The sequence below is a fragment of the Poecile atricapillus genome, chromosome Z (assembly GCF_030490865.1).
Source record: "Poecile atricapillus isolate bPoeAtr1 chromosome Z, bPoeAtr1.hap1, whole genome shotgun sequence".
Lineage (NCBI taxonomy): Eukaryota > Metazoa > Chordata > Aves > Passeriformes > Paridae > Poecile > Poecile atricapillus.
The window spans coordinates 131,545,928-131,788,536 of record NC_081289.1 but is presented as its reverse complement, the minus strand read 5'-3'; the positions used below and the strand labels follow the sequence as shown (position 1 = coordinate 131,788,536).

The 242,609-nt window shown below is 37.8% G+C and overlaps 4 protein-coding genes across 11 annotated transcripts; 1 reads left to right on the top strand and 3 right to left on the bottom strand.

Annotated features, from left to right (window-relative positions):
* Window positions 1-8,482: 8,482 nt before the first annotated feature.
* TMEM267 (transmembrane protein 267) lies at window positions 8,483-20,552 on the bottom strand. 3 transcript variants are annotated; one of them, XM_058827444.1, is made up of 4 exons: window positions 20,414-20,552; window positions 18,165-18,406; window positions 16,290-16,677; window positions 8,483-10,194 (listed from the first exon to the last, which is right to left on the bottom strand). In XM_058827444.1, the coding sequence occupies exons 3-4, from the start codon at window positions 16,611-16,613 to the stop codon at window positions 9,859-9,861; spliced, it is 660 nt and encodes a 219-aa protein (XP_058683427.1). In that variant the 5' UTR covers window positions 16,614-16,677; window positions 18,165-18,406; window positions 20,414-20,552; the 3' UTR covers window positions 8,483-9,858. The 3 variants fall into 3 exon arrangements, with proteins under 3 accessions (XP_058683427.1, XP_058683426.1, XP_058683428.1); XM_058827443.1 differs by having other exon boundaries at window positions 18,217-18,406; XM_058827445.1 differs by having other exon boundaries at window positions 18,299-18,406.
* A 321-nt stretch (window positions 20,553-20,873) lies between these two features.
* On the bottom strand, window positions 20,874-31,433 carry CZH5orf34 (chromosome Z C5orf34 homolog). Of its 2 annotated transcripts, XM_058828064.1 has the most exons (12): window positions 31,081-31,433; window positions 30,761-30,850; window positions 28,020-28,660; window positions 27,314-27,409; window positions 26,107-26,230; window positions 25,201-25,292; window positions 24,920-24,989; window positions 24,387-24,557; window positions 23,883-23,971; window positions 23,078-23,170; window positions 22,215-22,255; window positions 20,874-21,473 (listed from the first exon to the last, which is right to left on the bottom strand). In XM_058828064.1, exons 1-12 carry the CDS (start codon window positions 31,273-31,275, stop codon window positions 21,280-21,282), a joined length of 1,896 nt encoding a protein of 631 aa, XP_058684047.1. In that variant the 5' UTR covers window positions 31,276-31,433; the 3' UTR covers window positions 20,874-21,279. The 2 variants fall into 2 exon arrangements, with proteins under 2 accessions (XP_058684047.1, XP_058684046.1); XM_058828063.1 differs by lacking the exon at window positions 27,314-27,409 and having other exon boundaries at window positions 31,081-31,314.
* Window positions 31,434-33,287: 1,854 nt separating this feature from the next.
* On the bottom strand, window positions 33,288-62,099 carry PAIP1 (poly(A) binding protein interacting protein 1). 3 transcript variants are annotated; one of them, XM_058828264.1, is made up of 12 exons: window positions 61,874-62,099; window positions 60,417-60,534; window positions 56,948-57,129; window positions 52,014-52,202; window positions 48,448-48,560; window positions 45,199-45,310; window positions 43,500-43,625; window positions 40,647-40,753; window positions 38,581-38,698; window positions 38,392-38,446; window positions 37,695-37,788; window positions 33,290-35,991 (listed from the first exon to the last, which is right to left on the bottom strand). In XM_058828264.1, exons 2-12 carry the CDS (start codon window positions 60,445-60,447, stop codon window positions 35,898-35,900), a joined length of 1,221 nt encoding a protein of 406 aa, XP_058684247.1. In that variant the 5' UTR covers window positions 60,448-60,534; window positions 61,874-62,099; the 3' UTR covers window positions 33,290-35,897. The 3 variants fall into 3 exon arrangements, with proteins under 3 accessions (XP_058684245.1, XP_058684247.1, XP_058684246.1); XM_058828263.1 differs by having other exon boundaries at window positions 61,878-62,099; XM_058828262.1 differs by lacking the exons at window positions 60,417-60,534; window positions 61,874-62,099 and adding an exon at window positions 58,494-59,033 and having other exon boundaries at window positions 33,288-35,991.
* A 40-nt stretch (window positions 62,100-62,139) lies between these two features.
* On the top strand, window positions 62,140-106,068 carry NNT (nicotinamide nucleotide transhydrogenase). Of its 3 annotated transcripts, none has more exons than XM_058828258.1 (23): window positions 62,140-62,207; window positions 63,149-63,338; window positions 67,101-67,184; window positions 70,303-70,532; window positions 71,641-71,858; window positions 73,268-73,355; window positions 73,979-74,067; window positions 74,843-75,030; window positions 75,836-75,969; window positions 77,721-77,912; window positions 78,862-79,015; window positions 79,909-80,070; window positions 80,831-80,941; window positions 81,658-81,803; window positions 83,328-83,523; window positions 83,900-84,133; window positions 86,003-86,163; window positions 87,058-87,237; window positions 91,548-91,707; window positions 93,038-93,119; window positions 100,652-100,770; window positions 101,766-101,881; window positions 103,115-106,068. In XM_058828258.1, the coding sequence occupies exons 2-23, from the start codon at window positions 63,188-63,190 to the stop codon at window positions 103,262-103,264; spliced, it is 3,345 nt and encodes a 1,114-aa protein (XP_058684241.1). In that variant the 5' UTR covers window positions 62,140-62,207; window positions 63,149-63,187; the 3' UTR covers window positions 103,265-106,068. The 3 variants fall into 3 exon arrangements, with proteins under 3 accessions (XP_058684241.1, XP_058684242.1, XP_058684243.1); XM_058828260.1 differs by lacking the exons at window positions 62,140-62,207; window positions 63,149-63,338 and adding exons at window positions 65,910-65,928; window positions 67,968-68,096; XM_058828259.1 differs by lacking the exons at window positions 62,140-62,207; window positions 67,101-67,184.
* The last annotated feature ends 136,541 nt before the right edge of the window (window positions 106,069-242,609 follow it).

Genomic DNA, 242,609 nt, shown 5'->3' with positions numbered 1-242,609 from the left:
CCTCTGCTCAACTGTTTTGACTTTGAAAGCCTAGTGAAAAGCCTTCATAACATTGGAACACCAAATTTTCTTCTGTATGTAACTCTATATGTTCTGTCCTTTTATGTGAAGCAGCTAAAGGCTGGTAAATATGGTTTGGGATATATATATATGTTTTGGGAAATATAACTTTGGGATAGAAAGGAAGAAGAAACAACAAACACCCTTTGTAAACATGGCAGGATGTGAGTGTTTTCAAACAACATCTCCAATGCAAAGTATTCCATTGCCTTTTTCCCCTTTTTTTTTTCCTTTTTCTTTTGCAAGTCTAGATGCAGCACAAACTTGTAAAGTTTTAGTAGAAGCTGTTCTCATTACACTGAGAACATCAGTGCTTATTGTAGATGTAATTATGTGAGTATGTAATCTCAGCTGCAATGCAAATCTTCTCTCTCCTGCAGTAAAGCAACTCCTGTCAGGTTCCCTGAAATATCACCAGAGCCAGGGAAATAATGTGTTCTATACCTTCAATCAATACCAATCCTTTTGAGTGGTGCTTCCCCCACCCACTCTTGGGGGTGGTCTAGCACCAACTGAGGAACGGAGTATTCTGCTACCATCAGGTAACTCACCTTCACCTGTGCATTTGAAACCCTTCCCCTCCCAAATAAGCTTGGTGTATGTACACACTGTGTGGCAATGAGAACAAACTCACTCAAAAGCCAGTCCTGCAAGGCAGGAAGGTAGAGCAACCGGGTGAAGAAAAAAGCCTGAGCAAAACAATTCTGTCTTCAACACTTTGTTTCCCAATAGACTTTTCACACTGTCATTTACTTTCTTGCAGAGGAGATTCACCTAGAGTATGTTATGTAAGCAGTTTGCACACATCCTGATTAAGTATTCAGTGCTTTCCTGGTCCGAAGCATTTTCCATCTTTTGCTGAATACCCTTCATAACTGTGACAGGTGAATGCTTGTGAATATGTGTGTCGTGGTTTTGAACCAGTAATTAACAAAAAGGGGGAAAAAGAATTATTTATTTCTTGCTGTGAGATATGGATTAAAATAAGAGCAAACCAGGCATAAAACTTAAAAGGAGTAAAGAAAGTTTATTGACAAACTACAAGAATAAGAATACCAGAATAAACTTTTAGAAAAAACTTTTTCATTTCTCACTGCCTACCATTCTTTTGTTCACATGACAACAGAGACAAAAACTTTATAATTTTGATGGTTTAAATAATCTCAATTCTCTTTACAGTCTTTCTATCAGTTTCTGTAAAGAAACAGAAGTTCCTTTTTGTTAATTTATGGAGTTTTTCACAAGAAAACTATTTTTGTTATAGTTTCTCGTTTCTCTGATATCAGCTGCTCAGAGCTGCTGTTATCAAAGCCCACCCCTCCCATTCCACATCACTCTGAAATGTGTTATGGGCCATGAGTTTGAGGATAGCATTTTTAAGGATAAGTTAGTCAAAGGCAAAAAGGTATTCTTCATCTGTTTCTGTGAGCTTCACTAGAAAACAGTTTTCTCATTGCCTCTCAAGGCTTAAAATCTCTCAGCACTTCACTATACCACAATTACTCTACTTTTTACTCAAATTTACACTTTGAACACTCTATTCCTCCCCATACTCTATCATGAATTAAAAGAGTTCTTTTCAGGACTTTATTGTCCATCCCCATTGTTTTAACAGAAAGATATTTCAGCTTAATTAAAGCATCTTCTTAATTCTCTACCTTTCTTGAAGTTTCTTTTCTTTCTTGCCACTAGTAGTTTATAAAGTCTCTTTTCATGTTAATCACTCTCCTTTTCTCTCTCTGGATGAAAAAATTAATCTGCAAGTCTCATCTGGATAAGAAAGAGTTAAAATCTTGCCCAAGCTTTTGTAGATGGTTCGGTGATCTCTGCTGAACAGGAGCTGGAGCTGTCTGCGATGGAAAGTTCCTCATAGCTGCTCTGGAGAGTGTGGTCAGTGTCTCTGCTTGCTGCAGGCCCAGAGCCCCTCTCCTTCTTCACTCGGCAGTTTTCTAGTGAATGTAGTTACAGCAAAACCTGCAGCCGAGCCAGAGATCGGGCCGGGCCGGGCAAGCCCCCGCAGGCCCTATCTCTCGGCCGGGAGACGCGGCAGGCCCAGCCCGGCCCCTGCCCAGCCGCATGGCCTGGGCAGGGAACCGGAGGCCAGCCGGAGCTCCGCCACCCTTCACAGTCAGGAAACAAAGAGCACCACAGACTTCTGGTTGTACACTTTAAGGTGGGGTTCACAAGTTGATTTTACTTTTCAATGGCTAAAACTGCTGTCAATTCTCAGCAATTACCGATAATTGGTCAGGAGAAAAGACTCCCAGGAGTCCCCAGCAACTTTAACTTTCTTAAAGGTAAACTAACCCCATGACAATGTGCCAAAGGGAAAAAATCTTGTCCTCAACACTTCCAAAGCCTTCTATCTGTTCACTAAAAAGAGGGGAAATGCTCACACTTGGTGACTAAGAAAACATGTCCTTTACTTGCAAAGCTAATCCCGGCAACAGAGAGCTACAGAAATGTGCCAGCATTCCTCACTTTGCAACAGACAGCAGGAACATGTAAATCAATTCACTGACAAACTGGTTTTCTTATCTGAAATGAGTTTTCAAGAAATTTGATCATTCAAAAAGACTTTCAGTGGCTGAAATTCATTGGGGAAAATCCCTCTCTTTTTGAAACTCATGATTTGCTTTGTAACAGAAGCAGGTTTTAACACTCACGGAAACCACTGAAGCATGCAGCCCCATAGAGCCCATACTCAAGCCATGGTTTCCCTTAACTAACACTGCAGCACTCATTCTTTGCACTGAGTCTGCAGACAGCAGCAGCAAACACAGCTCACACCTCCCTGGTCGTGCTGCAGAACAGCAGCAGGGGCTTCTAGCTGCAATAAATATTTATCATGACAGTATCAGCTGGTCAGCTTTTCTGTATACTACAGAGACTAGCAAGCTAGACTACCTAATACAAGCTCTACTTTAGGAAACTTAAACAGAGCCTCTTCTGTGTCAAGTTTCAAGGGAGAAAAAGGTAGAAACTTTAAACAGATTTCATGTTCTTAAGTCCCCATATACTGAATTTAGAACATATAGTAAACTGAAGCAAATACTTAGCACTGAAAACTTCTGCCATGATAAATATTCTCACTGAAATTGTGAAATCTTTCAAAGAGAAACTCCTGTGTTTGGACAGATTTTGACAAAATTGTCTAATTTTACAATAAATGCCTAATCTGCATTTTAAAAGTTAAAATAATTTTAAAAACCTCGTTATCCCTTTACTGAAATATGCCAATCTAGAAGCAGCTATAGCATCAGTGCCTCTTGAGAAATGCCTCTAGTTGTTTCATTTTTTTATGTTTACATTATTATGTTACACATCAAAGAACCCCTGGATAAAGTAGTCCTTGAAGAGATAGTTTCCTTCTCCAGCAAGGGGAAATAATGTGAAGGACAGGAAGACAAGCCCAATCTACAATCCCAATTATAGTCGTGTACGATTTACTTAGAACAATCTGTGATGACTGGAATGCAACTCAGTACACCAGAAGCATACATCTCTCTCAGGAAGAGATAAATCACATTTTAAGCACCACTGAAGGGACTGAGCAATCACACACTGAATAGAAAGGGTCTCTATGGTTGTTTACTACCAGACAGATATCTACCACTTACATTTGCTACACCCAGGTGAGAAATCTGGTACACCGAGGCAGCAGGATCATGCTTATCATCCAAACTGAGTTAAGTCAAGCATCAGGAGAGCACATGAAATACTAAGAGTTTCTGTAGCCATATAAAATTGCTAGAAATACCATTTAGTCAACATTTATATATATATTTAAATGCAAGATGCATGATGCTAAAACATGGAATTATTTCTTACCATGGCGAAAAATTAAAATTAAATTACAAAAAAATTACAAATAAATTACAAATAAATCACGTGCACATATTTTTATAGTATGAAGTTCTGTATGCCTCTGCTTTGCTAATTTAAGTTGCACAAGCATACAGAACACTCACACAAAAGATGCTGGCAAAGCACTCAAACTTCTACCTTAAGAAAACGTATCAAATAGAAGGGATGATCTATCTCTACGTGGACTAATGAAACAAAAATTACTTGTGTTAAAAGGCTATGCTAGCTAGAGCATTTTGTACCAAAACTCCCCAAGCCACAAGCATGTTTCCACAATAAGACCAGGAAATGAGTCTGTGTATCTACATATTGTGTACAGCTAAATGAACAAGATGACACAGATGCTTTTGTTGGAAATACGTTCATAAAACCTTACTACTCGAATCTTACAGTATTCACTTGGCCCAGAAGCACCTCAGATTTTTAGAGCAGTCACCACAAACTTTGCTTCTGAATTACTGGCAGTAATACATAAAAAGGGGTAGCTTTGATCATCAGCAATTTGAATGGAAATGTGAAACTAGAAGCATTCTACCTTCTAAATTCCTTATGCCAATATTATGTCCATTTGGACAATAAATTGACTTAATTTCTTTTGCACAGTTACTGTACTGAGCTTCTTTGGCTCATCTGTAAAATCTGCGGTGAATAATTGGGCAGCAGTTTAAGGAAACTACCCCACCTCAGGCAAGGAGCCCTTGCTCAATGTACCTTTTAAAGGGGAAAATGAGATCAAAGACTGAATTCCCTCGGCAACATGAGGAAAGCTCCAGAGATATTACTAACATTCCTAGACCAAAGGAGTTGTTTCTGTGGTGAATATAGCAACAGCAACTTGGCTGATTATCCCTGCAACAATTTAATTATACAAATCCAATTTCATGCAGATTGTTCACTCATATTTGCTTACACAAATGTTTTCAGTTTTTATTAGTTTCGATTAAACAAATCTGTTTTTAAAAACTGCCTAGGAACCTAATGAATGCTTCCATAAAAGGACAGTATAATCTCTTTTATTGTTTTCAATATTCTGAAGATTTCCTTGCACTAAAATGTTTCTGCTAAGTTGCAGCATGCCTGGTTTTCTCCAGTCACTAGACAAACACTTCTCCTCACTCCAGGAAAAATCAATATAAAATTAGCTAAACAAATGCAAAATTATTATATGAACATAGAAGGAAAGATCAGGGTGTGATACATACACACACACACGCACACACATATATATATATGTATATGTATATATAAAAAATAAAAGTACTGTTTAACTTCAATAGGGGGTTTAAAAAACAGGAAACAGTTCTCCAATACAGCATTCAAATATAAAATTTGAAAATATAAATTCAAAAATTCATTGCAGAGGGTGTAAAATTTGTGAAATTTTAAGAAAGAACTGAAGGCACCAATTTTGAAGAAAAGCATTAGTACTGTTTTTTTTTGTGATGAATGCAAACTTCAACTTGAGAGCTCTTCCTTTTCTACAATGCAAGGTCTGCCTGTAGCAGGGAAACAAAGCCTAGTTTTTGGGCTCAAAATTACCAGCTGATGAAAGCTCATGGTGTATCTCACGCTGAGAATACAAAATTTCTTCTGCCCTGAATAAATTTGCATAATTGACAGAATTTAGATTAGCTCAATTACTCAAACAGACATGTACTCTTCTGATGCATTTCATCACTCAGCTTCATACTGACACTGATGGAATAAAAACGTATGTGTCCAAAATTAAGTATGTACTAACATTTCCATCAGACTGAATTTTAATCTCTCTCTTTCTGGAACTTTATTTCCATTAGCAAAGGAAATGTTCTTCTCATAATAAGTGGACTGCTGTAAAAATTATTTCAGTTTAATTCAAACTTAGCATCATTTTCCTTGAGACATAGGATCAATTATGAATAATTCACTGTCCAATTATTAAGGGCACATGGTATAATATATACTGCAGTGTAGTAAAAAGTGATACCAGCATCCAGGTGAAAATACAGATTAGATTTTAAAGTAGAATAAAAAGTTACAGGAAACACATTTATGCATTCTGTTAAGGATACTAGGCAATTGGGAGAAATTTTACATGATTTCTCCAGGACTGGGGAGAAGAAACAGTCTAACATTTTTCTTTTAACTTGGGCTATTAGTACGTACTTTTTGCAGCAACAATCTGTCAAAGCAAGAAAAAAAAGCAGCACAGTTCTAACAAAGTTAGTCAGAAAAACCCTACACTTTCTTCAACTTTTTAAGTTCAACTTGAAAATACATGGAAAACATTTAGCATCAAAAGAGTCACTGAAATACCAAATATTTTAGTAATATGTATCATACATTGTGCACATCATTAGCTTCGACTTTGCAAGCCATGTTCTGTGTAATTCAGATGACTTTTGTATTTTACATTTACCTTTTATAATGACGCATGCAGTAAAGCATAAAGTCATTACATTTTTAGTATCTTGGCTTATTTTTGCTATGGTTTTGCTACACATGGCAGGTATTGATGCATAGTTGGAAACATCAGTGAATTTGAAATGCATGTGAAATACTGGTAAGGAGTTGTTGGGCAATTCACCTGTAGCAGGCAGGTGTTAGGTGAGGATGTGTAGCAGGATGCTCTGCCTGGATGGGGGTAAAACACCCCAAATAATTCCCTGTTTGCAAAGCTATCAGTGGTGAATGGAGGAGGAGGTGGTCCTGGTGCTTTTGGTGCTGAAGAACGCTGAAACCAGCCTGACTCATCAATCCCATCAATCATCATTAATCAGAGTTAAACATATCTGTTAGAGAAGTGAAGCTGTGGCAGACCTGGTAAAGTACCAGATAAAACTACTAACTTACCTAAAGATGCTGAGCTGACACAGCTGGCCTGGAAACATAGGGCCCACTCCCACTTCTTAATGAGTGGGGAGAGACAGTCTTCCAGCAATCCCCTTTCTGGAGCTTGTGTGGAGATTCCTTCCTTGAGTTTGGGATTTGCATCAAGGTTACCCCTTTAAGCTGGGATAAAGAGATTTGCCCACAATTGTTGGTATGGGTTAGTAAAATCAATCTCTGTTTCATAATTTCTTTTGCTACCTTTGATATAATTGCTTCAGTATTACTTCAAAAATAGTGGACTGAACTAGAGTAGTAGTTACAGCTACTTATACTACATAGTAAATAATTCTGATTAAGATCTTTTAGTCTCATCATTATCATAATAAGTAATTTATATAAATATCTCTAGTTTTTCATCCTTAATCCTCTGGGACAAAGCTGTGAAAAGCTTCAATAACGGCTATTTAATCCATTAACATAAACCATTGACAGAGTGAGGGGCTAAGGATGGGTCCAGCTCCACCCAGAGGCCTCTGTTAGAAGTTTAGAAAGCAAGAGGGTCCTGCCTGTGCCTTGAAACCCAACGGGAGGTCTTCTCTATAATCACTGTAGCTCCCACTCTGCCCACGACATACAGGCTGAAACAAACACCTAACTTCCCCTTTGTACCCTACTCTGGCTACCCACAAATTACAGCAGTACATGCCAAGTGTCAGTTTACCTTGAAAAGCTGCCGATGGCCTCAGCTAAAGCTGACTAAATGTCAGGTTAAGGTGTGAGACTGCCATGTCTGTCTGGAGGGAAAGAAGTCATGGTAAAAAGTACTTGCTACTTTCCTTAATATGTGTCTGAGAGGGGTTTAACCTATTGCTGTGGTAGAATTGGTGTAAGAACACGGCCAGAAAAAAAAAGTTTCAAAATACAGCTCCAAGCAACTGTAAAAGCTCACACAGAAATATCTAGAAATAAAGAGAATTAAAATACGTAGTTTTAAACTACTGAAGATGTACTGATCCTTAAACATAGCTAGAAATGGTACAGTACTGATCTTAAGGACTGGAGGTAGACACACAGTTACCAGAAACACTACAGCTACAGTCTAAAAGTGAGAAAGTGTAATTCTACACTTTGCTCCTATATACATTTCCCTTTGCAAAAGATCTGGATAAAGCACAAAATTATACAAGCATTATACCATGAAACAAAAATACAGAAAATTTTCTACATGGGTTTCAGCGTTCACCCCTTGCACAAAATTTATTCATTTTTGGCATTTCATAGCCTGTAGTTTAAAATACAGGATAGAAGTGAATGAATGAGCAATGCTCCTCTAGTAAACCATTATGTCTTTGGATAAAAGACAGTTTTGATCTGAGGGCTCTAAAGTAAGACATTTCTTATGCTGTTTCTGGAAAACTCCAAAGGACAGAAATTCACAGCATGAGGATAACCCTCTAAGGAATGTTTTGTTCTTCCAATCTTCTTTCCAAGAAAGAAAACTTTTATTCATTTTGTAATAAAGGATAGACAGGCCCACTGCACTATTGTACAAACTACTAAATTTACATTGGCATACATTCCTAACATGAAGAACAGACATGACAGCGATTATTCTTCTGGTGCAAAGACGTTTTCAAGAGGTGCAACGCTTTCTGTGATTAGCATAGTGCTGCAAAGAGCCTTAAGTATTCTGCAGCTACAGAAAGTTTCCAGTACTCATTAAGACAGGCATACTAGTTAATAATATTTTTTAAACTTTATTCTATTACATTTAATAACGTAAATTTACACATTGCTTAAACCCTTACACCCATTGGTAACCTAAGTTAAGCACATGCTACCTTATACATGCAGTTCCATAAAAATGATCCCCTTTGACAGCTATTCATCACAAGCTGGAGTAGTTAAGGCCCCATCTCTTCAATGGGCGAAGAATAAAATATTTAAAAATTATTAATAGACATTCTCAGCTTGTACATCATAAACTACACAAATCCAGACAGTCTCATCTAGTTAGACAAGACCAGACAAGTTTTAATTTGGGACTCTTTCTGAGAGATGTCTATAAATGAAAACTGAATAGTCCATAGTGCAAATTACTACCTCATAAACTGCAGCATAATAACACTTTTCCTTATGAAACTTTTTTTATGAGGAAATTTCTATTTCTGTATGATGATAATAATATTAATAACAATAATAATTCATTTTATTTTACAACTATGAGGATGATATTGCACTTAATGGAAAATGCTTTACTGAGTAGTAGTGTCTTTAAGCAAACTTGTGTTATAAGCAATTTTTATTTTCTTGTGTCTCCCTGAATCTTCACACAATTCTTAAATATTTACTAAAATTCCCTGGTTCCAAATTAAATAGTATTCATAATTAGTGTATTTTTCAAAATTAAATGATTTGGCCAACACATCATAATACTATAACCAAATTGTCTACACCATTCTAATTTTGAAGCTAGTAATTATCTGCAAATTTAGTACTAAGCAACTACAGGGGGATACAGAATTTAGTAAAACACTGTGATTACAAGTTCAAAGAGGTGTGGATAGACAGTGTGAAATACAGGCAGTATTTCTTTTCAAATGGTTGAATACGAAAGTCCAGCAGGCCTCCTAACATATAAATAAATTCAAAAGGCTGAGTGATTTTTTAGAAGTGCCATACACTATTAAATCCTCAGTAATACCTAGCATTTATATAGAACTTCACAATTTTAAAGTGCTATACAGATACTATCTGGATGAAATGTATTCTCCAAAGGCAGAATACAAATCCAAAGTGAATGGTGATCAGATGAACGGCACCATGACAGTAAAATGTAATGTAATTACTACAGAGAGGAACTAAGTACTTTATAAGCAGCTCGCTATGCATGAACTATCATGGAAGACCACACACTGTACAAGGGAAATGTACAGATATAAAATTATTACCATTCCTTAAATAAATTCTATGACAACAAGGAATTGACACAAGAGTTGTAATTGGCTCCACAACCTTAAAATGACTAACTCAGAAGGTGTAGTAAATGTAAGGAAACCCTTCAGAGACAGACAGGTTATTTCAAATGCTACCACAAACTACTTTCAAAAGCCATTACTCCTATACATCAATGCGAATTCCATGTTTTATAGACATTAATTCTCTAGTGCCCGTTAAATACATAATAAATGAACATAGATGAGGTAAAGATGCTGTAATTGCCACATACAGCCAATACGGCAAGGGAGGAGTTTTTCCAAATGGGCAGATCCAGAGGCCATGACGAATCCCATCACGGACATGATGAGAAGTCCAGGATATGAACAACATCCAGGGAAGAAAGCACCATGAGTCCTTAAGCCTGAAAAGTTGCATGATAAACTTCAATGTCAGAGCCACCACAGGAATCACAGTAGAACAATGAAGAAGTGGTCTCCGTGGAAGAGTCAGAGCAGCCTGCAGAAGAGAAAAATATTATTGTCAATGGCTACAACAATGGTGACAAGAGAAAAAAAGTTTCGTGAGTGTCTACAGGTGTACTGTCAGGTGACTAAGTGGAAGCAGAAAGAAAAACACACTGTTCCTTTCCATAACAATTAATTTAAAGCCAATTTTATGCATGAGAGCTGTGTGCGGCCCTGTCTCTCTATTGTATGATATGAATCATGCATCCTACTAAGTACTATCATCAGCAAAACAGGGAGGGAGAGGGATGAAGAATCCTATTTGTCACACAATCATGTGGTACACAGGAACTTGTATAATCTGCTGCACTGATTATATGTATTTAATTTCAAGATAATTAAAAGGAAAACAACCATGCAATACACTTGAAATATTTAATGTTTTACTTGAAATAAATCACATGCTTTAATGGCATTTTCTTCCAAAAATACGTCCTGTATTTTACTACAATTGTCACATGGAAAGCTGGTCCAGTTGCACAGTGTTTAAAACAGAAGGATAATTTTCAATGGGACAAAAATATGATCAAAGTTACATGTATTTTGAGCACCTTGAGACAGTATTCTTCATGGACAGGCAAACAAAGTTCATAAGCCAAGATCTGAAGCATTTGTATCAACAATATCAACAACTTAACAGTAACTCAGTTGAAAGCCTGATATTTGTGTTAATAAGGTGAATGTCTAGCCAGTGAGATGAGATTCAGCCATTTTAAGAAATGATAATGTCAATTTAATATACTTGTTTTAGAAGATATTCTGTGGGTACTCAGTAACAACAGTTACAACCACCACCACAAACTTAAACACAATAAAAAAACATAATGGTATTTTAAATTTGTATTCAACAAATAAGTAGATTCTGGTGTCTGTAAGCACACGAGAAACAACAACACATTACTAAGAGGTCTATGGAAGAGCTGATGTGATTTTCATTGGCTTAATTTAGGTACTGGTGAGCACTCAGAAAACCTGTAACAAGGCACCAGAGAGGTAACATATCAGTGTATCTTTACTATGTTGAAACACATCCCTCACTGCACTTCCTGCAGAAGGCAAACAAAGGCTAACCTGTTCATTCTTCAATTGTCCTAATCCTTGCAGGATTCAACAGCAAGAGGACCCAGCACTGAGACTCTGGCACAAGTTCATCAAGCTCATGCATAATTTAGATAACTGCATGGAACACTATCCTCTCTGCAAGGAAACTTTGATGTAGCCTTATCCAGTTAATACAGAGATGGGAAGCTATAGACTACCTTGAAATATAACAGCTCACACTTTAAACCACAACCAACATGAAAAGGCCTGCAGAAAGCTTTGCTCTTTTAGCTTGTCTGCTCTTAGTTGCTTGTCTGTGACTCTCCTGATCAGGTAATGGGATCAGGTAAAAGGTCACAAACTGTCGCAACAATTCTTAACTCTAACATTGTGGACCAATTCCTTTAAGTTGGAGCAAAAGGTGTATTTTCTTCAATTTCAGCTCTGTTTCACACAAGTAGATTTTTCACAAATTGAAGTGGAAAAAATCTTGTGATTGTGAAATTGTTTATCACCTGCCTTTCAAAGAGTCAGATTTTTGTTACTGTCAACAGGAGCCTCAGAAGTACATACTAACCTAATTTTGAAAAAAACCTGCATAGTGATATGTTTTGGCAGATAATCTGTTGACTGGCCTCTATTTCTGCACTTTGCAAAAAAACCAGTAGCAAAGTCTAAATTAGCCTTTTCTCTCTGGCCTATTAAGGTAAGGTGCCAACAGAGACACAGTGAGTAAGGAAAATTTTAATGTTACTTATGTACACAGTTTATCGGTATTGATACCAAGGTGATGCTTAATTTCTTTTCATATAAGTTTCAGATGGCAGGGCTGTTATAGCAATATAGTTGATATAGCAAACCTGTATGTTCAATTTTAGCAAGAGAAAGTCCTGTTCTCTAACTGCAGGACAGCCATCAAGCTTCTGATATGCTGCTGCCCAAGGTCTCAGAGAACAGTCTGTTTCCTCTTTTACATTCTGCAACTAAAAGGAACACTTACATTCTTGAGTTACCAGGCCCTGGAGACAGGTAGTTCTTTTTGCTAATATAAGCTGCTATACTCTTTCTCCCAATATGAGAAACAATCAAAAAATTTGTTTGCCTATAGAAAGCACCAGATCTTAAAAAACAAAACAAAACAACAAAACCCAACAAAACCCCAACAAATCAAACAACAACAAACCCCTGCAAAAAAACAACAAGCTTTTTCTGTCTTAAACGTCCTGAAAAATTTTGCAAACAGGATTTATTTGCAAATCACCTTTTCCATTTGCCTACATGTTCAACCAGATCATCTTGCAATTGTTTCTCCTCCAGCCTCTCTCACTACAATGAGCAGCTGGAGACAGGAGACAATAATTACACCCAGGAGAACCCATGCAAATTACCTGCTTTACTACTCATGGCGACACCATAGATATTATGTAACAACAGATGCTCCCTCCCTGGTATTCTGCACTGCTTCACAAGCCTGACGTCTTTAGTTTGTAGTAACATACTCAGTGTAATATATATTATAGTAACATATATTAATATTAATATATTAACAATAAATATATTAACAATTTAGTAACATATTCTATACAGTAATTGTGCTTGTGCAAAGCTTATTCTCCAGTTCCAGAAATGCTCCTGTACAGCCCTGGTCAGTCACGGGTGGCACATTTCCCAGCAGTGTTACGTATGTTTGTCACCAACTGCATGTTCTACACTTCTAGAATTTGGTGAGTCTTTAGCAGCAAGACAGCAATTTCTGCATGTTTGTGTGTCTATGGTCCTGGTGGACTCTAGGAATAGTCCATTATGTCATGCCAGCACTCCTGACTGAAGACACACTGCAGAAACGACCACCTTTGGACTAGTCAGTGAGACAGGTTCTTCTATACTTGTGTGCACAGTAAAAACCACATGGAACACAAAGAACTACAAATTCCAAGTAGTGAAGTAATTGTAGACTTCATACTTGTTGCAAAAATAATGTGGGCAAAAGGTCAGATCACATGGTACTTGGTACACAAGTATTTATCAGAGCAAACATATAAATACCACAGGTGACTATTTACCCTGAATACTGCAGAAAAATAATGATGACCACAAAAAACAGACCAATGGCCAAAGAATCCAAGTGCTGAGTGGCATCAGCAGGAACAGAAGCAGATTACTAGAGTAGTGTGAAGGCAATTGGAGGTAGAAGGCAGTACTGCCTTGTGCTGCATAAAAAGGTTACCCCAGAAAAAGGAACTCATCATCAGATTTAAATGTGATGATGACGAGCTTTATATGTGATTGTGTACAGTGAAATATACTATTGGTACAAATTCCTAATAGTGGTGTGGTTAGTTAATTAGACTTTTTAATTTGTTATTTAGTTATGTGTTGCAACAGCAGTAAACATATTAGTCTCTTAAAGCGGTTACTCTCAACCGTGCAATTTAAAGATGAAGAATGGGACTGTAACTACCAGATATGTAGTTAAAAAGTATCTAAAAAACACATAGTAAAAAAATATCCCATGAAGTAATAAATTACAAACGCAACTGCCTGAAATTGTGCCAAGAAACTGAGGCACATCATATTAAATCCAAGAAAGAAAAATTACATGTTACAATCAGATCTAGCTGGCCAGACAGAAGCAAAGTAATGGGCATTATACTACATCAGAAACCAAAGGGACTCTGATGGCACTGCAAGAAGACAAAACCTGCAACAGATTATTATTTTTTTTAAAGGAAAGAAGCATTGTGTTTTTGTGCCATTGCAAGGCATTAAACTACAGCATTTGGCTCAAATGAAGTCTCACCTAAAATGGTACGCACAGTTGTGGACAGGACCCTTTAGAGGTAATTTAGGCAAAAAAAGTGATACAGAGGAGAGGAGAAAAATGGTATGAGGTTTAGAAAACATACATTTATTCCTTTAAGGTTTTTTTTTTAAGTTATTTAGTTGAGAAGAGAGTCTTTGGAAAGAATGCTGGCTTTACAAGTTGTAATGATTTTGCTCTAGCAGTCAGAAGACCTACACTGGATTATTTCCTTTATTAGCACAGTTAACATATGGAAAGGAAAGGAGCTGGTAGGCAAATCACTCTGTAAAACCTTTGGTTATGTTGTCTTCTCCTTACTTCAGCTAAATACATCTGGCTACTAAAAGGGCTATGATTCTATCTGCTAAATTTGTATTCCTGATTTGAAAAACATTTTGCGGGGGAGCAAAGAAATCAGCTGTCTTTTGCAAAAAACCCCAAACTTAAAGAATAAGAGAACTAGATCTGTCACCAACAATACTTCAGGCTGGATTAGTAAATGAACTGCAATCTGCTCGGGAACTGAAACCACATAAGAAGAAATTAAGTTACAAAATTACAAAAATTGACTCGGTTTCACACAGCAGGGATAGGGCAGGCTACACAAATGTTCCCCATCATGAAAGGTGTATTTAACCTTGCCTCACTGCCAAGTGGCAGGTCACCTCCTAATTCCATGACACAATTCAACAGTTAGCTTCTCAGACTTTGGTGAAGTGGGACATCTAGTGTTTGTAATTAAGAAAAATACTGGTAATCTGAAATGCATGAAAAAAGAGCAATAAAAGTTTAATACTTTCTAACAGCTAGCCATTCATTTACTTGTATTCACTGATTTTAAAATAAGAAAAAACAGATGAGAATAATTAGAGATTTAAATTCTATTCCATATTGCATGCAGTAATAATTTTATATGAATTTTATACCATTTATCAACCAAGCTAACTTTCCTTTTCTTTACATTGCATTTCCACATGCAAGAAGTACAGAGAAGGGAAGAACTAGGGACTGTTTAGGAAAGAATGATGCCAAGCACCAGGACATGCTGGAGTCTGACTGTCCATGTGACAAAATGGTGGTTAGTGGTATCCTGGGCTGCATTGGGAATGTGGCCAGCTTGAGGAACCCAACTGTTTCCTTTTTCCTCAGCACTGGTAAAGTCAAGAGGGGAAAACTGATCAAATGCACAAATAAAAGGCATTTTTTCTCTACAAGAATAGTGATACTGTATGTCAACAAAGCCTATTTTACCATTGTAAGTCTGATTTTTACATCTCAGCTATAAGCAATATTTGCCTCTTGCACTTAGCTGTCACCTAAATATTTTTTAAAAATTGGTAAACCATTTTTCTTCTTTACTTACATGAATATAAAGTATTCCCTTCCCTTCCCTTCCCTCCCCTTCCCTCCCCTTCCCGCACCTCCCCTTCCCCTTCCCCCTATTACCTTAAGAACAGGGTAATAGCATTATGAGCAAACTAGAGGAGGAAAACTACTGGAAAAGAGTGCAATAGTCTGGTAGTAACAATCCTATTGAGAAACTCAGTCCTAACAAGCAGTTCTGCAAATAAATGATGATCTAGTCACTGCTTAACAGGAGCCAATTCAACTTTTTACTTTTATTAATAAACTGATTTATTAATAAGCTTTCCTACTATTTTTTTTTTTTAATTTTATTTTTGAATGAACTATATTTAAATGCAACTTAGACTGCCTTTTTAAAGGTAACAGTTCACATATAGCTTATTCGTGGGAGAAATATTCAGGGTTGGCTAAATCCAATGTATTACTCATAAGGACTGAATTAAATTACACGGAAGCTCTATCATCAAAGTTTCAGATATTTCTACCCCACATTTCAGATATTTCTAACCCTTATGGTAAAGAGAAGCAGAATAATCCACTTCATCCACAAAAGTGTGCAAGGCAGCATTTAACTCCTTAAGCTGGGTAACAAAGCAACTATGTGACACATGTAGAACAGCAAGTACATGTGCAAAACTCTTTTTTTTCCTTCTCATAGGTAGGAAGCAGAAAGTAAGTAGGAAGTAGCAGAAACTGAACAGTAGATGTAAAATATTTTTATGCCTTTTAAAATCATAATAAACATAAAATATAATTCCTGTATATCTATTAAATGTATTTAATTAAATTATCAATGGAACTTTTTTTGTATAGGACATGATAGAAGAACAATAATATAAATAGTGAAAAATTAACAAATTACTGATCTATTGACTTACCTTTAATGAAAGAGATCCAGCAAGAAAGAAGTGGTCCACATCAATGATAGAGGCAAGGAAGCCAGCCAGGGTGATCTCAGTGAAGTCACTTTTCTTCTTGAGTCCAATCACTATTGCCCAGGACCACATCCCCAGTATACCATGCACTGCATTATCAGATAAGGCTCGGAGCCAGTCATTTTGCTGAATGAAGGAAAACTGCAGAAGTCTGTCTGCTACAAAGCAGAATATCCCCAAACCTAGACTGGAAATAACTGACGCTGTGCTGAAAGTCTGAAGAAGAGCATGGGCCTTTTCAGTCTCAGATGCCATGACAAAAACCATGTTGTAGCACACAAAATGTCATCAGGATACACACTGTGCATTGTCCTTTGTATCGTCAGTTGTTCTGTAAATGTCAGAGATCAGAAAGAAAACTATTAAATAAAGAAAATCCATTTGCACAAAACAGTTGTTACCACAGCTACAACTGGACATTAAGACCCCAAATTCAGTGTTTGCATTAAACCTTCACAGGGAATTTTTAATTTCAATTAGTTTATTGGCTTAAACACTACAGCTCTGAATTAAAATACCTGCCCTGTTTTAATTAGAACCAGCACAAGTAACATGGAGAGCTCTAATTCCACTTACTGAAATGTTAAATATTACAAAATAACTTGAAACATATCTATGATAATACACTGAATATGTTTCAAGATTCTTCTGATCTTAAATACATTATTTAATCCAATGAACTACTTTACACTATAATAGCAAAAGTGGATTCAGTTTGGAGGACACTTAGGACTGATGCTCAAAAGCCCAGATTTCTCTATACAACAACTGTTAAAACTGAGTTTTCAATCTGTAATCCAAACTACTGCTTTAATTTACATTCTTTACTAACATGTGTAGTATTCCCCTGGTACCCTTTCCTGAGCAATCCTTTGATTAGTTTGGAGACTTAAACGTAGAATAAACCTTAAGAAAAACAAACCCACTAAAATATCTTCACTATTTATAATAAACACAAAGTCAACAACCATTTAGTCAAGCAAAGTAATCAAAACACCTCCTTACAGAGCAAAACTACCTAAGCTTTTCCTCAGCATGTGCTCCATCAGAGAAGTTGGCTGTTACTTTTAGGACTTACCTATTGTCTGCCACATTACCTACATAACTCCTCTTTTTGCAAGAGAAGTTCTAACTGTCCCAGCTGCTATGCTAGTCTTTTTGGGGAGCTGTAGGGACAGACCACAGTTTTAAAGCCTTTATCCTACCAAAAAATGGATTCTTCCCATGGGTTCGCCATTTTTGTGCAATACATTAAATCTTGACAACCCTTCTTTAGGTAAATTCTTATTGGGAAGGGCCTTTTTAAATGTATGTCTTGGTTTGAAAAGAGACATTATCAGACATATAAAACACTAGAATTCCTAAACTGAAACATAACAATTCATAATTTCAAACATATTGTAAATCTCACAAAATATAAATGTTTCTTCCTGATTATTTACATGCCTGTTGTACAATTATTCACAAGACAGAACTACTGGCATCTCTGTAGGAAAAGATAAAGCCCACTAAATAATTTATTTAGAAAACATTTTAAAAAGTAAAAGAGAAGAAAGCATGAATAATACATGGACTTTGCACAGAGATGAAAAAAGTGGGTCAAGTTTAGTCTGTTAACTGTGACTGTGCCTCTTCTGAATGAATATATAGACACAAGGTATTTCCTGAAACAATGGAAGTGCTGTTTTCTGGTGAGTGACCTTATGGTACACAGGACATTGCTGAATAAATTCCATTTTAAGGAAAAAAATGGCAGTCTCCTTACAAATGTCTCTTCTATATGGCCATCATGTCAGACTGGATTTCATTTAAAATTACCATAAAAGCTGTGTAAGAATCCAATCTGTGAAGAAGTGATGTAGCAAGATACCTTTAAAGAGCACACAAGTATTCAGAATCAAACTTCCCCTGGGACTAGGAGAACATTTCTTTTTCCATCGCAGGTGCCTTACTCCAGTAGGAGATGTCTATGCTCTATGCCTCAGTGTTGAGCCTCTGTGCTTTCTGAATACAGTCTGCCCAGTCCAGTGCAGGAAATACCAATTACCATTTGTCCCATCCTAAATAAAAACAAACCAGGTGCCAGTAAGCACTGATATTAGGCAAAACAGCATACATGAAATATGAACAGTAAAAAAATCCAGAAAGAATAAACATATATTTAATTAATTTGTAAACAAATATAATTGAGCTAAAAGGAACTTCAGCTAAGCTTTGAAGCTCTGTAAAAGAAAGCAGAAAAAAGACCATAAACCAAGAGAAGAGCAGAAATAAAAATAGAACATTATAGCAACTAAAAGGTAATAAAACACAAAGTCCAAAAAGAACAGTTCCAGTCTTCTACATAATTGCATTTCAATGGATAGCACAATCAATTTTTACAGATTTCTTCTTGTGCCTGGAAGATTCCCACCTGATGAAACATTTATGAGTCCCACTCAGGGATCTCTTTTTAAATTCCACCCCATCACTTAGTGACCTTGGAAGAGATAAAGAGAGATCTAGAAATTAATACAGCAAAGGAGGTCTGTGTCAGTTCTGTGTTAGGCTTGCACTTTTGCTATGGGTAATGTTGGCATGTGTTCTTTGCACCAGAAGGAAGAACAGGATGCAAAACTCGCTTCAGATTGACCTCAGCCAAGAGCCATGTCCTACTGTTCTTTTTAAACTGTTCATTTCAGCCTCCTTTTGAGACAAAAATGAGTGCAGCCTGTGTAAAAATCAACTCACGTTCCCAGGTACAACAAAATTTCCCAGAAATATTCTGCAGATCAAGAGGGAAATCAGACCAGAAAAAGCAAAACTCTGGGCAACCAAAATAATCTCTGAAATGATAAATTTTAATGTAAAACTAGAACATTTTTTCTCCCTGAAAAATTATGCTTTTCAGGCTCTTTACAAAATATCACAATAAAGCGTCAATTTTTCCAGCCCATAAATCTCAGAAAGCAGGTGTGCAGCTTGCATTCTTGTTAAAACAGAAAAGTGGGGAATAATTCACAAAAGACTGCTTCAAAACTTCTGTGTCAGCCCAGTTCACATCCTGACGGGAAGTTCTAGTTAGGTTTTACATAAAACACAACAGTTCACAGAGTAACCCAGCTTTGAGTTGTGGTTTCCCATGACATTTTTACATGAGATAAAGCACTAAACATAGTCTCTGTAGTCTCAAAATTGAATTTTTCCGATATGCTTAATTTAATTTAAGGAAATTACCAAAGTAATTTTTATGAACACACAGTTAACACTTTAAATTACTGACACAAGAAGATATTTAGATCAAAAATTGTAAATACACTTATGGGAAAATAGCTGACAATAAGAGGCCATGGTGTATGAGCAAAAAAAATCCAATGGCTAAAATTACCACTTAGATATATTGCTCTGTATAATTTTTGCCCCAGTTTTGCATGACGCTATCAGATATGTGAATACATATAGGAATTTAATGCACGAAGTTACAGAATCAATTAGGTTGGGCAAGACATCTGAGATCATCAAGTCCAACCTACAATGGAACAACACCCTGCCAAGTAATATTATTATGCAGTCTACACAAGAAGTTAAAAGACTTACAATTCTATAATCTCCTAAACCCCTCATTATTTGATATCGGATGTTAATTTATTTTGAAAACTGCATGAAACAGAATTAAGACACAAGTTCAAGCCTTTATCGTACAATCCTGTGGAAAAGGAGATCCCAGCCCAAAACTATCCCAGAAAAACTGTCAGTGCCAGCATTTTTGGGTCAGATAATTGTAACACATTATTGGAGTGATCACGGAAATACTTTTGGGTCAGATAATTACAATCCATTACTGTGGTGATCTAGCAAATACTTTTGGGCCAGATAATTATAACGCATTTCTGAGGTTGGAGAGGGCAAAAGCCCAGAAGGAAGCGGTAGGATTTTACCAAGACGCAGAAGAGCACACTAAATTAAACCGAGTAGGAAATTAACCTAGAAACCCGAGATCAGCAGGAGCGTGAGGGGAGGCGCGGGGCCTCGGCGGGGTGAGGGGCGCGGGAGCCGCGGCCGCCCGCCCCGCCCGCCCCGGAGCCCACCTGGAGCGCGGCCGCCGCCATCCGCCCTTCACCCCATGGGGCTCAGCCACCCCGATCCCCGCCGGAGCAGGCTGGGAAGCCCTCAGGCAGCGGGCTGGAAGCGCCTCCGGGAGCCGGTTAGGAAGCATGCGTGGCCGCGGAGCAGGCTGGGACCCGGACCCGCCTCGTCTCCTCCCGTCTCCGCCCCGCGCAGCCAGCGGGGCTTGGTTGTGAGGGAAAGATGTTTCCAGGATTATTAAATACAGGATTTGGGAGTTCGCGTTTTGGCTCCTTTAAGTGCTGGGGGTAAATCAGTTATGATAATATAATATTTATATGTTTATAACATAAATTATGAAGCTTAGTGTTGTTACTAAGGTCATGGTGCGCTACTGACATGCCATAGAGCAGAGAAGTGTCTTCTGCCCTGAAATTAGTACTTACTTACTCAAAGAGAGCACTATAGAAAGCATTTGGGAAACATTTTATTCGGTATTAAGACTTCTTGGTGTAAACATCTGAATAAAATTTTTACGTTTTTACACTGAAAACTTCCCGTGTCTATGCTGGTCATTTCAGCAGTGATACATTAATCAAATTGATTCAAACATATATTCATACATTAAAAGCAACACTGTCAGGTCAGGCCTGACCTATTCATACAGCAGTGCTCCATTATCTCAACTGTTCTCTTTTCTTATACCAAAAACAGCACTGGTGTTATTATTGATATTGCACTAGCACCTGACAGACTTCCCCAGAAATATACTGGCAACTTGTCCCTCTGCTTCAGCCTTCATTCCTCTCTCCCCTCAGAGTCTCCTCAGACACTGCTGGGACAGCTTCTATGAGGACATGGAATACAGGGCATCAAGTGCCTGGGGGCTTCACTTCCCAGAAGCAGCAAGCAGATGTTCAATATCCTGAATGACTTTAGAAGTTTTTTCCAAAGCCACCAAGACGCAACCTTCACTGAGTTCTTCCGTCTCAACCCTGTTTTCTTTTTTTCTGACAGCAATACCAGATGGATTGGATTTTGCAGCAGATGTCCTTTTCAGAATGTTGCTACTGTCTAATAAAACTAGCGTTACTTTGTTAAGAAAAAGTTTCAGATTCTTCCTCCTAAAAAGAAAAATTAGTCTCTGCATTTATATTCATCATTCTGCCTTGCCAAGTCTCACATTTTGTAGCATGGTAATTACATACAGCTAAAAAAAGAAAAAGACTATTACTTAAAACGTCTACAACATTTATAGAAAAATGTCCTTTAGACTTCAATTTATCCAAAAGTTACTTTGAAAAGAAAACAGGTGTTAAAGCCTGCACTTTTCATACTGATAGAATTTAACACTGGCTTAAAGACAATTATAGAGTGGCTTTAAACAGATTCAGCACAGTGCACATTTTGAGCTGGCTCAACACAACACTAAGGTAGAACAGTACTAAGGTAACTGATAAACAGAAAGATACCCACAGGGAACTGTGTTCCTCTTTCAATAACAGATCAGCAGATGACTCTTAGCAAAACTGCTGCAATGCACATTAAAGGGCTTTGTTTTCTGGTGACTTTTCATTTTAGTTTTGTACTTCAACACTGTTTTTGTGGTTTTTGTTTGTTTTTTTTTTTCTTATCTTTACCACAAAATAAGTGATAAAACAAAACAGTTAAGTTCGAAAATAAGGTTGTTCTAAGAAGTGAAACAGTAATAGAAGGTAAGATTAGGATAGAGAACCTTTGATGATCTAAAATACTGTTTTGAACATGCAGATAAACAGCAGAATATAAAAATGAAAAAAAATTTTACAGCTTTTGAAAGGATACAGTTGAATCTCTGTATTTTTTCAAGCTCAGCATCAGCAGACCTGTCCAAGAAAATAAAGTTTATTAAATGATTTAGTATCATAAGAGGTTCTCAAGGATATTTTCTACTTCAGATTTTAATTTTTAACAGTTTCTAGCAATACTTAGAATTAGATAAGCAAAATCCAAGCGGAAAAAAAAACATTTTCTCTGTCTTTGATACCAGTATTCAATAGCTGACATTTGCCAATCACTTGTGTTTCTAAAATTGGGTCTCTGCTCTAAGAATAGTCTCTTTGCTGTATGTATAAATATAGATAGAATTTTCATTTCATCAGCTTATCAGCTATAAAATGTATCAGCTGAATCTGCTATAATTTAAGTAACAAGTGCAACGGTAATTTATTTCAATTAACACATTTTTAATATCTCAGTATGTGTGCAGACGATGGTATATTTTTGGTCAGTAGCATGTATTAAAAAGGACAAATATGTCAGCAAGAGACACAAGTGTCATTAGGGTTCAAAGTACTGCTTTGGACAGCTTGGTGTTCCGTTAAAAGCCATCTTTCTTAGTCTGGTATCTTTTCTTTTCACTGCAAGACAATATCTTTGTAACATTAATTGTCCTTTGACAAAGACACCATAATTCTGATTTTTAAGACAGCCAAAGCTCAATGAAACAACCTTCACCTGAAACTCACTGAACATTTTAAACACTGCATGAAAAATATGAAACCATACACAAAATAAATGGACTTTTAAAATAAATTTTCATTTTTGACCATTAAAAAATGCAAGATATAAAATTAAAAGATTATAATATTTTTGAGTTTTGTTTTCAACATTATTTATAGTCAATTATTTGGGATAAAAATGAATACCAATTTTCTTCAGTTACAGGATGCGAAGTATATTCAGCAGTCTCTTTCCTTTCATTCAAACTTCTGCACCATTCTATTACTGTTCTGATGTATCTGTGTTAACACGAAAATTCAAAAAAGTAGTTATTTATATGAGAAATAAACTCCATTTTCAAGCAAAAAACTGAAGGCACTAAAGAATACACTTGGATCTGAAAGAAAAAGCTATGATTCAAAATCTAGCTTTTTTCCTAGTTTGCCTTGCCATTTTTTTGTCTAGAATCTTCTTCATATTTAGATCTATACAGTTAGAGTAAATTATAACAAAATTGGATAGTGGGCAAGTGTTAATTTTTGTTTGTCATGATCTGCTTACTAAAATGCAACACAGAAAACTTCTGATGATTCCCATAATGAGGCTGTAATTAGAGCAAGGAGATTAGAAAAAGCAATCTGCAGGCGGAGGTCAGTATCTGTAATAAGCAAAAATTGAATAAAGTGCTGTTCAGTTCCTTATATCAGCTCTATATAGGACAAATGCATTTGGGCTTTTTTTAATCCCCTGAAGTAAATGGCAAGTTGCAGCTTTAGTTATTTTTTTAAAAGACATTGCCATAACAGTTATAATGGAATCACAGTATGCAGTGGCCCTGAGTCACACAGGTCTTGAATCTTTGCCAAAAGTAAAATAGAGCTTTTATCATTACATGTTTCGTCCATCCCCACCAGTATATTGTCAGTAAATACTGTTTCTCCATATAAGAGGATTTGTAGAGAATAATTTTTATATTTAAATTGTTTAAATTAAATGATTAATTTAAATTACCTTTCATAGACCCCAGGATGACTTATTTGTATTAGCTGCTGTAGCCCATCAGGAGTGGTTAACTTACACCAGCCTACATCTTCATTTATCTTAGAAGAAAAAAAACCAAAACAACTCAAATATTAATTTTCTACTGCAGTCCAAAGGAAAAAAAAAAACCCCAAAAGTATAGTATGCCAATTTAAGAATGAAATATCTATGAACAATCCACTTAAAAAAACTTGCAAGTATGTGTTTTGCTAGGGATAGAATCTGCTATAGTCTGCTATGACAAATGCAGGGGAAAAACACCTGGCAAAGCCCCAACTCCTACTTGCGTTCTTCAAGAATAAACTATTTCTAAAACTGTGTAAAAATGTCTCCAAATCTATAGAACTTTCAATTATTTTTTGGTTTTGTATTTTATTGGCATCAGAACTTTTGTTTGGTATTCTCTTTAGTTTCCTGGTAACACTTTTTCATGGAAAGTTTTAGGAAGAGTCCTTCCTCTAAGTCACACATTACCTTAATCTCACTACAGGACGAGCTGAAATCCCAAATCATAGTCAGAGTCATCCCATCCCAAAAACCAGCATGGACTTTATGATCTGAGTACACAACCAGTCTTCCTATACTGGGAATAACCTTTTCATGCAGCAAAACTGGCAACATTTCTCGTCCATCAGTCTCAGATACCTAGAAACAAATACATTAAAAACTTGAAGAAAGGCTATTTACATTGTTAAGACTGTCTGTATTTGTTCCAGATTTTTAATTCCCTTGTTTTTCCAGATCAGAACCAGCTCTCTTCATTATGCAACTGCTTTATAAATATAAATATAAATATAAATATAAATATAAATATAAATATAAATATAAATATAAATATAAATATATTAAATATAAATTTAAAATGCATGCTTTTGGTTCCCATATATCTGCCTTCCAGTCTGTGAGGATACACTCACCATTCTTTCCCCTAGATTAAGTCCTGTTCCCTATAGCCTGTATAATCATCCTTATAACACTGTAAGATTTATAAATTTTCTGCTACATACCACTTTCCAGCAGCAGAGATAATAATTATGACTTAATGACAGTTTTGTTTTGCAGCAATACTGAAGTATTCTGAGGAGAGAAAAAAAGCAAAGTATTAAGCATTTAATTCCTACTATGTCTTCTAAGCACTTGTAAATTTTGGTTTGTAAGTTTAGGTACGTCCTAGTGCTAAGATAACTTCCTTTGATTTTTATACTTAAAATAATAATATGTATTTTGTGTAATTTTAACTCCTGTCCCTTCTAAGTCAGTGGAATTAATGTAACAAAGGTAAAGTTACTTGGTTGCCTGAGTAATAATGGAGGATATAGAGTACGGGTGTCCTGGCACATCTGGAGGTAGGCTGCTCACTGAATACATCTTTTCTTCCACCTGAGTAAAGAGCAGAAAGAAAATGAGTTAGTTTCAGGTACTGTAGCATGAAAACAGAATTAAAAGCAAATTATGAAATTGCTAACCTCACAGAAGCCAACTATAATAACATTTAAATCTGCCACAGAACACAGACAAATATCTCATTGAAAAGTATATCCTTAACCTTATGTCTGTGTGAAGAAATACTGAAGTATTCAGTTTCTTTACACTCAGTAAGAACCAGGAAGTTCTCTTGTCAGACAGTAAACTGCAGGTCATTACTGAGTGGCAATGTTTGACTACAAGTTAAAGGCTGGGTTCCAAGAGCACAGATCTGATCCTTAATTCTGCTTTAAAAGTACAAGGTGCTACATTAGCCCTTGAGAGGACCTCTCCTCTGGGGGAACTTAACAGACAGACACAGAGGCAAAATCCTTTTGCCAGCACAGCACTGCTGGTCTGCAGCAAAGCCAGAACAAAACCTGCATCTTGTAGGTTCTGTCTTCCTACAGTAGGAAAGCACTTCCAAGAACAAAGAAATGAAACCCTAATCAATACACTAGCTTCAAGACTAAACTTCTAAATTAATGAGAAATGGTTGTTGTAGAATCTTAGTCTTGAGTTTGATAAAAGTTACAATGAAGAAGAATTCTCTTATTGTGTAAAATGTACAAACAAAAAAAAAATTCTTCTGAAACAGAAAGAATAATCTCATCTTTTTGAGGCATTATAGTAATTACCAGTATAGGGACTTCACTACACATTGCGTAGCCAAATGTCTTAAGGAAGCTGCTAACTTGAAGGAATTTGGAACTTCTAAATAGTTTTGTACCTTTTTTGTTCCTTTTTGGATTGCATAACGTATGAAATATTTTCCCAAAAATGATCCCTCTGACTTGAAAAATGAGTCATCACCAGGGTAGATTTCTGTGATGTTTGTCCTACCATGGATAAATCTAAGAAAAATAACAAGATTGTAAGGAAGTATTTAAAATGCTGTGTCACTGGACAAGCAAAACAGGTTGTTACACCTGAAGAAAAAAATAAGCAGAAACACATTTTCAGTAACTCACATGTGAAAAACTTCTACTGTTTCACAAACAGCAGAATAAATACAAATAAACTATTTTAACACAGAATATTAACATTACTAGACTCTTTGTTTGCACATGTACATGGAGGTGGGATTTAATTAAGCTAAGGAAAACATTTTTTGTGTTGAGATAAACACCTCTCAAGAGTTGCTCATTCCACTGACCACAAAACACAGTGGTCCTGAAAAGAAAAATCCGACTTCGTTAGTTGACCAGCCATACCCAGTGTACACAGAAAACTGCCAGACTGAACAATTCCTGAACAATCTGAAGATCTTACTTGAGAACAAAAGCTCTGAAAAAACTCTGAAGTGTTGCTAAACATTTTGTTTAGATGAGATGAAAATTTAGGAATTACAGTGAGGAAAAATCAAGAACACTCAGCAGAAAGGTTTAAACACCAGTGATGGTGTCTTTTAAAAGTCTTTCATCAAAGACTTTCAGGTGCTAATAGCAGTTGTAGCAATTTCAATTTGAAAGTTGTTTTTTTTTTCTAATTTTGTTTGTTTGTTTTGTTTTTATTTTTGTTAACCATATGGACAATGTGACTTGCCAGGAAATTCCACACCTGAACACGTGAATTATGTAGGTCACCAAGACAAACATTTCTAAACTATGAAATCTTCAGCAGCAAAAGGAGAAAACTAATTTGCAAAGAAACCAAGTACCATTATTGTAAGTGAAATTTGTGGGAACTCCAGCTGTCCAGTAAACCTTTAAGAAATCAGATAACCAGATCACTTAAACACGATTTCAGATTCAGACTGAAAATACACCGTGCTAGAAAATGCGAAGTCAAATTAACAAACAGCTGAAACAAAGAGACTCTGACATGAAGATTGTGTTACATTTCTCCAAGAGTGAGAGAGGAACAAAGTAAGACATTTCATGTTAGATTTTAATTCCCATACAAATAACGTCTTCAAGATAACACAAATGATCTACCTGTAGAAAACACCCTGGTGCCACACAACTTGAATTAGTTGAGGGAATGAATACTTCTCTGTATCTTCATTCTGAAAGAAGTCACAGAATGTCCACCTGTGTGTGTAAAATACAATGAAAGCCTCACTCAGTTGGCTTCTGTGAGGTTAGAAATCCATGTGTTGGTTGTTCTTTTGTGTGTGTGTGTTTGCTGGTAATCATTTCTATAACTAAAACTGATGCATGCACACATTCAAAAGATAAAGGGATGCACATTTTCAGAGTTCTCCAATTCCTTGGTGATCCACTTTAGTTACCAAATGAAACTTCTCCATCCTGCAAATGATTTTTTCTTATTTTTAGTGATATGCCACTGGCCCACCTCAGAAATAAAATATTATCTTTCCAAAACTGAAGAGGAAAAACCAATCCACCCCTATACAAAACCTATGTTCTTTTTTTCTGTGTTCTCTTTTTCATGTACATATTCATACAGCATGTCAGGATTTTTTTTTAATCTGAACTAATTACTGTAGCTTCATTATAGTAAGTTACAAAATATTGGTTTTACAATGTCATGTTTCAAGAAGTTCCTAAGAAATCCACAACTGATAGCAATTTAAAATTTTTTACAGCTAGGATTCAATTTTTCACTAGAAGTTGAAGTTCCAATCTGCAGAATTTTAAAGCTTATGTTAACAACCACAAAGTAAACAGTTTAAATTACCTGTGTAGATGTGGGGCTCTGCAGCTGAGTGGCAAAGCTGTAGGTAAACAAGAAACTGTTTCATGCGTTTCAGGGTCTGCCAAAACATCACCTTCAACAGTGGTACAGCTTTTTTTCTCATATGTCTTCATTACATTTTTCACAGTATCTAAGTTACAGAATTTTAGTGCCAAGGACAAAGGATATTTCCATTCCTCTGGGCACAAGGAAACAGTCCAACGCTGTGTAACCCATGTGTATTCAGAAGAACAACTTGTGTGGAACAAAGGGACTCCATCTCCATCGCTTTGGTCCTTTGGTTTGGTTGGCTCCCTGTATTTTCCTTCAGCACAACCATGTTTATTCCTATTTTGTATACTTTGTTTTAATAAGGCTCCTGCATCAGAATTTTTACCTGTTTTTCCACACTGATGTCCACTTGGATAGTTGCTGTTCTTTTCAGAGGAGCATGAGGATGATGCAGATGACTGGCTGACTTTGCATAAGAACTCCACTGTAAATTCTTGCTGCAATTCTGACAAGTAAAGGTGGGCATAGCCATCTAGAGATGAGATCTTCACACTGCCATTGTCCAAACATCTTGTCAGGTCAGCTGTCGCAGGGTCAGGCCATTTAATTTCTAAGATATCACTGAGAAGAATCTAATACAAGAAAATGAATGGAATGTGCAGCATGATAAAAATGACCTGCTGCCCAGAAACTGCAATGGAGCATTTACATTTAAATTAATTCAGTCCTTCTGCAAAGTGAGGTACAGAAAGAAATGTTGCTCTGTATTTATCAGAGGAAGCAAACCATCTAATCTTCATATCTGCTTCCTCCTGTACTATCAGAGTTCTATCTAGCAATAATGTTTTAATTTAATCCAATCATAAATTAGTAAGGTACATGGGCAAGTGACCATATATTTGTGTTTCCAATGGCTTATTCAGAAACAAGGGAGAGAATGGCCAAATTATTTTGTTCACTTCAATTACCAGTGAATTTGATAAAGAATTGCAAAAGGACACTAAAAAATAATCAATACCAGACAACAAGGCTTCATAAACATAATGTGATCTCAATGGGGAAAAGCAATCCTAACTACATATAGTTATAAATACATGTATTTTTATATAGGAGGATGGGCTCTGAGTTGACTGCCACCAACCAGGATTCTGGTGTTGTAATTCTCAGTCCCATGAAAACACACTCAGAGCTCACCAGCTGTTTAATCAGTATGAAATGTTTGAAAGTTTTAGGAATGGAACAAGAGCAAACTGAACATATAGTGGTGTTAACACTGAATATATATTCACAGTTAACCTGCATTTTCTATACTAGCTGCAGTTCTGAACAGGCCAGACCACTGACAAGTTCCCCCTCATGGAGCTGTCTAGACATGTGGGTGGCTGGAGTGGCCAAAAGAAAGCCTAAGCACACCACAGGGTTTTTTTGAACTGAAGCATAAGGCAAGTAATGCAGTCTAAGTGTTTTCGTGCCCATTAAAGTATTGTCACTGGTAGTAACAGGCCTCAAGCCTTAGGTTAACTCTGCAAGGCCCCGGGCTGGCCTGTCAGGCTCATTAACAATTCATTATGAGAGCTGAAAGCCTAGTAACTCTTACTTTATTATGGTGGACTGCTGGAGTCTGGGAAACAGCCAGGACTTTGAAAGCATGGGCACTGTTTGGTAACAGGCCACAGAACAATAAAGTGACAGTAAACTGCTGGAGAAGGACAATCTCAGGAGTTCTAAGAAGACTATTTTGGCTGTAAGAAAAGCAGGAGTTTTTCTCAAACTGAGGGGGAAGAAACTAAAGCAATAAAAAAGGGGTGTGAGGGAGAAGCCAACCAACATAGTAAGCTTGCTGTGGCCTAAGAAGTTATATCCTTCAGCATCCTGAAGCAGGTAGTCACTAGGGAAGCTGTAAGTAAAACAGTCTAGAAACCCAGCCAACCTCCAGACGAACAAGATCTTTCAAGGCTTTAGAGAAGGTGGAAATTACTGCTGCTAAGAACAGATAATCAGCTCTTTGCTGCTGTACTTTGCAGTGAATGCATGACTGGTAAGGACTGATGTCTTTTAATTAAGTATGGGATGACATGCTGAATGACAGTGCTTTAGGCAGCTAAACATCAGCATGAAGGGTGTTACTAACAAATGGTCAGTCTAAAAGCTTTAAAACTCACTTATTAATCAGTTATCTGAAGACTCTGACCATGCTATGCAGACACTAATACTCAGTGTGAACACCCAGAGTGATGCTGATCTGGAGCAGAGCTTCCAGAAATGCTAATTTTGTCCCTGCATGGATGTTCAATCTGACCTGGAGCAGCCATTCCCACAGAGGTACACGTTGTCCCATTCCTCTTACAGACACCAATGGCATTTTCACACAGGTACTTCAGCGGGGACATCTGACAGCCTCGGAAAACACCATCCTGTTGCACTGTGACCCCTCCGAAAAGTTCCTACTGCTAAAATGTATCAATGTACAAAATCCTAGGTTTTACCCTCGCTAGGAGTAAACTAACTTTTGTATTTCTTTCTCCAAAGACAATGCATTAACAGAGGTCTAAGTAACAGTTAAAGTGTAATTTAAAATGGCAGTAATTTAAGAAAGCTGACAGCACCATTAGCCAAATCGCACTCAATAGATCTCCGCAGCTTGTACTCACACACACGCATGTGAAATTACATTAAATCCATTAAAGAAGTTTGTTTTACGAAAGCATTACACACATAATGTGTACTCCCACCTTTATTCGTTCTGGAGGTATAAGACGTGAAGGCAAGTACGGGCGAGAAGAAAATGTGTTCCGGAAATCTAGCGCTCGTAGAAGCTGCTCCTGTTGAAGTGCAGAGAAAAACAAACCCTATTACGAGTTTTTAGATGCAGTGATAACATTTATGCTGATTTAATAATTTTTGTGGAGCTGAGGCTATGAAACCCTCTCCTTGTTCGGGAGGATCCCCGGGCCCCGTTCCCGAGCAAGGAGCCAACCCTGGCACAAGGGATGCTTCCCGGGACGGCGCAGGGACAGCTCTCCCGTCCCCAAAGGCACTGTCCACCGCATACCCGGTAGGCACTGACGACGAAGGCGACCCGCTGGCGGGTGGTCTCCGGCGGTTGGAGCGGGTGGGCGGCCGCGGGGAGCGCCGCTTCGTACAGATACTCGGAGCCGCAAGGAGAGAGCAGCAAGCGGGACCCCCCCGCGTAGTGCACTTCCACCGAGTCGTCCCCGAACAGCACCATCAGCCTTTCCGCCTCCATTGCACCGGAGGCCGAGCCCACACCGCGGACGCTGCGCGGGCCGAAGCTGCTGAGGCGGCCGCGCCACCGCACGGCGGGAACCTCGGGGCGGGGCGAGCGCCCCAACTCCTGACCGAGCTCCGCCCGGAGCTCCTGCCGAAGCTCTTGCCGAGCTCCGGGCGAGCTCCCGCCGAGCTCCGCCTGAATTCCAGCCAGAGCTCCGCCCAAACTTCTGCCGAGTCCCCGCCGAACTCCGCCCGAGCTTTTCCTGAGCTGCTCCCGTCCCGCTCTCGAGCCCCTCCCCAGCTCAATATGTCCGTGAGGTTACCGCGCCTTCCTGCTCTCTCATGGTGGGTGAGCGCATTTGATACTCACCTCTGTAAAATAACCTTGAAAAAACTGCACACGGTGTCTTTGTAATTTTTTATTTTTTTTTAATAAGTTTTAAAATTTGCTGAAAACGGGGAGGGGAGTGAGGAGGTGGGGCTTTTTTTGCTACTTCGGAAATAAAAGCAGTACAACTGTGCCTCTCCAAAAGACACCTAGTTCAGCAGGTGCCCCGCTGCAGAGCAGGGCTCCCCACAGAACTGCTTCTCCTGCATCCCTATGCAGCCAGCACACAGCTCAGCAACTGGGCATTCGCTCCTCTCTCCCAACAGCAGCACCTCTGGAAAATCAGGAGGTAGTCTGCCCATCTACAACATAGCCCAGAGACAGACTACAGATAGATAATTCTCTGCTGACAGCTCCTTTTCGTTCACTCATTCACTCAGGGCAGGCTGAGCCAACACACAGCTGTGTACCTAGAACTGGGCAGTAGAAGCCCTATCTGAACAGAGAGAAAGACCAAGATGCCAAAGGACAGTTTTAATATGATGCCTAGTTGCCTTTTTCTGACTATTGTATACATCATCCACCCCCCACCAATAGTTAGTTTAACCCAAGCTGTTTTAAGTGGATTGATAGTTCATAGCTGAGTGACAATTATTATCAACCCCCACTCCCAGCACTTAGAAAATGCAGTTGAACATCCACACTAGTCCATATGGTCTCTCTTATCTGCAGCGATTGTCCATTACCTGCTTAGGGAAGCACAGGTTTCTTAGATTAGTGCTATCATGGATTGAGTGCATTCAGTACAATTTTCCATTCTCAACAGCTGTTGTCTCAGCATAGGTCAACACCCAGTCAAGTGGCTGCTGACACAGCCATACATCAAAATAACCTGGTTCTATTCACAATACCCCTTTTTAATGAGTATTATTCTATTCAGTACTTGCCCGAAGCAAGTTTCAAAGTATATATTGGGATTATGAATGAGTTATGAATATTGTTATTTATGGATGATGCATTATATTTTGCTGGCAATTTCACTGCTCTGGTTGGAGCCCTCAGCATAGGAACTGTGAAAGTAGGTCACCCAGGCTGAAGTAGAGGTGGCAAATCAGTAGTTCAGGGTACAGTGTAGCATCTTCCCTGAGTTTTGGCTGGAATGTAATTTTCTGTTCCTGTATCAACTAATGATCCACAGACATCAGCTGGATGACTAGAACTATAATTCAGTCAGAGAGATGTTGCAAACTTGAGCTGTCAGTAATTCAATGAGTTGTGTGTAGTAGGAAGGAAAGGCAGAATATGATAAGGAAGTAATGTCCCAGTGAGAAATAAAGATTAGTAGTACAAACCTGACCAAGTGTCACTGACATTCAGCACCACGACTAAGTATTCTATTGAAAAAAAAATCCTACCTATGTGCAGTTTGTGATACCTGTGATAACTGATGTGGTGGGGCCAATCTTGCTTCTCTTTAGTGGTACAATTATTCTAAAACTCAACAGTCGAAATGCAGTGACCTCATCTGTTAAAAAAAAAAAAAAAAGCCAAAGTAGCAAGAACTTTGCAGATTTAAAATAAAAATATTGAGAACAAGCTGACTTCATTTCTGGATATGAAAATCACTGAACAGCAAAGCACATGCAAAGCAACAACTCTTGCAGCCCATTTTGAAATACTTTAAACAAAGTGTGATTTTCAAGTACTAGACATTTTTGCTTAATCATAATTAATTTATCAAGAGTGGGAAATAGCATGCATATTTTTATTGATCTGCAAAGCTTGGGTCTCATGCTCAAATTCGAATGTGAAGCCTGTTTCTTTTCAGAACCAGTGCTAAAGAACCTCGCTTCACATTGCCCCCAAATTTTGCTTTCCATGCTTCTATGCCTTCACACTGATTTACCCTTATGCCATTAAGAAAATACATCTTTTAAAAAGGTTGTACATTTGCAAGGCATTGTTCAGAAACCTGTAGATGAGAAACACTTTTACACTTTTATAATGCATTTGAAATTTGTAAATGCTAAAATTCAGGTGAAATAACCTTTAAACCTCTCATGACTCTACCATAGGCAGAACAATGGGTGATTAAGAGTGGGCTGACAAGCAGCAGACAAGGGAATCTTGGCAGTGAGCAAGCTGCTGCTTTCTTTTGCTCTCTCATATTTGCTAGCTTATATTGAAGTTCTGTGAGTTTTAAGACAAGTGGGAAAGACTTAAGAGTTTCACAAAAAGATAATCCTGTTTTCCTTATGCAGCAGGACAAAGTTAAAAACATTTTTCCCTGCTGCAGTAAAGACTGAAAGCACTTACAAAGTTCATATTTAAAGACCATAAACTTCTGCATTAGTTTGAGCAAAAGTCTCACATTATGATTTTTAGTATTTCCAGTGGAGGAAAAAACTTGTATTACAAACTTGACCTGAGCTGCTCTCTATATATACAATTCCTAGTTCCTGGATTTTTTTTATCCAGTGATTTGGTATGGTTCTTATCTACTCATAAAATTACTGCTTCCACAAGCTGACAGTACATCTGGAGCTGACAGCTACCTTACAGAAAAAGAAGACTAACCAAAAGTCATGCAAACTAAAACATGTAAAGGGCAGTCCCTTCTAGGAATGCTTGTTCCTTGGGACTTAAAATTCTGAATAAATAGAGTTTCCACAAGACATCTGCTTGTAAAGCCAGCAGAAAGTCTGACCTGTATTTAAAGTTTTGTATGAAAATTATGCTCGGCTTAAGAGAACATGTATTTGAAAGTCATCTAGTTTTCATATTTCTAGTTTCTGAATTTTAGTCTAAAGACTTTGGAATGCTAATACAGTCTTTATGAACATACTGCATTTTGATACATTTCATTTTTCCAGCAAGAATCAAAAGATAATTGTCTCTGCAACTGTGTACTTTGGAGAAAGGAGTGCTCAGTGAAGGAGAGATAGAAGAAAATAAAAAATTGTTTTTGTTTTAAAGCAAGAAGACAAGGTAGTGATATTATACCAAAGGAAATAAAGCTAGTTAAATTTTATTTTCCAAAACTCCAACCTAAATAAGTATGTTAAATAAACATCCAGAAAACAGTCACTGCTTACTCTACTAGCAGATGCACAACTTATTTAACCAAACAAATAACAGTGAAATATTATCAGAATTATTTACATGCATATTTACAATGCGTGTTCTTTAGAGTAGCTAACTGTTGGGAAATACTTGTGGTTTTTTTTTGGCAAGGATTTCTACTCAAGTCTAACCAGCAACAGGTAACAGGAAACAGTTCAACTGAGTTTGGCAACAACAACAATGGAGTATCCTAGGAAAACTAACATGATTATATGGAGTCAAAAAAAAGAGCAGTTGGCTTCAGAATGTTAACATTTATGAAATATATGAATTTACTCCAACTACAAAACTAAATCAAACTACATAAAATTAGAAGATTAAAAGAAAGTTACAAAGTTGCAAAAGGTTAGACAAGTTAGATACATTACTAGAAAAAAAAGCAAAAAAAAAGCACTGCACATACTCTTGGTTTAGATGCATGGTTTAGAACATAACTGTATTACTACTGCCTTGAAGAACACAACAAATTACAGAATAGCTTTTTCTTGTAGATCTGAAAATAAGCTTATCTGAACCAAAGATCTTGAAAGCACCTCACTTCCAAAATACTGCTTGCTTTTTCACATATCAACATGTAACATATTTATTCCAGGAAAAAAGAAAAGTCCAGACCTCACCCATGTGTTTTGAAAGAAGGAAAAGGAAATGAACAAAACAAAAACTCATACACAAAACTTTCACAAGCCACTTTTCATGATTGTGATATACAGAAAAAAAATTTCTTTCTTTTTTGGATTGTACTCTTCTTGTGGGGGGAAGTGGAGGAAGTAAATGCAAGATATATTGTATATGGTAAATAGGATGAGTAAATCCCAATATATACTAAAGCAAACAAGCAAGCAAATTCAGATCATTATTCTTTCCCTTTCTTCCTCAAGGGAAGTTTTAAGGGACAGTTCCCCATTAAATTTTAATTTCAATTATAACTTTTAAATAATTTTTATTGCAGCCAAAACATTGTTCAAAAAACATTTTTCACAAAATAAACTATGATATATACACAACATTTTAAGTTACAGGGCATAAGTTTACAATTTTTGGCAGATTCTGTTAAACAAAATGGAAATTGTGTAACTTTAGTACTTAAAGAAACTCAAGTTTCTCATTTTGGTACAAATGTTTTGTGTCCCCCTTCACTCTAAGCATACCTAAAGTGGTTAAATAAACTAACATTAATACATAACATCTCACTGTTTTCTCTTATGTTCTGATTCTAGACAGAATTTTTCATACGCTTCTTCAATTTCTGGATCCATCTCATCATCAATCTCATCAAAATACCTGAGGGGGAAAAAAAAAAATCACCAAAGGTGTTAAGTTTACAGATTTTCAGATCTAACTGATTTTTAGAATCTGTGTAGATGTCAGGAATAAAACAAAGCTTTATAAATGACTGTTATTTATGACGTTTTCTTAAAGGGAATGAAAAGGAAAAAATAACGGGTACTAGGAAAACAAATAAACAGAAACTTCAAAGCAGCATGGATATGTATAAATATGTATAGATATATATTGTAGTATATGTATAGATACATATAGATATGTATAAATACCTACAGTGTTTGCCACCTTTTTAGATCATCTTATGTGCCCAATTTAAAAGACAGAAATAGTTTCCAAGATGACAGAAAATGCAATCATGCAATCTAAGCTTCCCAAAGTTAAATAATACATCTGTACTGATCAATTTACAAAAAAACATAATTACTAACATATTAGCGTAATTTTGATTGGTCAACATCCTAGTTCAAAGACAGAATACATTAATACAGAAACCCTGCATTCCTAATTGTTGATATATAAAATAAAATAAGGCCACAGAAAATGTGTAAGCAAAAGGTTTTTTTCCTTCAAAATGTTGTGCATTGAGGAAGCAGTCCACATATTTCTCATTGGTTAGTTCATTCTTGTTGAAGTGTAGCCTTCAGAAGAAAGAACCCTCCTCCCTGATGTCAGTCATGAGAAACAGCTGACAAAGAATCAGCAGACTGGCTGTCTAAGCTTTTCTTAAGCCTTCTACAAAGAAGGTTACAGTCACCTTGCTTGAAGGTTGACTCAGAGTGTTCTATATGTCACTCTTAGGAGTTGCTATGTTTTTTAACTGCTGTCTGTCTCCAGTTTGTACTTTTCTTCTAAGCAGAGGTTCACCTGCATCTTTTTTTTCCCTTCAGTATGAGCTTGTTGATTTCTGATGATATCTCTAATGTATCTTCCAAGGTTCTTGACATTCCCCTCAGCTAGGTACAAACTGAAAGTTTTCTAATTTACTTAAAAGATACTGGTCCAGGCCTGCACTATTATCACACATAGAAACAACACTGAGAATGTTCTTGTGTGTCAAATCATGGTCTGAAAGTCCTACTTCTGAGCATAAAGCTTAGAGCAATTTATTTTAGACCATATTTCTTCTATTTATTTTACGTATTTCTTTCTTATAAACTGGTGCCAAAAAGCCAGACTATATTCTCACCTATTGCTTCCTCTTTTGCCATTAGGCTGCTTTTCTTGCTTTACAGGAATACTGAGTAGCCCTCTAAGTGAAGGGAATAGTACTTAGGCTGAAGAGAGAAAGTTAACACTTCCTCCCTTTGAAAGACACTAGAAATTTGGTAATCATCTCTTGCTGGGATGTTCATGCACATTAGTCAAACAAATTTAGGTTGCCTCACTACAAACACTTGAAGGCTTGGTGCTTCATTTTGCATGCAATTTTTTTTTTTTGAATGTAGAAGTATGTTTGTACACGTGCACAACATCTGAAATGTAATTACCATACTCAGTAAAAAAAACATGAAATAGGTTTCAAACTTGTGTGATTAAAAACCTATTTAAACCCAAACAAATATATTCATTGTAGAACTAAGTAACAATTACATTATTTAGTTTCATTTTTGTCAGCATTTGGATCCTAAGTCCGCACTATCACAATATCACAGTAAAAATTACTACTATTAAAAAAAATGTCACGAAAAAAGAAAACATACAGCTCTCCAGGTGCTGACAGATCTGCTCCATTTTCTTCATAATATGGAAACAAATCCTCTCTTTCAAGCAGCTCTTGGTATTTTTCTTGATAATCTGGCGAAGTAAAAATGACACTGAGTAATATATATGACTAGTCCTCTAAATTAACAGAAATATATAAAGTTTGGAAATTGTCTGGTTAACAGAACCATAAAAAGCAGGAAACATTAACAGGAAAAGCTCCTTCTGCAGTGTTTTCTCAGGACATGAATGGATGTCTTGGAATGATGCCTAACATCCCATAGAACTGTAAAGGTAGTGACAGATGTCTTTACCTCAAATGATGCTATGCCGCATTGTGTTGATTACAGGTAAAGAAACCAATGTTTTTGATTTGATTTTGATACTAACAATGGATAAACAAAAGAAGACTTGAATATTTCTGACTTTCTGGAAAGACCAAATGCTGTGGACTACTGAACAAATTCTTCTAACCTATATGAAATCAAATGCACATTCTCCATTTCAAACATCTACATTCTTTAGCACAGAATAAATCGTGCTCCACCAAACCAGGAATTCAGGCAGAATTTTGTCTTTTAAGTTGTATAGCTTTTAGATTCTTGAAGAAGAACATATTATGTTCTTCAACAGGCCATAAACTTACAATCTTTTAAAGAAGATTGAGAAAACAGGTAAGATAAACTTGTGCCATACCTGGGTCTGCTGCAGTGAAAGGAACACCATCAGAAGTGTAAAATGTCGGTTCATTCTAAAAATAAAGTCATACAGAAAGTTACATGTATTCAAAGAGGAAGAGGTTTGTAGTTTTGAGTAATGCAATTCTCTATGAATCAAATGAAATTTGCATGAAATTAAGGAACTGAAATGTCCATATATTCTTACCATAAAGTAGTTTGGGTCATTTTCAGGGGTAGCTTCTGCATGTGGAGTTGTCCCATGAACTCTACCCCAGTTACTAGATCGCAGTTCTACTAGTTTCAGGAGCATATGTTTCACATCTCTGAAATAGAGAAGCATTATAGAAGTTAGAATGTTTTGTGCAAAGCAGGAAATTTGGCTTCTCTTATTGTGCAAATACAATATAGTTAAATCCATCCAAAAGAAACAAGTTCTAGAAGGACAACATTTGGTCCAGTGTGTAGATAAATTTGAATTTAATTTTACAACTGCAAGTCTTGATGCTTTATGTGTCAGTTATGAGATATTCACCCTCTCCACTTCCTCTGCTGTTAAGTAAGGAGCTCATATGAAAAAGGAAATTGCTGTAGTTTTTATTGAGATACCACACATTGCAGTACAAGTTGAAGAAAAATTCCTTTTTTGTAAAAGGATAATACTGGGAACAAAAAGGGAGAATGTATTCAGATTTTATTTTAATTATGTATTCTAAGCTCCTAACTTTAGTCCTCTTCATCAAACTGAAATGTTTTAGTCAAAGGTAAGAAGTAATGCCCCAGTACATCAGATACCAACACCCATTTTATCCCTAAAATAATAGAAAATGCCTTCTTCTTTTAAGCTAGTCTGTGGAAAAGAGTATCATTAAAGAATACATAAACAAATAAAATTTTCCCAGCTGAAACTGACTTTTGCCTTTTTTTCTTTTATATATTCTCTATATTCTTTACATATATACTTGTAGCTCTGTAACCTACTACAGTATTTGCAGCTAGTATTTTATCTACTCTACCAGACAGAAAGACAAAACAAATTCCTCAGTGGCTCCAAGCTGGTGGTCCAAGGTTAGATTCTCAGGGAAGCCAAGGTTGAAACCAGCTCTCCCAGACACATTTTCATAAACAAAGTTTAGTTCCTATCTTAAGTGGGGGAGGAATTCAGGAAGAGTTGCCATGGGGGGGGAATTACCTCACCACTTATGTCTTTACCTGGGGATCCCTGTCAGGCTAATTTGCTAAACGTACAGAAATGGTATACACGTTAGGCTGGGTGTGCATCTTTGGTGCTTTTCCACCTAGTGAGTTGTGCACCTAAGGATCCTTATAAGGATAACCCCTTTTTGTCACCTAACTGTGTCTGGCTTGTGATTATAGGACGAGTGAAAAGTCATCAGAATTAGTCTGTTGTTCTGTATCTTTGAAGCCTCAGCCGCAGCCACCTATTTTGGTTTCTGAAGCAAAAATTTCCTCATCCTCATCCTCCTTGGGGGCAGCTCAATTTCAAGATGTTATGAGCTACTCCTGGCCTCCCTCCATATGGCTAGAGATTAGTGTCTGAGCCCTCTACAGGTTTTTACTGAATTTGCAAGAAGCTGAGGATGAAGCACAGCAGAATCAGATAACCTTATGTACACAAATGGTTTTATGACAATTTTATGATTAGTCAGCCACTAATATGTTACTAATATGTTACATTAGTCAACCAGTCATTTTTTTTCCAGATTAAAGTTAAGACTGTGCCAAAAAGGTGTGCTCTCCAGAACACAAACAAACATCAAACCACAAAGTGTATTTAATTTTGCCTTTACATTTATAGTAATTTGTATGTATTTAATACTGCTACATATTTAGTACTGTTTGTATGTATTTAATCCTGTTCAATTAAAAATAAAAAGTATATAAACTATGAGATATTGCCCCTATTTTCTCTTTGTATATACTTGTTTTAAGTGCCTAAAGCACTTACCACAGATATCAAGATGTAATAGCTTAAAAAACCTCAACCAAACAGTGGAACTTGAATCTCTATTAAAAACTAAAATACAAAAAAACCCCCAAAAATTAAACCAACTGCCAAAAAAGCCACACTATCCTTTAACTGAAAAACACATTTTCATTTTTTTTACATGGAAAATAACCTACACATCACAGTAATTTTCATAAATAAAAGTTTTAAAGATAATCTTTTGGACCTGTTCATTATAGCTGAAGATTTCTCAAGGTGTTCTTTTTCATATAAACAAAACCCTGCACATGAGCTTATCTTCTCACCTGCTACAGTTTGCATCCAACACAACATTTTCAATTCTCTGAATCATTTCCTCCATATCATTCTTTCCTTTTTCTTTCCAGGCATCTTCTAAAACAGAACCTGTCAACTAAGGACAAGGGATTAGTATTCTTTTCAAAGAAAATTAGAAATCCTTAATAAACAATCAACTTAAGAGAGTCTGTAACAATTCATGACTCTTGGACTACCTGATGGCTGATGCTCCCAGCTCCCAGTATCTCTTTGCTAAACAGATTAACAGATCTCAGGAATAGTATGTTTTAAACTTCAAACAGTATAGGAGTTTTATGTCCAATATTTATGCTACCTAGAAGTTCACAGCCACTTGTTTTAGTCTTGAAATATTATTTCAAAACATCTCTTCAGTGATATTGGTCAGATCTTACTTGATTTAAGAACATACTACCATCCTTTATTTCCTTTAAATCTTATTTTTGCAGCTGATTGTACCAGTTTGCATGACAACAGCAAATACTTTATAGAACTTTAAAAACACTTCAGTCAACTTGGTCAGCATCACACATGCCTGAGAATTTCCTCAGGTTATATATAAAGGAGATCAAAATTATCTGAAGAAGCCAACCTGAACTTTAATACATAAAATTCTGTGAGGCTAAAGCTGCTGCCAAGAGAGCTTTAGCAGTAGTCAGTCTAGAACACCTATAGATGAAAGGCTTTTACTACAAGAGTAGGTACTTAGTTGCCCAAATATTGCAGGAGGAGTTAAATCAGAAAAAAAAAAATAGTTTGCCACTAATAGCAATCTCCTCAGCATAAATATTACACAGTCAAAACTGCTTGGAATGGCACTTGATGATGCAAAAGGATAAAATCCCAAGAGAAAAGCAAGCATATTGGTCAGCATTTGCTTGGCTTTCATAGTATTCCAGTGGTTTTACCTTAATCCTGGATAATTAGTTAAAAGCATCAAGACTAATTAAATATAAACATATTGCACAGCAAACAGAAAAATCTGCATCTATCACTGTATTAAACAGAAAAGATAAAATGAGACATTTACTGCTTCAGTAGTGAAACCAAGGTTTCATGAGGTAGCCCAGTCTAGCTACATACATATTCAACATTTGTAGATAGTGTAAAACATCAGGAAACACTTGTATGAAAAAAGAGTCTCTCTGTTCTGTAACACCTTTTAGATAGACCAGTGTGTCAGAAAACAATTTAGATTACTGATTTTCTTCTTCTTTTCTTCTTTACTTCACTGTAAAGCTTCTTGATTTGTGTATTGCTGCTAAGAAAGGTTCTTCAGTGGGCTTTGCCTCAGGGAAGTGCTGCCAACATAAGGGCTGACCACAGGAGTGAATGTGCTCATTGAGCACAGCCTCACACTTGTTGTGAAGCAACCTCCTTAAACACCCAAGCTTCAAATGAAGGTCTTAAATTACAAAAATCTCTCTTCCCTACTCTCTGTTTATGATATCAAAAGAAGCTGTCAGAAATGAAATTCAAGATAGAACAGTCTGAGAAGCAGTGGAGCATGAAGGGTAAAAAATGAGGAAAAACAAACAAGCCAACCAAAAATCTTCAGAAAAACACTGTTTAGCACTTGACCTTCATTCTTCATTTAAACTGTTTTCCCAACTACAAGTATAATGATACCTAGTGAAGATAAGAATTTCTCCTACTTAGAGGATAACCATTTTACAAGAAAAGATATAGGTTATGAGCAAAGAGATTTATTTTCAACATGAAAGGGAAATCTGTGTATTTCTACAAGATAATGACACAGACAACACAGAATGAAGTAATGGATATTAAGAACCTTTTGTCACAAAAAGTGGTGCACCCCAATGGCAAAGCATCAATGTCCTGGGGTGACTTTATGATACTGGTATCCCCAATCGTCTGGTTTATGTTATATATTAAGTTCTGCACCTTTAAGACTGGCTCTGAGAGCAAGAGAGGGGGGTAGAAGAAGCCGCAGTTTGTGTTAAAGAAAAACATCACTCCCACACATCTCGCTCCTGGACTGTGGTGTCTGCAGCACAGACAGACAGCGGGACAGAGCTTCTCCCTGGCTTTTAGTTAGTTTTAGCTAGCTGAGAAAGAGGAGTTCCCTGGACCTTTGTTTTTCCCTTTTTTCCTGGATCTGTGCAAGCCTGCTCTGGACTGAACACCCAGCCAAACTCCGGGAGCTCACGCCTGTGGCCCACCGGGGCCTGGGCTTTGGCACTTTCCAATGCCGGAGGGACTGATAAGAAACTGAGCGAGCCGTTCACCACATGAAAAGGACTTTTCTTCCTAGACTTGCCATCCCATCGAACAGCAAGAAGTTTTATTATTATTTAATATTACTCAATTTCTGTTAAATAAACAGCTTTTTCCACTTCTCTCCAAAGAATTCTTTTTTCTTTCTTTTCCCAGACCAGAAAGTGAGGAGGGGCATTTCCCTGGGGAAATCCCCATTTGGAGTTTTCCTCCCTAATTTGCCCTAAACTAGGACAATCCTTCAGAGCACAGAGCATACCTAAGGTCTCACAAATCATTCAGACTGGTTAGTTTTCTCCCACACCAGAAGCAGCAAAATGAGATCTAGAGGAAGCATTTACTCCTTTGCATCTTAACTTCAGTTCTATTGCTCATTTGTACACAAATGGCCTTGAATTTATTTTTAGAGGATAATGTCACTTTTTTTACTGTCTCAATTTCCTAATGGTACTAAGGAAAACAAAAGTAGTTTTCTCTGTCAATGCTGTAATGTATAAACCCCATATAAATACTTCCTCATCTGCATTCTACCCTACTATTCCCTATATTAAAGCTAGACAGTTTAAAGAACTTGGTCATTTTTTCTTTTAAAACTATCATCTCACCTTCAGCAGTTTCACTGCACATATCAAATTACTGTCCACAGGATTAGAGAAGAGTGCATTCAGTAATTCCCGAAGGCCTTCTTGAAGAATTTCTGCCCGTGTAACCTGTCCCTTTGTTCCTTTAATCTGCAAAACATATACAAAACCCCCCAACATTTAAAAGACTTAAGTTTTAGGAATTAATTCAGGCACATTTTCTCTCTTGAATGCTGTATGATTTGGTTTGTAATCAACATAGTTGACCTCTATATGCCCAACGCTGTAACCATTTTAGAACATAGACTTCCATGGAATTATAAAAGGGTTTGGGTTGGAAGGGACCTTACACACCATCGAGGTCATCACCTACCTCAATCTGCTGACCATACATCTTCTGATGCATGTTATGTTGAGGTCCTCATTCACCAACACCCAAACCCCTTCTCAGCAGAGCTGCTCCTGACTGATTCTCCACCCAGCCTGTATTTGTGCCTGGCCCAGATGAGTACTTTGCACTTGACCTTGTTTGCATGGTCCCACCTCCCAAGCCTGTCTTAGTCCCTCTGGGTGGCATTCCTTCCCTCCAGCATGTTGACTGCACAACAGAGCTCGGTGTCAGCAGAAAACTTACTCTGAGTAATGTACTCAGAATTCTGACATAGCAATGCATGTCATGTTTTGTTTCTCTGCTAACAAATATCTAAGAAAAGCTATCAAATGATCCAAAAAATATCAGATTCACAGAACCTCATGCTCTTTTCCACACTGCATTACCTATTCTCTACAGAAGTGGTAGCTTAGTTCTACAAGGCAGTCTTTATATAATTAAAAAATTACAGGAAATGGTTTGAAACCAAAAGGTAAAATCCAAGGTATATGGTATACTCCCCAAATGGACAATTTCCCCTGTTCCAAAGTATTTGAAAATCTTTCTTTTTTCTTCTAGAAAGTTAGAAGTAGAGTTCAAGGACCACTTACAGTCCAGAAATCAAAGTCAGAGAAGGATTTTCCTCATGCCAGCAGAACATTTTTATAGTGTTTGCTTAAATCAAACCACTGAAATAGGCAAGTCAAATGTATATTTTTAACTACACTACAGCAGGAAGTGAACTTGGTGAGTGCACAGGTATAAAAAATACAAAAAACTTGTACATCTTTTTGTACATATCACAGATACAAGAAAATAAATCAAAATACAAGATTGCATACTTCATGCATGAGCCAATGACTCCAGGAGAAATAACTTTAAAAGTCTGCATTTTTAATACCTCATTTTGCAGGTTTTCACATCTGCCTCGAGGGTTTGTTAACACCTCTTATTTGTACCTGCATACTGAATTACATGTGTTATTGATCCTGATCTGCTTCTGCTAGGCATTTAACAACATTTAATATGTTGGTTAAGTGTAACCATCTGGGAGTTTTGCTAGTAAAAGAAAATACTCAAAACATCTTCATTCACAACCAACAGTGGTTGGTTCTTTCCAAAATTCTTACACGTTGATTTTTATACATTTCTTTTCTAATGATCTTGTCCTTTTTTGTTTATATGTTTCTTGGACATACAATCCAATTTTAAATACAATCCTACTTTAAAGTTCTTTTACTTTACTGCCCTCTGCCTTCAGAGAAACACCTCAAAATATGGTCCATTTCAGTGTTTACCTACACACAACAAAAAATTTATGAAAAGCTGTGTGACACCCAACTTTCTTCTTACCTCTAGGTTAAGATAAAGTTCAGCTAAGAATAGCACAAAGGCATGAAATTGTTTTCTAGTAGTCTCATCCCCTTTGGTAGCTTCATCTCTGTTTTCATACTCGGTTCGACACCTGTAAAAATTAAAACACAATTATAACATCTGTAGCCATTCCAACATATGTAACATGCTACTCATTTAAAGGAATGCTGAGAACTTATGAACTGCATGAAAACTGTTACATGCTGAGCGCTGGCATGTATGATCTGTGAAGGGAATGAGAGGCCTTCAGAATGGAATAGTGGATTTGCATCCTTTCAGAGGAACACATATGATTACATGATTATGTCTTTAAGCACTGAGATATCTGATGCAGAAAAACTAAATAGAACAACTTACAACATACAGAAATTAATACAGTAACACAATTTATACAATTGAATATGAGTCCAGGATGTGCACCAGTAACACAGACAGCCAGTGCCTAAAGAAATGAAGTAGACATGTTCCCCTCTTCAGAGTGGAAGAATTTGTTTCTCTCTGTTTCCACATTGTCTTAGATGCTGTTACACTCATTTGATAAATTCTTTATCTTTCCATGTTAAGTGACAGTGATACATAATTCATGACACCCAGCTGAGTGGTGTTAAGTGACACTATAGAGGGACCCTGACAGACTTGAGAGGTGGCCCTGTGCAACTCATGGAGCTCAACGAGGCAAAGTGTAAGGTTCTGCATACATGTCAAGGCAATCCCAAGCATTCAGAACAGCTTAGGCAGGGAAGTGCTTGGCAACAGTCCTGACAACAAGGACTTGGGGTGTTGTGTGATGAGAAGACCAATGTGACAGTGCATGCCTGAAGCCCAGAAAGCCAATTGTGTCCTGTATCCAGAGCAGTTTGGGCAGCAGGTGAGTGAGGGTATTCTGTTCCTCTGCTCTGCTCTGGTGAGACCCACCTGGAGCATCCAGAGCTGGGGTCCCCTGAATAGGGAGGACACAGACATATTGAGTGAGACCAGAGGAGGCCACTAAGTTCACCAGAGGACCTGAGCATCTCTCCTATGGGCACAGGCTGAGAGAGCTGGGACTGCTCAGCTGGGAGAAGAGAAGGCATCGGTGGCACCTTGTAGCACCTTCTAGTACCTAAAAGGGGCCCACAGGAGGGTGGGAGAAGAGCTTTTCACAGGGGCGTGTAGTGACAGGACAAAGGGAATGGCTTCAAACCAACAGAAGACAGGTTTAGATTAGATACTAGGAAGAAATTTTATACTGTGAGGGTGGTGAGGCACAGAGACAGGCTGCCCATAGAACCTGTGGATGCCCCATCCCTGTTTTTAAAGCCAGGCTGGATGGGGCTCTGAACAAACTGGTCTAGCAGAAGGTTCCCTGCCCATGGCAGAGGGGTTTGGAAGTAGATGAATCTTAAGGTCCCTTCCAATCCAAATAGCTCTATGATTCTGTAACTTTAATATAAATACAAAACATAAGATTAACATACTATGGCAGTGAAGTTATTTTTTCTAGTATTTAGCAACTGCCAAAAATAAACAAGTTTACATAACAGTACAAAAGCAAAATTAAAAAATATTTGAGATAAAAGGAAACCTAGACAAATTTTAATGTATTCTGAATGATTGTGTAATGGATTGAGAAACAGTGGAGAAACTGAAATATCTAAAGAGCTGAAATACAAAATTTCATATTTGAAACTTCATTGAGAAATAGAAGATGACCTCTCTGTGGTCATCTTTTAGGTCAATTATTAGGTTGTTTATCTGCACACACCCTCCCTGCTCCCAATTTCATCCATATTAGCATGCAAAACATAAGCAACTTAAAATTAATGGCTTCAGAGTGCTAACATTAATGTTATCCATTGTGTTTGCTTCAAAACCGAGAGCCAGAAAATGCAATGTTAACAGGGATTGCCTTTCATATTCAAGTAACACAGTTAAAAAAAACATAAGAAATAACTTTGAAAGAAAAAAGAAGAACCAAAACAACAACAACAAAACACTGGGAGAAAAAATAGTATTTTCAGCTTCTGCATGCCCTGGTTTTAGCTGGCGCTTCACAGTGTTTACACTACATCAATGACTCTTCTGCTTTTCACTCCACCCGTGAGGAGCCTGGTTTGAAGATGAGGGGAGACACAACTGACCCTATGCTGACCACACAGGTATTCCATCCCATGTGGCCTCATGCTCAGGATATAAACCAGGGAGAAAGCTGCCTGGGGGCCACTGCTCAGGAACAGTCTGGTCATCGTGGGGAGTGAGCAATTGCATGGCGTGCCTCTTGTTTAGTATATGCTAATTATTTTATCACTGTTATTATATTCTCATCCTTTTCTGTCCTAATAATACATCTTTATCTCCACTCACGACTTGTACTTTTTCTGCTCCAAATTTTCTTGCCTATCTCATTGGGAGGGTGGGGAAAGTGAGTGAGGGGCTGCAAGCTGTTTAGCTACCTGTCAGGTTAAACCACAACATTCCACTTATGACAAAAGACCATTGGAATGCCCTACAGTAAAAGTTAATCACACTTTTACTAGACTAAGTAAAAACTTTTCAAATAAGAGGCAAACCTGAAACTTATAAAGCCAGAGGTCTTTAAACAAATAATAAAAGGCAAATTTCTAAAGAATTCTGAAGTGTCAAAGAGTATTCCTCCAAATGTCATGCAGTAATATTTGAAAGGATATCTAAGAATTTAATAATGTTGCACTTTTGTCATGTACAAAGTCTAATCGTTATTAAGCTAAGGTCCCCAGAAATTTGCAGTAACTGAAACTGAAGAAATTCATCCTTTATATATCTATTTCATAGATACAAAGTCAGTTAGCCAATCAGGGAATAAACCTTACATTCCAGGCAAAAAACAAAAGCACTAAAGAAAAAAAAGCACAAGGAAGTAAGTACTGTCAAGAGTCAAAGGGCAAGGACAGTACCTATATGTGCATTTAGTATACTTATAAAGTAGACTAACTTTCCAATTTGCACTATTTTGGGGATCAGACTAATATACTCAGTTCAAAAGATCTTCAAATCTTTTTTGAACTTCAAATGGAGTACTATTTTTATATTTAAAAATATTAAAATATTTTAAAATGCATGTGTTCAATACTCAGCATGTACCTGTGTTTTGATACTCCTAAACCTGTTCTATTTTAAGGAAGTATCTTTGTATGCAACAAGAAGAGTTAACACACAAACCAGAAAGATGTAACTGAAGAGAATAACAGGCTTAAAGTGACTGATACTGACCTTTGAAGCAGTAACTGTCGGAAGTTCCCACTTTGTGGACTAATGGTTAGATGGTGAGATAGATAGTTACACAACCGTGCTCCCATGTACGAAAAATTTGGGACAGATGTGGCCTTCCAAAATAAAAACGGAAAAATGAATTAATTATAAAACTAATGATTAGGCTATCAGGAAATATTTTAAAAGCTTTTTTGAAATCTATGCTTAATGTTGGTAAGACAACTCAAGAGCAGAAAATCAATGATTATTTGTTACTATTTGCCATGTTCACTTTTGTATTGCTTCAACATTTTACTATACTCATTTCAGCAAAACTTAGAAGTTCATTATATTGTGATTCTGTGGCTCTAAAAAAACAACCACCATTATACCATGTGTCTTCATGTAACTCTACTTCCACACTGTGACCTACAATTAAAGGGTATTTCAAAGTCACTTACAGACTGCTTATACGAAAAAAGTGTCATAATGTCCAACAGTGGACATTAAGACACTTTTTCAAGGACACATACTCTCTCAAGGAACAATGAGTACATTTAAACACCATAAAAAGTTTTCTTCTTTCAGTCTATAAGTTATTTTTTCCATAATCTCTTTTTGCCATGGTTAATACACAGGGAAAGAGTGTAAGAATATGGCAAGTAAAGAGAAACAATTTCTCCCATACATTCTCCATAGCAATCTGCAGAATAGTAAACTTCCAAATTGGAGAGTAAGACTACACCATTACAATTAACAGCTCTTGATGGATCCTTTTTTTCTAAAACAAGTCCTGTTACTGCTGAACATCTACACCTTTGTCATCTAAAAAAAGGTTATAGGAATTGTGTAAAAAAATCTTTTGATTTAATCTGATAATTCAAAATTTAAAGAGGTGACAATTTATTACTGTTCACAAATTTTCAAGCCTACTGTAAAAACACCTGAATTTCAGATTATTTCTGAGATGCAGTTTCAGTGAAAACAGATTCTGCTGCAAATAACTTCAGCAGCTCTGCTCAAAAGAAAATGAGGATACTAAGAACTCAGTAAATTTCTACCTTTTGCTTTATAATCTTTGAATATTACTTTTACATCTTGATCATCTATCAGTGCTATAGATATGTTTGCATATTTGAACTGTTCCAACATATTCGAAAAAAAAGTCTTGCTAATGCAATTATACCTAGCTACCTCTGACAGGTATAGAAAAATATGCAGTTAATATAATTCTACCATGTGCATACAATTGCTGGAAAAAAACTGTCTTTGGAAGATACAACAAGTTTAAATGATTAAGATAGACAAACTTTGCAGTAAGAGGCTTGTGAACTGCCTGAACAGACTTTGGTCCTTTGTTCAATCAGTTGCTCTGACTAGAAGAGGTACCCCTTTTTTTATAAAGTGACCCTTTTTAACACTTTTTCGTAACAAAACAAAACCCCAACAAACAACAAAACAAAACCCAATGCAACAAACCCCCAGCAAACAAAAACTTTCAATACCAAACACCTATACTTATTCTTCAAACCTCATTTATATTTTTTAAACATTATCTTTCTTATGAGTTGGTCTGTACTTGTGGTTGCACCAAACATTGAAATAATGAAATTTAGGAATTATGATCTGGTGTAGCACACCCAGATTTAAAAAAACCAAAAAAAACAAAAAAACCCAACACCTTATATCTTCCTAATAATCAATCATCATATTGCAAAATCATATTCTTGGAACAATTATTGCTGGCAATGCCACTCTACCTCCTATTCAAACAAGTTACAATCTCAGCATGAAGGCTAACCTACCAACATATCTTGAGAAACTGTAGTTGCTCTAACAGGAACAATCCACTGCATTAACTAGACAACAGTCAAGGTTCTTAAACTATGAAGTCGGTGTCCAACTTTTGGAAGACAAAAGAACTGGCACTTCACTGTGTTCAGACATAAATAGGAACATAACTATATAATTAATATTTACAGACAGGCTAAGACACCTTAGTGGTATTATTCCCTTATATATTCCCTTGGAGGTGCAGGGAAGACCCTACAGGACTTGGGTTTACTTAATTTCAGTATATTTCCTTTACAAACCCACCATCAGTATATCTACTTAGTTGGGTCAAATTTGTATCACTGAAACAGATGCATATAATTTCAGGAATTTTAATTGTTTTGTGAAAAGCCAGGAGACAAGTACTTGAGCCTCTGCTCAAGACTGAAGAATAGTAAGCATAGTTGGCTTTGCTTAAACACTATGCTAGCCTGACACATAACATATTTAAAATTAGATGCTTTTGGATACTAGCATAGCTTTTTGGGATTAAGCTTTATTTTTTAATGTAATTTCAGACTAACATTGAGCTTCTCAGTTGAGGAAGTCACAGTAAACCCTAACACTGAACTTGTTTTTAAAGGGGGCAGAGAGGAAGAGGCAACATTAAAGACTTCTATTAAATGAGAATCAATGTATTTAAAATTCGGGAGGTTAAAAACAGCATAAAATAAGGTTTTTTTCCTTCCAATAAAGTTACATGGGATATTTTAATCTCTTTCTAAACCATCCTGCATGGGTTCAAACAAAGAATGGGAAAATTATGCTGCCAAATGCACCACAGGTGATCATCATGTCTAACTAAACTGGTCGCAATTAAATTTGCATTAATTCTGTATAATAATGAGAAACCTGAGACTCTACACTTCTGTACAATGACCAACCCGTCATTCCACTTCTACATACACCAGATGAAAATATTCTGTAGATGTCTGCACTTGAATAAAAGTCTGCAAGGTAGAATTTGAAAGTAACAAACCTTTGAGAGAGTGAGACACCCAACACAATAAAGAGCGAGACAGAAACATGGCTTCATTTTCTGCAGCGAGCCCAAAAGACAGTAACAGCTCATTTGCCAAGCAACACATATCAAGCTATTCTTTCCAATGGCTCCCCCAATTAGTACAGAGTTCAGCTCAAGGTCTCTGTCCTCATTTTCATGACCATCAATGGGACTGGACCTAGTTACCCTTAGAGGAGCTTTCCTTTTCTCCATTTATACTGCTCTGATATAGGTATATTTCAATTAAAGAAAAAAGTCTGGCAATAAAGAAGCATTTCCCAAAAGGTGAACAGTAGGTATGAATTAATTTTTTTTAAAGTATCTAGGAACTAAAAAGTATCTTTGGACTATGAAGACTTTTTTTCTTTTTTCTTTTTGCATAAGAGAATAAAAGTATACAACATTGTATAAGTTTCTTCAATCTTTACTATACAAATACAGAAATTAAAATATAACTTCCTTTAAGAAAGTGCTGTAATTTCAACTGCAGTATGTTACCCAGGAGATAAAAACATACAACAAAGGAAACAGAGCAAACTGGAAAATGTGTACAATTCAGGCATCCCAAAGCTGGCTACCATTTCAATTTACTGAGCAAAATCCTTCCCTATATATTTCAGTCTAAAAGGAAAAAATACCAGATCATTAAAATACTACAATTCTTACAATTATGTAACAAATACTGGAATGCCTATCTTGGACACAGGGTAACAGAGACATAATGTCCATCTTGTAAGACAGAATACATTACCTGCTGATAGATGAGCTCAACAAGTTCTTGTAAAGCTTCATCTGCAATGACCCAGCCATTCAGTGTTTCAGCAAACTGCTCTATTTCTGTTTCAAAACAACCTGGTTGCTCCATAAGGTGATTTAGGAAGTCTTGTACATATTCTCCCAGAGTCAGATAGCCATCACATCTATCTTCAAAGGAAGAATCCTATAGAAGTGAAAGAATAAACCAACTACTTAAAAACAACCTTGAATAATTGTTATACCTTTTGTCTCCGGAAATAACCATACAGCCCTTAGTTTTGAATATCTGCATACTTGATAGAGATCTTTTTTACACAGTTCACTTTAACACTTTTACAGAGCACAGATCTCAACACCTCCTGGAGTGTAGACCTCAGAAACCTCCTGTAGTCCAATCACCTTAAGAACCAGGCAAAGTATTTTTACAGACACTAGGGTCTCCCAGTAAAATACATAAAAAGATGAATTAAAGAGAAATAAGTTTCCTAAGCTGGTCGCAAGATTTAACTTATTAAAAAATTAAGTTTATCTGTTAAGGGTGGAACTACCAAACTGAGGCTCAACACCCACTCCTGGAGTGGACACTAACTGTATTGTGGATTTATGAACTGTAGAAGGAAAAAGAATGGAAAATTTGAAACTAAGTATTTTTGACATGGATAGTGTGTATAGTGCTCCAAAAATATGCAGAAGATAGAGTAATTAGAGAACTACAATAAATACATAGTATTGTTCCCATGTAAGGAGTATAATCAGAAAAAAAATTATTTTAAAATCAGTGTATTTGTATTTCTTGGCAAAAGATGAAAGATTACGAGGCATGAAATTCAAATGGAATTGCATTAATTTACAGCTACTGAGGCTTAAAACCAGACAATACAGTAAACACACTTGCTCTCTAAAGAGACGTGAGGGTACCCAGTATCACTTTATTGATATTTATGCTCCCACTGATGGAACAGAAGAACACTGATTTTGTCCATTCATAAATGAATCTATGTGGGAGTATCTAAAGTCAATACTGCTCCACATAATTATAATGCTGGTATATGAGGGGAATAGCAAAGAAAGCAGCATACTTTGTGATGTCGCTAGTAGAAACACAGTACAAATATATCACTTTGTCACACTACACAAAAGATTTTGTAAAAGACCTCAGAGATTTCAGATGTGCAAGGAGCCTGAAGAAGCACTTTTAAAAAAATGACTTACAATTAGCAATTCAAGTTATAAGTGAAACATAAAGAAAATCAGAACTCTCAACTGTTCTACCATTTAAAAATGTTTAAAGGACATCTACAGTAAAGCTGAGCTAAAATAATAAAGCACTTTCTCTTTACTTAGTGTACATAAATATATCAACAAGGATTATAACTAAATTCTCCCACTCCCTCTTCTACCCCCTTAATAGGGGATTTTTTCATTACTTTGTCTTCAAAATGTCTGTCTCTCCTCCACTGAGAAGCAACATGGATCTGTGAAAATTTTCTGGCTGGGTATGAACTATGAGAAAGACATATACATGTTGAAAATGACATCCTGGAATTAATTTCATGACTTGTGAAGAACGCGTGGGTAAAAAAAGTAGACTTTCCAAAATCATTCAGACACGTCATAAGTTAGTGAGGTGGGGCACACATCAGTGTAACAGAAGTAAAACTAGAAAGATTTCCTATGGTATTTAATTAGGTAGAATATATGCCAGTTAATAACACTAAAGACTAAATAACTTAATGTTGCCCACCAGAAATAGGAAAAACCATGGGTTTATGGAAATAGAAGCAAATTGTTATTACATAAATCCTTTGACATCCTGAGGACTGGAGCATGGGCACTTCAGAGAAAGGAAGTGCCTTCACTTTCAGAGTGCTTTCAGAGAAAGAAAGGACCTTCAGAGGTCCTTTCTAACCCAGTGTTTTCTATTATTCTAATGGCTTGAAGCTTACAAGTCCAAAAACTAAAGGCTAACAGGCCTGTATATGACTTGCTACATAACCTGCTTCACTAAAGGAAATCAACATTTATAAGGCACTTTCAAACAGCCCAGTAGGAGTTCCACACAATACATTTAAAACTAGTTTGTTTTACAGAATTATTACATTACTGGGCAGCTACTGCAGCTTAATCACATACAGCTGAACTAGCATCTCTCCAAACAACCTGCCTGACTCCAGCCAGGCTGCAGAACATGCAATTCCTGTAGCTGGTAAAAGAAGCTGCTCCTTCTGGCAGCCATCAGATTGTTACAAGATCCTCAGCAAAGAAGAAGGTATCTTCCTCTCACACTCACTTGGCAAGAATCCAGTCTTGGAGAACATCCTTGTTTGTAAGGGATCCCAGTACCATTTGGTATACTGGTGTCCCTGTTGTATACACTTATTTCCAGTTCATAATTAAGAGTCTACACACAGAGAACTAAATTCTGTACCATATTCATCTACTTGTATTAAATATGCAACTTCAGAAGTCTCAGTTTCAGTAACTATGCCAGGGAACTGAATAGCAGAGTAAAATGAGTAATTTAGAAATTCATAAATATACAACTTTATTACTTATATTTGATACTTTAAAAACTAACTAAATTTAGCCCAAATCATTGATCTGATTTTTCTTCAGACTTCTTAGGAACAAGCTTTCTTTCCCTTCAGTTATATGAACTCAGCAAATTTTCAACCAAGTTACTGCAAACCCAAGTACCAAAAGACTGTTGCATATACAAAACCCCCTATGCATGCTGCATGAGGTTAAGTGGTACTCTCATACTTGGTCTTCTGATGGAAATGACTGAAGTTAAAAAAGAAAAAAACAGGAGGGAAGGATTGTGGAACCCTAAAATAAAAATCTCACTCCTAAAGCTATGAAGTAAGAATGTCATTATGCCTATCTGATGGAGTGACAGCCATATTATTACCATACAGACATGCCAAGGAACAAATCTGATTTTTCCTACTGGCAATCCAAACCTCCCTAGTCACTAGTTCTGCTGCAGACATCTAAAATTTCCAATGGGTAGGACTCTGTATGCAAACAGAGAATTCCTTTCTCTGGCCTCTCTCAGGCCTTTCTTCAAAGTCCTGGTAAAGTTTTTCTGAAAATTCTAGTAAACCTTGTAAGCTGTACTCCTTAAACCATCTTCCTGGGTAATTGATTGTTTTGAGCATCAAAAAAATGGAAAGATTGGAAATTAACTGTCCCAATATCAAATGTTACATGGACAGACACACTACTTATAATGGTACACAATTGAACAAGGAATCAACACTATTTTTAAAATAATAATTTTTTTTTGCTACAGCAAAACACCTGTATTTTATTAGAGAAATTCAATATTTCAGATCAATAAATTCAGGGATCTTTATAAATGAAAGCTGAAAATTACTAATTTTAAGTAAAAAAAGAAGTTTCTCAAAACTTTGCTTTTATTCAAATTTTAAAACTCATGGTCTAAATCAGTGTAACTGTAAAGTGTGTTAAATTTCTTATCTTTATTACAAGTGAGCCCAATTTATAAAATTCCTTCAGTTACTAAACTAAAAAAACAACAGATTTTGTAATAGTGAAGGATGAAAGAAAAATACCACTGCTTTATGTGTATCATATTCTCATTAAAGTCTCTGCAACATGTTTTGCTAACGTTTTTAGAGGTATTTTTATTAATAGATGAGTCACATTCATAGCCTATTCCACAACATAGCAACCAGGAACTCCCACATGCTTGTGTGTTTTTGCAAAACATCTGAAAAGCAACATTGTTGGCATTGAAACTTTGCAGTTTTAAGAGTGCATTATGTATGCTATTCTAAATGTTGTTTGGGTTTTTTCTTTGTCTTGAAACTGAAACACTTTATTTATAGAAAACATGTAACCAGTGCTTGGGCAATGTAGGTTTTTTTTTTTCCCTCTAGATGATCAATTTACCAAAGCAGGTTCACATTAGCATTGTCAACAGTTTTATATTGGCTGTGGGCTTTATTATTCATGAGAATAATTACAATCAGTTAGCAGGCAAAGCTGGTAACACTGAGGTAACATCAATTTTACTGGTGAGGAAAAGACTTCAAAATACCACACCACCATATTTAGCATTCAAATGAAGTATTTTCCTACCAGTTATTAAAAATCTATTTGATTCAGCATCCTTTTTTTTTTTTATCACTTGACTGTATTTGTAGAAGTTCCCACCTGTTTAGATATAGTACCAGAGTTTGACTGCTTGCATAACAAAAGGATATTCCAAGAATTCACAGAGATCATCCCCGGACTAGAATTACTGAAGCAGTAACATGGAAGACAATGGAGTAGAAAATAGAAGTACCAGCTTTTATTACATGATGCATCTACAAACTGATCTGAGTCTAGCTGGAAATACATTTCTTATTAGGTGTGTGGGTAGGTAACTGCTAGGAATGAGTCTAGTACTTTTTTTGCCCTTTGGTGATACAACACCACTGAAGGAATTAGGACACAAGATGGTACACTAACTTAGGCAGTCACGATGAGTGGTACCTGTGGCACAGGAAATTCAGGAAAGGCAAAGCCTGTGGTCAGAAAAGCTAAAGTTCAAGCTTTCTCCCGTGCTTTCTTGAAAATCCTGTGAATTCTGCAACGCTTAAGGTATGCTTTTAATTAAGATGCAGTATAAATGTAACTACAACAGAAAAGCCAGGTTTCTCTCATGTTGGATTTAACCAGTTGTGGTGTAGTCAAAAAGGAATGTGGTTATCTGCAGCAAGCTTTGGCAAAATATCCAACAGCAGAGGCTCTCATGTACATCCTGGCTGCAACTCTGGAGGTTATCAACAGAATTTTTGCAATCTCATCATCAAATATAAAATTCAAAGTATCTGACATAAAAGATCTCAAGAAAACATTATTAATTTGAATACAAGTAAATTGGCACATACTAAGGAAGGAAGTTAAAACACTCACTGTGAAATTCTGGTTGAAGTTCTGGTTATATCCTGGTGGATAAAATTCAGGTGCTTTAACAGACAAGTTTGATGTTGCTACAGGATCCACAGCTAACTGAGGTTCAGCCATTTCTGGTCCAGAATCAAGAACAGAAACTTTATCTTGTGATCCAGATGGAATTCCTGTCTTTTGCAGGTGTTCTGAAAAATTTTTGTTAACAGCTTATCTTAGGAATCACTAAATTAATATGTGTTCACACAGAGTAAACACAGAATATATTTTTTTTTTATTTAAAGTATAGTTTCACTCTAAATAGATTTCCTTTAAATACATAGGCTTACTTTCAATACATATGTTTTATTGTTTATTGTTAAGTAAGGCTACTCATTCAAGCACACTCTAGATGTCTTTCTACATGATAGAAAGTAAAGTGTTCATGCACAGGTGATCAAAAAAAAAGAAGGTAAAAAAACCCTTTTTTCCATGTAAACACATTTTTTAAGAGTTAACCTAAGTAACTAGTAAATCTGCTTATAGTACATTTGATTATCCCGTGATTTTTCATAGATTTTAGATACAAATACAAGATACATTTGGAAGGTCAGTAAATGACAGACATCACTAATTTTTACCAATGCTTATTTTCAACAAAATGCTCAAGGACACTTGGTTACTATTGTTCTTGTATACCATTTGCTAAAACATCCAACAGAAGTGTTTTTAAAACACTATTTTCCAAACCTCTCTTTACAGAGTAACTCATAAGTTTATTGGAAACAGAACCTGATACCTACCTGAAATAAGCTGACCAACAAACATTGCTTTGTGTTACTGTTGGGTTGGGTTAGTTTTTTTGCAAATAGGCTAGAACTCTTCAGTAGGGGGAAGGCTGAGACCATCTGCAGTCAGATTAACAGATGGATAAAAAGCACACTCAGATGTGGGGGCACAAAAGGGGGAAAAAGACAGAAAGTATTGCAAGCAGATGCAATACAATATCACACCTTTACCTGGTCCAGGTCCATAACCCAGTATGCTGATTTCAGCTGGGATAGAGTTAATTTTCTTCTTGCTAGCTGGTATAGCACTATGTTTTGGATTCAGTATGAGGCAAGTGTCGATAACACACACGTTTCCCATGCTCTGATGGCGAGCAGATGCACAAGAAGCAAGGAGGCAGCAAAGACCAGACAGCTGACCCGAACTGGCCAAAGGGATAATCCATACAACAGAATGTGACGTTCACTATATAAACTGGAGGGAAGTTGGCCAGGAGTTGTCAATTGTTGCTGGGGGACAGGCTGGGCATCGGTCAGCAGGTGGTGAGCGACTGCACCGTGCATCACATGATTCTTTCTGGTTTTCTCCCTCTCACCCCTCTAGTCACCCTGGTGCCCGCCAGCCCCCAGAGCTCACCACGCTGACCCGGCCTCAGCGCGGTGCACGCATCGCACACCCGGGAACAGGACCACGCTCCCGAGGGCAGATGCCGGTGACCCTGCGGCGCCGCGGGGAGCCGCGCAGGTGCCCCGCGTAAAGAAAGAGCGGGGAGAGCAGCCCGTACCTGCCATCCCGGTGCCCAGGGGCGCCGTCTTCGGAGGCCGCAATGGTTCCTGCTGCGGGAAGAGGCCGCCCGGCTGGTGGTGCTCCTCCTCGGCCGAGCCCCAACCGCGGGACGCACAGCCCGCGGGGCGGGCCCCGCCGCCGCTCTCCGGCGCGCCGCACCCGCGGCCCCGGCCGGCACCCGGCGTTCGGTTGAAACTCTCCGACATGCTGAGGCCGGGAGGCTCGGGCGCTCATGGGAGGGAGGAGCGGAGCGGAACGGAGCGGGGCGGGCGGAGCGCGGGCCCGCCCCGGCCCCGCACTTTCGGTTTCACCCCCGCGCAGCGTCGCGATGGCCGCGCCCGCCCCGAGCTCGCCGCAGCCTGGAGACGGCGTTTCCAAAGCCACCGTATTCCCTGCGACTGCATCTCCACGGTAACGAGCGGGGCGAGGTGACCGTGGCAGAGCCAAGGTTTCAGCTACAATGGGAGACCTGCAGCCACAGGTGCATCGCGCCACGCTGTGCATACACAGCTGTTTCCACCAGAAAGAGATGGAAAAGCTGCAGGCGAAATTCTAAGTTTAACCCCATAAAGTTAAGCCTCAAACTAGACCATATTATTGTACGGTTACGGCTACTGAATAAAAATATGTGCGATCACAACAATATATTTTCATGTATAACTTACACATGATGAGGTCACAAATGCTCTTCTGATTTAATGTTTAACAAGCACTTTCCATGCTAGTGGGAACCAATGAAGAATATGGTTCAAGTAATGCATTTTTCCTAATATTATCACATAAACAGTGAGTGTTTCAACTCACATGTTCATTTACAATTTAATTCATCTATTCTTCTTCAATTTCAGCCCAAAGTCTTGCTCTGCTTGCTTACTTTTGAAAACCTGGTATCACAATCAGCTTTCAAGATAAGGCAAACAAGTGTGATCTGGTATGCCACAAATACGCCCCAGCTGATCCTGCTGAGGGAGTTTATATTTTGTCTCCCTGAACAGTCAGATCTGTGCAGCCCTGCCACAGACGAAATCAAAACATTGTGTGGCACTGGGTCAAACTCTCTTCACCATTCATGAAGGGGGTGAAAAAAATAGGCAACTATGGATGAAACATTTCTAAAAAAATCAGAATAGCTCTGTCTTCTTAAAAAAAAAAATCCAATTGGATTTTTTTAAAATGGTGCCTTTAGAAGTCAAGTTCCTATTGGGTTTATTATAACATGTTACCATTTTCAATTATTAACAGGGGATAGGCAGGGTATAAAATATTTGTTATTTCCTCAAGGCTTGAATTGGACTGATTTTTGGTGAGATAAGAAGGTGGCCAGACATTAAAGGTGTCACAAGTTAAAATTAATGAGGTTCATGGGGAAACTGTTCCTAGGCAACCCCTCTGGAAATATAGAATGGTAAACTAATAAATCTATAGCCTGCAACTGGAATGAAAGCCGATGCAGGATGTTTTGAATGAGTCTTAAAAAAATTCTAATACCTTACTTGTGTAAACCACTGTCAAAACTAATTTAAGCGGTATTATCAATTCTTTAAAGATCACAAATTAGCTACTAAATTTCTACATTAAAAACATTCAGTGTTCTTGTGTTATTTCAGCTTCAGTTTTAATGCATATATTGTCACCTCTGTCCACATCTGTAGACTTTGCCTTACCAGGAGGAGAATGAAAAGCTTACAGTATTGTGAAGATGAAAAATTAAATTCTGCATCATTATATACTGGGATCACTTTTGAATATACCAATCTTTCAATTTAGCAAATCTCATTCTTTAAGGTATACACCTAAGAGGATCTGAATGTCTTAAGCTCTTGAGCAAGAAGTTTTCACCTTTGGACATAAATGTGAACTCTTTTCACATAGCAGACATTTTGTATTAATTTAATTTAATGACTGTTCGGCAACTACTTACCATTTAAAGTGGAATGTGATCCCAAGTCCATATTTTTCTTACAGATGCACTACTTAAGTTTGCATGAACCCAGTTGTGTTTGGTTGGGAACCCAATTTCCTCTCCCTAGTATAGACACCTAAAACCAGAAAAATAATTAGGTAGTTAATTCCAAAACGACCCCTGAATACTACCTACAACAGTACACCCCTTTAGACTGCTTAATATTATGCTTAGAATGTTTTGGCCTGACTAGCTGTGAATTACTTCAAGCCTCTGAGACGACACAGCAGAAGCCCTGAGAACGCTAAAGTAGGCAAACCTATCCTAAGTACCTAATTACTGGATTAAAACTTTCACCGAATACAACTTTGAACACTTGTAGGCAGCCACAAGGAAATACCTGCTTTGCCCTAAATGTCTTAACTAATAATCCAAAACTTAGTTCAGAACCAAATCCATACACATCTTCAGTGCCTGGCACCGAGAAATCACACACTGTAACCTTATCACTATTCAGAACACAGGCATTTTTATATGCTCTATTTTTTTTATTTTTTTTTTAATGCTGATAACATATTTCTAATTAGAGAAAAGGAGAGGGCTGGTTCTAGCTTTTCAAGTGTAACTTATTATTAATAGTTGGAATTATTCCAATCGCTACCATACTGATGAGGCATGCTGTTGTAGGAGTCAATGGTTATTGAGCCCAAAACATAAAGCACAGGTATAATCTGTAGCTCTAAAGCTCTGCAGACCTCACACAAGGTCTGCAGAGTAATTTATTTAAAGGCACAGTAATGAACACTTAGTCATAGAGTATCCTATTAATTACTCTCAGGGTAACTTTCGTGTTTTCAGTGCTTAACTTTGCTTTCTAAGTCACCATTTAGAAGTCTGGAAGCTGTATGACACCTCCAGCAATATGCAGTTTGCATGAGCAGCTACACAGACTTAAGCAAATTAAAAAAGCTAAACCAAAATGCGCCTAACTCATACATGGAACCCACAGATCGTGTGAAGTAAGACAACATATGCAGGATCGTGCGAAGACAATATATATATCGGGGCAATGGACAGCATGGCTGGCGGTCCTCTGGAACTGCTTCTCCAACCCCATGTGCTCTTCATCCAGCAATGTAATATTTCAACAGTTATAGAATCGCAGAAGCACAGAATCAATTAAGTTGGAAAAGACCCCTGAGATCATCGAGTTCAGGCTATGACCGACCATTACCACGACAACCAGACCAGTGCCATGTCCAGCTTTTCCTTAAACACCACCAGGGACGGTGACTCCACCACCTCCCCGGGCAGTCCCTTCCAAGATCTAATCGCCCTTTCTGTGAAGAAATTCCTCCTAATATCCAAAGTTGACACAGCTCCCCATTTTCTGTTCTTGTACTGCACCTACCACTCCGACACCCCGCTGCTTTTTCAGGCATTTTAAGAAGTAAAAATAATGAAGAGGACACCACCTACGTGCTATGGCGTTAGCCCCAAGTCCAACACGCGCGTTTCAGCACGTCTCCTCGCCAGCCCCGATCTTCGCCTCTCCGCCGCGATCAGTCACGGGCGGTTCGGCGCGGTTATCCCGCTCTGCCGCTGCCGGCGCCGCGGACTCGCCAGAACCACGGCCACTCCGCGCCGCCGCCCCTCAGACGCCGCGTGACGCGGCCGCCCGACCCCCGCGTGCCCCTCAGTCCTTCCGGGTTGGCGGGCGCGGACCCGCCCCCGCCCCGCCCCGAGGTAGGTCGGAGCCGCGGCGGCGGCACCGCGGGCGGGAGTGCGGCGTCGTGTGGGGCTGCGGCGGTGCGTGTGCGGGGCTCCCTCTGGGGCGCGTGCGGAGCTGTGTGCGGAGCTGTGTGCGGGGCTCCCTGTGGGGCGTGTGCGGGGCTCCCTGTGGGGCGTGTGCGGGGTTGTGCGGGCTCGGTGCGGGGCTGCGGGAGGAGCGTGTGCGGTGCTCCGTGCGGGGCGCGTGCGCCGCGTCGTGTGGGGCTGCGCCGGCACCTCCTCATTCTCCCGGTGCGTGCGGGAGCCAGCCGCTGGTGGGGAGAAGGCAGCGGTGTCCCGCTGTCGGGGGGAGGGAGGAAGAGAGGGAGCGTGGCAGGATGGACGCGCGGGAGGAGGCAGGTGGCCCGGGAAAGGGCCCGCGGGAGCGGGGAGCGCGGAGGTGGCGGCTGCGGAGTGTCCCCCGAGCGGGGACAGTGCGTGGCAGGGGACGAGCCGCCCGCCCAAGGTCATTCGGTGGCCGCGGGCTATAAATAGCGACGGGAAAGAGAAGGGGCCGCGGGGGCCCGGCGGGATTCCGGGCGCAGAGCGCATTCTCGGCTCCCCTGCCCGCCGTGTTCCTCCCCGAGTGTCTGTTCTGCTGGGCCTCCCGGGCGCCTGCAAGCTGTGTCCCACCCAGGGCGACTCCTCAGGGGAGCTGTGGCAGGGATTGGAGTGCCTTGGGGCGCCGCGGTTTCCCCTACCACAGTTCCTGTTTTAAAGCAATGGTGTAAAGAGAAAATGGCCTTGAGTCGCAGAAGTGCGATCCCCACGTCATCTGGTCATGCCAGTTGCTTTGGTTAAGGTCTATTTTATTTAATTTGGAAAAAAAATGGTATTCTTTTCTAGCCAGAAAGGTAAAGGTGGTGAGGAATGATTGTCTCGTGGCTACTGGTAGTTGACTTGTCCTAAACCTGCTGCGTTTACATGCCTTCTGTCCAGTGTCATTAATAACTCTTGATTTGTTTCCACATTTGCTGTAGGGATTCCATACGTGGGAAGGAATTTGTTCTGAAGTCGCAATGGCGAGCCTTCTGCGTGTTGCTGTCAGTGGGTGCTCAGCTCCTGTTTTTGGCAATGTGCTCCCACCGAAGGTGTGTTCCGCAAAGATGCCGTGCTTGCGAATGTTTAGAACCCACCAGGTGCTTGGATCTCAGGCAGCTCCAAAGCCAGGTAAATTGATGAAAGTACTGTAAATAATATGTTATTTTAAAACATGAATATAAATTGTTTCTTTTTTTCTTTCTTTCAGATCTGCCTTAGTACAGAAATGACTTAAAATAGAAAGAGCACTCTTAAATCATATCAGCAGAATACTTGAGTCAGTTGCAGCACAATTTTAGACTGGCTTTATAGGGCTTAGGCAGAAGAAGTTTGTGTTTATTATGAACACTTTGGACCCACACAGTTTTTGTGGTTACATGGTCTGACCTCCTGCTAATACTTTCCTTACTTGAAGGTACTTAAATAAATGCTTTGCTTAGTTAAAAGCCTGAGTTCCCATGAATTTTGGTAGTTTTGGTAGTGCAGCTCTTTGTGTATATGTGAGAGAAAGTACAGACCTCACAAAGACAGCATCTGCTAGCATGAGGATATGTAGGCATTATCATCCCATCTAAAAAAAAATCTCATGACTTTGTTTAGGAAACACTTCCAATGTATCACTTTGAAAAACTATTGATCTGTATCTTCATGTGTAGAGTTTGTTAGAGCATTTGCACAAATTGCATTTCAGCAGATAATGGACAAGTTCAGGTATTTCCAGAAAAAAAAAAACTGGGAAAGGTGGCACCCTTGTTTCCAGTTTCTAACATGAACCTGGTATATGAAGATCGGAGCTGATAATTTTTTTTGTCTATTCCATGCTGTACATAACGTGACAGTTGGAAGACTGAAGAATACTTAATGCAGGTTTAACAATATTTTTGCCCATTATTACTGCATAGGTCATGTCTCCCTTGGAATTTAGAGACCCTGCTTCTCTGCAGATGTAGGATCTTAGTCTGCAGAAGGTTAATGTGGAGAGATGGACTGATTGCACTCATCATGTCTGGTTCTTCCAAATGTAGACAGTAGGTAACTGCATTAGATACTTGGAGTATTAGGAAACTAGTGCTGTTGGAAACAGAAGTGTCTGTTTGTGAAAACATGGGACACAAAAGTAGCATGTAGTATCTCTGAGAAGCCTGTGTTGCATAGATTTTGTTGCAGTACTAACAAGGAATGGTGCATTTTGTCGTCCTTTCAACTTGATGACTGAAGATTTTGGAACTTCTGAAGAAATGTCATGAGAGGAAGTTTCTTTACTCTGAGGGCTCCTGATAAATCTCTGTCATAGCTGTGTGGTGAAACAAGAATTTCTTTTGTAGATTTGAGATGGTCTCAATTTTTTTTCCATGTTAAATATCTGAATGAATGAGATATCTGTCAGTCTTCATATGGCAGATTGTCCCTTGGTTGGGAGCGTAAAATGCAACATAGGAAACTAGGTTCAAAGTTCTTTCTGAAATATCCCAGGTAAGTGTCCTCGTTTGAGTTTGGAATCAATTTTGTATTTGACTTTGACCACAAATTTCATCATGAAACTGTAGAATCTCTTCTATTTTACTGAAACTGGTATACTACTCTGTGTGTGAATTTTCTCATTTTTAAGAATAACTTTTGAAAAATTTTCTTACAAGGATGGAGAATTCTGATTAGTGTCCTCTGTTTAAATGTTCATTGTTGCCCCTTCCTGTTGTGTGAAAGCCCTTACTTAAGGATTAGTAGTATTCATGAAATGCATTTATTTAATATGGAGAATTACAAGTTTGGTAGTCTTGGTTGATAATTAAGCTGTCCTTGTAGTACACTTTGGTAATGAGATTTGTCATTCAGTAGAGGACAAATCAAGGATAAAACAGTAATTTAAAGACAAATTAGAAGCAGGGCTATTGCTTGTATTTACTTTGTAAGTGCTCTTGAATCAAAATGTAAAAGATACAGAATAACTGTGTTTTATTCTTTCAGAAATTAGCTTTGGATATAGTAATACTTGGTAAAATCACTGTAGCACTAAGAAGAGTAAGTTTTCTGAGAAGGGTAGTGTCACAGCGATTCTTCTTAAGGCTGTAGTCATTACTTTCCTTGTCTCAGATTAGCTTGCATTCTATCTAGGCTATGTTATATACAAAAGCAATAGCAGCTTAAGGAGAAGAAATATGGAGATACAGAGTCAGCTGAAAAGTAAGCCTGGAGCGTGGATAATTTTCTTACTGCCAGCTATTATTCTGCTGCTTGCTTACTGGAAACATAGCAACTTTCATACAGATGTGAAATAATTTGTGCCAGATAGTCACTAGGACCTGTGCTTCAGAAACAGAATCAAAACTTTCTGAAGCCTTGGGAAAAGTGCATATGGAGTGACTGACTCTGACCATCCCAGTATACTTCCAGATTAGTTTGTCCTACAACTCTGTGATTTTACCCCTCTCTGTTTTGGGATTTTAAATATAATTTTTATTTTGATGCTTATTTCTTAAAATTTCCTGTTTTTTTTCCTAAACCTGGAACAGTTAATTTTCAATTAGTTTTCTAGGTAAGCTTTATTTTATTTATAAACAAAAAATATGTTTTTTTAATTTCTTTTTTTTTTTTTTTTTAATTACTTATTTATGTAATAGGAGGGATCAGGTGTTCATTTAATCTTCTGTACCATTTTTTTTTTTCTTTTTGCCAACATCATATTGCTGTTCTTCGGAATATGTCCTCATCTTCAGAACAGGTGAGATGGTTTGTTTAAAGGTTATTAGTGTAACATAAAAAGTAGGCATCCTGTTTTCAATCCCAGAACATGTGGCACATAGTCAAAACTTCTCCTTTATCTTTTCCCTAAGTCACTCTCTATTGGTTGATACTATTTTGTTGCAGACTACTTTCCAAAGTCAGGTTAAGGAGATCAAAAACCTGTATTTTCTGCTATAGTTTTCACTTAGATTGTCTCTAAGATTCTTGTAGATAGAAATTACATGGAGAAAGTCACTGTCGTAGTTTTGTTTACTAGAAATTTGAATATGTGTTCATTGCACAGTTAGGATTATAGTAAGGAAACTAAAGTGTGGCTTCTTACTAGTTTTTCAAAGTTCTAAGTTATGTATATGCCACTGCATTTCACAGGAATGTACACTCCATTTTAAGACCTGTGAAATTTAATGATTCTACTTCTGATAGTGGCAGAATCCAAGTACTGTGTATCTTCTACTCAGTATATTAAGGAACTTCATGACTGGAAACAGTGCTCTGGGTATGTGTATATCAGTCAGTATTTGGAAGATGTCCATGATGTTGTAAAGCAGTAAGTCACTAAAACATACTCAAGGCAGTTCTTAAAGAGATTATCTGACATGAAGGATTAGAGACACAACTTGTAGGCTTCACACTCTCATGTAACTTTAAACCCCTGGCAAGAATAGCAGACTATTTTGAGCAGAAAAAATAGCAGAATATTTTGAGCTTCCTCAAAATAAAACCTAAATCAAGGTCCTAAATATTATCCTAGGTTTCAGCCTTTTGAAACTATTGACTTTGATGAAATTGCTGAATTCAACAAACCAAATCTGTATTAATTGCAAAGTTCCTCCAGCCAGAGTACCCGTTGTGTGTATCAGTGCAAACAGGCAGCTGGGACAGACACAAACTCATGTCTAGAATCCAAAGGGTAAATTTATTTCCATTACTTCACTAACTGGGTATTGCTGAAGCAGGACCCGGGCAGAGGAAAACAAGTGGAGAAACAGGCACCAGTAAATCATCACAGACCTGCTGCTCACTTAGGCTTATCAAGAGTTATTTCCAGCTGAAAGGGAGCTTTGCAATCCTCCTTGCTAGTGTTCAGTTTTTTAACCCTTTCTTCCCAAGATCTGTGCTGCAGTTTTAAGATAGATCTTTGTTTTTAAGTTGTAGATACCTCCTCCATTTTGGTACTGAATCATGTGGAAGCTCAGGACAGTCTGCTTGAAAAATGTCCTATACCTTCTCTAGGTAAAAGCTGGCAAACTGGCAGTTTGCTTATGTATTCATTTGCTTTTGTACTTATGGGTTACTAGAGTTCTGGAGCAGTGGGACACTGAAGAAAAGTAGGTAAAGCAAATGAGACTTGTTGAGTATTTATCTTGGATTTGATCTCCCAGAGCTCTGGAGAAGAGCATGTTCCTCAGTGCTGGTCTGTGCTCATTCTGATTACTAAATAAGGTGCAGATACTTTACATCTGAAAAAGTTGTACTAACTTTTATTGCATGCAAGATGTACCAATAAACAAAGAAGTGAGGAATGAGGAAACACATTTGGCATGTAGTGAGTGTATATTTGTGTCCTGTTACTCCTAGCCATTTATTTTTCTAGTCTGATACTCCACACAGAAGCAAATGAGCAAATGGAAATTAGAAGCAACTATTGTCATTACAGCCTTAGGAGCTAAAATAAGATTTGCTTGAGAAAAAGAAAGGCTTTAGTCAAATGTATTTGTGCCTTTAAATTTGCAGTTATCTATTTCCTTTATGCTATAATTTATTCCTTCCCCCATTTGCTCCTCCTTTCCCCTCCCTTTCTTCCCCTTATTTTTCCCTTCCCCTATATTCCCCATGTTTTCCCCCTCCTTTCCTCCCTTTCGGCATCCTTGTGCTACAGAAACTTCCAAAAGGAGAAAGGGAAGGTAGTTTACTCAGTGCTTTTTGAAACTTTTTGCATACTATCTTACCCTAGAGCTATTTCCTCTCTGAAATTCTGATGGGTTACTGTTATCCTAACAAATTTCAATCTTCTAGGTTTCATTCCTGCTTCTAAAAGACAAGAGAGCTCATTTCCACCGAGTTGATTTAGTGAAAATCAGAAGCAGAACTTTATTGTGTAGTAATTAGAAGAGATGAGGAGAAAAGTCTCTTCAAATGACAAGGGTAATTTGAGTGACAGCAAGAGTTACCACAGCTGGTAACAAGTGGTTAGTGCTGCTGTGGTAGGTATGGCCTGAGCTGCACGGTGATGTTTAGATTTGGTGTATGCTGGTGGAACAAATCATTGCAAAGCTCTGTTACCTTTGTGAATCTGTTATTTCAGATGTGCATTTTTGCTCCTGTTGTGACTTTGTGTTCTGTGAATGTATGTCTTTCTGAATTTGAGTGTTGTCTTGTGATTAAAATATTTCAAATGTTCTCCACCATATAAAACATCAAAACACTTCTATCTTCAAATTATTTGATACTATTTTATTAGTCAAATTTCAAAGACAAAGCTAAAATGAAAAAAAAAATAAATCATAGACTCATTAAGTTTGGAGAAGACCTCTAAGATCAAGTCCAACCTTTGAGTGGACTCAACTTTGTCAACTAATCATAGCACTGCATGCCACATCCAGTCATTTCTTGAGCACTTCCAGAGATGGTGACTTGACCACTTACCCTTAAGTGACCTATTCCAGTGCTTAACCGTCCTTTCAGTGAAGAGCTTCTTGCTGGTATCTCATGGCTCAGTACAACCTCTCCTAGTGCAGCAATTAGAAATAATGAACTTCTTTTTTCTGGTGGGCTTTCATTCTGTCTTTTTGGATGTATTATTTTTTTTTAAAGAGTTAGTAGGCTGAGAGGTATGAGTAGGTATTTAAGTACCAGTTCTTAGCAACTCTGCAATGTATTTTCAGAATGTAGTATGTTGACAGTTTCTAACCAAAACATTTTCAGATTGTCAGCTTTAAGCACATTGCAGTCCAGGTTCAATTTCATAGATAATTTATTTTTATATTTTAAATCTGAATCTATTTCCTCAAAGCTCTTACATTGTAGTTTTTTTTTAGCTTTTTTTGCATGTTTCTATCTCAAAGTCATAAGGAGGCCTTCTTAAAATTTGCATTCTTTGCAAACATAGTATTGTTGGACAATTTAAAAAGAGATTTGTGGTTTTAAACAAGCCTGTCATCCTCTTCCTCCCCTTTTTTAGGTCTGGGGTTTCTTTGGTGGGTTTTGTTGTTGTTGTTGTTTGATCATTAATATGAGTGACTGCTTAGACTGCTCAAATTATAGTTTATTAATATTCATGTGGTGTAAATGTCTTGCATAGTAATGCCACAATCCAGGCTTAAATTCTGGATAGATGTCAGTGAAAGCTGGTACAGGATTCAGCCTATGCCTAGCATGGACTGCATGCTGTCAGTGCAATTGAAGCAATGTAATAGTTTTATGTATGATTATTCTGCTTGAGCCCATCTATTCATAAATAATGTATTTAAACACTTGTTTGGATCAGAGAAGTTTACCTCACAGATATGAGACTGAAAGCCTCCAAATTGCACTCAAGTGAAATTTGATGTTTGTAATTTGAAAACTATTAAGTAAACCCCAAATTTCTGCTTCAGCAGTTTCCTAGTGTTACTTAGTGGAGCTTTGAACAAGTTAGGACAAGGAAATAACTTTGAAGAGAAATATTTTCGAAGAAACTAGTAGCTGGATATTCCATTATTCTTCAACTACTTTTGCATTCACATTTTTCATTTCTGTGGCTACTTTAAGGGTAGCTTATTGATGCAGTTGTGCTTTTCCATGTGCTTTGGGGTGCATATGTTGCATTCAGTAATAGTGATTTGGTATAATTTGATATACATTACAAATTGTAATGTATACTACAGTTGTAATTTGATATACATTACAAACATACTCAGCTAAAATGCAGTTCTGTTGTTCAAGCTCATTTATTTCTTTCTTCACAATAACCTGGAAGCAACTAGAAAGCGATTTAAATTCTGGCCTGAGGCAGAATGTGTTATCACCAGTACACCAGGTATTGTGTAAATCAGAATGCCAGTTATACAGTTGGAACTCTGTAAATGCCAGTGGGTATGAACTGCACCAAACACTTGTTATTGCTTGTGTGGCTGATTGTGCTCACGTGCTCATTGCTGAGAGAACAAGGTTCTCTAGGAAGATGGTGTAATTTAAGGAAATGTAAATGAGGTTCCTAGAAAATAGCATTCTGCTTCTTCTTCCCTTAGGAGGGAGAATTTCTAACTGTGACATGTGTCTGCATGTGTCTGTACAACATTGAAGAGTGTCCCTTACATCAATTAATTAGTGTTTAGTACAATTAATGCTGTCTTTTCTGCCACTCTTACAGGAATTCCTTATAAACAACTGACTGTAGGTGTCCCCAAGGAGATATTTGAGAATGAGAAGAGAGTGGCTCTGTCACCAGCTGGAGTTCAAGCCTTGGTTAAGCAAGGCTTCAATGTTGTGGTGGAATCTGGTGCTGGAGAAGCTTCCAGATTTTCTGATGACCATTACAGAGAAGTTGGAGCAAAGATCCAGGGGACCAAGGAAGTCCTGGCTTCTGATTTGATTGTGAAAGTAATTGCTTTATTAATATATTTCCTATTAAATTGTTCTTGTAGAAATGTATAGGTAATTTTTTTCAGGTAATCTGTGGAAAATTCAATAAATAAGGTCCTTTAAATTAGTGTTTTCCATTTTGAGTTCTAGTTCAAGTTTTGTATTTTTTTTAGTAGCTCTGTATGCACCTATACTAAAAAAAATTAGTAAATAGTGTTGAAAAAAAAATGTGGATAATTTAATATAAAGTTTTTAACTACCTAAGAGTTGTTTTTTCTGGAGTGAGGTATTCTGGTTCTGGAATCTACTCAGATGAGATTCCTGCTCTAAGAAATCTTTTATCCAAAATTGGTAACATATAACTCTAGTTACTCTTTAAATAGAGTGGTTTGGGATTTTGAAAATATGATTCTGTAACTTTTCTGAATTCAAACACAGCAAAAGTATGTTTAAAAATTAGAGAAAACAGCAGTCTTACTTGAGAGGTCTTAGGTTGTGCAGAGTCCTGAAGGGGAAAAAAAAAAGAAAAAGACCTTTACTTTATTGTATTACTTTATTTACTTCAGTTGGTCTGTTTAAAATTATCCCATTGAGCATAGAATTTCTGTGAGCTGCTTTTTGAACAGCCCTTTTCAGTAGGTTTCCCTTTGGAGAAAAGTGAGAAACTCGGAAGTGAATGTAGATGAATGTAGATCAGTGCCTGCTGGACATCTGCCATGAAATACCCTGTATGTAGTCATGCACTACGACCTGATTGGTAGTTCTTAGTTTGTAGAGCCTAATTGTCATATCTGTTGAGTAATCATTTTGCTTAAAAATGGTGAGTTTGAGGGTAGCTGTCTGTTGTAAAAGCAGGAGATCCTAGTTAGAAGTTGTCAGATTTTTCTGAAGGTGTGTGCTGACAATTTTTGCGTTGTCACCAATCCACCTAGAGCCAAGTCCATGATGTGGGCTGCAGCTGAGAAGTGCAGTTACTCAGTTCAGTTGTGTAAATATCCTTTGATATATTTTCTCCCTTCTGTACTTTCTGGATGGGAATGGACAGACTCCAACCTGGGAGAAAGGAAGTGGAATGTGTTCTGATTTCTTTCCTCTGATTAACTTGGAAATTTCTGTCTTTTTTCAGGTGAGAGCTCCTATGTATAACTCATCTCTAGGTGTACATGAGGCAGATCTTTTCAAGACAGCAGCGACCCTGATTAGTTTTATCTACCCAGCACAAAATCCAGACCTCCTGAAAAAACTTGCAGAAAAAAAAGCTACTGTCTTGGCTATGGATCAGGTTCCACGGGTCACCATTGCTCAGGGATATGATGCACTTAGCTCCATGGCCAACATTGCTGGGTATGGATTTATTTTGGTGTTTTTTTTTTTGCTTCACTAAGTATAGCTGGTTTAAAATCATGTGCTTTGATATTAGGTATATCTAAAATGCTTCTACATCTCTATTTTCGTGCAGAGCTGTTTGAAGCAGGGTGGTGTTTAAGTTTCTTATGGTTAGCTTTATAGCAGATCAGAGCAATGCTTTTAAAAAAAACAAAACCGAACACAATTTTTCCAATTCCTGACTGTTTTGTCTACTACCTTTTTGTGCTGAACTAGGTTATCTTGAGCACAGATTGTCTGTCATGGGGATCTGGTGTTGCTAGGAGCTAACTAACCCAAACAGCACTCAGTGTGATTGCAATTGCAGTGGCAGTTACAAACAAAAGATCAAATATTGTCAGACGATATCCATGTTTTGCAACTAGCATTTTAGGTATTGCAGTGAATTAAAATGTTGTTATACCACATTTCTTTAACTGGTTATTTTTTTAAAGTTATTATTTTTTTGACTTTTTACTTAGATGATGTCTGAGGCATAATAAACCATTGCGACGGCTGCCAGCTTTTGTGCACACAAACAGTGTACATCCATCCACATGTTAAATTATTCCCCATGTTTTCATTTGGTGTGATTCTATGCAACACAGAAATTCATAAAGCATTTGAAGATATAAAATATGCAAAGTATATTCCAAATTTGAGCTACTTTTATGGCATACAGACCTCTATATCTCTCTGCTAGAGATAGGAAAAAGGGTGGAATGGGACTGCTGAAACACAACACTTTTAGTAAAAATGCAAGAAAATGTGCCCTGTTGTTACGAAAAGACGAAATTACACATTAATCTTTATTTTCAGGTAGCTCTGCTGGTGTTAATTTGGTGTCCAGCTACCCATTCTTGGATGGGGCAAATGAAGTAGCAAGGTTAAGCTATTTGTCCTAAGCCATATAGCTCTGTGAAGTTTGGGTCAGAGTACCTTTCTTGAATGTGCCCTTGCTGGCCTAAGTGAGCCAACTGCAGAGTTACACTGTGTTTTGTAATTACTTGTTCATGCGCCCTTCCATAATGACTCTCAGGTTATAGCCTTGGAAGTTAGTTTTAAGGGCCACAGAGTTAACTTTTGGCAAGTTATACATTTATTTTTCAGGTAAAATTTTATTTGTGAGAATGATCAGTTGAAGACATCCAGTATACTGCAGTCCAAAAATTATGTGTAAAAATGCATTTCATGGTTTAAAAAAAATCAAAAAGCAAATGGCAAGAAATCTGAACAAAGACTGTTAAGCTTGTTTTCAGTGGTAAAATACTAAGCGTGCTTTATCCTACGCATGCTCTAGTTAAATGTTCATCTTTTAAATTGATGTAATGAATGGAATTTTACTAAATCTGAGAAAACACTGATATGTGTTCATCCTTGATTGACAGTTACAAGGCTGTGGTCCTGGCAGCAAATCACTTTGGTCGGTTTTTCACGGGTCAAATCACAGCTGCTGGTAAAGTTCCTCCAGCAAAGGTATGTGCAATTAAACATATACTGTGGCAAAAGAATATGTTAATTTCTGAGTAGAGGTAGGTGTTACTGAAACTATGTTAAAATACTTTTTCCTGCCTTTTGACACTTTCTAGAGAGTTTAGAAATCGCTATAACTATTCTCATACAACTTTTTGTTCACATCTGTTCTGGTTTTGTTTTGGGAATAATAGAATAACTTCAGTTTTATTTAAGTTTGCTTAGTTTTAAACATCTGATTAGCTATATGGGGTTGGGTTTATTTTTTTTTTTTTTTTCAAAATAGGAGAAGGTAAGGAAGCAGTTAAGAAAATTCAGAGATATTGGTATTTCTGGTGCATCGAGGAATGCAATGGAAGGGCTTACTGAATTGGAATTACAGGTGGATTGGTGTGAAGAGAAATGAAAGTAGAATTAGAGCAGGATAAAAGGAAGATAAATCAAGGAGAACACCTGTGTTTTCTTAGATAAATTATTAGCTACAGAAGAGCTGGCTCTCAGATATGTGTAATTAGTAGTTACAGCTTTTAAACTGTTGGATGTATGGGGGAATCTGCCAAAGCAAATTTGGTTTTATCCTAAGGTATCTTATTTAAATGGCTGGTTAATGAGACTTACCATTCTAGGTACTGATCATTGGAGGAGGGGTTGCTGGCCTGGCTTCTGCAGGAGCAGCAAAATCAATGGGTGCAGTGGTTCGTGGATTTGATACTAGGTAAGGGTGTGAAAATTGTAATATCAATCTGAAATAATTTGTGCTGCACTGAGTCATAATTCACTTCCTGCCATTTTTATGCCATCATTAGTTCTTCATTTTTTATTAATTTTAAAATCTGTCTAAAACGTTCCATTTTCATTTTAATTCCCTTTTTTAACTACTCTAGATACTTTTATCTTGAGATGTAAGAACATTTCTGTTTAATTCTCTGCATGTTGTGACTGTTCACCTGAAACTGAAATTTAGTCTTATTATTTAATGTGATGTCATATGATGCAAAGTAAATCTAAGAATATTAACAAGCCACAACTGCAAACACCTACCCGCTGGTAATTTTCCCTGTGAAGGTAAGACTTATTAGTACTTCCCATCTCACAGTTTAAAGACAAGGTCCCAGGTTTTGTGCTTATCTCCCATTTTCAGCACCTTAGATTGGGCTGTAGATTTACCAAGTGATGACAACAGAAATGCATGAGGAGAGTTAATCAGCAAAGCCTCAGCTTTGAGGCTTTTCTTAGAGCAACTCTGCTGACAATACTGGAAACAATAGGCTACCTTCATTCCTTATTCAAGTATGTCTGGAACCTAAATTAATCAATGAAATTATTTTTTGCACTGAATACAGAAAGCTGATGACTTTGATTATGGTCTCTTTAATATTAGAATAGGTTTTACATCTCTTGTCTGAAGATAGCTACTAAAACCACTGGTAAAGTCATGATGTATTTTTAAAGTAGTGGTTTTTCTCTCACCTACAATTTTCTTTTTCTAGAGCTGCAGCTTTGGAACAGTTTAAGTCTCTTGGTGCTGAGCCTTTGGAAGTAGACTTAAAGGAGTCTGGAGAGGGACAAGGTGGTTATGCTAAAGAAATGTCCAAAGAATTTATTGAAGCTGAAATGAAACTCTTTGCCAAACAGTGCCAAGATGTTGACATTATCATCACTACAGCACTTATTCCAGGTATGTTTTATGTGAAAAATGCTAGTTTTCATTTTTCTAGGTAAGTTGTCATATTTTGAAGTTGTATCTGCATAAAAAACGAGGGGTTAGTGAATTATGTGTGTGAGCATGTACCTTTACACTTCTGTGATAAAGGTCTGGTTTTAAAGTGTGTCCTTTTGTTTTTTTAAACAACTTTTGTTTTTGAAGACTATCAATATAACTCAAATACCATCATGTTTTTCTTACTAAAAAAGGAGTAGGTAGTAATAAAGTAAGAATATATAATTTTCTTGCTTATCTAGTGCATCACTGCTACTTCTGCTATACATCTTGTCCACTGGAACAAGTCTAATTGAACTGGTACTCTCCTTTACAATTGAAACCTAGTAAGGAAGAGCTTAGATTTTAGTGCTTTGTGTTGAACAATGTGTTGTATTTTAGTAAGTTACAATGTGGTGGGGTATTTTTTGGTTTTTTTTTTTGGTTTTTTTTGTGGTTTTTTTTGTTTTTTTTTTTTTGTTTTGACTGGAACTGTAAGATTGGATGTTGACACTGTCAGTTTGCTGGCAGAATTGGACTTATCTTTGGCAGGCTACCATGCATAACTGTCTTGTATCCTTTTGGAGCAGGATGTTCCAGCGCCTCTTTTGTCTTCGTAAAAAAAAACTTTGTGGGTTTTTTTTTTTTTTTTTTTTGTCCCAGGTAAAAATTTTGCTTACAAAATTAAAGCTTATATGTAGAGCAAAGAGGAGTAGTCATCTCCTAAGCTCCACAGATAGAAAGCTGTATTTTGTGTTTAACTTCTTATGCCTTGTTTTGTCAGGCAAAAAAGCTCCAATCTTGTTTAAGAGAGATATGATTGAATCAATGAAGGAAGGTTCAGTTGTTGTGGATTTAGCTGCAGAAGCAGGGGGAAATATTGAGACTACAAAGCCTGGAGAAATGTATGTTCATAAGGTGAGCATTTTAATCTGCAGTTCATTCTCAGTTTACCTGTACTTCCATGTTGTTTTGTAAACTGTATGCTGAAAATGAGCAGCTGAATTTTCAACAGTCTTTCAGCTGCCTTGGGCTGAGGTAATCCTTTACATTTGCATTTGGTCACTATTTATGTACATCAATTTGAATATTTTTAAAGAAATTAACACTTTTGTATAGTGTTAATTTGGTGGTTAATGGATATTACAGAATTCTTGCTACTTAAACTTCCAAGTCCAGTGTTTGTCACTTCTGAGTTGAAAGTCAGATTTGATATCTGTTTCTCAGTCTGTCTAAAAAACATAGCAGTAGCAATAGGTTCTTTGACTTGCTTACCACCTCCCATGACTGGAGGTTAACATTCCCCGTGTTAGGTAAAGCTAAGCAGGTTCAGACTCTCAGTGTCTTACTTCAGTACAAAGTCTCTGGCCTACTCAGTACTATTTCAGTTTCAGGAGGGTGCTGGTTCGCTTGTCTTTATCTTCAACAACATGAGTATATCTCCCATCAATTAGCCAAAGCACTTGAAACCCAAAGTAGATGTAGCATAAATTGGTTCATTAAAGTAAGTAGTTTTGGTCTTGGCTGAACTACTTTGGTTTTGCTCCAGTGTTCATTTGCTCAGTTGAGAACTTGTCTTTCTGTTTTTTGGTTTTTGTTTTTGGTACTTATAAGAAGTCTGCTAACAATTACAGAAATCTGTGTGATGACATTTATAGTAGCAGATTTCCTAGGCTGTAATTTGGTAATGCAACAATATAATACCTTTATTTGGGAAGCGTGTAGGACACTGCTGCTGTGGTTGTCATTGACACAAGCAGAATTCTGTTTGTATGTATCAAAGAATCGCATGTTGCATTTGTCTTTGTGGCTTTCTAGGGCTTTTGATGTCATTGCTTAAAACCTGAAACTAGAGAATGTGAAAGAGAGGTGAGCAGATACTTGCATGAAGAGTTTATATGGAACACTTTTAGTCAGAGGCATATTACCCCTGGATTTAGTGTACTGGCTCTGTGTGATGGAAAATAACAGTGGTGCAGCATTATTAGGATTGTGCCAGAGCATTGCATTAGGAAGCCAGAGTTCTGGAAGCATGCAAGGATTTTAGCTGTAAGTTGTCGGAGCTGTATTTTAACAGAAGCCTGCTTTTGAACACCTAAGAGTGTAAGCCAGCCTTAGCTTCCCAGTTCTTCTTAAAGATTGATATCCTCTAGTTCTCATTAGTTCTTTAAGCAGTGAGATTATATTAGGTTACATTTTTACGTACATATGAACTCAGACTTATTACTTGCACAGCTCTGAGTGAGCTCCCTTCACTCCACTGGCATACAAAAAGTTGTCTTCAGTGCTTGCCTTTCAGAAAAACAGAAGATGCCAAGCATAAGGCAGATTAATCTGTTACCTGGTTGCTTAAAGAAGTTATGTTCTGAGAGAAAGTAGGATTTGAGAAGACAAGCTCTTGCACTAGTATGTCTTCCTCTCTATGAAGTCTTGTTGCTAATAGAATTGAAGGTGTTGGATTTAATCATGTTGGATTCTGTAGCTATTGTGAGTGATCTGTCCCTGACTCATTAGTGTCAGAGCTGCAGGTACCCAATTAAGTTTGGGTTATAAACAGGTAAGTGAAACGGTTTGGATATTTATTTCCAGAAGGATGTACTAGAAGGGATGATGCTTTTTCAGAGATTGTAAAAGGTCCTTATTATTTTACTTGAATTTTTTTTTTTCAGGGTGTTACACACATTGGGTACACAGATCTGCCTAGCAGAATGTCTACTCAGGCTAGTACCCTGTATTCTAATAATATTATCAAACTTCTAAAGGCCATTAGTCCTGACAAAGAGAATTTCTACTTTGATCCGAAAGATGACTTTGACTATGGGACTCTGGATCATGTTATTAGAGGAACCGTAGTAATGAAGGTAAGCCAGTAAAGACTGTCTTCTTAATTTGTGAGTACAGACCTAACATTTATCATTTCTGTCCCTTCAAAATACATTCAGAGATACTGCATGTCAACAGACTTCAGAGATGGCTTGGTAGAGCATGTGGGAAACTGTGTGTTTATTCAGCTGAAAATTCCTATCTCTTTGGGTTTTTTTTGTCTTGTCTTCTTGTCAAGGTTAAACCTAATGTGTTTACTAATGAAAAATTAGAAAAAGATAAAATTTGCGTGTTCCATGTGATTAAAAACATAGCTATTGAAAACATATTTGAGGCTTTACCAGACCAAAACATTCTTCCAGAAAAAACATCCTTCCTTTTTTTTTAAAAAGAAATGTTCCTTTTATAGGAAGAAAAAAAAATGGTGAAACTAGAATGTGAAAAATACTTTATGCTTTAACAGAAAATAATAAAATAAAAACTCAGGGCATAGACCTCAGCTTTCCCAGACCATTGAAGTGGTGTGTACTCAGTGCTGATAGCTCCACAGAGGCCTGAAGGATAACAAGAAATGTGGGATTATCATCCTTGGTTCCTATATGAGATCTGAAAAAGCTGTGATTGCAGTTCACATCTGTAGCAGATTTTGTTATTTCCAAGACTATGTTTTATTTTGTATAGATGGTTATATAAGTTAAAGGACTTTTATCTCTTTGCTTTTCTCTTGTTTCTGCTCTGGAGCCTTGTGCTGTGTCTTCACCAGGTGCCCTTGGACACTAATACCAAATCTTGTCTGAGGGATGTGTAAGCCAGTATGATAAACTAGGTCATGCTTTGCAAACTTCTGCTGATGCAGAAAAGGAGCCTGTTCCTGGGCATGGCTGTAGGATATTAGCACTTTTCTGAATTGCAGGATTAAGAAGAAAAGACTTCTCTAAATACTAAGCATCTGCCATGCTAGGCATAACTGTAAATATCTGTTGTCAGGATGGCAGAGTGATTTTCCCAGCACCTCCACCAAATAACATTCCTCAAGGAGCGCCAGTGAAGCAGAAGACTGTAGCAGAGCTGGAAGCAGAAAAAGCAGCTACTATTACACCTTTTAGAAAAACCATGACTACAGCATCTGTATACACAGCAGGTGGGAAACTTCCATAGCTTCACTGAAGAATCAGTGTAGAGTACTTCTCATTTGGCTAATACCTTTGAATGACCCATCATCTAACTCATTAAATTGAATAACTGTTTGGGAGAGCCTTTGATTTGCTGGTGTATCCTGGTGCAAAATCAATGCAGTGTAAGAACTGCTTGAGAGAGAAAATAAAATTTCTGAAATTTTACCAAAAGTATTGACTTTTCAACAAGTGCTGATTCATTCTCTGTGCATATATGTGTGTTTGGCTCTACTTAAATATTAGTAAAATGCTTAAAATTCTGAAGAACTGCTGGCAAGGACTGTGCCCATACTTTGCAGCAGAATCAGCTCAATGTCTTTGCTTTCTTCAGATTTTATTGTATTGTGTGAGACTTAAATGGCCACAATCTACTGAAGTATTGGAAATAGGACATTTGCTTTGACAAATAAATATTGGCTCTTCATTTATTTTTTTACTGTCAGTGCATCAGAACTTCTGCATGAAGTAATTAATGAATTCAGTAGTCTTAATCCCTTCTCTTCATACATACGCTTTGATACTTCCAAGTAATATCTCAACATAGTTGTGACTTCTACATTTTTTTCTATAGAACAGGAGTGACAGGATTCAGTGTTTGTGTAGAAACCTATCTTTGCTGCATTGTGTTAATGCGTAATGACTATATGTGGATTATATTTATGGCTTTATTTTCTGTTATAAAAGAAACACCAGTGCTGAAAGAACCTTGTGTATATGACAAAATGATCTCACTGGTTTTGAAACTAGTCTGTGCAGAGAACTCCATTTTGCTTTTATGTCAGTACTAGGCTCCTGTTGTATACAGTTTAAATGTAAGAAGTCATTGAAAAGTTACAGTTTTCCTGTCTTTTCCTTCTAGGTTTAGCTGGTATGTTAGGGCTGGGCATTGTAGCACCTAATGCTGCTTTCACACAAATGGTGACAACATTTGGCCTCTCTGGAATAGTGGGGTACCACACAGTGTGGGGTGTGACTCCTGCTCTGCACTCCCCACTCATGTCTGTCACTAATGCTATCTCAGGTAAGTGGCTGTCACACAGCTGCTTGTTTTCTACTTGAAGGAGGCACAACTCCTTTTACCTGAATTAGTGCTGCTGTGCATATTTGAGTTTACTTTCATAAATAGCAAAGACATCTGAAATGTTGTATTTCTGAGAGTATGATTTTTTTCAAAAGAAAGGCAAATATGATGCTATATCCTTTAATTTTCATAATGTTTTATGCTTGACATATTTGCTTAAAAGTTTGTTTTACTTGCAGGGGTGCAGTCTGCTTTCATAGACCACATCTTTCCTCCCATGTCTCCAAAATATTGCCCTGAAAATAACTTACCTTTCCTATTTTTTACATTCTTTTATTCATCTCCTCAAACTATGTGTCTTGAGAGAGGGGGAAAAAGAAAATAAATCCTTAAATACCCATAAGATGCATAATTCTTATAAATAAGATTTTATTTATCTGTGTTTGGCTATATGTGGCAGGTGACAAGAGTTCTACTTTGGTTATTAAAAGCAAAGTTTGTTTTTAGTACTTGTACAAGTACTTGGCTAACTCTGTGCTTGAGGCACTGTTCTTCAAAACTACATTAATATACCATTTTTTTTCCTTTTGAAACAAGTTTGTATTCTTGAAAAAGGCTGTGGTAGTCTTCTTTAAGCATTAAGGTGTGAAGTAGGAGTCAAAATTTGAGTTGACTGGTATTTGTCCAACAATTGAAAGGAAACTTCCTATACATATACAGGCTTTTAATTTCCAGTAACACTTTTTTCTCTTTTAAATAGGTCTGACTGCAGTTGGTGGACTGGTGCTGATGGGAGGACACTATCTCCCTGAAAACATTTCCCAAAGCCTAGCAGTGCTTTCAGCCTTTATATCTTCAGTCAATATTGCAGGTATGAATGTTAGGCTTTCTCCTGAGGATAACTTCAAGTACTAGTGTAATTAACTCTTTAATTATATAATTCCAGAAGTACTAGTCTGAGAATAGAATCTGAGAGCATTTATCAATAAAAACCTATCACCACTCCCAATTTTCACAATAGATATTGTAGGTATTTTGCATACCCCATGAAGTAACCTTCTTTAGGAAATTCTTAAATGTGCATTTTCCTTTCATAGTATCCTTTGGGTGATGATTATATTTTCCTGTGTAACCCAAGAGGGTAGTTGTAGAGGATTTGTACTTGTTTTAATTTTCCTAATTGAAATAGTGGCATAGAACAAAATTTTGTTTCCTTGAGCTTCTGAAGTCCCAGCTTCAATAATAAAAAAGATAAGAAAGTGAGCAATGTGACTTAGAAATACTGCTTTTGCTAGACTAGGTGGGTAAAAGAACACAGTCATAAATGAAGCTGTCTCCTGCAGTCATTGTAGAGTATGGAGCCAGAGCAGGTTCTCCTTTTCTTCTGAATTTCTTCCAAAGGCTAAAAGAGACAGCAAGATCTAACCCTGAATATACCTTTGTTTCCTGGTGGTTTTCTAGGTTTACTAGCTTTATTGGTTGCTGAATTGTGTGATGATATGGTATTACTAAATATTTCTCTTATAACTTGGCATGTGCTTGATTTCAGATTTTATTTTTTTAAGATTGCTCCTTTACTTTGTTCAGGTGGCTTTTTAGTTACACAGAGAATGTTGGATATGTTCAAACGTCCCACAGACCCTCCTGAGTACAACTATTTGTACCTGCTCCCTGGTGGTGTATTTGTAGGAGGATATGCAGCTGCTCTCAGCGGTGGCTATAACATTGAACAAGTAAGAAGATAACTTTATGGCTCTTAGCCCAGTGCTCAGTGTTACATTTCTTCATGCCTGTTCTGTTGAGGAGTAAATAATCCAAGGTCTTTCCATCATGTTCCCACAAGGCCAATCTGAAGCTGATTAACTGTAAGCTTGCAGTCACATAGCTAACATACTTTAAAAGCTGTGTTGTTGTTTGGTTTTGTGTTAACATAGCAGGTGCTTTTATGTATTGGACTGTTTTCCTAAATTACAGTCTAAATAATACAGTAACTACAGAAATCAGTCTTTGTTTTAAATGTTTCTGAAAGTTCAACTTGGCATGACAGTTAAAAAAGGATGGGATCAGTTTTCAGCACAAAGGGATGTACAGGGATTTTACCTAAAGCATCTTTTATAGTAAACTTCTGTTTGCTTTTGTTTCAATAGCAAGAAAAAGTTTGGAAAAAGCAAATCCAAACATACTGTTATGGCAGAGGCTTCTAATGCATTTGGGTTTTTTCAATTATCTGGACATATATAACTCAGTTCATGTAAGTTTGATTATACTGTTTGCAAGCAACAGTTATAGAGTGCCACAGAATCATCAATGTTGGAGAAGACCTACATTAAAGATCATCAAGTCTAGCTATCAGCCTTGCACCACTAGTGACCACCATGGTCACTATCAGACCATGTCCTCAAGTCCCACATCCACAAGTTTTTTTGAACACTTCCAGGGATGGTGACTCCAGCACTTTCCTGGGCAGCTGATTCCAATATTCTGCCATGCTTTCCATGAAAAAGAATGTCCTAATATCTAATATAACCTTCCCCTTGAGCAAGTAGAGGCCATTTCCTGTTGTCCTCTCACTTGTTACCTAGGAGATGAGACCAGTTCTCACCTGGCTACAGCCTCATTTTGAGGAGTTGCAGAGAGTGATAAAGTCTCCACTGAGTTTCCTTTTCTCTAGACTGAACACCCCCAACTCCTTCCTCATCAGACTTGTGGTCCAGATGCTTCACCAGCCCTGTTGCCCTTCTCTGCACTTGCTCCAGTGTCTTTGTTGGAATGAGGGGTCCAAAACTGGACACAGATTTCAAGGTGTGGCCTCTCCCCTGCTGACTACAGGGGAATGATCACAGTTTTACTCCTTCTGACCACCTTATTGCTGGTAGTTCAGAACTATCTAAACTATTTCTTAGTTCAAGTTTGCCATAAACAAATTCTAAAACTATTCCTATAATGAACAGGACGATTTAGCTTTGGGTTTGTGCTAAAGGAAAGGTTGCTTCTGAACTGATAAGGAAAATTAGTTTGGCTCTAGTTAATATTCATTCTGCAGATAAAATAAGATCATCAAGTGAGGGAAAAGCTTTATAGATAGCACATTTTAATTGGCTAAAAACACATCCTGTATGACAGTTTCTCAATTTCAGTTAAGAATTGTGACTTAAACACATTCTGGAGAAGTCAGCCCTTTTGTGTAATAATTGGAGATGTTTTTACAGCAATGCAATTTGTCACTACTTCATACTGATGGTTTTCCTATTTTAAAGGTGATGTATCTGGGCTCAGGACTGTGCTGTGTTGGTGCCCTGGCTGGTTTGTCTACCCAAGGAACAGCTCGTCTTGGAAATGCTTTGGGTATGATCGGTGTTGCAGGAGGTTTAGCCGCAACCCTTGGAGGCCTTAATCCCTCGCCTGAACTGTTGGCACAGATGTCAGGTGCAATGGCACTTGGTGGAACCATAGGTATGTGTATGATGAGGGAAACCACATGTCCAGAGGTAAATGATCTTGCCCAACTTCATACTTCTGTTCAGTTTCTGACCTAATACTGCCAAATTCCGTCTTTCACTCTGTGCCTCTGTCACAGAAAACAATGAATTTCTCCATATTTATTGAAGCTTCTTAGCACATGATATGCTTTGATCTTTCTATTTTTCATGATGTTCTCCTTGCACAAAATACACATGTGCAGCCTTCAGTTCAATGCCATAGCAATTTCTAGTTGGAGCAAGCTTGTGTGTGTGTAATCATTGCACACTGAACCATCCTATACTAATTTCTAGCTGAACAAGTGGGTTGTGTTTTTTAAGATTTCCCTTCTGTCTTCAACTCTCAATAGGTCTGACAATTGCTAAACGCATCCAGATTACAGATCTGCCTCAGCTAGTGGCTGCTTTCCACAGTTTGGTTGGTTTGGCTGCTGTGCTCACCTGTGTAGCAGAGTACATGGTTGAATATCCTCACTTTGCCACTGATCCTGCTGCAAACCTTACCAAGATCGTGGCCTATCTTGGGACATACATTGGTGGAGTGACTTTCAGTGGCTCTCTTGTTGCATATGGAAAACTGCAAGGTGAGAGGTTCTGTGCAAAATTAGGTATTTGTTAAAGGGCTTTTCTTCCCCCTGGAGCTAGCTCTACTTTTAGACTGCTGTGTAATTGAGAAGAAACACTGCATTTTGCACCAGGTAAAAGTTTATATGTTTAATTTTAACGAGTGTACTTTTTTGTTTCTAATTCTGTTTAGTTTGTGTGCAGCTTTAGTTATGAAAGGTTGTCTTCAGTGCTTGGGCATATTACTACTATTCATCTCTTGTCTAGAAATAAGTGTTGCTTTTCTGTTAATACGTTGATGCTTTTCCTTGAATTTATTTTATTGAATTTTTATGATCATAACTTTGTATTTCTGAGCAGACATTTTAATTGAAACTCTCATGTTGCTGGATTCAGTGAGAACTAGTAATAATTCTAGGATTTTGTTCTTAACACTGCAATCTTCATTAAGGTAGGCAGCTTGCAGTATTGAGGCTATCTCACTTTAAACCATTCAGTTCACTGTCTATTTACCTACTGCACAAACTCCATGCTTCCATGCTTCTTGCTGTTTTAGCAAGTATGCTTTCTAAGTTAAATACTCACTAATTCCTGATTCTTATGCTTGCAAAGGTTTCGTTATTGCATTTGTTTTTGTTTTTGTAAGCACACAGCTTTTGAGAAGCTGAGGTAATACTTGTACTAAGAATTTCCGGCTAACAGCTTCCTATTACTAATCCTGTTGTTAACTTTGCAATAGTTCCTTTGGGAAACATCTGTTTGCTTTCTTCAGTGTTTGTGAGACCAGCCATTGAAGGTGGAAATATGACAAGGATGGAAAGCTGTCTTCTCTAATAATCTTTTGAAGGATTTGTCCGTAGTATGTATTTCTGATGTATCTCTGCTAAGTACTTACTCATTTATTTCTTCTTGGTTTTTTTTACTCTCTCCATTGTACCCCTCAGTGATTTGTGCGCATGTCTCTGGTGAGCTTCACTGCCTGTTTGAGCCTGCTCTCCTATTTCTGTTCACTTTTTTTTCCCTTGCATTTTCATATCATCATGATACAAAATATGAAGCTTGTCTATCTAATTAATTACTGATCCTGTGGTATGGAAAAGGGTAATAAGTCACACACTTTGACTCCCCTGCCTGAGACCCTCAGTTCATTCTTTCTCTTGAATTCAGCTAAATTTAAATGAGACACTGTTATTGCTGATATAAGTTATTACTGGGAAACTTGCATTTTGCAACTCCTTTTTCATGTGGTTTGGAAAAAAAACCCCTAATACAAAATAAATGTGACTGTTTTAAACTGAATCATACAAATACTGAAACCCCTTTTCCCATCAAATTTCTGCAGATGTGGGAAGCTGTGGGAGTTCTGTGTGACTGAAAGTAGCTGTGAATTTAATGCATTTGAAAGCAGGAGTGTTTTGTACTTGGTGTTATCTGTGTAGTCATATTTTTCTAAGCACAAAATTTTTGAGAGACTGAGATAATCCTTGTGTAGAAGTTCCAGCTAAAAGCCTCCTTGAACTGTGTGTCATAGTCAACATACAAAGACCAGGAGTCAAAGTGAAAGCACTTTGTTGAAGGAAAAATAAAAAAATCTCTTTTCCTTTTTCAAAAGGAAAAGAGATTTTCCTGACTATTCTGGAGCGCTTCAGTGAAATTAGGAAGTAAATAGAGTTCAAACAAGAGTATTTGAGAATCTAGAGGAAGTTTGAATGTGTTACAATTCTGAGTCAGCAGAAGATCTCAGCTTCAATTAACTTGTTTTATCTTCTGCCCCTCCCTTTTTCTCTTTTTTAATTTTTCTTTTGCTGAGTTATTCAGTCTTCTCTGAAGGTAAGAAACAAGCTGCCCTGAATGTACACGTTCATGTTGGAAAATGTGTTTGGTTGCAGGCATCTTGAATTCTGCGCCTCTGCTCTTGCCTGGTCGACATGCATTGAATGCAGGCTTGCTGGCTGCCAGCATTGGTGGGATGGTTCCCTACATGATTGATCCTTCTTACACCACGGGAATTACTTGCCTGGGTTCTGTGTCAGCACTCTCAGCCATAATGGTAAATTGAGGAATTGTAGAAAATGAAACAAGGAGTTTTTTCTCCAGTTTTGCAAGTTTCCTCTTTATGGATTATATTTTACCATCCTGAGTCACAGTGGGAATGGTGCCTGTCTGTGTGGTAAATTGCAGTAGGAAGTAGAAACTGACTTTTCTAGATCTAGCTGTAAACCAGAACTGTTCCAGAGAACTGGAATGCACTTTTATAATTACAGCTTTTGCAGCTATTGATTAATGAAGCTTTTTATATGATATAGTGATATTTGATAAAACTTTTTGGAAAGTTAATCACTAAAATACTTAAAATAGCTCTTACATTCACTTACATTCACTTACACCACCAGTGTACACCAGTGTTGCAAAATTTACCTTGAATATTGCCATTCTGTAAACTGAGTCTTGCAAAGACTGCACAATATGAATGCCTTATGGTATGAACTGGTCCATGGAGCTGGTAGGATAATTTTGCAAGAAAAAAAAAAATGTGACTAAATGGAACATGTGTATGGCGTGGTACCTTTCTGTTCTCTGAAAAGGCAGATTTGATAAGTCCAGTCCTCAGGCCACAGCCTCAATGCCTACACTGAAAATACTTGAATAGGTTCTAGGTAACTTCATAGCTGCCTAGAAAGGTTGTGGATGCCCCATTCCTGGAAGTGTCCAAGACCAAGTTGGATGGGACCCTGAGCAATATGATTTAGTGTGGAACATCCCTGCCTAAGGCAGGGCAATTGGAACTGCTGGAAACTGTTGGAAAGGCTGACCTTTAAGGTCCCTTCCAACACAAACCATTTTATGATTCTATGTTTATTCTTCAGTGCTGCAGGCTAGGTATCTTGTCTGGGTGTTCTCCTTAGTCAATGCTGATACTGAAGTATTTTTTTTCCTTCTCCAGGGGGTCACTTTAACAGCAGCTATTGGAGGTGCTGACATGCCTGTAGTTATTACTGTCCTGAACAGTTACTCTGGATGGGCTTTGTGTGCTGAGGGCTTTCTCCTGAACAACAACTTGCTGACCATTGTTGGTGCACTCATTGGCTCCTCTGGTGCCATCCTCTCTTACATCATGTGTGTGGTAAGAAGTCAACAGAAACTGTGCTTCTTTGCTAAGTAATGAAAAACTTCTTTAACCATGTTTTTTAGGAGGATAAGCCATTGGATCTCAAACTGTTACATGTTTATAGACTAGCAAATTCTTGATTGAAACAGTTGGACTAGATGTCAGTGATTTTTCTTTGGTTTGGTGAGAGACATCTCAAAACTGAGGAAAGCCCTTGCATTGACTTAAGCATTAAGGGTTTGAATCTGAGCTCGAAGAAGTATGACTACTTGTGGTCAGCTATTTATTTTTCAGTCATACAGCTTTTGAAACCTGGTTAAATTTAAGCTAGACTTAATATGTAGCAGGAGATACTTTAAGTAGTGTGTTTGTTTAAAAAGCTATTGGTTAGCCAGTGATTTATAGTTTGGTTTTTGGAGTGCAGAAAGGTGTGATCTTGTCTTCAGAGCAGCTACTTTGTAATACCACGGGGTGGCAGCAGGCTTGCACGAGTTCAGTACTCATGAGCCTGTGTCTCAGCAAGCTTGAGCTTCAACTCCCTGTGAGAGCTGTATTGTGTTATTAGTAATGACCTCCTTTTCCCTGAAGTGTTTGTATAAGTCTTGTATTCAAAGATGGAGAGGTAATGGTTTAAAGAAGACTGTTCACAGTGCAACAGCTGCCAGCCTTATTCTCTGTTGTGTAATTCTACTTAATTTCTGCCCTTGTGCTCTTTGATCAGTGCCACTGTTCTCCTGTCCGATGTTTTCCTCTGGTCAGCTCTGGCAATCATATTTTACTTCATCTCCACTGATAAATAGTATTGTTACCATGTTAAGAATGTTCAGTATTATTCTTTTTCATCATTCTTGAGGAAGAATTTCAGAAAAGCTTTAGAAGGTATTCTTGTGCAGCTACATGGAAATGAGTTCAAATAAACATCTCAGGTATGAATTTAAAAGAATCTTGTTCTTTCTTGATCATTTTCTGTCTCCTTATCAAAAGGAAATCAAATTATGTAGGTCATATAATTAGTTGTATACATTCAGGAATTTAGTCCATGTCAGTGAAAAAATAGTGCTTATGGGTAACACAGGTATGAAAATTCTGTTCTTTAAGCATCAAATGCTTGTAAACCTTAGGGAAAAAGTGAACTGTTTAGTATGTATTTACCAGTAATCTATCTATACCTTCGTTTTTCTTATACTGTTTCCTTCCTTTCTTAATATTGCTCACCTCTCTTAGCACTCACAAAAGAATTTTGAAATACTTACAGAGTTGGTTGGGGGAACCCAGGTAAATAGGAAGCCTGAGGATGTAGTTAGCAAAATTGGCTGTGACAGAGTGGCTTTCCTCTGTGTTTCTCAGATTACAGGAAGTTTAGTTTTTGAGGTAGTGTCTAGAAATCTTGTGCTGCTTTATATAAAAGCATATAGAACTTAGACAACTGAAGGTCATCAACCAGTAAAATGAAAATTATTTTGTATGGTTTCTGCACAATAAATAGAATAACATGCTCTCAGCCCAGAACTTTTCTTTTCTGCTTTATTTCCTGTAATGGAAATAATTACTTTTAAAAGCATTGTTATAATCAGGGGATTCAGTATCATTGTCTTGAAGCTCCATTTCAGGAGAAGGAAATGCTCAGGAGTTTCAATAAATTTTGCTTTTGGTGTTTCAACCAGTGCTAATGAAGCAACAGTTTTCCCTTCCACTTTTGTTTTTTTCTTTTGTTTTGTCCCCCCTACTCTTTAGTATGGTTTCTGTCAAAACCATTATGGATACTTACCTACTACAGATGAAAAGGTATTTGTGGAAACACCTTAATAGTTGATTGTGGATCTGATTTTCTGAGTCTGTAAAGGTTTTTAGCCTGTCAGTAGCTGATTTCTTTCCCAAGGGAAAGTTTCTTGAGAAAGTTTTTCTCTCAAGGACAATTTCTGTAAATAACTTACACTTCTCAAAACAATTCTGCACAGCTGTGCTGAGTGTGCCATCAATGGGACTAGAGAGGTGTTGTTCCCTTTACCAATCATGTTGAGCCTGTATCTGAACACCTTATGAAAGGTGTCGAAAAAGTTGTGAATAAAGCCTTCTGATCATCTTCATCTAGCTGCTGAACTGAACTCATGCTTCATTATTTCGTGTCCAACAGCAATAATTGATATCTTATTTTTACAGAATTTTTCAGTTAATTTTTGTGATAAAACTGTAGGTTAATCATCCAAAGGCAGTTCAGCTAATCTCTTAAAGCTTCAGTTGGTAACTGAGTTAAAGACAGAATTTAACTTCAAAAAGCAAAGGCCTGTACTGTTTACTTGTCCTGTGAATTGTGACTCTTCTAAGACACCAACACAACACATCTTCAGAACATTTGATTGTTAGCATGTCCTTGTCCATCCTTTTTCCCCTAGAGGGAATACTTGATGGTTGCAATTCTGGTATTAGAATCATTATGGGATGCAGAAGAAACTTAAGGTTGAAGAGGAACCATTAACTGGGTTGATGAAACAGAGCAAGAGAGGGGACCAAACTGTGTTAGTCTTACAAATTGTATGCTGGCCACTCTTGTGTGCTAGCTGTGTAGTTTCTGTGGGCACAGTGGCATCATTTGCAGTACTCAGCATTCAAGTATTTGATTCAGGGCTGTAAGCTTCTGACCATTGTTAAACACGTATCTGTGCACAACACAGAGGGCTTTTTGCCAGTTGTTGGATTATCAGTGAGTGACGTCTGCACTTTATACCTCCATATTTGTAGTCTGTAGTGGTAAAGAAGATGGACTAGGCTACAGAAGAGTATTCACACTGTCCCAGCTATGTTGGTTAACCATTGCTTGATAAGGTCTTGGCTCTTTTGTGCTTTCCACATTTTCTCTTGGAAGGGAAGTTCTTGGCTCTTTGCAGTACAGCCAGGCAAGGGTGCTTCAATCTCATGCTTGCTTTTAGGTGGTTCTCAGATTTCTAATAATATCGTCTCTTAATTTTTTTTTCCCTTTGACTTAGTCTGACTGCTGTCTTTTGGTTTAGATATGTGTACAAAGTGCTCTTCCTGCACAAGCTTGGCATTTGCAACAGCTGAAGAGGGTATTCTTGTCTAGGCTGTCCTACCTGGCACAGCTGCTGTAATGTTGAGATGGACGCCAAAGGCAGTGTGTTCTTAGGGCATGTGAACTACTGTGTGCTGCAGACAGTAAAATAGTTGATTCTGCTGTGTCTGTGTGTCTCTTACAGTATCTGAAACAGTGATGACTTACTTGATGAAAACCAAAAGTTCCGACATCATCGTTCTGCTTATTTGCTAGATGATAAGTTTCAAAAAATAGCATGTCTTTTGAGGCTATAGCAAAAAAACTGTGGAACTGCATGATTTGAAATGTCAATGGAGAATGGACATCTGGAAGCACAATTTTGTGGGGGTGATTCCTCCCACTTACATGTGTGTCTCTTCAGATCCATTCCTAAATTTTGTTGTGGTTTCTCAGCCAGTGCAGAAGATGTATGACTCATGTGTAATTAAGAAACATTTTATCCTCTTCCTTTCCTGCTTCTAAAGTTTTTTTTTCCCTGCAGTTACAAGTTTTGCCTAATTCCAGTTATTGACATATACTGCTTTGGGACCACAGTCACAAGTAGATGTGTCAAAGAAAGCATTTAGCTAATGGCTTTTCCTGGCTATGTGGCAAATGGAGCCAGATTTTCAGGGTGTGTTCTTCTCCTAAACCTTCTAGTTAAAATCTCTTGTTTTCCTTTAGTGGTCACCCAGTATCAGCTCTTTACAATGTGGCTGGTTTTGTGTGGCTGATTAGTTGCTTTTGTGTTTTCCTGTCTTGTTGCTGTAGGAGTTTTGCTCCAGTACTACCTTTAAGAACTTTGTGGATTCCATGCTGTCATGGAGCAGTGCTGTGCTTGTATGTTGAACTGGTTAAAAGATATGGAAAGTATCTTGTAAAAATGTGTGTGTGTATATACCAATGTAAAAAAAAATTAGCAATTCTTATCATTGAACATGCGTTCTTTCATATTCCTCCCTTTTAAGAACAAAAAGAGACTAGTATTTTCTATTTGCATAGTTTTGTTCTTTGTTTCAGAGAAATATTGGTGGTCTCCCACTATGTGTGTAATGTAATGTGTTCAAAGCTGGTGTTCGGTGATTGCTGTGGTAAACTGTTTTAAAGAGCCTGTTTTAAGAGTGTTTGGGTTATAAGAAGGGGAAACAGCTTATAAAGACTATTGTCAGGGAGCCTTTAATATTTTCAGAAAACTTTATCAGAAGTTTTCTTTGTGGACTCTCACCTTTATTTTTGTATTTCATCTTTCTATGATCAAAACCATCCTGTCTTTCAGGCTATGAACCGTTCCCTTGCAAATGTGATTCTTGGAGGCTATGGCACTGCATCAACAGCTGGTGGGAAACCCATGGAAATTACTGGAACTCACACAGAAATCAATGTGGACAATGCAGTTGAAATGATAAAAGAAGCCAATAGTATTATTATTACTCCGGGTAAGACTCTCTTGACTTATATAGCAAGATGTTCAGAGGAGGTAATTAAAAAAAAAAAGACTCCAACCAAATAAAAGCAAACAAATAGAAGTGTGGCCTGATGTTGCAAAATGGCAGCAGCATGTTAAATGTTGACCGGATCCATGTGATTTGTCTTTGTTTCCTGGTCAGTTATCATTCCCTGGTGCAGAGATGTGTGCCAATTCATATTTCTTTGTGTACGTGTCTTCAAAGTTTGTCCTTTTTATTTGAATTTTAAATTCTCCAGAACAAAGCCTATCTTTTATAAATTAAGCTTACACCACAACAGCTGTACACAAAACTGAATTTCCAAACACAATTACAGTACCAGTGGTACCTATATATCTGTCACTTAAATCCTGAAAGACAGGATTTTGTTTACACTTCTCATGTACTTGCTCAGTTCTTTGTTGGTTTACGAGAAAAAAGGCCAAGAACCCCCATCCAAAATGTAGTTAATAATTAAAGTAAAAAAAATCCAACCTGAAAATAAACCCCTGAATTGTCTGACATGATTATGTAGGCTGTTCATGTCATTCAGTGGCACGTTACCTGAAAGGAAAACTCAGGTAGGGGACAGTTCAAGACTTCTTCAACTGGATGGCATGGCCATTATGTTAAACTTGTTTTAGCATTGGAATGTGAAGAATGCTAAAATATAAAGTAATCTTTCATTTTGCTTCAACTTTAATGACACCATCAGTGAGGCAGGGTTTTAATTTGAGAAGCTACCTTTGCTTCTAATGAAACTTGCAGTCATCTTCAAGAAGTTTACATTTTTCTCCTGTGGTCAAACCTTGAGGACACCATTAATAATATATGCTTTTTATTTTTCTTCTGGGTATAGTTGCTCTGATGAATTAGCTCAGACAGACTGAAAAGATTATTTGCTGCTAAAAGCCATATACAGCTGCTAGATTTGCATTATGCAGATTGAAATTCTGTTGAGGATAATGGATGTGAAGTAACCTGGCAATTGCCCTTTTATCAATTTTTCAAAATAGCTGTCTGAAACATCTTTTTCTGATAGAGAAAGGAACATGTCTTTTTGTGAAGGAGAAATAAGTGCTTTTGTAGTTGATTTGACTGGTCAAATCACTGCACTATAAGTGCTCAGTAAATAAAAAAGAGATTAATTACAGTGGTCAGGCTGGCAATAGATGAGAATCTGATGTCTGGGTTTTTTTATTTCTTTCATTTATTTTTAATTATGAGAGCATATATTTTTCCGGAAGGTACACTTATTTTCTGCAACTAGTCTTTCTGCACTAAAATAGGAAAATAGGTTAAAATTTTGAAATTCTTTCAGGTTATGGTTTGTGTGCAGCAAAAGCTCAGTACCCAATAGCTGATCTGGTGAAGATGTTACGAGAACAGGGGAAAAATGTGAGGTAAGTGCTTTCCTTGATGAAAGGTATTACAGGTGGTTTGGTTTGGTTTGGCTTTTTCATTCCATAAAAACCCCTAAAAATCTTAGTTTTGGTTTAACACTTTTTTCAGCATTGACAGAGGCACAGAATAGCAAAATTAAAGATATCCCTGGAGATTGTCTAGTTCATCCAGCCTCCTTGCTCAGACCAGAATCAACTGGAGAAGTTGCCTCCAAAATTGGGTTTTGAATATCTTGTCTCCAGAGATGGAGACTGACAGCCTCTTTGGACAGTTTCTTATGCTGTTCACTCATCCTTACAGTAAAATTGTATTTTTTCTGTGTTGTAATTTTCTGCTGTTGCCTCTTGCCCATTCCTTGGATAACCCTGAGAATAATCTGGCTGTATCCATCTTTTTTACTGCCCTCCATATGCATTTATACACAGCGATAAGATTCCCTTGATCCTTCTCTTCTGCAGGCAGAAGAATCTCAGTTTTCAGCATCTGCTTTTATGGCAGATACTCCAAACCATTAAGCAGCTTAGACATACACTTAAGAGGTTCCTGTAAGATTTTGCTATTGCAGGCGAGACTGCTATTAGATGTCTTTGAGTACCTCATGAAAGGATTATGGGAGTGCATGTCTCCAGTCTCATGAATTAATTCTGCTGGAGTGCTGCTCCAAAAAGTAGAGATAATTCTTAGATTGCTAGTATTGGCTTCAAGTCCTTTCTTCCTTCAGTTTTTCTGTAGACCTTATAGATTCTGAAAGTACTGAAAGCAAACGTATCTTTCTTGCTGGTTGTTTGACATTTTGCTTGTTTTCTAATTATGATAACTTAATATTTTAAAATCATTTGAGGCTCAGTTTTCATTTTAAACAAGGTATTTTGGCAGATGATGGTTAGCCAGACTTATTTCTGATTTCCATGTTTATTTCAATTAGATGGTGACTTCCCTTTGGAAATGTTTTTTGGTTTTGTTTTTATTCTTCCACTACTTTTTCAACCTTATTAAAAAGTTGTAATCTTTTGTAGGGTATTACAGCATTGTGCTGGATAACAGCAGAGTTCTAGGGTTTAGCAGCAATAACTTATTAGTGTTTAGCCAGGATTTTGCAATTTTGCATATAAAAATGCTTTATGGATGTATTTGTGCATACATGAGAAATGAGGGTGTGTGGTGGTGTATTTGCTTCTTGGAGCAGTCTTCACACCTTGTTTCTCCATGTTTAGCAACAGCTCTGTGTGTGTCCAGATCCCATTAAAATTTTGAAGATGCCTTAGTAGTTGTGCAACAAAAAAACCCTTTCATGGCTAATGTGCTGACAGTCTTGTATACTTCTGGCTTTTCTTTCAGTGCTTCTGTGGGGGGTTAGCTTTTTTTTGACCAACCTTGGTGAAATAAAAAAAAATATTGTTTTTGTCTTTTACGTTGGCTTTGCAGGAGAGAAAAGTGAATGAGTCCTTGAAATAAATGGCTCATACTTGAAATGAATCAGTTTCAGGAAGGGATCACTGCAGTGGTTACCTAGTATTTTAATGAAATAAATCTGTATGTACAGTTTGTGGTAATTCAGGCCTTTCATCACTTTGCTGAGCTCCCATGGTGTTCATTGAGTGCAGCTGTTGTCCTCTGGTTTCAGTAGGCCTGGAGTGCCTCGGGACCCTAATGCACTCACCATCCAGATGTAGTGACACTCTCACACACACGCTGTGGAGGGCTGCCAGCATGGACACAGGATTGCATCAGTCTGTAATGCCCATCATGTGCCAAGAAAAATTGTGACTGTCATACGGTCTGGTTTTTTGCTTCATGGCTCACCACTGATCCGGAGAAGCTGTTGTTTTAATTTGCTTTGCCTATAGCCATAACATTCTCAGTGAAGACCGCAGATTATATAACATGATGCGTAACCTTTGACTAGGATTTAAATTTAGAAATACAGGAGAGATTTTGGAAACTTTAGACTGTTTTAGTTACTCAGTTGCATAGCTAACATCATCACTCACTTGAGATGGTCTTGCAGCAGATCACATCTTTAATGCATTAGTAATGTCACAAAGAAAGCTGGCTATTACTGAGCCTTGAGTATAGCTTTCCCTTTTCATGGATGGATAAACAACAAAACTTTTTATAGGCTAAATCCCATAGCCCCCAGAATCTATTGGCCTTGGAGAGGAAATGGCTGTTCTACAACTGGTGTTGTATTTCTGCAAAGTTAGAAGTAAGTAAATTGTTGAAAGTTCTTGCCTTACTAAAGTTCATCAGCCACATGTTATGTTGTTTGTAGAACCCTGGTTGTGAAATTCTGATTTTTTCTGTATAATAAAATTATATTCTGTAGTAATTTTATATATAGAAATATAATTACAGTCTAAAACTGTATGTTCTCATATATGCAAGGGTTGTTGATGCTCATATCCACATGCAGTTAACTGTCCTAGTTTTTACCACAGATGTCTTTCCTGAGACATTTTCTATCAATGTGTTTTGTTCTCTTGCATTGTAAGGTGTTCTTGATAAGCAAAATGCATTTTGGTATGTAAGGACTCTTAAAATTGTGCTTTATGTAGACTTTCTAAATAATTACACAGTTAATAAGCTGATTCCTGGGAATTCATAGTTGAGAGACATGTACATTGCCTCTTTAAAAATGACCTATTTTGAAGCCTTTCAAAATAGTTGCTAGTAAGTTAGTGTTCTGGTTTGGGTTTTTTTTAACCTTTTTATAAGTGGATATCTTGAAGAACTTGGATTTCTGTCTTTTGATGCTGGAGACTGTAAGTACTTTTGAACACATGAAGAGTCTTCCACATTTTTGAAAATATGGTAGTATTTATTTAGTGTTGTACCTGTGGTTTAAAGGTTTTTTATTGATACTTCAGTGGCTGACCTCTAATCCAATGTGTTTAGTGTTCTGATTTATTTTTCCACTCTTTACTTTCTTGAAAGTAATAGAACATGTGCATGAGTATCAGTTACACATTTGTCTGCAAATAAATAAACAAGGCTGATTACCTACAACTGTTTATGGTATGAGTTTAAAGCCATCATCTGTTGTGGCTCTACAAGAAAATCTAGAAGAATTTTAGAGCTAATGAGCTCTTAAGATGCTGTCCCAAGAATCTTCAACACACTGTGCAGGTCACACGTGCAAGATGGAAAGTACTGTCATTGATGAGCGTAAGAGCAATATGTGCAGGTGCAGGATTCTGGAAAGCTGGGTTATACACAGCATGAAAACACAAAGTGCGTAGCTGTGAGTCAGTTCTTGGTTTGTTGTAATCAACTTTAGTGTGTGGGTTGTGGATTATTAATGCTGCAGATGAAGGGACAGCTGGAGTCACACAGGTCTGTTTAGCCTCAGTGCTTTATTGCTGTAGTTAGAACTTGCAAGCCATGCAGTGCCTGATGGCTTCTGCAAGGATGCAGCTGTAGCTGAGTGCTCCTGGGGGAGTATTGTAGGTGTGCAGTTGGTTCCATATGGGTCAGCTCACCTCTGGATGACCTTACTAGGTGAGTATGTGATGCTTTGTGGAAGCAGACTCTTGTTTTTTTGCCTGTAGTTGGGTTCTTGGGAAGGCTATTGCACAGACCTAAGTTCCATCTGGATCTTGCCCCTGCTTTCATAAACCATAGTGGCTGGAAATAGGGAGCCACTATCAGCCCTCATTTAAATACGTGTTATTTATCTGTCTAACTCCATTTAAATTTAACTGACTTGACGTGTGAGCCACTGAGCTTGGTCCGTGCTTATTCCATGCTCTAAGACTGGTTTTGGGGACATATGTTGCCTTCAGCATGACAGCAGGTCTAAGCTAGCTAGCAGGGCTAGCGCTGTGTGCTGATGCTTGCAACCTAGTCATCCATATGTGTGATAAACATTATACTCGAGTCATGCTGCACTGCAACTGTTACATGGCAGGATTCAAGCTATGGAATACCTGAATGATACACTTGTCTGTTCATCTAGTTTTTAGGTGTTTTTTCCCCCTTCCTGTTACCTAGAATAATGGATTGCTGTTGGTACTGAAAACAAAGCTGCAGAGAGGTGTCTAAATAAAATGAATGAGATGTGAGGAGCTGTAAGTGAGGCAAAACCCTTGGGCAAGTACAACATTTAAAGTGTTGAGTGAGCTAAATTAGACACCAGCTAGATGTCACTTTGCTCTGCCCAGCTGTGGTACAATGACAGGAACCCTATCTTCACATTGATGAAATGATCCTGAAACACTTCTGCACTGGGTTAGGTGCTGCTCTTGTGAGCCAGCTCTTTCAGTTTTGATTAAAGAATATTATTTAGCCAGCTGTAATAAAGATAGATACTGACTTTATGAGCTGTATGAAAAGTAATTTCTGAGATTTTTCAGTCATTTTTCATGCTACAGTTGTCTTTTTGATATTACTAACTTCATACTACTTCACCACCTTCAGTCCTTTCTATCTCCCCAGCTCCAGATGAAGATTTCTGTGTATGTCAGGAGTTTTAGATATTTAGTCTAAATTTAAAATAAAATGCTGCACTTTTTGTTTTGAAAAAAAATCAAAATGTAAACTTGTGTGCTCTGTTGTCTTTATAAAACTAAAGGCTGACCAGTAGAGGCTGGTCAAAAATGTTGAATATCCTTGTCTCAAGCTGTGTATCTATGAAGTGTGAGTAGCGAGGTGATGCACACTTACTTCAGTATTTGACAACTGTTAGTGGTAAGCAAACCCTACATTATGTTGTCAGGGTCAAAAGAAAAATATTCTTGTTGAATTCTGTGTTTTAGTGACATATCAGAACAGTGTTTCAAGTCATACACAACATGATTATGACTTTGTTGTGGTTTTGTGGTTTAAGATTTCTTCTTGATTTATAAACAAGCAAACCAACCTAAGGGAGTTCCTGCATTACTGATGGCAAAAAATGTGCAATTTTTCCCTTGAAAACATTTTTGCCATAAAGCATGTTTTCCTTTTAAAATAATTTCTGTGTTAAATTTTTGAATATAAATGAGGTTCATGCTATGAACATCTGAGACGGCATATGTAACAAAATGTTCCCACTTAGTGCACATAGCTTTGAGGAACTATTGCTGTTGTGAGTTAGAGGCAAAATTTCTGCTTTTGTTAGACATATTTTGAGCCATCAAGGATTTTAGGTATTTATTTTCCATGATTACCTGAATTCTGAATCCTGCTTTCTATTGAACAGTATGATTTCACTCAAGAGGTGTGTAAATGCTACCTTGTGACATAATGAGAGCCCTAGAGTGTCTATACATTTTAATTATTCTTTTTGTCTTTCTTGTGCATCCAATTTTGAGTAGTACTGGCAAGCTACTATCATATTTGGTTAACAGACTCTTACAAGCAGACTTTTGGGAGTCACTTCAATATTTGTCCAAAAAAGCTTTTGTATGAGCAGCTTTCTCAAACTTTGTGAGTACACAGTATGTGGTTTCAAGCAGAGTCTGTCAGAAGTCTCTAACTATTGATGGTTCATGCCATAGCTCTTCCTGCAGGAAGATAATTTGTTTTCTTTCTTTTCTTCTTTCCTTGCCTCTTGCCAGGAATGGCAAAGTCAAAGGTGAAATTCAGTCTCTTGGCAGCTTAAATTTTGGCTTTCCAGCCCTTGAAATAAGATTGTATGTGTATATAGTACTTAATAGAAACCTCACGAGTATTTTGTTTTCTGTATTGCCAAAGCAGCTTTGGTCACAAAGGCACTCAAATAATTTTATTAGACACAAAAGAGAATTTTGTTGGAAAATCTATTTTCACTGCCAGAGGAGTGATGAGTTTTCTCAAGGGTACTTCAGAATAAGAGTTCTCCTACTGTACTGTTAGTGATCAAATTTGGTTTACTTAAGATCTATCTGCAGTACTACACATGGCTTGTGTTACTGAGTGGTGTGAAATGTAAGCTGTTAGTCATTTGTGCTGTATATTTGCTCTCCTTCTGACGCTACATATTAGCCTTGGCAACAGGGTCCCAAATGTTTACTAGCTGAATGCAATCTATTCCTGTTCTTCTTTAAAAGTATTCCTTTTAAAACTAGCTTTTATCCTACTGTTTGACCTAGAGCTTAAAGTTGTAGTATATCTAGTATTATGTGGATTAATTGTATGTCCTTAATTTTGTTGCTGGAGTTCCAATTGTTTCATTTTTTATTGTATTAATGTTGCCTTGATGATGGAGTGCTCAGTTGCCCATTTAAGGATGTATTTTTACAGTCTTCAATTCATAACTGATCTATGTTGATTGGACTGTGACTTGTGGTCCATCAGTGTTGTGTTCTCCATTCCCATCGCAGTGGAGTTGAAAATAGAAGTATATGACAATCCATCTGTCATGGCAAGTTGATTTATTAGTAAGTGTCCTGGGGTGACTAACCCATGACAGTAAGTCTCTCCTTTCTGAAGAATTCTGAATTACTTTCATTTAATTCCCAACTTACTTGGATTTCTGTTCAGAAATTTCTCTTTCAAAATCCAAGAATTCAAAATTCCAAGTTTTTTCTTGACTATTTTCCTTCTCTTCCAAAATATTTGTAAGCTGCTGAATTAAACATTCATCTTCAGCCCCATATAATGTTAATCTGAGACAGTTCTGGTGTGCATGAGTCAGCATTCCATCTGGTGTAGCTCCGGAGATGGAAAGACAGAAAAGTGCACAGGACAGTAGACATGGATATGCCTTGCTTGTAAGGGCCAGTAGGTGATCAGAAGAGCACCAGGAAACAGATTTGCTTCTAACCAAGTACATCTTTGGTGGTTGCAACTAATCAGTTTAACATCTTCATTCTGTCTTTTTCAGGTTTTTTCTCTTAGGGAACTGCATGCATGCCTGAGCACTCCAGGTGCCACCCTGTTAGTCTGTCTGAAATTTTAGTAATTCATGAGCAGTGTATTTTCTCTAAGTTGTTTTTGAGCTGTTCTGAAAACATTTTTTAAAAAAAATTATGCTTATACTGTTACAGTTTCTTAGCTCTCCACCTTTTCAGTCCCCATCCTTTTTTTTTTGTCTCCATTTCCTCCTAAGGTCAATCCTGAGAAGAAAGTGGCATGTTAACCTAATTCAGCAAGGCATTGTCTTGTGCTTGAAGTAGATCCCCTGTTGATTTTTCTGTTGGATTGAAAGTGTGCATACACTTCATACACAAGTGTTTCTTGTACATAATCTAGACATACCTGAATCAATAAAGTAATTTCCCAAGGGCATCTATCTCTAGGTCTAGGAATGGTTTTGCTTCAGAAAGGTGGCATGGTGATTTTATTTAGTCTGTGATGTTTTCAGTAATGTAAGGGACCTGAAAAACATATTAATGTGAATGGTAGTTTTGGAGTTAAAAGGTTAATTTGTAAAACTCCAAAAGAATCTGTCACAAGGTTTGAAATATGATACTGCTTGGAAGGTGAACTGTTCAAGTTAAACAGTTTCATTTTATTAATTGCCATTTGGACTTATACTTAAGAACTTCTCAGCCTTGTATGTCACAGATGACAATTTTAATGTATAAAACACAGTGGTCCAAATTTATTAATGGGATTTCTTCCCTTTTAGGTTTGGTATTCACCCTGTGGCTGGCCGTATGCCGGGTCAGCTGAATGTACTGCTAGCAGAGGCTGGCGTTCCCTATGATATTGTACTGGAAATGGATGAAATCAATGAAGACTTCCCAGGTTAGCACGTGAGCCATAAGTTTCCAGTAGATTGGATGATTTGTTTGATTCTGTTTGTGCACTGCACAGGGATTTTCAACAGTAGAAGGCCAAGAAGTTAAGCCATTCAGTTTATCTTTGTAGAGGACTAGACACCTTTTTTTGGGGGGGAAGGGGGGGTGGGGGGAGGTTTTTTTTATTTTTTAATTGCTTGTAGCTGTGAAGGAAATGGCAAATGCTGTATCTTTATACATATATCATATTATATCATATATCATATTATGTTATACTATTACATTACATTAGATTATATATTACTTTATATTATATATTACATTATATTATAATTAAGATATATATGTTGTAAGATACATTATATTACATATAATCTATAATAATGGAATATAACATTTACAATATGTTATATAAAAATAAAAATAATACTATGATAATTAATATTTACTATATTAATTATATTATTTATTGCATTGTATTATAGTTTATCTCTGTTACTGGCCCATTCCCACGGATGAAAATTATTGCTACTTCTTTAGGTCAGGTATTGTGGTGACTTGACCCTGTAATATACTGCAAACCTGTACAGCATTGTACTGCCAACTTCTTGCTTTCTTACATCTTCATTTAAAAGGCAAAAGATTACTGGCAAAAGGTTTTTCAGAAGAATATTCAAAAGAAAAGCCAGGCACAAAAAAATTTGAAAGAGACAATACTATGTGGGTATTCAACCACATTTAAGTATGAGAAGGATTTAAACTTTGTGTGGCAGGGTGGTCTAATAAGTTCCTTGGAACTGGGTTGTGGATGTGTTTGTTAGAGGTAGCTGGCAGCACATTTAAACTCTCATATAATATGCATATGACTTGCCTGAGAAGTTTGTGAAATACTTGTGTGTATGCTTAACCATTAGGGGTTCTTCTGCCTAGAATATGCATCAGCCTCAGTGTTCCAATTCCAGATAATTTTTCATCAGTGTTATTTTCTTTGTCTGGCTGCAGAAACTGACTTGGTCCTTGTAATTGGTGCAAATGATACAGTTAATTCAGCAGCTCAGGAAGATCCGAACTCTATCATAGCTGGAATGCCAGTTCTTGAGGTCTGGAAGTCCAAACAGGTGAGATTAACAGAGTTGTCACCTACCTTTAGCAAGCTTTTAAAAACATGGTTTATAGGATAAGCTAACAAGATTCTTCCACTATTCTGGATTCCAAAAGAAGATTTTCTCCAGGTTGTCCAACAAAATGGTCAATGCTTTACAAGTGCGACACACTGTTCATGGTTTTATAATCATCATCAAGTGCTTTAGTGGGACTAATGATGACTGCAATAGAAATGATCAATTAGAGTGCTTCTACTAGATAGAATGTGATAAGAATAAATGCTGGTCTGCTTACATCTGCAGCCCTGAAACATTTCTGTACAAATACCTGTTATGTTAAGTTTATATTTAACAACTTCAATACTGAGGTAGAATACAAGAATGAATAATATGCTTAAATAAAGTAAAAAACCAAAACTAAAACCCAACAAACATAGCCCCCAAAAACCAAACAAAACCCCAAAACAATGCATGGCTGAGTCAAGTAGAACGCTTAGATCGTCCAAGTTGAACCAACAGTTTAGTTACCTTAACAGTTTTGCTCTGATCTGAAGTACATATACTTGTGATTCCCTGGTGTAAAATCTTTGATACCTTCTCCTGAATGCAGTCTTGGTCTCAGTTGTTCTGTGGATTATCCATTAAATACTCAGTCACAGGCATATACATTTATCAGCAGTGTGTGTAGCTATATATTGCAACAGACACAGTTAAGATAAAGCTTCTCAGTTTCTCTGCTGAAGGTGCCATGGTTAACTAATTTGACACAATAGCTGGAACTGGCTGATTTTATTTTTTTTTTAATGTCCCATGTATGAAGTAATACAGATCAATAGTAAAGACACTGTTGCACCAAGTATTTATGTGAATACTTAGATGAATTTTGTTGCTATCAGGGAATCGAACACTTCAGAATTAAAGTCTCAAACCTTTTCAATGTTATAGTCATCAATTGACAACTTGCTTTGACTTTATTACATGGAATAAAGTAAATGTATGTGTAACATCCACCATGTCTTAAGCTGAAATATAACATTGTTTTTAACCACAGAATGTTTCTGAAATTGGTCTGGATATCAGTTTATCTCCTATATTAAAATTTGAAATACAGTTTCACAGCAGTGAGTACCCTGTTTTGATCAGAGGTTTCTCTTCCCTTATTTGTGGAGTTTAGTTTTGTGTTGCCTTTATTTGAGGAAGGGTGCTGGTTGCACTTTGCTGTTTCAAACATGAACTCTTTATATGCAGGTCATTGTAATGAAGAGATCTCTGGGAGTTGGTTATGCAGCAGTGGACAATCCCATCTTCTACAAGCCCAATACTGCCATGTTGTTGGGAGATGCTAAGAAGACCTGTGATGCCCTGCAGGCCAAAGTCAGGGAATCATACCAAAGCTAAATAGTGATTTATATTCTGCTCATATTTACGACTACAGTTTTGTCACAGAGGTCACAGAAAATGAGAGGTGGAAGAATATCTCACTGTCATAAGGCAGGTGGCTTTTGGAGAAGACTGCATTGACTCCTAGGAGATGTAGTTCAGTCAGGGGATATAGACTTCTATAAAAAGATGGGCAGATGAGCCCTTCAAACTAAATCTCCAATGAGACAATGCATAAAAGAATGAAAATGTTCTTTTTAAGGTCAACATTGAGCGGTTACAAGAAGGAACTAATAACTCATGGCCATCTTTAAGTAGTTACTGACTTCCTCCTCCTTACTGTCTGTACTTCTGTCATGGAAATTCACTAAAAAATACTGTGCCAAAACTGTATTCACTCTTATCATCAAAGCTGTTTTTTGGCTGGTATGGACAATGCAACTGTTGATTTCATCAAAACTTAAAAATAAATTTCAAACAGATGCAAGCAGAAGCGAATCCTTGCATGTCCCTTCGAACTCAGGACATTCTCTGAAATAGATGCTAACGTGATTTGAAATCTAAGCATAATGTTCTTTTTCTTTTGGGGATTGTATGGATGCTGTGAATCAGGAACATTTTAGGAAAGTTACTTTTCTTTAAAATACGGTTCCACTGTTTTTATGGTGCACACTTACATTAAATGAAACACAGGATATCAGGCACTTGCCAAGTAATCTTCAAGTCTGACAAGGAAATGTACATTTACTTGAACTGTTTACCTATTTTAAGCAGCTTGTAAATGTTCCATCTTTTGCCTTTTTAAGTGTAAATATGGTCCAGTTCTGCACAGGCAGAACATCTTGCATACTTGATCTGTTCACAGAATTTGGACCACAGTGTTTCAATTTGTTCACTTAGACTTTTAATTGTACTTACTGCTTTAGGAATAGTGATGCTTAGTGATGCTTTCTTAATTAATATTCTTGTGATCCTGAAAAAAGCACATTTGAACTCTTCCTCTGTTCTGCTCTTGTGAGATCCCACCTGGATTGCTGTCTTCAGCTCTCGGTGCAAGAATGATGTTGACCTGTTGGAACAAGTCCAGAGGAGGCCACTAAGCTGATCACAGGCCCTGAGCATCTCTCCTATGGGCACAGGCTGAGAGAGCTGGGACTGCTCAGCTGGGAGAAGAGAAGGCATCGGTGACACCTTGTAGCACCTTCTAGTACCTAAAAGGGGCCCACAGGAGGGTGGGAGAAGAGCTTTTCACAGGGGCGTGTAGGGAATGGCTTCAAACCAACAGAAGACAGGTTTAGATTAGATGTTGAGAAACTTCTTGCTGTGAGGCTGGTGAGGCACTGGAACAGGTTACCCAGAGAAGTGGATTCCCCATCTCTGGAATTGCTCGTGACCAGGCTGTATGGGGCTCTGATCAGCCTTGTCAGAAGGTTCCCTGATGAGGAAAGTTCCCTGCCTATGGGATTCCAGTTGGACCTGGATGATCTTTAAGGTCTCTTACAACCCAAAACATTCTATGCTTCTATATTTAAGATGCTGAAAATTCATTAGAATTCTATATTTAAAATGCTAAAATTATTTAGAATTTTTCTAAATAAATAAGCTATTGTTTGGACAGCACAGTAACATACTAAACTTAAAATCCAGTGTTTTGATTATTTGGCTTTTCACTGATCTAATTAAAAGCATGTTTAATTTTCCTAATAAGTCCAGCAAACTTAAATTATGACATAGATTGTGGTTTCATTTTTATTCTATTAAATATACTTCAATGAAATTCAAATATTTGCCTAACAACATGGATTTTTCATATTTCCATAATAATGTTGCAATTGTCCATGGTGACAAAGGCAAACTAGAAATCACTGTCCTTGTGTTAGAATGCATTCATATCTAGAGAAGACAAACTATTATGAAGAAAGTCATAGAAGATTGAAATGAATCCATCTTGGTCAAGAGAACAAACATTTTTTTATTACACCATGAATAGAGACCTCATATCAAATACAGCATTTCTTCTTGGCTACCTCTGTTTTTATGTGAAGAGCACTTAAAATACAGATTTTGAATAGGTAATACACTAAAAAATGTAACCATACAGCAGATCTATCATTTTTGCAGATCTCTTTTTTATGAGCTGACATAAAAATTATAATGCAAGCACTAACATGTTGTATACTGCAGGAAAAGGCTTGTAATTAAATTTTAATTTAAAACACTGTGACAGCTATATTGGAACATATCATATATGGCCTCTCAATTTCATTGTATTCAACTTTTCCTTCCAGGCTGTAAAAAATAGGAGGAAAATGGGAGAAGAGGGAAGAAAATTAATTCTCCTTGTTTCTCCTTCCCAACTAAGCAAAGGGGGATTTGAAGGGACCTAACATTCTAAAGCACTAATTTTTGTCTTGTCAAACTTGAAGTATCCGGCTGCAGTATGCATCATGTCTCTGCTCATAGACAGCTAATAAAAAAATCTAGCTTTTCTTTAAAAAATAGCAAGCAGGGGAGGGGGAGCACTTTTTCATTTTTACTTGGAGAAAGACCCCATTCTGTTACTTTGGATCAGTAGTTACCAGGGTTCTCTTTAATATGTGCTTTAACGTGGAACACTAGATAATTGTAGAAGTGCTAATAAAAAGTCAGTTATTTTTCTCTGTTGATCATTTTGTTTTCTCCTGTTGTTTTTCCTGAGTAGTTAACTAGTCCAAGATTACTTTTGAAAGTTAAGGGAATCAAGCTGCCACCAAAGGATGTTGAGATTGAAGGCTGTAGTGAATGGAAAACATAATAAAATATTCTTTTTCATTTTTCTTTAATTGCATTTGTTCTTTAAATTTTTTCATTCTAGGTGTGACTGTTACCTGACTGTAGCGACTTCACTTAGCTTTTTTAGTAAATGAACGGGGTTAGATAATTGAGAGTGATTGAACAAAATATGTGTTGTTTTTTTGAGATTAAAGAAAAGAAAAGCTATAATAACTGACTGGTCTGAGTAGTTCATTTTCCGGTGGCTAAGGTGTGAGATGAATCCTGTCCTTTTGAGCCAGGTATCATACAGATTTTTTTCAGTTTTTTTTAGTTCTACAAGAGTGTTGAGTAGGTTGCTGTGATGATTTCAGTTTCTACCTTCAAAGTGAGTGATAAGTGAATAGTTTTAGCCATCTGACAGTCTGTTCAGTAGTATCACAAGTCTGGCATGGAGCTTTCTATCTCCAGCTTCTTGTTATCACCCAAGAGGTGTTTGCTCTAGCCTGACTGAAGCAGGCTATGAAAACCTGATCAGGTCACGGCAAAGCAGTGCAGCAAGAAAGAGAGTATGCAGGACACTTGTCTCTCTGTTCAGCTGTGAAGCTTTTGTAGTTTGCAGTGTGTGTCCATGACTCACTGAGACAATTTTAATATTTGCTGTGGTGGTTTTTTTGTTGTTGTTGGGGTTTTTTTTGTTTTGTTTTGGGTTTGTTTTGTTTTTGGTTTTTTAAATACAAATTGTTACATTACTAAAGTTACAAAGAAATTTAGTTTGGAAAGATCTGTTAATTTGGCCCAGTTTCCTGCTGAAAACAGATCCAATTTGATTAGATTGGTACAGGTTTTTATTTGAACTTCTTGGTGGAGATGTCAGACTCCCTGTTGTTACAGTGTTCAATTTTTCAGTTGGGAAAAAATGATTTTTTTTTTTAATTGTAATTAAAATTTCCTTTTCAACTGTAATTAGAATTTCCTTTATTGGAATTTCTTGCAGCCACATACTCCAGCAGCATTTCATACCCTTTTGCAGACTGATGTACTCTCCCTCTGGATTGCATTCTCTGGAATGCATTAATTGTGCAAGCATTCAGTTCCCTCTACAATACCCACCTGGTGTTCTTATCTTAGAAAACCACACTGAACATCAGAGGCAGCTGAAAGGGAGGGGATGTGTGGGGGGAAGATGGACTGAAAACAGAACTATCTTCCATCATTTTTCCACTCTTCTTGAGCCAGAGACTTACTTAGATCAGAAATTAAACTTATAAAATATGGTATTTCTAAGAAACACATTTCTTATTTTCTGTACTGAAGTACAAAATTTTTTGTGCTGTTAAATTGGTTTTGAAATTTTTTGTAAGTAGGGGAATGATACTGTTTACAAAATGACAAGGTTTCTGTTATGTGATCTATCAATCTGTCTCTCAGATTCTTGCTTTAGTCTATGATGTGGTTTCTGAAATTCCAATCTAATGAGTCGTGTATCCCACTATATTGATTTCATGCAACACACACGTAATTCTGGTCTATTCAAATAGAGAAGCTGGGGACTGAACCTGCTTCTGTATTTAAGTTTGAATAAAAACCCCAGCATTTGGAGTTTTTTCCACTTGCTAAGTTTTGGGTTCTTTTGCAGAGCACTCTTGGAGTACACAAACCTGGATGGTTTTGAAACTGAGCTAGAAGATATATTTGCACCATCAAGGGACATTTAGTCTGTAGGACTTAGATTAGAGGTCACCTGTAGTAAACACGCTCAAACAAATACGGATGGATTTCATATCCTCAGCACAGAAGGCCTTGTTTGCTAGGTTTGTTTCCAGAATGCCAAAATAGCTGCTGAGGTAGTCTTCTGGATCTGCAGTGCATGAGAGACAACAAGGGGATATATTTCAGTTTCTTCCATTCTATGGCTCAGTTAGTAAGTAAACTCAATATTTAAATTCAAAGAAACACACCATATCAAGAGTGTTTTGCACCACCAGCACATGTGAGCTTTTGTGTAAGCTTTCAAATTCTGCAGGAAAACTTTACAGAAGGGTGTTGGAGGAGGACTAACAGATATGAGTTCTAAGTACCTAAGAAGTACAGTTCAAACACTCATTTCATAAGACGTGCAATGAGTATTGTTCCATCAATGTGATTAGTGTGGGGTGGTTTATGAATAAACAAATTACAAATGGTAATAGCTTGCATAATCTAACTGCTCTGCAGCTGCCCAGAGGATATATTGCATTGCTGTCTTAGGCTGCTGTGATACATGCGTCTTCCTGAGAGGAAGAGACATACTTAGATGTTTCATAAATGGACTTAATAATATTTCAAGCTCTGAGTTATCAAAAAGGTGATGTTTTTTGGAGCAGCAGAAACAATTCTAAAACACTAATTCAAGGTATTACTTGAGAAATTAAGGGACTGATTTATAGCCCTTATTCCAGGGCGATCATTCTAATGACTTCTAAGGAAAGAGCATTTTCTCCAGCTGCAAAGATAGCGAGGAATGTTAGCTAATGGGAAGACTGCAATCAGGAATGAGTGTTAGGGGAGACACCTATTCTGCTTTCTCTTTTTCACTTTTGTCTGGAGACACATTTTCCTTGAGAGTGAGCGGGATCATATTCTTCAACTGAACGTATGCAGAGGTAGTTTTGTCTTCTTCCTTTCATGACAGTTCATCAGTTTTATCCCATACACTCCAAGGCTGGATATAGCCTCTACATCCCTTTGAACCCTGGCACTTCAGAGTCCAATTTTATGCACACCTTATATAAATTACGTTAATACGCATTTTTATTCACTTATTAGGGAAATGGCTGTGTAAATTCTACATCACTAATTTTTAAATTCACACACCTTTGAACTCCATGGACTGTACTTCTGCAAAGCAGTTGTAACTGGAAAAGGCTATGGAAAACAGCTATTAAACCTTATTTACCAGCTACAGTGGGTTTTAGAATATTATGTAAACAGGGTACAAAATATGTCTGCTACTTGTTTTGATAATAGGGTCAATATAGGCCAAAAAAGGGGGAGGCAAACTGTATGTCAGAGAATTAAAGGAGCCATACTATAAAGATCAGTCCTTTACCTCACATTTAAGTATGGCTTTAAAATAAGATTATACATGATGCAGTTCTGTTAGATGTGCTAAGGATGACATTTACTAAGTGTGATGTTTTGCAATTAGACATGGTACTGCAAAAAGGCCCTGTCGATCTCCTTACCATTTTTTCTTGTCCCTTGTTGACAAAACCCCATAAAACTGGTTATTACCCAACCATTTCCCTATTAAAGGAAGCAACAAAGGAACTGGAGGACAGAAGGACTGAAGGGGCTTCACACTCAGTAAGAGGTGTCTTCTGAAAGAAGTTTGAGGCTGAGCTGTAGCACAGCATGAAATTAAGTTATTCTATTACATGGTCAGTCTAACCCATAATTTAAAAAAATTCCTAACAGAATGGAAACTAACAGCTAATGAACATAAAAACCTCAAGCAGATGTTAAAGCTGTCTCTTGCAGTAATAACTAGCAGTTGCCTATTCCTCCTATTAAAATATTACAGATGTGGGTAAGAAAAGCCATTTAATTTTCTGATTTTACATTCTCAGAAGCTCATTTTTGCTATGGACCATGGAACAATGAACTTCAGTTTTCAAGAGTTTTTTGGTGGATTTGCTGATGTATGGACACAACACAGGAAGTCTCTAATCAACATCCACACACAATCTTTATTTTTCATTAGCATTTTGTCCCCCAGAATAGCCACTGAATGTTAGTTTAGTGAACCATATAATTTGATGTAATTGAATTGTAACTGAGCTTTTAAAACTGAGAAAAAGTAAAATATGCCAACAAACACAATGTGCTATGTATTGCTATAATTTTCATGTCATATTGCTGATGCTACACTGACTTATTTTTTAAATTTTCAGAGATATCCTAAGCCACACTTTATACCTGGTTAATTTATCTGTGAAGTGTTAAGCTCATCCATGGAGCTTGGAGCTGCTGAAGTTTGGCTGTAGACCTTGGAACCACTTTTTTTTTTTTCCCTGCAGGATGATACAGCAAGTAGCATCTGTTACCTTTCTACCTACTCATTTCATTTAGTGTTTTGTGAGAAATTACCATGACATTTGGTACTTAAATGCCAACTCTTTCTGAGGCATTTAGTTTCTCTTGTCCACCTTGGGAACTAGTCGTCTTTGCAAGTTTTTTATGAAATTGATCTTACAGGAAACCCAACAGTAGCCCACCTTACTGTCCTGTATCTCTAACTCTGCTGCCAGGTTTAGAAATGAGAGGGAGCTCCCCATTTCTGCTCAACCAGCTGTTGCTTCTTAAAATGTTACTTGCCTTGTGCTGGCTTGTTTTTACAGCGAGGGTGGTGGAAGCACTGGCACAGGTAAGCCCTTTACATTCATTACAGATTTGAATAGAATAAATACAGCCGGGATAGAAGATGATATGAGTAAGAGGCTTCAATTTTAATGTGGAAACATGCCCTAGTGTATTGTGTTGCTTTGGGACTACATAGTCTTCATGCAATTCCTCAGGTTTGTTAAAATTAATTTTATTAAAAGTTTAAGTAAAACTATGTTGGGATGAAGTTGAGGTGTCTGAAGACCAAAATACAGTTTGAAAACCTAAGTGAAATAGTGTAACACTGCACATAAAATGCCTTGCTTTGGTTATCCTGCAGATGTGTTTGGTTGATCTCCCTAATGAATTGCAGTGCATCCCTCTGAATAAAGAGACATCTGAAATTTTATGTCTTTTGTTGATGACATGAGAAATTAGAAAAGTTTCAAGAGGGGGTGATTTTGACTTTTGTAACAGTCAATTCTCTTTCACTCTATTCAGGGCCCAGTCCTGTGGCTTTGGGCTGAAAACTTAAATCTCAGTGTTTGGAGGGGTGTGATATCCTTCCATCTCAGAAAATGTACAATGGCTTACAAACAGCAACCATTTTTTAAATAAAATAAGTAGTAGCCTTAGCAACACATTGTTTCTGTGCATGCATTCTTCTCAAAATAATTGCTTTCAAAATTGTCAGCTCTTAAAAAGAGAAAGAGGAAAGCTGGATCTTTTGCCAGCCAGAACCTGGAACACATATAGTCTACAGACTGGGCCCATGCTGCTCTTGTGTTTGTAAGGTGGTATTCTACCCTTAGATCTTAATAAACCTGTAGCACAGGCTTCTGTGGATAAGGTAACTTCTCACTCCAAACAGCTGTAAAAGGAGTAAGTCCTGGTATATGAAAGATGTGTATTTGAGAGGATGTTTTGTTAGAATTGTTTCTGCAGACAATGTTTTTCTTTCTTCAAAAAATCCCATGCCAGTGAGGTGCAAAAGTTAGTATTTGAGCCTTAGTTTCCAGTCAATATCTTTTAAAATTGATTTTCAAAATATACTGATTTGACTCTCATCCAGACTTACCTAATACATTACAAAGTTAGGACAGGGAAGTAGCTCAGGTTTTGATCAGTTTGACATTAGGTTTACCATACCTGAAGACTTATGTTCTTTGCAGGAAATACCAAAGCATTCTGCCAGAGTTTAAATTCATTAATATTTTTCCATTTCCAAGCAGAGTTAGTATCAATTTGCTTTTGTCTACCTACCTCCAAAGATTGCTTCCCTCATGGCTTTTACTTATAAAACTAGTTGTAGTTGCCTTGGGATGATAATCAGGAATGCTCTGATGATCTTGTAGTATAGATTTTAATGCATGGACTTTGTGGCTGAAAATTAGTTTTGTTTTTTTTCTTACTTGTCTGCATTTTGTGTTGGAGGAGGTGGCCATAGTTTGTAGGAATAAAAACATAGGAAAGTGTTACCATGCTTTGCAAGCAATTAAATTGAGCTGAATACAAATATAATAGGAAGGGAACAGAGACAAATAGGAGTTGGTTTTATAATGAAGCTTCCATAAAATAAAGAAGATACTTTATCAGCCTGAATTTGATGCTGTATCCAAAAATTTCTGTGTTCCTTATAGGAATTACTTGTGATTTATTACAGTATTCACAAGCTTTCAAAAAAATAAAAGACATTTAAGAAATGCAAATGCTGATATGTTTATATATGACATTCATGTTTTCTAATTAATGAGTAGATAAACCATTATCCCCTTACTGGATTGCATTTGCTGGGTAGCATATATTTTCAGGATCCCAAAACAATGTATAGTGGAAAAGAAAGACCCTTAATAACAGGTTTTTCTGCCCCTGGTCAGGTATGATACTCTGAGCAGTATCAAAGTCCTAGTTTGCCTCATGTCTGTTCTGTGATGGTAGCTGTACTTGACAAGAGAACTTATGATCTTTGTCACCCTAACCACTACTCCAGTGTTCAGGGTGTGGAACATGAGTTCCCACAAATTAAGAAGGCCTTTAAAGGCTAATGTTTTCCCATAGTTTAAAAATCCTGTAGAAATAAACACTGTTGAGGTCTAAATAATGTTGGTAGAGCACTCTGCATATGTGCTGCAGTATGTTGTCAAAACCTGCTTCACCAGAAATATATACACATATATACAAACACATTTTGCTCAAGTATCCAAGACTTTTATATATGTTGCTGCCTAGTTGCATATTTAGGGAGTTTTTTTGAAAGCTTTTTCCAGAACTGCCAGTTAGGTCTCTTTGGCTTTAGTTGAATTTGCATTACTACTGAGAATTAACCTCGTGCAGAATGTGTAAGGGAGCAGCTATGGTATTGTCTTCTGAAAAAGACCTTTCCCTCTTGGTGAGCTGGTTGTTGCCATTGTTTGGTGGTCTGCTGTTGTCATAACAGACTGAAAATTAAAGGGAGAGTTGACATCTTTTATTAGGCAATTGCTGTAGTTAGGAAAAGAACAGACACATTTTTTTCAGCCCTCGTTTTCTTTCTCTGGTCAGAAATGGCCTTGTACATAGCTTTGAACTGTGCTTAGCATGAAATATTCTGGTCCTTTTACAAGCTATATTGTTGGGTCTTACATTATTTCTTCTTACAAAACTTGCTTTCCATGCCATGTCAGGTAAACCTTTCTAAAATTTCTTATTGCTGTGACATCTAAAATTATTAAACATTAATATGGTACTAAATATATCTCATGTGTTTTTTTTCCTGGCATTTATTCTTAAGCAAATGCCTATTTTCTCTAGCAGAAATATTTGTTAATCTTCTTGTAAGTCCTAATGCCTTGAAAATTCTTAAATAAGAATTTAAAATGGAATACACATGTTTCTATTGACACAGCAAAAATGAATCATGTTCCTGTAAATAAGCAACAGCAAATAAAAGTGTGTGCATGCATGGTAAATAGCTATAGATGACATGTCAAGGTAGGAAAAATGGGTAAATTTTTAAAAATACTGTATGGTGTCTTTTGGCCTTTGGTGTCTCTCACACTACAGTACTTGATGCGAACATTTTATTAAATATGTCTTTAAAGTTAACTGAAACACTTCAGCCTCTTACGGAATTATGTATCTTGTAGCAGTCTGTCATTACTTAACTGGATCGCTGCATCCAACCATGAACCTGACATGTTCTCATTTCTCATCCATGTCCCTAAATGACACATAGTAGTTTCCATGGCAAAAAAGGTCAGTAGATAGAACCTGACCTGCTTTTCTGTGCTGTATCCCTTTCCACTGAGTTCTGCTGGTAAGAACAGAACTTACAAGGAACTTGTAAGAACAGAACTTACAGCAAGGTCTAAGTCTCTGATGTTGTGACTGGCCCTTGTGCTTGTGACTGTCACAGAAATCACTTCAGAGTGTCCAGGTGGAAGATATGTCCATCCCCATCCTCTCTGGTGTAGAGAGTCAGACAATGTGATACTATTGAGTGTAGTGTTCAGGAAAACAGATTAATGAAATTGTTTCCTAGGTCTTTATGTAACTATCTCTTCTGAGAAAGTCAGTATGGAAATGCCTGGTTTTTGAGCTCATAAAGATGAGGTCGAATGTAGTTTATATGTATGAAAATACATATAAATACATAATACATAATACAAAACAGAATATCCAGTAAAATGCCTAATGTGGCTTCTGTGTTCCATTTCCTAGTCCTAGAATAGTCTTGCTGGGATTTTTTTAGGCACAGTCTCTAATATGCCTTCTCAATTCAGCTGCTCAGCTGTGTTTTTTGAGAGTATTCTAATTCAGCACTTTGAGAATTGATGAGTATCACAGACAGGTGGCAAATTTCATTAGAGTGCCTTTGGGAAATCAGTTTTCATTCTGTCTTTTTCAGGATCAAAACAAGCTGCAAAATAAATAGCCTTGCAATTAAATTCAACTGCAAATCTGAACATCAAAATCCTCATTTAAACGTGATCTGGGCTATCTCTGTGCCTCCCTTATCCTTGTGTCAGTCTCCCATGTGATTTTTCTAGTGAGGGCCTTGAAGAAGTTCTTTTCAGTCAGAAAACTGACTGGGCATCAAGTTTGGGCACTTGGAGTAAAGAGGGAGCAGAACAAGGGAAAAAGAAAGATGTGGATGCTGGAGCACCTGGCTTGAGAGCTGAATGGTAATTGACTATACCGGCCACTGGATGTCACTTGTTCCACATAAATATATCTATGAAGCTAATTGTCTGGCAGCAGAGACAGAAGATTGTTAGTCTGTTGGGAACATGCAAATGCTATCTAAGTGAGGACGGGCAGCAGAATTTTTCTTTCCCTGCCTTATGCTTTTTCACCTGAAAATCATGAGAGCTTAATTTGAAGTGACATCTTTGATGTTACTTTGGAGCACAAGATGCTTGTGGCTGGTTTTTGCCTATTCTACCCTTCTTAAGTTTGGATGCTGGCTTTTCCTGGAATGTGGAGCCATAAGGCAGCCATCAAGAGGGTCCTATTTCTGCCACTACAGTGCTGGTCTCCATTCCCTTTGTAACATTAACAGTGACTTGCACCATGAGTTGAGCCAACAGAAATGTGGTTTTCACAACAGTGCTTTTGATCTTTTGTAAGTAGGTTTGCCTTAAAGATGAAAAACACGGGTGTAGAGAAAGATACATCAAAGTCAGAAAAGGAAAAAAAGCAGGAAAAAACCCCTCAAAAACCAAAAAGTCAAAATTTACTGTCCTTCTGTGTATAGGCTTATGTAGTTACACCTGATCTTGTCATGTGCTGTGCAAACAGAATTGTGCCTGGATTTACAGCCTGTCACCTCCTGAGAGGAGGCCTTAGCCAGGTGGGGTTGGGGTCTCTTTTCCCAGTTAACCAGTGACAGGACAAGAGGTCACAGTCTTAAGCTGTGCCAGGGAAGGCTCAGGTTGGACATTAGGAAGAATTTCATCACAGAAGGGTTGATCAGACACTGGAAGGGGCTGCCCAGGGAAGTGGTGGAATCACTGTCCCTGGAGGTGTTTAAGGAAAGGCTTGACATGGCACTCAGTGCTGTGGTCTGCTTGACAAGGTGGTTGGGTTCAATGACCCCAATAGTCTTCTCCAGCTTAACTGATTCTGTGTGATTCTGTAATTGCATCATCTGATAGCAACCAAAAAACTAATATAAAAGGAGGAAGGGCCTTTTCCTGACTGATCCACAGATAACTGTGTCAAGCCTTTCACTTAGGTGTCAATGCATATGCATGAACCCTCAGCCAGAGCACATTGTCCCATCACTTCTTTTCCTGGCTAAATTTTCATAATTCTAGTAAGTATATAAACTGTGTAAATGTTTGTATAACTATGTAAAAAACAAAAATTCCAAATATATGCATGAAATGAAATATGAAGACTTGTAAAATAATCTAAAGGACATAGAATGCATAATATGAGTTATATGTATATATAATATCCCATATTTAGTGAGTTTATATCAATACAGACTTTCTGTAGTGTCAGAATGTTATTTTCCACTGAAATACTTTCTGTGTAGGTGTCAGCTCTTAAAATTTTACTGGTATTTCAGATGTAGAATGACAGTCTACAGTGAATGTTTACTAGAATGTCTACTAGAATGATTAGTGGGGTGAGGTCTACCTCTTCAAATGACTTCAGGCTGAGCATGTTCCTCTCACATGAACCGAGTTGTTGTGAAGTGTTACTGCATTCTTGGAAATGAAAACCAAGCACCCAAACAAAGCTGTTGTCTGTCATCTGGGAAAAAGCATTTTAAAAATCATCCAGTGAAAAATCAATTTTCATTTTTATTTCTAACCAAAACTTGTTCAAAATGGAAATATATGTTGTTGCATGTTATAAAAGTCTGCGCATTTGACTCGAAGAATGGGAGTTCAAGTGTTGATCCAGTCTGAAAACCAGTAATTATTGTTAACAATTTCCTCCTAATTGCCATTCCCTTGAAACTTATGCAAAAGTTCACTTATGCATTGTGCAGTGCATAAACACTGAAGTGATAATGTCTTTGCAGGTTACATCAATACATTTTTAATACAATTGTATGTTTTTATTGTGTTGTCACCTCCTTATAGCAAATTGCTATCCTGAAGTTTTATTTACTGCTTTGGACAACTTTTAGTTTTTTTACAGCAATGTTATCAAATATCGTAGGTGTTTAAAATTGAAATAGTGATTGTTTCCCTTCTATTTCTATTTTCTGCATCTGATGTCATCTGCCATTAAAACTCAAGTACAGGTCACTGCATTGTAGAGTCTCAGGTAGCTGCTGCTTACCAACTCTACTGTTTTTAGAGAATGGTCTCTTTCCAAGGGTCTCTCAGTGATCACATCTCCTTTAAAGGAGTTTTGTCTCCTCAGTTCTGTTGTGCTTTCTCAGTTCTGTGTACTTTACAGTGAAGTCTGAAGTCCCAGTTTCTCATGACTCTGTATAGTATAAATTTCCCAACAGCAAAGGTTGTCTCTGTCTTGTTATTATAACACTGTATTAGACACCAATGGAAACAACAGATCTTGTTTACTCTTAACTACATACAATTCAAGCAGTGTATAATACAAACCTTTGCTAATTTTGTTTCAGCAGTTAAACATATTGGTCAAATTTGGTAAATGATGCCCTAAAGGACTGTGCTACAGATTACAAGAGCTGTACGAGCTTGTAAGCTGCTTTCTGGGACTGAATTTTAATTAAAAATATGAGGGGACCATTTGTAATCACACACATGTGAGGACCAGAAAAAAAAAGAAAGATTAAAAAATTCACCTTTAGCTTATAGTTGTACGCCTTAACATATTTTTTTCCTCTAGCAGCTATACCAAGATATTTCAAATGTTCCCAGTGTAATTCAGATAGGGAAGGAGACAGCTAGCTATTTGCATGACAGCTGTTCATGGAGGAAAGCTTTCATGTGCTAGGTCTCCCTTCCTGCTTTCAGAAGGAGCTGTATTCACAGTTTGTCACTTCCTGTGATGGCTCCACTGGTTCATGTCTCATTTCCCATTTGGGAAGGCCAGGGGACTGCAGGTAGTTAATGACATGTATTATGGCTTCATGTCCTCTTTCCCCACTTGTCTTTTGTCCTCTGAGCAGTGTGGACTGCAACACAGGCAAGCTATTCCAAGTAGTTTTATTTTGGCTGGGGCTTTTCTGTGCAGCCTGCTACTTCACGTGGTAAGGAATTTCAGGAACAAAACCAAAAAGGTGCTAGGGTTAGTGTGTAGTGAAGTTTCCACTTCTCCCTTGCTTTGCTGGATAACAGAGGGACACCTTGCTGGATTTTTATTAATTTACTTGTCTAGCAGTCCTATAGGTCTTTCGGTTTTGGTGAGATAACCAGTTTTAAATTACAGATGAGTAGACATAAGCAACTTGCTTGTCTTGATTTGTGTCAGCTGCTTCCAAGGAGCTCTTCCACAAGTTTCATGGAGTATCTCCTATGTCTGATTCATAATACTGAAAACATAATGTAAGGAAACATTTCCTACGTTTAAATTCACATTATGTGAAGTCACAAATTGGTATCCAAACAGAAACACATGCATATAATGGTACCAAAATCACAGATCCTTAGGGTAGTAGTATTTTAGTCATACAAGAGAACAGAGCTATAAATTCTACTACAGTCAGGTTACAGACACTGTAGGTGATGAAATGAAACTGTACCTACTTGAGTTCCTCTTCATGCAAACATTTCAAACAAGCTGAGGCAAAATGAGTAATGCATACATTAGTGTTCTGCAGGGTGATATAGTCATTAATTCTTTTAAAGTGTGTATGGATCTCCATGTGAAGCATGAAAAAATTCCAAGTACTTCCAACCTTCTGAGCATCAAAAAATGGTAAGAAAAACTTATTTTTCTTTGGTTCAAACTTTTTAAAGTGTGTGTGTCTGTGTACTTTAAGCTTCTGATAGGTTATTCATTAAAACAGGCTTTTTTCCCTTTTAAAATTATTTTTCTTTTGTACAGCAAATAATGAAGCAGTTGTGCCACTGGCAACTCAGAAAAGTAGAGAGAAGAAAAGTTCAGGCAAAATATTGTAACTAAAATTTTTTCTAAAAAAAAACAGGCAAGGAGATGAGACCATTTTGTTGAGTTCTGGCAAGTATCAAAATGACTCATGTTGTAACAGTGGGTACATTTATGTTCCATGCTAACACCCAGGAAAGCTTTGAGTTCTATGTCCTGAGAGACTCACCATTAAATTGGGAAAAAAAAATCTTTGCATGGACTGTGAACATCCTCTGTCAGAGGATCCAGGCTGGTGAGGTGAACATAGCTTAGAGGAAAAAGGTATCTTCTTGTCTCAGCTGAGCAGAACTCACATCTCCCATCCTTCTCCCTCTAGTGAGGCAGATTTTGGCATCAGCTCTGTTATGCTGGTGTGAAGGATCCCTTTGCAGCAGAAAACCTTTTTGACTGTGGGCTCAGGAGGGCAGGCCCAGCTGAGAGCTCCAGCCTGGTGTTAACCCAGCTGATGCACCTCAGCCTTCACAGGGTTTGAGTGGGTGACCAGCAGGTAATGCTGCATTTCACACTGCACCTCTGTGGGCACAGACCTCTCAGGGCTTGAGCCCATGAGGAATCTCTGTCTATAGAGCTGCAAGGGTTTGGAGAGGTTTCATTCTGCCCAGGTCAGGCAGGGGGGAAGGACCCGCTTGCACAGTTTGTGAAAGGCTGGCATTCCTTCCGGTGAAACTGCGCAAATAGACACTCGAATGCATTTCAATAGGCAAAGTCACATGTAGTGCTTTCTCTAATTAAGAAAGGTTTATGTGAATAATCTCTTAGGAAAATGGGGAACAACTATCATTTTTCCCACATTTTGAACTCTAGAATGTGACCCCAATAGGAGAATTACTTTTGCCAGCAGATTTTTTTTCATGAGCAATACTCTTTGGTCTGACATTTGAAACTTGTGCCAAAACCACTGGGGTCAAAAGGTAGAATTAAAAAATTCCAAAACTCCTTTTTCCTTTCGTCCCTTTCCTTTCCTTTCCTTTCCTTTTATTTATTTATTTATTTATTAAAAGAACAGGTATGTCTCTCTCTATACAGAAATTAAAGAGATGGGGTGTTTTTGCCTTTCAAAAAATTACTTATTCACTAGAAGTTTTACAGAAGAAAAAGTTACACACTGGGCAAATATGTTCTGTTTATCTGCCAAGACAATTCTTGCACCATAGTAATTACTTCTGAAGAAACAAATGTCCCCTTTCACATTACAGCTATGCACAGTTTACATGAATTTTTCCAGGACTCCACTTTAGAAAACTGCAGCAACACTTACATGTTTTTCTTTTCCTTCATGTGTAAGCTGTGACCTTTTTATCATGGCCCCATGCTTATACAAGCCAAAGCACTGGTAGGTGATAACCTGTAAGTGTTATGAGAAGTACTTTGCTAAACAGGAGCACTGCAAATTTTGTCAGAGCAAATGGTTTTACCACATCCGTGTTAGAAGGGCAGACCAGAACAGGATTTAGGAGCTCAGACTCAGCAAGTGTCTGTGTGACTATGTGATCCATGAAAGACACCGTTGATTTTTTTCCTTTCTTTAGAACCCCTTCTGTCAATGTTAACAGAGCCGTTATATGTACAGTAAGTCTCCTAAGATTTGATGTACCAACAATTCTGGTATTGCTTACCAGAGAATTCTTTAAATAAAATCTTGAACCTGGGCTCAGTGATGCCCTTGGGATGCTAGTCCACTGGGAATTCTCCCAGGACACTTAACTCCTGTGGCCAAGTGAAACTGTATTCTTTTCAAAATAGGGTTATACAGATGCTTTATCTTAAAAGAGGATTGGCACTCAAAATGTCCGCAAATAACTATAAAATAACCTCCTGCTCAGAGCAGGCTCTGGAAGTAGAGTGTGTAAGCCATGAGGAGACATCTGCTTCCTCAGAAAACTAAGACACGTCTCCAAGGAAGTCCTTAAAGAATGGACTTCAAAAACATATCATACTTTTATTATATTTCAAACTAACCTTGTGTTTTGGTTTGAAAGACAGGTGTGTGCCAAGGAAGGTGGGAACCTCCCTTGGTACGGAGACTATGACCCCCTTACCTCTGAATTATTATAACTTTGAAATAAAGGGGCTTTGGGGCAAAGATGTGGGAGAAGGAGTAACAGTTTAATAACCAGTGTAGGTATGGATAACAAGACAAACAAAAAGGAACAGTGGTAACCACAACAAGCAGAAGCAGAAAATCTCTCTGCTCTTAGAGCACTTTCCCCTCACTTTCACTTATCGGCCCCTTCAAGAGAAACACCTCAGATAAGAGAAGGGCAGCCAGGTGCACTCCTCCCCCTCCTTCTTGCCTGTATATATCTTTTGTCTCTCTTAAGTACCAGTCATTATTATTTCTTTTTTTCAACAAATGGGACAAAATTCCCTGAGAAAAAGAAGGAAAAGGAAAAAATCCTAACTCCTAACAAGCTGGCATTTTGATTTTACCAGGCACACACTTTTAGAAAAGGGGTGCACAAGTATGAGTTTGAGAGAGGGCTTGGGTCACCACCTCCATCTTTGGTGAGTTTAGTGCTGTAATCAACTTTATTGGTCCTGCTGGCCATGTCTGTAGATATCCCAAACTGATTGTGCACAAACAAACATCTGTAACATGAATCTTTCATGGAGTGGAGGTCTCTGACCATTATGAGTGGCCAAAGTAAAGCTGGTTTTGCTGGACTAACGCCCTGCAGATATATTGTCTCCCCCAAGAATTCTCAATAAAACCCAAGAGGCATTTTTTAAAACTCATAACTGCTCAGGTATTCTCAACTGCATATCTTCAAAATACCTTGCATATCACCAGGATTAGGCATTATTTGGTTTGAGTCACCTGTGCCTTGGAGGCCAGCAGTTACAGATTTGCTTTTACCCTTGATAGTGCCTTACTTTAGTGAAAAAATACTGGTTTTCCTTGTTAGAAAGTTCCTTTTCTCTTGGTACTGATGTATCATGTCATTCACAAAAGACCAGTGACATTATTTATGTGATGTATATGATTCACAGAAAATCTTCATTGGTTTTAGCTGTGTAGAGTGATATCTTGATAAGCAGCATTTTTCGAGAACCTTGTGGAAATTGTAACTTTGTTATGTTTTCCTGCATTTTAAAATGAAGGTAAAAATTATCAGAAATTAAATGTGCAATACGGGTTTCAAAACAGTAAGTTCAAATGGAGATATTTCCTGTAAGAAACGCTTCACTTTATAAACATATTACCTTTCTTTCTGGAGAAGAATTTCTGGAGAAGTATTTCCTGTGTTTTAATACTCTTGACATATTTGTTATGACTGGTCACAGGAAAAGTAGCTAGACATTTGGCTAGTGGAAACGGAAGATATATTATTGTTTTCATTACCAATGGTAGCTTCACTCTTAGGACGAAGGAATGTATTTTCTTTTAATGGGTTATAGGTTTCCAGATTATAGGTGCTTTAATGAAAAGCAATATTGATATGGTGTGTGATCAGTACAAGATAAAACATTAAAAAAAGAAAATTCTGAAAATAGATTAGTTAGGTTTTTTCCCTTGCATTTTTTCCTGCTTGTGAAGTGGGACCAGACCTGTGTGTCGGACTTTAGAAAAAAGTCTATTTGGTTCCAATTATGAGATTTTATAGAATAAAATGTTTCTTAGAAATGCTACATTAGAGAACACTTAAAATTTGAACCGTTCTTTTTGCTGGGGCAGTTTAAAATCACATTAGATTTTGTATTAACTTTACTTTCTTGTTTGAAATGTATTATTAAATTAAAAATTTAGGCCTAAACTATGCTGATGCTGTCTCTTTAAGGGAATGTCAGCATATAGTCAGGACTCTGGATATGCTTTAAATTTTATTATTGTAGAGGGTTTTTTGTGGGGGAAGGGAAGACAGGAGGGATATTGGACAATTCAGAGCAAAGGGGAAGAAAACCCAACAAATTCTTGGGTATTGTCCAATTCCTGAGCTAAGCCATGAACTCCATATTTGGCTTGAAATAAGGAATTTTCTCCTCAACAGCTGTCCCTGGAGTCAATATAAACTATTCTAAAATATTTAGTTACCAGAAGAGAGATACTACAGGAGACACAACCAAACTGTTGTGAAGCACTGGCCATTGCAAAGGAACCCTGATTCACAGACTGACTTTGCATAATGGTGCAGCTATTCCCCAGCGTGCTTCTAATGTTTGACATGTTACATAACGAGAGGACTTCCGAGGCACCCAAAGCGCTCTTTTGGGAGGAATGACACAGGGATCAATAAAGCTGTTTGTAAAGAAGGAATGCAGATCCAGGCATGATGATAGAGGCTGAATTACCTTTCCTTTATTCCTAAGAAAACTTTAAAAAAAAAGCAGAGTGTTCACCTCTTGGCCTGTCTTGGTACTTTTTAAGGACTTGCTGCTCTAATAAATGATGGTTTCTGGAAACAATATTTTCTGACAATGGAAGAAAGCCAAAATCCTGTTAAAACCTAAATGGAGCAATAGAACTGAAAGTACCCTTTGAGTAAAATTTTACCATTTTGAATGAGCTAAGTATTCAATCAAAGTCTTAAAATGCTACTTAAAATTAAGCCTTAAGAAAGTCAGTGATTTTCTTCTTCCACTTGTAAATCTTCATAAAAGCAGGACAAAAAGTTCTTTGTAATATGCTACTTGACTCCTCAGCTGCTGAACCAAAACCTTATGGTAATTCATTATTCAACTGAATAATGAACTGAGACTGAGATTACCTACTCTAGGTTGTATATTTATACTGCTAAAGAAGCAGCAACCTTACTGTGTATTTAAACAATGTATGAAAGAGGGTGCATGCAAATAAAGAATGTCAGGTAGATATAAACCAGAACTGGCTGGAGGAAGGAGACTGTGGAGCTGCATCTTCTCTTATGGAACATTTTGCAGTCTGCTAAAACTGTGTGTATTTTATTATCATCAAGGATGATTATTGTTGAAACCTGGAATATTGACATAGATGGCTTGGATGTAACATCTGCAAAGCAAGTATTACCAGTATTCATCACTGGAAAGAATGTTTTTTGCAAGATTTCTCCCCTTAAGCACAGTTAGAAAGAATGCAATAAAATGGGCTAATTTTGAACTGAAATGCAACAAATGCCAAGAGCTGTCTTGCAGCCAGTGCAAAAGATTAAACGTGTCTTGAGGTTGAATGTCATACAACACCAGTGGTTGAAATGAAACTCTTTAGCTCACAGGTATTAAATAAAGATTGCTGGAAACAAACTCATTCATGTTTTGGATGTTGTCTGTTTCGAATGCGGTTAGCATCATTCTGTTAAGCTGTCTATACTGTTACTGGAAAAAGCACAGCACAAAAACCCCCAAAATCAACAGCTTTACTTGTATTTCAGAGAACAGAGACAGTGTGGAAAGATGATGGTAAGGTACAGCAAACCACAGGCAAAGCAGACATATACAATAATCTTATACAATATATAAGAATGCAATTAACTGTGGGTTCTAAAAGGATGAGAATTTTTCTTGTCTTGCCCATAGTATCTGGGGATTGAGCAGGTCCAAATAATGACTAAACTTTATATTTTCTAAACTGAGGCAAAAGTTGGTATTAAATTTCTGTATATAATTGCTGTCTTCCTCAGCAAAACTGTTGCCATGAATGAATCATCTTAAAATTATACCAAAACATAAGAAACAGATTTCTACATAAAATGGATCGTATCTTTCGGTGTGCAGTAAATTCTAAATGAAAAGAAGCCACTTCCCAGGGACAGTCTTCAAGAATGGTATTCTCTGAAGCCATGGTACTGGTTGAGACAGCTAGCATGTGCAGTCAGTCTGGCTCTCAGCTCTTTCCAGCTGCCAACTGTGAGATTCCTCTGGCAGGCTGGTGGAGAGCCCGCAGTAATGTTTTACATTCCTCCTAAAGCTGAATGCTCATCAGCCTGGGACAGATAAGGTAACATACAGGTAAAAGCACAGAGGGCAGCGTTGTATTTATTTAATTTTGCTGCCTGTATCTGGTTTGGCCAGCTTGCAGAATGATGCCTTTCACTTCTGCCCCTTGTAGAAAAACTGCCTTTGGCTCTCCAACTTCCAATTCTATATGGAGAATAAATTATATGGTGTTCAAAAGAGATTCAGTTCAATTTAGGATGGATGTAGAACAGAAATGCATGCTCGGGATGGCAGTGAAAAACCTGCTAGAAAGCTGGTTAGTTAGAAATGAAATGAGAAATGTTTAAATTCATACAACAGGATCTCTGTTGTAACCCCTAAATGAAGTTCATTCCCTGGAGATAAATCAATTTTTTTACATGTGAGCATATTCCTCCAGTAAAATGCTAATATTTTCTGCATCTACTTGCATGATCTGGTCCCCTGTAAGAATTTATGTAGCGTAAGAATATCCAGCATTTTGAATGAAATCTCCTTGTGGAATTTATTGTCTTCAAATTTTATTTCGTGTAATAAAAATTGGGCTGTTGACACTTATAATAACAACTACACTAATAATAACAAATAATATTTTAAAGAGTGTGATAACTTAATTTAAAAATGTAAATGGAGGACTGTTCTGAGAAGTTCTGAATTCAGGGTTTTAATTTAATTATATTACTTAATATATAATTTAACTTTTCTATACAAGTTTCAAATTAATAGTGTGTGGTTTTTAAGTTCCAGACAATTGTTTATTTGTTTTGTTATGGGACCTCTGCAATGTAAGAGGTTGTTTAAAGCCATCAATCTGCAGTCTATAGTAAATCACACCTTATTTCTGTGAGTTTTACTGAACATACACTTACAAATAAAAATAAGCTCTCTGTTATCAAATGTTGATAATTCATATTTGCTGAAGTAATTGATTTTATAAAAATATCCAGTATACTTGGTACTTGTGCACAACCTGCACTCAATATGGAAGCAGGTTTATAAGAATTATTGTGATAAAATTTATGATGCCAATAACCTTTCATTTCTGTGAATGTAAAACCTTGAGATTTAAAATTGTTTGCTGTTAGAAACAAAATGAACTGGATGGAATTCTGCTTCAGAAAGAGTTTTATGGGATGGTTAGGGCAATTCCTTTATTTTCCTCTGAAGACAGCACTATGACCGTAAGCATCAAGGTCTTAAGTAGATCTGGTTTACCTTTATTTGGTCCAAGTTTGCTCTAAGTGGCTACAGATATATTAATGAGATGTGTAGCTGTACTAATAAAACTGCTCTTGTACTTCCTGGCTGAGGCACAAACCAGCTGGTACACTCATAGAGCAGACCCAGCTGTGAGACCTTCCAGGAACCATTCCCAGGAACTGGTTTGGATTTTTCTACCCTGTTTTCATGGGTGGGTAGGAAGGGGTGTGCACTGTGCATGGCTCAGGGCCAGCAAACTGTACCAGTGCTTCTGTGAATATAGCCAAAAACACCCAGGAAAAGGCTGAATGAAGTGCTCTCCCTCTTGCTTAAAGAAATCTTTTCTGGGCAGGAACAATTTATCGGTACCTTCTGGAAAAACACCTAATAGGACATTTTTATTATGCCCCAGAAAAAGAATTTGTGCACGGCAAAGTGCAAGGAAGTGTATTTTGTAGGGGTCTGCTCCTTAGCAGCTTATTTTCTCCCTGCTCTGCCCAAAGCCTCGTCTCTGAGAAGTTATGATGTAGCTTTGTCATTCTGGGCCTTACTTCACTCCTGACATGAGCTGGGACTATTTCTTTGCAGATCATGCAGAGCTAACACAACCCAAGATATTACCCTGCAGAGTCTCCCATAAATGCAGGTGGACAGGCAGCTCCATTTATCTCTCCAGCAGATGTACTGTTTCTTCCTAGCAGCCCATCCTACTGAAAACCACAGTTTCTTTTTATCCCTTTCAGAAGAAACAGTGAAAAAAGAATCCTCAAACCTTATGACAGTGGTATTGTAGCACAAAAAAGAATGTATAACCATGTATAACCGTAAAATATTTATGGTGAAGTCTAGGATTTTTTCCCCTGAGCTTGATTTCACATTTATGTGTGCCAGAATCAGGATCTGCAATACAATCTATTGATGATTTCAGTCTCCCAGAGAGAGGTGGGTCCCCAGGGCACCAATTATTTGAGTTATAATATATTTGGCATTCCAATATCACCATCTGAAATTCATAATCTCTGGGACTAAGAGGTCAAAAAAAACCCATTTGGAAACAACTGAAAAAGGCATTTTCTTGTTGTTACTATTTCTGTGATTAGTGTGGAGACATTTGTCTTCTGCAAACTTTAGTTCAAAGTGTTCTGCCACTGTGTCTCTAGTCTGAATCTTCTTGTGAAGACACTAGTATCTCTTGACTAGACCTTACAACTGAGACTATTCATGGGCACAACACCTTTTGGGATCTTCCCAAAGCTCACAGGCTAAGTAGGGTAGGGCATGTTGGGAAACTTCTGGGAAGAGGCTGCAGTTGAAACTAAGGGCAACCAGCAAGTTGCTTTTGTCAAGTAAAGCCCCTTTCCTGGGCTTGCACTTCATTTTTCACGCAGCTTCTCATTTCTCGGTGTGACTGAGGCTGTGCCTGGTCACATGCTCAAGTTCAGCTGACAGGGTTTTGGGTCACTCAGTGGTGTGCCAAAATGCTTTGCATCCACACTACCCTTGTCCTTACCACATCATCACATGGTAGACACTGTGCAAGCTGGTTGTAAGGCTTTTATTGGGTGTACCCCCAAAGTCTGGGGGCTGGCACTCTTCTAAGCTGTTGCATAATGGTGTGACTGTACATCTCTGAGATATGTATGCTCTGCTTTTCGGGGGCTGCATGGGAAACCCAAACAGGCAAGTGTATTCATCATCCTGCTTGCACTCCTACAGGCTTTGAATACATTCTTAAGGGACTGCAGAGAGCCCCTTTGATGTAGAGAGTGATCACATGTTTCTACTGGTACTACAAAGTTGGGCACCTTCCCAAATCTGTTGTTTCATGCCTTGGTTTCCCACTGATTTAAAACATCATGCCCTTGTCTTAGAGAGGAGCTCTGAGAACAAGGGTATGAATGAGTGGAATATTCTAGGGTACCATTAGAATAGAGGCCATTAGTGTATTTCCTTTCTTCTATATGGAAAGTCTAAGATTTCAGATATCCTTTATTATTTCTTGGCTTTCAAGTGTTCACTTTGGAAATGATGTGATAAGTAAGTACACTGTCATTTGGCAACATTCATGTTAGAAAAACACCAGCTAGGACCTGGTAAAAAATTATGGATGGCCTAGTTTGTTCTTGTGTGTGTTGTAAGTTATATACCAAATAACATATGTCCATAAGAAGACAAATTGTTTTTCACTTTTTGAATTTTTTTTCAACACCATCAATATGGTGTAAATTTTGTTAAATAAAAGTTTTGAGTCTGTCTGCATTTGTATTTTCCCAGGCCCTTTAATACCTGAGGGAACAATTTATAGGGCTATAATTTTGTGGGTTACTGTGTTATGACCATTTATAAATGTCTCCTTAGGGCACTAAAAGGGCCAAGAATATGTAAATACAAACACAAAACAGAAACAAATACCTGCAACATGAAGAAACCTACAAGGAGACAGACCATATGGCTTAACAATTCAACTCCACTTAATGGTTCCATTCACCTCCAATTGAAATGAAAGTATGTTTTACTATTGACCATGGTGAAAAAAGAATTGAATGCTAAAACCTCATCTGTAATGTGACAAATACCTAACTCCACGTTTGACAGTATTCATACTAACATATATATATATATTTATTACTGGGCATCAGTTCTTTACTACCAAATATAACTTCTTGTTTTCCTTTCCCTCCAAGCTTAATCATGAATATTTTGCAGTACTCTTTTAGCTCTGGGCTGGGCTGATTAGTAAGCTCTGTCTAATTTTTCATGTTGGAGTAGTTAAAGGGAACTGTTGGCTGGGACACCTGATGGGAGTCAGGCACTGTGGTTCCTATTCAGTGTTTATGGAGAGAAATACGTGTTCCCATGTGAAGAAATTGGAGCTTTACTGGACTGACCTACCCTGTGGGCTGTGAGGGTGGTGAAAAGTCTGGAGGTGAAGCTGGATGAGGAATGGCTGAAGTCACTTGGTCTGTTCAGCCTGGAGAAGAGGAGATCACAGGGAAACCTAGCTGTGGTCTTCACAAGGGATAATGGAGGACCAGAGACTGATCTCTTCACTCTTGTGACCAGTGACAGGACCTGAGGGAACAGCCTGAAGTTGAGTCAGAGCTTGTATGTCAGGAAAAGATTTTTCACCCAGAGCATTGGAACAGGGTCCCAGGGAAGGGGTTGCAACACCAAACCTATTTGAATTCAAGAAGTAGTTGGACAATCATGCACATGATGTGACACTTCGGGTGTCCTGTGTAGGCCAGAAGTTGACTGGATGATCTTGATGGGTCCTTTCCAACTGAGCATATAATATGACTTACAGTTCTATGGGAGCATCTTGTTTCACATCACATCTTGTGAAGTTTCTGTCCACTTTGTTTCACTGTGAAGTGAAAATTTCTGGTGTGCTTCTAATTCCTTCGGAATTAAATTCCTGAAAATACATCGAAAGATATTCTTTGCTCTTTATATATTCTTTGCTCTTTATATATTCTTTGCTCTTTAATACTTTATATATACTTTGCTCTGTTAAAATGAGTACACCACATGTACGTATAGCATACATTCACAACCTGCAGACTCTGAGGTGCTCCTGAGGTTGAGGCCATATGGACAAATGTTGTAGTGTGTTTTTATTTCTTAGGTATTTTGATCTTAAATTATTTAAAGCAGTTTTTGCAGTATGTTCTATGCATACTGGATTGTTCCATTCCTCCCATATTGTTACTTTTTCCCAATTTGTACCCTCCCACCCACTTGCTTATCTTGTCCCAGACCTGCCCCTTTACCCAGAAGGTTCCCTGTTTCCCCTCCCACTGAGTTGTCAGTCCCACTTTGTGCCAACCCTTTGTTCTAGAGACTTCTATACCAATCTTATGGTGCTTGAAGTCCCATTGGTTTATGTAAATTTTTCCCGCCCCCTCTGTGTCCTCATTGGTTCTTATATAGTAAACCCCACCTTGTATTCCTCAACTGTATGTTCCTTATTGTTTCAAGATTGTACCCTCCCCTAGAACCTCCCCTGTTTAAAAACCCCTGCATATCCCCGTCTGAGGCTTTGTTCCTGGCCCTTCCTTGGAAATGGACTATCTTGGAATCTTGAGGAGTGACCCCTCTCTCATTCCTTGGCTTCGCTTACGCTTAATACCGCCTTGTGCTGTAGAGCTGCTCCCTGCAGTAGCTGCATCTCTGATCTTACTCCAGAGAGCAGCCCACTCCTTGACACGGTGTTGGGAGTCGGCTGGGGGGAATCCGGCACCGCGACAGACACGTCTGTTTGAAGAGAATGTGTCTTCTCCTTTATTCCATGATAAGATTTTGTTAATAACTACCTGCAAAGGTTGTATAGGCCAAATCATGGGCACTAATGCACAGGACTAACTTCCTGGGTTTATAGAGATAAATGTTGGATAACTTGAACTTTCTGATAAATTATTTAGGACAGTGTTTTTCTATGAGGAGTCTGTGAAAGACAGTTAATGAAATCAAGGCTTTGCATAGCTTATGTTTGCCATACATATCTCCGATCTTTCTGCGGAAACTTTGAAGATCCAGAAATGGAAAATGCCAAAAATCACTGTTTTGGGCCATTCTTCCTCTTATTACATCTGAGTTTTTCAAATAAATCTATTTGAACTGGGGCAGGAGGCTGTGTGAGAAAGTTTAATAGGGCTGAGACAAACAATCCTACCTTTTTCCATCAGAGAAAACTTTAACTAAATGGTATGAAAACGAAAAGAAGTGATGTAATCAGGAAGCTTTTTCAGCCACACTGATGGTTTGCAGAAGGGTAGGTACCAAATGAACAATGCCGCATGAGCCTTGAAACCTCCTGGCAAAGAAATTAGTTCTAAATGAAAAATCCTTGCCAAATGCACCCTGTCATGTTTTCCATCACTAGAACTGGATATTTGTGTATAATTCCTGTGGGATTGGAGGATGGTAATGTATACACACAGAAAAAGTTCAATTTCAAGTAGCTGCTAACTTCCAGTAAACAGTATGTTCCAAATTCCTTTCAAAGAATATACCAGATGGCCTTGTGACAGTCCATTTTTAACATCATAAAATGGGGAGAATCTAGGTCCTTGTTCTATGGGACACCGTGACCAAGGCAGGCAAAACACACCAAACTGCTGTTGGTACTGGAGAGACATGGAGTGGCAGGGGCATGCTCAAAAGTGCTTGAGATGTACCTGTAAGTTCACTGACGTTTAAATAAGAAAATAAAATCCCTGCTCAAGGTTTTTGCAAAGCTTGACATGCTTGTGTTTGTGTTTATGCATGTTCACAGTGAGCAGAACTTTTGGTCAGCCACATAGCAGCATTGAAATCCCTATCATCAACACTGAAATTACAGAAGAAAATTCCTCTGTGTTTAACTCACATTTTGTTTTTCGACACAGCACATGCCATAAACATCAGCCACCAAACACACTGCAGCTCATCCAAACACACTGAATTCCCTTCTGGATTTGAGAGTGCATGGAAGCATGTGGTCAGACCTTTTTACTCTTAGACAGCCTTTTGCTCACTTGCCATTAATGTCATCAAGCAAAGGAACTGCTTAGTCTTCATTTAAAGAGAAAGACGTGATGGGCCATACTTGAGAGCCGAAATATTTATCCAAGAGCTTATGCAGTACTTCTGGATGTTAAATAAACAGACTTCAAAAATAAAAAGAGTAACTTAAAAATCATGACTTGCCTCATCATAAAATGCCCCATGCTTTCCCCTTGGACTTTGAACTTTTAGACACAAGGGACATTTAGGCATTTTTTTAAACCTCAGCATGAGAAACTTCATGTTGTGGCCAGGTCACCTAACCTGTGGCTTCATTTTTACCACATCAGGACAATCTTTGAGGATATCTTTTCCATCCAGGAGTGTATTTGGAGGCCTGTAGAAGGAAATTCTGTCTGCTTAAATTCTGTAAAAAGGATTAATTTCTTGGGCATACAAGCTGAGTGTTTAGGGTAAGGCCTGAATGCCCCTCTTGTAAGCCACAAACTAAGATTCTTCCTGAGCTGCAATTTTGAGAAGAGAAGAATGTACTGGATTCTTGATAAAAACTTGTCAGTTGCTAAAACTGTGAAAGAGAAAATGAAAACATACAGTTTTGTTTGGATTTCTTAGGCCCTACAAGCAAGTAGGAATTCCTGTAAGTAGAGTTACCTTACCTTCTCCTTACTTTCTCACTTTTTCCTTTCATCCTCCTTTCCTTCTTCCCCAAACAAAAATGATAATTAAAGGTTTCATTATATTATGATTAAATACTACTAATTTTCAAGCTACAAATAATACTCGGAAGTAGTAGCATATATGGCTACACCCAGTGCTTGTAAGTGGATTTTCCAATACTTTCTTGAAGTGCAAAACAGTGAACTTGCGTGCATTATTGCAATGTGTCTATAGAGCAGTAAGATTGTTCCTGACTGCACCTATCATGCTGGGTGGACACACTGCATTATGTGTATTCACAAGCCTTTGGATATGTTTGCTGTTGAGAATCTTACAGAGTTGTCTGCTAGGAATTTGCAGGTTTTTCCAGTTCTCACAACCTTATTTGACCCTTGTACAGGTAAAACAGTTCTTGTACAGGAACTCAGTCTTGTGACTCCCATCAGTTAACTTCACTAGGTGCTTCTCCCCTCTGCATGGAGGCTAAGATGATCTTTTTAATAATTTCATTTGTGATTATGACGTGAATGTGTGTGATAGATGTTTAGCTAACAGCAAAGAGTAAAGGTAAGATAATTAATTTTCCCATCACTTATAACAGAGATGGCCAACCTTGAGGTCTGTGAAGAGAGATCATTATGGTTTTTTTTTGTTTCTTTATTTTGTGGTTAGGAATTTGTTTCAGGTTGGAAACTAATCACTTGCATTGCATTACTGCTTTCAGTCTCTGTCTAGCACCTTCAGTGATTAATCTTGTTCTTTGAAACAGAAAATTATTTCAGTAGGGGGGATATAGTTTACTTTATTAAAGCTGTCTGTAATGTCAGCTAATCTATTACTGCTAACATTGTATACTGTCTCGTACAATCACAGAATCATTTAGGTTGGAAAAGACACCTGAAATCACCTGAAAGGACCTCAACCTTTGACCGAACACAGCCTAGTGTGTTCATAGACACAATTATAGACTGCACTAATTGTCACGTCCAGTTGTTGCTCGGACACTTCCAGAGCTGGTGACTCCACCATCTCCCCAAGGCAGCCCGGTCAAATACAACCGTATCTCTGAAGAAATTGATCCTGATGTCCAACCTGAATCTCCCTTGGCACAGCTTGAGGCAATTTCTTCTTCTGCAACTGGTTGCCTGGAGAAGAGGCTGGAGTAGCATCCCATCTTGCCTTTCAGGAGGGCCCTGCACCCTTGGCCAGCTTGCTACACTCACCCCAAACATAACCTTAATTCAGAATTGGCAAAAATAAAATAAATTGTCACTTTAAAAAAGAGATTATACTGAATTTGATGAAGATTGTGATTCCAAAGTTTTTAACTGGCGCAAGTCAAAGAGATTGCAGTTTCAGTTTTTCTACCTTGGTAAGCCACAGCTAAGGCCCTCAGTGAGATTTCTCACCTGGGGTGTTGGCTTAGTAAGCAGGCCAACGTGAAGTCAACTGCCTTGAGCAACTCGCTCAAGGGTGAGGAAACCACTCTCCAGAACAGAGCTGCTATTAATTCCCTTCTACTGGCCCATGGAAATGGGTGTGAGGACTTTGAGGGGCTTTGCTCTTTTAATTTATCAACACACAGCCAGTACATCCAGTCAAACATTAAGAAAATTCAGGAACAGGTCAAAGATCTACAGATGGAAAAGAAGACTGCGGACTGGCTTGACTCCTTGTTCAGACATTGGGGTCTTCCAGGGTGGGCTTCTTCCCTTTTTAGATGGCTTGTGTGGGTCTTAGTCATTGTGGTTGTTGTTTTGATTACGTTTTTATGTTTAATTAAGTTCATCAAAAGCACTGTGGGGAGATGTTTTCTTAGTAAACAAAAAAGGGGGAGATGTTGCATCCCAGGAGTTGGTGGGGGATGCTCCAAGTGGGATACCTTGGGATGTGATCCATGTTTAGGAAATGTTCTCTCACAGTCCCTTATATTATGTACTGCAGTTACATCATCCAAGTTATGTCAATCCTTGTCCCCACCCCAGAGTTCCATCATCCCTGTTCTCCACCCCAATTCCAGAATGCTCCCTGCTCCTGTTTTCTGTATTGATTCCCCATTCCCTGTTACTCCACACCTGAACCCTGGTTGGTTGTTATCCCTTAGCCCCACCTTTGTATCACCTTTGTGCTCTCAACCCATTGGTCCTTGGTCCTGATGCTCCGCCCTTCCCTATCTGTATAAAATCCTGGTCCCTCTTGTTCTCAGTTCTTTGTCCCTGGTCCCCTTCTAGGTGAGCATAATAAACTCCCTGGGAACACCACACAGAGAACCCCGCCTCTCAGTGTTTCTTGTCAACCTACAGGCAATGTCATGCTGTGTTAGTGCTCGGGGCTCACAGCTATCCCTTCCCAGTGGAGGCACAAGGGTCTTGGGAAGGCAGTGGTCTTGGCAGCTCCAACTGCACTGCTGCACCAATCTTCTTCCTCACCACTTCAGCATACAGGTATGGCCTGCTTCCATGTTCTTTCTTAAAGTATTTTCAGTCTTTATGTACTGTTTCCCAGGGGACTCTCCAAGGCAATGTCCTGAACAGGCCAAGGCTGCCCTCTGGAAGGCACAGATGATTTTGTTGATAATCTTACTATCTTTGGTAAGATTCAAAAACTGTCATTTTGTGGTCACTACACCCAAGACGGTGTCTGACCAGCATGAACAGCTAAAGTCCATTACATTTTTTCTTACATGTCACACCTCATTCTTAGACTTTGTGCATGACTTCAAACACAAAAGTAAAAAGCAGGATCTAACAAGAGTGAAATTCCATTAAGCTGGAGAGAACATATTTTGAATTTTACAAATAAAAAAATTGAGTTTCTATTCTAACTGGTGAAAAGCTTTGCCTTGCCCTAAATAAGCTGTGAACTGACGTGGTGCTGGAGCCAGCCAGCTCTTCCACAGCACCACGCCGGGAGTGGGACACACCTCAGAAACACAGCAATCTGAGCTGCGACTTAGAGCGGATGCTCTATGGCACAGTTTGGTCATCATGCACAAGTGGAGGTAAGGATGAGGAAGAGGTCTTTTTTATGGGTTCCAAGGAAGGTTTTATTCCAGGGAGAGTCCAGAGACAAAAGACAAAAGACACAGGAGGTGCAGCAACTTATATACGAGGGAGGTTCAAGGGGAGGGTACAAATCCTCAACCAATGAGGGATATCCTGGGGAGGAGTATAAGGCAGGGTTGTGCAATATGTCATCCAGTGGGGAAAACCTGGGGAGGAGAATAGGCCACATGGACCAATGGGGCACCCAGGTTTAGGGGACTTCTCAAGAGGTTGTCCAAGAATGGGGTTGGCACAAGGGAGGATTGACATCTGAGGGGAGGACGGACAGAGAACATTCTGGAACAAGGGACAGGTATCAGGGTGTATTGACACCTGGGGTAGGAGGGTACAACTAGACTAGACTATTAACAGGGGATAAGAGAATAAACCATTAAATTAAAAACATACCACAACAGTGAACTGAAAATAAAAGAAGAATTTCCACATATTAAAATATGGCATCAGTCTTTATGACATATGAGCAGAAAGGTTCATCACACTGCTAGTTTTATTAGTTGTGCAAGCAATCTTCCTTCTCTTGACAAGATAACAAGAGTGCCCTAACATGGTTCCAATATAACATTTCAGATAGCGCTATAAAATTTGTGAAGCAGTTTTATTACATGTGTTAATACTTTGCATTTTATCAGGAACTTTTATCTAAGCCAGAACACTTATAAATATTAATTAAGCTTTACAAAATTCTTGTGAAGTAAGTGTAATAAATATAGTGATGCTAAGTTTAGATGAAAGATTATCCAAAATGTTAAGCAATGTGCCAGTACAACAACCCAGCGCCAGATTTAGGAATACAGCTCTGCACCAAATGCTCAAAGCCTTTAGGCTGCACTGGGTGACAGTTCACTGGAACCGTAAATGAAATTAGAGCAGTCCTAATGCATACGGAAAAGATGGCTTAATGTTCTCTGTCAGCAAATTACAAGGCAGGAAGTCAGCCACAATGGAACTTACCAGAGAATTTGATGCTGGAGCAGTTGGATTCAGTAATGCAAACTAATGATACTTGATGTGGCATTATATGAGAGAGCTCTCCAGTGCAGACAGAAATGACACGGTTGTTTTGAGAGTAGGAGAATCACATCTTGGGAAAGTCAGCTGAGTATTCAGGCTTGACTTTGAAGCCTTTGATGAGAGAATCATGTCTAGTCTAATTTCTGAGTGACAGGTTCATCAACACACACATTACAGTTGATACGCTAATGGTCACATTATGCTCTGCTGATTTGCTTTGCCCTGCTCATTTAATTTCTTTAGAAATTTCAATCCAGAGATGAAAGAGAAAAATGCACAGTATGTTGTAAGGACCATAAAGATTTTGTTTGCAAACTCTTTTTATCCAGCAAGGCACCAGAAAACTACAGCAGCTCATATAACTTAAAGAGGCCATGAAGCATGACAAAATACCACTCTTGTAGATGAAAATCTGTTAATGTCAGTGGGAGGTAAATATAGATTAGCAAGGATACAATGTCACTGAGAAATTCAGGCCCTGTCTTCAGTCCCTTTGCTGATCATTTCTCTGGAAATCATTTGCTACCAAATATGACTCTCTCTCCTGCTTTGTGTGATGATGTGACTACTAAGCAGAACAACTGGCTTCACTTCTTGCTAGGGAATTTTTCCTGAGAAAAATGAAGCAAATCTTCAGGAATTGCAAACATGATGAAAACAAGGGTTGCTATGATGCTGTACTGATGCTCTTACTGGTGGCTACCACAGCAGTGCTGGAAGCCTGGGCAGCTGTGACAGGAATCGGGGTAGCCTATGAGACATGTTGATGCAAATCAATGCTTTTGACTGATCTCTTTGGCTGAAGGCCACTGATGTTCTGTGCATCTAGCTGGCTAAAAACCTCTCTTTGTAGCTGTTTACAACAGATGGTAGTGAATATTACTAAGACCATCATAATAAATGTTTGGAATTTTGTTTATGCCCCTTCCAAATCTAATAAATTTGTAGTGATAGTTTCATTTCACGTCCCAAAGGAAAATAATCTCTCTTTAAGATCTTTGAGTTTAATTGGTATGTTTTTCTTTTACAAAAGAGAATGCAAAAATTTTAATCTTGCATTTGTAGGCAAGATGGTCTTGCCAATTTCACAGCCATAAAAACTACCTTCCCACTGATGAGTTAAAGCAAAATTGTATAGCTCTTCTAGCTATACAATTTAATTTTTTCACTTTCAAATATCATCTCTTGTGTCAAAAAGTTAACTACATTAATTCAGGGATATGTCATGGTGTGGAAAAGGGCTCAGGAGTGATGCTGATTCATCTCCAGCAATGCCACTGTCTTGCTTGGTGGCCTGTGGTGTGTGACCTTCCAGTTTAGTATGTCTGAATGTCCCCTGCTCTTTGGTCACTCAGACCCCACACACTCTTTTTCCCACATTAGCAAAATAAAAAAAAAGAAAGGGTTTCTATTGATTAGCCATAAAGGGATACTCCAAGGATGAAGGTTTATTTGTGCATGTTGAGAGAAAAGACAGCAGGGTAGGAATCCACATGATGTTCTATGCTACTCTTCTGTCTCTCTCTCTCACTCTCCTCCACTACCAGAATGTGGAAAGGACTAAAAGTTTCCACATAGAGGCACTGCTCTCCCCTATGACCTTGGTGGGAACTGAAAATACAGCTCACAGCTGATAATGGGTTTGGAAGCTGTTTTCTGTTACAGGAAAATGCACAGCTCCTCAGCCCTTCCTCCAGTTTGGGCATATCTGTTAACTGACCAAGGCAGTTGCATTCTTCTTTGACTTGGATGTCTGGAAAACTTTCACCTTGGTATACTACTGCATGACTCTGAGGTTGCAGCCTGTACTTTTTTCACATGCTATTGTGGCCATAAAATCTTATCAAATATTTGATCTTGGCTGTCTATTGTAACTGTCCCCAAAAAAACAGTCTACTAAATATATTCAGTTATAAATCTAAATTGTGATTATGACACTATGAAATTGCCTTCAGCTGACTAGGTCAGATCAGCAGGTAAGTTGTGATGGTTTTACATGTATTTTGTGTTGGACAACTGTATGCTTTGGATTCTTGTTGCAATGAGTCCAGACACAGACAAAAAAGAATGCATATGGATTAGTTAATATTTGTGTGAACCCTTTGTGCTGTTTCATCCACCTCTCTAGGTGATTACATGCATGGTGTGGTCCTAATGATGTGTAAGGTACTCTGTTCTTCAAGGCAGACTGTCCTTATACACTCTGTACGTCTTGATAATTTGCCTTTGGATCCATCTTGTTAGCAAAACTTTTGGTCCCATTCCTTGTGCTCTTGGGAAGTCAGATGGATAACAAACAGCTTTCTTTGCTTAATGCTTCTGTGCCCTCCTTGAACTTGATGCCTCAGCCAAGTGACACTTAATTTCCAATCTGTGTGGAGCTACAAGAGCTGAACACAGGACACCAGACACTTTTGTTCCATCCTTAGACTGTCTTTGGTGCCTAGGTCAATGCTGGGAGTGTAGTGAGACTCACATATTCTGTGCAGGGCCTCTGAAACCTTCCTGGGAACCTAAGGATTGGGTCACCCTAATGGACTTAGAAGATCCTTTTAACCATTGACAGGCACTGTATGACTGCATTAAAATTCATTTTGTGCATGGCTTATAAGAAAACAAAATAACTTTCTCAGAGCTCTGATTATCCCAAGTAACTAATTATATAGCAGGTGTAACTGAAAGTATATTGTAATTTGGAATAATGTGCTTAATATTAACAAATTTATATAGTAAATTATGAAAAAAGCAGGATACTTTCTGCCCCAAACTCCTTTGTTCAGGAAGGTACTTCACTGTAGTTTGAAAACCAAATATAATATGACAACTTCCTTCCATGGGGTAATTACCAAAATTGCATCAATAGCAAACAGAAAAATACAAATGGCATGCAGACACAGATAGATGAAAGTCTTTGCAGATGAAATGTAATAGAGATAGAAAAACTGTGAAATAAAGACAGCAAGAAATAGTTTTCACAAGGAAAATATATTTTAGTAGTGTATACTTGCTTTATAGGAGACTGGAATAGGAAACAGAAAGGAAGAAATATGGAATCCTGCTGTGTAGCTGTCTTAAGTTTGCAGACTTCCAAAACCTAGTTACAAAGCCAACAGTGGTTTTAATGCATTACAATATCAGAGAATGTACAGAAATAAGAAAACCTAGAAAATTAGGGAATAGGGAGGTTTCAGTGGGCTATTTCTCTCATAAAAGGCAAGGTAATGGATTAGAGTATAAAACAAGTGATGAGAAATTTATTTCAACTGATCATTGTTTCACTTTTGTGCTGTGATTTTCTAACTGAAGTAAAAAACATGTCTAACACTGACATGTAGAACCACATCCTGGCACTGGCCAGGACAGGGTCAATGTTTGCAGTAACCAGGAGGGCGCATGGCCAGGATGCAGAGGTTATTCTATAGCACCTCACCTCATTGTCTGGGAATGGTGGACGGGGATCCCTTCCAGGTCAGGATATGGAGGGCCAGCTGGGCTCCTCATGGTATAGTGTTGAGCATTTGCATGAGAATCAATTGCCTCTCCTGTGCTCTTTTGTTATTGTTACTGTTTCTGTTAATTTTCTTATTCCACTGCTGTTTCCGGTGTATTGTTCTTATCTCAACCTGTGATCTTATCTTTGCTGCCTCAGTTTCTCCTGTGAGCCTGCCTCAAGGAAGGGAGAGGAGGAGGGAGGAGTGAGCAGTGCTGCATGGTTTGTAATGGTTTCAGTGGGAGAAGCAACTCAGTGGAGTTGGTTTCAGTAAATGGGAGAGTACCATTCCTAAACTATGACAGAATGTTAATAAAAATGGGTACAAGAGTGCTGTTTTTAAGAACTTAACTGGTCTTATTATTAAGTCAACAGACTAAAAAATTAGAGAAACTAAGTAGACAAACTACTATGTTGTCCAGAGGAAAGTTTAGTAGCATGACAGAGCAGTTGACAAGGTGAATAAAATATTCAAAGGGATAAACAAAGGATATAGAATAAAAGAATAGTTAGTATCAGTACTCATACTCTGAACAGAATGCCAGAGCTTATCATTGACAGTAATGGAAACAGAGGCTGAGTCCTTTAAGGAACCTGACTGCAAAAACTAACACATTAGAAGGCCTTATGAAACAGAAAACTAGGGAAAGTAATGTAAAGCAAGAAGTAGATACAGCCATGGAATCAAACATTAAATGTGGAGGAGAAATGTTAATGATTACATAGTGAAGTCAAGAGTGTAAAAGATATGAAAAGCAATACTGGCAAAAGAAATGAATACCCTGAGATTAAGATAATAGAATTTCCAGGAGAGTGGATAGTACATGAGAGATGAGAAGTCAGTAAATGAAGGAGAAAGGCCTCTAACAGCAGCTTGGATTAATTTACTGCCAGAAAAGTTAAAAATTACTAAAATCTCTTTTAAAGCTCTGCCCCAACAAAAGCAATTTAGCACAAATAATGTATCTAGCAAGTTACAGAGCACTTGAAATATATAACAAACTCTCCCGACTCTTAGACTGACATCATTGTTAGCCTGTCAGTTCTTGGGGAAAGAGCAGATAACTTTCTTTGAATGTAGACCTAACTTGGAAGCAGGATGTTACACTGAAGTCCTTTTCTTAACTGTGAGAGTGGATATTTTATGACCAAATCAGTTTGGTGGAACCTCTGGATTTTGAGTATTGGTCAGTCTAGTTCCATCCCTCAGGGCTGTGAGGCAATGCTACAACTCTTGAGCAGTCAGTTCCATCTTGATAAGGAGGTTGGGTCTGCCACAGACTTTGCTGACAGGAGGCATTCCCAGCACCATGTTGCTTGGATGCATTTCTAGAGAGCCTACCTGGTGGTGGAGCTCTTGTTTCTAGTCTTTAGGGATAAAGCAGTGGGTACGCGAGAAACTTTGACTTAGCCAAGCCACAATCACTTTTACTCTGGAAAACACTAGACAGTTACAAAACAACATCCTGTACATACCCTCCTCCCCCGCCTAGTGTGATCTCATCTCTCCTGGGAGTCATGTTTTGGACATCTTTCCTGACTTTTCATCATGCATGTGGTAGTGGTTTGCCCTTTTTACTCACACGATCAACTTTTATCATGGGCTCTGTCGTTCTTTTGCTCACATTCTTCAACTGGGAGTGGTGTAGTTTGCATACTCTCCACCCTCCACTGGCTTCTCTACACAGTTTGTCAAAGCAATGACTTTACTGGTAGAAAACCCACTTTTCCAGTAAAAAAAAAGATTATCAGAGACCAATGGATCTTGACTGCTTTCTCAAGTAAGCCAGGACATGATTAAATGGTATGTCAGAATGACATTTCCCAAAGGAGGAGTCATCCCTGGGATAGTGTGGATGGACACCAGTGCAGAAGTACACTTTCAGTCTACATATTTAAAAAAGGAGGAACATAGTCATTTCAGTGGAAGTATTACACACTGCTGCAGCATAAAATTTTTCCCCCACACCCACCTGTTTTAGTGGTATTTACACATTAGCAACTTCCTGATGTATTTAGAAATGGTGCTTGTCAATTTCGAACTCATTTTGCTGTTCAGGTTCTTTCCAAGTCAATGGAGAAGCTGTTGAGCTGTCATATACTCCAGAGATCAGGGTTTTTCTTGCACAGTCTGTATTGTAATTCTTTCTTTTATTGACCTTTTTAATCTCAGTTTGACTTCTTTTATTTCAAAGTGTTCAATTTGTAACTAACTTAATGGTTCTTAGATTGTCTTGGTCCAGATTATCCTGAAGATGGATTTGCATCACTGAGAAAAACTGCTACTATATTTGGCTTTAGCTGAGAGCCTTGCTGACTCTTTGAGAAGAGAGGCCAAGGATTTAATTTATCATGGGACTGAATTCTTTTGTTACCTCTCCGATGATCTGGTCTCTGCTCAATGGAGGTCTCCACCCAATGCTGAGTCTGGCAGTGTTTCCAAGCAGCAGAACACTTGCATCAAAGAAAAAAGGGGAAAAAAGCACTTAAAATATTATTTCAGTTTTCACTTGTAAATGCCACCATGGGAATAATTTACTCGGATGATCCAAGCATGCTGTTTAGCCGTGGTATTTTAGAACTCTACTGTAGAATTGGCAAATAGATGATTAAACTGTCCTAAACTGAGATGAGTGGACTAAGGCTGGAAATCTAGAATAGAGTGGTGCAGAAGAAGGCAATGGAGAAATGGCAGGTGAGCATCTTTCCCCACAGCATTATTTTATGTGTTAAATACTGCTATGCTTTTACAGAAGAATGTTTGATAAAACATGTGATTTCAGTGGGAAAAAAGAAAATAACCCAAATATTGTTTTGCTGTCTTTTATCTTTTGGCTTTATGGCGTTTGTTGTTTGGTAGAAGGGATTGTTTGAGCATACAGGAAAGACTGGCTTTTTTTCTGCTCAGTTGGGAAAAGGCTCCAGTAATGTTGGTCATATGTGGTAGAAAAAGAAAATATGTAAGTACTTCTTTCATATTTGGAGATCTATTAGAATTCTTTTGTTCTAATACATGAACACTTCTTCTTTCTCCTGTCTTCAAACAGGCCATGGAGACCTCTTCTAGCTTCATGCCAGATTACAGATATTTGAGCTTAAAGTGACTGTAGTAGAAAGAAGAGCTGAAACTGGGGAAAGAGCATTATAAATCATGTCTGTCTCCAAATCAGTTTTGTCTCAGACTTATTTTTGTCTCTAGTGCCATTCATGACTAGTCCTGAGTTTGGTAATTTTCCATGGTGAAAACTAAGATGGATAACTTTTTAACAGCTGTTAGAAAACAAAAGTGATTCTGTTGCATACATCTGGACAAACTGAAATCCAGCTTTCCAGTCAATCCATTCTCCCGCTATTCTGAGAAATAATCATGCTGTCATATTTAGGATTATTTTAAATACTCTAGGCTTATTTGCAAGAAATATTATTCCCTGATTTAGAACTCCTGCAGGCCTATTGACTTATATGGAGAGTGAGACTCATTGCCATTCTCAAAGGTGTGTAAATAGCAGCTGTCAGTACAAACAAGGCTGCAAAGAACCTTCCTTTGGAGGCCATGTAAGAAGGCTTGCTGTTTATTTACTGCTAGAAGAAAAGTGGTTAATGTGTTCCCTGCAGACAAAGGTAAAAGCCAGTCTGTCACAACAAGGCACCTCTCTGTCAGAATGTTTGAAGGGATATTAGATCCAGGAGTGCATTTTACCACTTTACTAGGTTATGAACCCTGCTGAAGGCAGCAGAAAAGGTGAACTCTTTTTGCCACATGTAAAATCTCTTCTGTGTGGGGTTTGTAGATAGTAGAGGATTACAGCTGCTTGTGAGGCACACCATAAAAGATGTTGTTCTGTGATATACTATGTTGAATCAAACTTATGACTAGACAGTATAACTGAATTACTTCATTGGAAAATACAGCCAGCTTGCTCAGCATTTGGTCTTACAGAATCTCTTGTAAGTTTATTGGTTCAGTCTGAGGTGAACTGTGTACTTCTAACCAAGCAGATAGGAGATCAGAGCATTGCATAAGTGATAGTATCAAACCACAGCAGCATCATGTCAGGGACAGGAGATGAAACATGTTATGTCTTACCCAGGAAGGTATCTGTGAAACTTACCTGGTGGAGTCAGAAAGCGTGGAAGATTCTGGAGAACACAATGAAAGACAGACTTTATTCACCACTCCTTTGAGCAGTACTATGAGGGAAAGTGGAGAATTAAGGGTTTTCTTCCATTTTTTTAAAACAACCTCCATGGGTTAGAAGTTGACTGGATATTCAGAGAAGAAACAAGGGAAAGAAAATAATCTGATTTATTTAAATAGAAAATTATTTTAATTGCCCATTTGATATACACAGTTGTCACCAACTAGTGATAGTTCCTAGTGTTGACAATAGTTTGTTCATTTGTGATGTATTGTACAGTCCATAGTATTGGTAGAAATAATGTTTATGCCTTGGTCCAAGCTGTATTGTAGAGATGGATGCAAGCACGTGCTACTGGCTAGAGGATAGAGGTGGAGTGTGAAATGGTATTGCAAAAGCTGATAGTAAAAATCCTGCCTAGGTTAAGTATCACAGTTAAGTGGAAAAGCAGTTGTACATGCAAAGTAACGCACAGGCCTTTGTGTAAGCAAGACTTCAAAGTTACAGTGTTTTGCCTCATCCTATTTTTCCTATTTGACAGGGTTTGTTTTCCTGTTCCAATGCTTTGCTCCTCTGCTTGGTAAACCTCCTGTTTCAATTTCAGCAGGGTATTGCCTCCTCAGAGCTTCTACCAATATTAGTGCATAAAGTGTTTGCTCTACTCCTAACCCATCCATAGAAGCATTCAGACCTGAATGGTAAAGGTCGAGGAAAATCCCATGTACAAAACCTGAAGGCAGTCATACCACAACTTGGTATAAACCAGTTCTTTGAGGGCAGACATCTGTGGTAATATGTGTCTGACAATAATCCCTTCTCTACATCTCTGTTATTTACAGCCCTGAAAATGCTTTGCAACATTACAGAATCAAAAAGGTGTGAAGAAAATGTGACAGGGAAGCCACAGATTTTGTTGAATTCTTCAAGTTTTGAATCTCTCTCTCAACAGAAATGACCTCTGAATTTTGTATGTTTATTTTCTGCCATTTTCAAGTCCCTGTCTTTGTTGTCAGTTTATCTGTATGTGGATGTGAGCCACTGAGTTGCCCATTCTTTGTAGGTCTGTGGTTGAAGGCACTCCTCTTAGGTGTTGGGAGTTCTTCCTTTCTGTGTCTGTGTTTCATTTTTCATCATTGTTTCATCATACTGCACTACCCTGTGCAGTAGTACTTATTTTAGAGTTTCATGTTTAGAATTTGGGAATCTAAATACCCTTAATACCTTTTCTCTCTACACCTATAAATTCCCATAGTTTCTTCTGCTTTATTGATTTAATTGCTTTCCTTTTTCTGTCATAAAATAATTATGTTGTATGTTCTATGTAAAAATTATTAACAAAACTCTCTATGGGACTTTCACTTCTACATCCCTAAGCAATTACTTCTCAAACAATTTTAGAATGCTTTAGATGAGAGCAATCTTAAGTAAAAAACAATATGTAAAGATTAGAAGTTGAAAAGATGTGGCCATTCTGTGGAACAGGAGGTGGTAAAAAATTGGAAACTAAATAAATCAGTTTTGAAATTAAAGAAAAAAGTTATATTATTTAAAAAAAAAGGTAGAAATTAATTTGGAAGGGAAGGAAAGAAATAAAAAATCTTTTAAAAAGTCAACTGGAACCTGAATATAGAGCTTTTTAAGGAGATAAGTGTTTATGATGTACAAGACTGTCAAAACCTTACAAAATTCAGCCTCAGATGATGAAATACAAAATTGTTGCTATGAATGTGAATGAGAATTAAGAGAGGTCACACAGTAGTGCCATCTGGCACACTCCATTTGGGGACCAAATTAGGGAATAGGCCTTGTGTTTTCAGTTTAGTGCATTTGTGATGCTGTTATATATTTGCTTCATGGATAGGGAGGATATTCCATCCTTGGTGTTGTCAAGCCACCTTTTAATGATTACTTGGCCTTTTAATGATTACTTGGCCTTTTAATGATTACTTGATATCAGTATTGCAAAGCAGCTTTAGATCATTAAGATAAGCCAGACACTTTACCAAGAAACACACATGTGGCTTTTAGTTTTTCTCTGAAACTGTCTCATCACAGACAGACCACAGCTGCAATATAAACATCTCCCAATGGTTCTTGAAAATACAACATAAAGAGGTTAATTAGCTACTGTAGGGTAACTGAAAGTAATGAATTCACCAGTTTCAAAATGTATATATATATAAATATATATATAAATATATATATAAATATATATATATATAAATATAAAATAAATATAAATAAATAAATATATATATATAAAGCAGCAATAAGACCATCAGTGATGACTCTGACATTTCAAAAAACCTGTGTATTGATGTAGATTATGACCTTGGCTTTAGTATCTCTAGTGATAATACCAACAGAGCACAGTCTCAGCAAATTAAAGCTTGCCCTTAAATGAGTAGTGCAAAACAAAGCACTTTTAGAATTCATCAGTGAAGATGGAGCAATTTTGGACACCTCTCTCAGGTTCTTATAATCTGGGATGAGATCAGAACATGCAATCAGATTTTTGTATCACCCATTTGTAATTAAATTTAACACAGACTATAGATAAATGAGTGCTTTCATTGTGACCTGACAGCCCAGGTTTATGTGATGAAAACTGAACAAATCAAATGCAAGGTAGTCAAGACATAAGTGTCATCCTTAAGTGGCAATCACCTTTCATTTTCCATTCTATTTATTAACAATTCCTGCATAAAAGGAAGAAAACAAGCTGTAATTTAGATTCATTACCTCAGTGCTTATAAAAGTCCTCATGTACTGTATGTGCAACCAGTAAATATTGGTCAGCTAAATGCTCACCATCTGTTCTATTATCCTCACAGTAAATAATCACTGTTGCAGCATTTAAATCAAAAACATGCTTAGAAAACTGTGCTTACTTTCAGACAGTTCAGCTCATCACAGTTCACTTCAGCTCATCACACTGTTTCATAATTTACCTACATGTTTTTCCATCTGGGAATATTATGAACAAGTAATAAAACAGGTGTGCAGTCATTTGGGGCATTGAAGAATAGTTTTAAACCTCAAGAGTATAACTGGTTATGCTAGACTTTCCATAGTATTTTATACAACCAGTAATGATGAACTGTTTGGTGATTATGACAATACCAGAAAGAAAAGCAGCAACCTTTCTATAGACTGCACAGGGACTCAGTTCAGGCTCAGTCACCTCATCCTGACACCCATGCAGTTTATACTGGGTGCATTTTGTAGTTTAAGGTAAGTATTAGTGTAGTCACTGCCATCCTGATATGATTTCATTATCTTACTTGTACAGTCCTGCCAACAACTGGATATCTAACCTTACACCGGAGAAGACAGAATTTATTTTTAAACGCACTTCCAGTCAGTTTTCCAGTAATTTTGATTTTTGGCCAGTTTGAAATGTAAGCAGTATGTAATTGGGAATGAATGGTGAAGGTTATAAAATGATTGTGCTTTCAGTCCATAGTAATTTTACTGAATTAGCCCCAGTGTTTACAAGAGACTTGCAAAGTCAAACCTACAAAGCTTTCAAGTGAATTTCACCGTTTGTGTAATTCTCTGAGGAGGAAAATGTTTTTGCAAGGTTCTTGGCACAAGTTTCTTTGAAATTGTTTGAGCCTTTTATTTACCAAACAGTGTATATTGTTAGAAGTAAAACTTCCCCTGTGCTCTAAATTTTGGCCCAGTTAATCTTTCATCAGTGCTGAAAACAGAGCCTTAATTAACAACTTTATCAGTTAACCCAGTCACTCATCCCAGTGCTTATCTGATACTGTGTCCATACAGGCGTTTGGGGACATCAGAAAAAGGCCGACTTGTCAGTGGGACAGCTGAGAGGACCTTGGTGGCAGGGGCAAAAAAAGAGACCACAGAAATGGATGACATTAAATGGAATTTGATACAAATCCAAAAGGAATTATCTGACCACAGTAGTCTAGGACAGGCATGGATTTCTCTTGTATTTCTCCCTGATCTTCTCTGGTATGTCACCCACAGGAATAGAGAGGAAGACAGTGGTCCCTTGCTGTGTGAATGTAGCATCTGGTGCGATTGAAGTCCTTTGCTGGGGAGGTGCTGACTGAGCTGAGAATAAAAGCGTACTGATGCTGTCGTCGCAGGAGCAGCCAGCTCAAGCCAGCATGGGGCTCTCGGCCAAGGCACTCATTAAGCTTTTTGCTGTCTTCAGCAGCAAAGATTTAGGGAGAAATCTGCTCTCCCCAGTTGCCTCTAATTTTTCTACTTTCTGTTGAAGGGGAAGAGGGTGTGTGTATATACGAGTGCAGTTGAGGGGGTGATGTTAATGTTTGAGCGGACCAAAAAATTGTATGTGCTTGCCTGTGAAGGGAACTGGGAAGAGTAATGGGTGAGGACTTTCTGGTGGATGGCCAGAACAGAGGAAACCCATGCTGATTTGTCTTAGGGATGAAAAGGGAAGACATCCTTGTTTCCTTGTAAGCCTGTCATCACAGACCTCTTGTAGCCGGAGTCTGGTGCTCCACTTCATGATGCACTCAATCACCAGCAGTATTTGTCATGTAAGAACATCAGTATGTGCCGGGTGGACACTGTGACCAGTCCCAGGGAGGGTTTGACTTGTGGTTTTAGAGGCCATGCCTAGTCCTTTGAACTAAACAAATTACAATACCCAAAGACTGAGGTGGGAATTAGAAAAATAAGATGAGTGAAAAGATTTTGGTTTGCTTCAGATACTCCTGCTCAATATTAAACATGGAAAATCAAAAATACAATAAGAAAATAAGCATGGAAATGTAAAACAAATTACAAAAAATAAAGGCTATTTAGAGAAGAAACAGAAAGAAAGCTTTTGGGGATGAGCTTCATTTGCATTTGTGAAGTGGTCGGTAATGCTTGCACTTGGTTTACACTCACATGGCATCATTTGTGGTTCAGAATTCTTACTCACCTCATTTTTCTCCCCGAAACAAAATGTACCATTCTTATAGTTGTAAAAATGTCTTGTCAGCAAAAAATCTGTAGTTCTTGCCAATGCAAGGAAGTCTGATATTAAAAGCATGCATGGCTTCGCTATCTTAAGATGAACCCATTAGCATGTGGCTGAAGAGTAAGTTCGAAAGAGAGAAATCGTGTTAAGAGGACAGAGTGACTACCTGGTGCCAAGAAGATATTTTATGCTTGCTCAAGTGGTTTTGATGAGTTGATAGCTGAAATGTTTATGCTTTTATTCACATAGATAGCATACTAAAGAGTTCTATTTTAAACAGCAGATAATCCAAGTGGTGCATTTGGTTTGTGATGTAATTGTGTCTGGTGTTCTAAGGCTTGGAGGTTTGCTCCTACTCTTATTGACTTCTCGCTGGGCCCTGCAAAGCGAAGCCCATGACTTCCTTCCAACCTGAAAACAAAAACCAAGAAGACATGCACAGGCTGTAAATTTTCTGTTCCTGTTGATGCAGATTACAAATGCAAAGCATTGTAATGATTTCCACTCTGTTGCCAAATCATGTATAGTCACAAAGAGTTCTGCTTATAAATGGAAAATCTGTGTCTTAGGAACGTTGAAGTGTGTAACCTGGAGATTTACAGACTTTAGTGAAGCCCAGTTCCAAACTTAAATTTGATGTGAGAATTTAAGTGTCATTAACAACTTTGATCTAGGTGATCTAAACTTTTCCTGTGTATTGTCACCTCCTTCAAACTGCTGCATTCATTACGTTTGATTGCTTGTTTTCCCCAACAGTCCTTTTCTTGATTTTCTGATTCTTCCTCTTCAAAAATAGAAATAGCTTCGTCACTACACTATCCTTTGAAAAAAGAAATCTTCCTTTATTTCCCTGTCTGGATCAGTTACATCCCTGGCATCAGATCTTGGTGGTCTGTTGAGGATTGTGGTTAATATATTCACTCGAATATAGTTAGTCTTTTTTTCCACATTCCTAGAATGTGAAAGGGAGCTTTTATCATAAAAACAGCCTACAAACCTCTTGCAGCCTCACCTTTCTATGGAGGGGTGTTTATATTGATATAGCTTCTGACATATTCAAAAGGGGCAGAAAACCAGAGTAATCAAGATAAAATAAGCAGAAAAGGAACAGTAAAATACTTACTTGCCATCCATCCATCCATCCATCCATCCATCCGTCCCTCCATCATCGCCACTTTCTTCCTCTCTTGCAAATCCTCTCTCCCTAGTAATCACAGGTTAGCAGCCCATTCTAATAATTTTGATATGTATGTAACTGTCCCGACTATTTAAAAAACACCAGAGGCTGATACAGCTACTTGTATTAGCTGCAACTGGGGAACCTTTTATTGATGAACTTTCCATGCAAATGAATCCTAAATGTCTTGGTAGAAAAGCTAGTGGAAAAATTTAAAGTATGTAAACTTTTCAATCTTTGTCTCTGAAGGAGTGACATTTTACCAAGCCACTTGGTAGTTTCTGCAATAGGTTATCTAGCTAATGTTATGACAGCTCCTCAATTTGTATCATTTATATCTATTAGTATTTGTCAAGGGCTGCCCAGCAGCAGTGACTACCATGTGCCATCTGTTTGGGATTACTCATGATATCCTGGGATTTTGGCTTCTTGATGCCCTGGCTCTGGGTCTTTCTCTGGGTATTATTCAGTCTGATCACTCCTGTGACACAGAGATACAGCCATTTTTCATTCTGCCCCATTCAAAGACCTATTACCAAAATTCTAGGGAATTTCCCTCAAAGGAGGTAAGAGGAAAGAAGTCATTCAGTCCATTCCTGGTTTATGTCATTCATGAAGGATATTTGTCTAAACTGTTCTTAAATGCTTCCATGATTCTAGTACCACAACTTCAGGCAACAGATTGACAGTGGTTACTACTAGGTTTATCCTAATGCCTTCTCAAATATCCCTTGCAGCATTTGTTCTCCTACTGATCTTCCTAGCAGCAGCCTAGATGCCAGATTATTGTTACTCTGTTTTTCATGAATCTTCTCTTATCTAAGTTAAACAGTCCCAGGATCTTTCAATCACTTCTTCCAAGTCATATTTTTTCAGATGTCACTTTACCACTGCAGAACTCCTCTGGATTTGTCTGTATCTCTGCAAGTGATTGAGAACATACTCCTCCTGAGGCCTTATTCCAGTGAAAAGACTACTTTGAGTTTTCTGCATAGAAGTGGAATTGCTCTTTAAGTGCCTCAAATTAGCACTGGTCTTTCCTTCGCATGAAATTTTTGATTGCTATGAAGCTTGTGGTCTCCTGTTTGTTGTGCAATGTCCTGTATTCCTAATCATTCCCCAAGACCATTGTTGCTCCCTTGTCTGCTGTATTGGTTTCTTTATACCATTATTCTGAATTGGCAAGATCATATTGAAATCACTTATATCTCTCAAGCTTGATCTTATTAAAAAATTTGAAATTCAGTTTATTTCATCCTCCATGGTGACCATTTAGTATTGGCCACAGGACAGACCCTTTCATAAGGCTCAATAGCTTTAATTTAATTTATTTTCATTGTTAGCTTTTTTGATCCCACATTTTCATATTTTTTTTTCAGATTAGGATTTAACGCATGGGGATCTGTGACTAGATAATATCTGTTAGGATTTATTAGATCAAGTACAGCATTTTGACAAGTTTGTGTTGGTCAATTACACAACAAAGCTGAAAATGAAGGCAGCAGATAACTTTGCATTGTACCCTAACTCTGGAAGCGATGTCAACAAACGTAATTACTGAAGCTAAGAGAACCAGCACCTCTGCTTTTCCTCCCCATCTAAACAATCTCTTACCTATCACAGAAGAAGGAACTTTGACAGGAACTTGGCAGGTCTGTCTTGGCTGTTGCTTATTTCCTCATTTCTTCTAGACTCATTTGCAAAATGTTACCTTCATATCTGCCAGTAGTTTGTTTCTTGGGTTTTTTTTGGTTTTGTTTTTCCCTTGAAAGTGAAGTTAAGCTGGCCAGACTAATATTCCACAGTTCTTGTTTTTCTGTATCATTTTAGAATAGACAAAATATTTCCCATTTTTGGAGCTTCACTGATTCCTGCAGACTTGCAAAGATTATTGGAAACTGTGATGAATACTGTGGATGGGCCTTCCAAAGTTTTGTAGAACTAGATTTAAAATCTAAATTATTTGAAATAATCTAATTTATCCAATAACTCTGATACTAATTCTATTAGTGTAAGAGCGGCTTGGCCTTTTAGAATAATCTGAAATGAAGTAAACTTTACATACTCTGATCTATATCATACTGAGTATCTTCTGCCTTTCTCAGTAGGTAGCAAGCCAATATTTTTCCTGGTTAAGCTCCGACTCCTAATGGATTCCTAGAAACAGTGTGGCAATTTCTTTTCAATGTAGTCATTTTGCACCTGTACTATACTGTTTTGTCCATATATATTTAAGGGGTTTTTTTTATGTTTCCCCCAAATGCTCCCAGTTCTCACTTTCTAAGAGAGTCCCATTGATGTGCAATTTCTTTTTTTCAGTCAATAAACACCTGCTCCATTACTAGCAATTTTTTCGTCAATTCTTCGAAATGCTAGATTATGCTGTTTCCAATGAAACAGAACCATGACCTGATACTGGCTGAAGGCTAGCTAATAGCCAGGGTTCCCAGACTAAAAGCAAATCACATTATCAGGAAAATATTAAAAATAACTCACCGTCTCAAAGACCAGTTAGAACTCACTACAACATTGCCACAGCCCTTCAGGTAAATGTAGTCTCTACACTTTATACTATGCCCTATGAAACATCCTCCTATGTGTTTTTAGTACACAGGAATGGTGGTGGTGGTGGGGGTTGGCTTTGTTTTCTCTCATATGGTACTTATTTCACATTCATTCTGTCTTCATATAACAAACTTTGTCACTGAATTTATGGCTTTCAGAAATTCTCTATACTTTTCTTCTCTTTTTAAAATTTTTTTTCTAGTGCTAAGAAAGTAGAAAATACTAGATTCTGTTTAAGTAAGGTGTATAAAATTGAGGTTGCATTATGAGTGAAACTGGAACAGAGAATTTTTTACCTGATCTTATATAGCATTTTGAGTGCTGGCTAATCAAACACTTAACTACTTTTGACTCTGGAAAGCCCAAACCATGGGTCTATTGAGATAAATACTTTTCATCTTATTCCAGCAGGGCCAGGATTTTACCTAAAAGAGTGTTCTCACTATCTCTCCACACTGTATTTCCTAGCTGAGAATGATCACAGCTGTTGTGATTCGAGCAACAGAAATTGCTCCATTTTCACTTCAGTCAGAGAACTCTTTTTCCATTGTTATGTTGGTGATTAATTCATGTTTTTCGCCACCAAAGGCAACTGTTTATGAAATCCACAAGGGTAAAATGGCCATTCTTACTTTACTATAAAGTATGTCACAGCCCTTCCATTTTGTATAGCACAGATGTCAAGTGAAGAAGCTTAAGTATGTAGGAGTGACATACTCCTACATGAAGAATGAGGAGACATATACAAAAAAAGCACAGAGTGACAATGAAGTCGGATAGAAAGTTTTTGACTCCATATTATTGCAGAGAATTGCCTGTTTTGTCAGATAAACACTCAAAGATAGCTCCTGGAAGGAGCGAATTTCTGTCTTAGAAATGGCAATACAGTGAGTAACCAAGTGGTCTCCAAGGTGTCCCACATGACAACCAAACTTAAGTGTGGCAGACTGGTGCTCTTAAACATGTGGGTAAATGTGGAATATTGTGGTTTAATCTTTCTGTGATGTAATGCTTGCTTGTGTGTATCTCCCAGATGTAGACCATGATTAGTGGAATTATTCAGGGTTTCATCAGATTTTGTTAATTCCTCTGGGCTTTCCTGTCTAACCACATGTTGGTCATTATGCTCTTTTCCAAAATCATCAACATGCAATATTTTTATGGAATAAGAACAAATGAGAGCATAACCTCATAGTGGTTTTTCCCCTCCTATTTTTCTAACAAATACAAGATATTTGGTAATTTATATTTTGATAATTTATTTCTGAGTACATTTCATTTGCATGTACTCTTCCTTAGGGTCAAATCCTGGAGGTTTGTGACCAGATTTATCTGTTGTCTATGTTTCCATAGGATGGAGAGAGGAAAAATGGCATGGCAGATCTGATGTGTCAAAAAAAAAAAAAGTATGGCAGATGCCTCAACACCATGGAATGGATATTTGCACATCATTTATTCTGATGCTGGAAACTGCATCAGATATGTTTGTGATGTGGTATGAAATCATCCTTGAATGCAAGTTTGACTTGAAAACTTGAAGTCACCACCAGAGACTTGATTCATGTTTAGGAGCACAAAGAACTCCAGCTCTTCATAACTGTGAAACAAATACTTAAGAGAGTTCAGTCAATTCTGAATATATCCCCGGTTGTCCGGGCTCCTGGACAGCTAAGGAAAGAAGGGAGAGAATATAATCAGACTGCCATTTGAAAAATACATGTTGTCCATAGTGAGAATATTACAGTTATTTTCTTTCACCAGTTAGCACTGGATGTAGAATGTTTGGGCTCTACTTACCTCTCTCTGGGGAGTGATAATCAGGGCAGAATTCCAGTTTCACTTTCCAAAATACTCCTGACTTGCATAAAAACCTTTGTCTGGTTGAGGATGCCAGTGTTTTCAAGTACTTTCTATGGTTTTCTGTCTTTTCATACAAAAGCAGATTCTTTTCATCAGTGAAATGGGTAAAATGTGTGACTGTAACAACTGTATTTTCAGCACTTACCTGATTACTCCTTTTATGGTCAGATAGATAAGTAAAAAGACCAATACTTTTGCTGTGTCTGGGTGATATTATAAATTAATAAAAATGACTACTTCATTTCTTACACAAGTTGTATCAGATTCTAGGAGTGAAATTAGTTTTCTTCCCTTATCTTCTCGATTTAGTATAAAATAAGGGTTTCCAGAGGATATTTACGATGTCCAAGAGATACCAGACTACTGTGCTTTGGCAGCTTCTTTCTGTTTGATAAATGTGTAAATCCATCATCTACTGTGTAATTTAGAGTTCTCCCTTCCTATCTTGGCACATTCCTTTTCTTCTTCTGCTGAACTACCTGAGACATTTTTATGGATCATGTATGTTAACATTTAATACAGCTTTTGAACAGATTCTGATTAAGAATCAGGTAATGATGTGCTTTTTTCTATGCAGCTTATCTGAGTTTTTATGCATTAGAATTATGTGAATCATGGTATATTAGTGGGAAGATCATTTAGAGGTGTACACAGAAGATACATTGTAGAAATACTTTAGTTCCTTTCCAAGCAGAGAGTAGATTAGACCAACGTGTGTTTTGAGTGGGTATGATCTGTGCTTTCAAGCACATCAAATGCTTGGTCACTCATTCAGCTGATCACAATTCAGTAGAATAACTCAAATCTCAGATATGCAAAAATACTTGATGAACTAAGCAAGTATCCCAGTTCAGTGAATATCAATTAAGTCCAGTGAAAATTATCTATTCACAGATGTCTGATAAATAGAAAAGGAGCTTAAAACTCATGGAATTACTCATTCATAACAAATTATTCACTCAGTATGAAATGTGGTCCACTTAAAAACAGAAAGAGCATGGTCTTTGGTAAAGACAAGATAATGAATTGCACATGTTCTTTTACTGCATCTATCTCCTGTTTTCCAAGGTACTTCCTAAAACTTGTCATAGATCTTTAGAACACTGCCCCTCCCCAAAGTGTGTTTTTCTTGAGTTCCTTTTCTCCTTTTATTTGGAAATATTTACAGATAATTACTATATAAGTGTCAAATATGAAATTGATGTTTCACTAATCTTTCTGCTTGAATAAAAAGAAAACCCTCTCTACACATATTAAAACCTACAAAAATTCCTGCATTTAAATTATTGGAAAGTCAGTGCCAGTTCAGGACTCTTTGAAGGTGCACTGAAGTTAAATAAAAAGACAAAGGAAGTTTGGAGTAGATGCACTCTCCTGAAAAGGCCCTTCTACTCTTTATGACAATCCTAAAGGCTAATTATAGTAGCTCTTTGTTTACACTGATGGGCTAGAGCAGCCCAAAGGTTGAACTGGAGACTACATTCAATGCCTGCTATAGTATTTGCCAGGAATAAGTCTAGGAAGCAGAATTTATCTCTGATTAAATTCGTAACATCTATGGAGAAGCCTTTTCAGGTGGATGCAAAGGCCAAAACTCTTTGAGTAGAGTTAACACATACACAAAATGATGTGCAGGTGTTTGAATGATCAATTTAGACTTGCTTCAGCCTCCCTTGAAATGGCTTTTTTCCCCCTCTTCACTTCAGTACATTTTGGAAAGCCTACTGTTTTATCCACTTATTATAGTTTCAAGTATGACACTGGGTTTCAAGGAGGCTAGCTGCTCTTTCCTGCTTATCCAGCTGTGTCTGATGTTGATCATGGTGTGTTCTCAGATATACAGGAGGAGAGTCTTCTCTGCAGCAGTGCATTAGTGCACCTTCAGGGATCAAAGAGATCCTCTTCAGTGTGCACTGGTGAGGCTTTCCTGTGCCTTTGTGGCTTTGACTTGCACCTGCAAATGCCCTTGGCTGTAAACATAACAAATCAAACATGCTCCTGAATCCTCCCTGAAATAAAACATGCTGTGCTTACACGTGTCCAGGCCACCAGTGCAGCTTCTGTGGTTCTGACAGGCTGTGGGGCAACAGGTCAAAGATCAGGATTTGAAAAAACGTTCCTCAGCAACATTACTTGTAAATTCTTACATGTGATGAGCTCCCTACTTGTGTGGCAAGCAGCAATATGGTCTGAAAAGGCACGCAAGAGCCTGCGCTTGCACATTTGACCTTCCTGCACTGAAACTGCGGTCCCAGCATGTAAATGTGCCCATAGGGTAATTAATTTTCCCATCTTGTTTGCTTAGAGGCAGGAGGCACACAAATGTCGGGAGATCCTGGCTCACACCCCAGCACTGTAAAACAGCCTATGTAGCGATTTCATAAGCAAGTCATATGGCACCTAATTCACAAATGTGAAAAAAGCATAGAAGTTCAGGGAACGGAGAAAGCTTTTAGGAAGGGAAAGCAGCAAAGATAGATCACATAACAGCCTGAATATGGGACATATCTTTAGATAAAGCTGAAACTGCAGCCAACTGCTGCTAGGAGTTGCCAGGGTGTAGGTGCCATGACTAGCAGATGTGCTTCCTCTGCTTGGTGTCTCTGTATTGCTGACTGCTGAGACCAGAAGTGCTTGAGAGGACAAAGAGAAATGGGTCAGTGAGGTCACAGAATTCATATTTCATTGCTCAGAAGAGTGCTTATTGGTGCTTATTTTCCTTAAAAAAAAAGCTGTTAAATTCATGTTTTCACTCTGACTGCACCAGACTTCCACACTAGCAAGTGCAGCAATGAGCACCTCCAGCCCAATGGAGCACTCAGGCACAGCTGAACCTCAGTTCTCAACACAGCTGTGTTTCATACCGCCTAAATAAATTCAGTGAGCACTCTGTTGAAATGTGTCTTTGTATAGTGTACAGAGTGCCTCCAAAATTAAGCTTTTCCTGCACATTAGAGATATAAATTTGGATGTTTAAAATTTAGGTATTTAGACTTTAAAATAGTCACAAGATAGCAGCCATTGGTGCTGTTTAACTATTTATCTATTTACAGTAAGTGACCTAAATGCCTTTGATTGCTTTTACAATTAGTCCTCCCTGTAAGCTTGCTACTCTAAAAATTAAAAAAGAAATAGATCTTAAGGTAAACAAACTTCTGACATCCAATGAGAATATAGATATTCAGCTTTTTGCAGAATCAATTTTTTTTTTCCCAAATTAAAATGTGATAAACTAATAGGAAAATGCCTTATCTTGGTATTACGCTTTCACAAATATATTTCAAAATTATTGTCAGTTGGACTGCAGATGAAGACTATTTTAATTACTTCATGTCCCAAGCTACTGGGTAAGTGTTGAAGTGATTAATCAGTCTAGTAAAAATTTTTTAATCACTCTTCTTTTATTATAAGAACCATAAAGACATAACCTGATTTTGGAAAAAGGCTTGAAATGACACTATTAGTGTTACTTATACCACTCATTTTGTATAATTTTAAATTTTATCCAGCAATAAGTGCCTATGGAATCTCATTGAATCTAGTTTTTTTATTGATAAGTAGTTGGCATGTAGAACTTGGACACAGATAAAATATTTTCCATCCAAGAATCATAAATACTATTAAATGAAATTACACCTCTGAATCAAGCTTCTTTAAAGCAAATGGTACCATTCCTCTGTTACAGGAAGATAAAGTGACATATCTGTAAATATAAGTGGTCTGCTTAAAGTCACAAAGCACACAGCTGGCAAGGATCTAAGAGTTTGCAACTTGGGACTTCTCGGTATAAATATGCATCACATATTTCTATGCAATATGTACAGTAATAAACATCAGTTTCTTATTGTTAATTACAATTATTTCAGGTGCTCAGTGTGCACCTGAAAAAATTACAATCCTTGTATTGAAAGGAGACTTAATAAAAATATTTTGTGTCTTTTCCTGTGCAGTTCAGGGTCATTACTCTAATCTCTTTACTTTTTAACTCTTGAAAGCATACAATTTTCAACTGAATAATGAATATTTGGGCAAAGTATTTCAACGTGCATATGTTGTATTTGCAAGGTGCTTTATCCAGGAAAATCCTCTTACATTTTTCCTTCAGTGCCAAGACATCATAATGCACTGGAAATGTAACACAAGTATATCTTTTGCTGTGTTCTCTTAATTCTTTTTGTTTAACAGAGAGTGGTTTCCATCATTTGCAAGGTAAACAATAAAAACTCCCTGCTAATGCTATCTGATGCAGCACTGAAAAGTGAGCTGAAATATTTCAGTGGAGGGCTCTTGCTTTGTGCATTGGTATCACAGGATCCCAAAGCACTAATGGGACTTTTACAAGGAGGGAAAAAAATGGTAGTAGCTGCCTACTCAAAGACATACCTTATCTGAATAGTGTTATTGTGAGAGATAGACTTGTGAACAAAAGATGGAAATTACAGAAACAGGAATCAGATATCACAGGTCCAGAATAAGAATGGCGAATAGAATATGGGGCAAAAGACTCAAAGCCTGACTGGCAGCTCAAAGAAAAGATGGTATTTCATACATTTTCTAAACATTGCTTCTGTGCTTCCTTCAAAGAACTATTCAAATCCCAGATGGCTTTCCTAATTAAAGAACAGTGAGTGTTCTATAGATAGAAAGTGTGTGTGAGTAGAAAGGGGCTGGATTTTATTTACCCTTTTCTCATTATGCTCTTTTTAATGTAAAACTTTGAGTATTTTGGGATGTAGCTTAGATGTTGATTAGCTTACAACAGAATAGTTAAAATAGTTAAGCATTGCCAATTTATGAGGAGCCAAGAGGACGAGAAAAAAAGCAAATGTGTGTGGAAATAGGTGGAGGCCTTGCAAACTGATGAACTAATATAACTTGTCTGACACTATAGTCTGTAATAAATGCTTTGAAGCATGTTTTCCAATGTCAGTTCCTCTCAGCAATTAGTCTCTTGAAGTAGAACTCTGTTGGAGCAGGGACAGAAGTATTTGGAAGAGTTTGACACTGAGTTGTTATTAATTTGACAAACCTACTAGGTCAGTCATCTATGAAAGAGAAATATGTTCTTCACAGAAGTTTGGGGGTTTTTTTATTAAATATGTCAGCTGCTCTTTTAACTATTATTATTTTGCACTATTTTTTCATATTTATAATATTACAGTCAAATCATGACTGAAAGGTTATGAAAGCTGACGAAACATGGAGACAAGAATTGCTTGAGCAAAACATACAGGATTTGTACCTAGTGAAGTTGTATGTAAACATAATGAAAAAAAAGTGGGATGGAAGAAATTTGTTTTACGTCACAGTATTTTGCTGCACTATGTCACTCTTTTCCTTTTATGACAATCGGAATACCTGAAAAAATGCATCTCAAAACATTTTCAGACTTAAATTCAAGAGCAAAAAATGAGGCAGTTAAACTTTTCAAGATGACAGGTTTTGGTATGAGCAGTAGCAAGACAACAGATAATAAACTAGCTGTTGAAAGAGGTGGGGAAAACAGTATGTAGGAATAATAACATGTAGGTCTATGAAAGTGAGTTAAAGCTATCATAAATACCGTACATGAAAAGTGCAATTGTCTCATCCTGGAAAGGCGTGGTTACAATTTTTTTTGTTAAAAAACATCATGTCAAAGTAGGCAGTGAAATTGCTCATGTGCTGCTATCTGGTGAATTATGACTGGAGGAAATACTGGTCAGGCTTTACTGGTTGAGACAATTGGAGGATATAGGCATAGGATTGAGCAAATGCTGAGGGGCAGTTTAGAACCAGAAACTCAAACAGGGTAAAGATTAAAGGTTAAGGGTGATAAAATTACACATGGTTGAAATAAATGCTTGGCTTTCACAGCCATTGTTCATTAGAGGAACTAATGAGAAGAATATATGGCAATGACTCTGAAAAAGGGAGACAAAGGTGAAGTGTCTAGGAAGGCTATCTTATTTCATCATTATATTATTCCTCTAATTTCAGAGTGGCAATGAAACGACTTTCTCCAAGTTATTGTTTGTTTCTTTTTGTTCTTATATGTTTTAAAAATATACAGTGTTTTAATTTTTCCTGTAATGCATTTTGAGTGATATTATATATGGAACATATTATATTAAAAAAAGATATGCTGCATAGTTACAATTTCTTTGATGACACAGGGCCAAATTCTGTCAGTATATAAACAGGTGCAACTCAGTTTATGGTCTATATTATTCATGCTTATTTATGTCAAGACTGAAATTGGCCCAGAGCACATATATAAAAATCTAGGCCTCTTTCTTGTGGATTCAGTACTCATGCATCATCAACCTAATACATTTCTGTTTTTACAAGGGTTATACAAATTTCTGCTTCATTTTAGCAAGAGCTTGGAGGTAGCAAATAAACCGTAAAGCCTAATAAAATCCAACTTTCAGGCAAACCTTCTTGTATATAAAATTGAAGAGTACAAAGTGCCAAGGGCTTGTATTAGTACCATCCATTTTGTTAGCATTTTTCCAATTTATCTTGCGTTAGGAACCCTCAGAGTACTATGTCTATTGTAAATATTTAAGCATTACTGTTGACATAAAGATAATGCTGACAAATTGAGTTAACATTTCTGCAGAGGATTACTGACCATGTGTAGTGCAGAACAACTTTAACACCCACACCAAGCGCTGCGCTCATGCCAAACTCTGTTTAGTCTACAATACGGCAGTGTCCCTCAAATGAATTTTTAGCTTTGATTTACACAAAACATGAAACAACCTTTCTTGGATCAATTAATTGTTTGACTTTCCTAATACATTTCCATTTTAACTAGATTATGTCTGTATCACAGGACGAGTAATGGTTGCAAGATGTTGGTGCTCTCATGTGGGTGAGTGTCTGTGTGCACACGTGCACAGTGCTCTTTCTCCAATTCACTACCTTCTGTGTTTTGAATATCAGCCTACAGGCTACTCCTATCTGCTTGTGCACAGCTGGGTGTGCACAGCTAAAGGCATGAGATGGTTGTTGATGAATATTTTGTCTTCCAAAAAACAAGCTTTTGCAGCATCTTCTCCCTTTTGACAAAGCACATGCAGTGCAGAAATAAAGAACTGAGGTGGACATTTGAAATCATTTATTCCAGAGGTGTGATATTTATGTGCTGTAGTTTGCAATTTGGTGTCACTTGCAGGCAGGAGTCTCAAAACTGCAAGAAATTTGCATGTCACATTTGCAACCACATGGCATCCTGGACAGCAACGACATATTTTGATTTGAAGAAGACTGTAAGGCCTTCAAATATAATCTCAATTTACAAAAGCATTAAAGCTCAAGCCATTTTCAACTTTACAATAATGAAGGTTGGTGCATGTTAAAAATTCTCTACTTGAGGAATTGCCTGTGAACATTATGAGATATGTTCATTCTTCTGTGTTGACAGAATTCAAGAAGTAATTAATATCAAGCCGTGATTTCTAAATTTTGGACTGTGTAAGCACTAGCAGAACTGATGTGGATCAGGATGCCACACAGCAATCCTTTCCTCTTCAGTATCAAATTTCTCACAGTGTTTCACAGATGTTGATGAGAGATTTCCAAAACGTGTTTTACTAGGAGGCAACTAATCCAAACCTTTTCACATGTTTTCCTTTCTTCAAACGACAATGTTTTCCACACTTACTATTTCTCCAAATATTATGTCAATAACAGTATTCCTAGTAGCTCAAAGATGTTCTACAGAGGGGGTTTAAATCTCTTTTCCTAGCTTTCTAGTGTGGAGACCCAGAGAGACTGACTATCTGCGTAGTGGCCTAACAAGGTCTCCTCCAGCTCTTGTTGTACTCCTAAACCCAAAGAGCTGCAAATCCTAAGACATGAAACAAGGACAAACCTGAGCCTGAAACTACTGTGCTTCCTTAAGCAATGAAAGCAAACTGAATTCTGAAGAAAATTGTAAATATCATATCTGGGATCTTTGTCCCAGGTAAAATATGTAAAAGTTGAAAGAACAAACCAAACCTTTGTTACTTTCATCTGGATTGGATTTCATCTGGACATGGGGCTTCTCTTCATGCAAAGTTGGAGGCAGCCTTAGAGCTTGAATCAGAAAGTTGTTGGCCTCTGACTAGTGAGATGAGTACTGAGTACTTGGGGGCCCATAACACTAGTACTCAAAGGGGAAGGTGAAGCTCATGTGTCAGTCCAGAAACAAGAAGCAGCTCAGATGAAGTATGTAAAAACCTTACTGTGGCAGTTACAGTTACTCATGTGATTTAAACAAGTTCTTTCTTGCCTGGGCCAACTGATTCTCCTGGTACCTTATGAAAATCACAGCCCTCATTCCAAGAAATAACTGTGGTCCTTAGAAGTCCTTAGCACAGGACTATAAGAACAAATTGAATTTTCTTTGAGACCTAAAGCAGGAGGAATATGTCTGCAGTGTAGAAAGATGCAGTCTTGATCAGGATAATTTAACAGTAAAAAGAAAGTGCTAGTAAGATACTGGAGGTTTGTCAGAGCTAGTTATAACTTGAAGTTTCTAAGACCAGTATGCATCTCTATATTTAGCCAATGAATAGGGGAACTTGGCTAAAAAATATAAAAAGCACCCTATCTGTCAGAAGTACATACCTAGAACTTAAACATTTTATATTCTACCTTTATCACTTCCCAGGGAACTGGTATAGCATCTGAACTCTTTACCTTAGTATGTGTCTGTTCTCAGTACAGGCCTGTAAAACTGGCAAAGAAAGAATTAAACAGACATACTAGACGAAATAATACATCCTTAATCATAAAAAATATCATTGATATGATAACATCTAATTGCCAAGTTTTATTAGGAAATTTTAGAAACTAATTGTACTGTAAGAGATAGATTTTAGTTTTCCTACCTCTACCATCTATTGTTTTGCTTGTCTTCTCTCCCACATAATTTATTCCTGTCCATTCTCCTTTTACTTTTCTGTTCTTCCTTGCAAGTCTGTTGCCTCTCTTCCTTAAAATCAGGAATTTACCCTCCCCTTTTGTTCCTTGCCTGAGTGGAAGAAGCTTCTAACCACTCACACATGCCTCAGTTTGCAGACAAACAATGGTAAGGTGGCCAGCAGTTCTACATAAATCAGTGTGTAATTTCTTTATAAGACGCTCTTCTATGGAGACCTTTGTCCATGCGGTGCTCAAGAAAGGCATTTATATGAACACACAGCAAGTTGTCTAGTATGCTCTAAAGTGGCATCAAACTGACAGAATGTCTCTCTCATTGGCTGTCTGCCTGCTTACCAGGAAAACTCAGACCATAGAAATCCATGTTTGGGTAACTTTTTATAGGGACAGGTGCAACACAGACACAATATCTTTGTGTTTGTACTAAATAATTTCTTTGTGTTTGGCAATCAATAATGTATAATGAATTCATTCTCCTTCTAGTTGAGTCTTTGCATAGCTCTTCCTTTACAGGTCTTCGCTTACAGAAGTTATAGTCTCCTACTTTGCACAAATAATTTCTACTTCTTTTTGAAATCACTGCTTAAAACTGCAGGGATCTTACTCTAGCTGGGATTCCTAGGAATTTTTTCACAGCTACTGAAAGAGTTTTGGAGATATTTGTGCCTTAAAGTCATACAAAACAAAACACATTCATTCACACATATCATGCTGCTTATTTTGAAAAGAAACAGGCTGCTGATACTTGCATCTTGACAACATCCTTCCTGTAGAGAGGCAAAAGCAAAGGTTCTGGCTTCTGGGAAAAATACAGTCTTAGTAGGAGGATCATTAAGCACATTAACACTGTCTTTAATGATCTTTACTAGGAACAAAGATTATTGTGAGTCTAAATTGGAACAAAGATTATTGTGAGTCTAAATTAGTGCTTTAATTGGTGACTGAAAAGAGGGAGTAATGAGCTTGGTATATCAACATTTACGAGCAACATCTAAATGTCTGGGAGGAACTGAGCACAAAGTGAAACTACAGAACTACTGCAGCAGAAGGTGGAGTGAAAATTGATTCTTTAGTTTGAAAAAAAATAAACCACTTAAAATGGGGAAAGATAGCATTAAAGGTTAGAGGGAGGGAGTGGAGTTGGTGGTGGTCCAGAGTTAACTTGCTGTATAATGTAAATTAGACTTTTCCACTAATGTTTTGTCATGTCTTTTGCTGCCTAAATGATACCTATGAGGGAGCCTCTGTGCTGAATCTCAAAGAACTATTTGAGAAGAAGAGCCAGCTACCTACTGTTCTCTGTTGAGACTTAGAAAAGCATCTCACAAACAACAGAAAACTCTTATTCAGCATTCACAGACTGTCTTACTGCTCAGTTTGTGGTTAACATACGTAAACCCATGCAACAAAACACACTGGTAGAGTAGGGCTGTGTACAGACTCATGTCAAAAAGGTGGGTTTATAATAATCTCCCTGTACATAAGGTGCTCTGGTTACATGTGAAATATCTTCTGTGGAAGCAATGCTTCCACACCAAATAGTACTGATGGGAGGAGAAATTCAGCGTTAAGGACGGCTCCTGTGGACATGAAGCACAGACAGGTTGGGTTTTATTTCTGAGCTGTTTAAAATATAGCTAAACTCTTGAAGGAGGATAAACTGCAACAGCCTTATAGATGAGCATTTGGAGAGATGCATCAACAGTACAGAGGAATTATGTACAATGACTTAACAATGAGGGAGGTAGCTAAGAACAGCAGAAGAGATTTTAGAGGAGGAAACCTCCAGGCCATGAGAGCTATTAGCCATGGAAAAATCCCCTGGGGAGGAGCAGGTATTCTGTCCCATAGAACATGAAAAGCCAGACTGGGTAAAATGCTGTTAGGAATACAATAAGGGCTGTACTCCTGCATTGAAAGGTGGTTAGAACAGAGGAGCCCATAGGTTATTATTTGCAGATCCTGTGATTACTGGAAGGATTGATAGCTCTCCTCTGCCCCCCAAAAATGGCACCCTGCTACTCTTTTTGGACAGAGGAATAAAACTGAAACTTCCTGCCCAGGAGGGAGCCTCAGATACTTGTATGCAGTTGCTTCACCTGGATTAATGTCCAAGAATATTTTTGTTGTCAGTGGAGATTTTTTTTGTTTTGAAGCCTGAAGGCAGATTAATCCCTCCCCCGTGCCATCTATCCCACTTTAACTGGGTACATGTTAGCTTGTACATTTCAAAGGTTTACAGCCTGGCACTGCTATTCAGACTCTTGAAGTTTTTGATAAGATCTGTCATATTTTCAGAGAAAGGCCAGCTTTCCTCAAATAATTTTACAAATTCTAATTGATCTAACTGTGGCATTCTGAGAACTGAGGACTTATAAATCAGGGCAGAACCTGTCAAAATGCTTTGAGACTCTGCAGAAGGGAAAAAAATGTTACAATAAGTGAAGCATCTCATTTTATTTGAAACATAGACAATTAACATTCTTCAACTTTTTACCCAATGTATGTGCGACGTTAAAATTCACTGACTCAGAGGAGAAATTCTATAAAGCCATTCAGCATATCCTTTATTCTTTATAGAGATGCAGATCTATGAAATGGAATTGAGGCTTCCTCCTAGTTGATTGATAAATGCACAGCCCAGTAGGTATGTAAGTTTTTTAAATTAACAATTTTAGGTAGGATATCTCCACCTATATGTAGGGTGGGAATAAAGCAACATTTGCATTCTGGTAAATCTGCCCTTTTGGGGGCAGAAAATTTCTCTTCTACTCTACTTATGCATATTCTCGGCATGTTTAATTGGTGGAAAGAGTAAATTCTCTTCACAGATTCACTTTCAGTGGAATTCTTGATTGAGAGGGCTCCTTTAAGCTCATTTCCACTGAAAATGAGTTTTTCATTTACATACGGTATTTTCATAATGTACAATGTTTGACATGGACTTGCATGCTGCAAAAAATGGGTATCTCCAGATCCCCACCTTAATTTTATACATAACCTAGAATTAATTACTTTGGAGTGGCTCAAATCGTCACTTTCATTTCTCCGTTGCACATGAGAACACCCCTGCTCAGAGTTTTTGCAAAATTGTTCTAGTAGATGGACTATGACCTTTCCAGTTCAGAAATAACCTAGGAAAAGAGGATGAAGGGAAATACTTCCTCTGTCATTTGATAAACTGAAAATAATTGGTCATTATCTTAAAAATCAAGAAGATGAAATCATCCTTTCATCCTAGCGTAACTGGGAGTTACCTGCTCTTTTCTAGGTGAATGGAATTTTAAGCCACAATAGGAAACAAAGGCAAAACTGCAAGGCTTAGGTTACAGTCTGGATGCGCAAAAAGTCAATTTAATGTACTTTTAGTACCTGATATGGGAGAATTTCATGATTCAAATTTTCTTCCTTCTATTGTCTTGAGAAAATAAGCACTGGGGAGAAAAACGGTTTTGGAGACTTAGAGGCAAAGTCAGTGGGATGCCAAGAGAATGAAATTAGCAATAATGCTGGAGGCTAGAAGTCCCAGAATCCATACCCAGACTGTGCCTGTCAGCACCGTGTGCTTTCACCCGTTTCCTGTCAGGGGTGTGGGAGTCACTGGGGATGAAAGGAGGAACATTTTGAAGAGAAGGGAAATAGATCAAGTGAGAGATGCTCAGTATTCCAGGCTGCCAAACAGGTTGCTCCTGTTTTTGAAGTGAATTTGGTGAGATGGAATATACTTCCAGCTCTAGGCCGAGAGGCACAGCTCCAGGTTTGGGGCCTGGCAGGAATCCCCGCCGGAACTCCCCGCCCCTCTGGGCGTGGCCAGGCGCCGTTGACGTCACTGGTGGAGTGTGGCGTCGGGGGAATGGCGGCTGGCGTTTCGGGTCCCTCAGGGGCTGCGAGCGCGGGCAGCTGTGCTGCTGCTCGTCTTTTCCCGTTCCTCCAAAACGCGGCTTGGAGATGCAGTGCTGAAAAAGCAGCACCAGGTTGGGAAGCATCCGCAGGGAACAGAGTGGTGGAGGTGCGTCCAAGCGCAGCCAAATCTGATCTGAGCCGAAAGGAGCCAAGCTGGAGGGAGCTGAGGAGAGCCGTGGGGAATGGTCAAAAGTGGCAATGCCAATGCTGGACTCAGCCTTAAGGATCAGGTCCAGCATCCAAAGCAGTGGTGTGGCACAACAGAGACCATCAGGCTTTTGGAGATTTATCCATTGTTGCTTTCCATTGTGTCTTGCAGCACTCATAATCTTGTCTTTGTCTAGGGAAAACTACACATGGACACAACTTACGGGCAGAACCCGACATCTTGTCTTTGTCCCAGTGGCCACACATCACTAAGCTGAGGTGGTGAACACCTTGTGTGTGTAAAGCACCTTTTCATTTTGTAGTCTTATTTTGCTAATACTGCTGCTGTTCCTGTGAGTTTCTTATTCCATTGCTTTTTCCTTTCAGTAGATTGTTATCTCAATATACAGTCTCTGCCTTTTGCTCTCTCTTATCAGAAGAGGTGGGGGGAAGGTGAGAGGCTTGTTTGGAGTTTAATTTCCAGCTGTTGTTAAACCACCACATGATATACTACCAATTAGTAATCAGAAGATATGTGGCTGTACAGGTTACTTTCAGAAATTCCTGAATCTCCTAGTGTCTTGAATTAAAGGCTCATAAGCATTTCAGATCAAAAGAAGCTGTTTTGAACAATTACCTGAAATGTGACCCTTGGGAATGTAGACATCCTAGCTATAATTTATTTGATTTCATGTAATCAGTGTGTTTGGTGAATAGAAACAAAAGCGCACAGAACTGTGAGAGGAATGCAAGCCCCAGCAACTTCAAAAAAAACCCCCACAAAATTAAGCTGTGTACAGACAAGTGTCCTAGAATGGGAGGAATACTAAGTATTCAAGAAAGTTTTGACCACCACATAGTGTTTGGGGAGAAAACCAGAAAACAGCCTGTAGGAGGTCTGGGAACATGGGCCTTGTGCATGTAAGGGCAGCTGAGGGTAGCAGAAGAGGGGGAAGAGGAGCACCTTTCCATGCAGCACAGATGGACTGGAACCATGCTGTGAGAGGTGTGAGTGATCAGGCTCAGTCACACGGACCCTGTTTATTCTCACTCCAGCTCTGCATGTGGTGACCCAGAGATCTTGGAAGCAGTAATATCGTGAAGCTTGGCAGGTTGCAATAGATGTCAAATGGGGAAGAGCCAAATTCTTCATGGTTTGGGAAGCCCATTGTGAAGGTCATTGGCCAGCCTAAGGGCAGGCATGGGTCATATCAAAGTATAGAGCCAATCAGAAGGACTCAAGGTACCATACCAGCTGGGAAGAAGTAATATTTGGGATGAATGGATAGCTAGAAAGACAAGTAATGTATGAGGGAAAACAGATAGCAAGACAGAAAACCAGTAATTTTAGGAAAAAAGTGGGAAAAAATGAAATATTAAGAAAGTATTCACAAAAGCAGAAAACATCCAGAAATCCCCCCTTTTCTTACTAATCCTCATATGGGTATATCCTTACAATTATTTTCTGCTCTTTTTCTTTCCTGTTCAGAACCTACAAATACAAAACAGGAACTTTGCAGATCTTTTGAAGCATAGAGCTTTCTTTTTGTTCTGAAGAGATTTTGTAGATCCAAACTCTTTCTGAACAGATGTTTGCAGGGATTATTTCAGGGATGATCCTAGAAAAATGCCTGTAAGACATGGAAGTAAAACAAAGGCAATATGAAAAATAATCCAACAGAGAGTTTCTCAGTGCTGAACAGGTTTTGTTTATATAATCATTACAGCTAAGTTGTGTATCTTGTGCAAAGTTAAATTTTCTTTTTCCCTTCAATTCTTTGTTCATTTGTTCTTTCTTTAACTATAAAATAAAGTTGAAATGTGACTACTATAATTTATATTTAGAACAAGAACTTCATCCTGGGCCATAGCATTGTCTGGGCTTGACTAAAATCTTATTTCAGTCTCAGGATCAAAGACTCTCTAATGTAAATAAAAGAAGAAATAGACAAACCTGGCATTGTGGTTATTTATTTATTAGCAGATGTAGCCACTGCTTTTTGAAATGGGTAGGAATAAGGTGCAGGTTTCAGAAACAACAGATGTGTCTGCTCAGGCACATTTTACATGAGTTCACTTAAATGACACTTCGCTAATGTCTGGGTTGTGTTCTCATTTCTCTCCAGTGACAGACTATTCTGTTAAATCATGGGGTCAAAATAGACAGTTAAGTTTTTCAGTGTGGAGGCTTCACTTGAGGACCAGATGAAGACTTGTATGAAGGTCAGTCTGGCCTCCTGTATAGCACTACTTCTGCTTTACTTTTGAACTGAGCCACTTTGGAATTCAGGAAGTCATAATAGTGTCTTTGATGTGATGGTCCAGCTGCCCATCCTGTTGCTCTTCCTCTTGTGAACATAACTGACTACAGGTTATGTCTGTCCTCAAAGGAAAATATTTTCCTTAAGATAATGAAATATTGTCCCACTCATCTGTGGTAATCAGCAGAGCAAGATGCAGTTCAAAAGGCCTGATTTATGTTATTTCCTCTGTTACTTGTCTCTGTTAATAGCAAAAGATTTTTCCTTGCAAACATAGTAGATTACAAAGATAATATCAGCAGAGTAAAAAAAAAACAACCCAGCAATGAAGCCTGTGCAGACACAGATTTTGAGTTCATATGTATATTTTACATCTAAAGATGTTAAACAAAGACACTGAATAGAAAGGAAGAAGAAACATATTTTTTGAAGTGTAATAGCAATTTCATAAATACTCATTCATTCCTTTTCAGTGAACATTATAAACCTTCTGAAATGCACATTTTGCCTTCCACTGTCCTGTTTCTTTTACCCACATGTTGTAATTGTCACCTCCTAATATCTTTGTCTCATTGTTGTTTGTTATTTTTTTAGTTTTTTAGCTAAATGCTAATAGTTCTTTTTATAAACATAGATGCAATTGCAGTCAGAGGTTAGGTTGTCAGAATTATAGAACTAATTGATTATTCCAAGATTAGAAAAATTCTGTCTTATTTACTTCTGATTATTAGCTTGATATATATTATTACTAGAAAAATGAATATAGGCGTGACTTCTTTCTAAACTACTTTCTGATCACATTTGGGTTAGAATAAAAGACATTTTTTCCTACTGAAAATTCTTCATGTAAAAAGTGGACTCTAAAAGCCAGGCTGCCTCTTCTATCCTTGCCCGTCATAATTGTTCTGTGCTTGCAAATTAGGTGACAGTGCTGTTGCTGATGCACAAGGATGGCCTGAGGCCAGCTCCATTTTCTACACTGTATTTGGCTTTGCAGTGCCAGAAGTGAAACATTCCTTTTGTCAGAAAAAGCAGGAGCTACTTCTCAAAAACACACATGAAGCAGAGAGATTTTAAAGGAATGTGACATTTCTAGAGTTCTTTTTTTGGGTTCTAACTCCCACGTTAAAAGGAACTGAGGGAAAGATTTTGGAACAACTCTGTCGTAAAAGACACATTATATAGGGATTTCTTTAAATAAAACAAACCAGAGCAAATTACATCATAAAATCACAAACAAACTGAATTCTCTCACTTGAGAGAGATTTGTTGAAGTGTTTTGCCTTTCCCTGAAGTGTAAGCTGCCTCTCTAGGAAACACAAAGAATTTCCTCTGACATGGTTTACAGAACTATTTATTTCTTCATATATATAATTCAGCTTCTCCTGTAGTATGTGTGAAGGGAACAGGGGTGGTGGGGAGCAGGGCTCAGGGTGGTTCCCTGCATGCAAGAAACCTCTGAAGGCACCAGCTGGGTGAGGTGGTTTTTCAGCTGATTGTTGATCAAAGTGGACAATAGAAGTCTCTATGGCTCGCACAACTTGGTGTCTGTCTTCCCTTGTGCAGCTAGAGAAACTTATTCCCTCTGCTGGAGGATGAAGTCATGGAGATCATTGTGTTCTCTCAGTCTTCACTATGCTGGTAGCCACTAAATAGTACTCTGTTCTTGCAGCCAGTATTTTCTGTGCAAGCAAAATATTGTTTACAGACATGAAAACTGTCTGAGCCTTCAGCCACACTTTTTAACATGATTAGTAATCTTAGATGTGTTAGCACTGTTTCTAGTCTAAACTTCAGCCTGACGTTCGGGAATCACAATTCCTTTCTTGGTATTTTCCTTTTGTCTTATCTAATAACCTTCCCAATGAGAGTTACGGCTTTAGTAATCAATATTCTCACCTAATGATGACACTTAGACACCATAGTCAACATCCTACTCCTTTTCAACATGTCTTTTGCTGCAAGACTGCTCCTCTCCTCTCATTATAAATATTTCTGTTGCTCAGATCTAACAATTTTCACTCATCCTTCTGAAAACATCACAGCCATATTTCTTTTAATTCTTTGCCAAATTATTTACCAGCTCATTCTCGTTTCTCTTTATAGACTTTATAAGAAGTATCTTTAGTGCTATGGAGTCTTCCTCTGGTTTCTTTTCCTTATATCCAAAAAGGCTTTTATCTGTGTTTGACAGAGAAGCTTGTCCCATTCTCTAGCACCTGGACATGATCAGTCTGATGGATAGCTTTGTGGAAATGGACCCCACCCCAGTCTCTAGGTTCCTCAGGCATCACTGGTCCCAGCAGTTGTGCTGGGATTATGTGCATTCAGTATATGTTTTGAACACATTAGAATGAGAAATGACGTCTGCCCTTCTTGGCCACCTGGGCACACACTGGCTGAAGCTCTGCTGCTGTTGATGAGAACTCCCTGGTCCTTTTCCATTGGTCACTTTCCAGCCACTCTGCCCCAGCCTGTGGCACTGCCTGGGGTTGTTGTGACCACAGGGCAGGACCCAGTACTGGGCCTTGTTGAACCTCACACCATTGGCCTCAGCCCATGATCCAGCCTGTCCTGATTCCTCTGCAGAGCCTTTCTGCCCTCCAGCACATCAGCACTCACACCCAATGTACTGTCATCTGCAAATTAGCTATGGCTACACTTGATTCCCTCATCTAGATGACTGATATAAAAAAGCAGTACTGGCTGCAATACCAAGCCATGATGAACGCCACCAGTGACCACCACCAGCTGGGTATAACTCTGTTCTCCGTCACTCTCTGGGCACAGCCATCCAGCCAGCTTTTTACCCAGCAGAGTACACCCATCCAAGCCATGAAAAAACGGTTTCTCCATGAGAATGTGTGAAAAGCTTTACTCATCCAAATCCATAGGAAAGCCATGGCCCATGTTTTTCCTGGTTTGTCTACCTAGGTTTCCATCAGTATAAGTGGAATAATTCTATTTCTCTACATTGAAAGCCTTTGATGAATGTATTTTAAAGAATGGACAAGTTCTTTAATTAGGGCAATATGTAAAGGAAAGTGATTATCCCAGCATAGAACTTGAAAAATATCTGAATGTGAAGAGAAATTTATCTTGTTTGTGTTATCCTGAACTAAAAGTATATAGTTTTATGAAGTCTTTGTCTCACATGGCTTGCTACATGTTTGAAAGTGTGTCCCTTGTTTGGATATATTAATTTAATTTGTGCTTCAAGTTACACTTCAGTAAATCAACTACATAAAGAGCAATTTGGAGATCAACAGGATAAGCAGTAAAAGACAGCCTGATTCTCCACTGCTGTGAATTTAAATCGGGAACAACTTCTCTGAAGCACATGTAGTTGAATTAAACTAAAAACCATGCTTTATATGAAAATGAAGCTCTCCAGTGTTTGCATTACTAGTTGCAAGACATTCACTTCTGCTTTCTCTTTAGAAATGTAATATCCTCCCACATGCTAGTTTGTTTCTTCTTGTGTGGGATTAGAAAGGAAAATGCAGGAAATTATATGATCACAAGACCAACTGGAGTACATGAAGTGTGATGCCATTAAAAAGGTTTGAATACAAAAATTTGAGGATATGCCAGTGAAATGGGTGAATATTTAGGAGGAATTATTAGTCAGTCCTTGGAAAGTCTTGCATAGACATCACAGGCCTCCTAGCAGAGGTAACTCCCATTCCATATCAGTGGAACAGTCTGGTGTTTTCTCTCACACACTCTATCTTGTTCTATTATTTTTTTCCTATACTTTCAAGGCATTTGTAATTGCAGTTAGTCTATTGCAAAAATGTGCTAGTTGGGGATGGGATTGTTTCCATTTTGGGTATTGTGATCCAAAAATGCTCTTAATCCTCCCTTACTCTGATGAAAATAGTGGCTGCTCAACTGTCCACAGTGGGCAAATGAGTCTGTGGTGCATAAATTCAGAACAATTACTTTTGCCTGTGTTCACAGAAGTGTTGGAAAGGACAATGGGAAGAACGAACTGAAGTGCTATTGTTGAAATGGAGGGAGTGAGAGGGAGGGAGGTTGTTATCACTTCTGCTGCATTCAAAGCTCTATCCTTCTTTACTGTTCTGCTGCTGGGCTGTACTGTGGTTGAGGTCTTACCCTGTAAATGGGTAAGACCTAATTCCTTGGCACTGTCATGTCATGTTCAGAGCTTTCTTGTATGAAGGAAGCTTGTTTTTGGAAAGTGTTTAATACTGCTTGGTTATTCAGCGGTATTTAAAAAAACCCAACAAAATAAACAGGGACCTTGTGACTGGAAAAGACAAGTTCTCTGTGTAATTTGAGACAAATATCTTGTCATTTGAAGGTCTTTCTGCTTTTTAGTTTACCACAGGATGCTGCAAGAAATTTCCTTTAGTGACTAAGAGCACATCCAAGACAAGGCAGGCCTTAGCAGGTGTTTGCCACATGCTGTTGTGATGGTTGGGATTAGTTGGGTAACAGTGAGCAAACATCTGTCTTGTATTATTCATACAGACTTCATTTCAATTCATATCAATGTTCCTATCAGTATGTGACAGTTGATTTGGCTTTTCAAAGTTCAGTACGAGGGCTGATGGTAAAGTATCCAGCAAATATGTCTTTCTATGCAGGGATGCAGTTTCTTCCCTCTAGTGATGACAAGACTTACCAAGTTATCTGAACATGAAGAAAGGGCAGCTTTACCAATCCGCATGTGTCAGGGTTTTTTCTTAAGTTTTTTTAACTTGGCTATACAAAGAAAATAAATCTACAAAACATATCTTACCCAAAAGAAAAGTTTATAAAAGTATACTCCAGTGGGAAATTAAAATATCAGGAAACAATTTTATTTTCTAATGTTTTGCCAGCTGCAGAACAGGGTCCAATAAGTAGAACAGACCTGGCTTGTTTGGTTGTTTCCTCTCTTTTGGCCAGATTTCTCTTGCTAGTCCTCTCATAGTCCTCTTTTAGGCTATTTATTTTCCCCTTCATAATGACTGGCAAACAGCAATCCTGTTGAAGAAAGCATGTGGGATACCTTTCCTAATGTTTCATTGGCCTTTTGAAAGGAAAAAAAACAGCTGAGGTTAGAAAAATTGTCAATTTGTTATTTATGTAGTGAAGAGTGGTGTGATGTAGAAAAGGTAATTAACCCTGAGGAAATGTTTCCTCAAGACATAGCTCCAGTTTTTTCTTCTCTGGCTCTTTCCATGGCTTATTTCAGTTCTCTTCAGGGAACTGTTCTGGAGTCTGCTTTTCAGAATGTGTTGAGAAAACAAAGTAGATTGGCTTTTGTGCTTATATTTATTTAATTAAGGGGGTTTCTTTGTTTTGCTTTATTTTGTTCTAGGATGTAAGTCAAGATTTTAAAATAAACTTTTTGCTCTGAATTGAGATAAAAGGGCGAAATCTAGAAAGCATAAAAAGTCAGCCAGAAAAAAAAATTCTGTTATCAATCAAAATATTTCTGTAATTTTAGAATATTTTGTTGCATTTTGTCTTTCCACCCAAGCAAGATCCAAGTCAACAAAATCTTCTTTAAAGAACTGGGGGAAGTCTCCATATCAAAAACCTAACCTGCTGGGGAGAATTTAACTTCTCTAATGTCTGCTGAAAGAGCAACATGGCAAGTTGCAATCAGTTGAGAAGACTGCTGGAGGGTGTAAATGGTAACATCTTGATAAAGATAATGGATTGACCAACCAAAGGTGAGGCACAGTGATCCAACTGTGTTTAATAATAGGAATGTGGTTGGGAATATGACAGTCGTCAGTGTTGGCTGTAGCAACCATGAACAATTGGAGATCAAGGAAAGTGAGTAGCAGACTTAAACTCATTCAGGAGATTAGAGGGTGGGAGCCCTATGCTTCCATGCTCTGAAGGGCGAAGGAGATAAGGAAATCTTGCAAGACTTTAACGACAGAACCATACAAGCCTTTTGTCTTACACTTGTGGAAAAGCATAGGTGTACCAGGAGAGTAATGCAAAGTTGTGCATTGCCAGTCATACCTGGGCAGGCAGAGTCCTTACCCTTTGCAACAATAGGCAACCTGCTGGCTGCCTGGGTAGCAGCATGCTGGAGAAATCCCTAGGGCTTTGGGAGAGACAGAGAGGTGCACAGGAGAGAGCAGCCTGTGGGGCTGGCAGCAGTGAAGGCTAGCACCACCCTGTGCTCTATGAGCAAGGACACAGACAGAATGGGGGGACACAGGGGGGTCATGAAGACAGTGTGGGAGGACACGTTGGGATGTGATGAGACATGGGATATGGGGATGAAGAAGACATGGGGGGGCACATATGACAGAAATGTGAAGGGACATGAGGGGACACGGGGGGTGTGAGGGTATGTGTAGCAGGGGCATGAGGGAACAAGGAGAGCAGTGGCACTGGAAACACATGGGGAAGTAAAGGGAACATGGGGGGACACAGAGCAGGCATTGTGATGAGGGGTGGTACAGGTGTGGCACTGGGGACACAGGAGGGAAATGGCTGCGTGGAGGGTTGGGGATGTGAGGAGATGTGGGTGTGATGGGTCTGCGGACATGGAGAGTGAGTGGGACATGGGGGATGTGTGGAGGGGATCTGAGGGGACAGAGAAAATATGTGGAGACATATGGGAAGAATATGGAGGGTTGAGTGGGACACAAGAAGGCTGTATCTCTGTCATTTCCCCTTCATGCCTCCATGTCCCCTCAAATCCCTGGTGAATGTGCCCCCATCAGTATGAAGGACATAGTTTCGAGTCAGGTGAAAGACCTTTGTCCCAAATGCTGTGTTAGCAGACTTCCTTCTGCCCTTTCTTTGCTGTAGCCTACACTTGACTTGTTAGCTTGCCAGTCATGCTGAGTTTACAATGTCAGTTTGCCATTGAAGTTAAACTGATTGAAAATTAATGGGAGTTCCGTTTATTGGCCGACCCTTAGTTCTACTCTGATTTTTTAATATCAGATCATGATTTAAGTTGTCTGCATTTATACAGATGAGCCATCTGCAAATGCTCTCCTAACTATTGAGCCCTGGGGACTGGGAAATAACTTACATTACTTTGGGTAATTTTAATGGAAATTTAGTGTTTTTTTAACACTTTGGTATTTAACACCTATTTTCCTATCTGAAAATTAATAAAATTAATTCAAAACATAACTTTTGCAAATATTCTCAGCCACAGGCACATTAGGCCCAGACAGATATTTTTAATATTTTATCCAGAACCAGTCTGAGCAAGTTGTAAAAGTTGTTCATGAAACAAGTAGTTGTGGTGACAGGTTATGGTTGCTGCCATCTGCTTTGCTTCTGCAAAGAAAGGAACTCAGCAAGGAAAATATGTAACAAAGGAGTCAAACTACAGTAGGTAGCATAAAATTAATTGCAAATTAAATTTTTTTTAAAAATCAGAGTCTTCACAAATGGACTATCCTTATGAGATGTTGCGGTTCCAACTTGTGGATTGAGATCCCATTCCCTATGTCAGCTACTAGGTTATAAGGGATAAATGTTTAATAACTGCAGTCAATAATAAACATGCATCATAGACTTTCATACCAGATCTGTGTGACTTAGTTGCTTTGATCTGTTGGGGTTGTTTTTTTTTTTTTAAATCTAAATGTTAGCAAGGATTAAACTCTTTATTTGGGGATCTGACAATGACAATAATGAATGATTTGGGAAGAATGAGCAGTAGCTTTCATGCATAAATATTTTCAAGTACTTGTCAAAATTGTAAACCCTCTTCAAGAAAATATTTGGCCAAAGAAGTTACATAGAGCCTGCAGCACATAGACAGTCTGGTGATGGGTAGTTGTAACCGAGAACAGATTGTCAAGACAAATCTGTAATTAGCTCTAGAGATGTCAGAACTGCTTAGGATTTAAATAGGTCAACAAATCGATAATTCTGGATTGCTGTTTTAACTCCATTCACTGCTGAGCCCTTGTGATTGGAAAATAACATACATTGAAATTAGTATACGTGCCATCAGCATTAGTCACGTCATCTGCATGGAACATATTGTATTTGTAGAAAAACGAAAACACTTTATAGCCTTAGAAAATTAGTCAGAAATTATTTTAAATTAACTATTTGTTTCCAGATATTTTTAAGGTCTTAAAATTTTCCGAAATTCCCTTTAAAAAAAACTGAGGCAGTATTTGTTTATTATAATCTTTTTATTTGGTCACATTAATCTTGTAATTTCACATGAATTCCTTAAAAATACAATCTTTGTACTGAAATTTTCATGGGTTAATGGTATAAAAATTTAGTTCAGTTTTTTTTGTTCATGATACTGTTTTTGTTCATAAATTACTGAATTTAAACCACACTTTATCATCACCCATACATATTGCATTCCTTTGAATGACATTATTTACCACTGGTACTTTTTTGATATAATATTTTTCAAGTAATAAAATACAAAGTAGGTAATTCAGTAATGGCAACTAGCTGTTGCCTTAGCTTCCATATTTTTTCTGTTTATGTAGTGTGTACATATACTTTAAAATTCTGCTTTGTTGTGATACCATGGATGGGCAAAGCAGCTGAACAAGGACTGGAGCAGCTCTCTGGATGGCTGGACTGCTGATGTACTGAAACGATTGTAAACCTTGACATTTATATGTCTTTAGCATTCTTCTTTCCTTTTCTTCTCTAGCATCACAATGCAGGGACAGGAATTATTTTCTTGTTAGAGGACGATACTCTCCCCAACAAAACAGGGTTTTGGACCACGTCTGGAGATCCTAAGTGTTATGGTGATAGAAATTAAAATAGATGTTTGTAATTAGGGAAATTGTGTGGTGCTTTTGAGACAAATATGTTTGAATCACATGCAGGAGTTTGTATCTTTGTTCCAAACAAGTGGTACATGTAAATAAATATTAATTCCACTTAAGTCTAGTGTGTATATAGAATCATTCCATTCAAATCCATGAATTTACACCAGTCTGAAATATTTTATTTACATATTCCTTCTTGGGTGTACACCTAAAACACTGAGCATATTCTACAGCATCTTTTCTATAAAAAACATCAGGAAAATTTCCCCCAAATTTTATATTTTGGATCAGGTGCTGTAAATCAGCTTACTTTGGAAAAATTAGCAAACCGTTCCATTAGCATGTATTGTTTAGAGCAATCAGTCTCTGTAATCTCCGTTGCCTGTCATAGAAACATGCCAGCTATCGGTTTGGATTACAGGCACATGATAAAATAGTTGTGATGAGCCATCTTACTCCACAAAACATGTGGACAATGATTTTGTGTTGATTAGTGATGATTGTTTTTTATGGTTGACTTCACAGTGTATTGATTCTTGGCTTTAATCTCAAAATAGACAGCAGTTTTGGAGAAATTATTTAAATTTTTTACCTTTATCATAACCATCTGATTCTCTCAGACATCCAGATTCTGGAGGCTTGCAATTTTTGGTGAAGAAAGAAAAGGACACTTAATCCTAGATATACATACCTAAGAAAATGTCTCTGTTGAATTTAATTGATGCAGCTGTTTCAAGATCAATCAAAACGTCTGCTTTTTAATTAGGAAAAAAAAAAAAAAAGGATATTTGAGTTTTTAATGAATCAGATAGGTAAGACACTCAAAAAAGTTGAATGCAACAGTTGGGTTTTTTCCTGGTTGGTATCTTTCACTGTCATGTCTGTGTTTTGCAGCAGATATGGCCAAAGGCATTCTACTGCATTTGAGCATTCCAGCTTCCTTGGGCTTCTTTCTCTGAGAAGGTATTAAAATATTTCAAGGACTTTTGCTTTTGGAAACTTTCATGTTAACAGTAGTAAGTTGTGGATGTTTCAGAAGTCCACAAAACAGGAGTTGCTCTGGACTCTGCATGAGGATGTGACAGAATGGACAACAGTCACGCTTTTTCAGCAAACACACACAAGCATCAGTTGGACAACTGGCAATTCAGTATCAATTAATTTAACAAACTTACAGTATTCTCAATATATTTTCTATTTTAAGCAGTAGCTTTATAACTAGAACGACCTAGGAGTTCAGCTCCAGTTATGCTGTATCTCTTATCTTGGGCTGGATGAAGCCCTGCAATGTTCCTTTCTGACTTCAGCCCCTAAAAGCACGTTGTAGCTTCTGCCAGTTTATTTAGATTACTAATTAGGTCCTTATGCTAATAAATCTTTGTTAAACCTGAGTCTACCTGGAGGTTTAGACAGAGTCATAACAAGAGTATTGGGAAGAACAGGCTGTAGAAGGAATATCTTAAATATAATATCAATGCACAGCAACTTTCTTTTAGCTATCACAACATGGTCACTAAAATCTATGTTAACATACGACACCTAATTTACCTCTTGTTTTTTTGTCTTTTCTATTTAGTGTGTCCCAGAACAGTGCATTAACCAAATGCCTGTGGAAACTATGCTTATGTACCAATATCCAGATATTGGTGCAAAATAGCAGACTGTCTGAAAGGCTTTGGAGGGCAGTTTGACCTTCACTGGTCTAGAGATCAGATAAAAAAAAAAAATTGATAGTTATCTCTACTTGTTTGTACTAACAAGGTTGTATAGGGCTGAATTTTAGGACTCAGACCACAGATTATAAACAGATATTCTTCTGGGAGTTATATAATTCATACTTGCTACTTTCTTAAGGAAAACCAGGCAGAATTTTCTTCAGCAATAATTCCTAGCTTCCTTAAGTCAATGATCTTTATGTAACTCCCAAAGGAGGAAACAGGAAAGTTTGCTAATATCCAGTAGTCTAAAAAGATAGATTTTTTTTTTTGTCTTTAGTATGAGTGGATTTATCCCTTTCTTTCTGAATACTAACAGCTATTTTTGGTAGATGATTTTTTCAAGTACATGCAGTGTCATGTATGGTGCTAATAGGGTACAGATCTTTGCTGTCACACTTCTGACTGAAGAATGAGCTAAAGAAATTCCTGCTTGGCATGGCTTTGGTCTAAAATATTATACAAGAAACTTTTCAATCTCATATAGACTGGACTGGAAATATTAGAATTTGTTTATCTCTCACCTAATGTCTATTTAGGGAAATGAACAGAAAACAAATTTTGTTAGTTCAGTCTATTATCTGAAATACTGGAAAACCCTCTTACTTTCTGTCTTTGACCAAAAATCTAAATATAGCTGAAGGGCATGTCTAGACTGCTGTCAGACTGGAGAATATGCTGTGGTTCTTCCCTTTTAAAGGCAGTCAAGTTTTCAGGATTGGAAATCACAGAACGGAGGGAGGTGGTTGAGAATGTCCCTGGCCTCAGGAGCTGTTAGTACTCTGGCTCTGACCCATGTGTCATCAGTCACATGGGTACTTGCGTGTGAACACCTTGCATTTGTTTGTTCAGACCAGGTTTACAGACATTTTCTAGGCTCTGCTTTCTGAAATGTTTTCCACTGATTATTTCTTGAGATATTTTTCCCCCAAGTTCAACTTTTTAATCAATTTTACCCACAGATGCTGTTGCCAGAATCTTTTTGGAATGCCAGAGGTTAGAGGGGCAGCAGCGCAGACAGTCCAGCAGACATCAATGGTCTGGAAAATAAGTAGATAATGAAATAAATTAAAATAGTCTTATCCTGCAAGAGCAACAGTGTTTGCAGTGCTAGCAGAGACTGCCACTCAGCAAGGCTTCCAATTCAACACAGCTTCAGTTTCATAGTTGACCAACTTTAAAAGTTGTTTATAGCTGTTCATATCATTGTTGTGCCACATAAATTCCCTTTTATCTCTAGGTTCAGGTTTTGGATATGCTTTCTTCTGGCTATATTTCAAAGTCAGTAAGCCGAGCAAGGGCTTATACTGCTGAAGAGGTTAGTCATAGCTTGGTCCAACTTCTGAACAATGATTAAGCTTATGAATTCTGAAATGTTTATGTGAGCTGTGTCTTGCATTGTTTATTGCTGTTGTTGACACTAACACGTATGGTCCAGATGGCAGAAGAAGATCTGCATTTGAGATTATGTGGTGTATTGTAAACTCAACTTTGCAGATGTACTTCTAGCTAATCAAAGACAGAGAAATTGCTTTGAGTCACATGTTGGAAAGTTAATAGGGGTATTTAACGCAACTCTTCCATTTCCAGCTTGGAGAACTTGACAGACACAAATAACTGGAGGCTTAGTGAGACATTTCTGAAGCTACTAACAGGCTCCTTTCTTTGGAAAACCATAAGTGCAGCTGAAAAAGAACTCTACAAATTATTTACAAAATAAAATAGTAATTAATACCTGCTGGTGGGAGCAGACTTAATAAATACTGTCTGTTCTGAAAAGTGACCTAAACTAATTCCCTCCCAAAAATCCAGTGAAATACAGTAAATATGTGACTACTCCCATGTTGCAGCTGAGGACAAAGATGTAGACTTTCATAACATGGGGACATGACTAAGCCTGGAGCCTTGTTACCACAATTTCCCTCTCAGTCTGCAGGGACAGTTAGACTCTTCCAGAAAGTTTGTAATTTCTTTAGGGGCCGAACTGCACACTTCTTGAAAGAGTAGCACTCCTCACCGTCCATGACTTTTGAGTATACTGTGGTCTGACCAAGTATCCTGGATTTGTGCTAAAAACATCCACAGAGGGGTGGGATTGCAGAAATTTGCTCAGGTGCCTAGACTTCTGCTTAAAATTTGGTTTCAGATAAGAAAGAAATTTTTAGTAAAAACCTGTCAGAAAGTACTGACATGACTCAAATGTAGTGTTCCCGTTCTGCCAAGAAGGCTTGAAGGCAAGGAAGAAAATTTGAATCTGTCCTTAATTTGAGTTGACACTACTTCTCTGATGTCCAGTTGGATAACATTTTCTGTGATTGTCTTCCTTGGAATTAGCATTTATTTGCAATTTAATTTTTATTTCACTTTTAGCTTTGCTTACACGGTCACTATAGCTGCTAATGGCATTGGATAAGAACACAGGCTTGTGAATGGCAGTGAAGTATCATATCTTCTGGGTCTAAAAAAAAACACAACAGCAAAAGCAGCAACAGTGTCAGAATAGTATTCTACCTCAGCTTGTAGCACAGGCTTAGAAGCTTTCAAGTAAATCTGAATATATTGTATTCACCTTCACAATTTTCTTGATTTGAAATAAGTCAGACAAAACAGCTTTATAACTCCAGGAAAGAAGTAATTTTTAGGATGAATAAGGTGAGTCAGGGATAATTTTTCTTCAAGAAGTACAAACAAAGAAGTGGGCAGGCTGGATTTCTGGGAAAGGTTAGGACTTACAGTCTAGACTGGTTGTAGCAGACTTGAGAGGTTTCATCTCAATTTTTCTTTACAGCTTGGGTTTTGTTCTTTGTTCAGCAGCTGTTGGTTCTTCTCTGCAGGCAGGTGTTCCGTGCCCATCCCCCTGGTTTTTGCTATTTCCATGGGTGGGGAACTGTTTATAATTCCTGCTACACTGAGCTGAATGTTCTACAAAGTACAATTTCATTAGTCTTTGTACTTTTATTGTTGTTCTGATTGATCTGCGATAACATCTGATGTGATTTAGCACAAGGAACATTGCATTTATTCAATGTAAAATATTTAATCTCTTTAGTTGTACTAAAGAAGAAGAAGAAGAAGAAACTTCACACAAGAAGCCTCTCCTGTTTTCCACTCATCTTTCAATTCTCTCTGGGAATTGTATATGTTCAATATCTTTGTGTTGTTAATGAGAAAATTTGTGTGCATGCCTTTGTTCTAGTGTTACAATAGTCTTTTTATGATGGAATACAATGTGAGTAATTTTTGTTTATAAACCACATTGCTTTTCAATAAATTGGAAATGCAGTTTACACAGAAATAAACCACAGACTAATTACCTACAAATGCAGTGCAGCCTAATTTCTTATGTTTTTCGTTATTACTACAGTATTGATAAACCATTAAGAAACAAAAAAGAGTACTGGATTTTTTTAGTAGCTAACATAAGTTTTGCATGTGTTTATGTGAAAAGAACAGGTGTTATGAATGATCAAACAAAATAAATCTCTGTAGCAAAACCACACAAAAGCCAAATGTATGCTTTTTGTTCACACTCTCACATTTTGATTTATGAATGTTTTAACATAGTTATTCAGAAATCACCAAATATCTCCAGGTGCTGATACATTTATGAAATTTAGTTTTCCCACAATAAACATAACAACTAGAACTGAATTTGGAATTCAACTATATATTTGAAATAAGATCTCATAAAACTGGGTACATTTCACCATTTGTATTTGCATATCTCCCCTCTAAAGTAAAATTGAATTATACAATCAGGCTGTGTGATTCACAGTGCTGAAACATTTCTCTAATCTCTAATCTCCTTTGCTGTTTAGTATGATTAATTTTGTAAATATTTACAAGCAAGAATTTTAGATAAATTAGTAGAGAAAATAAATACAACAAAAGTAACAAATCAGGAAAGCGTTTTTTCTTGGCTACAGGCTGACTGGGTTCAGACTCTGATGAATGTTGCAACATAGCCTTTGTGCAAAGGTAGAGATTCCTTTTATCTTCACTCCACAGCAGCTGCCACTGTATGTACCAGTCTTTTCTGTCTTTGTCAGGACTTCATATTTAAGCACATTCTACAGCACCTCTTTGTAGCCAGACTGGCAAAACAGAGCTCAGATGTTGCCCTAAACTTCTCCATCATTTACTTTAAAATATCTTTTAAAGGACAGCTTTTCTCCTGTTTTGAAAGAAGATTTAAATAATGATTTTTGAAAATCAAATGATCTGGAAAAATGTAATTTATTCCTATGTTTACATGTGAATTCTACCTATTTTCATTAAAATTGCATTGCTACCTTTTATCAAGACTGGTTTTCCAGAAGGGGTTACTTACTACATGGGGAAAGAGTGCACCAGCTGTGGATGACAATCCCAGCCCCAAAGAGGATGGTACAACATGCAGTTGAACCATGGAAAGACTAAAAGAAGGGTTGGGGTTATCTGTTTACCCCAAAGTGCAAACATTGAGGGAGCAAACTTTCTGTGTCTGACTCATTCACTTTACTTTCTGGCAGAGCAGAGTGGGTGGGGATGCTTCCAGAGATATTTCTCAAGCCTTGGACACAGGGTGATGGCTTCACCCAAGCTATTTTCCCAGTCTCCAGAGTTACAGAACCTGTCATCCAGTCCATGGCCCTTTGATTCCTGCAAATTTTGAAAGGCACAGGACTTAACACTGGGTTATTTTTATGGCTGGACTCTATAATCTTAAAGGTCACAACCTGAAGGTTTTCCAACCCAAATGGTTCTATGATCCTTTGAAAACCTAGTCAGAATTGTCAGATGTCTGCAGAGACTCTTCTGTAGGAGAATAGTAGAATCCTCCATCAAAGTCAGACAGCACCTAGGATGTAAACAAGATCTAGAGAGTGGGACTGTCCAAGAGATAAAACTTAGAATGCTATATTTGGTATGAGACAGAAGCTGTGCGTGAAATAAACAGGAAAAGCACTTTGAAAACTGCAAAAAGGACTTGTTGGCACTGGGAGAACATTTTGCTGAAATGCAGTCTGTGACTGGACAGAGCTGGGTGAACATTGCTTATAAATATTTATCCAACTTACAGATGCAAAATCCACCCTGACTTGTTCCCTTTTTTCTCTTTATTGCAAGAATTTTAGGAGTAAAACTTTTTTTGTAGAAGTATCCTTGGAAAAGCAATTGACCAATGTGTGATGGATTTACCCAGGCAGACACTTAGAAAGTATATGCAAACCTATTTTAAAAACTTTATTTGTTTGAAGATCATGCAATTAAATGAATGATAATAGTAATATTATATAAATTACACAATCAAGCCCACTGAATTCTGCGCAGTGTAACTTCAAGACTCGGACTGCACTTCAGCCTCTCATTTGCAGTGCCACCCCATGTGCTGAACTATGGGGTTTTTAACAGCAATTTCACTGCAGCCATCTCAACTTTTTATCTGCTGTGGTCTGTGTTGCTACTAGCTCCTGTTTCTCAGGCATATGAGGCAAAGTCTTCTTTGTTTACAAGTGAGGTGAGTTGCTCTAATAACAGTCTTAAATTATAGCTAAAACTTACAGTAGTACTTAATCAATATTTGCACTGTTACCTATTCTCTTCAGCCTACTGTTCTGAAGTTCCCTCTTTGCTACTTCACTACATGGACAGGGTAAGTTTTTTGGGACCAAAGCTTCAAATCTGTCTACATCACTTTCTTAGCCAAGTGGCTCTGCTTGTATATGTTTTTCTTCTTGACAGTCTGCTGGGGTGCAATGCTAGACTGTTTGTTTAGTTCAAGGTTGGTTATTTTCTTTATTTGTTTTACTTAGTCATTTTGTCTGACAAAATGACAAGATGGTAGCAAGTGTTTCTTGAGGCAAGAACAGCTGCCTGATGTCATCTTTTAGGGTGGTTTATTTTTTAAACAAGATCCCAGCTGCTCTGGTGCTGGGTGCTATGAAAATTAAATTTCTTCTAAATGGCTAGATGCATAATTGCAAACACAGAGCTATTCAGGTGTTGATTAGCTCCCTTGTGGTACAAAACCAAATCTCTGTCCATCTCCTCAACACCAGCTTCCTCGGTCTCCTCCTTCCACTCAAAATTTAGATGAAATACTTACACTATTTAGACCTTTTGTCAGGGAATGTGTAGGTGAATTGATATGTAAACTGCAGATACAGGAGGTCAGTGTAGCCAAACGGTATTAGACCAAGCGGGTTCTGTGCTCTTAAAGCACAGATACACACACTTTGGGCTCATCAGCTGATGAGATCTTGGGGGGAAAGCCTCAGACAGAAATGTATCAGATCTAATGCTTTCCACAAACTTACAGAATCCTCCACATCCTTCTTGGTTTAACTTAGGTATAGCTGATAGCAATAGACTGAATGACTTTTTTTTTCAGTCATGTTATCTAGATTACTGTTTGCTGTTTAAGGAAATCATTCATGAAAGGCTGGTGGGAGAGTATTCTTAAAGTACTCTCTTGGTATCTGTTTTCTCAAGTGTCTGGTATGTTCTTGAGTCCACTCAAAACTGTTGAATTGTGCCACTGATATTATAATATTTTCTCAGTTCAGGCTGGAGTAAGGGTATTCTTACGTTTTTCTTCCTTAGCCTCTTACACAATTACATTGAGGAATATAATGATACAAATATGTTGAAAGCAATCTCACAGACCAAGATCTGCTGACCTGGGATGTCTTCCTGGTGTTATTCTCAGATAAGTGGCAAAGAGCCAAATGTGACATTTTGGGCAGAAAGAAGTAAATGTATGCATTCTTTGTACAGAGAAACCTATGGGGGTTATACTTGAATTTAGAAGTAGTCAAGAAGATAAAAAAGTGCAAAGAATACTGCATGCTCCCCAAGGCATCATGGACTTTCAAGAATAGTCTTGGGAGTAGCAGGCAGGCTACATTTACCATTGCCTTGAAAGGATGTGTGAGGGGAACCTGGCAGATCATCTACAAGGGTGGAACTGTGGTGGGGACATGAGTGGAGGCACATTAGGAATGGTGGAAAAAAGGACAAGTTCCAACACCTCATGGTGAAACAGGAAAAGTCTGTTTCAATATTAAATATAAAAATATAGAGATCATTAATTCTAGAGTTCTCTGAGTTCAGTGAGAGGGAATGCATTGTACTTGCATGTGTGGGCAGGTGACATTGCTCAGTTTTGGAGAAATTATCAGGAGTCAGTTTCTGGCTACACTCTTTTTGTTGAATTACCTACTACCACCAAAACACCAACTATCTCATAGCTTTAGACTTTTTCAAAAATAGATGGTGGCTGATGGAGGGAGCACCTCAGAAGGACATGGCAGAGTAAACTACCCTCCTGCTCTTCAGCTGGAAGATGTCATGCCTGGAGGCTAGGCATGGTGTGGCTGGGTGATCCTTCCTGATAGCCACAGCAGGTTCTGCCTACCCTCTGCAGAAAACAGTGGCAGTCATGTCACTGTTCATACAAGTCATGGGCTTTTAGGAACACAGAGAAGACTTAGATTATTTTTCACATGCTTTTCCTTATATTGACTTAAAAGAGGAAAGTTGGATCTGATGATCACTTAGGTAACAGCAAGAAAGGCAAATTCTTGTCTTGCTTGTATCTTTCTCATTTTCCTGAGGGCACAACTCTGTTCTTTGATCTGCTGATCCTATTTCCATTTTGAGATTCTGCTCTCTGTGTATGCATAGGAGCATTACTGTAAATAAGGAGGTCATGTACAGAAGATTGATCTGCAAAGCCAACAAAGAGCTCAGTGTTGCAATGGCTCAAGAAGGTTTATTTTGGGGTGTTACTACAAGGATATTTTTGTATTTTATATTCAATAGGAAAGGAAGAACAGTTACAGCTTTGTTTAGGTATAAACAGTTCTTTTGTTTAAATAAATAAAATTATCTCATTTTCTGTAGGCCAGAGTAGTATTGTTTTCAAGCATTGAGTCTGAGTAAACAGCAGACTGTTCTCATTCAGAGGTGAAATAATAAATTGTTTTCCCCCTTTAAATGTCCCTGGACTTTTTGAAATGACATCACCTGCACATTCATCAAAGCTCTGTATTTGGCTGGTTTGGCAAAAATTAAGCAATGACTTGAATATAGTCCAATTTGTAGAAAAAAAAATTACTTAAAAAAAATACATGTGTTTTAAATTTGCTTTGGAGGCTTAGTAACATAAAAGTTTTTATGCCATTATTTCCATACTTCTTTTCCCTCCTCAAATTTTTTGGAATGTGTATTGTGTAGGATCAGAAATGTTTTTTTATTGAAAAATGTGCAAACCAAGAAAATAAGCTTCTCAGAAATGTCTGTATTTTCATGATAACCTTGTTTGGAGGAAGGAATGTTTGCTCGAGGCCATGCTGTTTTTTCTGCCTGGTGGGTTGGTTGGTGGTGCTGGAACATTCCTTCTAGCAGCTCTTGAGCAGATTGTGACAGTGAGCTCCATGCAAACACACATTCAGCAGGAAAAAGGTGTCTGCTAGGTGCAGGATCAGACCCACACAGTGTGCTTAGCTTAATGCCTAAGTTTAATCCTGCCTCCCGTTTGCAAAGGTGATGTCTCAAATCTCTGGGGCTGCTGCTGGATGGAGAGCCTGGTCTCAATCCTGCCATGGGTGGGAAAGATCCCCCATCTCAGCAGGCATTACATGTATGTCTTGGTGCAGTTGGGGAGGCCAGTGTCCATGCAGGTGTGGAGCCTGGTGTCTCCACAGGTGTGCTTGGTGTGTCCTCCCATTTGCCTGCTGTCCAGTGTGGAAGAGTGGCTGTGTCCTGCTGACCAAGTCATGCCAGTGTCCTCATGTCACACCCGCAGGAGGCTTTCCCTGGGCCAGCAGCAGGAGCTTCTGTGAGTCCTTCTGCCAGCCTGGAGGATAGCAGCTGGCAGGTTCTGCACATGGGGAGAACAGTGCCCTCCTGTCTTCTGCCTTCTGGCACCAGCAGCAGGAAGTACCAAACAATTCACTAGACTAAATAAATATCTAGATTTACTTTTGAGGGCCAATATAGCTTAACATAGGAAAAGTCCAAACTTCACTGTTTTTCTTGGTAATTAGATAATAAACATAAGCTTTTTTTTTTTTTTTTTATGATTACTTTTTAGTTTGTGTAACATTACTGGACAATGGAAGACAAACTGTGGGCAAGTAACATTCCCGTATTAAATTAATTAAGGAGGCCAGGCTGGAATTATGTAATCTTCATTCCTCAAAACTGAGAGCTTGGTAAAATAATTAATTCTTTTCATAGCAGCTTTAGATTGGACCCAGAAGGCCAGCTTATTGCTGGAGTTAATGAAAACAATATTTTTGCTCTGTACTCCTGTTTAAAGTCAGAAGGCCAAAAGCTGTGGCCTCATTGAACCAGATTTTTCTTCTTTCTTGCACTTTAACACCAGAATTATTTGCAGTGAATCAGAGAAAAACTCCTATGAAGCTCTTAACTGAAGCTTGGACCCAAGTCTAGGCTTTGTAGACAGTAGAGTTGGGCAGTAGAGTTTAAGAGCCATCTGTAGAGCTGTCTTTTGCACCTCCACAACCCCGTGGACTCCACTGGCTCTTCTCCTGCCTGTTGATGGGGTTGCCACAGCTGCATGTGCCTTTTCTGTTCATGTGTTTACTGCTGGGATTGCTGAACCAGCCATTTCCCTGACTGATGCTTGGAGTGGCCTTCACCATTGCTTGTGTGCAGGAGCACATGGTCAGAGTACTTTTTCGTGATTAAAGAGTCAAACCAGAGTTTTTAATGGAGGACTTCTGCACAGATGATGACAATCTTTGTATTTGGGTACTTGCTCCTTATTTTTAGGCAATATCACTAGGCAGGTTGCATCTAGAGATGTTTAGGCTGGATATTAGGAACAATTTCGTAATGGAAAGGTTTGTCAATCATTGCAACAGCCTGCACAGGTACATGGTTGAATCACCAACCCTGGAGATATTGGCATACCTTCAAAATGTGACCCTTGGGGGCATGGGAAGTGTTAGGCATACTCAAAGATATTAAGGTATCCTTAAATGTAAGTGATTCTGTGATTCTGTGACTGAGATCTGCTTTTTTGGTAATGTAGTAAACTGGCATCAGAGAAGCCCAGGCTGGTGCCTGGCAGTAACATTACTCCAGTTTTGGATGTTTGTACCCCTCTTTTTCCTGCTTCCTTTCATTTGTGGGTTGGGTAAGAACAATCAGCTTCATAATAAAACTAGAGCTTAAATTACAGAGAGTTTCAGAAAACACCTTAAAGACTGCAGCTGGTGAGCACCTTTTGAATTTGACTCTTTCTTTGGGGCCGCTATTCACAAGGTATTGCATCTGGATGAGCAAATATTCAAGATGGATGATAAACCTCTGACTGAATGATGATCTTTGACTAGAGAAGGCCATTAATTCATGGGGAGAGTTTAGGCCCTTTAATAAAAGAGATGCCTGGTGGGCTTCATGGCCGAAGTGGACAAGCCAAAATGATGTTTTACTTTCGAGAATTAAATTAATGTACTTATAATCTGACTATATCTTTCACTCCTGTTTTCTGCTCGGATTAATTTTCATTTGTACATTATAATCAAACTGAATTCTGCATACTTTATTTCTGATCTTTATTCTAATCTTATCTGCACAAGACAGGATTTCATGCCAGTGAGTTGTCAAACAGTGCTGTGCTGGATCATGTACATTTGTAATCCTTCTGCATGTTGAATAAAACTAGGTCCTTGACAAATTAGGCAGTTACCATTTCCCATAGGAGTAATTATACAAAAAATAAAATCTACTCTTTCTGTGAGAGGCGAATGAGCAGCAAACTTATGAAGCAAAGGCCCTGCTGATAGCAGAGTCAGAATGCACTGCTTGACTGTTAGAAAAAAGTAAAGAGGAAAAGTTTTGTAAGAAACATTTATGCTAACAGATGCAGAGGACAGACAGAACTTGCTTATTGCAGTAAATTTCTCAAATAACCAGAAGTTACAAATAAACGTGTGCGGTGAATTTATCTAACATTGTAAATGAGGGCTGACATGGTATGTTAGAGCCGATGTCCTTTTTTCTTCTTTTGCAGTTGGAGAGTGAGTGACACGGGCATTTAGAAACGATTGTCAAAAGGAGGCAATTGGTCAATTTTAAACATACTAATCATTGTTACATTTTGTAAAAACAAACTATGATTCTTGTTCTCAGCAGAAAACACTAAGAAAGTGCTAAGACATGTGGCGTTGGTGGTTTTGCAAACCCCATATTGAATTTAAAAACCAAGAAGCATGAGGGAATGTGGAAAAAAGTAAGTGCGTAGTAAGGAAGAGGACACAGAATCAGTGTTAGCTGCCACTGTAACCACTGAGAAATGTGCCAAGAAATTAGTGGGAGGAAAAAACCTGGGACAGTTACCAAATATGAATCCTGGTGGAAAGCAAGTAAGGACTTGGGTTATGAAGCAGTTGTTAGGATCTAGTCAGATGAGTAGAAAGGTATGTGACAGAACAGAAAGAAACTGAAGGGGGAAATGGTGTGTCACTGAAAAGAAATCTTATGATGGAGGATTGAACTAGGAAGAACAGAATAAATACTTTAAATCACAGAACATAAAATGTCAAAATCATAGGAACACAGAATATCAATGTTTGGAATGGACCTTAAAGATTATCTAGTTTCAGTCTGCCCTGCCAGGGGCAGAGACACCTCTCGCTAGACCAAGTTGATCAAGACTTTATCCAGCCTGGTGTTGAACACTTCCAGGATTGGGGCATCCACAACCTCCCTGAGCAACCTGTTCCAGTGCCTAATCAATCTAAAAAAAGTAAAATTTCTTCCTATTATCAAACTAAATTTTCCCTCTTTAAGTCTGTACCCATGTCCTGGGGTGACTTTATGATACTGGTATCCCCAATCGTCTGGTTTATGTTATATATTAAGTTCTGCACCTTTAAGACTGGCTCTGAGAGGGAGAAGAAGCGTGCAGTTTGTGTTAAAGAAAAACATCACTCCCACACATCCCGCTCCTGGACTGTGGTGTCTGCAGCACAGACAGACAGCGGGACAGAGCTTCTCTCTGGTTTTTAGTTAGTTTTAGCTAGCTGAGGCAGAGGAGTTCCCTGAACCTTTATTTTTTTTTCCTTTTTTCTTGGATCTGTGCAAGCCTGCTCTGGACTGAACACCCAGCCAAACCCCGGGAGCTCACGCCTGTGGCCCACCGGGGCCTGGGCCTCGGCACTTTCCAGCGCCAGAGGGACTGATAAGAAACTGAGTGAGCCGAGCTACACCACATAAAAAGGACTTTTCTTCCTAGACTTGCCATCCCATCGAACAGCGAGAGGTTTTATTATTTAATATTATTCAATTTCTGTTAAATAAACAGCTTTTTCCACTTCTCTCCAAAGAATTTTTTTCCCTTTCCCAGACCAGTTGGTGGGGAGGGGGCATTTCCCTGGGGAAATCCCTATTTAGAGTTTTCCTCCCTAATTTGCCCTAAACTAGGACAACCCATTACTCTCTGTCCAGCCACAAAAGTTCCTGATGAAGAGTCCTTGTAGTTCCCCTTCAGATACTGGCAGGTTGCCACGAGGTCTCCACACAACCTTCTCTGCTCCAGGCTGAACAGACCCAACCTTCTCAGCCCATCTTCACAGGGGAGGTGCTCCATTCCTCTTACCAGCTTTGTGGCCTCCTCTGGACTTGCGCCAGCAGTTCCATGTCCCTTTTAAGGACACCAGGGCTGGACACAGTCCTCCTGGTGGGTTTCACAGGAGCAGAACAGAAGGTGGAATCTCCTTCCTTGACCTGTTGGCCCCTCTCCTTTGGATGCAGCCCAGGATTTCCTTGGCTTTCTGGGCTGTGATCACTCACTGTGGGCTCATGGTGAGTTTTTCATCAGCCACCACCCCCAAGCCTTCCCCACAGGGCTGCTCTCAATCACTTCTCTGCCCAGCCTGTGGGTGTGGCTGGGATTGTTGCAATGCAGGTGTAGGACCTTGCACTCAGCCTTGCTGAACTCCCTGAGGTTTGCATGGTCCCACCTCTCAATCCAGTCCAGGTCCCTGGGGATGCCATCCCTTCCCTCCTGTGTCGACTGCCCCACCCAGCTCAGTGTCATCAGCAAACTTGCTGAGGGTGCCCTCGACCCCACTGTCCACATCACCGACAAAGGTGTGGAACAGTATCAGCCCCAGGACTGACCCCTGAGGGACACCACTCATCACTGATCTCCATGTGGACAATGAGCTGCTGACCACAACTCTGAGTGTGGCCATCCAGATAGATCTTAATCCACTGAGTGGCTGATCCATCAGTCTGTATCTCTCCAATCTGGAGAAAAAAAACACTGTCCTGTTGCACAGGACAGTGACAGAAAAAAAAAAGTGTACTTATGGTACAGTATAGCCCTGATGTAAAACGAACTGTTGTATTATTGATCAATGGTCTTCATCTTTTGTCCTTATTTTCTCTTAATTCCTTTATTTTGCCTTTATTCTTTTGTGTGTGTGTGTGTTTTCAAACCTCAGCCATACATTTAGTAGAAATTTTCATTCTTTCAATGAAACTTAAGCATATGTTTTCTAGAGCAAAAATTTAGGACCAATGCTGAACTGTACTAGTGTTCTGTAGTAGATCTCCTACTTCATTTTTTCATTTGTCCTTCCTTGAGATGTTCTTTGTTAATCTTTCATTTCTGTCTTTTGCCTTCTGCATTTGCTGGTGCCATTGGGGGAATCCAGAGAAGTTTGGAGAAACACCAGATTTTTTCTCATCCCCTTAGCCCAATTTACAGTCTAATGAAGCACAGATGCAGTCTATTTTATAAGGTATAAGTTTCTAACATGAAATCAACAACTAAATTGGGAAAATATCTAGTAAGTGGGGAAACTATGTAATTGAGTGACTATTGCTCTGTCAGAAAGTTCTGCTTTTGAAAAGCATTCCTCTGTGATTGCCCCTGATCTGGCCACCCTTGTGCTCTTAAAGTCCATACAAAGGTAAGTGGTGTGAGTATAACTGCGTTACCAACTTGTGAATTACACCCTGTCATAACTCAGGTCTTAGACATGTCTGTCTCAAACTGTCTCTTGGTTCTATGCTTCACCCTGATGTGAACATTATTTGGCAGCTTCACTGAAGAGCATTAAAAAGCTCTGAAATCTTCTTAACTTTGTATGAAAACTCGAGTTTAGAGACCTAGATATTCAGGAAGATTTGTGCTAAATAGGTTATAGAAGAATGTTCTGTTCTTACTGTAAGTAGAAATGGTTAAAGTAGAACTTTGATTTTAGGGAAGCCAGGAATTAGTGTGTGCTAATTCCTTCAAGAAACAATAAAAAAAAAGTAATTAAAGAAAGTATTTAACTCTTGTATGTACCTATGAAACTACTAAATATGATCTGTCTCATATTAGACATTAATCCACCAATAAGGAACTGACACAGTGATGTGAGGTTAAATACCTGAAACTCCAAATGAAAACAGACTTTGTAGGAGCAAGTAGGAGAAACCTCAAGATTTAGGCCACAGCAGTATCCAGCCTATAGCTCAGCAAAGAAAATGTGCAGAAGAAGGAGTAACACTTTGTAGTAAATCAAGAAGGCACCACAGCTCAACAGTAGCAACCAGGGCAACATCATTAAACATAACCACAGTAGCTAAAAGCTGAGATGATGTCAGGCAGCCTCCCTTCCAGTCATGGTGGTGCCTTTTGACTGCCTGTTGGCATGACCAACAAGATAATCAAACAGATCTGGAATTTCTTAAATAGCCTATTACCTGTATTGACAGTAAAGCTGATGTCCTTCATCAGACATCGAGGAATGATGCCTACAACATGTGTAGCCTGGAGTACAGTAGAAGACTGCATATGTTTAGGAACATGTTGTGAGCTTCAGTGTCTAAAGTTGAAATTTGTGTGTTTAAGAGAAAATTGTGGAGCTCCCCCATCCTTTTTATTTGGATAGCATAATTACAAATTAATTGCCCTTACAAATAAATGTAATGCAGTCAATACATTCAATGATCCATAGGTACAAAGAATAATTCACTAATTTAGTGACTTTTCTCAGTATTGATACTATAGTAGAAAATACATGTTATTATATCAAACAAAACTACATCACGATGAAATTTTGTGAGATGCAAAGTCACAAACAAGGTCAAAACGTGTCTCATCATTATGTCCTTCTAAGACTTTAGGATTCAATACTGAGTTACTTAGTTAACAACTGAAAATAACATTTAACAGAATTTGGAAACAAATTTATTTATCTCAAACAATCATGGCGTTACTGTTTCTTTTTCAGGCTGGAGTAGGATATGCATATATTTGCCTTCTTAAATATTTAAAAGCTGGTTGTTAATGATATTAATGATTAAGTTATAATAATTATTTAGTTGAAAGAAATCGAATTCTTTTTGCAGGAATGATTTTTACTAAGTCTAAAAAATTAGTTACATAAAATGCTGAAATCTAGGGAAGATTAATCTCTACTAACGGTTGTTGCAATGAGAAGAGTCTGCATGGAGTAGCCAGAGGAAAAGCACATAAAATTGAAAGAAAGACCAGAGGAAAAAAACTGATGGATATTTCTTGACTGAAAACTACAGATGTTTCAGTCAAAATTACTTGAGAATTCATGCCACAGTTTGGTTGAAAATTTGCTTCTTTTTATTACTGCTTTTCTGTAAAAGCAAAATGTTTCATTTCAGATCCCGTGAAATGAAATGTCTTTCTTTATTGAGATATTTTGATTTGACATATGCTTGTTAAATTTTAAAGGTAAAAGTACAAAATAAAAGTTCTTTTTCTTTTTCACTTTACTCTAAGGAGAGGAAAACTTCTTTTCTATTTTGAGCTTTTTTGGATTTACTTTGAATTTCATCATCTGGTTTGACCAGGAAAAAGTCAGTTTTTCATGCAGTTCAGTTTCTGAGAAGTCAAGAGTGGATAGTGTACCTAGTATAGAATACCATTACAAGAAATACAATAAGAAAAGACTGTAGCAGTAGTAGTACACCAGCTATTTTAGTCTCATGATGTGTAACTCGATTAAGGTAATTTCTTCAGCTAGGAGTATTTTGTGTCCTGGTTTACACTGTGATTAAAGACATACTTTTCTTACATAAAACTGTTATGTCATGTGAAATGTGCAAACTATAAAAAACACCTTATAATGAAATCTGCCAAGACTGATTGAAAAAGCAACAGTTCAAAATGGGGTTGAGAAAATAATTCTGACCAGGATATCCTATTTTGCTGGTTTGGCTGCTCTGATTGAAACCGTCTGTGAAGAAAACAGCCTTTGCGTGATAGGCCCAGATACAAATTAATAAGACAACACTGTGTTGACCTACTAAGCAAAAAACACAACAGCCCAATAACTACAAACAGACACAGCTATTTTACTGCTTTTCTAAAAACTTCCCTTCTCCTGCCCAAATTGTTTTGTGGTGGCTTCTTTTGGCTGTATGTAAATTCCCCTGTTAAAATGCACACTTCCCCAAACAATCCCACCTGTGAATGATTGCAGCCTTTAACCCTTAGGTTACATTTTCTCCTAATAGTTCACCCAAAGGGGCGTTTGGTTCTGTTTTGTTTTTAAGCAGCTTAGTGGTTATATTACATAAACCAAACGGGATGCTAGGGAGCTTGATCCCAAAGGTCAAAACTTTAGAGGTTTCCACCAGAGGCTCTGATCACTATTGTGATCTGCATCAGAATCATGTCCTGTAACAAGTCAGGGTAAACACATTGATCCTGTAACTTGAATAAAATTACCAAACTACAGGTAAGGATTCTGTACCCTCCTGAAGGAAGTGAAATACAGTTTTTATGTGACTAACACAAAATATTTTATAGCATCAGAGTAGCAGTTAATCTGTTTCAAGTGTGTCTATGGCAGAAGAATCCAATATTGCTTTTGTCTCTGCATGAAATGTTACAAGCCTTGTGCTGCCAACATGGACACTGTGACACTCTGAACATCATGTGTTTGACGATTTATTTCACTGAACTTGAACAATGTTTTTTTCATTATCCCTGTGTTTTACTGAAGTTTTTAAACACTGCCTAATCTGTCTCCTAATGATATTTACAGCAGAGAGGGTATATCTCAAATGCTTTTTTCCAAGATAGCTGAACACCTGGATAGTATAAATCTTTTAATAGAAATTCAGATTTTTAACTCCTTGGTTGCTAGTTGTAATTTGAAAAAGTCTATTTGTCAATATCAGGAGAATTAGACTAAACAAGTGAACAGCCATAAGAGCTTCCAAGAGCTGTTTTCACAAGTCTACTCACAGTATAAATATTAATCTCATTGTCCAACAATCTGTTCAATTTATGACTAATTTTTTTTTTTGATTTTTAAATTCCAAATTCAAATGGACTAATAGTTTCCATATTGAAGGTATTTTAACAGTATAAACAAAGTAGGCATTTTCCCATGAAAACAACACTAAAAAATTGAACAACATCCATCCAGCACGAGGGAAACAAGATATAGTCTCTTTCCAAATGTAGAGCTCATGCAACCAGATGGGACACTAAGTGCCAAACTGATTGGTGCTCAGCAACAGGACTAATGGCTCCAGTAAATATTAACCTAGAACTTTCTAGCAGTCTAAGTTGTCTGAGTGATATGTGGGCAGTCAGTGTGTCATTTCTGTTCTATTAAAAACCCCTTCACTGGATTTTAGATGCTATATGAAGCTGTAGAAGAAGTCTATGCTTTGAAATAACTGGCTTCTGGAAATACATTTGGGAAAAATGTGCTGGAGACAATGGGACTTAATGTGCTCTTAGAGAATTACACATTCATGTTTTCAGTTATAATCTGTCATATTATATATAGGAAAAATGTAAAGAGTTAAAAAATTTACTGTATAATTCAGTGGTTTTCTATGCTTTCATGAGATGTAGTATCAATTCTAATTAAAAACCAAACAAGCAAACACCACGATCCCCCAAACAAAAATGCAAATGAACACCCTACAAAAAAGCAAACCAAACTATTACAAGAGTGCATAATCCAAGAATATTTGTTTCCTTTTTAATTAGTTCTAGATTTGTTTTTCAGTTTGACAGCTGCTGTAAATCCCCAAGACTCTGTTCCTGCTGTCACTGCCACAATAGTTCATGAGACATAACTCATCCTTCCCACTCATCCTTGATACTGTTGATATAAATTGAAATCCTTTCTTTGGTTTGGAAGATGGATTTCTAACCTGGACTGACATATTTTAAGACATATTCTGTGTCTGAGGGTTGAAAAATATGTTAAACTGTCATGGTGAAGATGTTTTACTTCTCTGGTGTCACATAAGAATTATTTGGGCTAGAAGAAGTGTGGTGGTGACTCTGTATACAGTGGTGGTGCAAAGACTCAACACTGAAATACCTTCCCAAATGAAACAGCAGAAGAATTTGGGGCAGACGTTTCAGCATCTCTGATGCCATTCTGTCTAAGTGGAGAATTATTTCCTTTTTACAGTAAAGCTGTATCTGATTTAAACTGCCTAACACCAGGAAATAGTTAATTCCTAAGAACATGTGGTCAGGTTCTGAGGTTAAATATGTAACCTTGTGAGGAAGATGAAGGCTAGAATTGCCTTTTTTTGCATTTCTTACCTTACAGTTCAGTCCAGGAATTTCAATGTTGCGATTGACTTTCACCATTCCTGTTTAAAATAGCTGATGCTGTGATGAAAATTCTAGAGCCAACTTGACAACTGATTCTCACTAACAGGTCTTGAAATGTCTTTCACAGAAATTAAATTTTTGAGAAGCTCCAGTGATAACCACAACAGAGCTCTCAGCAGCACCTGTCCATTCATCCAGTTCTTTCATTTATTCCACTTGTGACTGAAAGCTTCCTCCAGCAGTGAGTACAGTGAAATATCAATGGTTTTAACTGATAGCTAAAAAGTCTTTTCTCCAGCTTCATGGGGTTTCAGCATAGGATCATAAGATAATTCAAGCTGGAAAACTTAAATTTAATTGCAAGCTTAAATTCTTTGCTGACTGCAAGCCTCTAGCATATACCTGTTGGTCTAAAGACTCCTCTGTGGTACCCAGTGACTCACAAACATGTATTAAAAATTTCAGCTTCCCACATGACTGGTACATTACTGAGCTGGAAAGCAAAGTCTGGAGAATTTATGAGAGTGGCTCAGATATCACAGGAAGCCATAACTAGAATGGAGTTCCTGACTTTTAATAATTTTAATAATATTGACTCCTGACTCTGCTTTTGTCATGGTAATATCCACCCCTGTGGGAATGGGAACATAGGTTTTCTGACTACCAAGCACATTTTTGATGATGTAGCACTCTTAAGAGTATTTGTTTCTAAAGAATCACACACTAATGGATGTTTTAAGGGCCACTTGCTTCTAATTTCCTGGAGGCATATATACTTCCTTAAACTACACAGATAATTGTAATCAAAGACAACAAAATGAAATTTTGGAGAAGTATAGGGAGATCTTTCATCAGGGCAAAATGTCTTTCTCTGCAGAGAGTTTGACCAACACAGCAGAAGTAATGTATATTCTAAGTTCAAGTGGTGGCACAACATTTTTCATGACACAAATAAGCATTGTGTATGCATTATATGACAGTTGGAATATGGTGGATGCTTCCAGCAGTCCAATATTTCTAGTTCTGCCAATAGGTTGACGTTAACCAAGAGGGGAAAATACACCTTCCTGTACCTCCCAGGCTCTCTTATCTAAATTTTCATCTGGCCAAAGTCCAGGATTTAGTTTATGACCTCTGATGAGTTCACAGTACAAAGCAGAAAACGCACAAATCTCATCTGCATGGTTTTACCCATTTGCCTTCTATTATATTATTTCTCATAGTTGCTGTAAATTTCCATGCTTGCATTAACATTGCACAATTTATTGGCAAAGTCGTTTAATTACTTGTTTTTATTAACTATTAATTGATATTGGAAACCCATGCTCTGGGGATATTTATATGTGGAAATTTTAGTTTTAATAACTAGGAAAAATAACAGTGTGTAATCTGAACTCTTTTTATGTGGCATATTTTGTAGAGGATTTTCCTTTCACATCTCATCAACTGCCAGTCAAATAGTGTTTTATAACATTAATAAAATGTAAGTGGAGAATATCTGATGACAGAACCATTATTTTCTTAAACCATAAGCTAAACTTAGTGTTTTAGTATTATCACCTAAGGTGGGTACAATATGATACCTTACACATTTTTCATTTATATGCCAAACTCTATTTTTCCTATTCCTTCTTATTATTAAAGTAAGATTCTGGCTTAATTTAATCCAAAGTAGTATGTTTTTTAAATTTCCTGAGAGAGCTATTAATCTGCAGGAGTAGAGTTTATCTGAGTTAGCTGAGGGACTTACTCTAAGTCAGCATTTTTCAACAGTGAGGTGGCAGCGTCTCTGGGGAGAATTAAGATTCAAGAAGGATCTAGGAAAATGAAAAACAGTTTTTTACTAGATATTTTTCTTCAGGGACCTACTAAATGCTGAACCATTTATTGAATGTCCTGTAAGCATTTTGGTTTTCCTTCATAAGAGCAAGAGAACAGCTGGCTAGCTGCTGTGTTCTTCCTGGGGTAAGTGAAGAGCAGATGTGGTTGGTGGGGGAATTGCACTTTCAGTTCTTGACAGGGATGGGCATCTCCTCTACTCTGCATGGAGGAGGGAGCTATGATGCTGCAAAGGCCTGAGAACTGGCAGGGGCTTTGGGATTTTGATAGTATTTTGAAGACATCAGGTCTTGTACTGGGATCAGTCAAGCTGAAAATTCACACAGTTACCAAGGCACATGAGTCTCATCCACCAACTGGAGATCAGCATCAGTTTCCTTCTGTGTTCTCTCCATCTGCTGGCATGGAATAAGGATTGTAAAGCTGGTTCAAAACGTTGGCAGACACCACTTCAGTACATTCTCAGTTCCTGCCTGTATTGTCTGCGACATATAGTCTAGCATTTGGCAGGTCCTTTTGTCTTGCATCTGTGAAAGTGGAAAATTCTTTGTACATGGCCAACATGTTAGAGTAAATTTGTATTGAGAGTTAATTTATGTTATTTCTAACAATGGTGCTGCTGGGCAAATATCGCTTTGATTTCATATTTATTGGGCTACCTGAGTACTAGGCTTTGGTAGATCCTCACAGACTTCCCAAATAAATAGAGCCCGGGTTTTGGCTGGAAACTTGGGTGATTTACAAGAATCTTTTCTGAGTTGAAAGGATTGGGTTATCTCTGATCCATAGGTACTTAACTTGTACCTATTTTGCAAGTCCCTCTGCATCTTCCATGCCTCTGCCTTAAAAAAAAAAAAAAAAGAAAGATCAGGAGGGATTTATTTCCCTGAATATTTGTTTAGATAAATTAGTTTCCTAACTTATGCAGTATAAGGAATTTTTATTTACCCATTATCAGTGGATCTACTGACACTAATTTAAAGAGTAGTCATCTACTTATTGTAGTGTCCAAGAAATAATTATATTTAATGCTGAAAATATTTCTTTGCTTAATGATTTCTGGATTGCCCACTGAATGAGACACTGGAGGCCAATTTATATTTTACCCTGTGAGCAAACAGTGAAAGTAAAGGATCTGTACCCTTGACATTCCCAAACTAGAGGCAAACAAGGACAGAAGTAACTCGTTTAAGCACTCTAGTGGCATGCTTAACAATGGAAGGGGAAAAATGGATGCATCACTGTAATTAAAATAGATTAAACAGACATGGAATTTATTAGTCATGGAAAAATCACAGCTTCCAGCTTTTGAGGAGACAGTTTCAGGAAGGCTATTTTTGTGATATGATTGACTTTAAAATGGAATCCACAGTACTTTGAGAATTATCTGGAGGCAAGACTAGCAAATGCATTCAAACTGTCATAGATCAGTATTGGAAAAAGGAATAATTTGCAAATAACACTTCCAACAATTTCTGAAATATGCTGCTACTTGGAAGCTACTGTGGATGTCTTCCTTTCTGCAGGCTAAGAAAACAGGCAGTACTCTGCTTCTTTGCATGTAGCATGAGAGCATCAGGAATGTGCAGAAAGTTTGGATAAGGTGTAAAATAAGTAAATGGAATAGGCCAGATGAGATCAGAAAAGTAGGAAGAAATCTAAAATTGCAAGTACAGCTGGTCAAGACAAGTACAGCTCTATCTTAACACTCACTAGGTGATGCAAGCTTGATGACCCTGGAACTTTCTCTCTTCCTGCCATATAGTCAGAGCTGCACCTGCTCCTACCACAGCTCTTAAGTCAGATTGCTCTCTTCAAATCAGTTTCTCCATCTGTCATATCACCTGTTTACTTGGGACTTTAGGTAATGGAAGATTTGATCTTGATGAATTTTTCCCATTGGGAAATGCTCTCTTATTTTATGGCTACAAGTGTATTTAACAATAACAATAACAATAACAATAACAATAACAATAACAATAACAATAACAATAACAATAACAATAACAATAACAATAACAATAACAATAACAATAACAATAACAATAATAGTACTTGTGCATGAAGAGCTAGGCTTTTCTTGAATTAAGAGTCTTGTGCTCATCAGGGCTTTGAGAAATTGTATTAACATGTTATATGTGTGATGCTTCATAAACAGACTTTATCATCATTGTTTACATGATGCAAGGAAGCAGATACATTTTATAAACCAACAGTTCTAACACTTTTGAAGGGAGCAAGATAATTTAGGCACTGCAATGAAACTATCAAACATTATGAGTCCAAGCCAATGCAGTAAATTAGTATCATATTGTGTGAAAAAGAAGAGGCATGATTCTGAAGTAACTTCAATATTTCACTAGTTTAACTCTCTTGACCTTAGGAGAATTGGAAGAGATTCATAAATGAGCAAAATATGCTCAGAGTTGAAAGATACGTTTCCTTGTGTGATAGGAAAGAGTGGGGGACATGAAACTCTTTAAGAAGCTGATAAATTTTTTCAGGTATCTTAGGACAAGCAGCAAAATTTAAAAGAGATGTTGATTAGAATGTTTCCAATTTGAAGTCCCAGGGTCCTACCAAAGACTTTGAAATTGTCAACATGGCCCTTTATAAGTTTATTATTTGCCTATGAACTGGCATGTGTTTTAGATTTGTAAGAGGAAGTTTTCTAATGTACACTTTCAGTGTTTCTCTACTGTAAACAACTCTTAAATACAGAAAGTTGTATGGTGAGCCAAGCTGGACTTTTACTGGTCACCAGGGTCAACTGCAGAACCAAGACTGACCTTCCATCTCTGACTCCAATTAGTCACAGAACTAATTTATTTTTCATTTTCCAGACCATTTGTCTTCTTGGAAACCACAGTGACTTATATAATTCCAAGAGTTACACTTGGAAAAAATTATTGTAGTGTGTTCATCTGTATTTAGTTTTAACACATGTTCATACCAGTGATTTATATATTACAAAAGGTGCTAGTTTATTTGAATTAGAAGATTTTGTGGCTCTGCTAGTGTTTGTGTCTGGAATGTGTTCTCTTGAGGATGAATGTGGTTTGATTTTGATCTTTTTATGTTTGTCTAAGCATAGGTACATAGATATACTGCAGTGCATGTCAGGTTGTCATTTTAGCCATTTGATTAAATTTTCTACTGCTCAATACTGCAAACAGCATGGCAGAACTTTTAAAAAAAAATCAGTATCTGTGAATTTTGTGCTTAACTGTAGCTGGCTGTTCAGTGAATATGTTTTCTTTGTGCCTATTTGAGGTAGCATAGCTGTATGATTCCAGAATTAGAAAATCATATTATGTGGTATGCCAACACTATTTTTTCATCAGTGAAGAAGAGTTACATTTCCTTTGCGGTGCAGTACTGTGTACACACAATTATCATGAACAATAACTAGAATTAAGCACATTGTTCATGATGTAGCAGAAATAATAATTCTCTTTTTCTCTCCTTGTATTCTAGATAACATAGAAAATACATGCATTCATACATGATATGCCAAAGTCAAAGTTAGCAGTGGAAGTTTAGACAATGACAACCAACAAGAATAAAATCCTCAGAAAGGGATACTTGCTAGGGTATTCTCACCAGCACCTCAGATTTCAGAATGTCCCAGAGACTGACATCTTGAATCCATATTGTTTGTTCTAGGTAGCTTGCTCTCAGCCTTTTTTGTCCTCTTCTGTATTGTGTTGCACAGTATAGGAACCCAGACACACAGGAATCACAGAAGGAACCAGTGACAGAAGGAATTGCAGAAGGAATCAGAGCATGTTCATGTAGTCTAGACATAGCCTAACTCTTCTGCTGAAAATGCCTTTCCAATATAACTTATTCTTAGGTTAGGCTACTGAGTATCTTGAAAAAGAAAGGACCAGTCTGGGAAACATGCTTCTCTGTGCAAACACTCTGTCCTTGAGACCTTCCTACAGCTATGCTGTCCTGGCCTTTCTGAAGGTCACATTTGCGAGTTGCAATTTCACCATTCCTAATTACAAAACCTTTTTTCTGATATGAAAGCACATGCACTAACACACTGCGCTTTTAATAAATCTATTAAAAAATATGATTAAAAAAAATCTTGTTGAATGGTAGCAATTTATATGTTAATTTTATTTGTGTCAAGCTATTTAAAGTTTGTTTTTTTCAATTTCTAGAGCTAATCTTGGAACACAATGTCCAGGGAGACAGACGATGGAAGAATTTTGAGGTTGATTTCTAAAAGCCTCCGAGTTTTCTCATTGGTAGTGACTGTGGGATTTTTTGGAAGCCATACGGAATGCACTTTTTTACAGTTTTCCAGTGAAACATCCAGAATGGGCATTCTCAGAGCCCTTTAATACTGTCTAGGTTAGCAGCCAAGCCTTCTTCCACTCTGACATTTTAAGCTCGCTAGATCTTCAGTTGGTAGATGCAGATGACATATCACTTTCAATGACTTTAACAATCACTGTATGAAAAGCACACTAGTGCTTATGTTTTCTTTAAAAAAATGAAAAGAAAAAAGGGGTTAGTATACACAGTAGCAAGTCAGTGGGAAGAGGCAACCTTGGAGTTTTTCAAATAAGCATTGGAAATAGCTCCAAGACAAAAAATTGCATGTATAATTTAATGTTTTAGATATTCTGCAGCAAGCTCAGGATCCAACTCCTTTAAAGGTGCCCTTGAGAGACTAATTTCTCATCATGCAAACACCATGGTAGTCTGCTATAAAAATGTCTTTAAGGATCATCTTGCAAGTCTTCTGAGAGGCATACTAGGATGGAGTTTAGACCCAGGACCCTACTGTGGTGTGACTGTGCTTCGCAGCACTGGAGAGTCTGAGAGATCCTGGGGCTGACAAAGAAATTCATGTGCCTGATAGAATTGTCTTGAGATCAAAGGGAAAAAGTAATATCTCACTGATCCATAGTCATCAATTCTATCCTTCAGACCTTGCTATAGTCTATCTATAATACAATGTACATGCGTATGACATGTATCCATCTATATCTGTTGAGAATACAGCTCAGTTTACCTGACTCAGAGAATATCCTAAAAATCCTAAAGCCAATATGTAAAGTCTACTGAAAGTCTAAATAAGCAGGAAAATGTGTAAGTGAATGCTGTAGAAAACAAGGCATCTTAGAATGCTTTCATAGATAATGAGAAGAAAAAATAATGAGATGTTGCTAGTCTCATTGTCTCCAAGAGGCAGTTTGGGATAAAAAAAAAATCTCATAGATGCCTCAGGATGCTTCAAATACCTGATTCATTGTACTTGTAAAGTGATAATTTATGCAAAAATCAGCATGCAAAAATGGAATGTCATATGGGTTTCCTTTTCAAAAGAGAGCCACACCCAAGTATTTTCTTAAGGACTAAAGACTTCAGATGAAATGTTTGGAATTTTTTTTTTCCCTGTAACATAGCATAGAAATTTATGGAAAATAACTTCTGGATTAAGAGAATAAGGTCATTGTCAGTGTTATTTTTCCTGGAATATACTCCTAAAAATCTAATAAAAAGGTTTTGCTGCTTCCATCTTTAGTTCTGCATCTGTGCAAGAGATATTCAGAGCATCACATTCCTTATTTCTAATGACTTTGACAGACATCCCTTCAATCCATAAATTCCTGCATCCATAAATTCACTAAGATGTGGAGCCTGCTTTTTGCTTTAAGTTTCACCTAGAAGTGTTTTTTGTTTACCTTTTCCATTCTTGCTATCATTACTAGTGCAGATTGTGAGCTCACTGGAGCTCAGGATATATAGAAAGGAGAAACCTCTGGCTGATTCTTAGAGATGGCAAGCATCTCTTTTGCACTGGATATAAAAATGAATCGCAGGGATTCTTTGTGTTTCAGATAAAAAGAACTCAGTTATTTTATGCCATTTACCAGATTGCTGGATATTTCCAGTAATTTCCCACACACTTATGGCAGCCAATCTGTGTAAAGGAAGAGTAAAATAATAAAGATAATAAAAAAGAATGCACAATAGAAGGGCCATACGGAAAAAGTGTAAATCAAAGTGCAGAAAAAAAATAAAATCCAAAACAACAAGAGGAAAATAAAAAAACAATACACGGAATAAAAAGAAGATGGAAAGAATAAGAAGCTGGTGGGGAGAAGGTTTTTCAGAGCTAGCAATATATGGAGAGAGAGACCCATTATGTACAGAATTTGCAAATGCGTATTAGGCAGACATACAGCTTTGGCTTAACAGCAAGAGGGCCTGAGGCCTGACTCAGTGTTGGATTCATATACCTCCCATATTGCTCAAAACTGAATTTACTAGCTCAATCTGCATTTAATATTTAAGTTATCGAGACTGCAACAATGAATTCTCTTATTCTCAAAGCAGACACAGGGCTGTGGCACAGCTCTGTTCCCACTTAGCAAGGCAATGCAGTCATGGACCCAGACTCAGTCCACATTGGGATGAGATCAAGTCACTAAGTTTGGAACGATATTTTAGCTCATCTGTTCCTCAGTTCTGGATCATTTATATCTGAGCTTTTGCTTTGTGTTCTGTTCTCTTTTCTTTTCTGTCCATTGCCTCTCTCTCTGATTATGGGTATTAAGTCTGGGGACTGAGCCGGGTTGTGTTGCATCCATACTCACTTCCATTGCTGGCAAATCTTTAATCATTTGCCTCCCAAAACAGATGGAAATGTTTGCTTACTACAGTCTTATGACAGGAATTTTGAAGAAAATAAATTAATTTTACTTTAGAGTGAAAGCATCAAAAAAGCTTTTGCCAGTAGGAAGGAGGGTAGACATCAAAAAGTGGTGCACCATAAGGAGGATTTTAGCTTGAAGGAGGCTTCAAATCTCACTTTAAATCTTATTTTGCAAGAGTTTCTTGGCCTGTTCATCAGCCACAGAAAAAGTTCATCAAGAGCTAAGCCTTATTGCTTATTCTATGGTACAGGAAGAGCTGTGATTAAAGCTGGTCATGTCATAAAACAATGCAGTTACAACTGAAGGAAACAATTAAGTTCAGATTCAGTAGGCTTGCTAACTTAGTTCTTATCTTTAATATATATTTTTTACTCTAAGGTGCTGGAACGGCTCTAAATAGCAAACCTAAGGTAGTGTCCCTGTAGACAGCAACTGAGCTAGGGAGAAATATTTAGCAGAAAGATTCCTCTGAGACATACATGTGGGTTGTTTTTAAAGTGGATTTGTTACTTAGAGTGTAAACTACCAGTTATTCTGTTTTCTGTTAACTTACAGGGCTGTTGTTTTCCGAGCATAGAAGTCTTTATTTTTATTTGCCATTAGTCTCTGAAATGAAACAATTCCAGTTACTTGCTACTGTTGTTGCTGCTGGCAAGAAAACTACTTTTACAAGCCATACAGCTAAGTATAATAGTAATATCTTCCTGAGACTTGCTGTTTGACACACCTTTACCTTATTTAACACTGGGGCAATGCCAGCTGGGACCACCCATTCTTGGAAATATAAAGGACCAGCACAAATTGGAAAAATGTTGATTGTTGAATCATCGTGTGGTATATCCAGTTCCAGCTCCTCAGGGCAAAACTTAGAAGCAGCCCACATGGAATACCAGGTCACAGAGAGAAGCTCTGAGCCTGTCTGTGGCCCTTATTCAGGAAAACTTTTTTTAATTCAGAAATGGTGCTAATGTGTATTTTAACAGTTAGCATGTGTTTTAAAGTGTTTTGACTTCAGTGGCTTTTAGACACATTCATAAGGTATTGTGGACGAAGATCTAAGCCAATAGACATCCTCTTTCCCTCAATAATTTTATGAAGATTATGTGACCCTCTGCCAGCATTTCACAGATGTTTAAATTTCTTTGTCTTACTGACACTTCTGCAGTGACATGAAAGTTACTACTATGTTTTCAAGTATGTAAATATAAAAGTGGTACTTTTGATTTACCTGTTTTAGGACAACAAACAGGCTTACTGAAATAAAGGATCACTATTGGCTGATTATCAATATAGGTTTTTACTTAAAATAATCCCATTTATGCAAAAAAGCTGTCTCAGGACAAAGTGTGCATGTAGACCAACAAGGCCTTGGTTTCAACCAGAAATTATGAGGTAATTTAATCAGATTCATAGACTTGTCACTCCTGCTGGGAATTTAATAGAAAGTACTGTTCTCTGGTTCAGCTTTTGGGTACGTTTAATAGGTTCCAGCTCTAGAAGAATTAGCAACTTTCATAGTACTTAATCTGTAATCAGGGTATGAAACTACTGATAATTCCTATAATGTACATGAATAATCAAGCATTCAGGTACTTAAATTTGTACAATTAGATATTACGATAAAATGATATATTGGGAAGGAAGACATCAGTGGATTAATGTGCCTTTAATGAATCAATGTGGATTAAATGTGCTAGTGCCATATTTAATAATTAAGGCTATTTGGAAGGAATTTGTTATTTTCATGAAGCAATCCTGTGCATAAAAGCAATTGCCGTTTCACAAAGTCACATAGGACATGTCTTAGTTAGAAAAGTCGCATTAACTTTTGGAAGAGATTTTATAATATGTCAAGCTCTTTTCATAGCACTGTTTATAAATTGACTTTACTGGGGTTCTGATTTTCCTTATGCATATACATTTCTTCTGTGAGATGAATGTGTCTCTTCTAACTGCAAGATTTGTGAAATTAAAACTCTGGGATATCTGTAAATATTTATTGGTCTAACTAAATGAGGATTATATACAAAACAGAAGCACAGTTATACATTTTAGTAAGCCCTCCCAGATTTCAGCAGTAACAAAGAGCTCTACTGAACTGGAAGAGAGCTGTAAATGGTGCTGGAGCATGTCCAAAGAATGGTAACAAAGCTGATGAAGAGTCTGGAACATAAGTCTTATAAGGAATGGCTGAGAGAACCGGGGTTTAGCCTGAGGAGAAGCAGAGTCATTGGAGACCTTGTTGGTCTCTACAACTACCTGAAAGTAAATTGTAACCAAGGACATGTCAGTTGCTTCTCCCAGGTAAGAAACAAGAAGACAAGACAAAGTGGCTGCAAGTTGCACCAGGGGAGATTGGGATTGGGTATTAGGAAAAATCTTCATGGAAAGAGTTGTCATGCATTGGAACAGGCTGTCCAGGGCAGTGGCAGAGTCATCATTAGTGAAAGTATTTAAAAAATGTGTGGATATGGCACTTGAAAACATGAATTTGTGGTGAGCACACTGGTTGACAGTTGGACCTGCTAATATTGGAGGTCTTAATGATTGCATGATTCCATGAAACACCCATGCATCACTATTCTAGACAATGAGATGGAGCACTCAGCATGGTCTGAAGACATTCCAGGACATTTACATTTACATTTACATTTACATTTACATTTACATTTACATTTACATTTACATTTACATTTACATTTACATTTACATTTAAGAATTTCAGACTTACACCTGCTGAAGCTAACACAGTTTGAAAGGACTCAGGTGAAGTGTTTTGACATATGCCATTGTCAAAGATTAGGATTCAAGATGAAAGCTAACATGACAGATGATTATCTAACACATGCCTATGCTGAAATTCTTACACCTTTCTTTGGTATTTACATCTGGTATTTACAACCATCGTTGGTAAGGTATTGAGCTCTAGTGGCAGAACAACAGAATGGCAGACGTTGGCAATACTTTGAGATAATTTATAAAGTTTTCCTAAAATATTTTCCAAGCTAGAATGTACGAATATATTTGAATGTATAGCTAGAGAAAAGAGTGTTCTACATGGCTAATCTGTTAATTTTAAAGATTGTTCTAACACCTTTTATACGGGATATGCATTAGATATTGGGTCTTTGTATTCTACTAACGACATAATACCATAAAGAATAATATTTAGCATGGAGTCATACCACAGAACTTTGTTTTAATTATTAGAGGAAAAAAAATTCTGCAAGTTAGTAGGTTTTTCTTTCGCTTTTTCTTCTAGGTATAACTGTACAAATTTGTGTAGCATGTCACTGAAATAACTATATCCTTGACTTCTTTGAAAATGGCAATTAGAAGTAGTGAAAAGACAGTAAAAAAAAAAAAAAAAAAGAAAAACAAAAACACCCAGTCACTCAAGTCAATAAATCATATTTAATTCTGAACTGTGACTTTTAAAAAGGAAGCAATATAAGCACACTAATTTAAACATCTCTCCTGAAGGAGAGATGATCTTCACTCATGTAAAAATACTGCTGGAGCTCCAAGAAGAGAACTCTTTGCTATTATTTTTAATTTTCTCTGACTAAAAAGACCATAGTGTAAGGCAGAAATACCATACAGCTAGAGAACACCAGGCAATTGTGGAGAGGTACTAGTGCTGTGGGTGGGTGGAAACCTTGGTGAATGGGCTGCAGTTCCTGCACTTTTTAAGTTTGTTTTTGTTAGTGGCAAAGAATCAAGGACATATATGCTTTGTGCGTCATGTCTGAAGGACATATTGCAGATATTTCTTATCTCTGTATCAGTTTGGAAAAATCTTAATTTATTCATGAATAAAAAAGCCCCTAGTCCAAGAGTAAAAGGCAGCAGGAGACAATGAGCTATTTTATTATTCTCTCATCACCTTAGTTCTCTCCCTGTATTTCCAAGGGAACAATTCATGTGGAACAAACATGTGCAAAGAACACAAGATCCACATAAAAGGGCACCAAGCATCCTGTTTGTGAATAGTTGTCATGTAGTTGCAGCCAGCTGCCAGCATGTAATGATGATTTATGCTTTGGCTACCATTTGCTTGGCTTACTTGTGATTGGCTTTTAATCCTGACTGGATGGAACAAGTGAGCTGCTTTCAAAAATCATGGCACTTGAAATGAGCCGTTGTTAAAGCTTTTCCTAATCCATCCATCAGCTGAAGGGCTATAATCAATCTGATTCTAACACTGGTGAGCAAAACTTACAGAGAGCATAGGTGGCAAGCAGATTGCAGCTCCAAGATGAGTATTTGGGCATAAGGGGAAGCAGCCATGCCAGGTAATCATGCTGATGTTTCTATAGTGCTTACAGAAGCTCTGATCAAGAGAGATCTTGAGAAGTATACTTAATCTTGCCAAGAGGATAATAGACAGAAGCACGATATAATAGACAGAGAAGAAGGAAAATTCTGACTGTGTGTGTCATTGGCAATCATCTAGGCTGAAGACCTATGAAATCTGTTTGCGTGAGGCCTCTGCTTAAATGGCCAGAAATAGCTACATGTAATTACCAAGTTTTCAGTTGAATAATTTGGCAGGCTTATGAAACACGTGCAGAGGGTTTCCATCGTCTCATGTGGTCCGTGTGCTTGTGAAGGGTGAGAAACACTTAAACTGAAACAGTCCTGATGTATGGGTTCTCTGCTGGACCGGCATTTTTAACTTCATTTCCAAGGGTCAATTACTCTTGAGCTGGGAAGTTACGCTAATTAATTCCTAGCCAACATGGCTTCTTGGCTTACAAAAGAGCAAACAAAGCAAGGACAATGAAAACTTTCATAAGCAGAGTGTTACAAATTAAAAAAAAAAACAAAAAAAAACAACCCTAAACAAACCAACAAACCTTCAGAATGTCTTATAAAGTTCAAATGTTTCTGTGAAAAAACAAAGGCCTTGGGAACGACACTTTCTACCCATGCAGCAGAATAGCAGTGCATGTCTATTCCTGAACTCTCTCTGACCCATACAGAAAGTGCCTAAAATACAGGCAACAGACCTAAAAATAACACCTCCAGTACCTATAAAGCATGTTAACTGTGATCTGAAAAACCGAATGGAGAAAAAAGATCTGTACTCCTTTTTATTTATTTATTTTTTTTTTATTTTTAGCATGGGTAATATAAGAATTCCTCAGAGTTAAAAATTCTTATTTTAAAGTCTTCAAGATGTCTCACTCAGATTTTTCTTCCTGGATGTCAACTGAACTACAGGAATGATATGTTTTCTAACTGTATATAACCTCCACTTTAGCTTTCTAATTCCCTCATTTCCCAACACTTTTAAACAGAAAGAACAAAAATCTTCCTCTCCCTTCTGTCACAAAAAAAAAAAGTTTAAAACTACAGTCCCAAATATAGTCCCAAGCATAAATTCATATCAAATTTATAAGGAAAGTTATAAACAATGAACATAACATTTTTTCATGCAAGATTAAACATGTAGGTTGAATACAGCAAATTGTGGAATGTAATGTGCACATGCATGTCCTCAGTGAACAGTTCCAGTGGGTGGAAGTGTCTACCGTATAAGTAATTAAGATATTATTTCAATTTTATTTCCATAAATGAGTGACTGACCACATAATGAGGAACCTCTAAGTTACCATTTCTTGGGTCAGGATTCTGCATCTCATTTTATGTTAAGGAAAACATGGAAATAGCCAGCTGAGTTTACCATTAAGGAAAAAATTCCATTAAATAATTGATTCAAATAAAGGTCATGAATAGAAATTACTGAAAGATGGATAATTACTGAAAGGCTGCTTTAAGTTTCCTTTTTGGCATATGGGATGACCCCAAATGTGAGCTCTGAGAGCTCTGATTAAGCTCCCCCAGAAAAATAATTTATGATTTTCTCAGAAGCAGTTTTGATTTGTGAAGATTCTATCTTAGGTACCACCCTGAAATGTGCTAGAAAGTGTGAAGCACTGTGAGAAGTGAAAGTAGGTAACACATACAATGTTTACTTACTAGACTAATTTGGTATAGTCATAGTTCTTTTATATTGTAAGAATAAATTGGAGAAAGAATAAGATAAAATTAAATCCATTTAAAAACGCTGCTTATAGGAAGGTTGAAATAAAACAGGTAGGAAAAACAACATGAAAACTCATTATTAGAAGCTATGCAAAATTGGGGTATACACATATATGTGTCAATTTTTATTTGTTGTTTCTTTAAAAAAAAATTGAAAATGGTTTGAAAATAGCTTTTGGTATTGTGCTCAAAAGTTGCAATTCCAAAAGAGCACTATGAAAAGCTGTTGGGTTACAGATTTCATCCTTATTCCAGACAGAAAGCAGAACAGTTATCTTTTCTTTTTAGATAATACTTTCTATTTCAAAAAGATTTCTTAGGGGAAAAAAGAGAACATATCCAGATTCAGATTTGTATAAGTTTAGTTAAAACGCTATGAACTCACGTTAATAGAGCATCATTTTTTTGTGATCAATTTCTAGATTAATATTATGAGATAACTGTCAACTGGAAAATTTAAAACATAGAATCTCTTGGCACATGAACAAATTCAGATACAACAAATCTTTTATTTACTCTTTAAAATATTTTAAATATTGAGCAATATTTTATATAAATCTCTCCATAAACTTTTACTCTTAAGATTTGGAAAACAGGAGGAATAAAATGTAATAGCTGGAAAAGAAAATGTTTTATTGAAAGAAGCAGCAGAACTCATGATGACTTCAGTTTTACTGGAGCTAAACTATAAGTAATTGTTTGGCTTTTAGACAACTGAAGAGAAAAATAATTTATTCTTCCTATTTATTTGATACTTGAAGTCAAGAACTTCTTTCCTAGAATTCCATGTTTAAAAGTGTTTGGTTTTGCTTTTTTCTTCTGGTGTTCTTATCTGTTTCTTTGAATTACCAACAAAGAGGTGTTTGAATTTTCTTATGGCATGTTCCAGGGTTTTATAAGGCTGTTGATTCCTTGGGAGATAGCAATCCCTTTTAGGCTTGCAATCAGGAACAACTTCAATGGCCAAAAGGCAATTAATTACCTCAGGATGAGAGGATCTTTTTTGCTAGCATTTGGAAAATTAGCAAATATAGCAAATTAACTTTCAGCTTGCCATCTTATTGGCAATCCATGTAAACCTAGGAACTAATTTAGGGTCTTAAACTAAATCAATGTTCATGTTGATTTCTTCTGACTATTCATATAAGAGAAGTAAATTTGTTGTGGGAGTAATGACTGTTATAAGTAAGAGTCATTAACAGGGTCATTCATTTACATTCAGTAGGTATTGGTAACTCTGGGGAAATTATGGTCTCCTGAAAGATAGCGCTGCTCAAAGTGAGCAAGTGTGATGGAATGTGTGGCAGGATGACCTCGAGGTGTGAAGTTCATATGATTTTGTGTAAGTTCCTCAAGTGCATTTGTGTGAAACACCCATAACATACTGACGTAGACGAGTAGTAGCAAGTACCAATTTCTAGATTTTTTTATCAGCAAATCTAAAAATAAGTGAAAAAACATAAAAAATTGGACTTTACAAGATGACACCTTTTATTTTAAGGATGGTCATGTCCTATCAATCCTTATTAACCTGATTTAGAAGGTAAAGATAATGCAAAGATAAATATGGAAGAATATGGAAGATAATATAAAGATAATATGGAAGATAAACATATTTCACTGTGAAAAAAATTAGTGCCAAGATGATGTAAGTTGATAAATGAGACTGCTCAGTGCTGGTAATTTTTAGACATCTAAAATATTCATAATTACATTACTGAGATCAGTGACGTTCTTCTTCACCTCTTTGCCATGTGTCACACTGTAATACATGTCGAGTAAAATCCTAGTGTGAAGTAGGGACTGCCATCTAATATGAGATACAGTGTGGGGAACGAAGAGCTCTAGTTTTCTACTGAATTTTGTCTTTTATCTGTTAGGCATCCCTGGGTAAAATCCTTTAGCCCTTCAAACCATTATTTCTCTTTCAGCACTTGTCTAACATGTTCAGTTTCTTCTTCAGGGTTTCTTAAACTTCAGGGCAGTGGAATGTATGAGGCATGTGGATTCACCATGCCTTACACAGCCTAAGCACAAGAGACAGAGCCTTGCAACAGCAGCAACAATATGTAGTGAGTGCTGTTAATTACATTTGGTAATATATATAACAAACTGCGCAATCCAGTCCCTCAAAGAGTTCTGTTCAGTCCATTGGAGATGCTTATACATGTGAGGTCACAAGATTATGGCTCAAGTCTCTAGGGCCAATAAGACCAACTGCAAAATATAGAACAAATATGCAAACAGAATCCTCTATTCACATTGCCTATGCACTAAGTTACTTAAAACATTTTCAACAATTATTTGTGTTACAGATGGCTTTTAAAAAGCATTGTTCTCCTTTTAGTGTTTAAGTGCTTCAGATATCCCTTGGACAAGTGCAGTTAATTAATTAAAGTAAAGATTTCCCAGAGTCTCATGAAAGCACACTTGTCAGGCAATCTTTACTATTATTTTAATCTCCATTGTTTCACAGATTGTTTATGTTAATCTTCTCCTGCCCTTTTTACTGTTCCAGGCAGTTTTGTGGCAGAATTGAAAGTGGAGGAGGCTGAGACAGACAGCATGAGGCTTGACAGCCGCTCAAGCTCTCCTAGCTTGAGTATGGTTTTATGTGCTTCTAATTATCAATGTGTGGGAGTTTTGTCAAAAAAAGCTGGGCGTGTGGTTCCTTTTGTTCTTCTGTGTCTGTTGTGGTTTATATTTTAAATGGGACACAAATGTGATTTATAGTGCATGGCATGATGCAGTTAGGGAAAATTGGTCTTTTCCAGGCAACACAAACATGAGCAGGAGAAAGAGTGCACGTGAACAGTATGTTCCTCTCAGTGGAGAAGAAACACTCTACTAAAGCTTACAGAGAGTGTAAACAACATGTGAGAAGCCCTCTTCAAAAAAGGAGAAAAAAAGTCAATGGCTTACTTCCACTGCATCTAAAAATACACATCATTGAAAGGCAGAGCTGTGAGAGATCAAAGACAATAGGCTTTCAGCAGAGTCACCCTGAAGTGTGAAAAGCTCCAAGATGGCGTGGAAAGTGCTGTATACTGACCAGCAAAGCACTTGTCCTAACACCTGGGTTACCTTCTGGGCAGCCCAAGGCTGGGTAGTGCAGCTCAAAGTGATCCTGCAAGAAGATTCACACAGAGTCCTGCCCAGCTCCCTGCAAAATGTGGAAAAATTGTTTCCAGGCCCACAGTCTCTTATCAGCCTGTAAGACAGGAGGACACAGTAAGGTGACAGGCATGAAAATGTCATGATGTGTGATTTGGGAAAGGTAAAACATAATTGTAACAAACACTTTCTTTGTGAAAAGGTCATTGTGTAAACAGATGTTCTTGTGAGTTACCTCTTCTCCCGGTGGGCTGCTAATGAAGAGCACTTCATATTTAGTTTAGTGAAAATAAATTATGCAGAAATATATTGGAGGGCTTAATATTTATCCAACTTCTAGCTCCTGATATATATTTTCAGAACAATTGAAAAAGAAGTTACAAGAAATCTGATTTAACCCACTGGTTTTTGCTCCTCTAATTAAATGGTGCAGTAAAGCACTACACCTGAAGTTCAAGTTTTCAGTACAGAGGTGATCATCCCAAGCCAGTTTTTGGAAAGGCCCAGTCTTACCCTACTTCTAAAGACTTTAAATTCCCTCAAAAGTTGCCTCAAAAAGACATAGTTCAAGCTGCCTATTTTACTACTGGTAATTAGGTAATCAACAACGTATGAACCTGAAATGAAACACAGAGATGATTTATGAGAAGAGCAAATACATGGATATATAACCCAAAGGGCAAAGATAGAAACAAAAAAATGAATTAAAAGGAGCTTTTCTGAAGATAACACTAGAGCAAATGTCTGAACTCTGCAAAGCTCAGTCAGTGGGTGGTAGGGTGTCTAGAGAGGCATTTTTGTCCCTGTTTAAGTATGAAGCATGATCTTGCAATGGGTTAAAAAAAATCTCGGGTGTTTGGATTCTCCCTGGACTCCTTGTTTGGGAAGGACAAGACTGAAACTGTGGATAACTCCCAGCCCTGCGAACACTGCAGCCTCATTTCTAAATTCTTTAGCTCAGAGTGAAGAAAAAAAAAGAATGAAGAAAAATGTGGTTTCAAATGAAAATTGATTCTTGAGTGTGGCAGTAAAAAATAAACAAGCAGTGCTACAAGTATACATTGTCTGCAATCTGCGTTATATTTGCATACAGGAAAAGGTAGGGAAAGACTTTGCTGGTTAGAACAGAGAGAAAAATGAAAACCTATGTGAGGAAAAGTACAACTTTTTCAAAGTGTATGGATTTTGACTCTAAAAAGAGACCTGGTTTTTAGCAACAGAAATATCTACAAAGACTTTCTAGGATTTTTATCAGCTCCTTGTTTCTAGTGTCCCTTACCTCATTACAAACACACAACAAAATGCTGTGCTATGACAAGAAAACTAAAACCACTTCTGCCTCAGGGTATGCATGTTTTACTTTACTGGATTATATTGCTTCATTCCTGATGTTTCATCCACTTACTTAAATCGTTCACAAAACATTTGATTTGTGTACATTAATGCAAAACACATTCAACTAGAAGTTTCATGCATTCTTACTCTCCCCACTTCAGGTATTTACTGTTTACAGCTGTGGGAATTTCGTACTTTGGCACCTTTCAATTCTGAAGTCTAACCGTATCTAGATTTTAAACCGACCGATTTAAATGAACAGACCTTTATACATATGTATTTTAGGGTAGTTTGAAGCATGAAGACTTACAGTCTTCTTTGTTTAAGCTGGTAGCCAAGGTACATGGAATGTACAGCTTCTCAGCTCAAAATTCTAGAACTTCTAACAGCAGAAGAAATATTGGACAAATTTGCCTTTTCTTTTAAAAATCCACTATCTCTATTAAATTTATTTAATCTTAATGAAAGTAGGAAGATCCTCTGAAATATGCCATGGCTTGTACTATCTGTAGCTTTTCTTGGTCTTCTATTTATTTGCAGAATTTGATTTTCAAATCAGCACAGATATCTGCAATTGTATATCTACTTCAGAGTTTCTAAGCGTGGTAAAGTCAGTTATTTTCTGGGATAATAATTTATCCCAACTCTGCAGATACTCCATTTATTTTCTTGAACTTTTAAAGAGGGAATAGACATTATTTGCCTTTTCAAAATAAATATGCATAAAATATACAACTGAATCCAATAAATTTACCTTTAGTTGCACTGGGAGTGAGCTCTGCCCATGTACGTTACACTTTTTTTCTGAATGATATTGGCAAAGTATTTTGGAGTGAATCTAAGGGTAATATTTCCAACAATCTTGCTTATTGCAATCGAGTTATTGTGTTGTCTCCAAGAGATGCCACTTCTCTTCCCTGATGAATTCCCTGTCAAGTAAAGCTCTGAGGCAGCTCATGGCACATTTTTCTGAAAGTGAACAAAAACCAATGGAGCCTTTTAAACTCCAAAGCTATGTTTTAAACTGAAAACATGCAATTAAAAAGATGCATAACAGCAAACTTTAAAAAATCACAGCCGTGCAGGGAGTGGATAATGCAGGCGTGGCAATGCTTTCCCGCAGGTGCTGCACCTGCCTGTGGGGCAAGGGGGAAGGATGGCTTGCTCCAATCTGGTTCCCTGTCCAGACACCTGCAGTGCCCTTTTGCCCCTGGGAAAGGCCCTTCTCTGTTCAGGGCTGGCTTTACACCTGCTCCCACTCCTCCCTGGACAGCCCACAGTGTGCCCATGGGTCAAGCTTGGCCAGGCTGCCCAGCTCTAACCTGGCTGCTCCCTCTGGAACATTCCAGGGACTGGAGCCTCTGCTGTCAGGGCAAGGTGACCAGGATATTTTCTGCCTCTCTTCTCAGCTGTGTGTTGGGCTGCACACTGCCACTGAAACACGACCCTGTCCTCTAGAATTCCTGTGTCCTGTTGTCCTTCATCTCTGTTTCCGGCTTGTTCCATCTTCCAGGCAGCACCCTCACCTTACATTTTGCTGCATTTCCCTTTGATGCCAATCTTTTACTCATGTTTTCATTTTGTTTTCAATTGTTGTTTTCTCTTTTTTTTTTTTTTTTTTTTTTTGCACATACCAGGAGATTTGTTTTCCTCACCATCGGCCATCTGGTGTCTATCCATTATCACCTTTTGGAAGAGTGCCTGATTTTCATCGGGCCAGAGTCTGTTTAGATTGAGCTCTCTGTAGACTGAATTCCTGGAACTTGAACTAGCTTAAGAGTTTTGATTGTGGGGAGCTGAGGAGTTATTTTGAGACCTGTACTGCAACATGGAAGGCAATGTAATTACATAGAAATAGGAGAGATCGTGAACTTAAATCCATCTTTTAGACATTTAATCTCTGCTGGAGTGAGTATATGGTGGTTTTTCATGGATATGTAAAATGCAGATGAAAACTAATACGCAAGGGAAAGAAAATCAGCGATGTAACAAACTGAGGATGATTGCATAACAAATAATAAAGCTAACATGCCCCTTTTTGGAAAAGCTCATGCTTTGATCCACCATTATGTTTATCTTGAAAACATATTGTTTATCTAACGGAGTATGTGGTTGGCTTCTGAGGTCACTGTCATATGGTGAGAAGTCCAGCTTGCTGTGAGTAGGAACATTAGTAAAAAATTTGTAGGTCAGCCAGGATAAAGTGGAGAGTCAAACTATTGCACACTTTCCCTGGAATAAATGACTAGTTACAGGTCAGCACGTGCATGAGGATTTCTGGCAGTTGGAGAAGGTCACCATCTGTTAAAAGAAAAAACAAGTCCAAATTTAAATAAATGAGGTTAATCACCTTTTCTCAGGGGAACCCAGTTTTCCCTCAGAACACTAGGGATTAGATTTGAGATTGCCAAAGCCTGCACAGTAGGGAGAATCTTCTACTTGAAGGAAGGAAGCAACTAGCTTGAAACCCAGGCTTTAAAAGACAAAGTTTAAATAAAATTGAGCATAAAAACTTATAAATATGTAATGGCTTTTGAAGTACTAGTGGAATTTAGGGATGGATAATATGTCCAATTTAGTGGTATCTAACAGACAGACATACCAAGACTTCCTTCAGGGTTGGTGAAGTACCATGACTTTGTCCAGAGAAGATGATTTTTGAACACTCTCAGGAGGATACGAATTGCACTCAAGTAATTAAGTGCAAGTCAGGCTTATGTATCTGTTAATGCTCATCACTGTGAATACTTTATTATTCTTCATTGACTGGAAGAAGAATTTAGATCTTGGTTCTCTATGACTCAGAAGTCAATAATTAGGGATAAGTAGATGCCTAATGCAGTTAATAGATGTGGTAATGTTCTTCTCTAAATATTATACATCTACAGATTCTAGAAAAAAAAGATGAGTGATTTTCAATAGTATTGTTCTTTGTAAGATTATAAAAGGTTTTTCCTTTTCTAAGGTATTTTAGTTGCAATTGTGGGTTTGAGAAGTGATCCCCTTGGGTTTCTTTCCCAAGAAATTAGAAACAATATATGCTTTGTTGAGGCTTCTTATAAATGACATTATAATTGAATAACCATAAACATAATCACTGTACATTGCCCTATTTACTATATCTGACAAGGCAAAACCAATGAGAGTATTAGTTTATCTGCATAGTTTAGTTATCGTTTTGAATAACAGTTTCTGCTTGGCTAAGAGTTTTTCCTGTAGTAGGGAAAATTCTCATGAAAATTGATTGAAAGGAAGTTCTTCAAAGACTTTGAGGATATGAACAGTCTTGACTGTCACACAGTTATTTAATGTTTAGGTTGCTCTTATAAATACAGTTAAGTAGTATTTTTGGAAAAACAAGCAAAATTGCAATAAGATACCTGCTGAGGACTCCACAAAACATTGGCATAGTAGGAGTTCCAAATTATGACTTTACAGTTGCTTCTTGGAGGAATAAACACCTATTTTCTATTTATTTCTATTTGGGATTTAAACCACAGTATAAAATTAATTAATCTCCTCATAATTCCCGTACTGATTTGTGAATTCTATAAAAATTTCAGGTTCTTAGTTCAGTACCCACTGGATCAAGCCATTTGTCCAGCTGCTAATGTTGCTGGGTTTTTTTGTAAGTGATAGAGGATGGCTTTGTGCATGACCAGCCTCCAGGGTACACCACTTTGAAAGATACTCTGCCCATAAGTATATTGCCCAAGGAAGGACAGAAAATGGTGAGAAGAGTAAGAACCATCACCAAGGTAGCCTGTGGCAGAGAAGAACATTACTGCTAGCAAAGCTGTTTGTGAAAATCAGCAGTTCACAGGTTGGTGTCAACAGGCCTGTATGACTATGACTGTATCTGTGTCTCTGCAAATGAAAGAAATTTCTAGTGAAGACTGACAGTAATTCTGTTCAGTTCATTGATCACTGTTAGTAATGAGATGTTAATCACTTAATTCTAGAAAAATATATTTTATAGTTGTCCTAGGTTTTGGACTCCCTCCTTGAACGCGTACTGTTCTTTAGCTCTATTATATAGTTTACTTGTTTATAAATCTCTGCCTGGAGCTATTGTGTCAACTGTATCGTTTGAGCATTATTAGGCTTCCTTTTTTCAGGAAGAGAACTGAAAGAACTACTGAAGAATAATTTCCCCTTTGGAATTTTCACTATCAGTTCTAGAAATATTAACAGGTTGTTAGTTGAATTCCTATCCACACAGCTAATCCAGCTGTGGATTTTTTGGGCTAGCTCTTATGGGTGCTAGAGTGACATACTCCATTTGATTGCTAGGGTTTCATGTTGCTGTGGGAGTGTCTTGAGAATGGTTGCATTTTTCTCTTTGTAATATTTTTGCAATATTCCTTATACCAGTGCCTTCCAGCATTTATCTTTTCTTTGTGACTTACAATTACAGAAAAATAGCAAGGACTCCTGTGGGATTGAGCGTTTGTTCAGGTTCAGCCTTTCATTCCACATTTCTCTTGTAGTGCAAGAAATCGAGCAAAGGTCATGTCCACTTTCATTTGCCTTGCTTACAGTATGATTTTTTTAGCTAGCTTGCTCTACTACAGGCAGTAAGGGCTTTAGTTATGGATATGAAACTGCACTAATTTACAAACCTACACAATCCCTCAGAGGCCAGTTGTACTCTATTATCTCAAATTAATTCTTTCCAACTAATAGGCTCTGTGAAAAGAAACCCTGAAGTTGTAGAACTTCCAACAGCAGTTTGTCCTGCCCTGGTTTTAATGATTGGTATTATTCATAACCCTGTGACTCACTGCCCAGTCCTCCACAAACTCTGGTCCATGCACTCCTAATTTCTGTGTCCTGACATCTGTATCCTGGTGTCCACAACACTTTGCTCCCATGAAATGAACTTACATCAACTCAAGTGCTGTCAGGGAGATTTCACAGTGTCAGAAGCAAGATTTGATCCAGTAAAAGTAATATGAGTTTGTTGAAACTCACTTTTTCTTTTACTTATGAATATAAACAAGACCTATTTTGAGGCATTGTGACTGCTGCTACTGCTAGGAACAAAATCAATATTCAAAGTAATAGAAACAACTTGGGAATGTGGTTTCTTTGTGTAGTCTTTGGTATTTGAATCACAACAACTGAATTCCCGCAAGAAAATAGATATGTGTTTCTAGCTGCATGCAGAGAGAAGCCTAAGAATTAATAGAAAATGATGCATCTGCAGATATAGTACCTCAGATTAGCTGTGACACATATTGCAGGAACATTTTCTTTAGGGGTCATTGCTATAATCCAAAGACACTGAACTGTGGAAATAGCACCCCCTACCCTTGAATACCTAGTTCATAAAAATGAATTTTATTTTTTTGTTGCTACAAGAACCATGCAATGGTTTAGAGGCACACCCTGTTCTTTAGGAACTGACAGCTCCTCTGCAAGCTTTGGCAGGATTTCAGGTAATTTTATGTCTCCCCATCACTTCCTGTATCAAAATATTGAAATGTGGTCAAATGTTTTTTGATTTTTTTCTAAATTTCCAGTCTCCAGTTCTTTCTCATAGTATTGGAGTCACTTTTATTAAAGTTAGGCTCCTCTCCAGGAAATGATAGCTATGTTGCCCACAAGAAAATTTCAGATGACATGCTTATTTAAAACAGTTTTGTTTATATTCAGAATGCTTGATTCTCTTCAACAACTGAACTTAGTAAATGTAAACATAATTTTCCCCTCCTCTTTTTATGTCTGTGTATTCAAATTCTTGAAGGTTCTAGCAGATAGCTTCTTGTCATACATACTAAGTGAGCAAACTAGGATGATTGTCCCCCTAGATGTGCTATTTATGAATAGAGAAGAATTCATAGGGGCTATGATGGTAGGCGGGTGTCTTGGCCACAGTGATCATGAAATTACTTGGTTCAATGTGTTTAGTGTAAGGAGAAAAAAAGAGTAGAGCTGACACCCTGACCTAACTTTAAGATACTGAAGAAACCATTTAGCAGACTATCCTTAGATTTGCTTTTGAAGGCTTACAAGTCCATGGGGGCAGATCTGTCTTTAAGAAGCACAGGAACAGACAATCCCATTGCAGTGTAAGTGAAGCAAGAGGGGCAAAAGACCCCCTTGGCTGAACCAGGGACTCCTCATGGAGCTCAAGAGGAAAAGAAAACTATATGACCTGTGCAAGTAAGGTCAAGCTTTCCAGGAAAGTTACAAAGCTGTGGCTCATATATTCAGGGGGGAGACACAAGAGGTGGAAGTTCAGTTAGAGTTGAGACTGGCCAGTGGTCTGCTGGACAACAAGAAAGGGTTTTATAAGTATGTTAATAACAAGAGGACAGCTAAAGAAAACATTGGACCAATACTTGTGAAAATAGTTAGCTGACTGCTATGGATGAAAAAAAAAAAATGAAGGCATCCAATGTGACTTTTGACTCAATGTTTAATAATAGGTCTGGAGCTTACCAATGCCCTGAGTCTGTGGACCACATGTGCAGGAACTGTGAATTTCCATTTGTGGACACTGAAGTTGTCAGGGACAACTTATCAGCCGAATGTTCTCAAGTCCATAGGGCTTGGTGGGATTTGTTCCAGGATACTGAGAGAACTACTGAATATTGTAGCAGAACTTGTCTTTATAATCTATTAAAGATCTTGGAGGTTTCTGCTGGTTGGAAATGAGACAGTGATATTCCAATCTACTAAAAAGGTGTTAGGGAAGAGCCAGGGAACTTGTCATGGTTTAGGACTGGTACTCCCCAGTTCAGTGCTCCCTATCAGGGCTCTCTAAATCATGAGACACTCTTCCACTCCTATGCTTTCCCTCTCACTCTCAGCTGTGGTGGGGTGGGGTGGAGAATTGAAGGCTCAAAAGGTGAAGCTCACAGGTTAAGTAAGAACAATTTACTGAAAAGAGCAATGAAATAAAAAATCAGTAACAGCAAGAAAATTAATTAAAAAAGTATGCAAATGTGAGAGTGATTCATGTGCCAAAATATACATTATGGTGCCTACCACTTGACTGCACCATGTCATCCCAAACAGAAATGAGCCCTTCCTTCTGGAAAGTGACTCCTTTCCCCCTGCCTCTGGCAATGAGCTGGTATAAAATAACCTCTGAATCCTAGGCATGCCCCCTCCAGACTACTGAAAAAATTAACTGTGTCCTGGCTGGAACCAAGGCAGAACTAATTTGAGTTCCTGGGAAAATTATGTAGAAAATTGTACTAGGTACTATTAAAAAGCATGTAACAAACAATGCAATCATCACATGCAGTCAGCATGGTTTTACGAAGGGAAAGTCCTGTTTAATTAATTTGCTATCCTTCTATGATAAGGGCCATTTAGTCAAGGAGGGGAAGGCAGAGGACGTAGTTTCCCTGGATTTCAGTTAGGCTTTAGATAGTGTTAAGGACACTTTCCTGTCCTGCCACCTAGGAGCCCAGCCTGGCAGTCACACTTGCACCGTATGAGCACCAGGGGACATAAACCCCTTTCAGTGGGCATCTCCAGAGCTGCTAAGTGCCCTGCTAGCTCCCTACACACACCACACTCACACCATCAGAAAAGCCTTCCTCACTGATTCAACCCCACGTTTTCCACAGTAGAATCTTGGACGTCTCGGTCCTTAAAATAATTCCATCTTGGTTCAATAACAAAGTGACAAAATCACAGCTCATGCTGGGTGCCTCCAAGGAGGGACCTCAAAGGAAACCCTAGACTTACATATCATCCTGAGTATAAGCTTGCAAGAGCCTGGGCTCCTTAGCTCCTGTTGTGTCTCTGAGTGTCCCTGGCTGCAGGTCCCTATGGCCTTTGTTAAGGAAAGGTCAGTATTGTGGGGCCTCCTGTCTGCAGTTCCTGTCACCCAGAGCTCAGCCTGCAGCTCCAGTGCAGCTGGACACAGGGCTATCTGCACTGAATCTATTCCTCAACAATACTGGTCCTCACAGCATCCTTCTGGACAAGTTGTCCAGCTGTGGGATGAGCAGGTTCATGTTGTGGTGAGTGAAGCACTGGCTGAGGGACTGAACCCAAAGGGTTGTAGTGAATGGGGCAGCATCTGGCTGGTGACTGGTCACACCAGTGGTGTTCCTCAGGGCTCCATTCCAGGGCCAGTTCTGTTCTGTGTATTTTTCCACCATCGGGATGCAGCAGGTAAATGCACCAGTAGCAAATTTGCTGATGATCCAGACTGGGAGGTGCTGTGGATTCTTTTGAGGGACAAGAGGCCTTTGCAGAGGGATTTAGATAGGTTGGAGCATGGGGCAATCTTAAATGGGGTGAAATTCAACAAGTCCAGGTGCTGTGTTCTGCACCTGGGATGGAGCAACACCAGGCACAGGGGTAAAGTGGGAGAGGAGTGGCTGGACAGCTGCAGAGGGAGGTGGGACTGGCTGGTGCTGGGCTCAGTGTGGCTCAGCAGTGCCTGGGCAGCCCCAAGCACAAACCCCATCCCAGAGCACGGAGCACAATCACAAACCCCATCCCAGAGCACCGAGCACAAACCCCATCCCAGAGCACGGAGCACAATCACAAACCCCATCCCAGAGCACGGAGCACAATCACAAACCCCATCCCAGAGCACCGAGCACAAACCCCATCCCAGAGCACCGAGCACAAACCCCATCCCAGAGCACCGAGCACAAACCCCATCCCAGAGCACCGAGCACAAACCCCATCCCAAAGCACCGAGCACAAACCCCATCCCAGAGCACGGAGCACAAACCCCATCCCAGAGCACCGAGCACAAACCCCATCCCAGAGCACCGAGCACAAACCCCATCCCAGAGCACCGAGCACAAACCCCATCCCAGAGCACCGAGCACAAACCCCATCCCAAAGCACCGAGCACAAACCCCATCCCAGAGCACGGAGCACAAACCCCATCCCAGAGCACCGAGCACAAACCCCATCCCAGAGCACCGAGCCCAGCACACCTGGCCCAGAGAGGGGATGGTCCCGCTGGGCTCAGCCTTGGGGTGGCTTCAGCCTGGGCCCTGCTGGGCCCTGCAGATGGAGGAGGATGGGAAGGTCCTTCAGTGTGTCCTGAGCTGGTGGGAGGGCTGAGAAACATGTCCTAGAGACTAATGGAGGAATTTGGCTTGTCTAGTTTGGAGAAAAGGAGGTTGAGGGTGACCTCACCACTCTGCAGCTTCCTGAGGAGGAGAAGGGCACAGGGAGGTGCTGAGCACCTCTCCCTGCTATGCAGCCACAGGATGTGTGGGAATGATTCAAAGCTGTGCTGCAGGAGGTTTAGACTGGACATTTCGAAGCATTTCTTAACTGAGAGGGTAGTCAAACTTTGGAACAGGCTTCCTAGTCATGTGGTCAGTGCCCTTGCCTGTCAGTGTTTAAGAGGCATTTGGACAACACCCATAATAACATAGTTTAACTTCTGGGCTAAGGAGCTTGTGAATCAGAAGTAATTCTACTAAAACCAAGGATTTTATCTTGGTCTTATTCATATCTAAAGAAGAAGAAATAGATCTAGCATACATAATGAATAGAGAAAACATTTTAATAAACATTTAAGATATTCTATGGCTATATTATTTTTCCAAGCAGATTTAAGTTAGATACAGCACCTAGTGTAAGAAAGTAAAATGGCACTTCAGTATCCAGGGGCAGTCTTGTAGATACTGTTTCTGCAATACCAATAGTCTGATCCTCTTTTATATCCCCCTAGCAAGAAACAAATTTTCCAGAAGTCATCAGAAGCCTCAGAAAAGATAACAGAGATTTAAGATGGATCACTGGTACAGGTGGCATGCCACTATTCTTTCCCAGCATTAAAATTGTCTTGTCTTGAGTAATTCCCAACATCATAAGAAAAATTGTCTGTTATTCAAATCATATAAATCCTTTTTTCACAGTGGAATGTATGTTGTCTGAAAGTAGAGGCTGGTGTGTGGTAGTCTAATGCATTCACACATAGTTACAAATTTGGTGCAAAGTTCAGGAATTACTCATTTAGTTATAATACTGATTCTGATCAAATTTCTACTGAAGTTTTACACATTAGTGGAGAATGTTTAATTCTTAAAAGAGATACTAGAGCTGCAAATCAAGGTGATTTAATTTCCTTGTCCATGGGTTGTGCCATTGTCATAAAAAGGTATGGGGAAAAAATCAAGCAGATCTGATTCCTGGGGTCAGCTGATTCAACTCATGCTTGATATGCATGTGGTGACGCAACGCTATGAAGAAATATCTGACTTCTTGATGTTGGAAAATTAATATAAGCAGTAAACTTACCTTCCAGTATTCCTGACAGGCTCTGTAAATGTTTCTAGGATTATATAGGCAGCAGTTTGTTGACATCAATAAAGATTTGATGCATCTCCAGGTTAATTAAAGCTGCCTCGTAAGACCTTTAATGTGGAATTCATCTTTCAGATTGAGACACCTAGATTTAGGTGGTTATATATAGGTGTCTGCATGTGCACTGTACTCACACTTGCATCACAGACACTGTGGATCTGGTGCATACCCTAGGGCTGACCCCAGCAATTCAAGCCACAGTATAACTTATACATGTTTAAATTCCTTTTAATAGGTTCCTCAGTTCCTTTGCAGTATCAGTGCACATTCCAGTTTCCTAAGGCTATTTGCAGACCATGAACCTGGTACATGCTATGGAAATAAAGGAAATTATATAGAAATTTTGATTTATTGATGATTAATTGTTCTCTTTCAGGTTTCTTTTCTCATTTTGTGCTCTTTCAAACAAGTTTTTGACAGAGTAATATTTTAACTAATGTAAATTTTAAACAACTAGATAATTAATGAAAACCATAAGCTTTTTGGAGTACATCTTATTTTTCATGGATATTATCCATAATATTTTATCAGAGGTTGCATTTGCTCTTACGTAATGGAAAAGCTTTGCAGTACCATTGAAAATTATTAGGAGCAGCAGGTTACTAAACAGCTAGAGCTTTCACAGGAACTGCTATGGTATCCCTTCTTATTTGATTTAATATAAAGTGAAATGTGCTTGACTGGAACATATATGCTTTGACTATTGTGCTTGAACCACATCGCAAAGGCAGAATTGAAACCATACGTTAATGGAATGTGAATATTGATGACAGGAAGGATGTTCTCATAAACAGAGATTGGAATCCATATATCCCTCCTCCTTCTGCTTGTTTTCATCTGCTGGCTAAGTAGATGATCCCACGATTTAGTTTGTATCAGTTCTTGGAAATAAGCCCAATAGCACAGTGTACCACAAGAAAGGTAACTGCGTGTGGACATCAGCAGAAGCAGCAGCAGGGGTTGCAAAATATTAGCACAAATGTGAATTTTTACAAATGCAACCCTCTAATGTCAAGGTAAAAACTTTTTTAGTGCCAATAGACACATTTTTCTGCTGTGATATTTAATTGCGGACAACAAGCACAGAAGAAAGCATTCAACATCAAGCAGTTAATTTGTCTTCATATAAGTGGTGTATAATATATATATGATTGGTTCAAGACAAGTTTAATCTGGATTAACAAACTTGCTGCTGTGAGATGAACTCTGAGAAAATAATTCTCTTCCTGACAAAGCAAATAGACATTTTTGCAAAAGATACTTATTTCATGATACGCATAAATGAAACTAGCATCTATTTTGCCGCAACTTTGTTAGTACAAGCAATGGGATTGTTTTGCATCTAACTTCTTATTAATTAAAAAATACTCAAGAGACCTGATAGTAAAACTATTAAATATTATATAAGAATTGTCACAATTTTAGAAAACTTTCAGGAATGACTTTTTATCTCTGTGGCCCATAACCATCAATTGGCTCTCTTGTAAAATAAAAATTGCATTAGAGTTTTGTGGAAGACTCTTTTCTGGAACTTTAGCATAGAGTAATATCTTGAAATGTCACTTTTCTGCTAAATGACAGAAAATCCATGAAATTCCCCAATGATAGCTAGAGAAACCTTATCTTCTATCTGTTGGTGGTTGGGTCCTAGCAGTGGAGACAAGACAGTGATAGGAGCTTTTGTGCATCTCTTTGCTTATAGCATCACTTTGCTTATAGAACCTGTTAGTGGTAAATCTGTTATCATTGAATGATGGGCTTGGTGTGGGGGAACTGCAGAGAGAAGGCTGTGAGTGTTAGGTTCAGTTTTTCCATCTCATGTGTGACACGTTTGACCTACACAGCTCATGTATTCTATTTATTAATTTGTCACGGATGGCATAAAAAAATAAACATAGAATACAAGCACGTCCCCTAAAAGATGGTGATTAGATATTAGTTAATTAGGGAGAAAAATTTGAAATATGTAAAGAACATATTTTTAAAATATGTTCTGACTAGTGTATAAGCAGTGTGCCTTCAGCATAGAATAACAAAATTCACCTGTTGGACATATTTATTTATTTCTGCTTTCATTTTAATGCAAATCTATTCTGCTTTTCTCCAGCCAATTCTATGCTTTCTCCAGGCAATTCGTAGTACAATTTTATTTATTTTTTTTTTATTTTTATTGTCAATAACCAAATAGGTTCAGTAAGAATACTTGAGAGAAATAAGTAAGGGAAGATGAAGAATTCTCTGTTTAATCTTTGTAGAAAAGGCTGACACACAAGTCAGATGTGGCAGGATGAAGGTAGGTAACTCTTTAGAGGGAAGACACAGAATAATTTTGCCAAGAAATGCAGTAAGTCAAGTGAAATATCATTCACAATGAGCTGGATTTGGCTAGAATTTTTACAGATTCCTCCCTTGTATCATGCCCATTTTTCCTGTCTCATACCCTACCTGTTCTACATTTAATAAAGTGAAAAAATCCCTAATGGTAGAATTTTTAATCTGTTCTGTAAAAATAAGCAAGAGTAAGCAGTTATGTCAACTCAAGGTCTCAATGTTGCCCAGTTAGCTGGGAAAATTGTTCAGAAATAGCTGTTTAAATAAAACAAAAGCAATTATATGTGCATCTTTCTTTATGCATACAAACAAAAGTGCTCAGTGCTACCACATTAAGTGAAAGCAATTCAAGCATTTCCTTCACTGAAAACAGCTGAAATTCTTTCCTGGATACTTACATAGAAGTAAGGATGTGTTGTCTGTGTCCCCCTCTATGCCCCTTCCCCCTCCAAAAAATCCACAAACAAACAAACAAACAAACAAACAAACAAACAAACAAACAAACAAACAAACAAAATCCCAGACACTCTAAAAGCCATGCAATTCAGGAGCAGCAAGACAGCTGGCAAACAGAAAGTTGGTGGAGTTTGCTTGTATTGGAGAACCTAAATCTTTGCCGAGTCGTAGATACTCTTCTAATGTCTTCAGTTCATCCTTGAAGCACAAACAAGATTTCAGCTGATTTGTAAACATGAATGCAGAAGATCCAGCTGTGGGAGGAAATGACTAATAAGGAATGCATGACAACTTGACTTACTGTTGACTTCTTGGGTGACCAGTTCAAATAGCCAGAGGATGTGTTAACTAAACCAACAACCAGATTCCAGTGGGTGGAGGTTATGACAACATTTGTCTTTCCAATCCCATGCCTGCTGACACAGACACAGGGTAGATTCCTGCTGGTTTTGTAGACTCTCTGACACATGGAGCAGTCTTCAAGTTCGCAAAACTCATTTTATCTTTTGATACAGAATAAGAGCAAGGGAGAGGAAGTGACCTAAACAATCAAATAGTGAATAGCTCTAAACCCATGCAGGTTTTACCTATTTCATTTTGATTTAGAATAGGTCGTACTTTTTGACAATTGCCTAACAAGTTAAAAAGACAAAAAAATATTCATACTAAGTCACTTAGTCAAGATATTCTAGACAAAATGATGCAAAGCATGAAAAAGAATCTTATGATCCTTCTATGATTGTAAATTTTTGGGACAAAAGTCATAGGAATGACTTTAGAGTAATTTATTTTAGTCACTTCTGTTTTAGAAGAGTGAAAAAGAAAAAATGATTTGTCGTTGTGACATACCAGTGTACTACTGATAATCATTGTTTCAGCCTATTGAAAAACATTTACCTTTGCATCCTTGCACTGTCATGGCAAACAAGGTACACAACTGTCCAGTAGGTAAGAACAGAATATTCCATGTGAATTAATTTTCTCCTCTAAAATTTCTGCTAAATTTGGAGGTATCGCCTCACTTTTTTTCTGAAAACTGAGGCAAAAAGTGTTGCTCTGGTTACCTAGAAAGTCTAAACTAGAAATTGTACTTAGATCACAAGAGGAAAGTGCCAGAATGCAAGGAAATTTACTTTCTATTTTTTTTATTCTTTCCTGTTTTGTCATTTACTGCAAGCTGCTTGAGCTGGATCCCTATAAATCTATGGGGCCTGGTGGGATTAATTCAAGAATTCATAGATCTGGCTGATCTAGGAATTCTAAGCTCTCTAAGCTCTCGCAATTATTTTGAGTGGACTTGGGAATCTGGAGAGGTTCCACTGGACTGGAAGCTGGTGAATGTTTTCCCAGTTTTCAAGAAAGGCAAGAGGGAAACTACACACGTCAGCCTCTTTTCAGTGCCCTGTGAAGTTATGGAGATTATTCTGGCAGGTTTCGGAAAACACCTGAAAGACAACTCAGTCATTAGTCACAGCCATTACAGCTTCATGAGAGGTACATCCTGCTTAGGAAACCTGATTTATTTTTATGACAAGGAAAGAGAGACCTCAACAAATAATAGAGAGCTGGCTAACCACCATCTATATGAAGTTTAACAAGGGAGAATGCTGGATTCTGCACCTAGGAACTGTGGATATATGGACAGATTGGGGAATGCTGGAGAGCAGTGCCATGGAAAGGGCCCTGGGGTTCTGGGGTTCAAGTTGAACATGAGGCAGCAGTGCCCTGGCAGCCAGGAGGGCCAAGTGTGTCCTGGGAGCATCAGGGACAGCATCACCAGCTGGGCAAGGGAGGGGATTGTCCTGCTCTGCTCTGCTCTGCTCTGCTCTGCTCTGCTCTGCTCTGCTCTGCTCTGCTCTGCTCTGCTCTGGGGTGGCCTCACCTGAAATGCTGGTGGCAGTTCTGGGTGCCACAATGTAAAAAAGATATTTTTTTGTACTCCTTTCCCTCCTTTTTAAAAGAGGGAAACGGAGATTGTGAAGGGCCTGGAAGTGAGGAGCAGCTGAAGTCACTTGATCCATTCAGCCTGGAGAAGAGAAGACTGAGGGGAGATCTCACTCCAGATACAATTTCCTTGTGAGGAGAAAGTGGAGGGGCAGGCACTGATCTCTTCTCTCTGACCAGTGACTGGACTGGAGGGAATAGTGGGAAGCTATGTCAGGGGAGGTTTAGGTCAGACATAAGGGAAACATTTTTCACACAGGGGGTGTTTGGGCACTGGAACAGGGTCCACAGGGCTGTGGCTGCATCAATAAGCTTGCCAGAGTCCTAGAAGCATTTAGACAATGCTCTCAGATACATGGTGTGATGTTTGGAGCTATCAGAGCTACCCCTGTTTGCAGACTTGGTCTTAATTGACCTGTGGGCTGTTGACAGTATATTATCCTTTTTAGATCTAAAATCTAAAATTTAATCACTTAAATATATAATGCCTCTTTATTAATTTTTCTTATAGTAGAAATTATTGTAAGGTTAATTGATGAAATATGTTGATCAGCTGGAGGTTAGGAAAGCACTGCAGAGGGATCAGGATAGGATAGATCAATGGGCCAATGATATGAGCTCATCAAAACAAAGTGCTGATTCTCGTTCTTGGGTCACAACAAGCCCAGGCAGCTCCACAGGCTGGGGCAGAGTGGCTGGAAAGGAGCTGGGGGTGCTGGTGGCAGCAGCTGAACATGAGCCAGGCTGTGCCCAGGTGGCCAAGAAGGCCAATGGCATCCTGGCCTGGCTCAGCAATAGTGTGGCCAGCAGGAGCAGGGCAGGGATTGTCCCCCTGTCCTGGGCACTGGTGAGGCCACACCTCGAGTGCTGTGTCCAGTTCTGGGCCCTGAGTGCAGGAAAGACACTGAGGGGCTGGAGTGAGTCCAGAGAAGGGCAGGGGAGCTGGGGCAGGGTCTGTAGGACCCTTCATTTGAAGAGGGATTTAGGGTTATTTAGCCTAATAGGAGAAAAGAAGGATCAGGGGAGAAAACTCCCTGAAAGGAGGCTGTAGTGAGATGGGGGTTGGTCTCTTCTCCCAGGCAGCCAGTGACAGGACAAGAGAAAATGGCCTCAAGTTGCTCTAGGAGAGAATTATATTAGATATTAGGAAATTTTTTGATGGAAAACAAGGTAAAACTTTGGGACAGGCTTGCCAGAGAAGTGGTAGAGTTACCATCTCTGGAAGCATTGAAAAAAATATGTTTATGGTGGACATGGTTTAGTGATGTCACCATGGTAGTGCTAGGTTGAATATTGTATTTGATCTTAGAGGTCTATTCCAACCATAATAATTCTATGATTCTTTGGTTCTATCATATTTTGCAAACATTTAGAGTAAAATTTGGCCAGTATAAAGCAATATATACAAAACTGACTTACTAACTTATCAATGAAATGCTGACTTATCCCAGCTGAGATCTAAGGTCACTACCATGTAAATCCTGTAAGTTTTTTTCTGAAGTGCTAAGTTTTAAAGTGTCTGAGAAGTAAGCTACAAGTTGATTAATGGCTTTTGAGATGTTATGTACAGGGAGACATCATATATATATATATATATATATATATGTATATATATATATATGTATATATATATATATATATATGCCTACTCTCTGAGAGTAAGTTACAATCATGATTATGGCACTGGGCTACGAGTCAGAACATCTCAGTGTTAGGCATGTCTAAAAGATGCTTACACTCAGCACTGCTAGTTGTGAACAGACCATTTTCCGCTATTTGTCAGTTTGGATTATGACAGTGGGAAGCAGGTGGCTCAGGCACAACCTTACACCAGCACATAAATTCAGCTTCTTGATCACATGCCAAAACAAAGAAAAGGTTTTCAAATCAAACTTCAAAATTACTTCAGTTGTATAGACCTGCTGTTCAAATATATAAAGCTCTGGGAAATGAAAGGGAGAGCTGTACTTGTATTGTTTGTATCTTAAATCTGTTGAGGCAGTAAACACTGAAAACTTAGGCATGTTAGAAGGTGCATGAAAAAGTTATTGTTAAAACTGTGTGATATTTTTAGCTAAAGCAAAAATAATCTTGGGCTTGTTTTAAGGTGTGAGTTACATTCCAGGGGTAGCATAAGCAGATTGTTGTTACTAGCTGGTTTTCTTCCACCTATTGGTTTTCCATCTGAATTTTATTTGTTCTTTCTTTGCTCTGTGTCTTTTTATACATATTTTCTTGTTTCTGTGTGTCATTTTTCTGCATAATTTTGAATTCACTTTCATAGCAGGATTGTCTCCCTCTCTCATTCCCCTAGAAAGAAAACAAACATGACAACCACAATGTTTGGGTGGACTCACATTTAAATAAAGAGTCCTTCCATCCTTTCACAAAGCAAAAAGTGCTGGACTATCTGGTCTTGGTTATGCTATTTGAAACATTCAGACTTGCCAGGAGTACTGAACACTGCCTGTCTTCAGATACAATAATGGTTAGCAACCTAATCTTTTCCACTGCCATCCAGGCTCCATTGTTTTGGCATTTAAATCTTCTGCAAATATTTTTTTTTCATTCTTGGTCTGTTTTTTATTATTCCTTCTACAGTGGGACATAGAACATAGAGTGATAGAAAAAATTATTTAACTAGACGTTAAAGCTAATGATGTTTTCACTACAAGAAGAAGAGTCCTAGAAATCATAAGCTTATACTTTCACATACTATAAAATTAGTAGTTTTTTATTAGCTAAATCATTAAATATTGTGTGTTGATTCTTAAGAAACTGAAATGAATTTATTCCTTTAATGTAAAATTTCTATGCTAGTAAAGACCCACTGAAGTCACTTCATGATATTCAGCTTCCAATTTAGCCAAACCTGAGGGATTAAATTATTCCATGTGATGTAAAACCAGCAGTGAGTCATCCAGCAATTTAATTTAAGCAAAAATCTGCCTTGCCATTGCAAAAGCAATAATACCATGCTTTGCTTCTGTAGCTCAGAAATGTCTCAGGCAGACGTTTTTTAGGTCATCTGCTGTGCAGTTTTTGGTGGATCAACAGTGTACCAGACTGTAAAGTTTTTCTCGTCCCAATTTAGTGTATAGTCTCTGGAGATACATGGTAACTGAATTTGGCAAAGAAATTTTACAAGATGAGGAAATAAGTCAAGATGAAAATATGCAAAAGTTTTAATGTGATGAGTTACAGTCTATATCTAGATACAGAAAACATTCTGTTAAATATGTTTTCACAATTTACTATGTTTTGAAAACTAAAAGTTATACTGATCTTATATTTTTATTAAAAATATTATGCTTTAATCATTTTAATGATCCTGTTCAGAGTACCTCAAGAATATTGTAAACTGTGATAGCACTAGATGGAGGCTTTGGTAAGGGCTGCTGAACTCAGTATAAATTGAAATAGTATTCAATATTATTGAGTTGTTCCCCATTATTCAGTGGTGTGGCTGATTATCTTTAGGTAATGGATCACAGTGTATGTGTTGACCCAAAGTTGAGAATGCTCTATAAGAAAGGATTGAGTAGTCATTGTTAATTAGTCTTACTTAGAAGAGAATGCAGAAATAAAAGAATTTATTCACTACAAATGTGAAGGAATTTAATATTGAAATTTAAAAAAATAAACTCTTTTCTTAACTGGATGTATTTGTGAAACACTATGGGAAATTTGAGGCGAACACGAAAAATAAATCCTTCAGTCTATAAAGATGGATAAATTCTAGAGCAGATTTTTTTCTTTTGAGATTATTCTGGGATCTCCAGTACTGAATACCTCAAAAATTGTGTCCAAAAGGCATCATTCAGGAATGATAAAGCGAAAAACTGAGTTCAGTGTAGACTAGAAGTCTCCACCAGGAATTTCAGATTTTTACCTGAATTTTACCTGAAGGCTTCTATTACAAATTTGAGAGTTGTACCACAGGGTTTGTATCTTAAATTATAAATACTTCATCCAAATATAATTTCATACACAGATGTAAACACTTCTCATGTCTTACCATTTTCTGAATATTTTTCTCTTTTAAGCTGCACAGTTTCAGGAAATTAATTAGGATGCTCTGCAGTGCATATTGTAATCTGATTTTGGGTTACATTTTGTCTGGTTTGAACAATGTTCAGTGTCAGAATCATGTCTGCCTTTTAGTATTGACCTAATTTTTCCACACACAGATTTTATAATTCTAATAGATCAGAATGGAATTGAAGTATTATCGTGTCCTATTTTAAAAAATGAGCTGTGACCAAGAGTTATTTATTCTAGAAGTAAGAAACTTTTCCATTCCTATAATTTTTTGCTTCTATTTTTAGGCAAATTAAGTGCAACTTTATATAATTTCCTCAGAAATTTAATGTTACAATGCTTGTTTCTTGCACAAAAATCAACTATGTTTGATATTTTTTTTTCCATTCCTGTGTGCACAGGTCAAATCCTGCAGAACATCCAACGTTCATTGAACTGAGTAGTGCTCTTTTTAGGTTTTACAAACTGAGGAATAGCCAGAAATATAAGGATTCCAGTCTTCATTCTTGTACATCTCTTGTGGATCAGCTCTCACATCTGCTGGGAGATGATATGCAGACCATGTCTAGGTAGTAGGAGGAAAAAAGATACTTCATTTTTTAAGCAAAGAATAGGCTGGTGATTGGTTGTCTCTGGATGCATGCTTCCTTTTTTTGTGGAGAACAATTGCTGCAATGGTCTGGAGTAGTCATGATCCACAACAGTTCAGGAAAGTTCTTCTCAACTCTTAAGACTGGAGTTTCACTGGAGTGGCTGTGAGGTCCTTGCATTTGACAGTCTAAGTGCAAGAGACTCTGGAGAGAGGAGCAGATGAGGAGGCAAGCAGTCCATATTTAATTTGGTTGCAGTAAGGACTGAGAGCAAGTTAAAAAGGAAGGAAGTGTTTGTGTTGGATTTTTTTGTGTGTGCGTGTGTGGTTTTTTATTTGTTTTCTTGTCTGTTTTGGGTTTGTTTTTTGTTTTTTTGGTTTTTGTTTTTTGGGAAGGGGGTGTTTTGCATGTAAGCAAACAAATATTGAATAGTAGGAATATCAATTGGCTGTAATTAAACTTCCTGAAATGAAGCAGCAGTAAGGTAGAAGGAGAATAAGGATAGAAGTGAGAGGATTTGTAGAGGTTATTATTGTCAGTCAGTTAGTTATGCTTGATCGCTAATGGAAAGAGAACCTTCCAATAGGAGTGGCCTAAATGAAAAATGGAAAAGGGATGAAAAGAAGAATAAGACAAACAGAACATGACAAAACAAAAGTATGACAAACAAACAAACAAACAAACTGAACATTCCATTATCAAAGTGCTGAACAAAACTGTCCTAAAATACGAGACGAGTATTAAAGAAAATTGCCCAAAAGTGAACGACTCTTTTCCATTCAGATCACAAGAGTTCCACAAACAATGATGACATTTTAATATATTTGCCCTCTTGCACACTCAAAGTGCTGAAGCTCTAGGCATGAATGCAACAATGCGAAGTAGAATAGAACTGCTTTAAAACCTGAGTTATTGCCCACTCAGTAATAAGACATTTGATATCTTTCAGGGAATTATAATGTGGTTGTAAAAATATTTTCCCAGCCTGACACTTAGGTATTGAATCCAGCAGCACATTTGTTTTCATAATATTTGAAAAACCTGTTTGGTTCTTTTTCAAATTACAGTAGTGCAAATGAATAAATAGAAATAAAACTAAAAAGAAATAAAAAGGAACTTACTGCTTTCAGATGTTCTTCCACACTTCTCTTAACTCAAGCATTGCATTGTTTTTTTAAATGTAATTTTGGAAGCCCTTCCAATCCACTCTGTAGTGGTTGTGGACTGGTACTTTTGGCTACTCAGAGAAATAAACATTTTAAAATAACTAAGTGCATAATTTTGGAAAAACTGCTCCTGCACATGTTTAGCTGCAACATACTACAACATTGAGAAATGTCAGACAATTTTAAAACAGGAACATGTGGAAGTTGCACTGAGACATATAATATAATGCCACAACAGGGGTCCACATTAGCAGATTGCTGGTATAATTCTTGGATGAGATGTTAGTCTGGAGACCATCGTCTGAGAGACTTCAGTGCCTTCAGAAGTGGGTTAATAGCCTTCATGATTAAACTCCAGCTGGCAACTAAGCCCCACACAGCCACTTACTCTCCCCCACAGGGGAATGGGGGAAATCACTGGAAGAGTAAAAGTGAGAAAAATTATGGGTTGGGACACAGTTTAATAGGGAAAGCAAATGCTGCATGCACAAGTGAAACAAAACAAAGAATTCATTCACCACTTCCCACAGGCAGGCAGGTGTTCAGCCATCCCCTGCAAAGCAGCATCCCTCACAAACAACAGTGACTCGAGAAGACAAATGCCATCTCTGCTAATGTCCCCTCCTTTGTCCTTCCACCAGCTTTACATGTTGAGCATGATGCCCTATGAGATGGAGGATCCCTGTGGTCACCTGGGGTCACCTGCCCTGGATGTGTCTCCTCCCAGCTACTTGTGTACCCCCAGCCTCCTCACTGGTCTGGTGGGGTGAGAAGCAGAAGAGACCTTGTGACTAAAGCATTCCTGTATAGTCAACACTGTTCTCAGCACAAATACAAAATACAGCCTGTGCTGGCTACTTTGAAGAAAATTATTCTAGATCAAATCAGCACATTAGAACATTCCTGTACATCATTATTAATTTGTCTCACATGTAGATTGCAAGTTGACATATTTCATTGTACTCTTTAGAGTTTCATGTATTGTATCTTTTCACTTTGAACAAAAAATATCAGGAAAAGAATAATTGAAAATATACATAATATATAGTATACAAATATATATAGGTTTCATACTGGCTTAAGTAGTTTAAGATGCAACAGCTATTATAAAAAGGAAATTTTAAAAAGCAGCAACTAATATGGAATATTGAAGAGACCTGCTTTAGCTTTTGCTTATGTCAGTTTAACTACCTGATAATGCTCACTCCTGTTATGGGCTTGATGTTGCATGTCACTAGATGATAGAGATTTAAAATTGCTTAACTGAAAAATCTTATTAGGGGTTTCAAATGTTTTGGTTGATTTAACTCGCTGAAAATATGTGGTTAGTTCAAATGCTGTGTGCCTTTTCATGGGCAGGATACAAGTCCTCTCAAGGTCTCCGGTTCTTGATACACTATGTAAGAAGCAGTTGGAGCAAGATTTTAGCTTTCAGAATAGATATGTTTAGAAATGACTTTCACTGGGATAGGCATAGTGTAATCATATCAAAGGTATTTTGTAATCTCTCTTATCCATTCTGTTTATGGTCAGTCAAAAAAACCCATGTTTTTTTTGGATGTGTGTATTACACATCATTTGATTTTGGTGTCTTTTGTTTTTTTGAGGTTTTTTGATTGTTTTTTGTTGTTGTTGCTGCTGTTGTTGTTTTTGATGTTTGTTCATGGCTACAAAGTGTCATGTGTCCAAAGAATGCCTGTTGGTGTATCTGGAAGTATGTATTTCATTCCATTGAAAAATACAAGTGAAATTTTTCTCACCTATTATCTTAGAGTGACTACCCCAGATGATCAATTGTAGCAAGTTAGTATCTTTGGAGATTGACATACACCTTCCTAAAATGTCACTTTATACACTTAATAAAGAATACCCTGTTGCCATTTATATGGCTGGATATAAATCAGATAAACATATATTTATAACACTACCTATAACATCTAAACCAGCAGGTTAAAAAATTTACTTCAGGAAAGAGTTTCCTACCTAGAACACCTTTTGTTTAAGTAAAAAAAATATAAAAAATATGGAAAACAAAGATATATTATCCCTGAGAAGGCAGTGGAAACTGCAAGTGTATCTGCTTAATGAGATAGAATGATGTTAAAGGACCAAAGTCAAGTGTAATTATTTACATCTTTATGGTTTGACAGACTGTCCATTGTAATTAAAGTAAAATAAACTCACAGGATTACAGTATCATTCCTACAATGATAACATTCTTCCAGATGTCATGAGCAAATCCTAGTCAGTCTCATATCAATTTATAAGGTAAGGATCAACATTTGCATCCTGCTTTTCCAGTGTTAAATTACACTAAATTGTTGCATTGCAGCAATACTTCTAACTGACTGAAGAAATGTATGTTTGTATTCTCAAATTATAATTAATTTTTAAGAGAGTGTAAACAAAATAATTCATTGTGATGATCCAGTAAATTAATAAATGGAAAACAAGGATTCATCTTCTGGGCTGCTACCCTTACTGCAAGTTCTTTGTAAAATACCTGTATCTGTGTGTACTCTTTATGAGTGCTGAAATGGCATCACAACTTTCTTTTTTTTTTTTTTTCTTTTTATCTGTGGGAGACTGAAAGTATGAAAAGGTGTATTTTCTTTGAGCTATGTGGGTCTCTGGATGCAGGTACACACTGAGAGGTTTCAGGCAGGCTGATACAGGGCAGAATTCCTTTCTTCCAATTTTTTAGTGCAAGCTTGTCAGGATTTCTCAGTACTTTTTCTGGATGACAAATCTAAATGTTATAAAAGTTGTTTGGTTTATGTGACTTTAAATGTGTGCTGTCTTAATTTTCTGTGAATTACATTTTGAGCTTTGAAAACACCTTCAGATTTTCAGAGACAACAGCCATTTTTCCTTGAGTAAGGCTTAGAGGGAAGACATGTACCAGTTTTTCACATTGCAAAGTCTTTTTTGTTTATCTCATTTTGCAGCTTTCATTTTGCAGAAGAGCTCAGAACAGATGCAGGTTCTACCTCGGAGTTAACACAGACGTGCTGAAACAGCTCCTGAACATATATAAAGCAGCAGAGATGCTGCAGAAGTCAGAGAGGGATCTAGTCAAAGGTTTCTCTGTGGTTTCCTTTAGAACTAAGACCAAATGTAAATGTTTTTTTAAAAACCCAAAGACAACAATAATCCCAGATTTTTTTATTGAGCTAGTCAGAATGGATTCAACAGGAGGATTTAAGAGAACTGTAGATGCTCAAACATGGCCTTGTGTCATGCACACTCCACATCTCCACATGTGCTTACAAATTGCCAGCAGCAATTTTGTGGCTATGTGCAGTCCTGGTAGTAATAATAAAATTTAAAAAAGAATGGCAGGAATGGCTGTTTTTCTGAAGATTTTGCAATAAGACAATTGTCAGTATTTTAAAATCAAGCTGGCAAAACTAGAATATTGTCAAAAAAGTCAAAATAATAGGCTGGTAATAAAAAATTTGTGACTCAAAAGTTAACACTATTGAATCCAATAATAACTCTTAGCACTTTTGCCAGAGTAGCAACAAAAAAAGTTTTTTTTGATGGAGCAAAGTCATGCTGTATATTGCACTAAGTGAAAGTAAAGACAGTATTTCTAAAGATACATTCGTAGTATTGAAAGTACAGTATTGTCAAGTTCTGTGGAATTCACATGGAATTAACATATTACAGATTTATTTTTCTAATAAAATGCAATAAAAAAAAATAAGTAATGTATGTCCAGTATCTATGAAAAAGTAAGTAAATACTTGTGAATAATTTTTTTAGGGGGTAGGCATTTTAATAAATTTAAATAAAGTATTTCACAGCTATCCCTTTTCTACCATTTTCATCTTAAACTGAAAATTTCTGATAAAATATTTTCAGAATTTCTTCAGACTACCTTGAATCAGATCCTGAGCTAGTCTTTTTAGGACAGTAGGGATTGCACAGTGTGCGTAGTACATTTTTCAGGTTGTGTTTGCTGTCCTGAGTATTTTTCTTCATGTTAATATATAAAATTAATCTTGCACAAGCTACTAAATCAGACAATTTTGTGTCAAATTTTGTGGTAAGTTTTGCTGTTGTTACATTAAGTTAGGGATATGACTGTGCTAAGTCAGCTTAATATCTTGTTAGAACATTTTGTCAAGGCACAAAATAAATGACATATGGTTTCTGCATACAAGTTTGGTCAGTATTACCTAGATGGGAATAAATAATTGGAACCTGAGTGTATCACTCAGTGGAAAATATGAAGGTTTGACCATCAGATAATTTTTTTTTAATTTAAATTTTTAATTTTTTTTATTGTGAATATCTCAACTCAGCATTTCCAGCAATTTAATGTTAGGATGTAGCCTTAATAGACCACAGACTAAAATGTCTTCCTAGTGATATATCTGTAGACTCCTTTTTGCTTTGTAGGGTTCTTTCTATCACTCATACTATTTCCAGATCTAGGCATTGTGCAATGGAGCAGAAAATCCTCTGCTCTCCTCTACCTTCCAGACACAGAGACAACACGGTAAAAATATTGGAATTAATGTCTGGAATAATTTCTCAGATGTCTC

Coding starts and splice junctions, on each gene's coding strand:
- CZH5orf34 (XM_058828064.1), bottom strand. CDS start 31,275: ATGGAGGCGGAAAGGCTGATGGTGCTGTTCGGGGACGACTCGGTGGAA. Junction 30,851..31,080: donor TCGTCGTCAGTGCCTACCGG/GTATGCGGTGGA, acceptor GCACTTCAACAG/GAGCAGCTTCTACGAGCGCT. Junction 25,293..26,106: donor TCCAAAAAGGAACAAAAAAG/GTACAAAACTAT, acceptor CTCTTTACTCAG/GTGGAAGAAAAGATGTATTC.
- NNT (XM_058828258.1), top strand. CDS start 63,188: ATGGCGAGCCTTCTGCGTGTTGCTGTCAGTGGGTGCTCAGCTCCTGTT. Junction 73,356..73,978: donor GTAAAGTTCCTCCAGCAAAG/GTATGTGCAATT, acceptor TTACCATTCTAG/GTACTGATCATTGGAGGAGG. Junction 93,120..100,651: donor GAACAGGGGAAAAATGTGAG/GTAAGTGCTTTC, acceptor CTTCCCTTTTAG/GTTTGGTATTCACCCTGTGG.
- PAIP1 (XM_058828262.1), bottom strand. CDS start 58,701: ATGTCGGAGAGTTTCAACCGAACGCCGGGTGCCGGCCGGGGCCGCGGG. Junction 57,130..58,493: donor CCTGGGCACCGGGATGGCAG/GTACGGGCTGCT, acceptor AAAATTTTTCAG/AACACCTGCAAAAGACAGGA. Junction 48,561..52,013: donor TTGAGCTCATCTATCAGCAG/GTAATGTATTCT, acceptor TTATTTTGGAAG/GCCACATCTGTCCCAAATTT.
- TMEM267 (XM_058827444.1), bottom strand. CDS start 16,613: ATGGTTTTTGTCATGGCATCTGAGACTGAAAAGGCCCATGCTCTTCTT. Junction 10,195..16,289: donor CTGGATCTCTTTCATTAAAG/GTAAGTCAATAG, acceptor TCTCTTCTGCAG/GCTGCTCTGACTCTTCCACG.